Source organism: Rhododendron vialii, chromosome 5a (assembly GCF_030253575.1).
Source record: "Rhododendron vialii isolate Sample 1 chromosome 5a, ASM3025357v1".
In the NCBI taxonomy this organism is placed as follows: Eukaryota; Viridiplantae; Streptophyta; class Magnoliopsida; order Ericales; family Ericaceae; genus Rhododendron; species Rhododendron vialii.
The window spans coordinates 2,369,155-2,588,393 of NC_080561.1; the positions used below are offsets into that span (position 1 = coordinate 2,369,155).

Consider the following 219,239-nt stretch of genomic DNA (forward strand, 5'->3'; position numbering starts at 1 on the left):
AAATTAATTTCCAAAAGTCAGAAATTTTATTCTCTCCTAATACCCCAAAGGACCTCCAGCAGGAGTTGACAGAGAAGTTTCCAGAACGGGAGTGTACCCAGATTAGCTTATCTCCACCTCCTGACCAAGAGATAGGCATCGACTTAATGGCATTCCCCACCTCCCAAGGAAATAGAGAGTCAATTTTTTCCTCATCCCATAACCTACCACTGTCTAGAAGTAAATCACCAACAGTTGATAGAGGTTCGTCATTGTTGGGGTCCGAAAGAATAGGGGACACAAATTCATTATGGATATTTAGCCATTTATCCTCCCAGATATTGATGGACAGTCCATTGCCTACCCTCCAACGGGATCCCTTCCTTAGTAAATCACCTCCTTCCAACAAGCTAGACCAAATCCATGACAGGGAGGCTCACCTCCTGGCTGTCCAAGGGGAGGAATTTGGGAAGTAGGACACTTTAAGAACTCTAGCCCAGAGCGCATTGGGTTCTTTTACCATTCTCCAAAACTGCTTAGCTAAGAGAGCAGTATTGAAGGCCTATAGATCCCTGAAGCCCAAAACTCCTTCCTCTTTTGGACGATTCAGCTCCTTCCAACCAACCCAATGGATCTTGTTGCCTTTTTCCTTGTTCCCCCACCAGAAACGACAAATATCAGAGCTTATTTTTTGGCAAAGTGTTTTTGGAAACTTGAAACATGACATAAGGAACGTAGGAATAGCTTGAGCCACATCTTTTATAAGTACTTCCTTGCCAGCAAGGTTCATGATCATTTGTTTCCAACCTTGGAGTTTGGTCATAATTCTGTCCCTCACATAGCCAAGGGTTTCTTGCTTTGAATTCCCCCAACTTGTGGGCACCCCTAAGTACTTAGCCGTCTTTCATAATCCCCATGGCATGCCCATGAAATTAACTGGGTACCACCTAGCATTCCAGTCGACCCAGGAAAAGGATAGGGGGCAAGATAGCTCATCCTCTGAGCTCAATTCAACCTTGTGGAAGAAAATCTGGAATCTTAAATCCCCTCTTGGGTTGAAACACTTCCTCTGGCGTGTCATTAGAAATGTTGTTTCCACCAAGGAAAACATGTTTGCAAGGAAATGTGCAAAAAGTCCTATATGTGATCTCTATGGATCTGAGATAGAAACTATTGAACATGTTCTCCTCAGGTGTGAGTGGACAAAAGAGGTTTGGGCAAATAGTAGAATTGAGTTTCCAACACCGGTGAACAGAGTGGTATCTGTTAAGAAGTGGTTAGTGAGTCTCCTTGTCAAATGGGGAGGCCAATTCTCGGAGAAGATGGGTCTCATTGGCCAAATTTGCTGGGCAATCTGGAAGCAAAGGAATGAATGGGTCTTCTTGCAGCAAAAGCCTAATGCAAAGGTCATGACTCTTAAGAGGGCTTTGGGTCTTCATGGGGAATTCTTAGCCGCAACTTGTCCTCAGATAAATGTACCAGCCCGTAATCATGGTGATAGTAATGTCCCGAAGTGGCAACGTCCCCTCAACGGTAGCTGGAAATTTAACTGCGATGGGGCCTTCAACCCTTCGGACAAGTCTGCTGCTTTTGCTGTCTTAGTTAGAGATGACAACGGATCAATGGTAGAAATTAACCACGGGAGAATCAGGGTTTCTTCGGCGCTGGCTGCTGAAGCTTGGGCTATTAGGATTGCAGTGTCAATGGCCCTGGCTTGGGGAAAGAGGGATGTCGTGATTGAATCGGACTGCCAACCCTTGGTCAATATGCTCCAACCAAAGTCTGTCTTGAAGAATTGGACCATTCAAGCTTTTCTGGATGATATTTTTTCCTTTTCGGCTAATACAAACTTTGTCTTTAGTTGGTGTAATCGTCAGGCTAATAGGTGTGCTAACTGGATTGCTTGTAACAGTAGACTAGGAGTTGGTATTCCCCTTGCCCCTTGTAATCTTGCTGATGAGCTCTGCTCTTTAATCCGTTTGGATCTTTAATCGAAGATTAGCCTTTCAAAATTTTTTTTGAAACCAGTGGGTTCTTCCACTTCACAAAAATACTTTCGTCCCATATTTGAATTTATCTATTTTTTAAAGTAAGAAGTATCTAGTACCTTAAGAAAATGTTACTGCCATTATTTGGTTAGAGGGCGGATATCTAACTATCACATTGTGATCTCAGATAAATACCGACCATAGTAAAGCTTACAGAACGTTACACCACTTAATTAACCCTGAATATTTGCTAACCAAGAAGAACAAATTACAATTGAATGAGAATGTGCACAATTTGTTTGGGGCTGTAACGTCCCAAGTAGACCACTGGCCTAATACCTTGATTTTGATCAACAAGCCACACCACATGATCCAAAGGCTAAGCACAAGATACTAGTAGTGGCCCACAAGGTTTGTTATATGTCCAAGATCATCCATGTAGACTTCCTATGTGGGACGGGGTGTTACAATCTCCCCAACTTTATAGCCTCTCGCCCTCGCGAGGATTTGAGCACTATAATCACCAATACAAATCAAACCAACAACCAAATCAAACCAAACTCCAAGGCCCACATGGTCATGCACATGGATGACTTTGATACCACCTGTAACGTCCCAAGTAGATCACTGGCCCAGTACCCTGATTTTGATCCACAAGCCACATTACATGGCCCAAGGGCTTAAGCACATGGTATAAGTAGTAGCCCACAAGGTTTGTTATATGCACAAGATATATCATCCATGTAGACTTCCTATGTGAGACGGGGTGTTACATGGGCACTTTGGCCTTTTCATCTCCAATAAAAAAGAGAAGCAGAAAAGGAGAATGAGAATGGGAAAAGCTAATTCCCCCCTCTTTTTACTTCTGTTCTCTAATGCCCAGGGGTGGAGCTAGTATGGAGAGGTGACATGTGCCACCCCCGTTTTGAAAATGCAAAAATAAAAAAATAAAAAAATTGAGAAAGCTTTAAATTAAAATAATACCAATAATGTGCTCAATATGTGCTATGGCTGAGTGGTTCAGTGATTTGCCTTTCAATGCTGATGGAACTCTGGAACTAGAGTTGAAAACTTGCTGCCACCATTTCTTTTTTGAACTGGGAAGAAAAATGGTGGCCCTCTCTCCTTTTAAAAACCCTTTCAACTCTCTCACTTTAATTCATTTTAACTATTTGCATAAATTCTCACATGATTTGTATTTTTTTTCATGTAGAGGAATTTAACAAATTTGGATATTAATTTTTTTTTCAGAAATTTAGTATTTTTATTGCATTTTTTTTTTTTTTTTGCAAAACTTTTACCTGATATGTATTTTTTTCACTAATTGGAGACGAACGTAACACATTTGGACATAAATTTTTTTTTCCCCACAAGTTTAGTATTTGCTTCCCACATGGATTGTATTTTTTTTCCCAATAATTGGAAAGGAACCTAACATGTTTGGACATTAAATTTTTTTTCCCACAAGTTTAGTATTTTTATTGCATGTTTCTTTACAAATTATAGTGTGTATTGACATAATAATTGAACGCACAACCACATTTTTTTTTTTCTGAACTAAAGTCACAACCATATCGATTTATGTCCTTCTATGAATAAAATTATGGTGCCACCCCGGGATCCAAATGCTGGCTCCGCTACTGCTAATGTCAGAAACAGAAAATGAGTTTTCTCAAACTCGTTATGGGTATCGAAACACCTAAAAATATAAAATCAAAATGGGAAAAGTAGGTATCCAGACACTCACGTAACCTCTCCCGTCATCAAAGATAAATTCATAACAGCATGTCACTTACATTTTAAGAACCAAAAGCATGTTGGGGTACACCCAAGTGGTGTGGGTGTGTGCTGTAGGGGATAAAACCCCTTGGTCCCCTTTCCCTTTTGTTGACTGCCTTTCGGCAGTGTGGGTGTGTGCTAGTGACAGGAAAGAGGGCCGGAGAGAGTTGAGCGGAGAGGCTCCCCTTCGGGGGAGCGGGGCTCCTCGGAGATGCCCGGAGAGACTGTCGGAGAGCCACCGGAGTGAGGGAGAGAGAGAGGAGTGGGGAAGCCGAATTGTGGCTATCCCGGTGAGGTTTTTCATACTTGTATATGTGATTTATACATAGTGGAGTTTTCTTCGGATATCTCTTGTTTGTGCTTGGTTTATTTTCGTGCTTGTGCTTAGAGGTGTGAATCGGGGTCGGGGTCTCGACCCAACAGTGGTATCAGAGCCGGAGTTGCTGGTTCGGAGCTGCGGCTGTGCAGCGGATTACACCGGAGAAGCACGGACAGCACGTTGGAAGGAAAGCACGGAGCATGGCCTAATCTGGGTTCTCGGTTGAGCCGTCTGAAAACTCAATCGGACCAGTAAGGGTTGTGCACCTCACTGAGACGAGTCTATAGGAGGTGACGGGGTCGAGTTTCGTCACCGGATGAAGGCTCGGGAGCCATTCGATCGCAGTGGGCGGAGTCGGCGACGGGCGGAGAGGCTGTTTTGAAAAGCCCGAATTCGTGGATGATCGAAGACGAGTTTTGAGCACTGGGTTGTGTTCACCTCGAGGAGACGATCACGGATTGGGGTAGCACGTCGCCGGAGGAGCTCGGAGGTGGCGGCAATGGCCGGTCGAAGGCGGCGGAGAGGCGGTTCAAGGGTGGTTCGTACAAGGAGTCGTCGGATGCGAGATTAGAGCACGGGGTTGTGTTCGTCTCGTCGAGACGAGCTCGGGAGTGGTCGGAAAATCACCGGGCGACGCCGGAGTGAGCTGCACGCGCGGCCAGAAGGAGCAGCGCGTCAAATCTGCGCGCGCGCGTGGATAGCGCAAGCTGGCACACGCCAGGCGTATGTGGTCAACGCCACATGGGCGGTTAACGCTGACTAGGCGATGAGTCAGCGGCCCAGTCAGCATGCCAGGTCATGGACACGTGGCAGTGCCACGTCAGCAAGAAAGGGTCCCATTTTGGTGACACGTCAGCGGTCAACTGTCCACGTCATTCGGTCAACGCTGACGTGGCAGTCCAGTCAGCGGTACAGTGGCTGGTCAACGGTCAAACTGCCAGATTTGTTTTTGCGATTTCGGGGCCGTTCGGACTCCGTTTTTCGCGTATGGTTAGTCGATTTTGACTATGTTGACGTTCCGGACGCAATCGCACTCTCGGTTTTCGGATTGGGGGCTCCTAGGCTGGTGCGAGTGCTTAGTGGAGCAAGAAAACGCGTGTGTGGGGGCAGTTTGGGTTGCGCGGAGGCTTGGCTTGTAAGCAAGGATACATTACATTCGAGCGGGTTTGTTCGTCTGGTAATGACACAGGCGTTTACAGCTTGTTGCAGCAAGGACAGTCGGTGATGATCTGTTACGGAGCTGGTAGGCAAGGATACATTGCATTCGGGCTAGGTAGCTCGTCTGGTAATGACACAGGCGCTTATTGGAGTAATAGATCGATTCCGATGGAGATCCAGGATGCTGGGAAAGCCAGGAATGGAACGGAAATGGACGAGTGGCAGCGAGAGGACCCGGGGAGAGCTGACGGGAGTGCAGGGAGCTGACGGAAAGTGGCGGAAATGACGATTGACGGAGCAGACTTGCGAAGATCGGAGGTTGATCGAGGGCAAACACGGAGCTAGTGAGCAAGGATACACTCGGGTTGGTAGTGACACAGGCGCTCATTAGTGCATTGGTTTGCGGAGATGATTGACAGTGATCGAAGGCAGTCTGGTTCAATCGGATTTTGTGCTCTGTGATTGGGCACGATGCGTTCGGGGTTCAGCCGCGGAAGATCTGGTCTTGCAAGGAGACACTCGGTCAGTTGGTAGATACACTTCCGGTGTGGGGGTGGTGAAACTTCTGATGGCTAGCAGTGACACAGGCGCTTGACTAGAGGGGCAGAACGGGATTGACGGACGCGGATTACAGCATCCAGGGGGTGATGCGGGCGCTCAGGCAGCAGAGGAGCGCGGATAGAAATGGACTTTGCTGCGGACATCTCGGGATTGAGATGTGGAGCATTCGGGTTTGGATGCGGAGCACTCGGTTGAGGGGGTGCGGTGTATCGGCGGTGTTGCCGATATGAGCCACGGATATCTAGCTGTGTTGTTTTAGCCTCCTCGCAGGTGATGTGTGAGATTATCTGGCGAGTGGAGCCTCTGGTGTGAGCAGGGGTAGCTATGGTGCTAGAGTGGTGGATTGCAGCCGATCAGCGTTGCGGATTCAGCGATTACCCCACTCGGGTGTAGGGGGTGATTGTTGGGGTACACCCAAGTGGTGTGGGTGTGTGCTGTAGGGGATAAAACCCCTTGGTCCCCTTTCCCTTTTGTTGACTGCCTTTCGGCAGTGTGGGTGTGTGCTAGTGACAGGAAAGAGGGCCGGAGAGAGTTGAGCGGAGAGGCTCCCCTTCGGGGGAGCGGGGCTCCTCGGAGATGCCCGGAGAGACTGTCGGAGAGCCACCGGAGTGAGGGAGAGAGAGAGAGGAGTGGGGAAGCCGAATTGTGGCTATCCCGGTGAGGTTTTTCATACTTGTATATGTGATTTATACATAGTGGAGTTTTCCTCGGATATCTCTCGTTTGTGCTTGGTTTATTTTCGTGCTTGTGCTTAGAGGTGTGAATCGGGGTCGGGGTCTCGACCCAACAAAGCAGAACCATGTTGGGCAGACCAATAAAAAAATTACATTTATGGTTGACCATAGTATTTAACTTTATAGCATCTAAACTCAGTAGTCAGGACCGAATTCGGAACACCTATTTTTCACCCATTTAGGCCTGTAAGGACTTACTTTCTTGGCCCACCACCAATTTGGCACGCAAAGCTCATCAAGACGTTTAAGCTCCGAGCAGCACTCCTTATCTATAAGCCTGTGATTGTCTACTGCGTGCGCGTATAACATGTCACCAAAGGAAGACTTGTATAAATGATTCATTCTATGGCATTCAAGCAAATCTATCCCTGCTACCAAACTGCAGGGTGGAGGGAAGAGAGAACAACAGACCAGAATTATAAAATGCAAAGACTCCAATTTCCCTCCCCGCATCTTGTCAGGGTTTTCCTTTATGCATTTAGTTTCAGTAATAATGTAAGCAATAAAGTTCGAAACCATCCATATTGCAGCAGCATTCTTCAGTTTTACTTTATTAATTGAAATTTGTTCAGGATCTAGCATCAGTTACTGAATAATAGTAGATTATCACAAAAAGAAACGTTACTACCCAATAATAAAACAGTGCCCGCTGAAGTCCAAATCACGTCCTTTGGGCCTACGACATGGAATGCCCGATGTCGAAAAAAAAAAAAAACATTGGCTTGAAGAACGCGAGAAAAAACAATGATCCTATACTTGCAACCATGGGCTTGAAGGCAAAACCGAATTCGGTACTGGTTGTATGCCGAACTGGGCGAGCCTTTTGTTCCTAAGGCACAGGGTGGCTATCCTGTGCTAAAAAATGGGCATCATCCTAAACCAAGAAATGTGATCTACGTACTGAACATTAAGCCCCATTGAACAAACACCTTCAAGAAGATCACATCATTTGGCTCGGGACAATGCCTGTGTTTTTGGCACCCTACTGTGCCTAAGGCACAACAGGTCTCGACAGGACCAGCCCAAGAGTTTTTAGCGCCCAAGCCCTAATAAAAAAAATGTGCCATTACTTTAGTTAGTTAGTTACAATGAACTAATTACCATCGATTTACCTTGGTGTATACCATTGTCCTTCAAGTTTTGTGGTGCGTGTTGCGATCTTCTTCTCTTGATTTCACCGAGATCATCAAGGTTTTGGGGTTGGTTTAGGCGGAAACGATTTTGGAGAGGTGTTATTCAGTGGTTTGGGAGAAATAGTTTTGGAGATTTAGTGGGCTGAGCACTTGGGCTTATAGAATGGTAGGTTGGACTAATTCATTATCTCTAATTGCGCCTTTTTTTCATTTTATTGGGCTTAAAAAGAGTCCTACTTAAACCCAAATATATAGTGAAAATATTGGAGTGCCCCTAAAAATTAAATTTTTTGGAATGTCCAAGGCCTCTTGGGCTTGGGCCGCCCCTGCAGGTGGGTATGAAGGCATAGGCAAAAACCCAACAAAAATTGGGGGACTAAAAATTACTTCCTCCCACATTTGTCACATGTATATGCTAAATTTACCAATTCACATTCGTCATTCGGTCTTCACCTCTCTGTTCTTAGGCGCTTATTATTTGCTTTTAACGTTATGTGATTACAACAGAAGAAATAGCAAGGGCTGTTGCATTGATTGAAATTGATGTTTTTCACAATGAACTTTAAAAGTCGTTTTCTAAGCTCAAAGTAAAATTCAGAGCTGTGGCAAGCACACTATCACAAACAATATTCAAGTTTGTGTTGTGTGGTGGAGAAGGTCCGTTCAATACCACACGGCGATGCTCTAAGAGCACTGAATAATCAATTTGTAATTAGCTGCAATACCAGTATGAGCTCAAGAAAAGCACAGCCGTGTTGTTATTAATTAGAGAGAAATAAACAATGTGAAGAAGGAAATTCAGTCCCCTCCCCTCCCCTAAAGCCAGCACCGAACACTGCTTTCATATTCCTGTTCCAAAAACTAGCCTCTCACCTCGCACTTCACTATAGTTTCACTCTACTTCCTCTTACTGTCAGATCTTTTGCTTGTGCTTTGTTTTCTACCAAAACAAACAAATGGTGGCCAAAAAGCCAAGAGTTGTGATCAGTTGGTGCAGGAATGGCTGGTGCTTGTTGGGGATGCAAACAATTTTCAGCAATAGAGATCCGTGATATGATCACGAGGCAAAGTTAGGTCCTGTCAACGAGGGTAGCGACAGGGTCCAGTCCGTGACCCAAGACCAGAGTGGTCCCGTGCAGATTTTGGCCTTTGCCTATAAAGAACAGTTATTGTATTCATTTGTTGTGTGATCAGAGAGACACTAAAGAGAGAAAGTGCAAGATAAAATTTTTCTCAGAGAGGAAAGAGAGGACTTGTAATAATTCATTTTCTTTGTCCATGGTGGATTGGTGTGGCTCTTGTGATTTTTTCTCGCATTGAGATTTTTCACGTATATCTGTGTGTTTTGTTTTTCTATTCCTTTTTCTTTTCCTTTTCTCTGATTTGTTCTTCTGTGACAATAGTATTCCAAAATCCTAAGTGTTTTTTGTTTGTTGTAAGTTGAGCGTGTAGTTCGGATTTCCCAACACTGCTAACAAGCTCTGCAATAAGTCTACAACCACACCAAAACATACATTGATCCAAATGCACTTACACTCACGTAAATGTGTAGGGCTCATGGTGTGTGCAGCACTATAAAAAAGAAAAGAGCAATAGTGACAAAAAATTTGTCACTGAGCTGTCACTAAAAGTGTGTTGCTAAAAATTTTAGTGACAGTTTTACACCTATAGTGACAAATAGACAACTTTTTTTGTCACTATTGCTCTTTTTTTTGTAGTGGTGTGAGCCCCACATTTATGAGTGTAAATTCGGGTGTGTGATTTTAGATTTTTGTTCTTTAAATCCAAGCACAACCTTTTCAATTTAGGGATAATTTCTAAGAGCATCCACAACATAATAATCAAAACCAAAAGGTTGCTAAAGTTAATAATGTGTTCTAAAAAAAATGCTCACATTGTAATAATCAAACTTAGTAACATCTTAGCAACTCATCAAATTTTTGCCTTTGGGGATAATTAAAACTAGCAACATTTTGCTAATAAACAAATTTAATGGTCCCCACATCTTCTCAATCAAGTATAACCATCATGAGAAAGTAAAACTCACTGTCTATAAAGCAAATGCTTTATTCGTAAGAGAAACTTACTCTCTAATTTGGCAAGTGGTTGTGCATTTAACAATATTGATCACTTTATAAATTTTAACAATTGCTCTCCACTTTCATTTATTTTACTAGAATGTCATTCAATGTAAATCATTAGATTGAATTTTAACAGTTTTTTTTCTCTCAGTGTATGTGAAAAATGGCCATGGCCACAGGGTTTGTTGGATTTTCAGAAATGTTTAAACGTGGAATACAATTGGATTCTAATTTAATTTTAATTTTGTCTTGGGTTCTTTACAGCTGTTCAGAGTGCAACTCCCTCCACTTTCTTCAATTTGGCTTAAGCTATTTGATTAGTTTATATACAACAGAATAAAAGGTAGTAATCAATTTATATCGGAGCGTTTCTCCTGTGGACGTCCACATTTTAGCTCGGACCACTCAGCTATCGTTGGATTGTGTTTTGAATGGTCGGGATTCGCGGATAATCTGTTTGCGCGAATAAATATTTGTTCATGCTAACAGATTGTCCGTGAATCCTGACCATTCAAAACACGTACAATCCAACGGCCAAAACGGTGGTCCGCATTTTAAGCTAAAATGAGAAACAGACTGCACTTTATACACAACATAATAACCTAAGTGATAAGCACACAATATTATTTATTCTTGTGCTTAGTCTCTCACATTTATCATATTATTATGTTTATAATTAAATATTTTATATGACATTGCAGGTATGTTTCTCCTTATTTCAGGTAATTCAAAATACCCGTTAACATTCAAATTTGACTAGCTCCGAGAACTGATCGGAGTACCATTAAAAGAATAGACAAGAGCATCGCAAGCACATCGCGTTATATGAAATCTCGGTGGTGCACTTTGGTTGACTATTGAATGGGCAATTTAAAAGCAACTAATAAATAGGAGTACAATTCAATGTGTCCATGGGTTCTATCACAGAGAATAAAATTGGAGCATTTTTTATTTGTAGGCGAAAATTTATTAATCTTTGAAAACAACTTACAAAAATTAAAAGGATCTAAGACAGCTTCAAGCTAGAGAAGAGAAAACCCACGAGGGGAAACAACAGCTCCAACAATCACAAGCCAACTCAGACCTAAGGGGAGAGAATAACAAACCAAGATTGGCAGGAAACCAACAAAAATAGCATTGCCAAAGAGAAACCTAACACTTAAGATCCAAAGCAAGCAAACCTCAACCAAAATAAAACAACAAATACGGAGTCTAAAGCAACAAGACAACTCTCAAATAGACACCTAAGATTCAATCCTTATGTTGAAAATCATGCGCTTTAGCCCTTTCCTCATATTCGGCTTTCATAATCACGATTTGACGAATAAGATCATTTTCATCACCCGAATAACTAAGGCCCATGATCTTGTTAACGGTCCAAATAGCCTGAGCCTCATTTAGATGAGTCCTGTTGATGCCTTCAGAAGAAATTGGTAACGCAGTAGCCACAACAGTTGATCTAAACATAGCACCACTTTGCTTCTTATTTCCACCTTTCTTCTTGGATTTAGGAATGCCCAACATATTTTCTACTGACTTCTGCTTCCATTTTCCTTTCCTTGTATCCTTTGCCTCCTCAATTGGGTTAAGATCCACAACTAGTTGGATGTCCTCAACTTCTTTGTCATTTAAAAGGCCTACTTCTGAAAGGTTATAAAAGCCTAAATCAGATTCCACTGTCTCAGTAACTGGGACTTTTTCCACTGCGCCATCTTCTAAGCAAGAAAGATTTTTCCTTGCAATAATTGCTCCAACAATCAACATCACCCAAGGGTTGGGTTGTATCCTTTGTAGCAATTTCGGCGCCATTAAGTTCAGAGTCGGCCACTAACTGATTATCCCCATCAAGATTAGCCTCCTTGAGCCTAGAAACATCCCCACCACTTACTGAAACACAATGAATTCCATTCCCTTGTCGAACTAACAGCTCCGCACCCGAAGACGACCCATTAGTTTCACTCCCAGACACCGAAATATCTGCCTCAACATCCTTGTCCTCCTCTTCTTCCTTTGATTCTTTCTCAGAATGTGAGGAAGAATCAAGATTTACTCTAGGGATTTGTTTCTCCGCTTCATGTGGTTAGTCGCACGAATCTTCCATCACCTTAACTTTGTAACTCTTACCTTCAACCTCAACGGTACTCCACTCATCAATTTCCTTAAAAACATTAGTGGCGATTAAAATTTTAGCCTCTGCAAAAGATGACATCTTTAACGTTGATTCATCTGTAGATTTGAAGGAACCCCATAACTCTCCAATAGATTTGAAAGAAGTAGATTTGAAAGAAGTATTGCTCCATCCATTGAGTGGCATTCCATAACAGCATAACCATACAAATCTTTCAGCGCACACCGCTTGTCCATCCCATGGTTTGTAATCAGAGAACCACCTTTGAAGACATTTTTCTTTGATCATTTTCTCCATTCCCTCTCTGCTTGTACAAGTTAAAATCACAGACCTTCCACCCATTGTCTTTATATTAATATTGTCTAGTCCCATCCCTGTCATTTAGACCTTTAAGTCTTTGATTGAGATTAACATGTGTAATTTTGCCACTGCGCTATGGTATAGCCACCCATTGCCAATGGATTTTAAAGATACCCTTCGGCCCACTTGATCGCTACTTTTCCAAAACCTTCTTTGTCTCCTTCCCAGCATAATTCAATTGCCGACACCTACACGTTTTGATGCACCTCAATTGTTGCTTAGCAAAATCCTAGTCCTAAAATAACGGGTTGCCCCCGGCGTAGGGCTGGAATTGACGTAGCATAATATCCGGTAAGACCGGAGTCAAATCCACTTAGATGGTGATGTGTGCTGACTCAAAAACACAGGTTGTTACTAATTTAAACTAACTCTTAGATAGCCACCTCTTGTCGATTTGGTTGAGATTAGTAAAAACTAAGAAATTGATTGTACTCTTTCAAATAATTAAAAGGGAGGTACGGTCGTAGGGTTCATAAACTCGCAACCGATCCGGACTTATCTGCTCCAATCAGTGTTCTTTAAAATGTTTGATTTTAGACTGAAAAAGATACCCCGCAAGATGTGAATCCTTATGGTCGCTGTTTATCCATACGCAGGTTCGTCTACGAGAAATATTTTACCAATCTAAAATTGTTTTTCTTACATTCTTTATTTCGAAATAGCCAATCTGGCCATGGTATGCTAATCACCCTGCGACCCCACCCTGACAACTACTCACTCAATATTAAACTAGAAACAAAAGAAAATCTAGCGTGCAACATGCTTATAATACTTGGAATGGAAAATAAACAAAAAATATATCAACTAATCAAATACCAGCGAATAACTTTTATTAAGAACAGAAATTAAAACGAATTACCGAAGTGTGAGTAATTGAACAAAACTTGAAAGGAAAAACAACTTTGAAAGTTTAAAGCTGGTAGAAAATATTTGGAACCATCCTCCAGTCGGCAGCCGCGTTCTTTTATAAGCCACGTCTGCCGTGGCCATTAAAATCCTATTGGCCCCCGTTATTATTAGGCCTAACTAGAAGATCCCAACCGTGTATTCTCAATCCCAGCCGTGTACAACCTCCAAGAGCAAAAATCTTGTTCCTCTTGAATTTGTTTCCTTTTTTAATCACCGAGTGCACGATATGGCAATCTAATTATTTCCCTTCCAAAGCTGCAGTTGATTGGCCTCCATTGGAGTTAAAATTCCACCGCTTGATTTGGCTTGATCATGGGCAACTTATAACCTTGATAACAGTTAAATCTCACTGCTTTCGACTGACTTGCTTTGAACGTCAAGACTAGCATCTACCAATTGAATTTAACGGCATCAAACGGATCAACTTCCAACACCGTGTAATATTTTAATTTTGCGCTTTTTGTACCAAATCCCCCAAATAACTATAATAAATCTCGAAGTAATAATATAAAAATAAACTTAACAAGGATAAATTAAGGGGCACGTATGTAAACATTTATGCGCCTATCAATTGCCAAGAGGAGTGATTGATTTACAGTCTTTCCCTATTTGGCCTATATAAATAAAAAAGAAAGCTGATAAGTAGAATATACCTAAAGAGCTCAGCACTACCAGGACTACGGACCTGGGGAGTACGAGCTACCTTCTTTCCAAGCTCCTTGTAAAGGACCTACAAGGAACGGAGCAATGACCTTCCAGCTCCGTCCTACGGCCGAAGCTTGAAGAAAGTCCAAGGACCAGCTCCGGCTCCTAGCTCCCTTGTAGGGCTTAATTTCTACGATATCATATGAAAGATATGCTTGTTTAGATAAAGATGCCACGACAGGAAGAAGGAGTCCTAAGGGATAAGGGAAGGATGAGATAAGCCCAAAGGGCCAGAGATATGCACAATCGTGATTAAAGATGAGATTCCTAACCCTGGCAAGGATCCCATGGATTCCTAACTAAGACAGGACTCCACACTCCTCAAAGAGGAGATCCGGAGCCTACAAGATATAGTCCTACAAGGACTTAAACTCCGATGGTAATGCCTATAAATACGATGGTAGAACACCAATATTCGGTACACAACTCTAACACAGAGAACTTTCATTCATTTACAATAAAGTTCCTACTGACTTAGGCATCGGAGGGTGGTTAGCACGCCACCATACCGGTGACATAAGTTATCACCTTTGTTTTGCAGGTTCGAGTCGGAGCTATCATCGAAGTTGCTTCATCAGCTGGTGCCGTATGTGGGAAACGAATTTTTCCTTACGGTGAACAGCTTTAATTTGCATGGTAAAGACCCGATCAAGCAGAACAACAATGGCTTCAAACCCCGAACAAACGGGTATCGACGACGCTGCACAGGCCGCTGCTACGGCAAGAACTACTGCTGCAGCCAAGGCTGCCAAGGCAGCCGAGGTTGCCAAAGCAGCCAAAGCTGCCAGGGCAGCCGCCGCCACCGAAAAGGCTACAAAAGCAGCAGAGGCGGCTAAGGCCGCTGCGACGAACCTATCGAAGGGACATCAGATCACCCCAGAAGCATTTGCCCATATGCAAGAACAGATAAAGACCTTAACCCAAGGGTTATAGACCGCAAGGCAAGAAAACGCAAACTTACGAAAACAAATCTCCGAGTCAAGTATCCCGAGATTGCAAAACAGCCACCGTAATGACGACGAGAGTATGGAGGAAGGCGAATCCAGCGAAAAGGAAAGCCAAAACCAAAGAAAGTATGGTAATCCACTCCTAGAGAAGTCGCCTCACGAGCAAGGGATGATAGTCAAGATGCAAAACCAGATCGAAGGATTAATGAAACATGTTAAGGCACAAACCCCTGCCACGGTAGAGGAATTGGTGCAAAACACAGATTCACCTTTCACACCTGAAGTTATGAGACGCCTTCTTCCAAGGAAGTTTAAGATGCTCCAATTGGAAACATTCAATGGTGCTACGGACCCGTTGGATCATCTTGAGACATATAAGTCCTTGATGCACTTACAAGCAGTGCCAGATGAGGTAATGTGCCGGGCATTCCCAGTTACCCTCAAGGGAAGTGCCCGAGCATGGTTCAACAAACTCCCACCAGGAAGTATACGTAGCTTCAAAGAGCTTAGCACAAGCTTTGTAAGTTACTTCATTGCTGGTCAACGCTACGGCAAACCAACAACGCATCTCCTGACAGTAAAACAGGGGAGATGAGAGTCATTAAGAGAATACACCACAAGGTTTAATAAAGAGGTGGTACAAATAGATGAAGCTGACGACAACGTGAGCATAACTGCTTATATTGCTAGGTTGTATTCAGGGCAATTCCTATATCTTGTGTCTCAAGAGCCGCCAAAAACCATGGCAGAGCTCATGCTCAGAGCTCAGAAGCACATGAACGCGGAAGAGGCTGTCTATGCAAGGCGTGCACGTGATGGTTTCGATCCCCAAGCAGGGCCATCACAGATTGGCGAATTCTCCCTAACAGACAAAAGAAGGCGAGAAGCTGTCCGCAAAATAGGGGGAGAACCTAGGAATAAAAAGGTGGATTCAAGATTATCCCCAAAAAGAGGATCAACTGGAGGACCTCCCCAAGGAAAATACAAACAGTTTACCTCGCTCATAGCCACGGCAGAGCAAATCCTCAGCAGTCTACAAGACGATCCAGACCTCAAGTGACAGGGAAAGCTGAGGTCCGATCCTAGCAGGAGAGCTAAGGATAAATACTGTAGGTTTCACAGAGACCACGGACATAATATAGATGATTGCATTAACTTAAAACAACAGATCGAGGATTTAATTCAAAAAGGGAGACTTCAGCGGTTCGTAACAAAGAAACACCAGAAGCAACCCAAAAAGGAAGACGCAAGCAAAGAGCGAAGGGACGGAGATACACCCCGGTCCGGCCCCATTGGAGAGATCAAGGTCATCCATGGAGGATTTTCCGGAGGTGGAGAGTCCAGCCATGCAAGAAAGGCCCACCTAAGAAAACTGCGAACGGAGGAATATTTGGAGGTCAACACGATTGATCGCCCAAGCAAGATCCAGATAAAAGAGGAGATACCCATAATTTTCTCAGAAGAAGACCTCAAAGGGATCCAGATTCCCCATGATGACCCCCTGGTCATAACCATTGTCATAGCAAATTACCTCACACGAAGAGTATTGATCGATAGCGGAAGTTCAGCCGATATACTCTACCTTCATACATATGACCAGTTAAAGGTCGGACGAGAAAGGCTAAGGCCTATGGCATCACCACTAGTTGGGTTTGCAGGTACACCTGTTTACCCAGCTGGTCAGATAGCACTACCAATTACTATGGGAGAGGAGAAAAGTCAGATTACACGTATGATTGATTTCATAGTAGTCGACTGTCCCTCAACATATAATGCAGTCTTAGGAAGGACGACTTTAAACAAGATTGGGGCAATAATCTCCACTTACCATTTGATGATAAAATTCTCAACATCCGAAGGAGTGGCCTGTATCAGAGGAGATCAGAAAGCAGCACGGGAATGCTATGTTACTTCACTCAGGGGAGCTAACATTACCTTGAATATAGAGAGTCTCGACACTCGAGATGAAAAGAAACTTCAACATGGAGAGCCCGTGGAAGAGCTTATAGAAGAACTCCTGGAGCCACGGCAATCAGGGAAGACAGTGAGGATTGGAACAGGGTTGAGTACGATCGCAAAATCAGAGCTGCTGCAATTCTTCAGAAAGAATAAAGACATTTTTGCGTGGTCCCATGAAGATATCCCCGAAATTGACCCAAGGGTCATATCTCACAAACTGAATGTTGACCCCACTGTACGTCCCGTCAAGCAGAAGAAAAGAGCCATTGCTCCGGAACGAAATGAGGCGGCAGCTAAGGAGGTAGATAAACTCATTTAGGCGGAGTCCATCCGCAAAGTTCTTTACCCCGATTGGTTGGCCAACGTGGTCATGGTGAAGAAAGCTAATGGCAAATGGAGAATGTGTGTAGATTTCACCGACTTCAACAAAGCATGTCCAAAGGATAGCTTTCCCCTCCCCAGAATTGACTCCTTGGTAGATTCCACCGCCGGACATGAGCTTCTTAGCTTTATGGATGCATTTTTAGGGTATAATCAAATCCAAATGCACGAAGGAGATCAAGAAAAAACTTCATTTATCACCGATAGGGGATTATATTGCTACAAAGTAATGCCCTTCGGTCTTAAGAATGCAGGGGCGACATACCAGAGGTTGGTCAACAGGATGTTTAAGCAGCAAATCGGACGCAATGTAGAAGTATATGTAGATGACATGCTGGTTAAAAGTGCTAAGGCAAGTAACCATGTTGATGATCTATAAGAAACCTTCCAGGTTCTCAGAAAATACCGAATGAAGCTCAACTCAACAAAATGTGCTTTTGGAATCTCGTCAGGGAAGTTCTTAGGTTTCATGGTGTCTCAAAGAGGGATAGAAGCAAATCCAGAAAAGATTCAGGCTATACTCGCCATGCGTTCACCACAAAACATAAAGGAGGTCCAAAAGCTCACAGGACGAGTTGCAGCTTTGAGCAGGTTTATTTCGCGAGCAACTGACAAATGTCAAACATTCTTCAAGGTTTTGAAGAAAGCCTTTGAATGGACAACCACGGAGGAAATGGCTTTCATCCACTTGAAGGATTATTTGGCATCACCACCACTGCTGGGTAGGACTCAGGATGGGGAGAATCTATTCTTGTACCTAGCTGTCTCTCCTCATGCCGTCAGCACGGTTTTGGTTCGGGAAGAGCAGGGAACTCAACTCCCAGTATACTATACTAGCAGAGCACTACGAGGAGCTGAGTTAAGATACCCCAGAGCTGAAAAAATAGCCTTTGCAATGGTAATAGCAGACAGAAGGCTACGGCCATACTTCCAAGCTCATCCAATCAAAGTGTTAACAGACAAACCGCTTCGAAGGATTCTCCACTCACCGGAGACGTCAGGCCGACTAATTCAATGGTCAATAGAGCTCGGTGAATTTGATATAGAATATAAACCTCGAATTGCCATCAAGGCACAGGTATTGGCAGATTTCCTTGCAGAATACACATATCCAGAGCCGGAGGAGCTCCACAAAGAAGAACCAAAACCTTGGGTCCTTCAAGTCGACGAATCAACAACTAAAGATGCAAGCGGGGCAGGCTTAATTCTAACATCCCCGAAAGGACAATGCCTTAGCTACGCACTTAGGTTTGAGTTCAAAACAACCAACAATGAAGCCGAATACGAAGCCCTGGTGGTTGGATTGGAGCTGGCAAGTGCCGTTGGAGCTAGGCATGTTCTGGCCAAAAGCGATTCACAGCTGGTTGTGGGACAAGTCCTTGGGGAATACACCGTCAAGGAAGGGATCATGCAAAAGTATGTGGATAGAGTAAAGGCTCAAGTTGCGAAATTGCAAAGCTTCAATATTGTCAGAATCCCAAGGGAGGAAAACAATGAAGCAGATTATTTGGCAAAACTGGCCACGGCTACGGAGAACGCTATTCCATGGAATACACCTGTAAGATACTTAGAGTTGCCAAGTATCGTCTCCCCAGATACACAAGTTCAAGCCATCAATTACAGTGACTCATGGACTGGACCCATAGTTGACTATATAACTAATGGGACGCTACCAGAAGATAAGGTCAAAGCCAGACAGCTCAAGATTAGAGCTGCAAAGTACCTGATGATAGGAGACGTGTTATATAGAAGGAGTTTTTTCATTACCTTACCTGAGATGCCTCACCACAATGGAATCTTTGAAAGCTATGGAAGAGGTCCACCAAGGAATATGCGGGGATCACCAAGGTGGCCGCATGTTAGCTTACAAACTCCTCAGGTTAGGGTACTACTGGCCCAGCATGCAAAAGGATTGCAACTCTATGGTGCAAAAATGTGAAAGATGTCAACGCTTTGCAAATATCATTCATGGATCACCTGCAGTTTTAACCCCAATGAAAGGACCTTGGCCATTCGCCCAATGGGGGTTAGACCTTATTGGCCCACTTCCAATGGCTGCGGGCCAAGTCCAGTATGCTATAATAGCTGTGGATTACTTCACAAAGTGGGTTGAAGCTAAGGCACTGGCCACAATCACAGCAGAGGTTACCACTGACTTCTTATGGAAATTAATTACTAGCCGTTTTGGATTGCCACGAGTAATCGTTACGGATAGAGGAAAACAATTTGACAATGCTCAGTTTAAAGCATATTGTACATCCAAAGGAATACGCATGCATTATGCCTCTAAAAGCTCATCCAAAAGCTAATGGGCAGGTCGAAGTCACAAATTGAACCATCAAAAAGGGGATTAAGAAGAGGCTGCGAGAAGCCAAAGGAACCTGGCCGGATGAACTTTATAATGTGCTATGGGCATACCGAACAACACCCTGAACTGCAACTGGAGAAACACCATATTCTCTCGCATTCGGGGTAGAAGCAGTAGTCCCCATTGAAGTGGAACTCCTCAACTACAGGACTGCAAGCATCGACCACCAAGAAAACCAAGAGGATCTTAGGGCTGAGCTAGACCTCTTGGAAGAAACAAGGGAAACAACAATGGCCAAAATAGCTGTTTACCAGCAGAGGATGGTCAAATACCATGAAGCACAAGTTAGGCCAAGAAATTTTCATATTGGTGATCTAGTTTTACGGAAAGTAGATCCCACTGGGAAGAAGGTGGGCAAGCTCGGCCCAAATTGGGTAGGCCCTTATCAGGTCCTACACCATGTCAAAGCTGGTGCATACAGACTTGCAACCCTAAGGGGAAAAGAACTACCAAACTCATGGAACGGAGAGTATCTCAAGAAGTACTACACGTAGGTGTTTACAGTGGAATTATATTTTTGCTTTTTTAGTTTCGCTTCTGTTTTTAGGAGACTTTCAATTTTCAATATAGCCTTAGTAGAAAAAATGTTTTTAGGACCACATGTTTTACTTACGATTCTGTGAGGCCAATAAAAATCCCCACGAGGGACAATTGTTTACTTTTTTCTCCTAAACGCATGATTAAAAAAGAGAAGCAGAAAGCAGAAAAATAGAACTAAAATTTTATTGATAAAATCCACACCTTAAGGGGTGTGGACAGCTTTTTTACATAAAAACTTCATGGGTAAACCCACAAAGTTACAGTCTAAACATTATCTCCCTCCCTTGGAGGGGAAGAAACAGGAGGGGCCGAGCTGCCCTCGGAAAGCTTCCAACTGGTCCCAGTTGGCTATCAGCACCATGCGGACCGTCTTCTCCATGACAGAAATAGATTCTGCCATGGCCTCCATCCTTGAAGACAGCCCATCAATGGCTGCCTTCAGATTTTGCAGCTCTTGATGCAAATCAGAGGATTGCTCTTCGTTCGCCATCATCAAATAAGAACTGATTATGAAGTGAGACGTAACCTCTGAAATTCGTCAGTATTTATAGCAAAATATAGGCGGTTCATTAACCGCTTGTTGAGCCAATTAGCACAATCATAATCAAAGCTGTGGGTAAAACCGCCGCTCTAAAAACTGCCTAGAATAATGGGAAGTTACACATCCGATTACCTCGGGTAATTTAAACGACGCAACAAATATTAAAACCCCAAGAGCCAATCTGGTGTGTTATTACTTAGACATAGCACAGCTATGCAAAATCAAGAGCTCAGGAAAAATATCCAAGCTCCTAGACATAGCATAGCTATGCAAAATCAAGAGCTCAGGAAAAATATCCAAGCTCTTAGACGTTGCACAGCTATGCAAAATCAAGAGCTCAGGAAAAATATCCAAGCTCCTAGACGTAGCACAACTATGCAAAATGAAGAGCTCAGGAAAAATATCCAAGCTCTTAGACGTAGCACAGCTATGCAAAATGAAGAGCTCAGGAAGAATATCCAAGCTCTTAGATATAGCATAGCTATGCACTCCACAAAACTACAATTTCCCTAATGAATACCCACGGGAGAATCTAACAAGTGTATCCATTGTTTGGACGCAAGCAATGAATACACTTAAGGGAGTACGACGTAGTATATCTATACAAACAAACAGATGGAATTCAAAGAGTAAATAAAAAGGGGCAGAAACATTGCAAAAATCTGCAACAGCAGTGCACAAAGGCCATATGGAGTTACCATAAAACACAAAATGAAAGTATTCTTTCATTTTGTCTACACCTGTCGTCCAAAACAGCCTCTAACAGGCTCCAAAAATGATCTCACTAGGATCATCACCAGCAACTATCAAGTTAAAGAGCTAAGGCCAAACCTAATGGCCACTTCTAAAGAAACACAGTCAAAATACGAAAGTATTTAGTTACAGACCCAAATGAATTTAAAGTTTCAAAGTCCAAAGATAAGACTGTCAAACAGCCTTCCCATCACTAGATGATGGACTAGGAGGTGTTGCCACTGGAACTGAAGATTCGAGAGGAAGAGAAACTTTCTCGGGAGATTGGAGAAGGGATATAATTGCTGAACTGGGAGTGGATGTATCTTTAGACGCTGCACCATCGCCTTCCTCTTCCTCCCTACGTCCCCCGTCAAAGCTAGAGGGCGTCTCTTCATCATCAACTTCAAATTTGGAAAAATCCAAATTTGGAAAAGCTAAAGCCGCCCGGCTCCTCATAGCTTCGAACCCGTCAAAATTTTGCTGAGTTATGTCCTGACGGTATTCAGGGGACTGCAGGAAGAGTTCAATGGCTTCCCTTCGAGCATTCTTCACCTTCTCAAGCATCCCTTGGCTCATAACCCGGTACTTCTCCATCTCCACATCCCATTCAGAAATCTTCTGCTCCAAACTTCGAGCAGCTGCCACTGCAGTATCTCTCTCCACCTCCAGCTCTTTCTTTAACTTCAAAGCGATGTCTCTCTCAGTGGTAGCCTTTTGAAGCTCGACAGTCATTGAGGCGCCTTATTTTACAAGCTTAAAATTGGCTTCCGTAAGAGTAACAACCTGCTTGCCCAAGCTATGGCTCTGGGAAGTGAGATATCGACCACGGGCTGCAGCCTACAAGAACAAGACAAAGAGTCAGAAAGAAAAAGTAACAAATCGAAAAATGATAAAGTCAGAGAAGAGGAGCATACCATGGCTAATTCAACTAACATTTGCTCCCCAACCTCTTGAAAAGACATCTCTCCCATCAATTCTTCATCTGTTGTATAAAGCAACTCAGAAGCATGCTTAAGAACTTCCTAACGGTCACCCAAAATGGAAGGACCAACAGAGACCTTCGACTTCTTTGCAGAATGAGTACTTCCCATTACAATACCCTTCGCTTTTCTCTTTAAATTCTCAACATTTTCGTTGACAGTTTGCTCAACTGCCAACTCAGGAGTAGGATTGATGTAAAGGTTAGCATCCAAGAAACTTTCAACATTCAGCTCTTTCTGAAGACGAGAGCTTTTTCTTTTCGGAGCCACGGCTCCGGGCAACTGCCTGGCTCTCTCAGCTTTCAATTGGGCCAGTAAGGCTTTATCCATCTTGGGTGCCATCTCTTTACCTTCACCTTCTTCTTCTGAAAAGAAAAGAAGTAAAAGCAATATAAAAATCAGTTAGAGGCATAGTAATAAACCAAAATGGAAACTACCTCTAGAAAGTGCTAAGGCCTCACGAATAGTCTCTGGACCCAACAGATATGCAGCCAACGACTCTAAAGTCACAAGCAATTCCCAACTATGAACTGAGTAGCCCCTGGCTTGCTGTAGCTCTGCTTCCAGGGAAGGGCTCAAAGGAAATGGGACTCTAGCTGCCAAAATAGAAGTAAATCGTGAGTATATGGATTAATTTATAAAGACAACAAATTATAGAAAAGCAATGGCTTACAATTTGTAGTGGGAATTCCCCATCTACTGGGAATCCGGGGAGCACATGTTCCAATCTCCCAATTAGGAAGCTCCAGACCATCACCACCAACAAAAAAGAATTTATCTTTCCAATTTTTACTCACAGTAGGAAGATCTGTGACTAGCTCCCCTCCATCAGGCCTCTTCGCAAAATAAAACCACCCAGAACCTCCGGGGGCTTCTTTAACAGAAAACTGGTTCAAGAAAGGTCCTTTCATCAAAGAAATCTGCCCATCAGACATTGCTCCCCATAGTGCGGCACAGCCTATTAAGAGGCGCCAAGAATTGGGGACAATCTGGCCAGGAGCCAATCCAAGAAAACTCAAGATATCTCTCACTACGGTGGGCAAGGGCAGGCGTAAACCCCTTTCTAAAGAACCAACATAGAGACAAATCCCATTCTCAACAAAAGAACAAGCTCGTTCTAACCCAGAGGGCTTCCTAAGGGAAACAGATTCTGGAATAGAATATCTAACTTTAAGAGCAGCTAACTCCTCATTTGTAATGGTGGAGGGAATGTTAGAGGCAGAAAAAGCGGGAATCCTGCGAGAACCCCTTGACAAAGAAGCAAAGGGAGATGGATGACTGGCACCACTAGACTGACCCATATCAGGCGAAGCCCTAATACTACTACGACGATGCATCGAGACCTCTTCTTCTACGGTCGACTCTTCAGCATTAAGAATCGACGAAAAATTAATGAAACCTTCCTCCATTAAGGTTCCAACAGCGAACCGTGGGTACAAAGAAGCAGATAAATAAAAGAGGTCGCGAAAAATCCTGTTCTGAAGAACAAGAGAGTAGGGTGCAAAATCCTCTATAAAGGGAGAATGCAAATTGATACAGGAAAAGCCAATCAACCTAGCACAGATAAATCCCCCAGGAATGACCCGCGTCGGGTCCGTAATCTCTACACTAGAAGGATGATCCAGCGTAAAAACGAAGAAAGAAGAGCAAAGAGAGGAAGCGTACCTACAGGGGATGAGCTCTAACGTGATGACGGAGAAGAACAACGAGGGAAAATCTCACACTGAAACCGCTTGAGAAGATTTGAACACCTCTCCAAAAGAAGGGTGATCAAACAAGGGAGAAACCTAAAAGATCAGCGCTAGTCCCGAGAACGGCTCCTAAATCTTCATCGTACACCTCATGAAATTGAAGTAGCAAGAGATCTCGATACCTGTCCCACGATGGGACTCGCATGTTTAAAACTTCCTGAAGAGTAGCAAAAAGCGGTAACCACCATTTGAGCTTCTCCAATGTTCCCAACCTTTGGAGTGAACCTAGAGCTTAGGAACAGGGGAGTACCTGATAAGTAGAATATACCTAAAGAGCTCAGCACTACCAGGACTACGGACCTGGGGAGTACGAGCTACCTTCTTTCCAAGCTCCTTGTAAAGGACCTACAAGGAACGGAGCAATGACCTTCAAGCTCCGTCCTACGGCCGAAGCTTGAAGAAAGTCCAAGGACCAGCTCCGGCTCCTAGCTCCCTTGTAGAGCTTAATTTCTACGATATCATATGAAAGGTATGCTTGTTTAGATAAAGATGCCACGACAGGAAGAAGGAGTCCTAAGGGATAAGGGAAGGATGAGATAAGCCCAAAGGGCCAGAGATATGCACAATCATGATTAAAGATGAGATTCCTAGCCCTGGCAGGGATCCCGTGGATTCCTAACTAAGACAGGACTCCACACTCCTCAAAGAGGAGATCCGGAGCCTACAAGATATAGTCCTACAAGGACTCAAACTCCGATGGTAATGCCTATAAATACGACGGTAGAACACCAATATTCGGTACACAACTCTAACACAGAGAACTTCCATTCATTTACAATAAAGTTCCTACTGACTTAGGCATCGGAGGGTGGTTGGCACGCCACCATGCCGGTGACATAAGTTATCACCTTTGTTTTGCAGGTTCGAGTCGGAGCTATCATCGAAGTTGCTTCATCAAAAGCCTTGGCTGAAAGGAGGTTGGGGGAGTAGTCAGTAGTTAGGAAATTGGAAAAAACCCTTCTCTCTCTCTTTCTGTCTTTCCTTTTTCATTTTTCTGCCAATTTTCGCAATCCACTTCTCCCTAGAATAATTTTCTTTATTAGCATATTTCTCTTTCCGGGCTTGGCCCTTGTAATCCCGTTTGTGTTCCGCTTGTAATGAATTTGTAGTTTTCAAAATTCCTTGTTTCAATTCTGTTTATCTATTTCTAGTTTGGTAAAAAATTTTCATTAATAAGTAAACATTGAGGTTTGGTTGTGGAAATTTGCAAACTATTCAACTGTTTCTCACACCAAACTTAAATCTAAGGTTGATATTGGTGCAGTTCCCTTAAAGGTTGAGAACGGAACGCCTAGCTTGGCTTACCTCCGTTGTAAACACCTTTTTGGCACGCACTAGTACCGATTTTTCATAATCGCAGTAATAATAATTAATTATGATTTTAGTTGTTTCTAACCTTTCCTTGGTAAGTCCTTTGTCAATGGAGGAGTAGTCGTATAGGTACGGTTGCAGGGTGATTAGCACTCCGTGGCCAGGCCGGACACATTCTGCTCCTGTTTCGAAATAATAATGAAAAGGCAATTTTAGCTTAGTATATAAGAACTTTCGTTAGATGAACCCAGGTATTGTCGGAGCCCATGAGTGGTGGGGAACGGGGTACCAAAACTTGTCCTCTATTGCACATGGGTGAACGGCGACCATAAAGGTTTGCATCTTTCGAGGTAGCTTTTTTTCTCTAAAGTTAAACGTTTTTAAGAACACCAAATAGAGCAAATAAGTCCAGGACTGGTTGCGAGTGCTATAAACTCTACGTCCGTACCTCCTTTTCAATTATTTAAAGAAAAACCAAACAATTTTCTAGGTTTAGTTAATCTTTTCATCAAACGACAATGGGTGACCACCTAAAAGCCAATTTAAATAGTAGTAACCTGAGTTTTTGGTTCAACACACATCACCGTTTCTGTAAATTCAACTCTGGTCTTACCGGATATTGTGTTACGTTGATCCCAGCCCTATGCTTAGAGCAACCCATTATTTTAGGTCTAGGAATTCGCCAAAGCACTAAGCTCTGTGACCAATCTAATTGGGCTAAGATAAAACTAAGTTGAGGAGCAGCAACCATAGACTATGTTTTTGAAAAAGGCCAGTGTTTGTGTTGACGAAGTGCTCATTACCAATCTGCTGGAAATATGACTTCTGGTGTTTTCCGCTATTTGACTCCATAATCTATGATTCAGTGTGATTCCTAATTGGTGGCGCTACATAGTTATTGCTAATTTGTGGTACCTTAAGTGAGCTTAATACTTAACCTAATACACGTCATCTCGGTGTTTGGTATGCTACATTTAGGAGACTGAAAAAAAAAAATTCATTCCTCTTCATTTTGGTTTAAATAAATGATTATGAGTTTGCATTTGAAACCATGCTTGCTCCGGGGTTCCCGCACTAATATGAGTTTGTGGCCTTTCATTTGTGGGATCTTCTTTCTGTAATTTTATCCTCTTTTTTATGCCTTTTACGTGTGCGATAAAATGCTAGCTCCACTAAGTATGATATTTATTTGGATACCGAGACACATGTTGGAATCTACTCCTGAATTATACAATGGCGGATCTTTATTGGTCAGTTGAGTGTCTTCAATTCCATGTATAGTATTATGTGGTAAATGGTAGTCTGTGACTCTTCTTTTTTATTTTTTTTATACTGAATACAAGATGCAGAAAATGGTGGTGCATTTTAGTTTTTGTCTCTACATGCTTCACTCAATGATAAAGTGCTCCTGAATGTTCACCAAAAAGTTGTTCCTAAATGGTCTAATGGCAAAGGGATTCATAGAGACAAATTCAACAAATTGACTGAAAGAATTAGAATTTATTTTATTTTATTTTTTTGTATGAGGTGCTCTCCTCACTTGAATTTAAGCCTTCTCATATTTAACTTGACTGTTAACAACCCACTTTGCAAATTGTGTGAAGGATGTCAACCTAGCCTTTAATAACTTCCAAACATCTCAAATAACACCGCAATAGCTTGCCGACATGGGTAACGTGACTATTTTTGGCCAGGTAAGATGTTCAATTAATTGTGTACGGAAACAAATTGATTTTATATCATTTTTCAATAACACAGTTTCATTACTCAACAAGTGGATAATGTTTGAGGAAAATGGTAGTATCTAAGTTTTCTTTTACTATTTTAATAGGTACAACACAGTTTTACAACAACTTGATATTATGAACTGTACTTATTTCTTATGCATAGGTCCAACTTCTTCGAGAAAGAAAACTTTTGTTGTCCGCGATGAACGAAAACTCATTGCCATTCATGTTCGTGAGGTAAATCTAACAATTACTGTTACATTACATTTGGAATTTGAAGTCACTGCATTATTTTTGTAACCAAAATTTTCGACTATACAATTATTAATAGGAAATCAAAGACAATCAAAGTCAAGGATAAATGACTCAACAATGACAAAGAGCAACCACAAATGGCAAGAGAAAAGATAAGGCAACTAGTGGCCAACTGAAAATAGAAAAACTGGGTATGATGCTTATAACTTTTCTTTTTTTTTTTCCTTCCACATTTTTTAGCTATTTTGTGATCCATGGATGTAAGTGGCGGACTAACAAGCTAGCTATAGTCTTGAATGTGTTTCATAAACACTAATTCTCATACCTAAATTCTGATTTAGTGTCCTCAAACGTAACCAGGTTGTTGCGCATGCTCAAAATTTGCATGTAAAAGTTGAATTTTTTTTTTGATCAGCAACAAAATTTTATTGAACTCGGCAAAGGGTACATCGAGGTGGTCCACTCTAGATACAAGGATAACTTAAATCATAGGGAAGGCCAAAGAAAAAGAAAAAAAGAAGAAGAAAATTACATTCAACATAAATTGAATGAGACCATAGTGGAATGTGGAACCATTCATACAGCAAATCAAAACTTCTGCGAACCATAAGGCAGCACTACCCCATTCAGGATTCAAATCCGCACCTTCCTTACACCATCCAAATTTCTTTTAAAGTCATCAAAAGAGTAGTCATTCACACTGTATTTGGCTTTGATCCAAATTGCTATCCTTGTTTTAGCCAGGTCAACCACTTCTTCCATTTCCCAAACTTTATTGTTAAACACCACATCATTTCTACTTGTCCATATTGTCCAATTAACCGCATAGAAAGATGCTTGCCAGCATAGCTTCTTTAGATTTTTGAATCTTACACTTTCCCAAAAGGAGAACAGGGCCATGAGATTGGGAGGGGTAACCCAAATCAGTTTCCACCAAGAGAGAATAGAGGACCACACACCCCAAGCAAACTGACACTGGAGTAGCACATGGTTGGGTGTTTCTCCTTCAGTGTTGCAGACAGTTATTGTGATTTGTGAGAATGTTTGGAGACGTTCGACATTAGTTGTGTCCTTTTTTTTTATCATTTGGCTCTTTTCAATGAATGACATATTTTCCTGTGTTCTTTTTAGATATACGCATTTTTGTTGATGTGTATTTTTATTTTTTTATTGATGTTTTCGATGGTTTTTATTTTATTTTATCAAGTTTTATGCGTTTAAATTTTTGTATGCAAAAGTAAGGGATTGAAAAATTATTTATTCTTTATTTGCTTATTCAACTATGCGAAAAATAATAATTCATCATATCCATTAGTTAACTTGAATCAGCAAATAAAGAACAAATAATTTTTCAATCTCTTACTTTTGCATACAAAATTTCAAATGCATAAAACTTGATAAAATAAAAAAATACCATCCAAAATATCAATAAAAATAAAAAAACAATACGCATCAACAAAAATGCGTATATCTAAAAAGAACACAGGAAAACATGTCATATTCACTGAAAGGCACAAAAATGCAAGACACGAAAGTCTTCGGCAATCGCAAAGTCCGTAATACCCCCATGCTAGAATCCAAAAAAGAAGCACAACTAAAGGGAAAAAGAATACATAGGGAAAAAGTACAAAAGTCAGGGAAGGCATTTTCGGCATCCCAAGAAAGGTGGTGAATTGACTTGTTTTGCCCTGGAAAGTGATGACGTGTACCAAATTGAGGGGGTTGATTGAAAATTTTGGGTAAAGTTGTCCCTTGGAAGTTGGATCTAGTGTTCCTTTACTTCCAATGAATTCCACTAGCAAGAGTCACGGGACCCAATTCATTAACCGTATTAAGGTTTTTTCAGTGGTAATATTTTCTGTTTACTCGTTCTAAATTCAACTAACAATTCGTCAAATTTACTTTTCTTTGACATCTGCAAAGGAGAATGTAAAACGTTCTAGTACACTTGTGCTCGGGCATGGAGGCTTAATTATTCAAAGACATGGACCTAAAATAATGTAATATTGTTCGATGCCATCATTACTAAAATCCTTTCAAGCCACCCCGAGAAAAATGAGTTGAGTTTTGTTCACCCTCCACTTAAGAGGGTGAACATTATCCTCCTTCCTATTGGTTGAAATGATGTGGACCCTATCACAAAGTAATGTCATGCTTACCAAAAAATGTATTGCATGGTAAGCATGACATCACTTTGTAGTGGGGTTCACATCATTTCAACCAATAAGAGAGAGGGTAATGTTCACCATCTTTTAAAGAGGGTGAACAAAATTGCACTTGAGAAAAATAAATGAATTCTAAAGATCTTGGGTAAATCTAAAAAATGCTTTCTTGTATACGTTCATCACAAACTATTTTTTGATTCTAATACACCCAATGCCAGATATTTGCCAAGGAGCACAAGCTAGAAAAAATCCCTTACTCTCGATAGAACATGGTGAATCATAGAGAGTTAGAACGATACAAGGAGGTCGAATTTTACAAACTCAAATGTCAATCACACAAACTATCCAAATGACATATAATTATTATTTAGGAGACCTTGTTTTGTCCTTCTGAATGCTTACATACAACTCATTTTGCTATTTCGAACACCTTTTCACGTCTATTGTGTCGTGAGTCTCCACCTTCACGAAAGGGTCAACGGTTTGCCAAAAAATTGTCAATTATAAAAAAATAGAAAATAGTGCATGTGTTTTTATTGGGGCAACCTGATTTTGTGCTTCTAAATCCTAACTTTTACAACTTTTTCTTTTCATCTTTACAAAAGGGTCAATGATTTGCCAAAAAAGTGTCAATTATTAGAAAAGAGTGTGTTTTTATTGGAGCAAGCTTGTTTTGCGCTTCTAAAACCTGGTTTTTACGCTTTTTTAACAACACAAAAAGCTGTAAAAGTCAAGATCACAAAACTAACAAGGTTAATCCTGATTTTTACAGCTGATAGTACTATTTTGAGCCCTCTTCCGCATATATAACCATCGCTATTGCTCCTTGTCCCTATGTCCTTCATTCCTTTCCAATCTCCACCACAATTGCAAACACATCTTTTTTCTCCCTTTGCAATACCGCTATCCCATTCTACAGATTTTTTTGTTCGCCAATCCATTCTGCCCGTATCTCCAAAAAAAAAAAAATGCATCAACTTACCTTTCTCCTCGTCCTCTTTTTCTTCCTTGTTCTCAAACTTCCTTCAACAATTGGAGATGTCAAAACAGTTACGATCTCCTCAGACTCCCGTAGCACAATATTTTTTAAAGATTTTTGTTTCGATCTCACCGGTCATATATCTCTTAAAATCTCCAATGTCTCAATTACCACCACCTCTACAACCCCAATAAACTCCTCACGTATAGGTTTCTTCCTTAGTGATTTATATGCCCTCCCATATTATTTATTTGAGATACTTTTTCAAGAAGGAAAAACATGCATTCTTGAGTCACCCAACCTAACCCCAGGAGGTTTCCAACCCATAGCCACATTTGCAGAACTCGCACCTCCTCCCCAATCTTCCATCAGCAAAACCCTCCCCATCTCTGCTTTTATTGTGAACAACAAAACCCGCCCTGTCCATTCACCTGACAATCTCGGAATCTACTTTTCCAATTGCGAGCCGAATACCGCTGTCTCAATGCACGTTCACGTTGAAACCTATAACATAGACCGAAATGGCAAGGACTATCTTGAAGTCGGTAGAACTCAATTGCCAATTATCTACTTCATTTTCTCCATCCTTTACTTGCCGTTTCTGGCCTTGTGGGTGTACATATGCTACAAGAACAGGTCGTTTGTTCGCAAGATACACACTCTAATGGTCATATTGGTCGTAATGAAATCGTTGAATCTATTGTTCGAGGCAGAGGACAAACACTACATCAAGGTCAGTGGAACCCCTCATGGATGGGACTTATGGTTTTATTTGTTCCATTGTCTTCGAGCTCTGTTATTGCTAACCGTAATCATGTTGATTGGGACTGGTTGGACAATCTTTAAACCAACTTTACATGCCAAGGACAAGAAAATCTTGGCTATGGGCGTAACAAATCAGGTTTTTGCTAGCATAGCCTATGTTTATACCAATGAAACTGGCCCATCAAATAGCAACTATTTGTATTTCACTCTGGTGTTATTGGTGGTTGATTTTGTGGGCTTTGCGATAGTTTTCTTTCCAATTAATACGTCCATTCGCACACTCAAGGAAGCCGCAAGGAGAGATAGAACTGCTGCGCAGGTTCTGAGAAAGATGAGACTTTTGCGATATTTTAACGCATGGGTGCTTATGTTATGGCAATTGAAGTGGTGGGCATGGATTTATGTCTCTATGATCCCTGATGCAGATTGTTGTTCGGAGTGGTTGATTGTTACTATTGAAGAGACTGTTGCCTTTGGATTTTACATTGGAATGTTTTGTCTCTTTCGACCTAGGGAGCGAGATGAGTTTTTTGTTGTTCTAGACGAAGGGACAGCTCTTGGTACAATTCGGAGAGAGTTTTAGGTGGTGTTCCACTTTCTTAGAAAATGAAGGTAATTTCAAGCTCAAAAATCATGTGTTTACGCAAATAATTTTTCTACCAATATAGATTTTATTTGATAGATCTCATTGAGATCTTTTAAATGGTGAAAAAAAAATTTAAAAAAAAATTTCATTTTCATTATTTTTTAACTTGAAATTATCTTCTTTTTGAAAAAGAAGATTTAAAAAGAAAGCGCAACGCCATCTTAATATTTCAAATTCGGATTATGTATACATTTGTGTGGTGAGATTTAATACGGCTCATTGAATTTAATGTGAGGATTTTCTTGATGAAGAGCTGGGAATTGGTGCCGTCCTCGGGGAAAAGAACGCAAAAAGACTGGAAATTGTGGAGATATGTCATTTTGTGGTCAAGATTTAAGCATGCATTTTTATTCAATTATACAATACAACTGTGTAATTTATTGAGAAATTACGTGCAATTCAATAAATATCTTCAGAGTTGCATCTTGATCAATATTGAATTATTTAGTATATTGGAACAGTGATTCCATTCCGACCAGTAATTACGCCACGTAGCACATTTATCAAAAAATGTTGTGTATTGTAACATGGGTTGAGCATCTGATCATACTCTCCATGTGTACAATTTATGTTTCTGCATCACAGGCAATCCATTGTAAGCATATAATGAGAAAAATTGGGAAAATAGAAATTCAGAAATTTCTTTGTATTCTTACAAGTTTCTCCCATGCAGGAAAAACGATTTTAGAAATTGGAAAAACGTAACCATGAGGAAAAAAAAAAAAAAGAAAAAAAAAAAGAACAACATATCACGGTTATTGCCAAAAGAAAAAATAGGAATTCAAAATGTATGACGAGCACAAATCCGAAAGACGTAATTTTTGTTAGGAGGAGTTTATTTGGTGAAATTAGGTCAAAGGGGCACGAGCTTGTACGTGTCGGTAACCAATTTCGGCTTCGAATCTCACCAAGCCAGGTAAAGTCTCTCAAATCCTAAACCAAAATTCCAATAATTGCTCTCACGCCATGACGCCAACAAAGAGGCCATACTAAGGATTTTTTTAATAATAATATTTTGCATTTATTCCCTCATAATTCAACTAACTAATAAAATGTTACCTTTTTTTTTGAAATCTACAAAGGACAATGTAATACTTTCTAGCATTTGTGCTCGTGCCCGAAGAGAGGTGTCAAACGGGTCGGCCGGGCTGGCACAACACTAGTTACATGGGCACATCATGTTTAATGTGGCACGGCTCAGCACGGGCACGACATGTTTAAATGTAGCACAGCACGGGCATGGTTTTAGACGGACACGATACATTTAAATGTGGCATGGTTCTAATAGGCACGAATACGAAATGGCATAGCACGCCAAATACTAGTTTTAATACCAAAAAAAATAAAAAAAATATTAATTTTTTTTATTTCATATTGTAACATAACATTTTATACTTTTTGTGTTGATAAAAATTTTACACTTTTCGGGACTTAGTCAAAACTAGAGTCGCGATGTGGATGAAGGCGAAATTCGACATCAAAGTCTACACCGTGGAGGATTTTAAGGTTTTCTTAGATGGTATTAGAAAAGTGAGATTGTAACTTAGTCTTGAGGTGTTATCCAATTTTCAGTTGGATACGTTTTTATTTTTTGTGCTTCCTAGCTTCTTGAGCTAAGATGCTTTCTTCTCGATGTACCCCTTTTGAGTTATATAAATTGTTTCGTTTGCCGAGCAAAAAAAAAAAATTTACACTTTTCGGAGTTTTTTTTGTTTCAGACAAAACTTGGTTGGAGATGTGTTGATATGAGCACGGCATGGCATGGGACAATAAAGTAAATGGGCTACCACAGTACAACATGAAGCACGGTTTGCATAGAGCTAAACGGGTCGGGCGAGCACGACCTGATCTGTTTGACACCTCTACCTGGAGGCGCACTTACTTATTCAAAAGCATTGACCTAAAATAGTGTAAAATATTTTGACGCCATCATTACTAAAATCCCTTACTATGGAGAGCACATTAATTGTGAATGATAGAGAATTAGAACGTTACAAGGAGAGCAAATTTTATGATGTCAGTCACCTAAATTATCGTAATGTTGTTATTTAGGAGACCTTGTTTAATTTTTATTTCAGAATGCTTACTTACAGCTCATGTCTAATATATTTTAAGTCTCCATCTTTACAAAAGGGTCAATAGTTTGCCAAAAATGTCAATTATGAGAAAATAGTTTTTTTTTATTTTTATTGGGACAACTTTATTTTGCACTTCTAAAATCCTAACAAAAAAGAGCTGTAAAAAGCTGTAAAAGTCAATAAGAAACACAAAACAAGATAAATCCTGACTTTTACAGCTGATACTATTTATTTTGAGCCCACTTCCGCGTATATAACCATCGCTTTTGCTCCCTATCTTGCATCCCTATGCCTTCATTCCTTCCAATCTCCACCCCTATAGCCCACCACCTCTTTTTTCTCCCTTTGCAACCCCGCTATCTCATTCTATAGAATTTTCTTGTTCGGCAATCCATTCTGCACATATCACCGAAAAAATGCATCAAATTACCTTTCTCCTCGTCCTCTTTTCTTGCTTGTTGGCCAACTTCCCCTAACAATTGGAGATATCAAAACAGTAACGATATCCTCAGACTCTCGTCGCCCCATCCTTTTTGAAGATTTCTGTTTCGATCTCACCGGTCACGTCACTCTCAGCCTCTCCAATGTATCAATCGCCACTACCTCTACCACCCCAATAAACTCCTCACGTATAGGTTTCTTCTTTGGCAATATATATGCCCTCCTATGTTATCTTTTTGTGATACTTTTTCAGGAAGGAAAAACATGCATTCTTGAGTCCCCCAATCTAATCCCAGGACGTTTCGAACCCATAGCCACATTTGCAGAACGCTCACCTCCTCCCCATTCTTCCATCAGCAAAACCCTGCCCATCCCTGCGTTTACCGTGAACAACAAAACCCGCCCCGTCCATTCACGAGACCATCTCGGTATCTATTTTTCGAACTGTGAGCCAAATACCTCTGTCTCAATGCACGTTCACATTGAAACCTATAACATATACCGAAATGGCAAGGACTATCTTGAAGTCGGTAGAACTCAATTGCCAATGATCTACTTCATTTTTTCCGTCCTTTACTTGCCGTTTCTGGCCTTGTGGGTATATGTATGCAACAACAGGTCGTTCGTTCGCAAAATACACATTCTGATGGCCATATTGGTCTTAATGAAATCGTTGAATCTATTTTTCGAGGCAGAGGACAAACACTACATCAAGGTCAGTGGAACCCCTCATGGATGGGACTTATGGTTTTATTTGTTCCATTGTCTTCGTGCTCTGCTATTGCTAACCATAATCATGTTGATTGGGACTGGTTGGACAATCTTAAAACCATGTTTACATGCCAACGACAAGAAAATCTTGGCTGTGGGCGTAATAATTCAGGTTTTCGCTAGCATAGCCCATGTTTATACAGATGAAACCGGCCCATCCAATAGCAACTACTTGTATTTGACTCTAGCGTTATTGCTGGTCGATTTCGTTGGCTTTACTATAGTTTTCGTTCCAATTGATTCGTCCATGAAGACACTTAAGGAAGCTGCGAAGACAGATGGAACTGCTGCACGGGATCTGGGAAAGACGAGACTTTTAGGATATTTTAATGGATTTGTGTTTACGTTCTGGCTAATGAAGTGGTTTGCGTTGTTTTTGGTCTCTTTTGACCCCGATGAAGATTGTTTAGAGTGGTTGATTGTTACTATTGAAGAGACTCTTGCCCTTGGATTTTACGTTGGAATGTTTTATTTGTTTCGGCCTAGGCAGCAAAATGAGTATTTTGCTATTGAAGATGAAGAGACGGCTCTTGCTATGATTCGCAGAGAGTTTGCCTCTATCTGAAATTCGGATTAGCCATTCAAGTGGTGAGACTTCGTACGACTCGGTAAATTTGATGTGAGGATTTTCTTGATGAAGAGCTGGGATTTGGGGTAGTCCTCGGGGAAAAAAAAAGGAAAAGATCTGGAAATTGTGGAGATATATGTTATTTTATTCGCTTATTCAATCCAATTGAAAAAAAAAAGTATGTAAGGTAATTACACGTTGTGCTATTTTCTTTTGTGGAATATAGAAATTGAGAAATTTCTTTGTGTTTTTGACAAGTTTCTCCCATGCAGCCAAGAAGAGGCATAAAGGTAATAATGAAAACAAAATTGGAAAAATTTTAACCAGGAGAACAAAAAAGAACAACATATCACGGTTATCACCAAAAGAAAGAACAGGAAATAGATCTCAAAACGTATGATCGATGAACACAGATCCGAAAGATGCAATTTTCATTGGGAGGAGTTTAACTGGTAAAATAATTAGGTCAAAGAGAAACGAACCTGTTCGTGTCGGTAACCAATCCCGACTTCAAATGTGGGTGGCATACGTTGAGGATCGATAGCCGACCGTGGCCCAAGATGACGAAGATTCGATCGAGGCAAATACGGAGTTCCTCAGGATTCGGTAAACTTGGCTCCTTTTCAACTTGGAACATTTTATTAATTTTAAGTTAAATTAAGACCGCATAAATGTGTACTTCTACTTACTATTAAAAAGATTAATAGCAAGCATAAATTGTGTCTTATATATGGGACCCCCAACAACGAACAATGCGATCTGACCTATATCACATGACATGACTGAGTTCGTAAGATACAATTAAAGTTAAAGAACAGAGGCTTGCAAGATCCAGACTCCGATATTGTAGTACGCAAGTGACTAATAAATTTTTATTATTTTTTATTTTGTCAAACTTTCGAGGTACTTTCATTGATACGAAAACCCTACATTGGGAATGAGTAGCCACCTCGAAGGAGGGTGGAATGCAACCACAAAAGAGGCCTAAACTCATAAACCCATATTCAGGGTCTCACACAGATAAGACTCGTCTCCGACCTTGAAAAGCCATTAAGATGACATAGAAAACCCACCACAACACCCACAAGGAGTGAGAGAAAGCCCCGCGCTGAGAAAGAAACCCAATAAAAAAAACAACAAAGAAAAACTATAGCAAAACCTACAAGCAAACAAAAGATCCACACCCTTAAGTCTAGCCGCCAAAAAACGCCGAATAAGACCATCATTGCCGCCACCACCATTGCTACAAGGGCTGCCGAGACACAGCAAAGAGTACGGAAAATTTGTCAAGTTCATTGGAAATTAATTAGTACAAGAAATTGTGCTGCTGAAAAGCTAAGTGTTGGGTCTTTTCTTCAACAAGGACTTGATGCTTATTGGGGTTTTCGGAAAGGGGAAGAAGAGCTCAAAGGGTATCGAAATTGGAGTCGAAAATCACTTGAGGAGGGTTTGCTATTCATGAAAATACCCAGAGGACTTATACATCAGCTGGTGATCTGTTTCAACTTGATTAAAATGCAAAAAGCGAGTACCGGATGTTTCCAGGTGAAGAAATCACCATTCCCAAAGGTTATATGAGCATATAATTGAGTTGATTTGCCATTGGGTTGAGTCCAGTTAGGCAAAAAAGTAACTAGAGTTGAGTTCAGCCAAACTGTCCCTTGGAAATGGAAAATGGGAATGATAATAGGCCAGTGAAGCTGCATTTTTCAAACGAAACGGTCATTTCGGCCGATCATGCCATTGTGACAGTCTCGTTAGGGGTACTAAAAGCCAGAATTCGCCAAAGTTCAGTTATGTTTTGATCCCCCAATTCCAAATTCCAAGATCGAGGTGATTTCAAGACTTGGGTATGGTGTTGTTAACAAATTGCTTTTGGAACTGAGTCCAACCCATGATAAAAAAAAATGGAAAGTTCGTGAAATTTCCATCCTTGCAAATGGCTTTTCGTCGATTAGACTCGGAATTTCGGAAGCTTGGTGGATGAGGAAAGCAGCTTCTTTGTGTCCAATCTATGAAAAATCAACGCTTTTAATCACTCGGGCTTGCTGGAAAAGAAGCAGCTCTTGGGGTCATATTCATATGTTGCCGTGGGATCTAGTGGGGATAATTTGGACACAATGGCTATGCCATTGCCCAAAAGTACAAATCAAGGGATCAGTTCTTCTCCTCCGCTCGCGCTTTAAATCCTTTTTGCAGGGGAAGCAACATTATCAAAATGTACTGAGATTTCCCGTCGCAGTATTGGGAATAAGCACTTTGTCATTTTCATGAAAGAGAGGGACAGCGAAATTTATAGATAACCCATGCTAGTCTACAGACACATACATTAGATCTGTTCGATGCATGTAGAACCCACACTCATCATCAAACGGTTACGAAAATATTCATGTTCAAATATCTGAATCCAAAGCATTTTTCTTTCTAGATTGTAAAACTTTCTAGCACTTTATGTTATGTCATTGAGAGAAACGGAACTATAAAACATATATGTTATGTCATTCGATCCACCAATGAAAATGGCACAACAATTACCATACATGGTTTTTTTTTTTCGTTGGATTGATTAAGCGAATAAAAAGCATCACTTAAATGTTGAGTATAAAATAACATATATCTTTGACAATGTAAAATTTTATAGTATGCACTTGTGCTCGTGCCTAAAGGCACTTATAATTATTGAAAAGCATTGACCTAAAATAACGAAAAAAATTCTGACGCCACCATTACAAAAATTCCTTGCTCTCGATAGCACCTGGTGATTGAATCATAGAGAGTTAGACCGTCACAAGGATGACGAATTTTACAATGTCAGTCACACAAACTGTCCTAATGTCATATTGTTATTATTTAGGAGACCTTGTTTAATTTCTCCTTCTAAATGCTTACAGCTCATTTTGCTATTTCGAACAACTTTCCACGTCTAATGTTTCTTGAGCCTCCATCTTTACAAAAGGGTTGATCAACGGTTTGCCAAAAAAAGTGTAAATTATAAAAACAAAATGGTGTGTTTTTATTGGGGCAACCTTGTTTTGCGCTCCTAAATTCTAACTTTTACGCTAATTTAACCAACAAAAAAGCTGTAAAAATGAGGAATTAGAAACTCAAAACAAGGTTTATCTTGACTTTGACAGCTGATAAGGTTTATTTTGAGCCCAATTTCGCATATATAACCATCGCTATTGCTCTCTATCATGGATCCCTATGTCCTTCATTCTTTACAAATCTTCAACCGCATTGCCACCACCTCTTTTTTCTCCCTTTGGAATACCACCATCCCATTCTACAAATTTTCTTGTTCGGCAATCCATTCTTCACATATCTCCAAAAAAATGCGTCAGTTTACCATTCTCCTTGTCCTCTTCTTCTTCGTGGTTGTCCAAATCCCTTCAACAATTGGAGATATCAAAACAGCAACGATATCCTCAGACGCTCGTCGCACGATCCTTTTGGAAGATTTTTGTTTCGATCTCACCGGACATGTCGCTCTAAACGTATCAAATGTCTCATTCACAACCACCTCTACCACCCCAATAAACACCTCACGTATAGGTTTCTTCTTTGGTCATTTATACGCCCTCCCATATTATGGATTGGTGATACTTTCTCAGGAAGGAAAAACATGCATTCTTGAGTCCCCCAACCTAACCCCAGGAGGTTTCGAACCCATAGCCACATTTGCAGAACTCTCATCTCCTCCCCAATCTTCTATCAGCAAAACCCTCCCCATCCCTGCTTTTACTGTGAACAATTTGTTGCGGAAACTAAGGACCAAAAAAAAAATCAGAACACAAACACACACAAACACAGAGACAAAGATTTACGTGGTTCCCCAAAATCGGGTACGTCCACGGGAGAGGGCCGACGAATTTCTATTATAGAGGAAGAGGAGGATTACAAAATCACTCAAACTCACACTCACTCATAGACTGATACAAATGCATACATATGCTGCTCTCAAACTCTCTCTGATTTTCAGATGCTCTATCATTCTCTTTTTGACAGAGCCTCCTAGGATGAGCTCGGCTCCCTCCCGAAGGAGGAGCCCTCACGTTGCTCTACTCTCTCTACACTACCTCACTCTCCTCTCTGGTCTCTCACTCAAGAGAGATAATCTTGCAGAAAACCAAAGGCCTTCAATTTATAGGCCATTCAAAGACTTCCTATTCACAAGCCATGCCAGACATGGCAATTACTTTCAAACCCACGCCTGAGATTTTTTTTCTTCAGATTTTAGGCATGCCTTTTGAAGTCTACAAAGGCTGCCATCTTTATCCAATCTTTGACCAATGAGAGAATTGGAGCCACACTTCAGCAGCCCATGTGCTGATTTCAACAATCTCCACCTTGACGACAATTCTCCAAAGGTCCGATGCTGCCCCCAAATACAATCCAAAATCAGAACAAACAGACTCTCTACAAACTCGAACAAACAAAGAGAGACAAGAGAGCAAACTATAGAAGCAAACAACAGTGCTCTCAAAACAGAACAAACAAACAGACTGACTGCAGATAACAGATGCTCTTAACAAATTCAGAATACCGGAACAAACCAACAGAAGAGCCAGATTTTCGAAGTCTTCGAGTAAACTTCAGAACAGATTTGGACAAGTCGCGCGACAACTCAAAAGTCCCGGCAACAGATTCATATACAAATTCAGATGCTTGACCCACATCAAGCCAAATGCTCAACCTCGATTGAGCCAGGCGCCCCAGAGGCGCATGCACCCCGAAGGTGCTTAACATTGAATCAGGTGGACTGAGCTTGAACCACCATCAAACTCACTCCCAATAACTTCAGCGGACAGATCTGCAGTAGATTCAAAATCAAATTCCCCAATAACGGTGGCAGCTCCACCTTCAGCTTTACTCACACACACACAGTGCACACACTGCACTTTTCATACAACAAGGGGAAGTGATCCCCTGTGGTCACACCCACCCACTAAGGGTGTACCCCAACAATCACCCCCTACACCCGAGTGGGGTAATCGTTGAATCCGCAGCGTTGTCCGACTGCAATCCGCCACTCTAGCACCACAGCTATCCCCTGCTCACACCAGAGGCTCCACTCGCCAGATAATCTCACACATCACCTACGAGGAGGCTAAAACAACCCAGCTAGATATCCGTGACTCATATCGGCAACACCGCCGATACATTGCACCCCCTCAACCGAGTGCTCCGCATCCAAACCCGAATGCTCCACATCCCAATCCTGAGATGTCCGCAGCAAAGTCCATTTCTATCCGCGCTCCTCTGCTGCTTGAGCGCCCGCATCACCCCCTGGATGCTGTAATCCGCGTTCGTCAATCCCGTTCTGCCCCTCTAGTCAAGCGCCTGTGTCACTGCTAGCCATCAGAAGTTTCACCACCCCCACACCGGAAGTGTATCTACCAACTGACCGAGTGTCTCCTTGCAAGACCAGATCTTCCGCGACTGAACCCCGAACGCACCGTGCCCAATCACAGAGCACAAAATCCGATTGAACCAGACTGCTTCCGATCACTGTCAATCATCTCCGCAAACCAATGCACTAGTGAGCGCCTGTGTCACTACCAACCCGAGTGTATCCTTGCTCACTAGCTCCGCGCATGTTTGCCTCGATCAACCTCCGATCTCTGCAAGTCTGCTCCGCTAAGCGCTCGCACCGGCCTAGGAGCCCCCAATCCGAAAATGGAGCCCGCGGTTGCGTCCGGAACGTCGAGATAGTCAAAATCGACTAATCATACGCGAAAAACGGAGTCCGAATGGCCCCGAAATCGCAAAAAACCAAAACTGGCAGTTTGACCATTGACCAGCCACTGTACCGCTGACTGGACTGCCATGTCAGCGTTGACCTGCTGACGTGTCACCAAAATGGGACATTCCTGCTGACGTGGCACCGCCACGTGGTCGCTGACGTGGCTGCTTACTGGGCCGCTGACTCATCGCCTAGTCAGCGTTGACCGCCCATGTGGCGTTGACCGGCACACGCTCTCCACACGCCAGGGTGTGCTCTCCGCGTGCCAGCGTGCGCTATCCACGCGCGCGCGCAGATCTGACGCGCTTCGCACGCCCCACCTTTGACCGGCGCGTGCTCGCTCCTCCGGCCACCTCCGGCGACGTTCCGACCACCGTTGTGATCGTCTCTTCAAGCCCCATCCGACCCTGTGCTCCAACCTTCAATTCGAGCAACCACAATATCGGGCTTTTCAAAACAGCCTCTCTGCCCGTCGCCGACTCCGCCCACAGCGATCGAATGGCTCCCGAGCCTTCATCCGGTGACGAAACTCGACCCCGTCACCTCCTATAGACTCGTCTCAGTGAGGTGCACAACCCTTACTGGTCCGATTGAGTTTTCAGACGGCTCAACCGAGAACCCAGCTTAGGCCATGCTCCGTGCTTTCTTCCGATCGTGCTGTCCGTGCTCCTCCGGTGATGTCCGCAGCCCGAACCCGGCGCTCTGATACCAATTGTTGCGGAAATTAAGGACCAAAAAAAAAATCAGAACACAAACACACACAAACACAGAGACAAAGATTTACGTGGTTCCCCAAAATCGGGTACGTCCACGGGAGAGGGCCGACGAATTTCTATTATAGAGGAAGAGGAGGATTACAAAATCACTCAAACTCACACTCACTCATAGACTGATACAAATGCATACATATGCTGCTCTCAAACTCTCTCTGATTTTCAGATGCTCTATCATTCTCTTTTTGACAGAGCCTCCTAGGATGAGCTCGGCTCCCTCCCGAAGGAGGAGCCCTCACGTTGCTCTACTCTCTCTACACTACCTCACTCTCCTCTCTGGTCTCTCACTCAAGAGAGATAATCTTGCAGAAAACCAAAGGCCTTCAATTTATAGGCCATTCAAAGACTTCCTATTCACAAGCCATGCCAGACATGGCAATTACTTTCAAACCCACGCCTGAGATTTTTTTTCTTCAGATTTTAGGCATGCCTTTTGAAGTCTACAAAGGCTGCCATCTTTATCCAATCTTTGACCAATGAGAGAATTGGAGCCACACTTCAGCAGCCCATGTGCTGATTTCAACACAATTAAACCCGCCCCGTCCATTCACCTGACCATATCGGAATCTACTTTACCAATTGCGAGCCGAATACCTCTGTCTCAATGCACATTCACATAGAAACCTATAACATAGACCGAAATGGCAAGGACTACCTTGAGGTGGGTAGAACTCAATTGCCAATGATCTACTTCATTTTTTCCGTCCTTTACTTGCCGTTTCTGGCCTTGTGGGTATATGTATGCTACAAGAACAGGCTGGTCATTCGCAAGATACACATTCTAATGGCCATATTGATCGTAATGAAATCGTTCAATCTATTTTTCGAGGCAGAGGACAAACACTACGTTAAGGTCAGTGGAACCCCTCATGGATGGGACTTATGGTTTTATTTGTCCCAATGTCTTCGAGCTCTGTTATTGCTAACGGTAATCATGTTGATTGGGGTGGGTTGGACGATCTTAAAACCAACTTTACATGCCAACGACAAGAAAATCTTGGCTGTGGGCGTAACAATTCAGGTTTTTGCTAGCATAGCCCATGTTTATACCTATGAAATCGGCCCGTCCAATAGCAACTACTTGTATTTGAGTCTGGCGTTATTGCTGGTCGATTTAGTGGGCTTTATGATAGTTTTCGTTCCAACTGCTTCGTCCATTCAGACACTCAAGCAAGCCGCAAAGACAGATGGAACTGCTGCGCGGGATTTGGGAAAGATGAGACTTTTGGGAAATTTTAACATATGCGTGCTTTTGTTCTGGCAATTGAAGTGGATTGCGTTGCCTTATGTCGCCATGATCTCTAATGAGGATTGTGGTTTTGACTGGTTGACTGTTACGATTGAAGAGACTGTTGCCCTTGGATTTTACATTGGAATGTTTTATCTGTTTCGGCCTAGGGAGCAAAATGAGTATTTTGTTGTTGAAGACGAAGAGACGGCTCTTGCTTCAATTCGGAGAGAGTTTTAGAATATTTCAGATTCGATTTAACCATAGCGGATTATATATATATTTGTGTGGTGAGATTTAATACGATTCATTGAATTTAATGTGAGGATTTTCTTGATGAAGAGCTGGGAATTGGTGCAGTACTCTGGGGAAAAAAACGCAAAAAGACTGGAAAGTGTGGAGATATCAAGATCTAAGCGATGCATTTTTATTCAATTATTCAATACAACTGGGAAAAAAAAGTATGTTTATTGTTGTGCTATTATCTTTGGTGGAATGAGATAACACATATGTTCTCTAGTTCTGTTTCTCTCAATCTTTTCAACCCTATTTCGCTTGATTTTCGCTCCCCATGACAACTAGGTGAAAATTGAAATTTGAAATCCTGTTTCAAAATGGCAGTTTCAAACATCAGTCAATTAAATTTTCCAAATATCTTAATAGTATTATGAAGATAGGAGTTTAAATCAAAGTTCTAGTTTTGGAGATAGAAATTGGGGTAGAAATAAGTACCATGTACTCGAAGTTGTGAAATGAAATGTTGGAGAGAAAGAGTGACTAAATTAGGACTAATGGCGCACGACTGTGTAATTTATTAAGAAATTACGTGCAATTAATTCAATAAATGTCTTCAGAGTTGCTTCATGATCAATATTGAATTATTTAGTATATTGAAACAGTGATTCAATTCCAACCATTAATTACGCCACGTAGCACGTCACAGGCAATCCATTGTAAACATATAATGAGAACAACTGGGAACATAGAAGTTCAGAAATTTCTTTGTATTCTGACAAGTTTCTCCCTTGCAGCAAAGAAGAGGCATATATAAAGGTAATAATGAAAATAAAATTGGAAAAACCTAACCAGGAGAACAAAAAAGACCAACATATCACGGTTATCAACAAAAGAAAGAATAGGAAATAGATCGCAAAACGTATGACGAGCACAAATCCGAAAGATGTAATTTTCGTTGGGAGGAGTTTTTTTGGTGAAATTTGGTTGAAGGGATACGAGCTTGTACATGTCGGTAACCAATCTCGGCTTCAAAGGTGGGTGGCATATATTAGGGATCGATAGCCCACCGTAGCCCAAGATAACGAATATTCGATTGAGGCAAATATGGAGTTCCTCAGGATTCGGTAAACTTGGCTCCTTTTTTACTTTTTTTTTTTTTCTCAGCAAAAGGAAATTTTATTAAAAATCGAAAGGTTATATCGAAAGGAAACACAGTGGAAAAATGACACCTAACTCATCCAGCAGGAGATTGGATGAGAAATACCTCAAAATTACAGTTTTAACAGTCGAATACCATCTAAATACCCTTTGAACTCCTCGATTAAATACCCTCGATTGGCTCCTTTTCAACTTGGAACATTTTATTAATTTTAAGTTAAATTAAGACCACATAAATGTATACTACTATTAAAAAGATTAATAGCAAGCATAAATTGTGTCCTATATATGGGACCCACAACAATGAACAATGCAATCTGACCTATATCACATGACATGACTGAGTTCGTAAGATACAATTAAACAGTTAAAGTTAAAGAACAGAGGCTTCCGCAAGATCCGGACTCCGATATTGTAGTACGCAAGTGACTAAATAATTTTTTATTTTTTTTGTCAAACTTTCCAGGTACTTTCATTGATACGAAAACCTACATTGGGAATGAGTAGCCACCCCCAAAGAGGGAGAAATGCAACCAGAAAAGAGGACTAAACTCATAAATCAACATTCAGGATCTCACACAAATAAAACTCGTCTCCTACCTCGAAAAGCCATTAAGATGACATAGAAAACCCACCACAACACCCACAAGGAGTGAGAGAAAGCCCCGCGCTGAGAAAGAAACCCAATAAAAAAAACAACAAAGAAAAACTATAGCAATATCTACGAGCAAACAACAGATCCACACCCCTAAGTCTAGCCACCCAAAAATGCCGAATAAGACCCTCATTGCCGCCACCAATTGCCACAAAGACGGCCGAGACACAGCAAAGAGTACGGAAAATTTGTCAAGTTCATTGGATTTATTTACGACGATCCTAAAGTTAATTATGTTTAGGGTTCTAGTATGATATTACAAAATTCACTATTTCTATCATATTTTGATGTCATCGAGCCCACAGCCAGGGCTGCAAGCTGCAAATGAGCTGAGCTGAGTCAAGCTTCGCCATGTTCAAGCTCATCTCGTAGGTATCTACATTAGCTCGAGCTCGTCACAAGCTGCCAACCTTTAGCTCGAGCTCGGCTCACTTAAGCTCAAAAAGTTAACTGCTCAAAGCGCTAAGTAGGTGAAACGGGTGGTCTCCGCTTTTGTAATGGAACTTGCTTGGTCATTTGTTTGAGTAGGCGATATGGAACTAAGGAGAAGAGAGTGAGGGTTTTGCTTGTTTCCTTCTTGAAATTTTCTTCCGTCCCATATCGGAAATTTTATAGTTCAAGAGACGTCCCCCCTAGATCACATTGACTCTAAGCTCCATATTTGGCCGATTTTCCTTGGCTAAGATAAGATCAAAAGTTTTGGAAAATGATATAGTTTTGCTATATATGCTTAGAAAATAATAATAAACATAATAAAAAATTTTGGCTCGCGAGCCGATTCAAGCCGAGCATCAACTGGCTCGTGCTCGGCTCGTTAAGGAAATGAGCCACTAAATTGGGCTCGAGCTCATTTGTTTATATTACAAGTCGAGCTTGAACGAGCCACTATTAACCCGAGCCCCAAGCTGCTCGTGAACGGCTCTGTTCGTTTGCAGCCATACACACGGGTATCTAGTCTTTAAATGCTAAATTTATCTTATGGTCTCAGTCATGTCACATTACATATATATTATTGCTTTATTCATTATTGTGCGTTCCACGAGCCAAGAGTCACGGGAACCAATTCATTAACCATTAATATTTTGCATTTACCTTTTTTGAAGTCTGAAAAAAGGACGATGTAAAACTTTATAGCAGTACTTGTGCTTGTGCGTGGAGCCGCACTTAATTATTCAAAAGCATTGAACTAAAATAATGCATGTAAAACGTTTTGACGCTATCATTACTAAAATCCCATAATCTCGATAGCACATGGTGAATCATAGAGAGTTAAATCGTGTACAAGGAGGACCAATTTTACAATGTCAGTCACCCAAACTACCCTAATGACATAGTGTTCTTATTTAGGAGACCTTGTCTAATTTCTCTTTCTCAATGCTTACTTACAATTCATTTTGCTATTCCGAACAACTTTTCACGTCTAATCTTTCTTGAGTCTCCAGCTTTACAAAAAGGGTCAACAGTTTGTCAAAAAATGTCAATTACGAGAAAAGAGTAGTTTTTTTATTGGGACAACCTTGTTTTGCGCTTCAAATCCTAACAAAAAAAAAGGGTGTAAAAAGCTGTAAAAGTCCAGAATAAGAAGCACAAAACAAGGTAAATCCTGACTCTTACAGCTCATACATGCTGTTTATTTTGAGCCCTCTTCCGCGTATATAAACATTGCTATTGCTCCCTATCTTGCATCCCTATGCTTTCATTCCTTAGCAATTTCCTCCCCTATTGCCACCGCCTCTTTTTTCTCCCATTGAAACTCTGCTATCCCATTCTATAGATTTTTTTGTTCGGCAATCCATTCTGAAGATAATACTGAAAAATGTATCAAATTACCTTTCTCCTCATCCTCTTCTTCTTTGTTGGGCAACTTCCTTCAACAATTGGAGATATCCAAACGGTAACAATCTCCTCAGACTCTCGTCGCACCATCTTTTTTAAAGATTTCTGTTTCGATCTCACAGGTCATGTCTCCCTCAATGTCTCCAGTGTCTCGATCACCACCACCTCTACCACCCCAATAAACACCTCACGTATAGGTTTCTTCTTTGGTGATTTATATGCCCTTCAATATTATGGACTTGTGATATATTTTGAGGAAGGAAAAACATGCATTCTTGAGTCCCCCAACCTAATCCCAGGAGGTTTCGAACCCATAGCCACATTTGCAGAACTCTCACCTCCTCCCCATTCTTCCATAAGCAAAACCCTCCCCATCCCTGCTTTCACTGTGAACAACAAAACCCGCCCCGTCCATTCACCAGACTATCTCGGTATCTATTTTTCGAACTGTGAGCCGAATACCTCGGTGTCAATGCACGTTCACGTGGAAACCTATAACATCGATAGAAATGGCAAGGACTATCTTGAAGTCGGTAGAACTCAACTGCCAATAATCTACTTCATTTTTTCCATCCTTTACTTGTTGTTTCTGGCCTTGTGGGTATATGTATGCTACAAGAACAGGTCATTTGTTAGCAAGATACACATTCTTATGGCCATATTGGTCGTAATGAAATCGTTGAATCTATTTTTCGATGCAGAGGACAAACGCTACATCAAGGTCAGTGGAACCCCTCATGGATGGGACTTATGGTTTTATTTGTTCCGTTGTCTTCGAGCTCTGCTATTGCTAACCGTAATCATGTTGATTGGGAGTGGTTGGACAATCTTGAAACCAACTTTACATGCCAACGAGAAGAGAATCTTGGCATTTGGCGTAACAATTCAGGTTTTTGCTAGCGTAGCCCACGTTTATACGGATGAAACCGGCCCATCCAATAGCAACTACTTGTTCTTGACTCTGTTGTTATTGCTGGTCGATGTAATGGGCTTTATGATAGTTTTCGTTCCAATTGATTCGTCGATGCTGACACTCAAGGAAGGCGCGAGGACAGATAGAACTGCTGCACAGGATCTGGGAATGATGAGACTTTTGGGATATTTTAACATATGTCTGTTTACGTTCTTGCAATTGAAGTGGGTTGCGTGGATTTCCGTCTCTTGGCTCATTATCCCTGATGGAGATTGTGGTATAGAGTGGTTGATTGTTACGATTGAAGAGACTATTGTCCTTGGATTTTACATTGCGATGTTTTATCTATTTCGGCCTAGGGAGCAAAATGAGTATTTTGTTGTTCAAGACGAAGAGATGGTTCTTGCAACGATTCGGAGAGAGATTGCTTAGACTTGAAATTTGGTTTATATATAGATTCGTGTGGTTAGACTTCATACGACCCGGTAAATTTGATGTGGGGATTTTCTTGACGAAGAGCTGAGAATTGTTGCTACTCGGGGGGAAAAAAACGCAAAAGAACGGGAAATTGTTGAGATATATGTTATTTTATTCGTTTATTCAATCCAATTGGAAAAAAAAATTTGTGTAAGGTAATTGTTGTACAAATTTTATATGTTATGTTCCATAGTTCTGTTTATCTCGAACTTTTAAACCCTGTTGTGCTTGATTTTTGCTTTCCATGTACTTGGTGAAAATTGAACATAAATGTCTTCCGAGTTGCATTCTTGATCATTATTGAATTAGTACTTAGCATCTTGAAATAACGATCGAAACAACGCCAACCATTCAGTAGTTTCTCCCAACCAAGCAGAGGCGTAAAGGTAATAATGGAAACAAAATTGGAAAATCGTATCCAGTATAACAAGAAATATTTTAGTCATTTTAAAATTTTTAATAATAAGGATCCTTTTGTTTCGAGGTAAAATGTTTTCTACGAAAAATGTTTTTTCAAAAAACAAACTTCAAACTTTTATTTTCCGGTGTTTGGTTGGCACTAGAAAAATATTTTTAGAAATCGACAATATAGTGTAAAGAGAGAGGGGGGTTTAAACAGTGGAGAGATCTGAGAATATTGGAATTGAACGTTGATCAGGACTGACGATCAACAAAACTTAGCAGTGAGAATTGTAGTAAAAGACAGCGGGTTCATTTCAAAAAATAACTTACGAAAGATTTAAGGGTAATTCATTTTTATGCAATTAATGTAAAATATTTTCCTTATTTTTTACACAACCAAACACCGAAAAATATGTAAAACATTTTACGCCCAAACAAACAAAGCCTAAATGTCAATCACCTCCATTAACGGCATTTAAGTTCTTTAAGTTTTATCACCACATTTGTTAAGTTCATTGGATTTAATTAGAATGATCCAAAAGTTAATTAGGTCTTGCGTTCTAGTACGATTTTATTCATTATTGTGCGTTCCACTAGCCAAGAGTCAGAAAATTTAATTTTCTTTCAAGTCTGCAAAGGACAATGTAAAACTTTCAAGAACTTGTGCTCGTGCCTAGAGGCACTTAATTATTCAAAAGCATTGACCTAAAATAATGTAAAACTGTTGGACACCATCATTTCTAAAATCCCTTCAAGCCACCCCGAGAGAAATAAACAAATTCCAAAGATCTTGGGCAAATCCAAAGAAGGCTTTCTTGTAAGTTCGTCACAAACTATTCCTAGATTCCAATACAACTAATGCCAGATAGCTGCTAAGAAGCACTAGACAGAAAAAAATCCCTCACTCTTGATAGAACATGGAGAATCATAGAGAGTAAGAACGCTACAAGGAGGACGAATTTTTACAATATCAAATGTCAGTCACACAAACTATCCTAATGTCATATTGTTATTATCTAGGAGATCGACCTTGTTTTGTGCTTCTGAATGCTTACTTACAGCTCATTTTGCTATTTTGAAAGCTTATCGTTAGAACACTTTCTCGCGGGCAAGGATAGCTGTCCAAGGCTTTCGTCTCTCGACCGAAAAGAAGATTTCTTACTTACGAGCTACATACTTTCAGTGAGAAGGACATAGGTACGTAGCCTTGCTTACTTTCAGTTTTCATTGACCTGGGCCACGACGATCGAGCTACAGAGAAAAAGCTTTTGTGCAAGCTGGTTAGAATCAACCGGGGTGGTTTTTAAGTGTTTATTGACTTTTCTGGCTCTTCCTTATATATTACATAAGCCCTAAAGTAGGTAAGCCCGAAAGCCGAACTCAGCAACTAAGTAGTTCACTACCCCTCTTCTTCTGGTGTATCATCCGCGGAAATATTAATGGTAAAAGGGGGGGACTCAATGAGCTATGATATAACATGTCTATTGTGTCTTGAGTCTCCATCTTTATGAAAGGTTAACGGTTTGCCAAAAAAATTGTCCATTACATTAAAATAGAAAATAGTGCATGTGTTTTTATTTGGACAACCTGATTTTGTGCTTCCAAATCTCGACTTTTACAGCTTTTTTTTCATCTTTACAAAAGGTTCAACGGTTTGCCCAAAAAGTGTCAATTATTAGAAAAGACTAAGTTTTTATTGGGACAACTTTGTATTGCGCGTCTAAATCTTGACTTTTACTCTTTTTTTGACAATAGAAAAAAGCTGTAAAAGTCAGGATTTAGAAGCACAAAACGAGGTTAATCCTGATTTTTACAGCTGATACTGTTTATTTTGAGCCCTCTTCCACCTATATAACCATCGATATTGCTCCTTGTCTTGCATCCCTATGTCCTTCATTCCTTACCAATCTCCAACCCCATTGCCACCAGGCCTCTCTTTTTTCCCCTTTGCAACACCGCTGTCGCGTTCTACAAATTTTCTTGTTCGGTAATCCATTCTACGCATATCAACTAAAAAATGCATCAAGTTACCTTTCTCTTCATCCTCTTCTTCATTCTTGTTGTCCAACTGATCCCCTCAACAATTGGAGATATCAAAACGATGACGATCTCTTCAGACTCTCGTCACACCATCCTTTTCGGAGATTTTTGTTTCGATCTCACTGGTCATGTGTCTCTCACCGTCTCCAATGTCTCAATCACCACCACCTCTACAACCCCAATAAACTCCTCACGTATAGGTTTCTTCTATGGCGAGTTATACGCCCTCCAATATTATGGATTTGTGGTACTTTTTCAAGAACGAAAAACATGCATTCTTGAGTCCCCCACCTTAATACCAGGAGGTTTCGCACCCATAGCCACATTTGCAGAACTCTCACCTCCTCCCCAATCTTCCATTAGCAAAACCCTCCCCATCCCTGCTTTTACTGTGAACAACGAAACCCGCCCCATCCATTCACCAGACCATCTCGGTATCTATTTTTCCAATTGTGAGCCAAATACCTCTGTCTCAATGAACGTTCACGTAGAAACCTATAACATAGACCGAAATGGCAAGGACTATCTTGAAGTCGGTAGAACTCAATTGCCAATGATCTACTTCATTTTTTCCGTCCTCTACTTGCCGTTTCTGGCCTTGTGGGCATTATCATGCTACAAGAACAGGTCGTTTGTTCGCAAGATACACATTCTAATGGCCATATTGGTCGTAATGAAATCGTTGAATCTACTTTTCGAGGCAGAGGACAAACAGTACATCAAGGTCAGTGGAACCCCTCATGGATGGGACTTATGGTTTTATTTGTTCCATTTTCTTCGAGCTCTGCTATTGGTAATCGTAATCATGTTGATTGGGACTGGTTGGATGATCTTAAAACCAACTTTACATGCAACCGACAAGAAAATCTTGGCTTTGGGCGTAACAATTCAGGTTTTTGCTAGCATAGCCCATGTTTACACCAATGAAACCGGCCCGTCCAATAGCAACTACGTGTATTTGACTCTTGGGTTATTGCTGTTCGATTTGGTGGGCTTTATGATAGTTTTCGTTCCAATTGAGTCGTCCATGAAAACACTCAAGGAAGCCGCGAAGACAAATGGAACTGCTGCGCAGGATCTGGGAACAATGAGACTTTTGGGATATTTTAACAAAACTGTGTTTACGTTCTGGCAAGTGAAGTGGTTTGCGTGGATTTGGGTCTCTAGGCTCAGTATATTCTTTGATGAAGATTGTTGTTTAGAGTGGTTGATTGCTACGATTGAAGAGACTGTTTCCCTTGGATTTTACATTGCAATGTTTTATCTGTTTCGGCCGAGGGAGCAGAATGAGTATTTTGTTGCTCTAGACGAAGAGACGGCTCTTGCTACGATTCAAAGAGAGTTTGATGAGATTTCAGATTCGGATTAATCATATCGGATTATATAAACATTCATGTGGTGAGACTTCGCTCGGTAAATTTGATGTGAGGATTTTCTTGATGAAGAGCTGGGAATTGGTGCAGTCCTCGGGTAAAAAAAACACAGAACTGGAAATTGTTGTGATATACTATGTTATTTCATGGTCAAGATTTAAGTGATGCTTTTTATGCGTTTATTCAGTCCAATTGAAAAAATGAAGTATGTAAGGTAATTGAACATGTATGTTCCATAGTTCTGTTTCTCTCAGAAATTTCTGAGTTTTTTTTAGTAGTTTCTCCCAACCAAGCAGAGGAATAAAGGTAATAATGAAAAAAAATTTGAAAATCGTTACCAATATAACGAGAAAGAACAACATATCACTTACCAAAAGAAGGAATTGGAAATAGATCTCAACACGTATGATGCTTTGGCACAAATCCGAAAGATGTAATCTTCGCTGCGATGAGTTTAATCGGTGAAATTAGATCTAAGAGATACGAGGTTGTGCGTGTTGGTAAACAATCCGGTCTTCAAATTTTGCTGGCGCAAATCCGGGATATTCGACCATGGCCCAAGATGACAAAAGTTCGATCGAGGCAAAGAAGCGGAAATAATCGGCAACTGTTAAGCAGCTATGGAGGGGAGAGAGAGAGAGAGAGGTTGACGGTGGGGGAAAATCAGCAATGTCTGGAGTCCCACGCCCAGTGGGGAATTCAGCAATAAATACGCCCATTCCCTTCTCTCCGCCGTTCCTCCAGACCCAAATTTAAATTGGAAATGGATTTGGCGCCTTCCGTGCACTTACGGTATTCAACACTTTTTGTGGTTCACCACCCAGGGGCGGAAGGACATTGAGATAAAGGTGGGCAGCCGACCTCAAAAGTTGTCAAATTTTCATAAAGATAGATATAGTTTTTACCCTATTTTTACTAATTTGAATCTACTCTAAAATTTATTTTAAATAGAATCTCTACCCACAAAATTCTCAAACATAGCGCTAGTGTGTTGGTTCCTCATAACAAATCAAGGGTTTCGTTCGCGACGATGTGATCTCTTCAGACTCTTCTCCTAAAGAGTAGGCTTCGAAATTGTATGTGTGACCTAGGGCTGTCCGCGGTCCGGATTGGACTAGATTGCTATGAATCCAATCCTAACTCGTGAATCACGGCTTTTAGAAAATATAATCTATGTCTGAACCAAAAGTCATACAGTTCGGTTCTAATCCAATACGTTAGTCACGGTTCGGTTGCGGTTTTATCCACAGATTATATTCCATAAACACTAAATTGCAAATCCAACCAAAAAAATCAAATTCTTGTCACCAAAAAAACAATCATTACAATCTGTCATTATATCCAGCAAGGTTGCAACAAAATGAAGTAAAGTACACAAGTATTATCCAGAGTTCTAGATTAGTTACAGCAAGGCAGCAACCAAATGACTCCACCAATATAACATGCAAATTCTAGTCAAGTATTGTCCAAGTATTATCTACTTATTACATATTCCATAAAACCTAACAAAAACTAGCCAATTAGAGCCCGTTCCAGAAGTGAAAAAAAGTCCTTATTTTTTAAAAAGGCAATTTTAAGCTTAAAAATTATGGGTTTATTGAATTCTAAAAATATTCAATATGGATTTTAGTTGAAAAATCTCGATGAGATCTTTAATACGATGAAAAAAAAATTAAAAATTTATTTTTCATTTACATTATTTTTTAGATTGAAAATGTGAAATAAGCTACTTATTTTTTAAGAAGGTTTCTTGAACGGGGCCTTAGTTTCACAAAACAAACAAAAAGTATCACATTAAGATAAAATTACTGAAAAAAATAAAATCAATTGGTAAAACTTATTATTGCTTACTATTACACACACACACACACACACATATATGTGTGTATATATATATATATATATATATATTATTTTTAAATATTTCACTATCCGGTTCGGTTAATCCTCAGTTTCATGATGAAAATTCGTGGACCAAACCGTATTTCATGATTTTTCAATTTTCAAAGCCGTGTCCGGACCATTAATTCATAGATCCAATCCAAATGTCATGGATTGGTTCAGTCCGGTCCGGTTTCATGGTTCTCGATTTTTCCTAGAGAGCCCTAGTGTGACCAATGAATGCATGATAGTTTGGTTGTGTATATAGAGAAATATATTTTTGAAACCATTACAAACAAGACTATCATCCATCGTTTTCAAAGTATGAAGAGTCGTCGGGGTTAATTGTAAATTGAAGCTACATTTTGTTATTAATATATATCTACTTTTTGTTAACTTGTTAATCCTAATTTTCTTTCAATTAGCAACTAGAAAAGTGAATTATACATAGTATAAATTCCTGACCCCACTTATCGAAAATCCTGACTCCACCACTGTTGCCGCCCAAGAGCGGATCTCTACCCTTAACAATTTGTTCATCAGTCACACCACCACCTCTCCTTTCTGTGAATGCCGCCGTCTACTTCCTGAAACTACTTGTCGTGCTCTTCGTGATTGTGACCGTGCTAAAGCCATTTGGACTGCCCTCCTGTTTCCGCTGGACATCCAGTCCAACAATGCCAGTGACTGGATCCGGCTGCATGCTAAGATCAAGTCTTCTGATTCCTCGGGCTTACCTTAGAATATCATCTTTCTCTTCGCCATTTGGCATGTTTGGAATGATCATAACCAACACCTTTTTTAGCATAATTCCAACGTACTCGAGTTTACCAAGCCCAAACATTATTGCCAATAACATCATGAACAAAGCCTATAGCCTCATGGCCTCAACAGGAGGCTTACTGCGTGACCAACATAGCAGATGGCTAGGAGTGTACCATAGAACTTCATGGCCGAGTTATGGGCCTTGCGGGATGGATTGATCTTTGCGAAGGAGAAAAATGTGAGAAAATTGGAGATAGAAACTGATGCATTGGGAGTCATCCAATTGATAAACGATAAATATTTGTCACACAATCCACGTACTGGGTAATATTTTACTCAATTGCAGGTCCCTTATGGAGAAGTTTGAGGCGGTGTCTATTAAGCATATCTATTGGGAAGCAAATCAACGTGCAAAAGTGTTGGCAAATAATACGCCAGTTTCGGTTGGATATTTTTATGTTTATCAGAGCATTCCTAGTTGTATTGCTAATGTTTTCTATCCGGATTTGATTGGGGTTGTGTACCCTAGTATTGTAAACTCTTAATTATTAGTATTAGTGCATCTTGGTTTACCAAAAAAAAATGCAGCAATGTTTGAAGATTCACTTGTTAACCACATTTTTAAAACAAGCCAATGTTTGAAGTGTAAAAGTTTACACCTTTTGGATTGCATACACATGTACAAACAAATAGTCAATTGGTCAGAGGATGAGGGTTTTTTTGGAGTTATGGAGGCCACCGGGAACATGGGATATAGTACTTGTATGAGGTCAAGGAAAGCATAGTCCTGTCTTTACTAGAGAGAGATAATTTATGTAAAGAATCCTTTTGGAGGGGGGGGGGGAGAACCGACGTAAAGTAAGAAATTCAGTCCCCTCCCCCGAAAAAGCTAAAGAAACCGACGGGAGATCAACCACCAACCCTGAGAACCGACCGGCATGTGGGGTTCAATTTGGGTCCCGCAAGTATGATCCAAGTCGTTTAATAATTTTTTTTTTAAAAACGAGTGTGTCCATATAAAATCAGCTCAATCTGATATATGTAGGTGCTCGATCCAGTTATTCATTTTTTCATGCATCTGAAATACGAATGAAAAATGGAAGATTGAATCGAGAACTTACACATATTGGATTGAGATGATTTTTCAAATGCTCAATCAGTTTTTTTTGTTATTATTGAACGGCTAGGATCATTCACGTGGAGCCCTAAGTGGGCCGTCGGTGGCTCCTGTCGGTTTCCGTAGCAGAATACGCCCTCCCTCAAGCCAAAAACCAAAACAGTCCTTTATATATTCCTGTTCCAGTAACTCTCCCCTCACCTCACACTTCATGAATCATGAATATACTACACTCTATTCCCACTTTATGATCAACCTTGGGAATGTATGGATGTTTTCCCGGATAATCGACGGAGCATTGCGGAAAATAGGTACGAACAAAATCCATCTATTGTTAAGCTTTTTCTAGTTTCTTGAACAAGGACTTGATGCTTATTGGGGTTTTAGTAAAGGGGAAAAGGAGCTCAAAGGGTGTGGAAATTGGAGTCAAAAATCGCTTGAGGACAACGTAAAACTTTCTAGCACTTGTGCGCGTGCCTGAAGCCACTTAATTCTTCAAAAGCAATGACCTAACATAATGTAAAACGGTTAAGACACCATCATTACTAAAATCCCTTCAAGCCACCCCGAGAGAAATAAATGAATTCCAAAGATCTTGGGCAAATTCAAAGAAGGTTTTCTTGTACATTCATCACAAACTATTTCTAGGTCCCAATACCAGATAGTTGCCGAGAAGCACTAGCCTGAAAAAATCCCTTAATCTCGATAGAACATGGTGAATCATAGAGAGTTAAAATGCTATCAAATGTGAGTCACACAAACTATCCTAATGACATATTGTTATTATTTACAAGACCTTTTGTGGTTCTAAAAGCTTACTTACAGCTCATTTTTCTATTTCGAACAGCTTTTCACGTCAATTGTATCTTGAGTCTCTATCTTTACGAAAGGCTCAACGGTTTGCCAAAAAATTGTCAATTATAAGAAAATAGTAAATAATGCATGTGTTTTCATTGGGCAACCTGGTTTTGTGCTTTTAAATCCTCACTCGTACAGCTTTCTTTTTCCATCTTTACAAAAGGGTCAACGATTTGCCAAAAAATGTGTCAATTATTAGAAAAGACTGTATTGTTATTGGGGCAACCTTGTTTTGCGCTTCTAAATCCTGACTTTTACTCTTTTTTTAACAACAAAAAAAAAACCTGTAAAAGTTAGGATTTAGAAGCACAAAACGAGGTTTATCCTGATTTGTACAGCTGGTCATGTTTATTTTCAGCCCTCTTCTGCCTATATAACAATCTCAACTGCTCCCTGTCCTGCATCCCTATCTCCTTCAATCCTACCAATCTCCACCCCTATTGCCAACCCCTCTTTTTTATCCATTTGCAACACTACTATCCCATTCTATAGATTTTTTCGTTCGATAATACATTCTGCACATATATCTCCAAAAAATGCATCAACTTACCTTTCTCCTCATCCTCTTCTTCTTCCTTGTTGTTCAAATGCCATCAACAATTGGAGATGTCAAAACAGTTACAATCTCCTCAGACTCTCGTCCCAACATCCTTTTTGAAGATTTCTGTTTCGATCTCACCGGTCATGTCACTCTCAGCATTTCCAATGTCTCCATCAACACCATCTCTACCACCCCAATAAACTCATCGCGTATAGGTTTCTTCTTTGGCGATTTATCTGTCCTCGTATATTATGGATTTCTGATAACTGGTCAGGAAGGAAAAACATGCATTGTTGAGTCCCCCCACCTAATCCCAGGACTTTTCCAACCCATAGCCACATTTGCAGAACTCTCACCTCCTCCCCAATCTTCCGTCAGTAAAACCCTCCCCATCCCTGCTTTTACTGTGAACAACGAAACCCGCCCCGTCCATTCACCAGACCATCTCGGAATCTACTTTTCCAATTGCGAGCCGAATACCTCCGTCTCAATGCACGTTCACGTAGAAACCTATAACGTAGACCGAGATGGCAAGGACTATCTTGAAGTCGGTAGAACTCAATTGCCAATGATCTACTTCATTTTTTCCGTTCTTTACTTGCCGTTTCTAGCCTTGTGGGTGTACATATGCTACAAGAATTGGTCGTTCATTCGCAAGATACACATTCTAATGGCCATATTGGTCGTAATGAAATCGTTGAATCTATTTTTCGAGGCAGAGGACAAGCACTTCATCAAGGTCAGTGGAACCCCTCATGGATGGGACTTATGGTTTTATTTGTTCCATTGTCTTCGAGCTCTGTTATTGCTAACCGTAATCATGTTGATTGGGACTGGTTGGACAATCTTAAAACCAACTTTACATGCCAACGACAAGGAAATTTTGGCTACGGGCGTAACAATTCAGGTTTTTGCTAGCATAGCCCATGTTTATACCGATGAAATCGGCCCGTCAAATAGGTACTACTTGTTTTTGACTCTGGTGTTATTGCTTGTCGATTTGGTGGGCTTCGCGATAGTTTTCGTTCCGATTGATTCGTCCATCAAAACACTCAAGGAAGCCGCCGAGATGGATGGAACTGCTGCGCAGGATCTCGGAAAGATGAGACTTTTGAGAAATTTTAACGGATGCGTGCTTGTTTTCTGGCAATTGAAGTGGTTGGCGTGGATTTATGTCTCTACGATTCCCGAAGATGATTGTGGTTTAGAGTGGTTGATCGTTACGGTTGAAGAGACTGTTGCCATTGGATTTTACGTTGGCATGTTTTATCTGTTTCGGCCTCGGGAGCAAAATGAGTATTTTATTGTTCAAGACGAAGAGACGGCTCTCGCTACGATTCGGAGAGAGTTTGAATCAGATTCGGATTAACCATATATAGCGGATTATTTATACATTCGTGTGGTGAGATTTAATACGACTCAGTGAATTTAATGTGAGAATTTTCTTGATGAAGAGCTAGTAATTGGTGCAGTCCTCGGGGGAAAAACGCAAAAAGACTTGAAATTGTGGAGATATATGTTATTCTGTGGTCAAGATTTAATGTATGTAAAACTGAAAAAAAATAATGTATGTAAAACTGTTGTGCTATTTTCTTTGGTGGAATGAGATAAAACATATGTTCTCTAGTTCTGTTTCTCTCAATTATTCTCTTCAACCCTGTTGCACTTGATTTTTGTTCCCCATGAACTTGGTGAAAATTGAACTTTGTGACGTAGCAGAATTTACAAAGCGATTGATACTCGTAGCCACGAGCAATTCTTGAATTTACAAAAAGAAGACAAAAGTCTAAAGTATTATTAAGAAATTTGACAAGGGTACATCAAGTATTATTGTTGAAAAAGTTAAATCAAAACATTAGGTTACAACCCTTTTATATGGTGTAACCCGAAACCCTAATAATTAAAGCTGAAAATAAAAAGTCTCATAAATTTGGAAAACTCCTAAAATTGAAAACGGGAAAGAAAAACAGGATTTTCCCAAAAAGAACCAACGAGTAAGGAATTATGGTCTAAGAGTTATTAACAAATTAAAAGTTTCCTAAAACGGAAAAAATATCAAATTGAAGGGCTAAATGAATGAATCGGACCGAAATCCACCATGCGTGCGCGAAAATATGTCAGCCCACACTAAGTTTTGAGCCTATTACGAGCTCGCCCGAATTTTTCCAAATCGGATAATCTGTAATTAAACCTCATTTGGGCTTTTGAGACTTCTTCCGGTCCAATTGATTATGAAATTAGGTCTCCACGTGTTCTACATCACTTTGGAAGCTAGAATTCTGTTCAAAAATTTACATTTTCAATATACTAAGTAATTCTAATTATCAAGATGAAACTCTGAAGACATTTATTGATAGATTGAGCATGTCATACTCTCCATGTATATAATTTATGTGTGCAATAGACTATAAGCAAAAGCGTATAATGAAAACAATTGGGAACATAGAAATTCAGAAATTTGTGTGTTTTTTTCAGTAGTTTCTCCCAACTAGACAGAAGCATAAAGGTAATAATGAAAACAAAATTGGAAAATCGTAACCAATAAAACAAGAAATTAAGAACAACACATCAATTACCAGAAGGAGAAATAGGAAATAGATCTCAACACGTATGATGACCAGTGCTAGTCTACAGACATATCGATGGCTCCGTTCTTTTGGCCTTAATTTAAATTTAGAAATTGTTTTCATTTGAATTTTTTTCGCATTTGTTGGTTTTGTGACAAACTTTTGTAGGTTATTGATTCGTCTTGACGAGAAGAATTGGAAAAGTAAATTTTTTTTACTTTTACCCTAATATTTTGAGAAATAACCAATTTTTAGTGCAAAAAATGACTTTTCTTGCTAAAAAATGGTTATTTCTCAAAATACTTGGGTAAAAGTAAAAAAAAATTCTTTTCCGATTTCTCTCATCGAAAGGAATCAATAACCTATAAAAGTTTGGCACAAAACCAACAAATGAGAAAAAATTTAATAAAGACAAAATTTTTAAGGGCAAATTTCACTCAGACCCCTTGAGGTATCTGACAATGACAGAAAGTACCCCTCAGTTTTCAAAAATGACAGAAACCTCCCCTATTTCACAGTTTGGGTTTCATTCCGTTAGTTCCGTTAGTAAAGTGGACGGAAAATGTACGAAAATGTACAGAAAATGAAATCTTCAATTTTATTTAATTCTACAGCTATCTTAGGGCTCTCATTGAAAGGCCTAGAGCAAAAAATTAATTATGACCATTTAGGATAAAATAATTAAAAAAATAAAATCTTCATTTCCGATTCAAACGAATTAAAATTTGGAGCATTTAAAATTTTGCTCTTTATTTGATTTTAGTGCTTTCAATGAAGAGCAAATACTTAAAGTGCTCCAATTTTCAATCCATTTGAATCGGTGCGAAAATCTTATTTTTCTGATTATTTTATCCTAAAGTGCAATAATAAATTTTTAGTTCTAAGATTTTCAATGAGAGCTTTAAGATAGCCGTAGAACTAAACGAAGAGGAGATACTTAAGTGCTTCAATTTTTAATTCGTTTGAATCGGTGCAAAGATTTTTATTTTTTTATCATTTTATCCTAAATGGTCATAGTTAATTTTTGGCCCCAAGGCTTTCAATGAGAGCCCTGAGAGAGCCATAGAACCAAATGAAGAGAAGATACTTAAGTGCTCCAATTTTTAATCCGTTTGAATCGGCGCGAAGATCTTATTTTTCTGATCATTTTATCCAAAAGGGTCATAATTAATTTTTTGCTCTAGGACGTTCAATAAGAGCCCTAAGATAGCTGTAGAACTAAATAAAATTGAAAATTTCATTTTCCGTACGTTTTCCGTCCATTTCACTAACGGAACTAACGGAATGAAACCCAAACTGTGAATTAGGGGAGGTTTCTGTCATTTTTGAAAATTGAGGGATACTTTCTGTCATTGTCAGATACCTTAGGGGGTCTGAGTGAAATTTGCCCAATTTTTAAATTTAAGTTAAGTTTAAATTAAAGGCTAAAAGAATGGAGCCATTATGTCACAGTATTAGGAATCAGAATATGCACTTAATTTGCTTGGTCCTGTAGGTAAGAGGTTGTTTGTTGTTGCTGTTGTGTGTGTGCTTGGTGCTATTCTCCAAGCGTTTCGTTTCCTATTTCTCGTTGTAGGGACTGAGCAATTGGTTCTTTTTTACCCGTTGGTGTAACTGTCTTTTGTGGTGTTTCTTTTCGTTGTTGGTATCTTGCCAACATCTCTCTTTAGGTCTCGGGTTACTTTTGTTTTCTCTTGCCCTTTTAATCTTTGTATCTCTTTAGATTAATAAAATTTCTTTTGCCGAGCAAAAAATAAAAAAGAAAGAAAAAAGGAATATGCACTTAATTTGTCATATTCATGAAAAAGAGAGGTGGGGAAATTTATAGATGACCAGTGCTAGTCTACAAACACATACATTAGATCTGTTCGATGCACGAAGGATCCATGCTCATTAAACGGTTACGAAAATATTTATGTTCCAATATCTATATCCAAAGCATTTTTCTTTTTAGATTGTCAGAATTGAGTCAGAGAAGCTTAAATATTCTTTTGTAATTTTCTAAGGGAAATGATATTGCCACATCATTTTTTGATAATGCCACACCCTGTAAGTGTATTTTTGCACCAAAAATTACACTTGCAGAGTGTGGCATTATCAAAAAAGGGTGTGGCAAAATCACTACCCTTTTCTAATTATTATTTTTCTCTTTGTTTGTAAGTTTTTAAATTTTTTCCTTTTAGGTATTCTATTATTCTTTAAATTGAACCGTTCAATAAAAACTGCTTAGATCAAGCACTTTTCGATCATATTTTTTGTTGATTTCACACGAAAACCCTTCAAATCACGTTTTACACACATTAATCGGTTCGGATCATTAAAATTTGATTGGAAAAGAGGAGGTCCGCATTTTATTAAAATAAGGAATCCCTTATATGATCCTGACTATATATATATACACACACACAATCCGGATCAGGTCAGAGATTCCTAACCTGATTCCGGTCTGCACCTCCCCTTTTCTGATCGAAGTTCGATAATTCGAACCCGCTCAATATGATCAGAAAGTGATTTGATCGGGACTATATATATATATATATTGCTTTATTCATTATTGTGCGTTCCACGAGCATGTTAAGGGTTTTTTTAATAGAAATATTTTGCATTTACTCACTCGTAATTCAACGAACAATTAATCAAATTTACCTTTTTTGAAGCCAGCAAAAAGGACGATGTAAAACTTTATAGCACTTGTGCTCGTGCCTGGAGGCGCAATTAATTATTCAAAAGCATTAACCTAAAATAATGTAAAATGTTGACACCATCATTACTAAAATCTCGTACTCTCGATAGCACATGATGAATCATAGAGAGAACGTTACAAGGATGACGAATTTTACAATGTCAGCCACCCAAACTATCGTAATGACATGTTGTTATTTAGGAGACATTGTTTAATTTCTCCTTATGAATGGTTACTTACAGCTCATTTTGCTATGTCGAACACCTTTTCATGTCTGATATTTCATGAGTCTCCATCCTTACAAAAGGGTCAATGGTTTGCAAAAAAAGGTGTCAATTATGAGAAAATAGTTTTTTTTTTTTATTGGACAACCTTGTTTTGCGCTTCTAAAAGCCTAACAAAAAAAAGCTGTAAAAAGCTGTACAAGTCAAGAATAAGAAGCACAAAACAAGGCAAATCCTGACTTTTACAGATGATACTATTTATTTTGAGCTCTCTTCCGCGTATATAACCATCGCTATTGCTCCCTATCTTGCATCCCTATACCTTCATTCCTTACCAATCTCCACCCCTATTGCCACCACCTCTTTTTTCTCCCTTTGCAACACCGCTATCTCATTCTACAGATTTTTTTCTTTGGCAATCCATTAGGCACATATCACCGACAAAATGCATCAAATTAACTCTCTCCTCGTCCTCTTCTTCTTCCTTCTTTTTCGAATTCCCTCAACAACGGGAGATATCAAAACGGCAACGATCTCCTCAGACTCTCGTCGAACCATCCTTTTTGAAGATTTTTGTTTCGATCTCACCGGCCACCTTTCTCTCAACGTATCCAATGTCTCATTCACAACCACCTCTACCATCCCTATAAACACCTCACGAATAGGTTTCTTCTTTGGCGATTTATACGCCCTCGAATATTATGGAATGGTGATACTTGATCAGGAAGGAAAAACATGCATTCTTGAGTCCCCCAACCTAATCCCAGGACTTTTCCAACCTATAGCCACATTTGCAGAACTCTCACCTCCTCCCCAATCTTCCGTCAGCAAAACCCTCCCCATCCCTCCTTTTACCGTGAACAACGAAACCCGCCCCGTACATTCACCAGACCATCTCGGAATCTACTTTTCCAATTGCGAGCCGAATACCTCCGTCTCAATGCACGTTCACGTAGAAACCTATAACATAGACCGAAATGGCAAGGACTATCTTGAAGTCGGTAGAACTCAATTGCCAATGATCTACTTCATTTTCTCCTTCCTTTACATGCCGTTTCTGGCCTTGTGGGTGTACATATGCTACAAGAACAGGTCATTTGTTCGCAAGATACACATTCTAATGGTCATATTGGTCGTAATGAAATCGTTGAATTTATTGTTCGAGGCAGAGGACAAACACTACATCAAGGTCAGTGGAACCCCTCATGGATGGGACATATGGTTTTATTTGTTCCATTTTCTTCGAGCTCTGCTATTGGTAACCGTAATCATGTTGATTGGGACTGGTTGGACAATCTTAAAACCAACTTTACATGCCAAGGACAAGGAAACCTTGGCTGTGGGCGTAACAATTCAGGTTTTTGCTAGCATAGTCCATGTTTATACCGATGAAATCGGCCCGTCAAATAGCAATTACTTGTATTTGACTCTGGCGTTATGTGTGGTCGATTTGATGGGCTTTACGATTGTTTTCGCTCCAATTTATTCGACGATGAAGACGCTCAAGGACGCCGCGAAGACGGATGGAACTGCTGCGCGGGATCTGGGAAAGATGAGACTTTTGTCATATTTTAACGGATGTGTACTTGCGTTCTGGCAAGTGAAGTGGTTTGCGTGGATTTATGTCAATAGATTCAGCAGCGATACTGATGAAGATTGTGGTTTGGAGTGGTTGATAGTTACAATTGAAGAGATTGTTGCCCTTGGATTTTACATCGGAATGTTCTATCTATTTTGGCCTCGGGAGCAAAATGAGTATATTGTTGTTCAAGATGAAGAGACGGCTCTTGCTACCATTCACAGTGAATTCGCAGATATTTGAAATTCGGATTAACCCTAGTGGATTACATATACGTTCGTGCGGTGAGATTTCGTAGGACTTGGTGAATTTAAGGTGAGGATTTTCTTGATGAAGAGCTGGGAATTGGTGCATTCCTCGGGGAAAAAAATGCAAAAGAACTGGAAATTGTTGAGATATATGTTATTTTATGGTCAAGATTTAAGTGATGCTTTTTTCTCGTTTATTCAAATCCAATTGAAAAAAAAAAAAAGTTGGTATGGTAATTGACTAATTGTTTGTGCTATTTTTCTTTGGTGGAATGAGATAACGAGAAATTTTTCAGTGTCGGGCAGTGCCCGCTTGACACATTCGATGCGATTTTGGACGGCTTTGATTTGGAGAGAGAACGAGGAGTGGTGAAAGGAGAGAGAAAATTTCAATCTGAGCCGTCCAAAAGTTCATCGGACAGCTCGAAAGTGCCAGGATAACATATATGTTCCATCTGTTATCGGTTGAAAAAAAAAAACATCAGACAATTAAATGTTTCCAAATATCGTACTTTTTTTTTTTGCCAAAAGTTTAGGATTTCCATTAAATAACAAAGAGCTTATAACATAGGGTCTATTCTTTCCGAGGAAGAAAATAGCCAAACAGGTGGGCAGGCAATCCAAAGACCTACACGTCCAAACTCCATACACGCACATAAAAAGAGCATTAACGCAACACCACACACCAAGTACTGCATCTCAAATAACCCAACTCACATACACCAACACCAAAAAAAACGGCACCCCCGAACGGAGGGTAAGGAAGACTCTCACAGGGGAGAGACACAACGACAAAACAAACCAAAATAAAAAAAAACCGAAACAAATCCCAACAAAATCATACCCCAACAATCGACATGATCGAACGTGTAGTAGGCCAAACATAATGGCTCGGATCGTACTTCCTCAGGCACAGTCCGAGCCGAAGATGGCATTTAGATCCAGCATCGCTGAAGGACACGCTCGGCAGTGGTCCAAGTTCAGAGAAGGATCCCATCCCACTGACCCGATGCCTTGGCCACAAGAGGAACTATCCGGCTCGACCAAGATCGGGGCTTGTGCAGATGGCCTCATCACTTCTCCAAGCCTTCCGCCTGTGAGCTCGGTTAAGGACGGGGCTCAGCACACCTCAGTACCACGCTCTCCACCCCACGCGCTGAAAGCGGTTACGCCAATAGATAGTGAATGACGCACATGAGGATGACAGCTCACCACAAAAATAGTTATAAAACCCTAGCTGCTGACGTCCTAGTGACGCCAGCTAATGCGTGCAAGACACATGTACGTACTTGGTGAGCAAATAATGAAGACCCTATAAATACCCCTTGATGGATGCCCTTAAGAGGTACAAGCGAAATCTCACACTCAAACCTTAGTCTCTACGCGTTCTCATTCTCTTGCCGGAGGGTCTTGCCGGGCAAACCCCGACCAGATCTTAGTCGTGCATTCACTGTGCAGGTTAGGGCAAGAAGGCTAGGCAACTCACGAACCCATTGAAAATGAGCTCAGACCAAAGATCACCAGGCCACACAGGACGCGAGAGAGATAGAAGTTTAAATCAAAGTTTTAGTTTGGAGAGAGAAATTGGAGTAGAAATAAGTACGATATACTTAAAGTTTTGAAATGAAGTGTTGGAAAGAAAGAGTGAATAATTTTATCAAATGCAACATTTAAACCTGGCTCTTATATAATTGCAACATTTTATTAACTTTAACAAGTCACTACAATAAGAGATTGACATTTGAGCTTAGTTTGATGAAACAGAGCCATGGTGAATCTATGATTTGGAATCACGATATACACAAAATGGATAGGGCAATCACAAGCGATTTACCGGTTCAAAAACTTGTAGTGAAATTACAAAGTTCTCGCAAGCGCATGAATCGTACATATAGTATAGTATAGTAATGCAAGAGCGAGGTCGAACTCACAGAAACTTGTGATTTTTTAATAGAAAAACTAAATGAACTTAAACTGAATAAACTCTAACGTAACCTAGCTAGTTAACAAAAGTTGTGATTTTTGTCTTAACTAACACGTAAACTAGTAATGGTGAAAACTAAATAAATAAGTTGCCTATTGAACAAACTTGATCAAAGAAAAGTGACTAAGGTTTCAGAATCCACACCACACACATGTATTCATAGTAATTACTAACAAACTCTTTTTTATTTGAGAATAAATTCTTTACATCACGCCACGTTACAAAATAGTGGTCTCAATCAATAGAACATGGCAACATGGTGCAATGTAATTGATTTGGAGAAAACAAATGTTTACACCAGCGGTGTAAAGAATTTAATCTCTTTTTTATTTACGACCTTTTAGAAAAACAACTTATGTACGCTCGCCTTAATGTTAAAATCATATGTATCCATTCAAAAGCAAATCACAAAAGTAGATATCAAGTGCTTGAAATCAAAAGTTGCATAACAAAACTAAATAATCAGCTAGCAATCTCAAATTATGGGGAAAAAAAAAACATTATTGAATCCATATCCAGATAAGAACATTTATTCATTTAACCCAAACATCCGGAAATAAACAAAAAGCACGCAAATACTTACTACGAAACATGAATCCCCCAATTCTAGCCTAGAATATTAATTAGCCTCTCGTGGACTGATAACAGTTGAAGCTCTCTCTTCTTCTGCTTTTTTTCTCTCCTCGGCCGCAGCCGTAGCTAGTCTCTAGCCGTGGCGTCGTCCGAGTTGTTCTTCGCATGACTGGTCTCACTTGGATTAATTTGATCGGTTGGTCATCCTTTGGACATTTCGTAACGCAGAATTACTAATTACCACAACCTTGTCTTGCGCATCAACTCCGCATTGGTTGGATCGAGCGGCTATAATAAGTAGCTCTTGTCGCCGATTTCTGCAAGTTCAATAATTCAATATTATAAATGATCGAAAAGGATAATAACTATACTTAATTAAGCCAAAAACAGTATGGGTTACAGGGATCTCTACAGCTCCGTTCAGTTGTCAGGAAAGTACAGCAAATGATGGAAAAATCAACTTTCTCATAACTTTTGTAGTGTTTAGTTACCAGGAAAGTAGTGGGAAAAATGTTCTTAAATTTTCCTGCAAGATTTACTTTCTTGCAAAAGTGATCCGGCCAAAAGCATAAAATTTTGTAGGAAAGTTTTCTCCATTATGGGGCCAAAATAATTGGAGGGTAAGAAAAAAAACGAATGACGCCAATACCAAAAAAATACGAATTAGGTTCTTAGAAAAGCACTTTAAAATTTACGTGAGCAACAATAATTTCGACTACTGTGATACTTTCTAAGATAATTGTTGTAAAAAAAATTAGTAATTGATTTTTTTAAAGTATTTATTTATCTTGTCATTAGTCTTCAGTTTTGTTTTGTATTTACTAATCATCAGTTTATCAATGAGTTTTTGTATTGGCAACTAATCAAGCATAGTTATTTAACATTTGTTTATTTAGTTATCATCTATTTATTTTTTAAGCTTCATGTTAAGGCTTTGCATTAGATAAAATACATTTTTCGGTATGTGTTAGCTCTCAAAGTTACTTTTTGCCATGGAAAATAAAGAAGTTTCTCATAAGTGTCTTTTTCTGACAAATGAACCACTAAACTTTTGTTTTCCTGCAAAAAAAATTTGTCAAATGAACACTCACAGGAAAATAAATTTCTTTTTTCTTTACTTCACTTTACTTGACTTTTCCTGAGAATAACTTTCTTGTAAAACATTTCTGGCAATTGAACGGAGCCTACGTGTCAGATGTTTTTGTTGCTTATCAGTAAGGCTCATGGGTTGTGACATGTACGTTCTAATGCCAAATTGTATTTTTGTGAGGTGACAGGCGGTGTCGGACCGCTTTTCCACCATCTCTCCAACAATCAATTGGTATTAGGAGAGATGGTGGAAAAATTATCCGACAAGTGGTACCATAGCCAGGAAGTCATGGGTACAAATCACGAGAGCGTCATCGTGAGAGAGGGATCGATTGTTGGGTCCGGAGTGCCCCATGATTTGGTTACACAATGTCACTCTCTGCAACCGTTACGAAAACAAACTTGTGGGCGTGCATTGTCGAATGCCATAAAAGACTTAATTAAAGTTCTCCCTAATACCAATTGATTTTAGGAGAGATGGTGGAAAAACGGTCCGATGTCCCCACCATAAATTTAAAATGCTAGGAGTGCCACAATAGCAAAATGTGCAAGTAAAAGAAAAGAATACTCACCACATAATAGAGCTCTCTATTTGGAAGTACGAAGGGCAATCTCTTTGCATCAAGAAACAGGGTTTTTGTAACTCCAATTTTCACCACTTCACCTTCTGCTCCGGATCTCATCTGCACAAGTAGTAATTATTCTGATTCACCAGTTTCGACCATAACCAAGGAACTTGAAGTACAATAATGTCAACAAATAGCTTTTGAGGATTTGACCAAGATGTTATTTTCGGCCATTTTTAACCAACGAGATTGTCTTATTCACAGAAGAGCCATAAATAAGACAATCACGTTGGTGAGCGATGGCGGCCGTCCGTTTTGATTTTGGACGGCTGGAATTTAAATGAAACTTTTTCGGGGAAGAGTTAAACTCTTCCCCGGAAAAGTTTCATTTTAACTCTTTCCCGTAAAAATTTCATTTAAATCCGGATCGTCCAATAAATTTTGGACACATGCGATGGTGCTCCGCAAAACTCTTTTTCACGGAAACATCTATAGAAAATATTTTTCTCTTAATCAACACCATGATTGTATTCAAAGAGAAGTACTCCCAATATGAATATAGAAATAAACCAAAACAAAAAACAAAGTCACGAATAGCTGCCAAATCTTTACAAAACAAGGGAAATACAAAGAGGTTCAAGGAGAATTCTCAACATAAATATGTAAACAAACCCAAAAAAAAAAAAAAAAGGAAAAGGAAAAGGTCACTCGTAGTTGCAAAATCTTTAGAAATCAAAGAAAACAAGGGAATCCATCAAGAAGCCGATACAATACTTTCTAGTGGTTTGGAAACCTGGCGCCCTATAGGCAGGGACGGAATCAGGATTTCGTGAACGCAGGGGTTGAACTATGAACAAGATTTTAAAATTTCAAGGTTCGCGAATTTTATAGTTTGTTTGGTTTAGGTTTGAGGGAGTTTTTTTGAGTAATGAAGAGAGAGATAGAAAGAGAAATGAGATTAATAGTCAAAAGAAAAACTTATGGGAGACCATGTGTAGAGAGAAAAATTGGGGTTCAAGACCCAAAACAAACACATTCTTAAAGCATTTAAATATTTAAATAACACCCAATACAAAATACAATATCTATGTGTTTTCTTAACAAACCAAAAAATAACTAATATTAATATTAAAATTCAAAAAAAAAAAAAAAAACGGAAACAACGCAGGGGCTATATGGTTCCATCTTCGCCTATAGGTACATTACATAATAAGTTCGGTGAGAGAATTGTGCACAATTTAGGGAGAAGCCTCAAAACCAAGGTTGATTCAATCATTATTGAAAATAATGAGCGCACATGGCCAAGAAGAAGGAACTCTGTGACAAAGGAAATCAAGGCTAACACCCCAGTGCCCCTTTTTCCTAACATGACTCGAGAGGATGCGTACAGTGGTAAGGAAGTTGAAAGCCAGTGGGAAATTCTTCTGTCAAATCTGCTTTGGAATGTAGTTTGGTTTGCTATGCCTCTGGTAAGTTGGTGCAAAGCTGTTTGGTTGCAAGCACTCTGTGCCTAGGTGGGCCATGATACTGTGGTTGGCTAGCCTTGACAGGCTTCCCACTCAGGATAGATTCGCAAAAGTTGGGAATAGTGAGTGATGATCAAGGTGTTTTATGCTCTGCAGCAGTAGAAACTCATGATCACCCCTTCTTCCAATTCCCTTTTTCGACTCAGCTTACAGGACACAAGTAAGGATAATGTTATGGTTTCTACTCCTACGGTGTCTTCGTTGTGCCTCTTGTGGTTTTCGGTAAAGCCTCTTGTGATTTTCGGTTTTGCCATGAGTGGTTCCATGTTATACAACACACAGACTCACACATGGCATAACATGTAACCACACATGGCATAACCGAAAACTAGAAGAGGCATAACCAAAATCACAAAAAGCACAATCGAAAACCACAAGAAGCATAACAGCAATACCATAAAGGTAGACACCATAGCATTTGCCCACAAAGTAAAGGTAAATGGGGTTAATCAAACAACCACAACTCTGTCTCAGCCAGTGGATTGGGTGGTGTGGCATAGAGGAGGCGCCAACTTTCAACATTTGGTGTTCAAACTCTTTATGGCAGCTTCCTTATACCCTGTATTAGACGTGGGCATCGTGTCGTGTCGTATCAGAATTCTCTCAAACCCTAAACTAACATGTTTAGCTTTTCGTGTTATCGTGTTATGTCATATTTGTGTTCCATGTCAGAAATAGCCAACCCTAACCCGCTAACTACTTGTCCGGTTCATGTCGTGTTATCATGTCCTTTCATGAATTTCCACCCCGCATAGCGTCGTATCGTGTTCATGTCGTTTCATCTCGTGTTTATGTCAGAATACTCTCGGCCCTAACCCGACCTGTTTAGTTTATCGTGTCGTATTTATGTTTTGTGTTAGAAATAGCTGACTCTAACCCGCTAACTTCGTCTCAGGTCTATAATTCACATCCCTACCCTGTATGGGGAGAAAGGAATAGAGGGGTTTTCAACACAAAAGTTCAGAGGTTCATCTCGTGATTGCTGATCTAATGACTGATCTATCCATAGCTTGGAACATGTCCTAAAGTGTTTGCTGCAAGCCTGAAAGATAACTAACTGTTTTTTCAGCTCTATTTTGCTGGGAATCTGGTTATAATGGTTTGGCTTAACATAGCAGGTCCTTGCGCAGGGCTGTGATGTTTAGAGTAGAGCTAGCCTCATTGTTTGATTGGTTTCTGGGGGATGCCCCTTTGCTCATGTAGCTTTGGTTATGTTCAAGAAAACCAAGTTACTGAGAAAAAGAGATTGACAAACCATAATCCATATGCCTCCTACATCTTCACGTTACCTTAAAAACTCCTTACATTTCTTTCCAGTCGAACACTCCGAGTATTTCACTTCCAATCGAATTGAAGTAACTCTCGCCTTCTTGTTGGCATTGAAACCTTTGTAACCAAAAGCGAACATGTACATGCACATCACACTGATGTGTTTCGTTTGAGTACACTCTTTTTTCCTATTGGCCAAATATAACTTGAAATCGAGTCGGATTAACAATGAGTTACCTCAGTTTTCTTCTAAACATGGTACTACTGTCACAAGAATCAGTAACGGGACAATAGCATGTTTTCTTACTTAAGGCATGACGAAACCGCATTAGATATGATTTTCATGCCAATTCGAAAATGGAAAGGGGGAAAAATAAAAAAACTAACTCCAGATTTTCACTAAAGACGCGAAACAAATTCAGAATACCTTCACGATATCTCCAACTTCAACTAACTTTGAAGTCCGCATATAGTACCCATTGTGAACATTCTGAATTGAGTCCTTATCAGCCAGAAGCACAACCCACTCTGCATAAAAGATCCAAAAGAACTCAGAATTCAAATAATGTTTCTGAAGAGAGATAATTAATCTACTTTCTTCCTTCAAAAAGCTGGAAAACAAAATTTGGATCAAGTAACTTCCGACCGGTGACAGAAAGGTTTCCCAAAGGCTAAAACCTTTTCTTCACATTTCGTGTCATCTATAGCATTGCCAATGTCTCTTTGCCAGCTCTCTTCGACAGATGAACACTGCGCATCGCTTTTACGAGTAACGAACATCATAATTATCAAACACAGATAAGATGCTCTAAAACTGACCTCCTGCAATGGTAATCCACGTGATATATTGCATCGACACTCCAGCTGCCGCGGCTAATGCCAGCAGTCCAAGTCCAAATATACCTTTTGAAAACAACGTATCAAGTTTTGCCAAATTAATTCGGTCAGCCTCGTTTATCACCATAACAGCAAAAGCATGGGGAAAGGCGCTTCGTTTCCACCTTTGGAGAAACAATACAAACGAAGCCATCATCGCCCCTTTCCAAGTTGGGAGAACGTAGTTTGACACAATAAGTGGAGCAATCAAGTAGCCGCTGCGTGCAGAAAGATAGAGTCATTAGAATTCATACTTACAATCACGATGCGCATAGAAGATGCTGTTATGTACTTACACAAGGGACAATGCGAAGAAACTGATCAGGCACCGGAGGGGATCTTCAAGGGCACCCCAGTATGAGGCCTCATATGGGAATGGCGCCGATGGTGTAACCCGAGTACCTTCAATGGATTCATTATAACAACTCTTCAGAATGAGGGGAATTACAAGCCAAGCTACCACAGTAGCAGTCAGGGTGCACCCAACTGGAACCATAACATCTCTTAGGTGTGGATTTTCCTCCAGCACCTGTTTAACACAAAGGAGTCAATCAATATGGGGTTGTTTTAGCCATATACCATATGTAAATTTGCTACCTCCTAAGGACTTTCGAAACCTCTCATGTACTACCAATCCATTTGGGGCTAGTCCACACGGAGCATTTCTTGTACAAACCTATTTCGTTTATGTACTTATTGATTTCGATCAAGCTAATTTTTTGTGTGGATGACATACTCGACAAGCTCTATAAAATGAACGATTCCAATTGTTATTGTGGGCCCGGGAGAGGCCACCAACGGCCCAAAACTGAACCGGACTGGACCCTAATAAAACTGGACTGGACCTCTCCCCTTCCCGCGCACCTCATTTCACTCTGTTCCTTTTCCAAAATAGGTGTGGGTCACGGCATCTCTGCCCTTACTCATATTTTCACTCAAATTTAGGTAAAAACTCCACTGGGTAGGAAGCATTTTAATGGATACCTTGAGCATAAATTTGAAAAAGAAACTTTCATTAATGAAATGATTGGAAATCTGAGAGTAAAAAAAATATCTTGTAAAAATTATAAAATTTGAGTTGATTTGAATAATAAAACTAAATTTCGTATCGATTTGTGTCGATGAGCCGGGAATCAAGATCCTATCATGATCCCTCGTGTGATCCATTATGTGGCGCAAAATGGGACCGATCCAAGGTCGAACGGCCCATATAATTAATTTTTGAAGTCTTGATTTGTTTCAGCATCCATGCAAAACATTCAAGTTCATTGGAAATCTGTATTCATTTGAACGAAGCATATCCGTATGTGTCCAGTTATTTTGGGTTTTCCGGTGCATGTTACACTTCAATATGCATATTAATTTGTATATGTTTCTCGTACGTACATTTACATAAGTATTTTACCCATGCTTCATAAACCCATTTAACATTTCAATTTCCCTCATAATAATTCTTGAATCTGACAGAAACAAGTAAGTATTTTTGAGAGACATATATAATACAGAGAGAATGAAAAGGTGATATGTATATGCATACCCGGGCAGCAAAAGAAGAGGGAGCGGCGAATATGAAAGTGCAGATATCTTGCAACATCGTCGACATTGCCATGGAGGAAACTCCTTTGGGTGCCAACAGCTAGCTGGTTCAATCCTTGCGTTTCGCGAAGGCCGGCCCTGTTCTTTTTTTTTTTAAATCAAAGAGACACATATCTATCAGCCATATGTTCGTTTAACAATGACTCATTCTGATCAAAGTTAGCAGGAATTTTGCGTAAAAAGAAATTAAATTGAGATTTTTCTCTCTCTCTTACCGAATTAATCGTTGGGTTAGAAGTAGTAAGGAAGAAGGGGGGGAAAAGACAGCCATAAATCAAAATGGTTTTTCCGTTTGTTAAGGAAATCTGAACTTGTCATCCAATTATTTCGCAGTCTGTTATCCAATATTGACTGCTTGATATTAGATGTCCTAATTAGAAAAGGTAAATTTTGAAGCGGTCAACAGCCGAGGCCGAGCAAGTTGAGTGGAGTGAAATTGGTGCCTCCCTTATGCTCTCATGCACATAAGCAGGATTCGATTTCCGTAAGCACACATCCCCTCCCAAGCTCCCCTAGGATAGACAAGTGGACCGCTCTTTCTTTTACTTTTGTATCATAAAACAACAAAAACATAACTGTAATTACATTTGGCATTTTGGTGGACATATTCCAAATTAATCAGATTTGAGATAGGATTGGGAGGGATGGACAAGACAATTTAAGAACATAAATTATGGAAAAACGACTTCTTTCATTGTATGGTATTGTTGCAAATGGTAAAGCTAGCTTCTCCACAGACTGAGGGACTGTGCTGTGCAGCTTCATGCTGCGCAGCCGTCGGGGAAGCTTTTTCGGCATCAGTTCGACGATCGGAGACGTTCACCCCGTAGAGCTCGTCGAGTACTATAAGTGTACCAAAAATCAACTCGATCAAATATTGATACGTGTCTCATCGAAATACATATAATTTGAAAAAAAAATGAATCCTAATGGATACGAAACACTGGATCAAAACCACTAAATCCATTTTTTTCAAGTTATATATGTTCCAATAAGGCACTTAACGATATTTGATCGAGCTGATTTTTGGTGCACATGTAGAAATCGATTAGCTCTATGTGGTGAACGTCTCCGATCGTCAGACCGATGCCGGCAAAGCCTCGCCAACGGCTGCGCAGCACGCTATGCAGCACAAAGCTGCACAGCACAGTCCCCCAGTCGCTTCTCTACAGTCTATTGCTGAACAAATTAGATGGCGTTGTGTAGACTCGTGAAGCCACCCCAGCCGATTCCTAGCTATTTTGATGATTTGACCAAGAGCATCTCCAACCCATCTCTAGACCTCCAAAATAGAGAATGGATCATGTGACATATTAAAGAGAGATTTTGTAATTTATTCTCACTTTTTACACTTTATGAGAGAATATAGAGGGGACCCATCCTACTTTTTAGATATTAGGATTTCCAAATTGCCTTTGGTTCTCCAAATATGGAGACCCTACTTCCATTTGGAGACCCAACTATCTAAAAAATACGATTTCTTTATATATTCTCTCATAAAGTGGAAAAAGTGGATTCTGCCTTGTTTGGATTGGTTTTTGAAATTCTTTTTGAAAAATAGTACGGATAATAAATGTAGAGAGATAGAGAAAGAAATAGTGGAAATAATGGGAATCTAGGGGGAATTTTTTGAAAAATTCTTTTTGAGTTGTAAAGCAAACAAAATAAATTGCAAAATTTTCTTCCAATATGTCACATTCATTCTCTGTTTTGAAGATTTAGAGATGGGTTGGAGATGCTCTAAAGAGAGTTCTAGTACTATTGAGTTAGTATTGAAAATAGGATCACTACATTCAATGGAAATCTTAGCCTTTTGGGAATGAAGATGGATGAGCAGTGAGTCAGGAACTGACAAGGGCGAAGATGGAAGCAATCACTCTACTAGGGGCGGGGCGGGACGGGGCAAGACCGCTACTTAAGATTTATGTACCGTTGAAGAGTCTCACGGAATGGGGGGAATGGAATAGCTCCCTCCGCTTGTCTCGTGACCCGTTCGTTGGTCCTAAACAACGTCTTGCGCGAAGCGATTCACCAAGAAATTAAGAGCTACCCTTTATGATCAGAACGTTAGCTATCACAAACAGGCCAATCAAACCTTTATATCTTGGCAGTTTTTATTAATAACTTCATCAATTTTGATTGAGAACGGAGTTGGATTCAAGAATCTTCAGCCCATTTTGTTTGGGCCATGTTTAAAGCTTCTATGGCTAAATTGAACTAAAAATCCCAATCGAGTAAGCCCAATCAAATCTACACATTAGGCAATAAAAGCCCAATTGAGTAAGCCCAATCAAATCAACACATTAGGCCTCAACAATGGGCTTCGAGAGAACCAAGCTCCAAGGCGAAGCAGGCCCATTGAGAACGCTTTGAATTCCAACATTATGGCGGGGACAATGGCATCCTCAATCCTCTCCCGCCGATTAGATTCTTCGTACAATTCCATAATTTAGATTCAACGGCCGAAAATCAAGGTCCAGAATCCCTGGGTTTCTGCGTCCAGGGTTAGGGTTTTGGTCACTGCACTCTCTTGGCATATCCGAACTAACAAACACACGACACGCGAAGAATAATCAAGAACAGAAAACCAGAATGCAAGACACAGAAAATTTACGTGGTTTTCCAATAGTTTGTTGAGTACATCCACGCCTCACACCGTATCGAATGAAGAAAAAGAGTATGTTACATCGGTTCCTGCTTATAACAAGTATTGGAGTGTAACCTAGGTTTAAATCACCAATTACCGCAATATCTCTGTTTAGGTTTTGGGAACGCTGACCCGAGCCTAGCCATGAGGCATTGTACCTCGAACAATCAACGAAGCGCAAGCCAAATCAAATCAGGCTTCACAAATCCATCAAGGGTATATGAAGTTAGTAGCTTTAAAGTGTTGAGTACAATTGTTTAGGTATTTGATTGTTAGGGTTCCGAAAGTCTATGGTTTTAGTGTGTTGAGTTGGTGATTGTTTCTTTGGTGTTGGATTCGATTACTGAATATTTGGTCAAGACAATTGTAGCTGTTTTGTCTTCATTCAATTCTTGTGAGGAAGATAGCACTTTTGTTGTGGAATTTCTAGCCTTGATTCTACAGAATTAATCTGGGCCTGCGCTGATATTTATGGAAACTGAAGTGTTAAAGAGTTCCAAGTTTTCAATTGTAGTAACTTTTGTTGATAGGTACTTTGTTTCTGGTCTACATGTCGCCATCCTTCCTTAAACCAATTGACGTTAGGAAAAGTTTTATTGAAGTCTTTTATAGAATTTGACATCACATCTACCTTTTCAAATGGTCACAATAGCAGCATGGTGTTTCAAATGGAGACATCAAGAAAAATTTGTACTTCAGTGTTCCAAGATGTATTATTGATTCTATTCTTCTCTTGTCTGAGAGAGAGAGAGAGAGAGGCTGCACTGAATATTGCAATATCATTTATTTGTTTTCACGAAGGAAAACGAAGGAACAACATCCCTGAGAATTGTTCATCAAGAAGCTGAACACTTTATAACCTAAACTTCTGCTAACTAATAAGCCATAGAACTTAGTTCTATTTTTCCCCTTCCCCCTTTGTATACTGTATGAGGCGCGATTGAACAATAGCATCTTGTTTCGATTCACATGAAGCTTATCGGCAATCACACCTTCAGACTCTATTGGCCAAACTTTGTATAATATGACTGTACAGTTGAACTTAGACTCCAACGCAACCACATCAGTGGCCTTGGAAACCTGAAATGAGTAATTTTCGCAACCGAAAGAAACACAAAAAATTTCGCAATGCAGACGAATCATCCTGGACTTTATGAACTATAATATATTGGCGCTTAAAGATTTCAGTTGCAGATAGCCTCAACTGATAGCTTCTTTGAGGTATCCGGACATGGATCTCCTCCAAAAACTTCGGGAGCTACGCTAACTGAACAAGATTGCTGCCCAATGCAATTCTGCGGAACGTGATTGTGATAATTAGAGTAGGAAATTCACAAGTAAAATATGAAAAATAAAAAATGACAGCTGAGGATCACTTTCTTTGATAGCCTTAGAAAAGTTCGATAGCGTTTATATTTTCTTTGCGACAAAAATGCATATAGTTTCCAGATAACGCCAGGTTATCTGAAGAGTGGTTATTTACAGAAAAATTCTCCTGAAAATACTTGGCCAACCAAGTTTTTCATGTCGTCCCTAAAAATGCAAACGAAAACAGAAAACAAAACCGATACGAAACTTGCTAGCTATGAGTTTCCAGGATATACCTTTTCAAGTGCATCATACGACTTGTGAGCGTGACAGCTTCCCTCGCGAAAGCTTCCACAAGTTCCTTGTGGCAGTCCATAGCTAGCAAACTTAATTTGAGAGATTTTCTGCCCCTGTGCACAGGACAATTGGGCTTTTGGTTGCACTTTATCAACTTTTCCAGAGGCTAGCAAATGCCAGTTCTTGGTTGTTGGCTGACCTTCATAAATATCAGCACAAACACTTCCACTTGTTCTTCTAACCAATGAAATCCCAGTCGGTTCACCACCCCATTCTTCCAGTACAACTAAGAAATTCCCACTCGGTTTCAGCCACGAGCGTGGAACATGGTACCTGCAATGAACAAAAACCACCACCATTGGCGTTTACAACCACAATATATCATCGCCACATCATCCGTAATGGATTTTCGTATAAGAGTTTTAATTGTTGATCATGTTTCTTATGATCAAGAACTTTCCTTACCATCTCTGGGAGGATTCTCCACAATTACTTTGGCATTTCTTCTCGTTAAAAGTTCCAGCATAGCTACAGCTGCCACAGTTACCACGTGCTATGTATCCAGGCCAATGGCGTCCAATGCTTTCACCATTTATCCACACTTGACCTTTCCCCATGCTGCTCATATCCAAAGCTAATGGACCGTTTCCTCCCGGTGCATTGAATGTAGTCTGTAACGATTATGAGATGGATTAAACACAGTTATATGAATTCGCTTGCATACCGACAGAAATTGTAGAAGGCCACCAAGGCATTATTGGGCTATTTGGAGGGTTATTACCTTGTACCATGTGAGGGGTTGCTTTTGAGCCAATAATGATCCCTCTACCCATTCAACAGAGGAACTTCCACTCAGTGTATTTAGATTTAAACCTTCACCTTTAAGACCAACCTGCATATATTTCGTAAATATAAGCTGATTATTACCGGTTTTACCAGTATAACTTTAGACTACCTCAAAATAATCGAAAAAGCTCCATTTTATTGACTGCTTATTTATGAAATACGTGTGCTTATTTCTCCATATTAGGCTTTAACCTTTATGATATCTCACTATTGTTGGCTTTGCCAATCTACTTTGAGGTTGGGTTTGAATGTCAGATTTGTAGAGGAATTCGTGGAGGGAAAGCAAAACCTGGGGGTTCTATTCATCTTATGGGAAAAGAAAATGAAGTATAATCCTTTGTCTTCTTTTCCCATCACAAATCCAAGATCCAGAAACACATAAGAGGTTTTTCAAATTCCGTAATTGCTTGCTACTTTACCTTGAATGCATGCAGTCTAGCAAAAGAAAACGGGAGCAGAAAAATATCATGAAAACAAACCTTGTAGGACCACTTTTGATTTGTCAAGTCTCTCGTCCCCTCATTCAGACCCTTCAATGTAACCGGACCAAGAACCCCAGTATTCCACGTCTCATAATGCACACCAACATTCTGAAAGTAAACGGTATGATAATTAGTCCTATAGTATATGATTAACATCCAAAGAACACGAACTTTTGTTAGAAGGCAAGAACTAACCGGAAGACCAACAGCAACGCTTAATAGAGAAATCTTGTTAATTCCAGCTCTCAACTTCACATTGTTGCTAAATGTCAGTTTTGGGTTCTCTAGCGCCCCGTAAGAGGATCCTAAATTGGGATGAAAAAGTAAAGCTTATTCTATGGAAGTTCTTTTTTCTATTATCTGAGGAATGTGCTAAACAAGTCCAGCTACCTGATAATTGCCCATTGATGAAAACGTGCAAAGCATGACCAGCTGACATTACCGTCAGAACAGGGCCCTGTCCATTCTTCAAAAATCCCTCATTGGGTTGTATATTCACGCTGGAACGAGAGAAGTTACACGGGCAAAGAAAATAAGTTCCAAGTTTCCAAATAGGCTACGATGAATACTTTTAAAAGGGTGCAACCAAAGTATGGCTCAATAAGGAAAGAGGATAATGAAGTGTATGAGAAAACAATACTCACTTGATTAGGTACCACAAATAGTCCGAAGCATCTCTTGTGACTTTTATTTGCTCAAGCAGCCCATTTGCTGCATATGTGTCTGAATCATCCGCAGAGACAGCTTCATCACTGTATGACTGCCAAGAGAAAGCTCCACTACTCGCAGGTGTCATCTTCATCTGTGAAATTTGAGAGCTAACCTGCAAAAGAAACACAAAACTAATCTCAAACCCTATTTTAGGAAACTTTTAAAAGGAGATAACAAAACTCTAGAATTTGTAAGCCCAGTTATGTCAGGGAGAGGTAGATTGGATACAGCATAACCTTCTGCGGTTCTGCCGTCAAAAATAAGTTTCTTCCCGATTTAAAAATCCAAAATTATGATTTTGTTTCATTATAGTGGATGGAAGAGTCTTTTTCCATACCCTCGCAGTGTTGAAAACTGCATTCTTGCAGTCGGGGAGAATGCTGACCGACCAAGGCGGCAGATCATATTGCTTATTCTGAAAGGTGATTTTCGCGGCAGAATTGGTGTCATAGTTTGCAAGGAATGCAGCACAAGCAGACTTTGACTGAAACACATGAACCTAGAAATAACAAACAATTAGAGATATTGCTAGGTATGTCAAAAGAGTGATGAGTAGGTTCTGTTAACAGGCATAGATACATTGAATAATCAAATCTACCTCCAGATTTTTTCCAGGCCAAGTCACTGTGGGATACGCGGAAACTAAAGCTGGTTCACTTAGCTTGATTGCTTTATGCAAATCTCTCAAATGTCCCCACTTTGGTTCCCTTAGTAATCCTTCAATATCATCAATTTTTTGCCATAGAAAACGTCAAGATCATCAGAGTTTGCACCAGAAATAACGCAACAAATATAAAAGAAAGATTTAGATAATCATGCTGGTGATATCACATTCAACATTGAACAGAAAAATCATAAAATTTTTGCTTAATAAAACTCTTAGTTACTTGAAAAAAGCTGGTGATTCAAAGGAAAAAACTCAGCACTAGCCAAGGAGTGTTGCATTCTATATGCATACCATATTCGTCAATAGGAGCATCATAATCATAGCTAGTCGCAATGAAGAGACCAGCTGCTGTCCGGCCAAAATTCGTTCCTCCATGGTACTGGTGCGAAAATAGCAAAATTGAGAACCCGAAGATTATCCTTAACTCTTGAAAAGATCTTGATACATTGGATGAATTATTTGTCTAAAGAAATACGATCAGGAATTTCCTTACCATATAGTAATTAATGAATGAACCGTTATTTTGTATAAACCTTGCCACTGAAAATGCCAAGTCTTCAGCAGGTCTATATGGAATTGGACCACCAAATTCTGTATACCTGGGGGTCAAACAAAGATGAGAAAAATAAAATTACAAGAAATAAAAAAAATATGTAATCTGGAAAGGAAAAGAAATAAAATAAAAAAAAAGATGAAAAATGGAAAACTGGTCATATTGGCAACATCAGTGTGACTTACCAGCCAGTCCAGGCTTCAGTCCACATTTTTGGTTTATAGTCCTTGTTTGGTTTGAAGCCTTCACAGTAAAAACCATTGCAAGTATCTATCTGCATAATGACCAATAATAGGGATTATCTGAGAGATCTATTATCCCCTTCAGTACTAAATTGACAATATAACAACCAGGTGGATGCAGGAATTTCGTAAAGACGGGGCTCATCCAGCTCAATGCAAAAACATTTATAGCTCGTTTGGATTGAGCGATTTCGGGAGAAAAGAAAGGGGAAGGAGGGAGAACTCAATCTCTCCTCCATTTGGATGATCCACAAGGTGAGAGAGGGTGAGGAAGGGCAGGAGACGAGAGCCCCATCAAAGCCCGTTTTTGTTTCTCACCACTTTTGGCGCGATTCTGTGAGAAAGGAGAAGAGAGAGGCGAGTGGGGAGCATGGGTGAGAGTAGATCTCACAAGCTCAACTTCCGGCAGCGCGTGCGGGCTACGATGGCATCTTTTCGTCGTCGGACCAGTGGCTGTGCGGTCACCGGAGAAGAGACAGGAGAGTTCTTGGTCGCCGGAGAGTCACCGGAGAAGAGACCAGTCGCCGAAGATGGGAGTGAGAGTTTGATTTCTCACGTGTATTTGGATGGGTTGGTGAGAAATCACACCCCTTTCTTTTCTTCTCTCACTAATAAGGGAGACCACTCCCCTTTCTTTCCCTTTCTCACCTGGGCAGCCAAAAGGGCTGGTAGAGTATTTTGAGGGGCTATAGTAAAACAAGTCTAAATTTTGAAGGGGCTAAACTGAAGTCAGCAAGATTTTAAAGGGGCTAATATCGTCGATTGGGCTTCTAGGATTAGTCAAGGTGCACGTAAATTGGACGGATACGTGAGTAAAAAATAACGTTGTAGTTTATACAAAAGTTTGGAGGTGTCGTGGCGCCCGCCCGCACCCCCTTCTGTCAGCCACTATTACTAGGTTTTCTCTACTCTAGACCTAGAGAAAATGGTATAGAAATTAAAATCTTGAACAGGTAATAAATGGGACCCACAATAACTGAATTTAGCATAACCCTACGAGAAATAAACCATTTTATTCAAATACCCCTACACAATGTTCCAATAAGTCAACCAAAGGAGGCTGGGCACAAATATATGCAAGAAAACAAAATTACTAAAAAGGGAAAATGACCCCACCAACAAAAGTAAACTGAAAAAACGGTCAAGAATCGGAAGAGTTATCCCTACACTACAGGGTCCCGGGTCCACTTACTATCGGATCAGGAGCATCCTCTTGTTTGCACATAATCCACGGAACACCGGTGCCTAGTCTCACAGCCATATCTGCCGCCCATTTCGTATAAGCCTTGCCCGGAGCACCGATTTCCCATTCCACCGGTCCGTATTCGTTCTCTATCTGTCATTTGGATTTGAAAAAAAGAACAAAGTAGAGATGTGACGATGTATGGGTTGAGGGGCGAATTTTCGAAAAGGAATAATGATCAGTAAAAGTAAGCATTTCTAGAAGGGAGTAAAGACCGGGATGAGGTAATTTTCTAACCTGTGACATGATAATTGGACCTCCCTGATTTTCAAACAACTTTTCGGACTTCATCATGTTGACGATTTTTGTCGTGAATTTTTGCATCGCCGCCTTTTAACGAAGTCGAATGGGAATCACGATTCAGTAAATTAGTGAATGATGAAGCAGAAGAAAAATATGACAGTCAATATCAGATGACAAACCTTAAAAGGTTCATTGTCTGTTCTAAATTTAATTCCAGGAACATACTTCAGCCAAACAGGAAATCCCCTGTTTTAAAACAGAGCAGAAACAGAGGGTCAGGGGCCTATTCAATTAAACATAAAATCTGTTGCATAGACAGAGACAATTTTGCGAAAGGATCCGGCTTCTCTACATTCAGAGAAAGCTTTGCAATCTCATCTCAATAATTAACCAGTCGGAGAATGGTTTCGTCCCTAGAAGAAACTTCCAACGGAATCAAACCATTAAAAATATTTTTGGACGGATGAGATAACACAGTGCTCTAGAAGATTCTTTGCAAAAGTCCCACTCAAAATTAACAGTTATGAATGACACAATATATCACTACATTTACAATACACGTTTTTTTGATAACTCTCGTGTCCAGCAAGCTTACATGCATCCCAACAAATTTCTTAGGAAATCAATTTCTTCGTCCACTAACGGGGCCCATTTAAAGCACGAATAAATTTATTCCACCTAGGCTATATATAAAATCTACTCATATTGACGGATTGATTACCCAAAGTTCCATTCAGCACAAACGAAGGGGCCAATCCGGAGATGAACATAAAGGCCTGCTTGTTGCACTACTTTGATGAACCGCACCAGATCAAACCTCCCCTCAAAATAATACTGGAAATCAATACAGAACAAAATATTTGTTAAACTTCTCAAATCCCAATTCAGCAATTCCAATTTCCAATAAAAAACAATAAGTCTACGTCCACTCCTTCCAACCACGCCTCTCTCACATATGTGTGGGGCCGACTCTACAATTAAATATATTGGACTGGGCCGACACATAAGTAAGAGAGGTGTGGTCGGTAGAAGTGTACGTATCATTGTTGGGAAAAATGGTTTGTTTTGTCCAGTACTTGTCCAGGAGAAGGCTCATGCCCATTCCAGAAGACATAGGTCTGAATAACATCCAGTCCTCCATCTTTTGCCTTCTGTATAAGATCAGGCCACATCTGCAACAAACCCAATCAAAAAAAAAAAAACCCCTCAAAAATCAAAAAAATAAATCAAAAAAACAAAACCCCAATGAATTTCCAAAAAGAAAATAATGCTTTGATCAGAACCACCCATCTCTCTCCCTCTCAACACGGTATCCAATAAGTTTTCTCTCCTGTTATTACTCTCATCTCTTTATCTATCTCTCCCGTTATTATCCCAAAAAAACCTCTCTCAAATGCTTTACCAAAAGATACCCATATGAAACAAGGGCATGAAGACTCTGCAGAATCAAATAAACAGGGCGGTACATAATGTACACACATAACAGAGAGAGAGAGAGAGAGAGAGAGAGAGAGAGAGAGAGGAGTTTGGGGAATGGGGTTACCTCAGGGGTGCTTCTGGGGTAGTGAATGGAGCCAGAAATGAGAATCCTTCTTTGGCCATTGATGAGGATGGATTTGCCGTCGTAAGTCACAGAGGCTGTGACCGAAGAAGAACAAACCCACAAGAACAAGGCTGCAGACAGTAGCAGTAACCTTTCGATTCTCAGCATTTTCCACATCGAACCCATCAAACCTTTCCGCTCAGGTTTCTCAAATGGGGCCCTCTTTCTGTGTTTCCGAAGCTTCACTTTATTCTTTTAAGCGAAAAGAAACAGAGGAAACAGAAGGGAGAGAGAATGAATGACAGTTCTTTTCTGACCCTTCTTTTGATAAATACTGTATTCAAAAGTGTAAAGAGATAGAGCGAGAAAGAGAGAGAATTGGATTGGTTGAGTCTTGGCTTTGGTTTGATGGGGAGGAGAATGGGGAGTTGAGCAACTGCTTTTAAAGATTAAGGAAGGTGGGGCTCATAGCTCTTGGTGGGCTCACCCTTTGGGTACACGAAACACAACGGAAGTGAAGTTTCCTCCAAAAATGGGGTTTGTTTTTACCTTTTTTTTGTTGTAGCTAGAGAAAGAGGTCAAGTTCCTTTTATTTCTCATCTGAAACCGTACAAGTTATGGTTGGGAGGGAGTCCGATGTAGGAAATGGGAGATGCTGTCAAGCATCTCTTTGCAGAGCGGTGTAAATTTGTATGAGATTGTATGCGCTTAAATTCGATTTGAGTCGTTTGCATCAAGATGAATGGCTGAATCGATCACTCTGTACCCATTCGCAAGGAGTTGCCCGACAGCATCCCTGGGTGGCCGACGTAGGACACAATTACTAAGGAAAAACCGTGATAAATGTCCTTAATTTTATTGGTGTAAAGGCTATCAAAAAAATTTATTGGTGTGAATGTCGTGGGATTTAGGATACCATATTTATTTCCACAATATCCTTTTATCATTATACACTTTTTTTAAGCAAATGGGAAAATTACCAAAGCAATCTCAAGATTTTTGCAAATTATAGATCGACCCCTCACGTTTGAGAAATTACAAACTTCCCTAGTTGCATAACAAATTACCCCTGTCATGATGTAGCCGCTAGGAAATTCGACGAAATTCCTTTGACATCATCAAATTCTAATGAAAATGGATGACACTTTCCATTTTGTAGCCGGAGATAGGCTGCAGAGATGTGAGAATAGCCTTTCACAAGCTACAAAAAGACAATTTGAGTTTTACCAACGAATTAATCTAGCTTCTCTACAGTTTAAAAGTAAACGGGAGAGGGCAGTTTGTGTAATTGTAGTTGGCCAAAAATGTTTTCGATAGACTAGATGTGCTAAAAGAATCTTAAAGAAAATATAAGTATGCCCATTGATTATTGAGATGAACAACCGAAGTGAAGTGCGCCAACTTCTCCAAAGTGTCCAACTACTTAAAAGCCAAATCCTTTGCCAAATATAGGATTCTCCACCTCCGAATAGAAGTCAAAGCCCTATGTCAAATTATATTTCATTCAATAATTTAACAAAATTCAAAGTTCTCTCAATTTTTCGTGTGCACAAGGCGTTCATCATATTCATTGTTTTTCTATTCAGTAAGTCTAACGGTATAGAAAAAGTGTACAAATTTTGCGTACAGATTTTGTGTGGGGGCCCACTACGGGTCCCATACAAATGATCCGAGCTGTTCATTAAATGTAAAACAAATTTTCAAGTGCCTCCGCAAAAAATTAGCTCAATCCGATACTTATAGATGCTCAATCAAATTATAGAATGTTTCATTATCCGGGAATCAAAATCAAAAGTTAGATGATTGGATTGAGCATCTTTATGTATTGGATTGAACTGATTTTTTGAGAGGGCCCTTAAAAAACTGTTTTACATTTAATGGACGGCTCGGATCATTTGTGTGGGACGCGTAGCGGGCCCCACACAAAATATATACGCAAAATCTATTCACTTTTTCTGTACCGTTAGACTTACTATTTTCTATTTAAGAGCCCGTCCCTTAAAACCATACCCAAATATAGGATTCTTCATCTACGAATAGATGTCAAAGCCCTATGTCAAATTATATTTCATTCAATAATCTAACAAAATTCAAAGTTCTCTCAATTTTTCGTGTGCACAAGGCGTTCATCATATTTATTGTTTTTCTATTCAAGAGCCGGTCCATTAAAACCATACCTAACCCATGCATTCGTCTATCAAAATGGTAAGTACTATCTTGGTTTTCTACCTCTACAACGCTGATTTTCTTTGGAGTTAGATAGCCTACTCTTTTACTCGGGTCAGTTGATCGGTGGAAGTTGAAATTAAAATGCAGGCCATATTTTGGTTTAAAGAGATAAGGGCATGAAACAAGGCTGGGTGTTGAAGTTTGACCATCTTTCCAAAACTTTGATCTTGTTCGTTTTGGGTTCTGAGGGAGGTTTTTAAAAGTACTGAGGGGAGAAAGATAGATAGAGAAAATTTATTGAAGACCTTACTCGTGGATTTTGAGTCCCCCAAACGAATGTTCTATTTCATCTGTGATGATGAAAGATGAAAGATATATTTATCTCTCTTATCTACAAAAGTATTCTCCAAATCTTGTCCTTCCCGAAATAGCTAATTATGTAGTATTACAGGGGTGTAGTGCACAATTCGAATCATCCTTTCTACAATGAATGGTCTAGATTTCAAAAAATATAATATGACTCGCATTGTGTATTCTTATAGTGCATGGGTGTACTACAGGATCCTGTATCCATCCTTCCTCCTTTGTAAAGCTCAAATAGCTGGGGGTTTTTAGTTACTAGCATGTGGGAAGTGTTTGTTAAGAAAATGTTGTTTATGGCTTATCATGGTTTCGGGTCTTGTCGATGTAAATTGCAGCTTCTTAAATATGCAAAATATTTATTTCCTAACGCTCCGTTTGGAACTCGTGGAAGGTGGGAGAAGAAAATTTCATCGTACATTAATTGGACTATGTTTTTCCATTTTCTCTCTCATCCGAACAAGGGGAAGGGAAAATTATTAGACTTTCTTTTCTTTTTTATAAGTTCCAAACAAATCCTAAAATATATCTCTCTTTGTTATCAAGGTTCGCGAAAAAACAACTGAATTGTAATCATAGAAAGAGCCAACCTTGTCGCAAGTTACAAACTTTTTTTAATCGTTATTCATGAGGAACTCGATTAATACCGGAGTACTCATAAAAAGATTAAAATTCAAGTAGTCCAAAAGAGTTGAAAGCACTTAAAATATTTCGAATCGAGAGGAAACAAAACCGTAACTCTTAGATCTTGACTACTTTACATCTGACCCACCTTATCAATTTTGTTGTGGGGGGAGTACATACCGTGCACATTATTATAATTATGACAAGACTCTTGTTTGGTAAGGAAAGACAAGCAGATACCCCTACGGATTTTTCCAATGATTATTTGCTCTCGCAGGCTTTCTCCGCCGCACATTCGGTTGCTGAACCTATACAACTATGTTGTCGAAAAAGCCCCCAAAACATAACGTGATAATGTTATAAGAACAAGTAATAAATTATACTCGTTTTTCGTACTGAAATTTTTGCTTACAAATTCAAGACGTACAATAAGATAAGCTTTCGATGATACTAACTTCGACGCAAAAGCCAAATGTCACATTCTTTAACCTTCCATTTAATTGTGGTTGTTATAACTGCCTTTATTATTGTATATAACTACATTATTAATAGCAATTTTTCATGTTTTTATTTTGTCACTCAATTTCCATTTGCGAGTGTTTGCTACTCTTCCAAGAAAATGAGCATTTTGGTTATAAAAAAAAAACCCTATAGCTACCAACCCTTTATGCTACCAACCCTTTATGCGCGTCACAATCAACTTCAAATATCCAATTTTAATAATCTATATTAAAAACAATGCGGTCTCTATTAAAAATGTCCAAAGCAACATTTACAGCTGTCTGATCACTTTTTCTCAGTAAACGTTGTAGTCATGTGATAAAACAATAATCAAAATAGAAAAACATATATCATTGCCTTTTTTTTTTACCATATCTATTTTTCTTTTTCTTTTTCTTTTTTTTTTTTGTGGTAACACCAATTCTCTCTCTCTCTCTCTCTCTCTCTCTCTCTCTCTCTCTCTCTCTCTCTCTCTCTCTCCTCACATTTTTGGTAACTTTTACTGATCTAAAATATCTCTCTCCTTGTATTTCTTTAACAAAAAGTTTGCGTATACAACCATTCAAACACAACACCATCTATAAGCCCTCACATACATGTAGAGCTCACAAGTACTAGATGAACATTCAGAATTCAAAATTCAAAGCATTCTTTTTCTTTTTTTGCATTACTCGATCAACATAACATTACACATTTAGATGAACTTATATTGTTGAACAAGAGGAAATTTTGTTTTGGATATTTAAGAATATTTTTGGATAAATGGTTCATGCACACAAATTAAAAAGAAAAATATGAAATTACTGTTGGGAGTGCCTATAGGCACGGGCAATCAGTGTACTAATAAATAAACTCAAAAAACTGGACTTCAAGTTTTATGACATGAGACATGGAACGAGATATTCCAACTGAGCTCACAAACTAAAACTCATTTCCATTATTCTTGGTACCAAGTAAAAGTAACATTAGGGGTTGGCTTAGTGGTTAAGGTTTAGGACTTAGGAGTTTGTTCTCTTTTAAGGTCTCAGATTCGAAACCTTTCAGATATTATCAACTCTTTTGCGGCCAGCCATGCATATAAAGACATGCTCGGGCTTTAATTAGGCTTCCTGCAAATGAGCGGTGGGATCGAGTCCCCAAGATTAGTCGCCTTGCGTGTAATTAAGCTGGAACGGACACCTGATAAGTTATAGAAGTAACCAAAAAAAAAAAAAAACCACGAATAATTGTTGTTTTATTGTGTGTTAATTAATTACCGTTAGCAACTTGTTTTAATGGTTATTAATTAGTCCTTTGAATCATCCATGGATGAACCTTCGAAGAATAAATTACTACTAATTCATTGAAATCAAAGTACATGCTTCTTAAATTGATGCACTGGCGTCAGTTCCCATAGTGAAGTTTATATAAACCCCGAGGGGTTCGGTCAAGTGTTTGTGAAAAAATAATAAGTGCTCCTTTACTTTATGAGGTCATAGGTTTTATTTCCACAGAGGCCGAACATTCAAAACTTTGGGTCCACTGGGGGTCATATATGCCCGGTCGTTTTCTTTAGGGCCCCGGAATTAATCGAGTTGTGCTTAAGCTGGTCCGGACATCCGATTATAAAAAATAAAAATATATATATATTTAGGACTTCTGTTCTGTCTTCCAACGCTGAAGTCTTTCACAGGAATCAAATCAATGCTCTATAAAAATACCTGGGAAAATCTATTAAAAAGATAATTGATTGTTTGAAAACCAAACTGTTGCATAAGTCAATGTAACAGAAGAGTTGTTAAGCTGAGACGTGCATATTGATAGCGCCTATGAAATTTAATACTGTTTCACAGTCAAAATTGTGATAATTAATACTTTTTTAAACCAAACTGTTTCACAGTCAAAATTGTGACAATTAAAAATTTTTTGTTAGCTGAGCTGTAATTCATTGGTTTGCATAGTTTAATTCGTTCTGCCCACAATACAACAACTCGCATAATATTGGGACTTGGGGGATGTTGTGACACCAGCATTCAGCATCGCTCAATCTCATCGTTCAAAAGTGTTTTGCCGAGACGTTCAGACTATTAATTGCCGAGATGGATGTTGAAATTGAGCGCTAATGGATGTTGCTGCAACTCCCCGATAATATTGCGGATACTATGCCAAAATGTTGTTTTATTGGCGATTCGGTAGACTGATATTTTTAAAACTCCCGACGAACAATGTCACATTCGTATGTTGTGCACAATTTTATACAGATTGTTGTATCTTAACGAGGAGTGCCAATATCCAAGTACATACAAATTGCAACCCTCTGCGAATTCTATGCATATATATTTCAAGTAAATTACCGCATCTAAATATAACCCCGAAGAGAATAAGTTAATGAAATATTACTCAATTCAATTTTAATTCATGACCTCATTTTTCATATCAGATGACCCGCTTGGCTTAGGCCAAAAAAAACCGATCTCTACGGTCGATGGCGACGGATTCCCATACGAGACGCAAAATATAAACCAATCAATCGCGCGATTTCAGCCCATGATTCTATTGAACCTCAGTTTTAATTGTTAGCCGTTTCTCTTCTTCTTCTTTTTATGTTTAATCTTGTTAGGTCTTTCTCTTTTTAACTAAAATAAATACTTATTTTTCAACAAAAATAAGAACTTGAATTAAAATAAGAACCTTAGCGGAACGAGTCCAAGGTGAAGTCTCTATGCACAAAGACCCCTTCAACAAAATAGTTGACACTTTGTACACTTAAAGCTAACTAAATCGGATTAGTATGCATAAAGTGTGTTTTTCGTTTTGGACATACACTTAAAGCTAACTAAATCGGATTAAGTATGCATAAAGTGTGTTTTTCGTTTTTTTTTTGGACAAAAAGTCCCACCTAATCTCCCACCCCAGATGATCACCAGACCATCACCAGACCATGATAAAATTGTTTATCATATTGGGTCAGAGAATCCTTTTTGTCATGGAATTTAAGTCCAATGCCATGATCAAAATATATCATCTTTCGTCCAAATCCCAAAATTTTCAATTGCTCAAGAAGACTTTTCACCCAACCAACTAAAACGTACTGTAGTAATTTTTTTTTTTTTTTTGTGAAGTTCCCTACTTGATCTATTCTTCCATATGTAGATCCAGAAAAAGAAGTTGATCTTCTTTGACTTCTTCATTTGTTATTTCGATATAATATATTAGATTATATGGTTGGTAATTAATTCAATTTTCTTCTCTTGTATAGGCATCCATTTCTTTTGGTGCATATTTCGATACATATAGAATTGGCAGAACGCTAGGGGCAATAAAATGTATACCAGCACGTGAGGCCATTTTTGAGTCCCATATGAATAATTCAAATTGTTCATTAATTTTAAAATAACTCAAACTGTTCATTAATACTAGTAGTTTTTAGTGTAGAAAATATAACTTTAGACCTTGGGTAGAAATAAATTTGTAAATCCAGGCCAATACCACAATGGACAAGCCGTGCCTTGTTTGTTTGGGGGTATTGAGAGAGATTTTTAAAAGTAATAGATTAAGAAAAATAAATAGATAAAATTTATTAAAAATCGCGTTTCGAGTATTTGAGTCCCCAAACAAACAAGGTTCGTACGGCCCCGTTGATGTTGTTGGGGGGTCGGACCCACTATATCCATATTAAAGTTATAGAACATCACGTACGCAAGCATCTTTCCACTGTATATCACTATATCCTAATCAATCGTCTTTACAAGAATTTATAAAGCAAAAAGCAGAATTCACGCTTTTCATTATCAGTCTAAAACTTGGTGCTGTGGAACCACTCGAACGCATCTTTGTAGGTCCTACAATTAAATGTATCAAAACCCATGTAGACGTTTAGTTTGAGAATGATCCGAAACACTATCTGATGGTACTTTTGGACTACTGAATAATTACAGTTCTCATAGGAGTTTTTTGTAATCCAAAGTATTTGAACAAGCTTATACACACTTAGATTAATCTTAAGAGTTCAATCCCCCGCTCACTTAAGATAAGCACAATTAAAGTCAGAGCAAAGGCCAAAAATCCAACCTTAACCGCCAGACCAACCCCTTGGATTACTTTTCATTGTGGTGTCAAACAACTGTAGCTCAATCAGTTGTTAATTTTGAAAAAGAAAATGGCTGCAAACAACCATTGGTTAATTTTGAAATAATCCAAACCACAAATATGTGTAAGTGGTTGATCCAATCTTTCAAGTTTCATTCACAATTTAGGATCTTGAATTCTGAATGAAAAGTTTAAAGATTGGATTAATAACTTACACATATTTCAAAATTAATGAAAAGTTCAATTTATTCGCATGAGACCAAAAATAAACCCCACAAGCCATTGTACATTTTCGATACCCATAGCCGCACTCAGATAGAAGTCCCTTTGGAGCTCACAACCGTTGATTTTCTATGAATTACCCCCAAAGTCATAGGATAGGATCATCTACTATGTTGAATTGCATGTCCATGTTTTTTCTTTAATACAGGGTGTTTCGAGCCAGCTTGCGAGCATCTCAGATTAATTCCTACAACTCTTTTCAAAAAAATTTTGCATGCTTACACACGGAGATGAGGTAGACCCAAGATTATTGTCAAAGGAAATCTAATTAACGTGAGATCTAGAAACACATTTCTATATCCAGGCCAAGACCCCAAAGGACAACCCTTTTTATATGGACTGGGGGAAGCTGAGCATGCTGCGCACCCGCTGGCATCGTTCCAGCGATCAAAAACGTTCACCGCGTAAAACTCGTCGAGTTCTACGTGTGCGCCAAAAATCAACTCGATCAAATATTTTTAATTGCCTCATCGGAATACATATAATTTGAAAAAAAAATCGTAATGGATACAAAACACTGGATCAAAACCACTGAATCCATTTTTTTCAAGTTATATGTGTTTGGATGAGATACTTATCGATATTTGATCGAGCTGATTTTTGGCGCACATGTAGAACTCGACAAGCTCTACGTGATGAACGTCTCCGATCGCCGGACCGATGCCTTGCAGGCATCGCCAGAGGGTTCGCAGCATGCTGTACAGCACGAAGCTGCACAGCAGCTTCCCCCAGTTCTTTTTATATGTGTCCATGTTGATGGGTCGGACCCACCATATACATATTAAAGTTATAGACCGTCACGTACGTAAGCATCTTTACACTGTATATCCTAATCTAGAAGGCAGTAGCTTTACAAAGAAGCAAAAGCAAAATGCACGCTTTTCATCGGTATAAAATTTGGTGCTATGGAACACTCGAACACAAAACATCTGGGGTTGCCCCAGTTGCAAGGACGAATGATTGATTTTGGAAGTATTTTTTTTGGTTAGGGGTTCGAGTCTCCATTGGATGAGTACCCTGATAGTAAGTGGGGGGCCGTGACTAGCGTGGCCGCACTAGTTCCCCCGAGGTATGGATTGCACAGTCGGGTCCAATTGTGACTCGGCTGTGGGACTGTTCCTCGGTTATTAAAAAAAATAAAAAAATCTTTGTATGTCCCAAAATTAAGTGTATGGACCTCATGTAAACATGTAGTTCTGAAGTCATCCGGCTGTGCTCTTAGACTACTAAATAATTACGGTTTTCATAAGAGTTTTTGATAACCCAGGTATTTAGATCAGCTTATATACACCTTGATTAATTTTAAGAGTTCAATCCCACTGTCTAAAGTCAAAGCAAAACTCTATATAGATCGACTCCAAATGAGATAATAACCCTTGAAAGATTTTAAAGGGATGAAACAAAATCCTAAAATCCAGGTCTTCACCACCAGACCAACCGCTTGCGATTACTTTTGATCATCAGAGTTACGGCTGCAAGCAACTTTAGCTCAATCAATTGTTGGGTAACCTGTACCGTAGGACAAATTTTTGGGTCTCGTGTGGGTACCACATGGCCGTGCCGACGTGGTGTCCGTTCGGCCTATTCGGACTATTCAAAAGTGTGTTGGACGGTTCAGATTGAAACCCACTCTCTTCTCTCACTCCTCTTTCTCTCTCATTTATCTCTCTCCAAATCCGAGCCATCCAAAACCAAAATAAACGGCCCGGATGCCGAGCGGGCATCACCTGGTACCTATCCAGCACTGAAAAATTTCTCGTATGGTAGCTAGGGATACTCCTTAAACTTAACGAGTTTTAAAGGTAAAAACCACTACTATTAAACTATACTTATCGAAATCCCCATCCATACTAGGAGTAATTGTTTGGATGTTGATAGTATTTCTACGGGATTTAAAAGAAGAACAATTTCGATCGTGAATCGTGACCAACTTGCCCAAATTAAGATTGTCCCAATTATTTGATTATCATCACACCAAAGCTAAGTCACATAAAGAGTGGTGTAAGAGTGCAAGCGCAAAAACGTCTCTCAAAAATTTCCAAGACAGTTAAAATTCGTAAATGTGAGGATTAAAAGCGCGAGCGCAAAACGAGAATTGAAAGCATGAGCATAAGCTATTTTGAAGAATTATGTGACTAATTAAGCTCCCAGCTATACAAAAACTAAAGAGTCGAATGCCACATCAACTTCTTGATTGGGACCTAACAATTACTACGTGATTATGAATATCACTCCCAAGCCATTTCAATACTATAAGATCCGAATGCCACATCAACTTCTTGATTTGGGACCTAGCAGTATATCGATCTCTATTTTCCTTAAGACCAAAATTTATCAATTTGCTTCCGTGGTGAAGTTATTGTCGATATAAAAAAACGAGAGCGATTTTCACACTCTCTTTTTTGTTTTTCAGTTTTGAAAGTGTATGTATTTTTTTCACTAAAAGATGAAAAAAAAGGTGTGAATGTCGAAAAAATGACCCCAAAAAATGTGAATTTATCATTTATTATTGTATGTAATTAAATGTCGGTTTTTTGGATGAGAAAGCCACGTTTAAAGCAAAGCCTCTTGGGGGCTCGAGTAGCATATAATATTTTGTTGTGCTCTTGCTCATTTTAATTTTGTACCTATTATAATTGATTAATAAAAAAATGTGGCTGTTCAAAACAAAAAATAAATCAAAAGCATGCATGAATCTACATGAATTCGTTTTCAGTTATGACCAAATTCGTTCAATTTGCCTTTATGCAACCTAACCTTCCAATTTTCCTCATGATCTTTGTTTTTTTTTGAACAGCTCATGATCTTTGTTGAATTGACTTATTTTTCTGTTTTTATTTGTTTCCCATGTTACATAAAGATGAGAATGCCACGTCCAATATAAAATAACGGGACATTGGATATATATATACACACACCCTAATAATAACAGGATATTGCATTAATATAACATAACAGTCCGCAACAATTTAAAAAATTACTTCATATAAAGGGAATGGGAGATGCTGCCAAGCAGCCGTTCCTTTCGGCACAAACGGCTCGAATCTAATCCAAGCGCATAAAAATTCAAACCGTCCGTTGCTCGGATTAAGATTCAAACCATCGATTGCTGAGACGTCTACAAACCTATAACAACAATAATGTTTTTCCTCTATGAGATCGATTTGACTCATTGGGACCTTTCGATTTATTTATTTATTTTAGTCATACGGTATACAGCAACGGGATCAGTGGGATGTTAATATGTTAGTCAACGAGGTGTTCAGAGGATATTCATAACCCTGAACCCCAAACCTGCTCCCCTTGGGACCTTTCTTTTGAGAAGGTGGAAGATTGTTATTTCTTTTTTGATGAAAAAGATTAATCATTGATCAATTAAGCTAGCTAATTTTATTTTTATTTACATATATAGTAAAGTAGTGGTACTGTAGAAAGTTAATCTTGACACGTTTCCATTTGTGTCTATCCTTCGGAGGGTCCACATAGTGGAATTTTGTCCTCTCTAACGATTTTAGTTGGTGAATTACCCAAATGGATTGGGTCATCTACTTATGTTCGGTCTCTAACATGACAAATATTGATGGGTCGGATCGGACCCACTATGACCAGAAAGTTTTAAAACCTCACGTTTCCATATCATCTGAAAAGCCCATTTTGGTTTATAAACAAGAAAAGCCAAAATGCATGCATGCATGATGCATGCTTTTCAATCAGAGTTTTGTGTGTTTTGAAGTATTTACCCTTTTTTTTTATAAAGAAAACCAGCAATTTTTTATTTTTTTTTGGAAATCTTGTTTGTTTTAAACCGGGAATCAAATTGAAAAAGATCCCCAATTTTTTTTATTTTAAAAATATCGAATTTCCCACTCAAAAAATTAGGAAATAGTTTTGAGCGACGCGACCAAATAATTAAATTAGTTGGATTTGAGTGGACCAAATTAAAGCTCAATTTGTTTATATCTTTTGGTATTAACATGTCTTTGATAACCCTTGTGTCTTGTCCAACTTTACGTGCATTTCGATTAATTTTGGAGACTCAATCCCACAGCCCATTTACGGGGAACCCAATTAAAGCCAGAGCGATTGCTTTGTATGGAATGGCTTCAAATCAATTGACGGCACCTATGAGGTTTCAAACCTGAGACTTTAGGAGGGAACAAATCTCTATAATTTAGGCCTTAACTATCCGGCCAACTCATTGGAGTTTTGGTACCCATTAATATTATGTGATTATCATCATCTTCTCTCCTTATACCCACATAAAGATTAAAGACCAAGATGAGATCGAATAGCGGATAAAAAAAAAAAAAAAAAGATGAGATCGAATACCACATCACCTTTGGGACCCCCCCATTAAAATATTATCTATCTTTTCCTTTAAGACCAAAATCTTTGAATTTGCTTCCATGCACCGCAAGTACGTAATCTTGCCAAATCATTTTCTGCTTATCTTCTTTATACCAATTTATCTGTGATGCACACTTGAGACAATGTCGATTTTTTTAATGTCCTGATTTTTTGGATTGAGAGTGCCACAACAATAAGCATGGATTTTTCATTTTCGGATGTACATCATTCCATTATCCGTCGAGACCAAATTCTCTCAATTTTCCGAGGCAGGATCTTCGATGTCGAAAATCCCTGTGCCGGGAGGTTTTTCGGCTATTGGATTTAAGACATAAAAAGAAAGACACACAGTCCAACAGCCGAAAAACCCATCTGCACAAAAACACAAGAATTTTCGAGACAGAGGAAATCGGTCCCCCAATTTTCCTGGCCCTTCTAGTTTTCGTTATGATTATCTATGATATACTGACGTGTTTAATTGTTTTTTGTGATGCACACATTGTGATTTAAATTTTTTTTTTCCCCCCGTAATGCTCTGGATGAGAATGCCAGATACGATATTCATGAAATGTCATTTGCAATGCATATCCCAAATTCGGGCCAGAGGGACCTTATCTGGGCCTTCACAACAATTGGTTGGCCATGGCCCTGGCCATGAAAATGAAAGAGAATATTTGTATCACTTCATTTGCAAGAAAAGGAAAGGAAATTCAAAAGCATTAGGATCCAGAAAATCCAGTACATGAAACTGTCTATGAAAACAAATTAACGGTCCGGATTTATGGACAATTTTATGTACTGGATTTCCTAAACCGTACTACTCCTCAAAGAAATTAGGGGAATGCCTTACTTTTCTACATTTTTAAGTGTTCGATTAACAAGAAGTTGTGGGATATATCCACGTCTCTGAGTTTCTCATTAGGATTAGTTTTTCTTCAAAACTCATCCTACAAAAAACACAAGATTTGGCAGGAATTTTATTTTTGTATTAGTTTCGAGTGCAATTAAACCATTGCTTTCTTTCTTTTTCTTTCACAAATTTCTTCTATCAAATGAACAGATGTGGAAGATTACTTTTTCCTTTTGCTTTTACTTCATTTCACTAAAATTTTCTCGAAAATAATTTTCCTGCATCAATTTTTTGACAAGCGAAAACAGAGCCTAAACGTAATTGATCACCTTCCAACCCGACTTGATAGCCCGTTTCAAAAAATCTGCCCGTTTCGTTTTATAGTAGGTCGTATTTATCCTTATTTAAGATTTTTTTTAGACTGAAAATAAAGTGGTGTCATAGTTTAATATTGTTTAGCCTTTTTTATCTTTACGTTTTAAGAAGTACTATGAAACCTTTTGGTGTCATCTCCAAATAATCATGGTCCCTTTCTCATTAGGTCCAGAAATAAGCTTTCATTTGAATAGCTTTACAAGGGGGGTGGGGGACCTCATGATCCGTATTGGAAAAAACTCCTCCCGTCCCTATTTGTTTGCCCAACTATCTTAAGAGGATCGATAATTGGATCAAAATTAACGACATCCCCTAGACGAGAAGAGGGTGACATTTTATATCGGGACGAACTGACAAAGCCTATATAGACTGATCTTCTAAATTATCTATAGGTAAAGAACTCGAGGAAAAAGGTAACGGTTCTTAAACTATGGAAAGCTAAACTTCAAACAAAGATTATCCTAGAAAACCGAAGAGGAAAAAGGCCAACACAGAACTATCCTTACTAATTAATCATGATTAGGTTCACCTAATCAAAGGTTTTAAGGAATCTATCAGCTTTTCTTACTCAAACAAATTCATGTCTTGTTGAGGTAACTGATGACCTGTTGGGCAACTGAAGTTTATTTGACATTGTAACCATTAATCACTCACACCCCCATTTGTTCAACCACCACCAAACTATCACACTCTAGCAGTCTAGCTCAAATTTTTTTTCCCATCTGCCGATATTGTATACATCAGTGGATGGTTAGCGGAAAAATTAGTTAGTTAGTCCACAGGAGATTCAAAAGCTATTCATAATCTTGAATCCTAAACGCATCTGACGAGACTCAAACCCTGACCTCCCTTGTGGGACGATCAGGAGATAACCGCTAGGCTACAAGCCCTTTAATTGGTTACTCTAGCTCAATCGCAAACTGGGTTTTCGGTACTTGTTGTTTGACGAATTTGCAATCTTTCAATTATTGCAATTGCACTTCCACAACTAACTTTAACTAGATTTCAACACCATACTTATATAATTTGTACTTCACTTAAGTGGAGAAGTTGGCCAAACTGCTTAACAAATACTGTAACAAACCCAAATGCAGATGTGGATTGGTAAGTTGAGTTCTTTTTCTTCTGTTTTTTTTTTTTTAATAGCTCAGGTGTTCAAGCTACCTTGCGTGCAGCTCAACTAATCCTGAAAGTCCAATCCCACCCTGCCCACTTTCAGAGAGCCTAATTAAAGACGGAGCAAAATTTCATATGGACCGATTCCAAAGGAGTTGATAACACTTTGAAGGTTTTGAACCTGAGATCTCGGGAGAGAGTAATCCTGAGTCTCAGATTTTAACCACCGGACCAATAACTAGCTTGGGGTTGGAGTTGTTAGTTGAGAGTTCATTTATGTACGAGTTGACCGGGCAGCTGTTTCCAACCTCTGGGAAAGTTTGATTTGGCTCATGCCAACCGAAGCTGGTTCAGTACTGGTTCTGGAGCAACATTTATTACTACCTTGGAAGGTACTTTTGTAGGTAATTAGGCATTGTTTGACTGGCTAGATTGTATAGGAGATTGATCGGATTCTGATACTAGGCTCCGTTCGGTTAAAATACTTATTTTTTATTTTACGAGACAAATTATTTTTTCATGACAATACATTATTTTTAATTCAAAAACATAAGCACTTAATTATTTATTTTAATCAGTGGAACACCCCCTAAATGGATAGCATTAGTAGTCCAATTAGTTCCTCCTCCATTATTAGTCTGATCAATTAGTCATGACCTAAGCGATCAATAACAATCAATTGGAAAATGAGTTTCGGGTCGCTTTTAATTACATGGTATTATTCACTCTCACTGCAATAGTGAGGTAAATTAGTCAAGTCACAAGAATCGGTTTCTTTGTCGAAAAATGACATGAGTAATTACTACGTACATATTAATTAGGTGGAAGAATGGACACTTTTGTTCAACAAATCTGGACAACATCAGATTCTTAAACCTTTTGCATCGTGATTTGCCAAGAAATTCAACAGAATTGACGCATACCAATGCCATTGTCTAAAAATAGCATTATTGTTTAGACTAAAAGATAAGATAACGGACAACACGCATGCATCGTATCAAAGCCAAAACAGTCCGTTCATTGCTTACTGGGAACAAGTGGCCGGCAGCAGTCATATTATGATGTTTTTACGGGATTGGTTGGTTTGCAACCCACACAATTAATCAGGGTTCGATTCTTGGAATTAAGCTGCAAAAAAGTAATTTCTTGTGAATCCTCTAGTCTCGGCGTGAATGACTACGTGTTTTTGACCGAACCGGGGAGGGGATTAATTGAAGTGCGCATAATCTGGCCCTGACACCCTTGACCGTGGACAAAAAATAAATAAAAATTACTGTTATGATGCTTTTAACGGATAAGTGGTAGTTGCTTTAACGGAATTGCGTAAACTACCAAACCAACCACTAAAGATTAAGGGCCCCTTCTCATCAAAATCCAGGTCATGCAAAAGCAGCTCCTTATCTGTTTGTGTTCATATGTTGTAGTATGAGTTTGGCACCTCATCTTCATTGCCATGTTGGCAACCATATCCTATGTGTTCATATTTGTGAGTTTGACACCTCCTTTGCGTGTAATTTTGATATTAGTTTCTTCTTTTTTTTTGGGTTCAACGGTCAAGTTTGTTCGAGTCAGCTTACGCGCACCTCGAATAATCTTTTTTCCGGTCCGGTCAAAGGCAGACTATCCACGTCGGAACTAAGAAATTTATTTTCTTGTAATCTGACCCCAAGAAAGTAAATCAGCTAAAAAAAATTGGAATAGAATTGGGTGGATCTCTTAACTCATGCCCCCTTAGTTGAGTTCTTAGCCCATATGCGAATTGGTCCTGGAGGCCCAGTTTGGTGCTTTATTCTGGCCTCGGTGGAAACAGGAATAGAACCGTATTGGATTATTACCTGGTTAATTTGCCCAGATGCAGCCCATCAAAATTGGACCCAAAAAAAATGAGAGGAAAGAGAGAGGCCCATCACCATTGGACCCAAAAAAGAGAGAGAGAGAGAGAAGCCCTGCTCGTCGAGATTTCTTTCGGGCTGCACAAGCCCAAGAGCTCATACCTTTTAAAAGCAGTGTTCTAGGCACTTTGAGCCCTCTAGAATTGGTATTTGGGCCTTATTAAGCAGGGGTGATAAACAAGTTGAACGAGTTGAGCGGTTGCTTGCACAAGTTTGGCTTAAAAACGTAAGGAGTTTCAAAATTTTAGTGAGCTTTAATCAATGCCAAACTCAAGTAGCATGAGTTTTCTATACATCATAAATCTAGGGCCGGCTCTAACTTGTTGGAGACCAAAGCGAAATGTAAATGTAGATGTATGTAAATATGGGGCCCTTCCTTTCCCTTACAATTGTTTTAAAGCTTAACCAACGCTAAAAACGAAGGTTCAAATACAAAATTCAAAACTTGTTTATTTAGTACAAAAAACAAGTGAAATGCATTTTGGTTAACCGTCTCTCTTGGTTGATAACTTGATAGACTCAATTAAAATTATTGTCTAATGCATCGCTACCAAAATTTGGGCCCCTTTTTTTTAGCCTGGGATTGGGGCCTGAAACGGGTGCTTCTTTGGCCTCTCCCGAGCCGTTTCCGTATAAGTCGAACGAGCTGATTAATAATTTGTTCGAGCTTGATTTGAAAATTTAACGAGCTTTAAAAATATGATCAAATCTAATTTTGATTTTGTAACAAATCAAACTCGAATAAACTTTTAACCAGTAAATACGAGCTCAAACTCAAAAAGCTTGGAAGACAAATTTACAATGCATGGGTACCAGTGCCCAGTTAAAAACTGAAAATTAACAATGTACACAAAGTCAATAATTTCGAAGGCGAAAGTGTAATTTCCTTTCCTGATCGGCAAAAGGATTATAAACCTAATCGAGAACTATCGAACATCCATATCGCATATTGTTGGAGATTCATGGTTTTTTTTTTTTTTTTGATCAGTAAAAAAATTTATTAACCCGAATTCGAAAATTACAGAGATTAAAAGGACAAGGGAACAAAAAAATTAAAATTACTTAATTTCCATAGGCATCTGAAACCCAAGCGCTAGTTAAAGATTAAAAAATTTCTAAAAACACCCCCAAATCTGAGAAGCTGCATGTCTCCACCGCCACCACACCTGAACAAACTCCTGCCCAAACAACTCGATCAAGATATGGAACACCGCTACTATCGTGCAGATCGCCGTGAACCCGCTATATATCGTTGATTCCACAAACACTCCGAGCCAGCCGCAAACGCCCCGCATCATGACGAGTGAATGGTGTCCCAGTTGACGTTGTGCTGCCGCATCCATGATCTGTCACCAAACTCTCCACTACTCGTGCGCCGCTGACCAACTGTCGTCGCTGCCATGAAACTTCAGCCTAAGATACCACCACCGTCGCCTCCGATGCACCGCTGCCGCTTCAATTTGCAGCTCCTAGCTTCCCCTCCGTCACTGTCGCTGCCCCCTCTGAAACTCCCAAAACACCTTTAAACCCCTTGCCGTGAAAACCGACAAAACTCCTTGCTGCCACAATCCCACCATTAAACCGCCATAACCGCCATCAACACCAACACAGCCGCCAAAACTATCCTTAGACAGACATGTGATGGGTGGCCAAGACAATGGTGCCAGGTAGCATTGGGATGAATACTATGGCAAGCAGTTGGTAAGGTTCGATCCGGTGACACGTAATAGAGGCCGCCACTTTGCTTACCCCATCCAATCATCTTTCCCGTAGCCAAGTCCTGCAAAACACAAAAATCCGGAAACAAAATCACCCAACAGTTTAAGGATTGAGTAATCTTACTGGCAGACAAAAAAGTTAATCGAAAGGAAGGCACATGGAGAACATGTTTCAAAACAACATCTTTGTTGAAGAGTGTGCCAGTAGAGTTAATGGGTACGGTGGAACCAGTTGGTAAATTAACACAAGGTGTGTGGGGCGGATGAGAGTGAACGAATAAAGAAGAATCAGAAGCAATATGATCCGTGGCACCACTATCTAAAATCCAGCAATTTGAGGAGATAGAATTAACAGAGGGATGATTTCACAAACCTGCGATATTTGCAAAAACATCATTACTACCCTTCAAGAATTGTGGCGCATTTGCCATAGCAGTGGTAAATTGTTGATACTGCTCAGTAGAAAGCCCTGAGAGAGGCGGAGTGGCACCATTGGGAGATGCGGCATGTGCAACAGCAAGATTGGATCGAGCACCAGTTTGCTGATTTTGCTATCCCAAACGGTTGCTTGGTGGTTTAAAATTGGGATCATATTTTGGTTTAAAGTTGGGATCATGCCGTGGGTGCCCGATTGGAAATCCATGCAACTTATAGCAACTTTCAATAGTATGTGTATCCTTTTTGCAATATCTGCAAAATAATCCTTCAGTATTGGAAGTAGAAGATGAAAAGGATGAGTTACCAGAGAACTTGTTGTTTGGGTGGAAGCCTTTATGAAATCGCACAGCCACTGCAACTGAGAAATTTTCGGCGAGCGAATTGTTCCCAATCTCTCATTGTTTCTCGTCCTGGGTCACCATGTTATAAGCTTCCCGAATATCGGGTACCGGCTTCAGAAGCAGTATTTGGCCTCGAATGGGATTATAAGTTATGTTGAGCCCCATGAGAAATTGCATGAGACGGTCTTCATTATGATGTGCATTCCTCTTTCCCCCTTCACCGCATTGACAACAATCGCACGTGGAAAAAGGGCGGTAAGAGTCCAACTCATCCCAAAATCCACGCAACTTTGTGTAGTAGTTTGCAACTAACATAGTTCCTTGAACATGTGAACCAATAGAACTTTTGATTTGAAATATTCGAGGCAAATTACCTTGAGCAAAATGGGCTTGAAAATCCTCCCAAACGTGTTGGGCTGTGAGAGCAAAAAGAACACTTGGAACTAGATCTAGTGAAACTGAATGAGAAAACCATGAGATCAACATATGGTTGGCTCTTTCCCATAGGTCGAACTCATCTGGATCGGTAGACTTGGAAGGCTTTTTGAATTTTCCAGTAACAAAGCCCAATTTGTTCTTAACAGAAAGAGCAATTTCAACAGATCTGCTCCATGTTGCCCAATTTCCGCCATCCAGTAGTTATGAGCAAAGCTTGATGGCCGAAGTGTCTGAGTGATGAAAATAATAACAGCTTGACGGGTCAAGCCCTTCCTTGGAGTTGAGATTAGAACTAGAAATACTGTCATTTTCCATGGTTGGCTGGTATAGAAGATGAAAGACTTCAAAAAAATCAAAAACTGTATCCAGTTTTGAAACGAACCGATTGTTCAATCGATTGTTGATGAAATAATTGGATGATACGAAAGTGGTGATTTAATGGTTGTTGCAGAAAGCTAAAAAGGGATTGATGAAGAAAAAAGAACCACGGTGGGCAAAGAAAAAATAGCTAGGTATAGAACCCTAACTCTGATACCATGTTGATTTTAGGAGGACGAAATATTGAGAGAATATTATTGTATTACTTAAATGAATCCTTTACAAAGATACAAAGCTCTTTATATACATACAGAGAAGCTAAACTAGAAAAGACGTTAAACTAGAAAATAAATATACAATATTCCTACGCTACAATCAAGGATCTCCGGTAAATTAATTAGGTAACCAATCAACCGGATTTTCCTCTAACATTTTCGGCCATTTTTATTCAACGAGATTGTCTTATTCACAGAGGAGCCGTGAATTAGACAATCACGGCAGTGAGCGATGGCGGTCATCCGTTTCGATTTTGGAGTTTCATTTAAATCCAGATCATCCAATATACTTTGGACGTGCGCGATGGTGCTCCGCAAAACTGTTTTTCACGGAAACATCTGTAGAAAAGATTTTTCTCTTAATCAACACCAGAATTGTATTCAAAGAGAAGTACTCCCAATATGAATATAGAAAAAAAAAATCTTTACAAAACAAGGGAAATACAAAGAGGTTCAAGGAGAACTCCCAACATAAATATGTAAACAAACCCAAAAAAAATGAAAAAGAAAAGGACACACATGGCTGCCAAATCTTTAGAAATCAAAGAAAATAAGGGAATCCATCAAGAAGCCGATACAATACTTTCTAGCGGTTTGGAAACCTGCCGCCCTATAGGCAAGGACGGAACCAGGATTTTGTGAATGCGGAGGCCGAACTATGAACAACAAGATTTTGAAATTTTAAAGTTCGCAAATCTAATAGTTAGTTTGGATTAGGTTTGAGGGAGTTTTTTTGAGTAATAAGTGGACAGAGATAGAAAGAGAAATGAAAAAAATAGTTGAAGGAAAAACTTATGGGAGACCGTTTGCAGAGAGAAAAATTGGGTTTCGGGATCCAAAACAAACACATTCTTAAAGCATTTAAATGTCTAAACAACACCCATTACAAAATACAATATCTAGATATTTTCTTAACAAACCAAAAAATAACTAATATTAATATTAAAATTTTAAAAAAAAACCCGAAACATGCAACGCGGGGGCAGTGTGGTTCCATCTTTGCCTATATACATTACATAATAAGTTCGGTGAGAGAATTGTGTACAATTATAGGGCTCTCAAAGCCAAGATTGATTCAATCATTATTGAAAAAAAAAAAAGAGCTCACATGGCCAAGAACAAGGAACTCTGTGACAAAGGAAATCAAGGCTAACACCCCAGTGCCCTTTTTTCTAACATGACTCGAGAGGACACGTACAGTGGTAACTGGTAATTAAGGAAGTTAAAAGCCAGTGGAAAATTCTCTGTTAAATCTGCTTTGGAATGTAGTTTGCTGGTTTGCTATGCCTCTGGTAAGTTGGAGCAAAGCTGTTTGGTACAAGCATTATGTGCCTAGGTGGGCCATGATCGATACTGTGATTGGCTAGCCTTGGCAGCCTTCCCACTAAGGAAGGATAGATTGCAAAAGTGGGGAAGAGTGAGTGATGATCATGTTGAAGTCGGCTCGTTTTTGTCCACCAGTAGTCAGGTCGGTAGTCGGGGACTACCACGCAACTACTAGCCAAAAGCCTTGACTATCGGCTCTGCTGTGTTTTTGGGGACCGGTAGTCCAGTTCGTCTACCGGTCGGACTACTGGTTTGTCGCAAATTTGTTTTGTGTGTTTTGGCCGATTTTGGTAATATTTTGGGACCCGGGGACCCTGCCGAGCGGCACCCCTGCCGAGCGGGTGCCGAGCGGCCAATCCGGCCGTTCATCTCGGAATCAACGGCCCGAATCGAAACATCTTTTTCCTTTTCTTTTTCTTTTTTTTTAAATCCGTTCGGTACCTTTACATCCGGGCCATCCAAAACACTTTTGGACGGCCGAGATGCGCTCGGCACCGCTGCCAAGCACCTCTGCTTGGCAGCATCTCCCAATCCAATATTTTGGACTTCCTACAGATTGGTTTTGAAGTTTCATTTTTGGTTTTGGACTCTATATGCAAAGGAAACATTATATGGCAAGGATTCTGATTTTAGAAAGCAATCTATGGCTATAAATATAGCATTACTCTCTCATTAGGGTTTGGACTTTTTGAGTGAATCCCTCTGAGGGGCCCATAGGGGGCCTCACCTGTAGAACCTTTAGGGTTCGTCTGGAATATCTTCATCTATTTCTGGTTGCTCCTTCTATGGTGGGTTCTGTAGGTCTCCAGCCATCTGGAAGATCATCTGTTTCGGCGATTCTTTCTAGTTGAAACCGTAGGGTTTCGTAAGAATCATCTGCATCTGTGTGACATCCGGTGACATCTGTGGAACTACATTCCATCTGTGTCTCTTGGTTAAAAACTCTAGGAGTTTTGTGAGACTTGATGAGAGAGAATCAGTATTTAGTATTTGGTGAGATAACTTGTATTTTGGATTTGTGAGTCTCTTTGTGAGGGCTTTGCTTGTTCATCACCATTGTAGCTCTTTGGAGCATTATTTTCTTCACATAGTGGAATCGTCTCTCGTTCGCTTGCCCATGGATTAGATTTACAGCTGTAAGCCGAACCACGTATATCTTTGTCTCTCTTATTCGTTTTGTTTGCTTAGTTTGGTTTCTCCATTAGTTTTTCGCATATGTTTGGTATGGTTATTTTCCCAATATCATGAACATCTATGATCGTTGGATTGCGGTTGGATCCTTCAGGGGCCTGTGGCACAATAGATGAAGGTGTTTTATATATGCTCCAGTACAGTAGTAGAAACTCATTGATCACCTCTTCTTCAGATTCCCATTTTCGACTCAGCTCAGGGGCGATGTTCGTCAAACAACCACAACTCTGCCTCAGCCGCTGGATCGGGCGGTGTGGCATAGAGGAGCGCCAACTTTTACCGTTTCATGTTCAAGTTCTTTGTGGCAGCTTCCTTATACCCTGTATGGGGAGAAAGAATAGAGGGGTTTTCAACACAAAAGTTCATAAGTTCATGTGGAGGGCCGAATCCGACTTCAGTCGTGGGCTGATCCACTATGCAAGTGGGTTAAACAAGACAAAGGGGACTTGCGCTGAGCGTGGTGGGCGGAGCCCATACGCTTGGTTTGGGCCTAAGTCAAGATGCAAGCCCACGGGTCGAGTAAGATGGGTCGAGCAGAGACGAGCCGTGCTGAACAGTCTGTCGGTTTAAGCAGCCCACGTTTGAGCCCATGGATCGGTCCTATGGGTCGGTCGAACGGGTTGGTTGGACAACATGGGTCGACCCCGACCCGGGCAAAGGGCCTGCATAGTAGTCTTTCCAGTTGGTTCTAGAAGCTTCTAGAATAGTCCTGAGCAAGGGCTAACATGGGATGGGTGACACCATGACGTCACCGAGCTAAGGCCCCATGACGTCATGGGCATGTGCCCAACGCACTTAGCTTGGAGAGCAAGTACATTTGCCTATAAATAGGAGAGAGAAAATCTTAAGAAAGGTACGTCCTCACACCTCACCAAAGTACTCTCTCTCTCCTCTCCTGCGTATTGACTTGCTCGTCGGAGGGACGTACGGCAGCCTAAAGCCCTACATCTTGGTGCAGGTATCGCGAAGGACGACGGAGGGAAGATCCGAGAAGGACGAGCAGAAACCACCACACCACAGTTCATCTTATGATTGCTGATCTAAAGACTGATCTATGCATAGCTTGGAACATGTCCTAAAGTGTTTGCTGCAATATAACTAACTGTTTTTTCAGCTCTGTTTTGGTTTATGGGGGATGCCCCTTTGCTCATGTAGCTTTGGTTTTGTTCAATAAAACCCAAGTTACTGAGAAAAAAGAGATTAACGAATCATATTCCATATCCCTCCTTCAACTTCACGTTACCTTAAAAACTCCTTACATTTCTTTCCAGTCAAATACTCCTAGTATTTCACTTCCAATCGAATCAAAGTAACTCTCGCCTTCATGTTGGCATTGAAACCTCTGCAACCAAAAGTGGACATTTACGCGCACATCACATTGATGTGTTTCGTTTGAGTACACTCCTTTTCCAATTGGCCAAATATAACTTGAAACGGAGTCAGATTAACAATGAGTTGCCTTGGTTTTTTGCTAAATATGGTACTCCTGTCACAAGAATCAGTAACGAGACAATAGCATGTTTTCTTGCTGAAAGCATGACAAAACCATATTAGATATGATTTTCGTGCCAATTCGAAAATGGACGGGGGGATTGGAAATAAAAAACTAACTCCAGATTTTCACTATTGACGCGAAACAAATTCAGAATATATACCTTCACGATATCTCCTAGACTCCAACTCCAACTAACTTTGAAGTACGCAAATGGTACCCCTAGTAAACATTTTGAATTGTGTCCTTACCAGCCAGAAGCACAACCCACTCTGCATAAAAGATCCAAAAGAACTCAGAATTCAAATAATGTTTATGAAGAGAGATAATTAATCTACTTTTTCCTTCAAAAAGCTGGAAAACAAAATTCGGATCAAATAACTTTCGACCGGTCCCAAAGGCTAAAACCTTGTCTTTACATTTCATGTCATCTATAGCATTGCCAATGTCTCTTTGCCAGTTCTCTTGGACAGATGAACACGCGCATTGCTTGTACTAGTAACGAACATCGTATTATCAAACGCAGATAAGATGCTCTAAAACTGACCTCCTGCAAGACTAATCCACACGATATATATCACCATAACAGCAAAAGCATGGGGAAAGGCGCTTTGATTCCACCTTTGGAGAAACAATACAAACGAGGCCATAGTCTCCCCTTTCCAAGCTGGGAGAACGTAGTTTGACACAATAAGTGGAGCAATCAAGTAGCCGCTGCGTGCAGAAAGATACAGTCATTAGAATTCATACTTACAATTAATCACGATGCAAATAAAAGATGCTGTTATGTACTTACACAAGGGACAATGCGAAGAAACCGATCAGGCACCGGAGGGGATCTTCAAGGGCACCCCAGCAGGAGGCCTCATATGGGAATGGCGCCGATGGTGGAACCTGAGTACCTTCAATGGATTCGTTACAACAACTCTTCAGAATGAGGGGAATTACAAGCCAAGCTACCACAGTAGCAGTGAGGGTGCACCCAACTGGAACCATAACATCTCTTACTTAGGTGTGGATTTTCCTCCAGCACCTGTTTAACGTACAAAGGAGTCGATCAATATATATAGGGTTGTTTTAGCCATTTACCATTTGTAAGAATTATCATCTAAACCCTAAAACGGGTGGGCCCAATGATTAAGGCCGGGGACTTAGGGGTTTGCTCCCTTCCTAAGGTCTCAAGTTCGAAACTTCTCAGGGGCTCTCAACCTATTTGGGGCCTAGTCCACACATGGAGCATTTACTCCGGCTTCAAGTGGGGCCTCTGCTAGTAAACGGTGGGTTTATGGTCCCCAGATTAGTCAAGGTGTGCATAAGCTCATACTTGGTTATCCCGAAAAAAAAAAAAAACAAGTTTTATCATCTAGTTTTGAAAACTCTAAATTTCATTTTATCATTAGCCGAAGTTCAAAACAGTTGCATCAATCTGGATATTTCAAATACCGAGAAAATCCAACAATATCTTCCATAAGCACTATAATAAATCGAAGTATCACAAATATACAACTCTTATTTAGAGACAAAACCGTCAAGCATGAAGATTATACTAATATCTATCTTGACAAACGTACGTAAATGGACGGTATCCGTATTTGTCCAGTTTGTTTGGGTTAATTTTCTGGTGTTACAATATGCATATTAATTCGATACGTTTCTCATACATACGTTTAAATTTTTTTTAACGTACCATGCTTAATAAACCCATTAAAATTTCAATTTCCCTCATAATAATTCTTTGAATCTAACAAGAAACAAGTAAGGGGTTGTTCGGATAAATAATCCAGAATGGATTATTTTTTGTCCTTATTTTAAAAAAAATCACATTTGTTAGTTTTTCGTCAATTTTTTTTAGGATTATTGCTTCATCATAACAAGAGGAATCTAAAAAGTAAAAAAATTAAAATCAAAACTCAATTTTTTTTTTGAATAAAGACGAAAGAATTCGATTATTGGCTCATTTTTGTCTTAATTCAAAAAAAAAAAAGAGTTTCGGTCATAACTTTTTTCTTTTTAGATTTCTCTTGTCATGACGAAGCAATAATCCAAGCCAAGAGTAATTTGTAGTGGCCAATTGCAATTTAATGCGGCCAAGTGCAATTCGATGCGGCCAAGAGCAATTTGTAGCAGCCAAGAGCAATTCGATGCGGCCAAGAGCAATTCGATGCGGCCAAGAGTAATTCGTAGCGGCCAAGTGCAACTCAATGCGACCAATAGTAATTCGTACCGGCTAAGAATAATTCAACGAAAATTTGACATAAAAATTCGAATAAGAACAAAAAATAATCCACAATGGCTTTTTAAGCCGAACAAGACCTAAATATATTTTTGAGAGACATATATAATAGAGAGAGAATGAAAAGGCAATACGTATATATATGTTGCAGATATCTTGCAACATCGTTGACATTGCCACGGAGGGAGGAAACTCCTTTGGGTGCCAATAGCTGGTTTAATCCTTATGTTTCGCAAAAGTGGTTCTCACCCTCGTTTTGACAAAGCCCGTGGTGGCCAAATAAGGTTGTGGCCTTGTTACTTTGATTCCCTCGTAAATATTCAGGATTAACAGTTCTTGATAGAGCTCCTGTATACATAGGTGGTTCTGCTTCTTGTTTTGTATGTTGAGGGGATGATGTCCCGTAGATTTTGTAGCTTCCTTACTTTTCGGTGAAATAAACGTACTTAACAAAAAAATAAAAAATTGTGGCCCTGATTTGAACTTGTCATCCAATCATTGACTGCTTAATATTAGATGACCTAAGAAAAGGCAAATTTTGAATCCGTCAACAGCCGAGGCCGGTGCACAACTACAAATGGATGTACACCTAGCATTATATGTATGATAAGGGTGAATTTGGCAACTTTTGAATCCATCAACAGCCGAGGCCGGTGCACAACTACGAATAGTTGTGCACCTAGCATTATACACATGACAATGGTGAATTTATCTGATCTCGCCTTGAGTTTTATGACAAATACAGGAACTTCTCGTGGTTCACACACTCAAATACACAAACTCCTGTCACATGGAGAGTGGGGTCCCTGTGTGTGAATTGTGTCGGCCTCACTCCTCATGTGAGAGGAGTTTTGGTGTTTGCGTGTATATTAGATAGATTCTCTTGTTTCGTTAAGTTCTCTATGGAAATATTAAAGAAAATAAACTTGTAAATGGCATTACTTTCTTATAAAAACAGTCATCACTTATTCTTCTTCTTCTTTTTTTCGCCTGTGCATGGGACCCATCCCTGTTGTGAGCGTGTATATAAGTGTTTGTGAGTGATTATTTACTTTTATATAGGATAAAAACAGAGCGTTACATGGCTAAATTATTAGAAATTGATGAATAACTCTTACTGTTTACATAGAGGAGTGCTGTGTAGCTGATGCATGTCTTCTAATGAAGCAATCTATATATCTCAGGTGCTATCAACTCTTATGGGATCTATTTATACCAATGTTTGTCCCAGCTTTAATCTTACTCCCTGCTTATGTATGGATGGCAAGATTGGGTCCATAGGGATGAGTTTGAAGTGAATGTAAACTGGCCAAGACACCCAAAGTTATAAAAGAAAGTAATCTATATATACAGCGGGTAGCTTTTTAGTGGTATACGATTTTCTTAACTTGCCATTTGTACAACCTGTATGGTACAAGTACCCTTATTTTGCTGTCAATATGAAATTCACCTGCGTCACGCTATTCTATTGTTTGTAATTTTCCAAACAGCGATCTTAGCACTTTTATTTTTCTCATTTTGTATCTTTAGATGATTAGTTTGGTTTTGTCTAAAATATTTGTAATGAATTCCGTATTGTAAGTGTCGTTAGGTGTAAATCAATACAACTTCTCACTTTTGTAAAAAAAGAAAAAAAAAATCTTAGCAATTTTTATTTATAACCTAACTTGATCAATTTTGAATTGTGGACGGAATTGGATTCAAGAACCTTCAGCCCATTTTGCTTGGACGGTGTTTATAGACTATGCCTAAATTGAACCCATTGGACTAAAGCCCAATCAAGTCTGCACATTAGGCCTCATTAATGGGCTTCGAGAGAACCAAGCTCTAGGGCTACAAACGAGCCGAGCCAAGCCGAGCTTTACTGTGTTTAAGCTTGTTTATTAAGTTTTTAACGAACACGAGCTCGAGCTCGAGCTCAGTGAAAACTTAACGAGTCGAGCTCAAGCCGAGCGGGCCTTGGCTTGACTCGAGCTCGAACTTGTTCACGAGCCTCAACGGACCAACGAAAAATGTATATATATCCTCGCATAGGCCTAATACAACCAAAAATATTTTGATTGTGAAGGTATATATCTTTCATTTTCTTATGGAGCGGGGGTGTACTGGTATGCGTGTGCTCTCACCTCCCTTGGTTGACTGGAAACTGAAAACGAAAAGAACAAATTATGAAATAACAATAAAAATCCTAAACTTAAGTGTATATATCCCGACTCGTGAGCCGACTCGAGCCGAGCTGATCCTAGCTCGAGCTCGGCTCGTTTACAAAACGAGCTGAAAAAATCGGCTTGAGCTTGTTCGTTTAACTTCCGAGCCGAGCTTGAACGAGCCACTAACCAGCCGAGCTGCGAGCCGCTCGCGCGGCTTGGTTCGTTTGCAGCCTTACCAAGCTCGAAGGCAATGCAGGCCCATCCATTGAGTGGTGTTTCTACAAAACTAGAAGTTGTGGAATACACCTTTTTTGTTTTCGTCATTATTTATTTATTTTTCACGTTTGTTGGTTTGGCACACAAAATTGAATAAGAACAAAACAAAAAAGTTGTAATCTACAACTTTCTTTTTAGCGAAAACGTGATCTGTTAGCGAAAACGTGATCTGTTAACGCTTTTAGTCAGCATCTCCTGAACTCTCATGTGAGAGGTCATGGTTCAAGTTCATCGTGGGCGTTTGGAATTCAGAGGCTATCAATAGCCTTTGAAACCTGTTGTGGACTAATCTACTAACGCCAAGCTAAGCTAACCTCGGCTGATGTATAATATTGGGAAAAAAAAAACTTTGAATTCCAAACATTTTGGCGGGGACCATGGCGGCGTCAATCCTCTCCCGCCCATTAGATTTTACAATTTCATACCTTAGATTCAACGGCCGAAAATCAAGGTCAAGAAGCCCTAGGTCTCTACGTCCAAGGTTAGGGTTCTGGTAACTGCACTCTATTAGGATGTGCGTCATAGCTCCACAAGTAAAATTCTCTCTCTCAGTATTCAACTGTGAAGGGGTTGGGGATCAGGCCGAAGTAACAAACACACAACGCATGAAGAATAATCAAGAACAAAAAAAAAGAATGCAAGACTTGTGAGGCAAAGTATGTTAAGGTTTTACATGGTTTTCCAACAATTTGTTGAGTGCATCCACGGCTCACACCATATCGAGTGAAAAAAGAGTATGTTACATCGGTTGCTGCGTATAACAAGTGGAGTATTTATAACCTATCCAATTACTGCAATATCCTTGTTAAGGTTTCGGGAGCGCGGGCCCCAGCCCCCACCTTGTGGCACTGTTCCCGAGCCCCAGCCATGGGCCATTGTCCCTTGAACAATAAGCCAAGCGCAACCGAAATTGAATCAGGCCTCACAAGTCCATAAGGGTATATGAAGTTAGTAGCTTTAAAGTGTTGAGTATGTGATTGTTTAGGGTTCTGAAAGTCTATAGTTTTAGTTCCGAATGTCTGGTCAAGACGATTGTAGGTGTTTGCCTTCATTCAATTCTTGTGAAGAAGATCGATTTCAAAAACTGGAGTTTTTGTGCTTTTGTTGTAGAATTTCTAGCGATGATTCTACGGAATTAATCTGGGCCTGCGCTGATATTTATGGAAACTGAGGTGTTAAAGATTTCCAAGTTTTCAATTGTGGCAACTTTTGTTGATAGGTACTTGGTTGCCGGTCTAGGTGTCACCATCCTTCCTGAAACCAATTGACGTTAGGAAAAGTTTTATTGAAATCTTTTATAGCATTTGACATCGCATCTGCCTTTTAAGATGGTTGCAATGAGCAGCATGGTGTTTCAAATGGAGACATCAAGAAAAATTTGTACTTCAGTGTTCCAAGATGTATTATTGATTCTTTTCTTCTCATGTGTGAACCATCATCACTCATCAGTAAACTGCTTGTTTCCATCATTGCAACTAAGTGAACATTTCCTTGTACCACATCATACGGAGAGAGAGAGAGAGAGAGAGAGAGAGAGAGAGAGAGAGAGAGGCTGCACTGAATATTGCAATATCATTTATTTGTTTTCACAAAGGAAAACGAAGGAACAACTTCCCTGAGAATTGTTCATCAAGAAGCTGAACACTTTATAACCTAAAACTTCTGCTAACTATTAAGGCATAGAACTTAGTTCTATTTTGCCCCTTCCCTCTTTGTATACTGTATGAGGCGCGATTGAACAATAGCATCTTGTTTCGATTCACATGAAGCTTATTGGCAATCACACCTTCAGACTCTATTGGCCAAACTTCATATAATATGACTGTACAGTTGAACTTAGACTCCAACGCAACCACATTAGTGGCCTTGGAAACCAGAAATGAGTAATTTTCGCAACCGAAAGAAACACACAAAATTTTGCAACACAGACGAATCATCCTGGACTTTATGAACTATAACATATTTGACACTGAAAGATTTCAGTCGCAGATTGCTTCAACTGATAGCTTCTTTGAGGTATCCGGACATGGATCTCCTCCAAAAACTTCGGGGGCTACGCTAACCGAACAAGATTGCTGCCCAATGCAATTCTGCAGAATATGCTTGTGATAATTAGAGTAGGAAATTGACAAGTAAAATATGAAAATCAAAAGCGACAGCTGAGGGAACTTATGTTTGTTTGGTATCGGTTTCACTCTCTTTGGCAGCCTTAGAAAAGTTTGATAACGTTTATTTTCATTGTGACAAAAATTCATAAGGTTTCCTGAAAACGACAGGTTATCTGAAGAGTGGGTATTTCCATAAAAATTCACTTGAAAATACTAGGCCGACCAAGTTTTCCATGTCGTCCCTAAAATTGCAATCGAAAACAGAAAACAAAAACCGTAGGAAACTTGCTAGCTATATGAGTTTCTAGGATATACCTTTTTAAGTGCATCATACGATTTGTGAGCGTGACAGCTTCCCCCGCAAAAGCTTCCACAAGTTCCTTGTGGTAATCCATAGCTAGCAAACTTAATTTGAGAGATTTTCTGCCCCTGTGCACATGACAATTGGGCTTTTGGATGCAGTTTATCAACTTTTCCAGAGGCTAGCAAATGCCAGTTCTTGGTTGTTGGCTGACCTTCATAAATATCAGCACAAACGCTTCCACTTGTTCTTCTAACCAATGAAATCCCAGTCGGATCACCGCCCCATTCTTCAAGCACAACTAAGAAATTCCCACTCGGTTTCAGCCACGAGCGTGGAACATGGTACCTGCAATGAACAAAAACCACCATCATTGGCGTTTACAACCACAATATATCATTGCCACGTCATCCTTAATGGATTTTCGTATAAAAGTTCTATTTTTTGATCATGTTCCTTATAATCTAGAACTTTCCTTACCATCTCTGGGATGATTCTCCACAATTACTTAGGCATTTCTTCTCGTTATAAGTTCCAGCATAGCTACAGCTGCCACAGTTACCACGCGCTATGTATCCAGGCCAATGGCGTCCAATGCTTTCACCGTTTATCCACACTTGACCTTTCCCCATGCTGCTCATATCCAAAGCTAATGGATCGTTTCCTCCCGGTGCATTGAATGTAGTCTGTAACGATTGTGAGATGGATTAAACACAGTTATATGAATTCCCTTGCATACCAACCGAAATTGTAGAAGGCCGCCAAGGTTTATTACCTTGTACCATGTGAGGGGTTGCTTTTGAGCCAATAATGATCCCTCTGCCCATTCAACAGAGGAACTTCCACTCAATGTATATAGACTTAAACCTTCACCTTTAAGACCAACCTGCATATATTTCGAAAATATAAGCTGATTATTACCGGTTTTACCAGTATAACTTTAGACTACCTCAAAATAATCGAAAAAGCTCCATTTTATTGACTGCTTATTTATGAAATACATGTGCTTATTTCTCCATATTAGGCTTTGACCTTTATGATATCTCACTATTGTTGGCTTTGCCAATCTACCTTGAGGTTGGGTTAATGTTAGATTTGTAGAGGATTCGTGGAGGGAAAGCAAAACCTGGGGGTTCTATTCATCATACGAGAAAAGAAAATGAAGTAGAATCCTTTTTCTTCTTTTCCCGTCACAAATCCTTCCACAAATCCAAGATCCAGAAACACATAAGAGGTTTTTTAAGTTCCGTAATTGCTTGCTACTTTACCTTGAATGCATGCAGTCTAGCAAAAGAAAACGGGAGCAGAAAAATATCATGAAAACAAACCTTGTAGGACCACTTTTGATTTGTCAAGTCTCTCGTCCCCTCATTCAGACCCTTCAATGTAACCGAACCAAGAACCCCAGTATTCCATGTCCAATAATGCACACCACCAGTCTGAAAGGAAACGGTATGATAATTAGTCCTATAGTATATGATTAACATCCAAAGAACGCAAACTTTTGTTAGAACGCGAGAACTAACCGGAAGACCAACAGCAACGCTTACTAGAGAAATCTTGTTAATTCCAGCTCCCAACTTCACATTGTTGCTAGATGTCAGTTTTTGGTTCTCTAGTGCCCCGTAAGAGGATCCTAAATTGGGATGAAAAAGTAAAGCTTATTCTATGGAAGTCCTTTTTTCCATTATCTGAGGAATGTGCTAAACAAGTCCAGCTACCTGATAATTGCCCATTGATGAAAACGTGCAAAGCATGACCAGCTGACATTACCGTGAGAACAGGGCCCTGTCCATTCTTCAAAAATCCCTCATTGGGTTGTATATTCACGCTGGAACGAGAGAAGTTACACAGGAAAAGAAAATAAGTTCCGAGTTTCCAAATAGGCTACGATGAATACTTTTAAAAGGGTGCAACCAAAGTATGGCTCAATAAGGAAAGAGGATAATGAAGTGTATGAGAAAACAATACTCACTCGGTTAGGTACCACAAATAGTCCGAAGCATCTCTTGTGACCTTTATTTGCTCAAGCAGCCCATTTGCTGCATATTTGTCTGAATCATCCGCCGAGACAGCTTCTTCACTGTATGACTGCCAAGAGAAAGCTCCACTACTCGCAGGTGTCATCTTCATCTGTGAAATTTGAGAGCTAACCTGCAAAAGAAACACAAAACTAATCTCAAACCCTATTTTAGGAAACTTTAAAAGGAGATAACAAAACTCTAGAATTTGTAAGCCCAGTTATGTCGGGGAGAGGTAGATTGGATACAGCATAACCTTCTGCGGTTCTGCCTTCAAAAAATAAGTTTCTTCCTGATTTAAAAATCCAAAATTATGATTTTGTTTCATTATAGTGGATGGAAGAGTCTTTTTCCCTACCCTCGCAGTGTTGAAAACTGCATTCTTGCAGTCGGGGAGAATGCTGACCGACCAAGGAGGCAGATCATATTGCATATTCTGAAAGGTGATTTTCGCAGCAAAATTGGTGTCATAGTTTGCAAGGAATGCAGCACAAGCAGACTTTGACTGAAACACATGAACCTAGAAATAACAAACAATTAGAGATATTGCTAGGTATGTCAAAAGAGTGATGAGTAGGTTTCTTTTAACGGGCATAGATACATTAAATGATCGAATCTACCTCCAGATTTTTTCCAGGCCACGTCACTGTGGGATACGCAGAAACTAAAGCTGGTTCACTTAGCTTGATTGCTTTATGCAAATCTCTCAAATGTCCCCACTTTGGTTCCCTTAGTAATCCTTCAATATCATCAATTTTTCGCCATAGAAAACGTCAAGACCATCAGAGTTCGCACCAGAAATAACACAACAAATATAAAAGAAAGATTTAGATAATCATGCTGGTGATATCACATTCAACATTGAACAGAAAAATCTTAAAATATTTGCTTAATAAAAGTCTTCGTTACTTGAATAAAGCTGGTGATTCAAAGCAAAAAACTCAGCACTAGCCAAGGAGTGTTGCATTCAATATGGATACCATATTCGTCAATAGGAGCATCAAAATCATAGCTAGTCGCAATGAAGAGACCAGCTGCTGTCCGGCCAAAATTCGTTCCTCCATGGTACTGGTGCAAAAATAGAAAAATTGAGAACCCGAAGATTATCCTCAACTCTTGAAAAGATCTTGATACATTGGATGAATTATTTGTCTAAAGAAATACGATCAGGAATTTCCTTACCATATAGTAATTAATGAATGAACCGTTATTTTGTATAAACCTTGCCACTGAAAATGCCAAGTCTTCAGCAGGTCTATATGAAATTGGACCACCAAATTTTGTATACCTGAGGGTCAAACAAAGATGAGAAAAATATAATTAAGAAAAATAATATATATATATATATATACACACACATCATAACATTGTTGTTATATCTGGAAATGGAAGAAGGAAAAAAGATGAAAAATGGAAAACTGGTCATATTGGCAACATTATTGTGACTTACCAGCCAGTCCAAGCTTCGGTCCACATTTTTGGTTTATAGTCCTTGTTTGGTTTGAAGCCTTCACAGTAAAAACTATTGCAAGTATCTATCTGCATAATGACCAATAATAGGGATTATTTGAGAGATCTATTATCCCCTTCAGTACTAAATTGACAATATAACAACCAGGTGGACGAAGGAATTTCGTAAAGAGGGGGCTCATCCCGCTCAATGCAAAAACATTTTAGAGTTTTTTGAGGGACTATAGTAAAACAAGTCTAAATTTTGAAGGGGCTAAACTGAAGTCGGCAAGATTTTAAAGGGGATAATATTGTCGATTGGGCCACTAAAATTAGTCAAAGTGAACGTAAGCTGACCGGAGACCTGAGTAATACTGTAATAATGCACGGGAAAAAATAACGTAGTAATTTATACAAAAGTTTGGAGCTGTCGTGGCCCCCGCTCGCACCCCCTTTTGTCAGCCACTATTAGGCCTGTCAATAGACCGGATCCGACAGATCCGGATCCGATAAGACTCAATCCGATCCGGATCCGATAAGACTCAAATCCGATAGTGGTAATCCGGATCCGAATCCGAAAAATCCCGATCCGATCCGAAAATCTGAATCCGATCCGAAAACTTTTTTTACTTCAAAAATTTTAGCAAAAAAATATATATTTTTCAAAAAAAAACAAATTTTTTTTTCAAAAAAAAATATTTTCCGAAAAAAATTAAAAAAAATAAAAAATAAAAATAAAAATACAACTTCCTAAACTTTTTTTTTTTCAAAAAAAAAAATTACTATTTTTTAAAAAATTTTAAAAAATAAAGTTCGGATTCGGATTGATAACGGATTTAATCCGATCCGATCCGCATCCGTATTGAATTACCGGATTCGGATTATCGGATCGACGTTATCGGATCCGGATCGGATCGGATTTTTCGGATCGGATCCGGATTGGATCTGGTCCATTGACAGGCCTAGCCACTATTATTAAGGTTTAATAGTAGTAGGTCACTAGTCACACCATTCCAATCAATTCTTCATTTGTTCTCCACAATTTTTTCCTCCACAATTTCTCTCCCCGAATATTCACACCCACCACGATATGGTGTTTGTTCCTGCATCCTGCATTTTGATACTGGGCATGTTTTCTTTGGTAATGCATGTTGTTCCAAGCCAGATTGCACGCACTTCAGACTAATTCCTACAGCTCCTCTCATGCCATTTCACACTGCCTCCGCTATTCGTGCGAACCAAAAAGGCAACTCTCTGTCCCTATTTTTTATTCATTAGTATTTTAGAACAAACTTTTTCTTACATATAGATATATCTTATAGACTCGATCATGGTCACAATAACTGAATTTAGCATAACCCTACGAGAAGGAAACCATTTTATTCAATACCACTACACAATGTTCCAATAAGTTAACCAAAGGAGGCTGGGCACAAATATATGCAAGAAAACAAAATTACTGAAGAGGAAAATGACCCCACCAACAAAAGTAAACTGAAAAACGGTAAAGAATAGGAAGAGTACCCTGCACTACAGGGTCCCTGGTCAACTTACTATCGGATCGGGAGCATCCTCTTGTTTGCACATAGTCCACGGGACACCGGTGCCTAGTCCCACAGCCATATCCGTCGTCCATTTCATATAAGCCTTGCCCGGAGCACCGATTCCCCATTCCACCGGTCCATATTCGTTCTCTATCTGTCGTTTGGAATTGATTGAAAAAACAAAAAAAACAAAGATGTTACGATATATTGGTTGAGGGGCGAATTTTCGAAAAGAGAATCAGGATCAGTAAAAGTATGCATCTCTAGAAGGGAGTAAAGACCGGGATGAAGTAATTTTCTAACCTGTGACATGATAATTGGACCTCCCTGATTTTCAAACAACTTTTCGAACTTCATCATGTTGACGATTTTTGTCGTGAATTTTTGCATCGCCGCCTTTTAACAAAGTCGAATGGGAATCAAGATTCAGTAAATTGGTGAATGATGAAACAAAGGACAAATATGAAACACATTGGTTTATAAATATGTGACGGTCAATATCAGATGACAAACCTTAAAAGGTTCATTGTCTGTTCTAAATTGAATTCCAGGAACATACTTCAGCCAAACAGGAAATCCCCTGTTTTAAAACAGAGCAGAAACAGAGAGTCAGAGACCTACTCAATTTAACATAAAATCTGTTGCATAGACAAAGACAATTTTGCGTAAGGATCCGGCTTCTCTTCAGTACATTTGCAGAGAAGCCTCTGCAGTCTTATCTCGACCGTTCATTTCAACCATTAATGGTCCGGTCAGAGAGTGGTTTCGTGAAGTAACTTTCAACGAATTATCTAACCATTAAAAATATTTTTGGATGGATAAGATAACACAGTGCTCTCAGCGGTCCAAACGGAGACTAGAAAATTCTTTGCGAAAATCCCACTCAAAATTAACATTTATATTTGAATGATGTTTACAGTTTACAATACACGTTTTTTGAATAACTCTCGTGTCCAGTGCTTACATGTATCTCAATTAATTTCTTAAAAAACCATATTTCTTTGTCTGCTAGCGGGGCCATTTAAAGCCCGAATAAATTGATTCCACCTAGGCTATATATAAAATCTCTCATATTGATGGATTGATTACCCAAAGTTCCATTCAGCACAAACGTAGGGGCCAATCCGGAGATGAACATAAAGGCCTGCTTGTTGCACTATTTTGATGAACCGCACCAGATCAAACCTCCCCTCAAAATAATACTGGAAATCAATACAGAACAAAATATTGTTAAACTTCTCAAATCCCAATTCAGCAATTCTAATTTCCAATAAAAAACAATAAGTATACGTACACTCCTCCCGAGCACATCTTTCTCACATGTGTGGGGTCGACTCCACAATTAAATGTGTCGGGCTGGACCAACAAGTACGTAAGAGAGGTGTGGCCAGTAGAAGTGTACGTAGCATTGTTAGAAAAATGGTTTGTTTTTTCCGGTACTTGTCCAGGAGAAGGCTCATGCCCATTCCAGAAGACATAGGTTTGAATAACATCCAGTCCTCCATCTTTTGCCTTCTGTATAAGATCAGGCCACATCTGCAACAAACCCAATCAACAACCCAAAAAAAAAAAACTCAAAAATCGGAAAAATAAATCAAAAAAACAAAACCCCAATGCATTTCCAAAAAGAAAATATTGCTTTGATCCAAACCACCCATCTCTCTCCCTCTCAACACGGTATCCAATAAGCTTTCTCTCCTGTGATTACTCTCATTTCTTTATCTATCTCTCCCGTTATTATCCAAAAAAAACCTCTCTCAAAAGCTCTACCAAAAGATACCCATTTGAAACAAGTGCATGAAGACTCTGCAGAATCAAATAAACAGGGCAATTGTACACATATAACAGAGAGAGAGAGAGAGAGAGAGAGAGATACACATATCTTTTGGAGAATGGGGTTACCTCAGGGGTGCTTCTGGGGTAGTGAATGGAGCCAGAAATGAGGATCCTTCTTTGGCCATTGATGAGGATGGATTTGCCGTCGTACGTCACATAGGCTGTGACAGAAGAAGAACAAACCCACAAGAACAAGGCTGCTGACAGTAGCAGTAACCTTTCGATTCTCAGCATTTCCCACATCGAACCCATCAAACCTTTCCGCTCAGGTTTCTCAAATAAGCCCTCTTTCTGTGTTTCTCCGAAGCTTCACTTTATTATTTTAAGCGAAAAGGAACAGAGGAAACATACGGGATAGGGAATGAATGATTGTTCTTTTCTGACCCTTCTTTCGAGTGATTTTTCAGAGCCGAGCGCATATTACCTACGTGGTGTCCGGTCAGCACGTTCGAGCCGTCTGATACATTTTTGGACGGTTCAGATTAAAATTTTCTCTTTCCTCTCACCCCAACACTTTCTCTATCCCTTTTCTCTCTCCAAATCTGAGCCGTTCAAACATGCAATGGACGGTTCGGGGCGCGAGCGGACACCATGTTGTACCCGCTCGGCACTGAAAAATTTTCCCTTGATTTGACAAATATTTAAAAGTGTAGAGAGAGAATTGGATTGGTTGAGACTTGGCTTTGGTTTGATGGGGAGGGGAATGCAGAGAGAATTTGATTGGTTGAGGCTTGGCTTTGGTTTGACGAGGAGGGGAATGCAATTTTTCTATGATACCCCATGAGGTATTGGGGCATAACGTCTTCATTTAATATGAGCCTTTAGATCAAGTTTTGGGTGAATCTCAGTCTTTGGATCAAAATTACTCTCAAAAAACAAGGTGGTTTTGCCTTTCTTTTCAGAAAAAAAAAACGTCATTATACTTACCATGAACACTAGCTTTACTTCAACGTTTTTGCCCTTTCTCTCTCTAACCGGTTCTCCAGGTAGCCAGTTTGGCGGAAAAATATTTTTTTTGGGCGGGAAAATTAACCTTTTTACAAAAATTTTTTTAATTATTAAAAATTTATAAATTGACACCACTTTTTGTCCATTCCCCTTACTTTTTGACATTTTTTTAATCATTTGTGTAATATACTATCAAATATTTGGTGAAAATATAAATATAATTTAATAATATTTAATTTGTAAACCAATCTTTTTATAACAATTTTTTGAAACTAATTATTTAAGCCAAAAAATTGCCTTTATTTTATAATCATTTTTTTAAATATATTTCATTAAATTATTTATAATTACTTATTTAACAAATATTATTGTGAAAATAATTATTCATTTATTGTTTTGAATAACTTATCATTAATGTTGTTAATATATTTCATTTAATTTTTACTTTGTGTATATATGTTTCTTATAACAAATTTTTAAAAATTAAAATATAAACCATATAATTGTAATAATCTCGGAATTATATTTAAATAATTTATTTAAAATAATTTCTGTAATCGATTGATGTGATATTATAACGATTAGTAGTTATAATATGACATTAGACTATTCAATTAGTGGTAGGGTAACAATTATTCGCTATAATCGGGCTATAGTAGTCAGAATCATTTAACTAAGAGCTTAATTAATTGATCATATTCAATGAGTGATGATTGGCTATAGTAGTTGAGTCATTCGCCAATTGTACTGATGCTATAATGATGATTGAGCATTAATAATTGGCTAAAATGAATTGGTTAATGTAGGTTGATAGTGATCAAAGTCATTAGTAGATGTAGTAGTGAACTATAGTGTTGATTGCGATCAATGAATGACTGATACAATTAGCTAATGCAAGAGTAACCACTAACTATTGATCTCTAATGTCGCATTCAATAAATCATTTAGTTTCATTAATCATTAGGTATGATGCTTTAATTACAAGGTAATACAAATTAAGTAGAACTAAGTGACATCAAATTTTGTTGTGGTAGTTAGCTTATTAACTACCCTTATTATGGTGCATTAGTTATGTTAGAAAAATGTGTACCTACCCGTCATTAATGTCATACTTACTTCAAAATAAGGCTATGCATACCACACTACCTGATCATTGTTACCACCATAATATTCGACTATTACTTCATGATGTGTACATACCACGGTTTATACTAGTACTTACCTTTTGAAAATAATACACTTGCCACAAAAGATCAATGCTTACGTTTTTGGTTTGTATAAATAACAATTACCATAATGTATATCAATCGATTACCACGATATATGAAATTACTTACCAGAAACTATGGTCGTATTTGACCATAATCTGAATTTATCTCAATGATTACCTTTTTTGTTTGTTTAGATCACGTTAACCATAATGTATTGCATTTTACACTGCTATATTAGAAAACACTTGTCACTGATTGTGGTCGTAGTTGACCAGATTTGGAGAGATGGATGACAACGTTCATTCGAAAGGAAAGAATGTAATAATAGACATTAGTGATGATGATGGAAATGACGATAATCGGTTTGTTCTAAGAAACGACGTTTTGACCACATCTTAGATTCAATAAACTCATTATAGTTAATAAAATTGGTTTGTTCAATTCAACAAAAAAAAAAACTAATTAGTCTGATAACTCAACATCTTGAATTGAATAACGAGTTCACTAAACTTGAAAATGATAGCCAGCATTAGTTATGTTCCCACATCCCATAACCAATTCCACATCCTGTATGAAAGTCATTAATCACCTTGCCTCACGTTCCATACATCAAAGAGCTTGATTATTGTTAATACCATACTTACCATAGAATAAGGCTACGCATACCACAAAACTTTATCATTATTACCACCATAACATTCAACCATTACTTCTTCATGCAAACATACCATGACTTTTGCTGGTACTTACTTTTATAAAAGGAAATATTGACTACATGTTTAGACCTTTTTGCCAATTCTTCTTAGGTGCAACAAGTCTAGAGTCTTGCTTACTTGTCACACATGGTGTCATTAATGGTAAGTATGTTCATTGACATGGAAGTTTATAACGTGCACATCAAAATAATGGGTATCACTCTAAGTTAGTAACTCTAAACGCATAAACAAGGTCAACCAAGACAGAAAATTCATCAACATTGATCAGACAAAGAGGAGCCACCAAGGCATGACATCCATTAACAATGATAAAAAAAATTTAAAAAAATAAAAAAAAAACATGACATCCATTAACAATGATAAAAAAAATAAAAAAAAAAGGCCACCAAGGCATATCAAATTTAATGATCTACATGATCCAAATAAACAAAAAAGGGACTGCAATTTACACTTAACAAAAATACAAGCATCTTTTGTGTACTTGTCATTGTTTATCTCCATGAACTATACAACAAAAATAACAACAATGGCATTGATTTTTCCTTCCAGTGTCGAGAACTTTCTGTTGAACTCTCCCATATTTAGATGAATGCATACCTACGCGTCACTAATGCGATACTTACCTCAAAATCTTGTTACACTTACCATCATAACAATCAACTACTTTTTCTTGATGCAAATTTACCACAAATTTGCTAGTACTTGCCTTTTTAAAAGGAAATACTTACTATATATTAAGGCATTTTTGCCAACTTATTAGGTGTAGAGTCTTGCTTACCAACCATTAACTGATATCCTAATTAGTTGTCGAGAACTTTCTGTCGAACGAGCCTTGATTTGACGAAGAACTTAATTGATCGGTCAAATCATTTTAAATCTATTGTATTTGTTTCTTGTATATTTTTTTCTTTCTTTTCATTAAATTGTCAAGTCATTTTAAATAGATGAAACCAAATCTAAATACGTCCATAACCGGTCCTCAAAAAATCTCATTTGTTTCTTTATTTTTTTTTCTTGATTTTCAGTAAGCGGCTTGAAATATATATTTTCCTTGAGTGAACATTCAAGTACCAAAATCTTGGCCCCAATACAGTTTATGGCATAGGACAAATTGGACAAAATTTGAAAATTACAAGAAATTCCATTGTGGTCGATCTGAAGATGGTTGAGGACAACTCGAACTCGTTTTTGCCCCTGATTCATTTTCACTTCAGTGAGAGCCGAGATCTTTCTATTTTGGGTAACTCGGAGCAAGCATTTTGTGAACATTTAAATCTACTATCATCAGAGGGCTTTCATTTGGGGTTAACAGTTAACAAAGAGACGTATAAAATAGAGACAATATAGATGAAGGAGAATCGGAGATGATGCCAAGAATAGTGAACACGAGAGTCGAGAGAAAAAGATACAGCGGAGGAGTTGAGGCCTTTGGGTTAGATCCATCGAATCATCCTGTTTTGCCCTACGAATTTTGAAAAAGCCCTTATCGATATTCGTTGGAGCACGATTGTTCTAAAAAAATATTTTAAAAAAGATGAATGGTTCAGATCATTTTGTAGGACTCCGATATGGATCCCACAAAAATATATGTGCAAGTAGCACGGTTGTTCTCCTTTACTGGTGCTAAGGAGCTAACATAAATGAACACACACAGACAGAGAGAGAGAGGAGAGAGAAAACTGGTTGTAACCGGTTGGGCCTTTTCAAAATCAAAGGTTAAAAACCAAGTGAAATGATCAGACGGTCAAAAACATTTGGGGGCATGATGCGCCAAAACCGCTTTGGGGCACGGAAGCCGTCCAACCAAAAATGGGTATGTTTTACCTTTTTTTTTTTGTTGTAGCTAGAGAAAGAGGTCAAGTTCCTTTTATTTCTCATCTGAAACTGTACAAGTTATGGTTGGGAGGGAGTCTGATGAAGGAAATGGGAGATGCTCCCAATTAGCATCTCTGTGTAGAGTGGTGCAGATTTGTATGAGATTGTATGCGCTCATATTCGATCAGAACCCTCTATGTTGAAATGAACGAATGAATCAGTTGCTCTGCATCCGTTGGGTAAGGAGCTGCATAACAGCATCCCTGGTCCCCGATGTAGGACACAATTACTAAGGAAAAAACGTGATAAATGTTCTTGATTTTATTGGTGTAAAGGCTATCAAAAAAAATTATTGGTGTATAAATGTTGTGGGATTTAGCTTACCATTTTGATTTCCACAATATCCTTTTACCATTATACTCTTTTTTGTTTTTAGCAAATGGGCAAATTACCGAAACAATCCCAAGGTTTTTGCAAATTATAGATTGATCCCTCGCGTTTGAAAAATTACTTACCATCCCACATTGCATAACAAATTACCCCACGTCATGATGTAGCTGCTAGGAAATTCGATGAAATCTTTATGACATCATCAAATTTTAATTAAAATGGACAACACTTTTGTAGCTTGTGATAGGCTGCAGAGGTGTGACAATAGTCTTTCGATCACAAGCTTCAAAAAGACAGTTTGATTTTATCAAGGAATTAATCCGGCCTCTCCACAATCTGAAAGTAACCTGCTGAGGGCAATTTGTGTAATTGTAGCCAGCCAAAAATGTTTTCAATAGACTAGATGTGCTAAAAGAATCTTAACGAAAATATAAGTATGCCCATTGATTATTGAGATGAACAACCGAAGTGAAGTGCACCAAAAGATATTTTCATCCTTTACAGATCCTAAATGTCCACTAGAAACTAGAGTACGTATTCGACCAAAAGATGCATGACCCAATCGAGAATGCCAAACACTAAGAGAATTAGAAGAATTAGATGTAACAGAACATTGTGATTAACTCACTAAAGGAGTGGGAAATGCAGAATTGATAGACGAGGATTGGGATGGAATATGAAGACTAATGAGCCCATACAATCGTCCAACTTTACGGCTTATCCCAAGGGTTTTTCCAGTCTGAGGATCCTGCATATGACAACCAGTAGCAGAAAAGATAACATTAAGCCGAAGCTCACATAATTGACCAACAGATATTAAATTCAATCTAAGTTTAGGGATCAAATATGTATTAGAAAGAGATATGGTGGAAGTAGAGATATGACCCATATGAGTGGCATGTATGTGAGAACCATCAACCGTTTGGATGGCGGGAGTGTGAGAGGCATGAGATTTAGAAACAAAAATGGCAGAATCAGATGTCATATGATTACAACATGCTGAATCAAAGAACCATGAGGATGTACCTGTGGCAGCAGACAAGGCAGTAGAATTCTTACCAGACTCGGATAAAATACCATATTTGCAAAGAATGTTACAAATGACAGTTCACTTTTGGTAAACCTAGTTGAGGTAGGGTGCTGTTTGAGACCTTCCAAGATGACCTGAAAGTAGGGCGCCATGACAAATTGCTCCATCTGATGCAAAATACCGGAGAATAACCGGGGAAAAAAATCTGAAAAATGGTGGTTGCGGATAAATGTGGAAAGCCGGAATTAGGGAACGGATCTGTAGGGATGGAGGTCGAAATTCGTGGAGGCTGATATTGGGTATGGCGTAATTGGTTGGTAACGAAATTGGATAGTTTTAGGAAAGAAATAGGAAAAGACAGAATGAAGGTGGTATATATGGTGTTGATGTATATGGAACTTCTGGGAGAGTAATGCAAAATATTGGTTAGGTGGTTATTAGGAAAACAATAATCTGGAACAACTTTTCGGTGGTGGTGGCGGCGGTGGTAATTGAAATGGGATCGAGGCTAGTGGCTGTGCCGAATGGTGATTAGGAATTAGGGAAAACGAGAGTGATTATAACAACAATAATGTTTTCCCTCTGTGAGATCGATTTGACTCATTGGGATTTTTCTATTTTTTTTATTTGTCATACAGTATACAACAGCAGGGTCATCGGGGTGTTAGCTAATATTTAAGTTAACGAGGGGTTCAGAGACTATCCATAACTCTGAACCCCAAACCTGCTCCCTGGGACCTTTCTATTAAGAAGGTGGAAGATTGATATTTCTTTTTTGATGAAAAAGATTGATCATTGATCAAATTAAGCTAGCTAATTTTATTTACATACATAGTAAAGTAGTAGCACCGTGGAAAGTGAATCTTGACACGTTTTCCATATGAATCTATCCTTTGGAGGAGAGGGTCCACATAGTGGAATTTTGTCCTCTCCAATAATTTAGTCGGTGAATTACCCAAATGGATTGGGTCATCTACTTATGTTCGGTCTCTAACATGACAAATATTGATGGGTCGGATCGGACCCACTATGACCAGAAAGTTTTAAAACCTCACGTTTCCATATCATCTGAAAAGCCTATTTTGCTTTATATGAACAAGAAAAACCAAAATGCATGCATGCATGCTTTCATTCAGTGTTTTTGTGTGTTTTGATATGTACCTCTGTTTTTAATTTATCCCTTTGGAGACATTCGATAAAATTAATTGCAACGATACAGAGAAGATATTTACCTCTCTTTTTTAAAAAAGAAAACCCGCATCTTTATTTTTTTTTTAGAAATCTTGTTTGTTATATATAACCCGAGAATCAAATTAAAAAGAACCCCAATCTATAAAAAAAAACATATCGAATTTCCCACTCAAAAAATTAGGAAATAGTTTCGAGGATTTGAGTCGACCCAAAACTCAACTTGTTTATATCTTTTGGTATTAACATGTATTTGATAACCTAGGTGTCCTTACACGCAATTCGACTAATTTCAGAGACTCAATCCCACTGTTCACTTACGGGAAGCCCAATTAAAGTCAAAGCGATTGCTCTGTATGGACTGGCTTCAAACCAATTGACGGTATCTGTGAGGTTTCGAACCTGAGATTTTAGGAGAGAGCAAACCCCTATAATTTAGGCCTTGACTACCAGGCCAACTCATTGGAGTTTTGGTATGGGCGTGTTTGATTGCAGATTTCGTTTTGGAGGAATTCGTAATGAGGTGGGATTAGAATTGGGATGGAGAATGAGGTGGGATTATTAATGAGGAGATGAATTATTTCTTCATGTTTGTTTTGCACAGGATTAGGATTGGGATTCGAATTGAGAATGAGGTGGGATTGAGGTGAGATTGTAAATAACATGTTTGTTTTGGCTAGGATTAGAATTGGAATCGGAATTGAGGTGAGATTTTAAGTCTTGTCATCACCAATCCCATGGGGATAAGATTGGTAACCCCCCCCCCAACCCCCCCCCCCCCCCCCCCCCCCGGCTAATCCCACCCCCGGCTAATCCCATCAATTGGGGGATTGCTCATCCCATGGGATACCTAATCCACCCCAACAAAATCAAACCAAACACATTATTCTTGGTCCAGACCACTTTTGTTATCCCATCCCATGGCCCAAGCGGGCTATCAAACAGGGCCTTAATGTGTTGCCCTATTAAAAATGATGGATGGTACAGGACTGTTAGTCTGTTATGTTATTATCATCATCTTCTCTCCTTGCGTACCCACATAAATATTAAAGACCAAGATGAGATCGAATGCCACATCACCTTTGGGACCCCCCATTAATATTATCTATCTTTTCCTTTACGACGAAAATCTTTGAATTTGCTTCCATGCTGTTAGAACATGTATGAATGTTGAGTTCCACATCGGATAAATAGAAAAAGAGTTGAATTTTAATATACAATTGGATGACTCGCCACTTACAAAGCTTAGCCTTTTAAGTGGATATGGGTCATTCAATGTATATTGGACCCAAGTAATGTGGTGGACTCTTTGTCGTTACTCCCATACAAATTAGGCCTTGAGCACGTAGTGGCGGGTTGATGCATGGCGGGTCGATGCATCAGACAAACTCCCAACAAATGGTATCAGAGCAGATGATTGACGATCTATAGGAAAACTCTCAGCGCACCATTGAAGGGGCTTGCACAGAGAACACTCGTGGAACGGTATAAAATCCAAGGTGACTCCCAATGAAGCAAATTGGCTCGATGTTGGAGTGCTGTAATGGATGACTCATTATCAATGGAGTTAACTCGTCGGAGAGCATGGTGCTGGTAAATGAGCACGTTGGCTCTCAATGGAGTTCTCGTCGGGGAGCATGGTGCTGGTAACTAGGCACGTTGGCTCTCAATTGAGATGACTCTGAATCGATTGAGTGTGTGCAGAATAAGCCCAGTTCGAGAGATAGGGTTGAGAGTATTAGATCAGAATCAAGAGAGAGTTTGGATGCAGAGAGGGATTAAGGCCCAATGTACGGTTCACACATGAGGGGGAGATTTGTTAGAACATGTGTGAACGTTGAGTCCCACATCGGATAAATAGAAAAAGAGTTGGATCTTAATATACAATTAGATGACTCGCCACTTACAAGGCTTAGCTTTTTAAGTGGATATGAGTTATTTAATGTATATTGACCCAAGTGATATGGTGGACTCTTTGTCGTTACTCTCATACAAATTAGGCATTGAGCACGCAGTGACGGGTTGATGCATGGCGGGTAGATACATCAGACAAACTCCCAACACATGCAACGTAAGTACGTAATCTTGCCAAGTCATTTTCTGCTTATCCTCTTTATACCAATTTATTTATGACGCACACTTGAGAAAATATCGATTTTTTTAATGTCCTCATTTTTTGGATTGAGAGCGCCACAACAATAAGCATGGATCTTTCATTTTCGGATGTACATCATTCCATTATCCGTCGAGACCAAATTCTCTCAATTTTCCGAGGCAAGATCTTCTCTGCCGAAAATCTATGTGCCTCTATATCGAGGGGTTTTCGGCCATCGAATTTAAAACATAAAAAAAAGTCACACAATTCAACGGCTGAAAAACCCTCTGCACAAAGACACAAAGATTTTTAGTACGAAGAAAATCGGTCCCCCAATTTTCCTGGCCAAGGCTAGTTTTCGTTATGATTATCTTTGATATACTGACGTGTTTAATTGTTTTTTGTGATGCACACATTGTGATTTTTTTTTTTCCCGTAATGCTTTGGATGAGAATGCCACAAACGATATACATGAAAATGTCTATGAAAATAAATGAACGGTCTAGATTTATGGACAGTTTTAGGTACTAGATTTCCTAAACCGTACTATTCCTCAAAGAATTTTTTTTTTTTTTTGCTCGGCAAAACGAAACTTTTATGAGAACCTCGAAAAAGGTTACATCGAGGGGCTCGAACACGGAAAACACACATGCTTGAACAAAACAAGAATAAAAAGGACCAAAAACAAAAAGCCCTCTAACAGAAAATTGGATGGCAAAGCACCTTACCACCCAAACCAACTTACAGTTTCAACACCCTAACTCCATCCAGAAAAATCCTAAAATCCTCCACTGAATACACGTTTATGTCGAATTTTGCCTTTACCCACATTGTAACTCTAGTTTTAATCAAATCAACCACTTCCCCAGAACTTGTTGTAGCATTATTGAAAACATACGAATTTCTAACCAGCCACAATGACCACAAAGTTGCGTAAAAAGTGGCTTCCCACAGGTGTTTCTCCAAATTTCTGAAACTACTATCATCCCACCAAATAAATAGATCTTCCACAGATACAAGGCATACCCACTTTACATGCCACCAATCCAGAATCCTCGACCAAACGTCTCAAGAAAAATGGCAATGCAAGAATAAATGATGAGGTGATTCCAAGTACAGCGAGCAAAATGGGCATAGCACAGATTGCCTCTCCGGTAGCAGATTTCGACCAATAATACGGTTCTAGTAGCCACCTTGGATTGGATAGCCATCCAAGCGAAAATTTCCACCTTTTGGGGGCATACATTCTTCCAAATGGCTTTCATCACCGGACTCCTAGTATGACCACCGTTCTCCCATTGATTATACACAGATTTTACCGAGAATCGATTATCCGATGACCATTTCCAAAGCACTGAATCTGGCCTAGCCAAATCTAGTATTACAAGTTGCAATCTCCGTTTTAGATCCTCCACTTGAATGTTTTCCCAATCACGTAAACTTCTAGTAAATGTCAGATTCCAGCAACCTTCATTGGCTCCACCCCGCATCACATTAATCACAGCATCTTTTTGGGAAGAAATTAAGTATAGCCGTGGGTACTCCTCTCTAAGAGTTGTATCCCCTAACCATACATGATTCCAAAAAGAAATCTCCATGCCCGAATGGACCTGTAATTTGAAACCCTCTTGGATGATATTACCGATATAAGAAGAAACATCCCCAAGAGTGCAAATGTCTTTCCAAATTTGAGAAGTCCTTCCAGAGGCCGGCAAACGAGGAAGCCAACAACCATGATCCAAGTTATATTTTCCTCTTACGACCCGCACCCAAAGGGAATCACTGTCATTATAAAATCGCCACCACCACTTGGCCAAGAGGGCCAGATTTTGGACTCTCAAGTTCTTCACTCCTAACCCACCAAATTCCTTCTTCTTGCAAAGCACCTCCCATTTGACTAAGTGGAGTTTTCTCTTATCAATAGTGTCTCCCCAAAAAAATTTCCTCTGAATTTGCTCTATCTTCCTTGCTACAGTTGCTGGCATTTTGAATATGGATAAAAAATAAATGGGCTGGTTGGCCAGAGAAGAGTTTATTAACGTAAGTTTACCCCCAGAGGAATTGTATCGACCACGCCACACACTTAGTCTCTTCTCCATCTTCTCCACTACAGAATCCCAAGTTTTAATCCTATTGGGGTTAGCACCCAAAGGCAAGCCCAAATACTTAATCGGCACCTTTTCCACTTTACATCCCATAACTTGCGCCAAGGATTGCACATCTTGATGGGGAACTTTAATACCACATAAAGAGCTTTTGGAATAATTGATTTTCAGCCCTGACATGAGTTGAAAACATCTAAGGATTCTTTTGATGCTAATCAGCTCCTCCATATCATTGTTACAGAATAGAATTGTGTCATCCGCAAACTGAAGATGGGATACCACAACCCCATTAATCCCTATTCTTGCTCCTTTAATGATGTTCCGATCCCTAGCTCTTTCCAATAAAATGTTGAGTCCTTCAGCCACAATATTAAAGAGGAAGGGGGATAACGGGTCGCCTTGTCTAATACCTCTCTGGATCTGAAATTCCTTCGAGGCCGATCCATTAATCAGCACGGACATAGTCACCGAGGATACACACTCCTTTATCCACCCACACCATTTATCTCCAAAACCCATTTTTGCAAGAAGGTCAAGCAGAAAACCCCAATTCACACAATCATAAGCCCTTTCAAAATCAATTTTAAGAAGCAAACCCCCATGAGAACTATATTTCCAGATGTGTATAACCTCATTTGCAATAAGAACTCCATCAAGAATTTATTTTCCCCCTATAAACGCTACTTGAGATTCTCCAATGACCGATGGCAAAAAAGCTTTAATTCTATTGGCTAGCACTTTGGAAAGCACCTTATACACCCATCCAATCATACTAATGGGTCTATATTCTTTAAACGACACAGGACAATCTACCTTAGAGATCAAAGCAACGAAAGTAGAGTTAATACCTTTTGCAAGCTTGCTATTGGAGTGAAAATCAGAGAAAAATTGCATGATCAAATCCTTCATAAAAACCTAGCCGAGCTTCATAAAGGAAAAATTAAAGCCATTCGGGCCCGGAGCCTTAAGATTGCTACAGTCCTTCTGAGCATCTAAACCTCCCTCACATCAAAAACTCTACCAAGTTGCAATGCAGAATATGGAGATAGCCTTCTAAGAAACCAACCCCACCCCCCCAACCTTGGTCTAACGATGCTGTCCTCTTTGAAATTGTTTTTGAAATGTACAACAACAGCATCTTTGATATCCTTTGGCTCTTCTAGTAATCTCCCACTAGCCTTAATTGAACCCACCAAATTTCTTCGAAACCTGTTGTTGGCTATAGCCTGAAAATATCTTGTATTTTTGTCCCCCAATTTCATCCAATTAATCCTTGATTTATGTCGCCATAATGATTCCGTTAATCGAGAGAGTCTCCAAAACTCGGATTTAGCTTTACACCGGGATGCTTTTTCCTCGATAGAGAGCTGCCTTACCTCAGCTAACAAATCTAAATGTTGAAGTTCAGTTTCCGTTACTAGCAGTGCCGAGTTTACATCCCCAAACTCCTCTTTGTTCCACACCTTGAGCTTATCTTTAATGGCCCTCAATTTTCTCAAAATTTGAAAGCCAGCCCATCCATTTACCACAGTATTTTCCCAAGTCTCCTCAGCATTAGCCATACACCTCGGGTTCGAAAGCCAGATATCCATGAACCTGAATGGTCTAGGACCCCAATCTCTTTCATCATTAGTAAGCACAATAAGGCAATGATCAGAAATTGGCCTATGAATCCCCCATTGGACCACCTTAAATTTCTCAAACACCTGCTGGGAAATTAAAAATCTGTCCAACCGACTATGAATCGCATGATCTTGGTAGTTTGTCCAAGTGAATCTCCTACCCATCATCGGAAGGTCGAGGAGTTCCATATCATTACAGAATTCTAAAAAATCCTTCATTCCCCTCTCCATTCTCTGGCATCCAATCCTTTCATTGATCGCTTTAATCTCATTAAAATCTCCCCCAACACACCAAGGATTTGAGAGACAGCTTTCAGGGCTAACAACTCCGCCCAAACTCCTCTCCTATCTACCACATCATTTGGAGCATAAATATTCACCACAGTGCAGGGAAATTCCGCATTGATTATACCTTGCAATAGAATAAAAGATCTATGGCATAAAATATTATTAGCTTTGAAAAACCCTTTCCACCAGATCGCTAATGATCCCCTTGATGCCCCCGAAGCACTAGAACATGCAAAATCAAAATCACCACAACCCCACAGACTTCGAACCAAAAAAATATCCATGACATCCAATTTTGTTTCCTGGATCAACACCATATCAGGCTTCCTCTTTTTTATCAGCTTAAACAAAAATCTTTTCTTGACCAAACTCCCCAAACCTCTAATATCTCAAGATATAATCTGCATAAATGCAATAACCCAACACAAACTCCACAACAAAATAGATAGATAAATCTACCCTCCAGGAGCTCTCTCATGCTCATGAGAGTGTTCCTGAGACTCAATTTCAATCATATTGAGTAGAATCAAATCATCATTAGGGTGAAAAGAGATACCCAACTCACCTCCAATGGCCATGGTTGCAAGTACCTCTCTAGCAATATCAGAATTGGACTGAAACACCTCCTCCAGGACGGGTAAAGAATTGTTTACCAATAGATTGGGTTGACAAGCAGCTGCTTCACTGATGGTTGCCAAATTGGAAAGCTGTCTTCTTCTCCTTCTTCTACACCCAGCATCTTTAAGGTCCACCACCAAATTGATACTTGGAATCTGAGAACACCTCACAATATCCGCTGGAATTTCTGGGTTTGCATCTCTCTCAACACTCCCAGCTAGGCTTTCCGTCCCCCTCTGAGGAAAAGTCTGCTCTCCCACACTATCCCCCAAGGCATTACCCTGATTAATAGGAGCCGACTCACATTTTTAAATGTCTTACTTTTCTGCATTTTTAAATGTTTGGTTAACAGGAAGTTGTGGGATATATCCACGTCTCTGAGTTTCTCATTAGGATTAGTTTTTCTTCACAACTCATCCTACGAAAAACACAAGATTTGGTAGGAATTTTATTTTTGTATTAGTTTCGAGTGCAATTAAACCATTGCTTTCTAATTTTTTTTCCCACAAATTTCTTCTATCAAATAAACAGACGTGGAAGATTACTTTTTCCTTTTGCTTTTACTTCATTTCACTAAAATTTTCTCGAAAATAATTTTCCTGCATCAATTTCTTGACAAGCAAAAACAGAGCCTATACGTAATTGATCAACTTCCAACCCGACTTGATAGCCTGTTTCAAAAAACCTGCCCATTTCGTTTTATAGCGGATCGTATTTATCCTTATTTAAGTTTTTTTTAGACTGAAAATAAAGTGGTGTCATAGTTTAATATTGTTTAGCTTTTTTAATCTTTACGTTTTAAGAAGTACTATGAAACCTTTTGGTATCATCTCCAAATAATCATGGTCCCCTTTCTCATTAGGTCCAGAAATAAGCTTCATTTGAATAGCTTTAAAGGGGGGTGGGGGACCACATGATCCGTATCGGAAAAAACTCACTTCATCTCTATTTGTTTGCTCAACTATTTTTAAGAGGATCGATAATTGGCCCAATTAAAATTTAAGTGTGGATCAAAATTAACGACATCCACTAGACGAGGAGGGCAGGGGCGGAGGCACATGAGTACAAGGGAGAGCGGCCCAAATTTGACCCCAAATTTTCATAGGAATAGGTATAATTTAGCTATTTTAACCCTACAAAAAATCTCTAAATTGCCCCAACTTATTTTAAGTGCATAGAAATCCCAAGCGTTCTCTTCTTTTCGAGAGTTGATAGTACTCGAAATGAAACTATCACATATTATTTTCAAATATAACAAGTCTTTTGGGGCCAATTATGAGGCAAAAATGAATTATTAGTGCATATCGATCTTATAATTAACCTTTTAATTTTGTTATTTTTGGACTTGTGCATAGAAAAAATATATTTGCATATGAATCTAATTTGACCCCACTAACCAAAATTCCTAGCTCCTCCCTTGGAGGAGGGGGTGACATTTTATATCGGGCGAACCAGCAAAGCCAATGGACTGATCTTCTAAATTATCTATAGGTAACGAACTCGAGGAAAAAGGTAACGGTTCTTAAACTATGGAAAGCTAAACTTCAAACAAGATTATCCTAGAAAACCAAAGAGGAAAAAGGCCAACACAGAACTATCCTTACTAATTTGATCATGATTAGATTCCCCAGATGCAGCCCATCAAAATTGGACCCAGAAAAAATGAGAAGAAAGAGAGACGCCCATCACCATTGGACCCAAAAAAAAACAGAAGGAAAAATGACGGCCAAGCCCTTCAAGATTTCTTTCGGGCTGCACAAGCCCAAGAGCTCCTAGGCACTTCTAGCCCTCTAGAATTGGTATTTGGGCCTTATTAAGCAGGGGTGATAAACAAGTTGGAATGAGTTGAGCAGTTGCTTGTACAAATTTGACTTAAAAACGTAACAAGTTTCAAAATTTTAGTGAGCTTTAATCAAAGCCAAACTCGAGTAGCATGAGTTTTCTATACATCACAACTCTAGGGCCGGCTCTAACTTGTTAGAGGCCAAAGCAAAATGTAAATATAGATGTATGTAAATATGGGGCCCTTCCTTTTCCTTACAATTTTTTTAAAGCTTAACCTACACTAAAAACGAAGGTTCAAATACAAAATTCAAAACTTGCTTTTTTAGTATACAAAACAAGTGAAATGCATTTTTGGTTAACCGTCTCTCTTGGTTGATAACCGGTTGGACTCAATTAAAATTATTGTGTCTAATTCATTGCTACCAAAATTTGGGCTCCCTTTTCTGAGCCTGGGATTGGGGCCTGAAACGGGTGCTTCCTCAGCCTCCCCCGAGCCGGTTCTGTATAAGTCAAACGAGTTGATTAATAACTTGTTCGAGTTTGATTTTAAAACTTAATGAGCTTCGAAAATATGGTCAAACCTAATTTTGATTTTGTAACAAATCAAACTTAAACAAACTTTTAACCAGTAAACACGAGCTCAAACTCGAAAAGCTTGGAAGACAAATTTACAATGCATGGGTACTAGCACCCAGTTAAAAACTAAAAATTAATAATGTATGCAAAGTCAATAATTTCAAAGGCAAAAGTGTAATTTCCTTTCCTGATCAGCAAAATTAAGTACTCTGTAATTTCCTCACTATGTATTATAAACCTAATCGAGAACTATCAAACATTCATATTGCAGATTCATGTAGTGGCGGGTTGATGCATCAGACAAACTCCCAATAAATGGTATCAGAGCAGATGATTGACGATCTATGGGAAAACTCTCAACGCAACCCATTGAAGGGGCTGGCACAAAGAACACTCGTGGAACGGTATAAAATCCAAGGTGACTCCCGATGAAGCAAATTGGCTCGATGTTGGAGTGCTGTAATGGATGACTCATTATCAATGGAGTTAACTCGTCGGAGAGCATGGTGCTGGTAAATGAGCACGTTGGCTCTCAATGGAGTTCTCGTCGGGGAGCATGGTGCTGGTAACTAGGCACGTTGGCTCTCAATTGAGATGATTCTGAATCGATTGAGTGTGTGCAGAATAAGCCCAGTTCGGAAGATAGGGTTGAGAGTTAGATCAGAATCAAGGGAGAGTTTGGATGCAGAGAAGGATTAAGGCCCAATGTACGGTTCACACATGAGGGGGAGATTTGTTAGAACATGTGTGAACGTTGAGTCCCACATCGGATAAATAGAAAAAAAGTTGGATCTTAATATACAATTAGATGACTCGCCACTTACAAGGCTTAGTTTTTTAAGTGGATATGAGTCATTCAATGTATATTGACCCAAATGATATGGTGGACTCTTTGTCGTTACTCTCATACAAATTAGGCATTAAGCACGCAGTGACGGGTTGATGCATGACAGGTCGATACATCAGACAAACTCCCAACACATGCAACGTAAGTACGTAATCTTGCCAAGTCATTTTCTGCTTATCCTCTTTATACCAATTTATTTATGACGCACACTTGAGAAAATATCGATTTTTTTAATGTCCTCATTTTTTGGATTGAGAGTGCCACAACAATAAGCATGGATCTTTCATTTTCGGATGTACATCATTCCATTATCCGTCGAGACCAAATTCTCTCAATTTTTCGAGGCAAGATCTTCCCTGCCGAAAATCTCCGTGCCTCTATATCGGGGGGTTTTCAGCCATCGAATTTAAAACATAAAAAAAAGTCACACAATTCAACGGCTGAAAAACCCTCTACACAGAGACACAAAGATTTTCAGTACGGAGAAAATCGGTCCCCCAATTTTCCTGGCCAAGGCTAGTTTTCGTTATGATTATCTTTGATATACTGACGTGTTTAATTGTTTTTTGTGATGCACACATTGTGATTTTTTTTTTTCCGTAATGCTTTGGATGAGAATACCACAAACGATATACATGAAAATGTCTATGAAAAAAAATGAACGGTCTAGATTTATGGACAGTTTTAGGTACTAGATTTCCTGAACCATACTACTCCTCAAAGAAATTATGGAAATGTCTTACTTTTCTGCATTTTTAAATGTTTGGTTAACAGGAAGTTGTGGGATATATCCACGTAGTTTCTCATTAGGATTAGTTTTTCTTCACAACTCATCCTACGAAAAACATAAGATTTGGTAAGAATTTTATTTTTGTACGAGTATTAGTTTCGAGTGCAATTAAACCATTGCTTTCTTCTTCTTTTTTCCCACAAATTTCTTCTATCAAATAAACAGACGTGGAAGATTACTTTTTCCTTTTGCTATTACTTCATTTCACTAAAATTTTCTCGAAAATAATTTTCCTGCATCAATTTCTTGACAAGCGAAAACAGAGCCTAAACGTAATTGATCAACTTCCAACCCGACTTGATAGCCTGTTTCAAAAAACCTGCCCATTTCGTTTTATAGCGGATCGTATTTATCCTTATTTAAGTTTTTTTTAGACTGAAAAAAAAGTGGTGTCATAGTTTAATATTGTTTAGCTTTTTTTATCTTTACGTTTTAAGAAGTACTATGAAACCTTTTGGTATCATCTCCGAATAATCATGGTCCCCTTTCTCATTAGGTCCAGAAATAAGCTTCATTTGAATAGCTTTAAAGGGGGGTGGGGGACCACATGATCCGTATGGGAAAAAACTCACTTCATCCCTATTTGTTTGCTCAATTATCTTTAAGAGGATCGATAATTGGCCCAATTAAAATTTAAGTGTGGATCAAAATTAACGACATCCACTAGACCAGGAGGGCAGGGGCAGAGGCACATGGGTACAAGGGAGGGTGGCCGACCCCATTGGCTGCCAAATTTCCCTTGCGATAGGTATAATTTTTACTAATTTGACCCCAAATTTTCATAGGAATAGGTATAATTTAGCTATTTTGACCCCACAAAAAATCTCTAAATTGCCCCAACTTGTTTTAAGTGCATAGAAATCCCAAGCGTTCTCTTCTTTTCGAGAGTTGATAGTACTCGAAATGAAACTATCACGTATTATTTTCAAATATAACAAGTCTTTTGGGGCCAATTATGAGGCAAAAATGAATTATTAGTGCACATCGATCTTATAATTAACCTTTTAATTTTGTTATTTTTGGACTTGTGCATAGAAAAAATATATTGCATATGAATCTAATTTGACCCCACTAACCAAAATTCCTGACTCCTCCCTTGGAGGAGGGGGTGACATTTTATATCGGGCGAACCAGCAAAGCCTATGGACTGATCTTCTAAATTATCTATAGGTAACGAACTCGAGGAAAAAGGTAACGGTTCTTAAACTATGGAAAGCTAAACTTCAAACAAGATTATCCTAGAAAACCAAAGAGGAAAAAGGCCAACACAGAACTATCCTTTCTAATTGATCATGATTAGATTCCCCAAATGCAGCCCATCAAAATTGGACCCAGAAAAAATGAGAAGAAAGAGAGAGGCCCATCACCATTGGACCCAAAAAAAAAGAAGGGAAAAATGACGGCCAAGCCCTGCTCGTCGAGATTTCTTTCGGACTGACAAGCCCAAGAGCTCAGGCCTTTTAAAAGCATTGTTCTAGGCACTTCTAGCCCTCTAGAATTGGTATTTGGGCCTTATTAAGTAGGGGTGATAAACAAGTTGAATGAGTTGAGCGGTTGCTTGCACAAATTTGGCTTAAAAACGTAACGAGTTTCAAAATTTTAGTGAGCTTTAATCAAAGTGAAACTCGAGTAGCATGAGTTTTCTACACATCATAACTCTAGGGCCGGCTCTAACTTGTTAGAGGCCAAAGCAAAATGTAAATGTAGATGTATGTAAATATGAGGCCCTTCCTTTTCCTTACAATTTTTTTAAAGCTTAACCAACACTAAAAACGAAGGTTCAAATACAAAATTCAAAACTTGTTTTTTTAGTATACAAAACAAGTGAAATGCATTTTTGGTTAACCGTCTCTCTTGGTTGATAATCGGTTGGACTCAATTAAAATTATTGTGTCTAATTCATTGCTGCCAAAATTTGGGCTCCCTTTTCTGAGCCTGGGATTGGGGCCTGAAACGGGTGCTTCCTCGGCCTCCCCCGAGCCGGTTCTGTATAAATCAAACGAGTTGATTAATAACTTGTTCGAGTTTGATTTTAAAACTTAATGAGCTTCGAAAATATGGTCAAACCTAATTTTGATTTTGTAACAAATCAAACTTAAACAAACTTTTAACCGGTAAACACGAGCTCAAACTCGAAAAGCTTGGAAGACAAATTTACAATGCATGGGTACTAGCGCCCAGTTAAAAACTGAAAATTAATAATGTACGCAAAGTCAATAATTTCAAAGGCCAAAGTGTAATTTCCTTTCTTGATCAGCAAAAGTACTCTGTAATTTCCTCACTGTGGATTATAAACATAATCGATAACTATCAAACATTTATATTGCAGATTCATGTTGAAAGATATAGGCGATTAAAAACTAACACGAACAGCACAAAAGAACAAACAAAATGGAATGGTGGGAGTATAGCATTATTGTGTAGACTAGATAGCATTATTAACACTCATGCATCGTATAAAAGCCAAAATCAGTCCGTTTAATTGCTTAATGGGAACAAGTGGCAGCAGTCATTTTATGGTGCTTTTTACGGGGTTGGTTGGTTTGCACCCCATACAATTGACCAAGGTTTGGTTCTTGGAATTAGGCTGCCAAAAAGTAATTTCTTGTGAATTTTGTAGCCGCGGCGTGAATGACAAATTTTTGAACGCACCAGGGAGGGAATTAATTTAAGTGCTCGTTATCTGGCTCATACACCCTTGACCGTGGACAAAAAGGAAAAATACTGTTATGATGCTTTAAACTACCATACCAACTACTAAGTCATGCAAAGGCAGCTCCTTATCTGTTTGTGTTCATATTTAGTAGTATAAGTTTGGCACCTCCTCTTCATTGCCATATTGGCAACCATATCCTATGTGTTCATATTGATGAGTTTGACACCTCATTTTGCGTCTAATGGTGATATACTAATATTAGTTTCTTTCTTCTTCTTTTTTGGGTTCGACGGTCAAGTTTATTCGAGTCAGCTTACGGGCATCTCGATTAATCTCTTTTCTGGTCCGGTCAAAGACAGGCTATCCATGCCGGAACTAAAGAATTTGCAAGAAATTAATTATTTTCTGACGAACTGGATAAAGCAGCTAAAAAAAAAATTGGAATAGAATTGTGTGGATCTCTTAACTCATGCCACCTTAGTTGAGTTCTTGGCCCATATGTGAATTGGTCGTGGAGGCCCAGTTTGGCGCTATATTCTGGCCTCGGCTGAAACAGGATTACAACGATATGGGATTATTACCTGGTTAATTTGCCCAGATGCAGCCCATCAAATTGGACCCATTCTTTCTTCTTCTTCTTTTTTTTTGGAAATTTTTAGGCCGGCTCCGCTTTCTAGGTTCGGACTTCAAATAGTTCTGACAATAATAATTCTTCTTTATTTTAGTCATTTCTTTGACTTTTCATGCATTTTTACTATTTTGCCCATTCTTTTTAACTTTTTGTCTACGTGTCCATTTTTAGTAAAATTTATATTTTTAGAATTAATTTCTGACCCATATTATTTCAGACAAAAATATCCTTGGCCTTGAGAACTGGACTGCCAGTTCTCATAGTTAGTTCTATGAGAATTGTGTGAAATGACTATGTGAGCTAGAAAATACACATTTCAAATAACCTCACCACACACTAAAATACATAGTTCTTACTCAAAATACATAGTTCTCATAGAAAAATACGCAGTTCTCATACATAATCATCATGGACAATAATAGTTCTCATAGAAAAAATAACGTTCTCATAGATAGTTTTCATGTGAAATGGCTATGTGAACTGAAAAATACACAGTTCTAATAGCCCACCACACGCTAAAATACACAGTTTTCATAGACAATCATCATAAATAATAACAGTTCTCATAAAAAAAATACAATTTTCATAAAAAAAATATTTCTCATAGAAAATATACAGTTCTCAGATAAAATACACAGTTCTCATAGAGAGTTCTCATAGAAAATACACAGTTCTCATAAACAGTTCTCATAGACAATCATCATGGACAATAATAGTTCTCATAGAAAAAAACACAGTTCTCATAAAAAAAAACACACTTCTCATAGACGGTTCTCATAGAAAATATACAGTTCTTATATAAAATAACAGTTTTCATAGAAAGTTCTCATAGACAATACACAATTTTCATAGAAAATACACAGTTCTCATAGACAGTTCCTATATAAAAATATACAATTCTCATAGACAATCATCATGGACAATAACAGTTCTCATAGAAAAAAACACAATTTTCATTAAAAAAAAATACAGTTTTCATAGACAGTTGTCATGTAAAATGTCTATATGAACTGAAAAATACACTGTTTAAATAGTCTTACTACACATTAAAATACACAATTCTTATCGACAGTTTCCATATAAAAATACACAATTTTCATAGATAATCATCATGGACAATAACAGTTGCCATAGAAAAAACACAATTTTTATTAAAAAAAACACAGTTTTCATAGACAGTTGTCATGTAAAATGGCTATGTGAATTGAAAAATACATTGTTTAAATAGTCTCACCACACATTAAAATACACAGTTCTCATAGAAAAATACACAATTCTCATAAACAATCATCACGGGCAATAACAGTTCTTATAGAAAAAACACAGTTCTCATAGATAGTTCTCATAGATAATACACAGTCTCATAGAAAAATACACAGTTCTCATAGACAATTCTCATGAACAATACACAATTCTCATAGAAAATATCACCTTACGTCGATTTAAATGGGGGTTTTTAGAGATAGGCCCCGTTTTTAGGTTTGGTATTCAAGTAATCCTGAACAATTATTTATATTTTTTATTCCAACCATGTCCCAGTCTTCCTCACGCGCATCAACGCACTGAGCTAGAGAGCATCTAGTATAGAAAAATTATCCAATGCTACATGAGCATTGGTGCACCATTAAAACATTATTTAAATTTCTAAAAGTCATATCTTTTGTTGTAAATATTCATTTTTTTTTAAAATTAAATTTTTGGAACCTACTCAACGATATCTACTGAACAAGACCCATATTGAATATAAAATTATGTAAGATTAAACAAACGCTCTTTATTATGCCAACTCTCTATGAGAACTGCTGTGTCTATGAGAACTGTCTCTATAAGACTGGCTATAAGAACTGTGTCTATGAGAATTATCTATGAGAATTGGGCCTAATTCTTCCAGTTCTCATAAAAAATACACAGTTCACATAATTTCACCACACACTAAAATACACAATTCTCATAAAAAATACACAATTCTCATAGACGGTTCTCATTGAAAAATACACAATTCTTATAGACAGTTCTCATGGGCAATATACAATTCTCATGAAAAATACACAGTTCTCATAAACAGTTTTCACGGACAATACATAATTTTCATAAAAAATACACAATTCTCATAGAAAATACACAATTCTCATAGAAAATATACATTTCTCATGAAAAATACATACACGAACAAAAATAAAAAAAATATTATAAAACAAAGTAATTAAATTGGAGAGGAGAGTAGAAAAACATAATTGAACTTAATATGTCCTACCATGTCACCTGTGTGTCCGCCTAGAAAAAACATAATGGAAAACTTGAACAAATATTCAATTTCAGACTGGAATATTTGGTGACAATTCCTCCGCCACCACCTTTTTCGAGTGCCAACGCCGATTCGACCACGGCGCCGCAACTAGCTCCTACGGCAGTACCGTCTTCCGATCTCAGGCATCCTCCACCGTCGCCGCGTCACTGCCTCTGTCTTCATTCGCAGCAGAAGAATTAATGCTCCTAATGTCGGTGCCAGTGTCTTCGGGCACCGGAGGAGAGGCAGGGCCGTGGATGCTGATCATAAGGTGCTCCGCCGTGGCAGATTCCAGTAGAGTTACAAAGAGGGCGTCCATGGCCGTCGGGTATGCAACGGAGAATGAGAATATGGTGGAAAATTAAGTTTCGCTTACGGATTGCGTAGCCTCCCATCTCGCCGACCGATGCGGTGACACCGATTCGATGTGGCAACAGATGATCATCGTCGCCCGGCTTGCACTTGTTGGATCCGACTCTACTTGCTGCCGGTGAAGACGGACTCATCGGAGAAGTTGACGGCGATGCTAATCTGGCGTTGGGTGTTGGCAGTGGGGTCTCGGTCGTGGATGGCGAGAGATGAGATGTCGGAGCATTTAGAGAGAGTGAGGGCTTCGACTTGGCTTAGGGATATAAATGTCATTATGCAGCATAACCAAGCCTATATAGGTTTGGAAAAATATTTTAGGGTGGGGATGAAAACGAACCTAAAAAGCAGGGATAGCCTCTAATTTTCTTTTTCTTTTTTTTTTGCGGGGGGTGGGGAACAGAAAGAGGCCCATCACCATTGGACCCAAAAAACAATTAATGGAAAGCCCTGTTCGTCGAGATTTCTTTCGGGCTGCACAAGCCCAAGAGCTCACACCTCGAAAAAGCATTGTTCTTCTAACCCTCTACACTTGGTAGTTGGGCCTTTTTTAAGAAGCTGTAGAGTGTAGACCGAGGGGTGATATATAAGCCGAAGGAGTTGAGCGGTTGCTTGCACAAGTTTGGCTTAAAAGCATAACAAGTTTCAAAATTTAAGTGAGCTTTAATCAAAGTCAAACTCAAGTAGCATGAGTTTTCTATACATTATAATCAGCCAAGGGCCTGTTCTAACTTGTTGGGGGCCGAAGCGAAATGTAAGTAGGGGCCCTTCCTTTTCCTTACAAATATTTGTGTTCCGCCAAGCCTGATTACAAAATAAGTATTATTTGTTTACAATTTTTAAACTTACAAATGATGGATTTACTAAAATAATTTTTTGTGCAATATGGATCTTGTTTGATAAATCTCGATAAAAAATTTTGAACGGTGCAAAAAAAAAAATCAAAAAATTGTTTTCATACATACATTATTTTTTAGTTTAAAAATTGCAAATATATACTTTTTGTAAGAAGACTAGCGGAATGCAAAGGAAGGTTCAAATACAAAATTCAAAACTTGTTTATCTCAACAAGTGAAATGCATTTTGGTTAACCGTCTCTCTTGGTTGATAACCGTTAAACAACAAAAGAAGCTTCTGTTGCTCTAAAAAAATCTTTAACCAATAATCAAATGTGCTCTTACTCCCCACCGAGCCGACTCCGCATATGTCAAATGAGCCCGAGTAATAACTTGTTCGAGCTTGATTTGAACGGTTAATGAGTTTCAAAAATATGTTCAAACCTAAATTTGATTATGATACAAATCAAACTCGAACAAATTTTTAACGAGTAAACACGAGCTCGAACTCAAAAAGCTTGGTTTCTTTTATCATCCCTTCCAGCTAATTCGAAGACAACTTTACAATTAATGCACGGGTAGCGGCCAGTTTTAAAAATTAATTAAAATGAATAATAGGCTTAAAGTCAATAATTTCAAAAGTCTAAAGTGTAATTCCCTTTCCCTGATCGGCAAAGTACTCTGTGGATTAGAATAGAACATGTTGGTCCCCTTCAGAACCAGCACTGCCCAAGGAACTGGCTGCCATGCACACCGTAACGTCCACAGAGAGAGAGAGAGAGAGAGAGAGAGAGAGAGGATGGGGGACCTTTTGACATTGAGCAAACTGTCAAGTAGCAAGCCAAAAGGCCATGGCCCCTAATTAAAGAATATTATCAAGCTCCAGGCCAGTTTGAAAACAACCTCAATTTGGACACAACCCTAGCTATATTCCAAACACCAAATAAATTGTTGATAGTGTTTATTCATAATGTCTCCGTCAGTATTGTCTCCAACCCCAACATGTACAGGGAGTGATTCACAAACAGCATACGTATCCCACCTCGAGATCAAGAAAATTCTTTTTGTTTTTAAGAAAATAATAATAATAATTTTCCTATCTGTTTTTCCCTACACTGCAGATATTATCAAGTTGAAATATGCCAGACAAGATAGTTCTTGATTAGCTTCTTTTTTTTTTTTCTTTCCCATGCAAATCTCTTCACTGATCATTCAATATCAGCAGTCGTGCGAGTTTCTATTTTCAATCACCTATGAGATCGTAATACAATGTCGTGCTGTATAAAACATCTCCAACCTTGATTTCAAATTTAGAGGTGGATTTTTTTTTTTTTTGAAGGCTTGCGGGTTAAATCGACTCTCCAAATTTAACATGTATATATAACTTCTCCCTCTCTAATCATAACTTCAAATTTCGTATTGTCATTTTTTTATGAAAAGTTTAATTCTCAAAAAGTCACTCTTTTTTCAATAAATAAAGATTTGACATTGCCTTCAAAAATAGCATGGGCAAAAAGGCATGTAGGGTTTGACTTTGAAAATAGCTTTGGATTAGAGAGCTTCAAAAACAACAACTAATTTGCCACGTGAGATTTGAAGGCTCCCATTGGAGATGCTCTAAAAATGTTACAAACATGCACTATTGCGTTATTAAGGGACTTTGGGTTGGCACCGTGCAGTGGTGTGCACAGAACAGTGCTGCGCACCTCCAAGCCGTCAGATTGTGCATCTGACGGCTCAGATCTCATCTCGGTAACCAACGATCGAGAGTCATTCATTGCCGAGATGAGATCCGAGACGTCAAATACACGATTCGACAGCTCGGAGATGTGTAGCACGGTGCTGCGCTCATCACTGCACAACACCATCTCCAATTCGTTATTAAGGCCTAGAGCCTCTAATCGGAATAGGCCTCACCTGATACTCTATGTACGTAGCCAATGGCCATGCACATACTTATGTCCATCTAGAAGAGTTTAATTTCTCAAATTTTCTTAATTATGTAAAAATTCTACATTGTGAAAATAGTCTCACAGAACTTGCAAAGTTCAATGTCCTGAAACGGTTCGTGCAAAACTGGAGAAAAAAGAGAACACATTAATTAGTTTACTGAATTATGTCAAAATACTTTGATCAATACGCAGTGCTTATAGATTATAATTATTAATACCCTTAACAGTACGTCCTTGGGCCGCCCCTAGGGTTGCAAATGAACCAAGCAGTTCGCGAGCTCCGCTCGGCTCGTTAACTCTCGTCTCGTCTCAGCTCGGATCATTTAGTACATGAGCCGAACTCGAGTTTTTGGCTCATTTACTGGAATTCGGCTCGTTCGACAAAAAGCTCGATTTGTTTAGAGATACTCAGCTCGATTAAATAGACTCATTTAGTAAATAACTAAATTCAGCTCGTTAAGATTCGAGCCAAATTCCAGCTCGATAAAACTCAGCTCGACTCGTTTGCATTCCTTGTTATAGTATGTATGTATGTGTGTATATATATACACACAGCATATGCCTGGTTTAAAAAATACTAGCAATAACTGCAGATTCTAGGGCTAACATCAGAGACAGAGAAAACATGCAGTACTATTTGCACCAGGATCAATCACTTTCCGTTTTACTCCTACACTACTTTTTGTGTACGAAAAGCTCCTTTCATGCATGTTTAGATTCCCAAGGGTCAAATTTTCAGTCTTGTACAACCTTTTCGTGGGGTACTGGCTTTTTCACCCACTTGAAGACGTGGTTACTAAATTTAGGTCGCATGCTACTTCAACTTCAAGCAAATTACTAACTTTTTTCCCCCTTGTTTTCTTGCTTTTGAATCCCCAAATTAAAGCATTCTTTTTGTTTATCTTTATCTGTTTTTACCATACTTTTTTCTGAGAAAAGATGAGCTGGATTGAACCAGTGTAGTGACCTCCTGATTACTGTAATTAGAGAACTCACCTGACTTAGAAATGCTTAAATCATAGCTGACCCAACCAGGAGGAAGTGTTGATCCGTCACCAAGCCCCCACTGAAATGCAAGTTAAATTGGAGCCTTATCTCCCGACTACCTGGTCTCTAAGTATCGAACACAACACCGACGGAGGAGGAGCAACGTACCTTTTTTCTTTTCTCTTTTCTTGCTTTTGAATCCCAAAAGCATTCTTCCTCTTGTCTGTTTTTACCATACTTCAAAATAAAATAAGGCTGCTAATTAATGGGCATCCCCTGAAATTATGTAATGTAATGGAAAGTATAAAACAATAATAATTTTATTACTCCTCTATTTGTTAATGTCATTTCTTTTTTTGTTATGATGTTAGTTTTTTTTCACTTTCTAAATGCAATGGTGTTTTAGTAAATTCATCCTAATAAAAACAAAAAAGGAAGTGACATTAACAAATAGAGGAGTGGCAAAATCAGTTGCCTAACAAATAAAATGAAATAAATAAGCAAGTGGATAAAAAATCTTAAGGAAAAGGAGAAGATAGTTCTGATGCCAGAGAGGGTATGGGGAAGGGTGTTGGGTGGCTGTATCTTTGCCTTGCCTGCACAAGCATTCATTGCCTTTTGGCAAAGACTATAAGGTGGTGAGAAAATGATCCCATGCTTCTCATCAACGATTCTGAGTACTGTGTAGACATCCATACAGATATACAGAATTTTGGTAACAATTGTACAGTCCAAATGCCATTGATTGTGGAGAAACGTTTACACATGCAGTGCCTCTCAAGAGGATCATGGAGCGATGTTGATGTATTCATCTTGGTAATTTATTTTCACCGGAGCCGGCTCTGGGCTGAGCTCAAGAGACCCCGCCGCCTTACTGCCCTAGAAAAATGTGTATAGAGTAGGACCTAACTACATGTAGTAGCCAACATATGCCCGAAAGAAATTCTAGCTCCTCTTGGAAGGTGGCCTTATCATAAATCTACGTGATTTGAGGGAAAAACTAAACAAGTGAAAGGGCAATATCGGAAAGGGAAAAACTAAACAAGTGAAAGGGCAATATCATAAATAGGGACGGAATCAGGATTTTGTGAAAGCGGAGGTTGAACTATGAACAACAAGATTTTAAAATTTCAAGGTTCGAGAATCTATTAGTTTGTTTAGTTTGGGTTTCGAGGGAGGTTTTTGGGATAATGGGGGGAGAGAGAAAAAAAATGAGGGTAATAATTGAATCAAAACTTTTTAGAGACTGTGCGCAGAGAGAATGATTGGGTTTTGAAATCCAAACGAACAAAGTTTAAATTATTTGCATATTTCTGAATAACCCTCAATACAAAACACAATATCCAAGTGCTCTTAACAAATAAAAAACAACCAATATTAATATTAAAATTTAAAAAAAAAACAGAAACCACGCAGGGCCGTGGCCCCGATAAGACCACTCTTAGATCCGTCTCTCATCATAAATCTACGTGATTTGAGGGAAAAATAAAGAGTGTGAATATAAAGATAGAGCGTGTGAAAATCTCCACCCTTCATCAAAAGTATTGCTATTTATAACGAATTTCAGCTTTAAAAACCGACGAAAAATATCATTTTTTATTAGCGAAAGAAAATTTGTTATGGAAGCTCAATAAGGGCATATCGATAAGGGTACATTGATTAGGGTATACGATCGTGGCCGCTAGTTTTTTTATAGCGAATATTTTTTAATTTAATGAAGCTCAATAAGGCCACGAGATCTCCTGTCTGACCCCCTTTCAGACAAGGGCCTGTCCGACCCCCTCTCTGCCATTGATCTCGCAAATTAATGGTTGATATATGCCGAGCACTTTTTCCTCCAAAACGACATCGTTTTGAGAAAGAAGTGCTCAGCCTATCTAGTTGTTGATTTGCGAGATCAACAGTCGAGAAGGGTAGAACAGACACCTGTCCGGAAGGGGGTCGGACAAGGGATCCGAACCCCTCAATAAGGATACGTACATCGATAAGGGTGAACGATGGTGGCCGCTTGATGATCGATGTGTGGGGTACATCACAATGCTATATGTGGCTACCATTGTAGCATTTCTCCATCACTCTTATTCCCTTTCAAGTGGAGATTTATAGGTGTGAAGTATTTTTTTGCAGATAGGGTTTTTAATTTGGCTCAAAGGGCGTCTTGTGGTAGCATTCCACTCTTATCATTCCTAGTTTGTCTCTTTGTTTGAAGTCACGTGAATGTCTTTTAGGGTTTTTTCTAGCTAGCTCACTCACCCCTTTAAAAGAGTTTTAGCATTCTTGCCATTAGGCCCTTTGAGTCCCTCCTCCTTTCTCTTTTCACTTCTTATCCCTTGATCACAAAGATCTCTCTCTCTCTCTCTCTCTCTCTCTCTCTCTCTCTCTCTCTCTCCATGGTTCCAGCTTACCTGAATTCATCTACTTCTTCTCATGAAGTACAACCCTACACTGCAAAACCTGAATCTTCTTCTTGTTTCTCAAGTCATGCTTTTAGCTGCACAATTCAAGATCAAGGAGGATTCTATCTTCGTAAGGATTTACACCACCTAGAATATCAACAAGAGGTGCTAATCATGACTTGCATGAAGTGATCCAACTCATCTCTTCTTTTTAGTTGATCATATTTTTCCTTACTTTGTCTTTTTAATTTATTTATATCTATTTCCATTAATGTGATGCTCATTATTTGATCACTTTCTTGATCCCAGGCTAATAATTCGGCTACCGATGAAGGATCGCAGGATAATTCAGCACCCAATAGCGAAAATAACTGCGGCTTAAAGTTCTCCTTGTGGAAGAAAGAAGATGGAAATGAAAATCGATCTGGTTCGGCTAAGTGGACGTGTTCGAAGATGAAGGTGATGGGAAGGATGATGATCGCGAACTCCGATCACATGATCAGCTCGGAAGCACAAACTAATATTGCTCTAATGAAGTTTGAAGATCAAAAGCAAAAGTCATCTGATCATCCTATGCAAAATATTGATAATGGCAGCAACAGTTCTTCTAGCAACAGCAACAGCCCAATTAGGGTTTGCTCTGATTGTAACACCACTAAGACCCCTCTTTGGAGAAGTGGACCAAGAGGTCCTAAGGTAAATACATAGATAATATATGGTTTTTGTTGCCTTGCTCCTTGTTCCTGTTAGTCTTTTTATCTTCAAAGATTAATAAAAATAATAATTCGCCGTTCAAAAAAAAAAGGATAATATATGGTCATTGTTTTCAATATCCCCCTCATCTCTTACTTTTAGTAATATTTCATAAAAAAACACTATTGATCAGAATTATTTGAGGGTGGTATTTCAACATGAAGAATTTGATTTTGTATAATTCTCTATTTAACAATTTGGCATGAAATATGGTGGTGCAGTCACTTTGCAACGCGTGCGGAATTCGGCAAAGGAAGGCAAGAAAGGCTATGGCGGCGGCAGCAGCAGCAGCAACGACAACAACAGAAAAATCAAAGGACGCAGTTCTTGGAGCCGAGCGTTCTTCGGATCCACTGAAGATCAAGTTGCAACACAAAGCTAAGAGATCAAACAATGGTCATGTTTCACAATACAAGAAAAGATCCAAGCTTGCCGCCACGCCGAAATCTCATGGGAGAAAGAAGCTTTGCTTCGAGGACTTCTTGATCAGTTTGAGTAAGAATTTGGCAATTCAACAAGTTTTCCCACAAGATGAGAAGGAGGCTGCAATTCTGCTAATGGCTCTATCTTGTGGCCTCGTTCATGGTTGAGCACTTTTCTTCTGTTTATCTTTCTTGGGTTTTTTCTTTAGCAGTACTAGAGCATGTGTGTGTGAAAGTTGAGGCTTGAGAGTAGGAGAGAGAGAGAGAGAGTGATTGGAATCACGTGAGCAACCAATCACCGCTCAACATTTCACCGTCCGTCTAGGCAATAAATGGTCCGGATTCTAAAAAAACTCTTTCAGTTAAACTCTACCTTGAAAGAGTTTTTAAAAATCCGGCCCGTCCAAAACATTTTTAGACGGCAAGATTGAGAGCGGTGGGAAGAATAGTAAAAGGTGAGCGGTGGACGTAGACTTTCTGAATTTCATGATAGAGAGGAATAAATTTGTGTGGCCTAGGAGTGAGTTTAATTAGTTATGTGGAATGATAGTTGAGCAGGGTTTTTTTTTTTTTATTGATCAGCGAATAATTTGGGTGATTTAAGCATGTGTGATTTCGACCAACATGGTTGTAGCTAATTTAAATGTAGAGAGAGAATCAAATAAGCCGACAGTCCCGATGGGTTATTTGTGCGCACCTTTTAAATTCATTACAATGATTCATTCATCTTTTAAGCTCGTCAAGAAGATCAACCGTGTAGAAAATCATATCGACTGCAGTTCAGTTCGATAAAAACTATGACTTGCCACACTTGGTTAAAATTAATCATTCCTCAATATAAATCTTTTGAGGTCACATATTGTTGATATTCAATCACTATAAATTTTAACAAGATAATGTTCTTGATGAACTCAAATAAATGCGTAACTCGAGAAATCAAAATCGGTTCACAAAAGACTCAAGAACGATCCCAACGGCATGGTTAGTTCCTCAGTCACATAATCTTTTAAAATGTTCGGCGCTTCCGCTCTTAATTCTCGCTCTCATGAATTTAAGTAGATTAATACTATGTTTTTAAAAAATACTTTCACGCAAGCACTGCACTAGTTACGTAAAGGAAAGGAGCCGAATCCGTTCGAACATTGGGGAGCAAGCCGGCCAATGGCAATGGTGGAAGTGGAAAGCTGCCGAGAGGATCCACATTGGGAAACAAAAAAAAAAAAAAAAACCATTTTTTCCACATAGGGTTCTGGGAAGTGGCTAAGAGGAAAAATTTTGGGTGCCGAGCGAGTACCATGTGGCGGTACCCAGTTGCGATCACAACTGTCAAACACATTTTGGGCAGCCCAAATTTCTCCACCCTCTCCCCCCTCATCCGATCACTCCTCTTTCTAAAATCCGGACCGTTTAGAATCACCGATAGAATACCACGTGTGTGGTATCCGGCACCCAAAAGTTCTTCGGCAAAGAGGATCAGAAAAGTAGTTTTGCCGCAAAACATTATCCTGTTACTGGAAGTAGGCTGGCCATGTAGCTCAACTGGACCTGAAACCTTGTCCAGTGAAGGGAAGAGGCAGGCTCACATGTATTCAGTTTCTTGTGTTGTCCTCTTTCCAGTACTGTTCCAGGCCCACAGTACCGGTGATTGATTGTTACCCACCACAAAATGCAGACAGATGAAAGTGAAACTGAAATCATTTAGATTTAAGTGTGTCTAAAACCATTCGATACACATGGATCTCGCTTCTGTGTTTGGAATCGCGTGAATCGGACGATTCTCTTCTACATCTGAGACCACGTGAATCGGACGATTCTGAACATGTTTGTGCACTTTTGTTTGTCTATAGCAATGTTGTTGCTGCCATTCGTGTCGTTTAAGAAAAAGAGCCGAAAGAGGGTGATCGTCGATCATGTAAAAATTTGATAATCAAACAACCATAGTTGATAAACAAATTACTTTTATGTAAAGAAAAAGATTGACAGACTTGGCCATCCTTAACGGAGGGAGTAGTAGTTATTTTAGTTTAGTTGTCTACATAACTCCACCCTAAATTCTCTTTGCATTAACCGTTGGCTTGTTTTCCTTTCATAATCAAACATTCGGGCCAGCTGGCTCGCATCATGACTAATTCCAGAATCATGAAATGAATATTCGGACAAATTCTCTAGTGGACCAAAGTATGGAATGTTTGGCCTTTGTGGGATTCAAACATTTGCATGTTTTACTCTGTGAATTGGTTACAAGTTTGACGCCTCAAAAATTTCCTAATGCAATCCCAGAGTAAATTCAAGTTTGGGTGCGTATTAAGACTCATCCGAGAAGTGGCCTGGATAGTCTAGAAATTATTGGACATCTTTTTATCACTTTATTTTAAGGTATTTTAATGAGATGCTTCGTTTAGAAGTGAAGCTATTATACCCTCTCCTTCAAACCCACTTGAAGTTGATCTGTTTCTTACCCAGCCGCAGCCTAATTTAGGTGGTTCTCACCATCGGGAAACACTGCATTAGGGTTACAAACGAATCAAGCTGCTCGAGCTCAAATCGTTAAAGGCTGGGTTGGGCTTGTTTAGTAATTGAGCTCGAGCTCAAGTTTTATGCTCTTGTAGGAAACGAGCCGAGCTCAACACCCTAAAGCTCATCTCATTTGGATATACTCGGCTTATTTATAGAGGTTCGTTCAGTAAATGAATCGGGCTCGGCTTGTTAAGAGCTCGGATATCAAGCTCAAGGTTTAGTCTCGTTTAGTAAACGAGCTGAGCTCGAATAATACAAAGCTCGGCTTGGCATATGTCGTTCATTTCCCCTTGAGGTAGTTTCGGGTTGCTCTGGTAGTTTACCTGACATACGTGGAACGTGACTACATGAGACTCGGAACACTTCATCAACAGGAGAAAAGAAAAGAAACCCCAAACTATTGGGTATTGTCCACCCACATAGAACTGGCCCGAAAGAAGCCCAAAAGAAAAGCACACTACATATATACCCCACTCTCCTCGAAGCCCGCTCGATTGAGCTGGTTTGTGGGATTGAGTCGGGTATTCACTTGGCCCACCCCAACCTCAGCCCTCGTTCTCCGCGCGAGACACTTCTGAACCCTATCAAACACTATTCGATGGGGTCAGATGGCTTTGAAAGAACTCCATTGGTATTCACAGATTCCAGGAATGCTTTGCAGTTTCTACTTCTGCATATGGTTTTAACATTATGCATTGCCTTCCAATGTTGACGCGCTCTTCCTGCAAATGATGCCAGATCGTTGAGAAACTGTAGGAACCACCTTGCTACTCAGTGTCAGGTCATACTCTACGAATTGCACGTTTTCAAACGGGTCTCAAGCAGCAGTGGAAGTAATGGCGGGGGACAGAATGGCATAGAAGTGGTGTGCGTAGTTGGACATTGCTAAATGGTTCCAACTTTGGAATGGCAATTGCTACTGCTATGGGAAAATCTAACCAAGTTGAATAAAAAGATTCTACCCAGACGATTTCGATTTGCGTATTCGGTTTGGTTGAGATTCAAGTCCATGCTATGAAGAATCGTACCGCGTATCTAACTGTTTTAGGCAATGCACCAACACTGAAAGAAAAGGAAACAATTCATGCCTATTCATTTTTCTGTTTAAATCCACCAAAAAAGGTACATAGCACAGCTTCCATGTCAACCTTCCTCTGGTAGGTAGAAAGTATTTCAAGTTCCATTTTTGCAAACCACTGTAATAATGAAGTATCAGGAAGCCATTCATTGACCTGAATACTAAACTTTTTCCCCACTAGTCCTCAAAACTTTTCATGACTTAGCTGGCAGTCTCAAGCCATTCAATCAACCATTTGTCCTCTGAATATATGTAAAGAAAACTGATTAATTTGACTGCACCATACAATACTTACCCTAGAGGAAAGTAATCTCGTTCCATTTGACACTCTTCTACCATAATCAGATCAAAAGCCAAGGCAACCATAGGAAGATGGCCTCGCTCTCATGGTGTCATGAATAAAGCGTGCACAAATATATTACCTTCGAACCATCTCTATGAATTCACCGGTTTGCCATTTAATTTGGGAAACGGGTCTTGCTTGCTCAAAACCACCACTTTGCTCTTGTGCGCAAAGTACCCTTTCATAAGGTTCTTGTATATTAATATGGACATGATACACTCAACCTGAAAAAAAAAGTGCAACAAAAGACTTAAAACTTGGCCACCTCAACCAGCCAGCTGAAAGACAAAAAGAAGTTTGTATTCCACCAACTTCCAAACCAAGTAAAATATACAACGGCAGATGAAGGGATAACATACCTCATCGACATCCATGTCCATCTCAAGCCACTTCAATGCCTTGACAATTACTTCTAACTTGATCTGGTGTGCTTTACTAGGGTCCTTTTGCTTCTGGATGATGTAGCTGCATAACCACCAATCAACAATCATGAACAACTATTCGGTACAACTCCCAAACCACAGTGTATTATCTCTGTTTGCTTGCTGTTTTCAAAATCAATTTTGCCTAACATATTCCAGAAACTTATATTACGGCGGTTTTCAAAATTGCTTCACCTTTCGGGAAAGAACCTGTTTTTTAGAAACCAGTATGTTTTCAAATTCTCAAACTCTATTTCCGCTAAAGGTATGATATGCAAACAATGGGTTTCTTGTTTGCAAGAACAGTTTAGAAAGAAAGTATTCTTCCAAATTGATCCTGAAAACAACCAACAAGCAGGAGTGCTCAGTAGAGGGGCTCACATCTTCTTTATCAATCTCTGATAAACTTGGAGCTCTAACTTTTCTAGGACAAGATAGACACCCGATCTTAAGAACCTGACAACAAAAGAAGTCCGTCACACTTCAGTAAATTTAATGGACTGATGCACTCTGATTTTAAAAAGCAGAGAGATAGACATACTGGTCTTCATGCTCTTGAAGAGCTTGTCTTAGTAGCCGGAGGTCACCCCTTCTCATTGCTTGCACGACATTACTGTACTGTAAAATAACCAAGAAAAAGTTTACAAATTTAAAGCATCAGATGTCCAAAGTATTGCAATTGAATAGCACTGTGCAACGTTCAGTATCAAACACAAGTAACAATCCAATCTTTTTCAGGGGAGAGTCATCGGCAAGTACCGGCATCAAATAACAGGAAGGAAGCTGTGTTTTCTAATTCCGGTCATGAAGAAAGCTTGGCCAACTCATTATTTCATCAAACCTTATTACTCGTCTTCTTGCAGGGTGAAGGCGTTCCAGTTTTGGCTAGTTCTTTGCCTTTGGCCTGTAACTTCTTTCATCAAAATATTTGGAGGTCCAATTTTATAATACTTCTAAAGTGCTAACTTGATTTTCTTTCTTTCTTTGTACAAACAGCAATTCAATCGTAACGTTAAGGCGTTCTACGTATTTCTCTTGCCTTTGGCCTGTAACATCTTTCAACAAAAAAATTGGAGGTCTATTTTTATATTACTTCTAGAGTGCTAACTTGATTTTCTTTCTTTCATTGTACAAAAGCCAACTCAATCTTTCTATAGTATACATGAAAACAAGGGTAACACTACATAGTCTTTAGAGCTAGTAAAATGCAAAAAAAAAAACCAAGTTGGAAATGGAAGGAAAAATCTGCAAGGAAGGATGCAGATTGTACCTCAACCAGGTTATACTTCTCCAGGAGAGAAATCATAGGTAGGATGCCTATTGAAAGTTTCACAGGTATCAGATACTTCAGAATCATCCTGTTGCAACAGAATCAAAGAGAAAATGAATAATGTAATGACAACAAAGGGAGAGAGAAATAGCCAGAACCTCAAATAGACTTTTAGATCTTTCAAGAAAGAGTTTCTAGATAAGGAATATGAACCAATATTTATATAAATGATAAAATCAAAATCCTGTACCATTTCCTTTTCTAGTATGTCCACAAGGAATCTGAAAAAGAGCATTAATATCCTTCCTAAATTCTAGACTGGACAATAAGACATTACGCTCGGAAACTCTCTTTCTTAATCCCTTTGCCACCATTTCACTTCTGGTTATGGAAGTAAAACATCCAAAATATTTTGAGACCTTTGTTCTCATAAATCACTAAACTATATGAAATCAGTGGCTTCATAATTCAAAGCACATGGAAAATAGAAACATTCTACCCAATCATGTGGTTTGTTAAAGGTGATTACACGTCAATCTAACAATGTGAAACAGCTTGCTGAAGATTTATAAAATGAATCACAAGCCAATCCATACTATTAGAACAATCATGTCATTGGCATACACCAAGTGTGTTCACTGTTCAGCGACAGAAAGTGCAAGGCCTTCTTTTGGTGAACAAATACTTTTTACGCATATCATGCGGACAGATAATGCAGCCCTTACTTGCAACTAAAATTTCAACATATTTCCCTCCAATTTCAACACAGATGAAAATACAATGTCTCAACTCTCAACTAGCAGGCACACCTGAACCAAACCTTATATTTGCTTCGCGATGAGGATTGCAATACGTCAAGGCATATGATAACTTATGATCAGCCTGCAAGAACAGATGCGGGGGACTATGTCATATAGAAGTACAGGAAATCAGAAAACTTGAATAGAGGTCATCAACACAAATATACTTTTACCACTACTCATTATTGTAATCTAGAACACCAACATACATAAATGTAAGCGAAGCTAGAGAATAAGGTTCAAATATTGAGCTGGAAAGGAATTGTTCTTTGCTGTATTTAACTTTTGAAAGACTTGATACCAAACAAGTCATAATTCTTAAACCAATTAATGCTGCAAAGAACCAGCATATTGTTTCCGTATTCAGAACTTTAAGATGTTAAATTAAGTTTCGACGTGAGCAATAACACCATCCGCAAATCAAACACATGCAGAAATACCACCTTGGCAAAGAGCCTCGGTTAACCCACAAACATATGCTGAGAATAGATAGTGCTGACCCAAAAAGAAAGTGATGAGTTATATTAACTTTACACAGATTTCAGAATACTTACCGCAGGAAAATTTTCATTGAACACCTCCAAACGGCCTGTGTAGTACATATACGTGACCTACGAGGAGATAGCATCAGTGTTAGAATCTCCTACAATAGTATCACACAAAATCATCATATACTAGGCATCAGATCTTAGATGAAAGCAATCAAATCTTCTCTTACTTTATCTCTGACCGGAAATTCTTCAAAATCGAATATACGAGCAGTCTCAATGCTTCTAATTACACTTCGACAAAGGTGAACTGTACCAAGCTGCAAAAACAAAGGCACTGCAAAATTCTTACGCATTTAAAGAGATATAACACAACTAGCCATACAAATGAATTTTATATCAACATTTGGCTGATATTATTGCCCATGTAATGTTTCATGCAACAAAAAAGTAAAAAATCTCCTTTTCATTTTCAGAATGCAACGCTCTCACTAAACATTTATACAAGAGAATAAAAATCAAGTATCCATGAAATAGCAAAGTAGCAAACAATGGATGAAGAGAGTTGGAGAGAATCTACTACCTTGAAATAAATCTTAAACAGCTGGCATGTGACATATAACGCCCCAACACGTTTGGGGCCTTTTCCCTGCAGTGAAATATCAAATGTTGAGAAATTGGAAAACCAAGGCATGAATCTTCTAGCCCCTGAACTAAGCTATAAATTCATTGCAACTAAATAATTATTATCAGTGTAATACACATAAGTTCTGCTCGGAATTGAATAAATCAAAGCCAAAACAATAAACTCGAATGAAGTAAGCCCTGGACCAACTTAATCACAAACTTTTTTGATAAGCTAATACATGAAAAACTGCTAACAGAAAAAGAGACAGGCATAGAGACATACAGCAAGAACCCCAAACACTTTCATGAGGAAAGAGCCTGCCCCCTTCAATTTCTCCGGGATTTTCCCCATTGAAGCCAACTCTCTATCAGCCTTGAATGAAAAGAAAATACAGTTAGCTCTCCTGAACATACAGCATTTTAAAAAATCCTGAAAGGAGAAGAATGATACAAGGATAAAGTTTTTCGTTCTTTACCCTCTCTGCAAGAACCCGAATTTCGTAAGCAATCACGTATAGTGCATCCAAAGCCCAAGCTGATTCCCAGTTCCGAAACTCCTGAAGAAATGCACTGCCCAATCCACCATTATTAACTCATATTCTAATCAACCAAATCATTCTCCTCAGTATACAGATTCTTCTTAATCAAAACAAAAGAGAATTCAAATAGGAAACAAGAGGCAATACTTGGCAGATTTTTCGAAAGACTGGTAGGATTCGACCAGGTGACCGAGTCTGTAGTTCTGTAACGAGCGAAATAGGGGAACCAGAATTTCCCCAAATTGTGAGTACTTGTCAAACTGTTTAATCAATCTGCTAGCGTCCTGTGACAGTTACAAAGCCGCAATCAGAAACTGTACACCATGTTCAGAACCCTAATTGGAAAAAGCAAGCTCATTTACATACAGGAGAGAATGCAGCAGCCCCACCTTATTATAATTACAGTTATATGACTATATCAAAGTATATCCCTCATTTATCACCATAAATTATGTGGGGTTTCCTCCTATATTATACACTCAACCTGTGCGTTTACTTTACTGGCTAAGTGAGTAGTGACTGTATGCAAAAACTAGAGTTCCTGTGAACATTAATCAAATCTTAGTTGCAGGAACCTTCAAGTATGCCCACGTTTCTTCGACGGAAACGCGTTTCCGCGTTCCCGTCGAAGGAAACTCCAAGAAACCCGTCCCAATGACGACGGGAACTCGTTCCTTACCTATACGGAAACTTACACCCAAAAAACGGTTGAGAGACTTACGATTCAAGTTGCAATTGGTACCTTTAAAGTTGTTTTGATCTTGTTAGTGAACACATCTGATATTAACCTTCTAGAGTCATATTAATGCCCTTAACTTTTACGCCTACTTAATATGCACAAGAGCTCTATTGTGTAATCATGTGCTACAATAAAAATGTTGAAATATAACTAAAAACTTATAATTTTAATAGTAATATTTTATGTGGTAGAATAATATTTTTATATTGACATTTAACAATATAAAATTCCAAAATATATTTATAATTTTAATAATTTTTCCTAACCGCTCCCAATGGCGCTCCCACACTTCTGTGATCATCCGCTCCCCCGTCTCCGCCCCCGCTCCCGCTTCGTGTAAAGAATCAAATTACGCTTTTGATTAAGCTTTTGGGTTTTCAATTGCTGTGCTTATTTGGTGTAACAATTAGAACTTTGGACGGACTATAGTAAACTAAGTTGGTAGACACTTGTGGAATAGAACGGAATACTTTAGTTTCTTATGGCATGCGCTCATTCTGTGTGTTTAATTAATACTGAGTAGTGACTATATCACAATTTGGGTTTCTTTGAAAGTTGATCAAATTAGGCTTTTGATTAACCTTCTTGTTTTTTCAGTTGAGTCAGAAATTTGGACTAACTTGAGTATTAAGTCAGTAGACAGTGGAATACAATGGAATACTTTAGGTATTTTTATGGATCTTTTTTCTAATTTATTTCCATATTCGTTTATCCCCGTAAAATATGAGTGTCTGTGTCCCTCAGACTACTCGAAAACCCCCAGAATAGGCTCCACAGCCTCAACCTGTGAGTTTTATTTACTAATTAGTGACTATATATGCCAAAATTAGGGTTTCTGTGAAGGTTAATCAAAACTAGGCTTTTGATTAAGCTTTCGGGTTTTCAATTACTGAGCTTATTTTGTATGTAAAAATCAGAACTTTGGATTAACTTGAGTGGATTAATCAAGTAAACGGTGGACTATAAAGGAGTGCTTTAGGATTTTTCTTTTTTTTTTGGGGGATCTTTTTCTAACTTATTTACATAATGTTTCTTTCGATTCGACTTTGTCCGACACTGAAGCTCACCCTACGCTAATTTTCTCGATCCGCAACTGAAATATATCCATCCATCTCTGTGTGTGTGTGTGTGTGTGTTCGTGCGTGCGTGTGTGTGTGTGTGTGTATAGACAGACAGACAGAGAGAGAAAAAGAGAGAGAGAGAGAGAGAGAGAGAGGGTACCTGGAAGACGTTGAGGGCGTCGGAGAGGGAGAGGAGAGAGGGAGAGTCGGAGGAGATTGAGAGGAGGCGCTTGAGGGAGGAGCCGTCCTGGTAGGAAACGGCGTCGGAGAACCGGTTGAGGTAATCGGTGATTCTTCTGTGGGCTTCGCCCATGCTTACGTACGACGCCATTGCGCTCTGCTTCTGTATCTGCTTCTCTCTAGTTTACTACCGGGCGATGTCGAAGAAGGAGACCGGAGGGAGAAGAAGAAGGAGCCGCAAGACGCCGTCGTTTATCAGTCTAAGAATTGCCCCCGTGAATCATGAAGTTTAGTCACAGCTATAAAAAGAGATGAGAGAAAACACAAAATTTCCCCAAAGTTTACCAAATTAACTATGGATTCTCAATTTAGGCAACTTTATAAGGATAGTGCCAACCGTTGGATAATAGAGATTGACCAAAGTTCAACGGTGTTATTCAATTGGCGTGTTTAGTGTGGGGGATAATAATCTCGCATATATGGTCCAAGGAAGCCCGATATGTCATTGTGGATGCTGCTGAAGAGTGCAAAAAAAAAAAAGAAAGCCCGATATGTTCTTCATGATTAGCTAATCTCACGTTTGTTGCATTATCACTAATTAGACAAGAGAGGAGACCATTTGCCCACATAACGCTCCATGTGACGGATTGACCAATACCTCCTCGAGGGGTGCTATTCATTAGTCTAGACCTTTAAGATTATGTTTCTCTCCACCCAACGGTAGAAAATAATTCTCCACTCCTTATCACATCCTTTGTCTCACCCATGAATACCCATTAGCTTTCAGGCCATCACATTGAACCATGAATAGTTTTGTTTCTCCAATCTCCATCACAGATAGCCGGCCCTACTTGAGATTCTTCAATGCCGAGTCGCCCAATGGTCAAAGTTGAAAAAATTGAACTCAACTTTTGTTTCTCCAGTTCTCCTATTTCTTGCCTCGTTATTGAAGGTAAGTAAGTGAACTTTCTGTCTTTTCTTTAATCTTTATTCGGTGCTAGTTTTACTGTTAGTGGAGCTTTTCTTTAATCTTTATTTCGGTTAGTGCGTGCCTTTAGTGGAGCAACAACAGAATAAAATTAATATGGATTGGTTAGTTCCGTTGACTATTTTTTTTATTGCAACAAAATAATTTATTCGGTTACACGGCTGAACTAATGAAATTTGAACTGACATTTGACGGTCACTGTACACACTACATTATTAATTTTGTGAGTTTTTAGTAGGATTGCTTGTCTGGAATTTTTGATTAGTGAGGTATACTAATATGGGTACTATGACGAAGATTGAGAATGACAAGAATAGAGTGAGAATTGGCAAACAAAAATCCGGATCTTAAAATAGAAAAGTGAGGCAACGAAAAGATGCAATGGAAAAATCATTAGTGGGTTTAATATCTTGCCTATTTGATGCAAAAAAACAAAAATCTCTTCTTTCAAGTCAAGTTGAAGAAGCAAGCAATGAAGAATTTGGAGAGGATGATGTGAATGATAATCCTCTCCAAATTTTGGTAATCATAAAACGGTCCCGCTAACCACCGCAATATAGTGTCCATTACCAAAGGGAAAACTTCTCTTGATTCCGTGCACAATCACTTTTTAATACTTTTGTACTGACTGTGCCGGTACTTTCTCTGACCTTAGCAATGGTCATAATTATCCCAACTCTGCATATGACAATACTATCCCTCATAAGTCATAAGTAGAAATCCTTTCCCAGCAAACATACGGACGGCTGTGGGAAAAATTAATCCTGTTCCAGAACCAAATATAAATACTTATTTTTAAATGAATGTTTATTTGTAATTTTTAAGCTAAAAAATAATGGGCTTGTTAAAAATTTTTAAAAAATGTAATATGGATCTTGATTGAAATAGATCTCAATGAGATCTTTTAAACGATCCAAAAAATATTTTCATAATTCCATTATTTTTAAGTTTGAAAATTAAAAATAAGTACATACTTTTTAAAAAGGCTTCTAGAACGGGCTGCATTTAACAACTACACCCCTTCCATTCATTTCCTCTCTTTTTTCTGCATTTAACAACTACATCGCTTCTATTTCATATTTTTTTAAAAGGTTTTTGGATCGCATCTTGGCAATGGATAGATCTCGATCATTGATTGCCGAGATGAGATCTGAGCCATCGGATGTATGATCCGACGGCTTGAAGGTGCGCAGCACAGTGCTATACACCTCACTTTACAGCACCAACTCGAAGTCCGTATTTTGGAATGTCCGAAAGTGTCATTGGGCTATCAAAATGGGATGGAGGGTGAAAACAAAATGACACGTCCCATCAGTGTGTTCCTTTTGTACATAGATCACGTTGTGGGGCCACTCGGGGTTTCACACCAATATCCGAGTCATTCATTAAATTTAAATTACTTTTTTGAATTTGCTATGTTACGCAAAAATCAGCTTAATCCGATACCTATAGGGAGCTCGATTCAATTGTCTAATTTTTCATTCAAATTTCAGGATCTTGAAAAGTTATCGAGCTCCTATAGGTATCGGATTGAACTAATTTTTTTGTAGAGGCCTTCGAAAAAGTTTCTAAATTTAATGAATAGCTTAAATTATTTATGATTACATGATATGTGCGTAATCACCGTGCAAAAATTCTGTGCAATTAGCCGCTCTTAAAAAGTTTCACTAGTTGGTGAAACAGAAAAGAGAACACAGAGTTCTCTACATAGGGTTATTTTTGTAAATTGCATAAAAGCATTAACTGTGTCAGATGTGAAGGACGTTGCATTGGAAAAAGGTGATACACCACAGTGAATAACGCGCGCGTGCACCACACAATCAGGCGCTTGATGGCGGTTGTTAGCTTTTGCCATCATAAAATATTATAATCGGATTTCATTTTGATTATAAATTTTTGATGTAATTCAAGTTAAATGCACAATATAACCTTATTTTTGTTATTGTTATTTTTTTTCTTGTATGTCTCTTTTTTTTTTTTTTAAACTTAATACTGAATGGGCAACCAAGCTCGAAGTCGGACTTGAACAACCTAAACGTCGGAGCCGACACTGCTGCTCACAAACCTCTCCATCACTTCGTAGGCCCACATTTCCCCATCATTAATCTCATATTTTTTCAAACCTTCTGATAAATTAACCCAGCAATCAAACTTATCCTACGAAAACTGGAAAGTTTATAAGCGGTAATGTGGTATCGATTATCAAAGGCGGGAGAGTTAATTTGTTGTTGGGCAAAAACATTGGGGTTTTTTGTGTAATTAGGTAGTAAGCCGATGATATCCGCTGCAGCACCTGATCTGTATGTTCTTCATTGACGACCAATCCTGGTCGTCCAATGAATACCATCATCAAGCTTTTCTATTCGGACTTGCATCTTAGGTCTTGAAGTGAAGCCCGCACTGCAGGGATGTAGGGTGTCGATTCAGCTGTCCATTTCGGTGATAGACGGCTCGAATTTTAATCCGAACAATGAATGATTCAGATCAATCAGAGCTCAGATTAAATCCAAACCATCGGTCTCAATATGAACGATCGAATCAGCATCCCTACACTTAGGGCTGCGCAACGGATGGTTCAATCCGCTTAAACCACACAAACCTACTAATCTGCAACCAAACTCTCACGGACGATTTGCGGATGAAAAAAATGACAATCTGCGATGAGTGAATCAGTTCCAAACTGAACCGAACCGCCCAAACCATAGTTTACTAGTATATAATCCGTCCAAACCGACCAATTCGCAACCTAACCGATCCATCCAAACATACTCATGGACAGTTGGCGGATAAAAAAATAGCAATCCACCGCGAACGGATCGTATTGAAAACCGGACCAATCCGCAGGCAACCCTACCTACACTGCAGTGCAGGCTACAAGGATTTCCCATTCCCTGAATTTATGTTTTGTTTGGATTGGAATTTGAAATTTTTTTTGAAAAATAATAGAGATTATAAGTGGAGAGAGATAGAAAGAGAAATATTGAAAGTAAGAAGAATCTAGGAAGAATCTAAAAAGAATTTTTTGAAAAATTCTTTTTAAGTCGCAAAGACAACAAAGCATTAGACTGTGGAAAAGTCAAATTCCTTATTTCCTAGTCGAATCGTCGTCGTATCCAGCAACAGCAAGTTCAGCAACTTATCTTTGTCTGGACTCCACAGCCTCCTCTTGCTGCCACCAAAGTCCATTGAGTAATTCTATCTCTCACCTCTGTAGTCCCCTCCGATTGTTACCTTTCAACTGTTCCCAGCAACCCTTCCCCTTCCATCTCACTCCAATCCCTCTCTCTCTCTCCAAACCATCGAAGCCCAACCCAGATCACACAGCTCTAAAAATCTTTCAATCCATTGAATAGCAGCACCAATTTTTCTCCAGGATACCCAGATCACAAAATCTTGAATTTTCTGTATCTATATCTCTATACACAGACATGGGTTCAGACACTAACTTGACCTCAACCATCAAGCCCATCCCAGTTCCAACTCAAGAAGAAGACCCACCAAACCCAACCACAGCTCTCCTCTCCTTCAACACAGACAACCCCTCACCTCCTCCACCATCAAAACCCTTCACCACCACCCTCCTCTTCATCTCTCTCCTCCTTTCCACCTGCATCGCCTTCTCCGCCGCGGCCGCCTTCGCCTTCCTCTTCTTCTCCTCCTCCTCCTCCTCAAAACCCCATTCCCAATCCCCACCAAATTCCAATCATACCCCTCAAACCCTGACCGATTACGCTCGTCCGCTTAAAAGACTCAATCATCCAGTTGTCCTCTTGATCTCCTCAGATGGTTTTCGGTTCGGGTACCAATACAAGACCCAAACCCCCAACATCGATCGCCTGATCGAAAACGGGACCGAGGCCGAAATGGGTCTGATTTCTGTTTTTCCAACCCTAACTTTCCCAAACCATTACTCAATTGTCACCGGTTTATACCCAGCTTATCATGGGATTATTAATAACTATTTTACTGATCCACATACTGGGGAGTATTTCAATATGGGCAGTCATGAGCCCAAGTGGTGGTTGGGTGAACCCTTGTGGGAGACTGTGGCTAACCATGGCTTGAAGGCTGCAACCTATTTCTGGCCTGGCTCTGAGGTAAAAAAGGGTTCTTGGACTTGTCCTGAGGGTTTATGTATGTTTTATAATGGTTCAGTTCCTTTTGAGAATCGTGTCGATACTGTTTTAGAGTACTTTGATTTGCCCGTTGGTGATATTCCAGTGTTTATGACATTGTATTTCGAGGACCCCGATCATCAGGGTCATCAGGTAGGACCTGATGATCCTGAGATCACTGCTGCAGTTGCTAGGATTGATAGGATGATTGGGAGGTTGATTGAAGGGTTGGAAAAAAGAGGGGTTTTTGAGGATGTGAACATAATTATGGTGGGTGATCATGGGATGGTTGGTACATGCGATAAGAAGTTGATTTTTCTTGAAGATTTGGCACCATGGATTGATGTTCCGAAGGATTGGGTTCAATCTTATAGTCCATTGCTTGCAATTCGTCCACCGGCAGGTTGGTCTCCGGCAGATGTGGTGACAAAGATGAACAAAGGATTGAGTTCGGGGAAAGTGGAGAACGGGCAATATTTGAAGGTTTATCTAAAGGAGGATTTGCCTAGTCGGCTGCATTACTTTGCAAGCGATAGGATTTCGCCCATTATAGGGCTGATTGAAGAGAGTTATAAGGTGGAACAGAAGGGATCGAAGAGAAAAGAGTGTGGAGGAGCACACGGTTATGACAATGCGTTCTTCTCAATGAGGACTATTTTCATAGGCCATGGTCCTCAATTTTCTAGAGGAAAAAAAGTCCCATCTTTTGAGAATGTGCAGATATACAATTTGGTCACTTCCATTCTCAATATACAAGGAGCCTCCAATAATGGGACCACGTCGTTTCCGGATTCTGTTATTTTACCTAGCCACTGATATCCATGGAGCTAGCATTTCCGAAATGGAATCTGTTATGAGGCCGTAAGTATTCTGCAGTGCTTGATCTTATATTATGCAGATTACATCGTGATGGAGTATTTCCTGTGGGCTTTACACGAGGTAATAAACCTATATCCTTGGCAATCAGTTGGGTCACCTTTTGACTAGGGTATATGAGAAATAATGGAGATCCTTCCATTTTCTTGGCTCCTATGTTTTGATCTGCACATGTAAAAGTTGCAGCATAGCATCTCAATTGTAATCTTGTAGATTCTACAGCTAGCGCTTGGATGTTTGTAGATGATGTGTATTGGGATTTTAGGAATTTATTCATATTATTGATTCAGATTTGGATGATGGCCCAGTCCATGACGGCATTGCAAACATGATCATACGTTAAGGATGTGAACTGTTTACCGATTTTAATGACATATGAGCATGTTTGTTGAACTTGTAGTGGGCACTTCTGTTATCAGGACTTGGAACAAGATTTAACTCAAAAGACATAGTTGATTCATGCTATCTATTGCCCTTGGCCATCTTTTTTGCTGGCATGGAAATCTGAATTAGCCATGGTTCAGTGCTCTATCTATGTCGTCTTCGTCTCTCCATAGGCTACCAAGCTTCTGAGTTCAACCATTGTAAAATGATTGCAAGGAGCTTTTTTTTATTGCTGAAGTAAAATAAGCAGCATGAGGTTTAGTTATCGTATCATTTATTTGCTTCCTTCCTTACGCGCCTACCATGAGTTTCTGTGAGTACTGAGTTGCCATGTCTCTAAACTTGCATTTGATTCCCCGTACTTTCTCTTGGGGCTCAAGACATGCAATTTTGTTAGGTGCCTCTTTGTTTCTTGGCTCGCTTAACTGCTTTGAAATTGTTGAAAACATCGAGATGTGTTATAACACGTGTGCGATTCAATAGATTACCTCCAATAATTCAAGGAAATGAAGTGATGAGTCACAGTGGCCTCTCTCTCTCTCTCTCTCTCTCTCTCTCTCTCTCTCTCTCTCTCTCTCTCACACACACACACACACACACATCTTGGTTTCTCTGTGCGGGTATTGTTCAAATGAGGTTGCTGATGGTGCATGAAAGTTACAAAGTTAGTGCTATCTTTTTTCATCCTCTGAGATCTAGTATTCTTCATGGTGAGATTCTGCTACACTAATAAGTATAATCTCCTCCATTTATGTGGCTGACTCCAAATGTCGATCCAGTGCTTATTGTAGTATGCTGGTGCCTTTTTTGGGGGCTTTTAGAATGTTAGGTTGAGTACCTTTAAGTTTGTCATAGTCCTCGCTTCTAATTGTACCCCAGAATAAACTCTTTATGAATTGTTTCCCTAGTTTAAAGTCCATTGGGAAACCACTTTGGCAAGATAAAAGTTGTACAGGTCATTCTGTCATGGATTGGTTTCTTCTTCATCGAACTATGTAAGTCATACTAAAGGTGCCAAATCGAAAGAAAGAGGGCTGCAGTTCGGGTGTTTGTCAAGGTTTTGCAGGTTTATTCATCGTATGTCACAAGTGAGTTCTTCGATAAGGCATTCGTGTCATTGAAAGGGCGACTGAAATCTTATAACCAAGGCATTTTTGAATACGGAATTAACCCCCTAACTGCTGTGATCACAAGGTTGTTTGGTTTGACACTAGTTATCTGGTTTACTTCTTGACATGCTGCAGAAAGTCGACAGAGAATTCTCCTTTGGGAAATGGTTTACAAACAGATGGAGTGGTTTCACAATGATTACAAGGTTCTTCAGTTTAGAAGTGTTGGAGTGGCATTTTATGAGCCACAATAAGGTGAGTGTTTGTTGCAGTTCAAGCGCTGCTAGCTGACCGCTTTTTTTTTTTTTTTTTGTCTTGAAAGCCAAGAACAAATTTAAAATTTTTTTTTCCTCAAAACAATTTTCATTGAATTATGCTTCTGCGTGCAGATCAAAAAAAAATTAAAAAAAATTCTTAAGCGTGGTAAATTTCTGCATTCCAACTATAAATGATCCATAATTTTCAAACCTGGCGTGCAAGCACGAAGTTAACTTCTTGCTCGACGTCAATCATACAATATAGAATACAAGAAGAATGAGAAAAAAAGAAAAAAGAACATGACAGGCATTGCAAATACAATCATACGTTAAGGATGTGAACTGTTTACCGACTTTAATGATATATGAGCATGTTTGTTGAACTTCTAGTGGGCACTTTTTGTTCTCAGGACTCGGAACAGGATTTAACTCAAAGACGTAGTTGATTCCTGCTATCTATTGCCCTTGGCCATCTTTTTTGCTGGCATGGAAATCTGAATTAGCCGTGGTTCAGTGCTCTATCTATGTCGTCTTCCTCTCTCCATGGTGACAAATGTCGTCTTGCTTTATGGTGACAAAAGGAGAACCAGGAAAGAAAAAACTTTCCAAAACCGCATTGATAGTAAATTAAATCGAACTGTATGCCGTTGCACCAAATAAATAACTGGCTGGAACCGTAAAGTTCTAGCTGCGCATTACCCTGACAATGATTTGGTACACAACACATGAACCATTGCAAAGATTTTGATTCCAAAGAGCCACAAACCTTAGCTAGATTCGTTCTCATTTCTCTTATCTGAGAAGGACTAATACTTCTAAGGAATGTTAAAAGCCAGCCCGGCTGCACAGCATCACTGGAGGAAACAAACAGAGCTATCTGCATTACCAAACAAACCACAACCAATTAAAACCAAGAGCTCACATCATACATTGGAAAATGGCATCGTTGCTAAGTAGTTCAGATTCCCAAAAAAAAAAAATTTATGAAAAACTTTGGTGAGTTGGAGAGGAGAGGGCACCGATAAAGTAATTAGAACTCATACTTAAATCGAGTTTAGTTACCGGCATTTTGAAAATGGCGTCGTCGCTAAGCAGTGGAAAGCTTTTACCTTGGGTAGTGGACTAGCGGGCATCCATGTACGAATAAACTCGTGTTTCAAAAATACGAGTTCTCATTAATCCAAACGCCATTGTTGCAAACAATTGCGGCCAGGTACTAAAATTCCGCATCCATGAGCAAAACTTCGCGGCCACAGTTTACTCTTTTCACATCCTATTTCAGAAATGTGAGTTCCCATTAACTCAAACGGTGTCGTTGCAAAAGTTAACGGTGAGGAGGAAAAAATTGCAGTCAGGTACCAAAAGTTCGCGTCCATGAGCACAAAAGTTTGCGGCCTTCGTTTATATAATAGAAGTGTGGTTCTATTTCAGGTTTTTCAAATAATGCGGTCACAAGCCTCACATGTTTCTGTTTCTACACTTATATAGGAAGAACTCCACTATTGAAAGCACGATTACCATTCGCGAATCTCGTGTGTTTACTCTAGGCCGCGACGATTTACATTTGGATGCAAATAATTACACTTAGCCACTTGGAATTACAACTGGCCGCACATTATTGAAAACATGATTACCATTTGCGAATCTCGTGTTGTTACATGCCTCTTGGCCGCGACGAATTAAACTTGGCCGCTTATCATTACACACAGCCATGAGGAATTACAACTGACCGTGCATTATTGAAAGCGTGATTATCTTTTGCAAATATCGTGTTTTTACCTGACACTTGGCCGCGACGAATTACACTTGACCGCTTATAATTACACTTGGCAACGTTTAATTACAACTGGCCGCACATTATTGAAAACATGATTACCATTTGCGAATCTGGTGTTTTTAAATGCCTCTTGGCCGCGACAAATTACACTTGGCCGCTTATAACTACACTTAGCCGCTTGGAATTACAACTGGCTGCGCATTATTAAAAGCGTGATTACCTTTTTGCGACTCTCGTGTTTTTACCTGACTCTTGGCCGCGACGAATTACACTTGGCCGCGTTTAATTACAATTGGCCGTGCATTATTGAAAACGTGATTACCTCTTGCGAATCTCGTATTTTTACATGCCTCACGGCCGCTTAAAACTACCACTGGCCGCTTATAACTGCAACTGGCCGCGTGTAATTACAAATGGCCGCAAATTCCAAAAGAAGCGTGGTTCTGTTTCACGCTTTCCAAATAACGCGGTAACAAGCCACACGTGTTTCTGTTTCTGCACTTGTAGGAATAACTCCATCACTCTTCTCTCTCCAAAAATGCCCGAAAAACATTCCTCCTCCAAAAATGGCGATACGTTTCTTCCTACTCTTAGGGTTTACGTTTACGAGATGCCAAAGAAGTCCACGTACGATCTACTGACGTTGTTGCGGAATACATACAGAGAGACGTCGAATCTCACTTCGAATGGTAGCCCTATGCACCGTTTGATCGAACAGGCATGATTCTTGACATCTTCTGAGTCTATTTCTTAACATTATTTCCTTATTGTTAACTGTTTGATTGGGGCTGTGGTAAAATTCCTGTGCATTCGCCGATAAAAAAAATTCCTGTGGATTCATGGATTGGTTGAAATTTAAGTCGGTGCATTTCGTGAATTTACGGACTTTAATGCCTTTGAGTAGTTAGTTAGGATGAGCTTTAGGGTGTTTGAGCTCGGTTAGTTAAAATTTAATCAGTTAGTCGAGGCCAAATATTCGAGCTCAATTGGTATTTAAGAGCTTGAGCTCGGTTCGAGTACTAAACGAGCCTCTATAAATAAGGCGAGTGCATACGAGTCGAGCTACAGTTAACCAGAGTTCGGCTCGTTTACTAAATGAGCCCTTAACGAGCCTCGAGCTACTCGCGAATGGTTTGTGTGTTTTCAATTTATTTTCTCCGGCTGGTAAGAAATTTCCTTGAGCTATGGGATTTGAGAAAAATCCGGCACATTTAGAGATCACTATAGTGTCGTTCCAGAATTTTTATTTTGAAAATGTAAAGTTCATTGTTATGGAGCGTGGAGCCTGATAGTATGGTATAGCAAGGCATGTCTCTCAAATCCAATAACAAAGGGAACAGTAGTATATTCTACACTTAGCTATATACACTGTAGAGAGAGGAATGCATTCCATAGTTCTTCTTTATCATAGGGAAAACTGCTGCAGCTATGGTGGCCGAAGCCTTCATGGATGAACCCACATAAATCCAGTGTCCTTTAAGATTGTGCTTCTATTTTCTTTTTCTTTTGTATTCGTATCTCCAACATTTTGTGTTAGGTTCCGTGAACTCACTAATCAACATGAAGTTGTGGTAGGTACCAGTTTGTTGTTTTACCTCCCAAGTGTGAGAGGACGTGGGGAGATGGCACATTGGTCTCCAGCTATCAGTCAAGCTGCCCAACCTGTGCTGTTTGGTGCCATCTACTGCTACCCACTTGTTGACGGAGGCTTGAGTGCCTCTGGCCTTTTCTCCTCGTGCTTTGCCTAGTTATATGCATGTTTTCCATATGGAGAGAGAGAGAGAGAGAGAGAGAGAGAGAGAGAGAGAGAGAGAGAGAGAGAGAGAGAGAGAGAGAGAGACGTCGTAAAACTCCAATGCTTGGAGCGGGCCAAACCTAGTTACATCTCCGTGTCTGCATTGTGTGTGTGTAACCTTTAACCCCCAACAGCCAATTCTCTGTTTGCCTTTTGAAATCGCTATTGTTAAACTGACATTATATGCACTTTGTTATGAACTTATGAGCCATTCCTTTTTGTTCCATTTTCTTAGTTGATATCATTTTGCATATCAAAAATTAGCCAAATGTGTCCATTTGGATAACTGCTAAATGTAGCCTTTCTTGCCTGTATGTGAATTGCTATTGTTATTAATCCATATTTGCTTCCATCTGTAGTTAAAAATCATTTTTATCTTTTTGTTTATGCCGCATTCTATTGACTATTGGCTTTGGACAGACTTGATTGCTCCGGAATCTGAAAGGCTTCTGAAAATGTTGTAAGAGTTCATCATCAGGAGGGGGCAGACCTTTTATACTTTCCAATTTTCACAACCATCAGGTTTTTCTTGATGGAGAAGCAGCAATGCAAGGCACTTTATAGTGTGTGAGTGAATTCCTGTTGTTTACTTTAAGTATTTACATTGTTATGTTCTCTTCGAAACAACAGAATAAGTAAAATATTTCAGTTTTTCGGTTCTAGTAGGCTTTTGTTAAAATCTTTCAAATGATATAGCTGTAACACTTGACGTACAATTTTATTTTTTTGCGTGTTGTAAAGATCTGATTTACTTTTCAATAATCTCATTGGAAGCTTTGAAGTGGGTAACAGATCTGCCTGCATGGAAGCTGTCTGAACGAAGAGACCATATATTTCCAGTTCATCATCCTTGGTCTTTCAAGTCTGTTCGCAGATATATGAAGAATACATTTTGGCTATTACCAGCTATGGACTCCACATGGAACTAGTTAGTATCTGAATCAAGTTGCAATGGATATGTCTAATGTAACGTATTTTTGGGCTGCTGATGACTAATTAAAGTAACAACTTTCAGGTACAAGCCTGGGCAAGTTTCACTTGAGAAAGACTTGATACTTCCATATGTCCCCAATGTTCATTTGTGTGATCCAAAATGCTTATCTGAAAGTGAAGCAAACAGAAAGTCAGGCTTAAAAGAAATGCTGTAAGAGTTTTGGTCCAGACTAAGAAGTGAAATACCATTTGTCTATTTTGATTCATTTAAGAGAATGTTTTGGAAAAATAAAGATAATCCTGGCCAGTTATTTAGATGTGGAATCAAAGATCACGTGATATGATGTTCTGGCAATATGCAGAGACAGTTGTAGACTTGCAGTGAATCCGTAATAAGTACTTGATGAGAGTTTGCTTTGTTTCGTTCTGGGAAAATTGAATAGCACACTTATTGGCCAAAAAAATGGCAATTTTTCTTTTGAAGGCCAACAAATGGGACTTTCTCAGAGGAATGATATGAAGAAGTTAGATGTGTCTTTATTTTTAAGCATAATAGTGCAACATAAGCTGCATGAGGTTTAGTTATCATATCATTTATTTGCTTCCTTCCCATCGCACCTACCATGAGTGTCTGTGAGTAGCCATGTCTCTAAACTTGCGTTTGATTCCACGTACTTTCTCTTGGGGCTCAAGATATGCAATTTTCGTTAGTTGCCTCTTTCTTTCTTGGCTTGCTTAACTGCTTTGAAAATGTTGAAAACATCGAGATGTGTTATAACACATGTGCGGTTCAATAGATTACCTCTAATAATTCATGGAAATGAAGTGAGTGCTCTCTCTCTCTCTCTCTCTCTCTCTCTCTCTCTCTCTCACACACACACACACACACACACACACACAAACTCAAAGACGTAGTTGATTCCTGCTATCTATTGGCCTTGGCCATTTTTTTTGCTGACATGGAAATCTGAATTAGCTGCGGTTCAGTGCTCTATCAATGTCGTCTTCCTCTCTCCATGGTGACAAATGTTGTATTGCTCTATGGTGACAAAAGGAGAACCAGGAAAGAAAAAAGTTTCCAAAACCACATTGATAGTAAATTAAATCGAACTGTATGCTGTTGCACCAAATAAATAATTGGCTGGAACCGTAAAGTTCTAGCTGCACATTACCCACACAATGATTTGGTACACAACACATGAACCATTGCAAAGATTTTGATTCCAAAGAGCCACAAACCTTAGCTAGATTCGTTCTCATTTCTCTAATCTGAGAAGGACTAATACTTCTAAGGAATGTTAAAAGCCAGCCCGGCTGCACAGCATCACTGGAGGAAACAAACAGAGCTATCTGCATTACCTATCAAACAACAACCAATTAAAACCAAGGGCTCACATCATACATTGGAAAATCATGTTTATTGCTCTGGCCCATTCTACCAATCGTGAAGCACAACCTAAAAACGTGTAAGAGTTAGACCTTCATAAAGCATCAACTAAAGCAGATTCTGCCAACATGAGGGTCTATACAATTCACGCAAAACTTTCCAATATAACCGGATTTTTCTCTACATATGCAAAGGAACCTCACCTTTATCATCACTATATTTTCCTTTATACCTTATTTTCCATAGGATCCTGATCTCAAGAGATGCATCGAACAAAGAAACTAACATAAAATCTTAATGACGAGATACAAACGTTCCGATAATCAAGTATTCCTTCAAAAGGAAGCTCTAGTTCATCACTAACTATAACAGGGATGCACCCACTCACAATAGCATCAATCAATCTGGCAGATGACGGAGTATCGCTAGCTGGACTTGGGCAAAAGATGGACCTGATACCAAAAGGAAAATTACTTGAGAGTGCACCAGCAAACCTTCAGTCTGAAACAGAATTCATAACGTCTTTTGTAATTTATTCGCGCATGCCATCCTGAGCCGCTTCTTTGCCTGCTTCTCCAGCCGTCCCTTCTTCTATTTGGACACCCTCAGCGCCACTAAGCTCAGCCCCAAGTTTAGAACGTATTTTTCCTCTCTGGAAGTGAAACAAGATAGATTAAGAACCAAGAAAATGAAAGGACACACAAAATAAGCACAAGCCAATCAGATGTCAGAACTGTCACAACAATCAACGAAAAGAAGCAATATATGAAGTTTCCTTTGCTCTTAATCGAAAAGAAAAATCACTGGCTATGATCTCTGACATTGCTGGCTCTACTAAGCACTCAAATTTTGTATGCCCACATGATGAACTGAAAGGACAAACCACTGGATACGGATCTCCTCATACTATGGCTTTTATGGTTAATTTAAACAACTCAAATTGCAAAAATCTGATTTGGTCCTGTCATTTTTGTTTCAATTTCGTATTTCTCCATTCAAAAGATGAAACAAATCACCTAGATATGAGAAAATGATCAGCTCCAATCTTATTATGACTGCATTGAAAATACTCCTAATGACAAGTGTACAAACTCCACAAAGACAACCTCCAATGAGGTTGCATTGCTGAGGCTCACCAAATGATACATCCAACACTCTTTGGATTCTCTAACAAGGATCTCATACGACCTTCACCCTCTTGGCCCTCTCAAGGCTTGGTTTGGAGATAGATTAGATCACAATTGACTCAGATCTCACTCCTCTAAGGTGGCTTCTATCATCCGAGATAATGCTTGGCACTAGGATAGAACAAGAAACCTTGTTGTCAGATCATGAGGACTCAGTTCTTTGGACTTTAACTGCAACTGGCCAATTCTCCATTAAATCTGCTTGGCAAGGTCTGAGAAGACCTTCCCTCCCCCAAGGTTTTTTCGTGCAATCTGGTTTGGCTTCAACATGCAGCTCCTAGATGGTCTATTATTGGATGGTTGGCTATCTTAGAAAGGTTATCTACAAAAGACAGAATGCAGGTGTGGGGGATCATTGACAATGCTGATTGTGTCCTATGCTCTGGGGGTATGGAGAACCACCCTTAACTTATTCTTTTCATGCCCTTTCTCTTTCCAAGTCTGGAGTCGTATGCTCACCAAGAACAATATTACCAAATCACCTGGAAATCTAATGCAAGAGCTGGACTGGTTATGTCATAATATGAAGGGTAATGGATTTTATTTTCAGTCCTTGTGTGAACTGCCCCTAGCTGCTACAATTTATCACCGATGGAAGGGGAGAAATCAAAAATCTTTCAGCATAAGATGGTAAATGTGGATGAAGTGATGAAATGAATAGTTACTGATATGAGATTATGTATCCATTCTTGGGGAAGAGTGAAGTGTACAACTGCAAATTATCAGTTGCGTTTTGCATGGCAAATCTCTCCTGAACTAATTCATTTCGAAGGTATGTAATTCGTTATTGTAATAATCAAATCCTAATTCACTCAAGATTAAGAACATTCCAAACATAGCCTACTTCAAATTAGCCCCCAACAGTTAAGATTCCCAAAAAAAAAAATTGTATGAAATACTTTGGTGAGTTGGAGAGGAGAGGGCACTGATAAAGTAATTAGAGCTCATACTTAAATCGAGTTTGGTTCCTGGCATTTCAGATATGGCGTCGTTGCTAAGCATTTGAAAGCTCTTACCTTGGGTAGTAGGCTAGCGGGTACCCATGTACGAATAAACTCGTATTTCAGAAATACGAGTTCTCATTAATACAAACGTCATTGTCGCCAACAATTGTGGCCAGAAGCAAAAGTTTGCGGCTAGGTACTAAAATTCCGCATTCATGAGCAAAACTTCGCGGCCACAGTTTACACTTTTCTTTCGTGTTTCAGAAAATGTGAGTTCCCAATAACCCAGACGGTGTCGTTGCAAAAGTTAACGGCGAGGAGCAAAAGTTTGCGGTCAGGTACCAAAAGTTCGCGTCCATGAGCACAAAAGTTTGCGGCCTTCGTTTATAATAGAAGCGTGGTTCTATTTAAGGCTTTCCAAATAACGCGGTCACAAGCCTCACATGTTTCTGTTTCTACACTTATAGGAAGAACTCCATTATTGAAAGCATGATTACCATTCACAAATCTCGTGTGTTTACTTTAGGCCGCGACGAATTACACTTGGCCGCGTGGAATTATAACTGGCCGCACATTATTGAAAACGTGATTACCATTTGCGAATCTCGTGTTTTTACTTGCCTATTGGCCGTGACGAATTACACTTGGCCGCTTACAACTACACTTGACCGCGTGGAATTACAACTGGCCGCGCATTTTTTAAAACATGGTTACCTTTTGCAAATCTCGTGTTTTTACCTGACTTTTGGCCGCGACTAACTACACTTGGCCGCTTATAATTACACTTGGACGCATAGAATTACAACTGGCCGCACGTTATTGAAAGCGTGATTACCATTTGCGAATCTCGTGTTTTTACATGCCTCTTGGACGCGACGAAGTACACTTGGCCGCTTGTAATTACAGTTAGCCGCGTTTAATTACAACTGGCCGCACATTATTGAAAGCGCAATTACCATTTGCGAATCTCGTGTTTTTAGATGCTTCTTGGCCGCGACGAACTACACTTGGCCGCTTAAAACTACATTTTGCCGCTTGTAACTACAACTGGCCGCTCATTCAAGAAGCGTGGTTCAGTTTCACGCTTTCCAAATAACACGGTAACGGGCCACACGTGTTTCTGTTTCTACGCTTATAGGAAGAACTCCATCACTCTTTTCTCTCTCTATCTCTCTCCAAAAATGGCCTGGATTGGCGATCCGTTTCTTCCTCCTCTTAGGGTTTACGTTTACGAGATGCCAAAGAAGTCCACGTACGATCTATTGACGTTGTTGCGGAATACGTATAGAGAGACGTCGAATCTCACTTCCTTATGATCGAACAGGCATGATTCTTGACATCTTCTGAGTCTATTTCTTAACATTATTTCCTCATTGTTAACTGTTTGATTGGGGCTCTGGTAAAATTCCTGTGCATTCGCTAATAAAAAAAATCCCTGTGGATTCATTGATTGGTTGAATTTTAAGTCGCTGCGTTTCGTGAATTTACGGACTTTAATGCCTTTGAGTAGTTAGTTAGGATGAGCTTTAGGGTGTTTGAGCTCGGTTAGTTAAAATTTAATCAGTTAGTCGAGGCCAAATATTCGAGCTCAATTGGTATTTAAGAGCTTGAGTTCGGTTCGAGTACTAAACGAGCCTCTATAAATAAGGAGAGTGCATACATACGAGTTGAGCTACAGTTAACCAGAGTTCGGCTCGTTTAATAAATGAGCCCTTAATGAGCCTCAAGCTACTGGCGAATGGTTTGTGTGTTTTCAATTTATTTTCTCAGGCTGGTAAGAAATTTCCTTGAGCTATGGGATTTCAGAAATATCCGGCACATTTAGAGATCACTATAGTGTCGTTCCAGAATTTTGATTTTGAAAATGTTAAGTTCATTGTTATGGAGCGTGGAGCCTGATAGTATGGAATAGCAAGGTATGTCTCTCGAATCCAATAACAAGGGGAACAGTAGTATATTCTACACCTAGCTATATACACTGTAGAGAGAGGAATGCATTCCGTAGTTCTTCTTTATCATAGGGAAACTGCTGCAGCTATGTTGGCCGAAGCCTTCATGGATGAACCCACATAAATCCATTGTTCCTTTAAGATTGTGCTTCTATTTTCTTTTTTTTCTGTATTCATATCTCCAACATTTTTTGTTAGGTTCTGTGAACTCACTAATCAACATGAAGTTGTGGTAAGTACCAGTTTGTTGATTTACGTCCCAAGTGTGAGAGGTGTGAGAGGACATGGAGAGATGGCACATGGGTCTCCAGCTATCAGTCAAGCTGCCCAACCTGGGCCGTTCGGTGCCATCTACTGCTACCCACTCGTTGACGGAGGCTTGAGTGCCTCTGGCCTTTTCTCCTTGTGCTTTGCCTATTTATATGCATGTTTTCCGAATGGAGAGAGAGAGAGAGAGAGAGAGAGAGAGAGAGAGAGAGAGAGAGAGAGAGAGGGAGAGAGAGAGAGAGAGACGTCGTAAAATTCCATTGCTTCGAGCGGGCCAAATCTAGTTACATCTCCGTGTCTGCATCGTGTGTGTGTGACCTTTGACCCCCAACAGCCAATTCTCTGTTCGCCTTCTGAAATCGCTATTGTTAAACTGACAATATATGCACTTTGTTATGAGAGCTGCTACACACACAGCAGTCTGTGCACAGATTGTGCACAGATTTTTTTGTGGGGCCCACCATGGGTCCCACACAAATCATCCGAGCCGTTCATTAAATGTAAAACAGTTTTTCAAAGGTCGCTGTAAAAAATAGGCTCAATCCAATACCTATAGGTGCTTCATCCAACCATCTAACTTTTCATTCAGATTTCCGGTTAATGAAAAGTTATGTGGTTGGATCGAGCACTTATAGGTATTAGATTGAGCTTATTTTTTATGGGGTCCCTTGAAAAAGTGTTTTACATTTAATGAACGGCTCGGATGATTCGTGTGGGACCCGTAGTGGGCCCCACAATAAAATCTGTGCATAATCTGTGCACAAAGTGTATGTGTGTGTAGACTTTCTGCTTTGTTATGAACTTATGAGCCATTCCTTTTTGTTCCATTTTTTTAGTTGATATCATTTTGCATATCAAAAATTAGTCAAACGTGTCCTTTTGGATAACTGCTAAATGTAGCCTTTCTTGCCTGTATGTGAATTGCTATTGTTATTAATCCACATTTGCTTCCATCTGTAGTTAAAAATCATTTTTATCTTTTTGTTTGTGCCGCATTCTATTGACTATTGGCTTTGGACAGACTTGATTGCACCGGAATCTGAAAGGCTTCTGAAAATGTTGCAAGAGTTCATCGTCATGAGGGGGCAGACCTTTTATACATTCCAATTTTCACAACCATCAGCTTTTTCTTGATGGAGAAGCAGCAATGCAAGGCACTTTATAGTGTGTGAGTGATTTCCTATTGTTTACTTTAAGTATTTACATTGTTATGTTCTCTTCGAAACAACAGAATAAGTAAAATATTTCAGTTTTTCGGTTCTAGTAGGCTTTTGTTAAAATCTTTCAAATGATATATCTGTAACACTTGATGTACAATTTTATTTTGTTGCGTGTTGTAAAGATCTGATTTACTTTTCAATAATCTCATAGGAAGCTTTGAAGTGGGTCACACTCACAGATCACCTTGCATGGAAGCAGTCTGAAGGAAGAGACCATAGACTCCATTTCATCATCCCTGGTCTTTCGAGTCTGTTCGCAGATATATGAATAATACAATTTGGCTGTTACCAGCTATGGACTCCACAGGGAACTAGTTAGTATCTGAATCAAGTTGCAATGGATATGTCTAATGTCACGTATTTTTGGGCTGCTGATGACTAATTAAAGTAACAACTTTCAGGTACAAGCCTGGGCAAGTTTCACTTGAGAAAGACTTGATACTTCTATATGTCCCCAATGTTCATTTGTGTGATCCAAAATGCTTATCTGAAAGTGAAGCAAACAGAAAGACACTGTTATTTTTTCGAGGGAGGCTTAAAAGAAATGCTGTAAGAGTTTTGGTCCAGACTAAGAAGTGAAATACCATTTGTATATTTTGATTCATTTAAGAGAATGTTTTGGAAAGTTAAAAATAATCCTGGTCAGTTATTTAGATGTGGAATCAAAGATCATGTGATATGATGTTCTGGCAATATTCAGAGACAGTTGTAGACTTGCAGTGAATCCGTAATAAGTACTTGATGAGAGTTTGCTTTGTTTCGTTTTGGAAAAATTGAATAGCACACATATAGGCCAAAAAGATGGCAACTTTTGTTTTGAAGGCCAACAAATGGAACTTTCTCAGAGGAATGATATGAAGAAGCTAGATGTGTCTTTATTTTTAAGCATAATAATGTAACATAAGCAGCATGAGGTTTAGTTATCATATCATTTATTTGCTTCCTTCCTATCGCGCCTACCATGAATTTCTGTGAGTAGCCATGTCTCTGAACTTGCATTTGATTGCACGTACTTTCTCTTGGGGCTCAAGACAAGCTATTTTGTTAGTTGTCTCTTTGTTTCTTGGCTCGCTTAATTGCTTTGAAATTGTTGAAAACATCGAGATGTGTTATAACATGTGTGCGATTCAATAGATTACCTCTAATAATTCAAGGAAATGAAGTGATGAGTCACAGTGGTCTCTCTCTCTCTCTCTCTCTCTCTCTCTCTCTCTCTCACACACACACACACACACACACATCTTGGTTTCTCTGTGCGGGTATTGTTCAAATGAGTTTGCTGATGGTGCACAAAAGTTATAATTATAGTTAGTGCTATCTTTTTTCAACCTCTGAGATCCGGTATTCTTCATTTTGAGATTCTGCAACAGTAATAATTATAATCTCTTCCCATTTATGTAGCTGATTCCAAATGTTGCTCCAGTGCTCATTGTAGTATGCTTGTGCCTTGTTTGGGGGCTTTTAAAATGTTAGGTCGAGTACCTCTTAAGTTTGTCATAGTCCTTGCTTGTACTCCTGAATAAACTCTTTATGAATTGTTTCCCTAATCTAAAAGTCCATTAGGAAACCACTTTGGCAGGCAAAAAGTTGGACAGGTAATTATGTCATGGATTGGATTCTACGTCATCGACCTATGTAAGTCGTACTAAAGGTGCCAAATCGAAAGCAAGAGGGCTGCAGTTACGAGTGTTTGTCAAGGTTTTGCAGGTTTATTCATTGTATGTCATAAGTGAGTTCTTCGATAAGGCATTCGTGTCATTGAAAGGGATACTGAAATCTTATAACCAAGACGTTTTTGAATACGGAATTAGCCCCCTAACTGCTGTGATCACAAAGTTGTTTGGTTTGACACTGGTTATCTGGTTTACTTCTTGACATGCTGCAGGAAGTCGTCAGAGAATTCTCCTTTGGGAAATGGTTTACAAACAGATGGAGTGGTTTCACAATGATCACAAGGTTGTTCAGTTTAGAAATGTTGGAGTGGCATTTTATGAGCCACAATAAGATGGGTGTTTGTTGCGGTTCACGCGCTGCTAGCAATCCGCTTTTTTTTTTTTTTTGTCTCGAAAGTCAAGAACAAATTTAAAAAGTTATTTTTTCGCAAACAATTTTCATTGGATTATGCTTTTGCATGCGGATCAAAACAAAATAAAAAAAATTCTTTTGCGTAGTTAATTTCTGCATTCCAACTACAAATGATCCATATTTTTCAAACTTGATGTGCAAGCGCGAAGTTAACTTCTTGCTCGACGTCAATCATACAATAAAAAATACAAGAAGAAGAGAAAAAATGAAAAAATGAAAAACCTCTTATAATCTTCACCAGAGGGAAGATTAAATAAGATCCAATAAAAATACGTCTGCAGAGGAAATAAGATCCAAATAGATTGACAATTTCAAAACATAAGAGAGGTCCAAGTCCAACCAAAGGCATGTTGCCACCGAGAGAGCTATGCTACGTGTACAATTTTAAAACGCACTTTCAAATTGTGCATCGAACGGATTCGGGTATAGTCGTGCCTAGGGTTATGTTTTACAGTTGTGTGCATATGCATAAACTTTGAATACGGATTTGGGCAGAGTCGTATCTAGAGTTATGTTTTACAGTTGTGTACATATGCATAAACTTTGAATGTAATATGGGCCTCTTCATGTGCTCATACCCAATACTCATTTCGAGCTGGAAATGAAAAATACTGCTTAAGTTGACATCCAAACACGGACTTATGAGGTTGGTTAACCACAAGAAGCAACAAGAAGCAAATGACAAACGAAAAAACCCCCAGAAAATTACAGTACCAATATTGGTGTGAGCTTCGTCCTATCTTTTTTTTTTTTTTTGACACGAGCTTCGTCCTATCTGGTTCACACAAATACACACACCGATATTTCGTTCATATACCTGTAACAGGGGGAGGGAGAGGGAGAGGGAGAGAGAGAGAGAGAGAGAGAGAGAGAGAGAGAGAGCTTTCAATGGTTATGGTGGTTACTTCGGTTTTCAACTGATGTAGCAAGAAAATCTAAATACACCATATACCCAATTGGATACACGAAAATTTCCCTCTTTTTTCACTCTGTGTGTGGTTTGTCTCTTCAATGGCAGATGTTATTCGACTATCATTCAATCCGCTTCGCTTCGCTTCTTCGTCTTCTGTCCTAACCTCCTTCTCGTCCTCCTTGAATTCTCTCCAACCGGGTCTCCCTTCCAATCAGAAATCCTGTACGAGGGTTTTATCTTCTGCTGGTGCTGCTCATCATACTTCTGCTACTGGAATTAGTACTCTCTTTGCCTTCAGACCCACTAAGAGTTTCGATTCTTTCAAGGTAAAAATCCAATCTTTTCGTCAATATTTACTTGTGTTTTTGGGTAATGTAAAGAGAAGCTTCAAAGGATTGACAATAGGGTTTAATTAAAGTTCACAATTGAAGGGAAGACACTGAAATCAACAATGCAAAGTTATTGAATTTTCATGGTTAGAGTATACATGTTTTTAGGTTTTTAATAGGTGGGAAAAACTGCTGCTGGGAAAGAAAGTTACTCTTTTTGTACTTTGCTAGCAACCAAACAGGTTTTAGGATTTAGGGTTTTCCTTTTTGGTGAAATTAAGAGGACCCATTTGCCGAAATTGAGCGATTTTGGATACTAGATTGCAGTTAGGTATTCTTGTTTGGAGGTTGAGATGAAAATTGAAAGTTTGTTTAAGATGCTTGCTTATGTGCCAGAAGTTGATTTCATTGATTTTAATGAATTTACACAAGATCACCCACGCTTGTGTTGCTTAATATAATGTAAAGTTCAAATGGGATTGAGAATTCACCTCTCTCAAATAGGTGGTTTTCTACTCTTGTTGAAGGGACTGGGAAGATATTGGCTTATCTCAGTAGCATTTAGGAGCTTTAGTTGAGTGGTTCATGTAAAATTTTCAGTTCCTAAATCTCTCTCATTTAGTTGGGTGGTAATAGCAGAGTGCTTATGTAAAACCAATATGTCTCTGTGGTTGCATTACACCAATAGGTTTTGCAAAATTTTAAACAATTTCAAGTCTCTGGCCTCTACCGTTGTGCTACAACTGTCACATCATTTACACCCTGAATCGCCCCCCGTCATCACAACTGTTACAGCTATGGCAACCTCTGTCGCTATTTAGATTCGTGCTTTTGATAAGAGAAATTTTTTGGTATCTTGTAATGCTCTGTATTCTGTTAGATTTTATGCATATGAATCGTATGTTGGGTTTGTGAAGACTGAAGCGTGATTCAGTCTTGGTTTGGCACTTATCTGTACTTGCCTGGTCAGGTCGTGGTGTCCATGGGCGTTGGCCGCAACGGGGGCACGGGCTCAAAAGCAGCACCCGCGAAACCTAGACAATGGAATTATGATAATTGCTTATGTAAACCCTAGGATACAAGTACATTGGTACATGTAGCCAATGTAATCTATATTGTTTCTAGTTTCTTCATTGGATACATAGTGAAAACTGGTATGAGGCGTGGATATACCAGTGTTTTAAAAGTCGCAAGGTGCTAGTCTGGCGGAAGAGGGGCACTTAGTGTTAGGAACATTTGTGAAAGACTGAGTCCGACATCGGATAAAGAGGAAAAGGGGTGGACCTTAATATACAATTGAGAGGCTCACCACTTACAAAGCTTAGCCTTTTTAAGTGGATATGGATCATTCAATGTATATTGGGTTTGAAGACTCCATGGATACACCCCAACGGATTGGGCCTACGCACATATGGGAAACCTCAGGCTGATAGACACCCAACACTTAGCGCCTAGAGGCCGACTAGGCAACTGACTAGTCAGCGCTTAGACCGATTTTTATCTAGGCATTGGACCTAGCCTATCGCCAAGGAGTCAACTAGTTGGCCGCCTAGACAAATTTTTAGAACAGAGGGATATATTGCATAACTGGGGAATCACATTGTGCTGTTTATTTCCATTCTTGCTTGATTTATTCTTCGTGCGCTTCTGTGTGTGTGTTGGGTTGAATCTGCAACAACACCAACATTGGGGAGTAGGAGGTGGCTGCTATCATCTGCAATTCACTTTCACTCATTTACAGAAATTACAGGACTTCTTGGTCTGTCTGAATTTCAAATGTTGTTTGTTGGAGCCCATCTTTATCCATCCTTGATATGAAGTTTGAGAGTTAGAGTTCCCGCGAAGGTAGTTCTGCAAGTATTTGACACATGACATTTTGTTCTTCTTAGCGGTACCAAAATTAATAAGATTTCAAACTCCATCCAACCTATGAAGCAAGGATATGGATACAGGGTGCAGATGCAATACAGATTATATGATACCAAACAGCCTAGAAAAATAGGATATGGGGATAGGATATGTTTGAAAAAATATTTCGGTAACTTTCAGTATTGTACCACACAGAATCCCATGAACGGTGAGAAATCATTTTGTTTCTCTAACACAAAATTCTCATCTTAAATATATGTGATATGTTTCAAAGTATGAACCTGTGGTTGCACCTTAAAGTTTCTTTGTGTCTTTGATGGATAATCACTATAGGTACATGCAACAGTTGCTGAAACTGACCAGCCTAAATGGTGGGAAAGAAATCCAGGTCCAAACATGGTAGACATTCATTCTACACAGGAATTCTTGAGTGCTTTAAGTCAGGCTGGAGAGAGACTAGTTATTGTTGAATTTTATGGAACTTGGTGCGCTTCTTGCCGAGCATTATTTCCAAAGGTAACTACTGTTGCATACAGAGCATCTAAAATCTTCTCAAAGATGTATGGAACATTTGACGTAATGTGCACAAAGGTTTTGTGTGTTGAGCAACTTTCATAGATATTCATTATTAAAAAAGGAAACACTTGCAGAGATTATCCTGAGGTAATATGGTGTAAATGCTGAAGAATATATAAGCATTGACTCATTGCATGCCACATGGTAAGGAATATTATAAAGCTGACATATCACTTTATCTTATGATTAACCGTGCAAGGATAAAAGTTTCGTTTGGTTGGGTCATACTATGACAGCACTGAGAAGCCACAATAAGAAGTTGCATCCAAATTGACGGTATGACTGAACTATATTGAGTGGAAGGCTGAAAACTTATAAGAGTGCATCTCGAAAAATATTTGTGTCATGCTAACCAATGTCGACGCATTGAAGTCCCAATCTTTGTGGCAGAATGCCAAGCTATAAGCAGTGCACTGGGACAGGTTTAATGGGATCTTTAACAGAGCTGACGGCAATAGATTGTACTTTATATGTCATGCTATTTCGGAAATTGTTTTTGGCATTTTGAGACTATTTTGGTCTGATGTATCTTTTGCTGGTTTTGTCAGCTCTGCAGAACTGCCGAGGAGCACCCTGAAATTTTGTTCTTGAAAGTGAATTTTGACGAGAACAAGCCAATGTGCAAAAACTTGAATGTAAAGGTGCTTCCTTATTTCCATTTCTATCGTGGAGCCGATGGACAGCTGGAATCCTTTTCTTGCTCACTGGCTAAGGTTGGTACTTTATTTTGTAAACTTTTCCTCTACTTCTATGCATGTGTGAGTTGGATATAGAGATATTGGACGAATCAGTAATGAAATTTGGAGGACCATTTGGAGTTGTTTCATAGTATTAACTGAAGCATTCTTTTGATATCAATGATCTCTTTCCATTGTGGGGTAGGACTTTTCATTTTTATCTTTGAAGGCCCTTTCGTGATTGGATAATTAAATAAACTAGTGGGCCGAAACAAGTTACTTTGTGCCACCGGTTTGATTGTTACCTTTTTTTGTATGTATTTCACTGCATTGTCATCGATGTCAACCTTTATATAGCTGATGAAAGCTTAGGTCTTTGGGGGCCTCACATCAAAATGAATCACATGTAATTGTACTGATGGTTGAAATTCGGATGCTATTAGACAGCATGTAGAAACATCGTGGCATTAGAAACGTGAAACTCTCTTCTGTTAGTAGGAATATACACTGGTGGACTGTACATCTGTGTTAGTTATAAAGATTGTTAATTTTGCATCTCATAGTTGGAATTTGTACCACATCGGTTAATTATCACGTCGAAAACTAGTATATGAGCATGAACGGCCTCTCCCCTCATTACCAATTGGTTTTGAGTTTGATGCTTTAACATGGTATCAGAGCTAGGTTTTCGAAGGCTTTTCCCCTTTGTTTGTGCTATAGTTGCACTTTGTTTTGTTGTGATCCGTAGGTTCCATATCCTTTGTTGTCCTCTCCACATGCGAGTTGGGGGTCGTACATGCGGTGTTGGAATTTTTCAACATCGGTTAATTATCACTTCGAAAACTAGTATATCAGCATGAGCGGCTTCTCCCCTCATTGCTAATTGATTTTGAGTTGGATGCTTTAATGCACATATAGAACCTTCTGTGCAAGTGATGCCGTTCATTTTTGTTATGAATAACTTCTTATGCTTCTGAATACTGTTGACAGTTTCAGAAAATAAAAGACGCCATTATTACGCACAACACTGATCGCTGCAGCATTGGTCCACCCAAGGGTGTCGGAGATCTTAGCCTTGAAACTTCATCTGCTCCAAAGGACACACAAGTGGGTTCTTCTAAAACATAGTATTTATTGTGTTCAGGCATTTGTCCATAAATTTGATTCCCGCGTTCATTGTGATCAGAGCTGAACCATCATAGTGAGTTTTATTCTAATGTAAATTGGCATTTTCCCCCCCTACTAAAAGGATAATGCTACTGATGCATATTTTGTCATCATTTTTCTAGGTTGTGATGTAGTACGTATTCTTCTACTGTCAAAATGATGGGAAGATGAAATTCCAGGATGTCCATGTAACTATACCTTCTCCTTTTTCCTGCTTTTTTATATAAAGAATTCTCTCTTTGAAATTACTCTGGCGTCGCGAATGATCTTTAAGTCAAATATTGCTTAGTAAATTTGCATTGCTGTTAAAGCCATGGAGTCAAATATTGCCAAGTAAATCGTAAACAGGATACAATTTTGTGCGTGTTGCATTTGACATCCAATGTTTCAAACCATTTTCATGCCCAGAAAGTGTTACTTTCCGTTGATGCTATGTACCCGAGAGAGAAAGATGCGGAGGTCACGAGAATCGGTCCCTTCAGAATAGATAGGGGAAGCCAGTCTGGTCTGCCTTCCATGAGAATATTCAAATTGTAAGCATGTGGCAAGTTAGTGGTAAGATTGGAATTCTTTTTCTTCAATTGGGATATTCAACAACAGAGTGGTAGATTTTGCCATATTTATTAAGTGGTCTAAAAGTTTCCTTGAGAAAGTTGGACCATTGAAGTTACATCTCAGGATTCTCTACCACCACACAATCATCCTGCAGCCATATATAAGCACTGCCAATTTGTTTACCAGACTTGTTTTCCTTGCCTTCTGGCATACCTCTGCCAACAAAAGCCAATAACAAAGATAGGTGGCCTCAAGCACCTTTCATCCGCTCAAATAAGCCTATCTAGCAGCAATAGCACAGGAAGATGATTTAAAATGTGAACGAACTTGGAGAAATAGCAGTTCACATGACCTAACTATGGGGTGTTTGCGATAGCTTTTTTCTTAGATATCTGATTGTGGATTCTGCGTCAGGTTCAAGAGAAGCTACGAAGATTAATGTATGTTGCAGTTGTGAATTGTGGACTAAATGTTATAGAAGATGAAGAGTAGTGTTCGCTGAAAAAGTTGCAAAATAAGATTTTTGCTATGAATTAGTCTATTTTGTCCTTGACCAAGGGGTAATTGTTGGAACGAAAAGTAATGTTTTTGTCTTTGTGCTAATCATAGTTTCTCATAATTTATAAAAGTATCAAAATAGCAGAGTCTCAAAAATCAGCTTTTTGGCTTTAAAACAACTTGAAAAAAGCTGGTGATGATTAGAAGTTGTTTCTAGAATCTGCAGCAAACACTCCGGTGCAAATTTTTTGAAGTCAGAATTTCATAATTTGTTCTAAGAAATTTGCACAAATAGGCATTATTAATTCCGACTGCACGATTATTATTTCTCCTTTGGTTCCACAAGTAGTAGTTTTTTTCTCTTTTGAACGCCCACAACTAGTAGTTTAGTCTTAACTATTGTGAATTCAGACCCCATTCCACGAACAAAAATAAGTACTCCTATAAATACTTTTTTTCCTGAATTAAAAAGGTGATGTATTGTGCGAGAAGGGCATGTCTCGTAAAGCAGAAAATAAGTATTTAAAAAATAAAAACCTTAGCAGAATGGGTTTTTCGTCCATGGAAAGTGTGTTCGTTTGTTGGATATATACCGGAAATTGGTGGAGACAAACAAAAGCATCATCTGTCAAAACAAAATTCTGATAAAACGATTTTTTTACATTTTTTGTTTAGAATGGAACTAGGGCAGTGCCTTTCATTCATTGCATTCAGCTACACAATCAATCTCCATACCGCCTCATGTACAATTGATCCAACAATCGAACAGCAACAGGTATTAGCTTCTACTTACATCCATTTCAAGAGGGCCTTATACACCCATTTGTAGCTGAAACACATTGAAGCTAGGCACCCGAATTTCGCATTTTGGCCTTGCCGTGTCCTCTTGCCTCATCGCTGCCCCTTCTTTCGCCACCAGCACTCCAGTCACAACCCTCTCATGCCCACAACCACCGGTCCACTGGCCGCCGCATAAACCATCCCCAAGCTCGGTGCGCTGCCGATTCCATACAAGACCCTTTATAAATCTTTCCTGTCACAGTCTACTAAAGCAGTCCCAGATAGGCAACTACTGTAGGGAGCATGCATGTGAGCTATTAGCAGCTTCCAAAGCTGCCACAAGAACCGATGACAGGGTATTCGATTAAACTTGATGCATTTCTTGACTATTTCCAAAATCACTTCCGCGAGCAAAATGGTGGTTTCCAACACCTTAGCTTATTGTTCGGCTTTTTATTTTTGTAGTTTGTGCAACTGTAGCGATCTTTGGATCTTCTTTTAATGATCTTGTTGCTTTAGTTTTTTGTTTCCGATATGTTATCTGCGACCCCTGTATTTTATATTTTTATTAATGTATCTGCATCTGTTTGTCTTTTAAAACAAAGAAAAAAGGCTGCCATTTCCAATAACGATTCGCGTTTTTCATGCAAATCACAATACCCACCGGAAAAGTTGGGATTTTTCCGAATTATTTACGTTCGGAATTGACCGAGTGCAATGGGTGGAGGTGTGGTGGTAGAGTGCAAGTATGGTTCTAATTTTGGTGAAGTGATGTTGGCAAATGTGATGAAGAGGTGGTGTAGATGGTGAAGCAATGGTGGCGGGGGGTGACGTTACCTACGATTGGAGTGTAAGTGGTTAAGTGATGGAGGTGGTGGTAGCGGTAGCAAGATAGTGGTTAAGTGATGGTGTGTCAATGGTGGTAGTGGCGGTGAAGTAATGACGGTCAAGGTGAAATATTGGAAGTGAGGTGGTGGTAGTGGTGGATATGTGGTGGGGTTGGGGGATTTGATCGTAGTCTAGGTGGTAAGGTAGTGGTGGTGAATGAATATGAGGGAAGAAGAAGAGACGAGGCGTGGTTGGGAAGAAGGGAGGAAGAGATGGCACATCTAAATGTTGTATGAAATGCGCCTCAGGAGCAACTAAATGCGCTCCTGGCGCATACAAGTGCGCCCCGGGCGCCCTCTGAAAGCTGCACAAAGGGCAAACTTCGCCGACTTGCCACAGACACTCCCGAATTCTGATTTGCACGTGGTTTAAACCATTGAAAGGCTTGTTGAGTCTACTTTTTGTCCAAAATAGTTTGGATTTACAATTATTTTCAATTCAAAGTATTTGATGATTTTATCCTCAAAGGGTCAAAAAATAAGTCATTTTGGAAAAATCCTTATAGATCATGCACCCTCATTTTAAGTCAGACGAAAACCTATTATATATCAATAAGTAGAGTTTGCAAAGTACAAAGAGATGGCGGAACCATCGAAGTAATTTTTTTTTTTTCGATGAAAAGTTGGTCAAAATAAGACTATTTTAAAGATCGTCGGAGCCACAAAGGGTACAAAATATTTGTGCGCCCTTCTACTCATTCTAAGTTTCATTCGGCACTCACATCCCTAATTCTAACATATTCTTTCATTACTAATGAGTTTCATAGAATTCATTCCACGATTCATCAAAACATACAAAAAGTGTTTCATCATCGGAGTTCGCCCAATACTAGAGTACTTATACACTCACTATAGAATCCTACATCACCAAAGTATCACTTGACCACTAAGAATTCCACACCACTACCACCACCATTTTAGCACCATGTAGCCCACCAGTACTATCGCCATATGCTCACTACCTCAACCACAATCAATTTACCATTGTAGCTTCACCACCGCCCCCATACCTACACTATCAAAAGGTACGTTTAGAATATTGGAGTGCAAGTGAGGTGATGTTGGCGAATGTGATGAACAGGTGGTGTAGATGGCGAAGCGATTGTGGCGGAGGGGTGACTTTACTATTGGAGTGTAAGTGAGGTGATGAAGGTTGTGTCGCAGCGGAGGTGGTGGTACCGGTAGCAAGATAGTGGTTCTGAGGTTTGCAGCGGTAGCGAGGTAGAGCGGTGGTGGTCACGTGGTGTCGGTGGCGATGGAGGTGTCGTAATCGTGGTGTTGAAGTAAGGACGTTGGCGGCGAATTAGGGCATGATGTTATGGTAGAGGTGTGGTGGTTATGTGATGGTGTGCCAATGGTGGTTGTGGCGGTGAAGTAATGACGGTCAATCGGTCATGGACTCATGGTGAAATGTTGGCAGTGAGGTTATGGCCGTAGTGGTGGATATGTGGTGTGAATGGTGGTGGTTATGTATTAATGGTAATGTTATGTGTACGTAATGTGCCTCAAGGAGCAACTAAATGCGCCCCTGGCGTATCCAAGTGCGTCTCCGGTGCACTCTGAAAGCTGCATAAAAGGCCGAACTTTGCGGGTTTATTACAGGCACTTTCGAATTTTGATTTGCGTATGGTTTGAACCATTGAAAAGTTTGTTGAGTCTACTATCTGTCCAAAATGGTACTTTGGATTTAAAATTATTTTCAAGTCAAAGTATTAGATGACTTTACCCTTGAAGGGTAAAAAAATAAGTCATTTTGGAGAAATCCTTAGATCACCCTCATTTTAAGTCGGACGCAAACCTATTTTATATGAAAAAAGAAAATTAAAATCGTGGAATTTAATCTTAGTCTAGGTGGTAAGGTAGCGGTAGTGGTAGTGGTGATGGTGAATAAGGATGAGGGAAGAAGAGGAGACAAGACGTGGTTGGGAAGAAGGGAGGAAGAGATGGCACATCTAAGTGATGTGTGTAATGCGCCTCAGGCGCAACGTATTGCGTCCCGGGCGCATCTAAGTGCGTTCCGGGCGCACTCTGAAAGCTCGATAACTGGTTAAACTTCGAGGACTTGTCACTGACACTCCACAATTTTGATTTGCGCGTGGTTTGAATCGTTGAAAAGCTTTTTGAATATAGTTTCTATCCCTGGTGGTTTGGATTTAAAATTAATTTGAAGTTAAAGTACTTGATGAATTTACCTTCATCGGGTCAAAAAATAAGTTATTTTGGAAAAAACCTTGCATCAACCTTCTTTTAATTGGTTTGAATCGTTGAAAAGCTTTTTGAATATAGTTTCTATCCCTGGTGGTTTGGATTTAAAATTAATTTGAAGTTAAAGTACTTGATGATTTTACCTTCATCGGGTCAAAAAATAAGTTATTTTGGAAAAAACCTTGCATCAACCTTCTTTTAATTCGGATCAAAGTCTAGTTTATATCAATCACGAGGGTATGCAAATTACTAGAGATGGTGTAATCCAACCATTAAAGTAATATAATTTTATTTGCAAAAGGTAGGTCGAAAGCATACCAATTTAAAGATCGTTGGAGCCACTTAACCTACATGACGTTTCTGCGCCCTTACTCATTCTATGTTCCATTCTGCACTCACATCCTAATTCTAATGTACGCTTTCATTACTTAGGAGATTTATGAAATTCCTAGGATTTTTCACACTTTATTAAAGCAGACGTGAAGTGTTTCATTATTAAAGTTCGTCTAATGTGGGGCTTATACACTGACTAAGCCAAATTCGCAATCGAGACACCATCAAAACTATCACTTGACTACTCCGAATTCCACACCACCACCACCACCACCATTTGACCACCCTTAACCCCACCAGTACTGTCTATCACCACCACAACCGCCTCTCTATCAATCCACCACCATCACTTCGCCACAAACTCCACCTTTATTTCCCAAAAATTATTTCAATATTTTTTTTTTAATATTTGAAATCCCCGCGCCACTTTGCGTACAACCTACACTATCACAACGTACATTTAGAATATTTTGCAATAGAAAATATTTAAGAATTTTCTTTAAAACAATTTTGGATTGACAATATTTAAGACATAGATTGGAAATTCTAGAATCTACACATTGTGGGTTTCTTCTTTGTATCGTTTTCATAGTTGATCCAAACAAACTTACATGTCGTTCAAAAAAAAAAAATTGATTTGCATTTGGTTCCGAATTAGTCAATGTATCACTCAATTTATGCTATATGCAAATCTAATATGCTCAAAAGCCTAAAATCCTCCGATCCTAAATCTTTGGAATTTTTTTTTTTGAGAGAGAGAGAGACGTCGGGAATGGAGAGGGGTGGAAAAGTTTCCATTTGGTTTGACGTAGGATCATGATCAAACAATATCTTGCAAAAGAAATGGTGGACTCTTGAAGGAAAAGATGGCCACGTAAATTGCTTCTATTTCATTCACTCATGTACGATCCAAATCGGATGACTCTTTTTTTATCAAGAAAAAACGGATGACTCCAAAAACTCAATGCTTCGATTAATCTTAATTAGGACTTAGGAGTATATCTTCTTCTTTTTTTGGTCGATTGCACTCATCAAGAAGCACAAAATAGTTACATTTTGGCCCTCCTTGTCTAACTTTTTGCAGCCTTTTTATTTAGTTTTTTCTTGTTATTTTCTCTTGATTCTTGAAGTACTAGATTTGAGTCAAATATTTAAATTGTATTATTTTTCTCGACCAGAGTAATCAGAAAAATATAACAATAAAGATCGAATTTGGAAAAAAATTTCTACAAGACAACAAAAAAGTCGGGATATGTGAATGGACAGACTTTTTGGTTCTCTTTATCGTTTTTAATATTTGTTCAATTTTATTTAAATTTTTATACTTATTTGATTCCTATCGTTAACATAAACAATGGGATATAGAGAGTGGACCCAAAAATTGCAGGGGGGGGGGAAAAAAAAAAACCGCCTCCAAAAGCCCGCAAAAGTTCGTTAAGATTGCAACGCGAGACTGGAAGAAATTCCATATCCTCCACACTGGACAGGTGGTTAGTCCAAAGTCCAAACATCTAAAAAAATAAGAAAATATTGACTAGCGAGAAGATGACCAATCGATTGGGTCATACACTGCAGCAGAGGATACCCGTTTTGGCTGGTGTATTTGCGTGCCCTTTTCCCTCAAAATTTTTAGTCACTTGCGCAATTGATTTTGCCCCTCAACTTTCCAGAACACTGAAGAATCGAACCAGTGGACGTGGGACACCTCGGCGACTGGTTTTGGGCATTGGGGCTGCTCTTTGGGGTCAGTTCATGAGCATGGCTGGTAATAGTGGCAGCAAATCTTTCCTTGCTTCGGCTAGGCAAAAGGGTGCCGTTGAACAGGTCAATCTCCATTCTCGGAAACCTTTTCTTTTGTCCACAGTTGAGTTTCTTGATTTTCTTGCTGTATTTGGTTTCGGGGTTTTATGAGATTATCCTATGGGGGGTTGGTGCTAAATTGGGGAAATGTGTCGGTCAGGAATCAGGACCCTTTTCTTTTTTCTTTCAAAACCGGATGTTCAGGCAGCTTGTGCGCACCTTAACTAATTCCGGGCTCCTCAAGTACACGACGGGTCAAACCCTCCAACAGGAATCGAACATGCAACCTGTTAGAGGACAAGCACTAATTCTCATGGCCACTTGGCCAAACCCCTTGGGATTAATCAGGACCCTTTTCTTTTGCCCTCACTAATGTTTCTTGATTTTCTGGTAAATTTCGTTTCTGGGTTTTGTTAAAATTTTAAATTTGATGGTGGGTTGGTTCTAAATTGGGAAGATGATGTGATCAGGATATTGGATATGACACAAATGTTGTTCGAATGCTGTTGATTGATGCTTTAAACTTCTCTTCCTGTGGGAACCAAATGTGAAATTTTAATCAAGTTTTGATTGCTTAAATACAAATAGTTATCAAATTGGTGAATGGAATCACTAGACCTTTGAGGGTACAACTCCTTCTTGATGTACTTAAGTATTCAATCAGTATCGTGCCTCTTGTAGTTCTGATTGAGTTATGCCTTATCCTCCTTTTAAAGGTATTGAAGAATGTGGAATGGCCGGAGCAATTTCCATTCAAGGAAGAGGATTTCCAACGCTTTGATGAGTACAATCTCTTAAACTATTTCCTTTACTGCATTTGCTCATTTTTGTGGATAAGCTTTCCGCTAAACATGAATAACACTCACACTCCTCTCCTTTATCAACTATCGGTTTTTGGACTAGTCAAGTGTGGAGCTTGGTTTACTTCAATAAGGTCCAACAATGGTTGAACCTTATCTGCAGAATACAATGAGCTTACATTCATCTTAGCTACTGTATATCTATATGGGGTAGACGATTATTAGTTATACATTGCCCCACACAAAAGGAGTCCTGAGTAGTTGAGCTGCAATACAGGGTTGGCTCCAAACTCCATATAAGTTCCTTTGCCCATGTAACAAAAATATCACAATCCAAATTCCTATTGTTGATGTATTTGGGTGAAAAATGTAATGACCAATGTTTCAAGGTTCCAACCTATTTAACGTTAATTTCATGGCAATACTAGTAGAACTTGTCATCTTTGGACCTTTTGCTAAAAAATTGAAATGTTTCATTTGCATTAGCATGAATATTCTTTCTAAAGTCTTCCTTCTAGATGTGGGAATGTTTTCTTTCTGTTTATCATTTGTAACTCTCACCGACCTTATTTTATATGCTAGAATGTCACTTTGAGGAATGGATCATTGCGCAAGCTCTTGTTTATCTAGCAGTTCATTTCATTGTACTCATGTCCTTTTATTCAGCTAAAAGATAGCAGTTAGGGTGAGTTTAAGCTAAATTTTTCGTCTGCATAAGAACGTCAAAATACCAGTTGTTTACGGTAAAAATACAGAGACATCTAAATGGTATTGTTGCTATTTTTTACCCTTCCATTTAGACAATTTAGACAAGAATAGATGTCTTCACAGCGTAGACAAGAAGTAAAAAATACCATTTAGACAATATGGTGAACTCACCCTAGTCTCTACATTCCATAAGACTTAAACATCACAAATCATTTTTCCAGGTCGCCAGATACGTTATTTTATGAATCCCCACGCTTTGTCACACACATTGATGATCCAGCCATTGCTGCTCTTACAAAGTACTATTCAGGGGTTTTCCCTCCTAGTAACACTCCTGGGGTAGCTATCCTTGACATGTGTAGCAGTTGGGTAAGACAATCGTCCTATTAAAGTCATTCCATTCCATCATTGGTAAATGGTAACTTCTATATTATCATAACCCTATTCTTGTACTTCATCTAGGTCAGTCATTTCCCTGCAGGATATAAGCAGGATCGAATTGTAGGGATGGGTTTGAATGAAGAGGAGCTCAAGCGGAATCCGGTGAGATCATACTTCTACAATTAACTAGTTTTTAATTTGACTAGTCTATGTCCACACATTTAGATGTAAATTCAGTAATTGGAACAGATGGTTACCATTATTGCCAACGTTTGTGATCCTTTGACAAGGCTTCTCTTTCAGGAATGTACTTTTGTATATACTGTAACCCCTATTTGTTACTAGGTCTTGCCAACCTCTGCCCAACGGGCAGTGGTTATGTTGAAAGATAGAGCCAAATATTTATCTTTTCTGACGCACCAAAAAAAAAGAAGCCACATATTTAGCATCCTAGTTTTTATTTCACGTCTTTCAAATTGTTTATGTATGTCTATACTTTTTACACTTTTGTACACGTTTTTCACACTTTCGTACACGTTTCATTTTCACATTGATTAATTGTTGTTATGAAGAACCTCATGCATCTTCTCTCAATGTGTTTCTAGGTTTTGACCAATTATGTTGTTCAAGACTTGAATATTAACCCTAAGCTTCCATTTGAAGATAATTCCTTCGATGTTATTACAAATGTGGTATGCCAACCTTTCCCATCTTTGAAGTATACTATGTTCTGCGAAATAAATGTATGCTTTGCGTGCATGTTTTTTTAGTCTACTCGAAATATTAATTTGGATACTTGTATATCTAGTTCCAGAGCTCAATGAGTTTTCTCATGGCACTGATGGCAGTTATCCTAGAGAGTAGTCTTTGGTATCAATTGGGAGTTCATTAAGTTTTTCTTGCATCTGCAGTCCTAGAGAGTGATGACTGAAGAGTAGTCTTTAGCGATTAATCCTACTATTGTCTGTGGTCCTTTGTGCCTCCTCATTGGAAGGGTAGCAGACGGAAGTGTATCCATTGCTGTGCTCAAGGATAGGACGACGCCTTTTGCCTACTTATTGTTAGTACTTTCTGAAATTGACTAACCATGAAGCCCTCGTCTACAGAGTGCTGCAGCAAAAGAGAAAGTGGCAAGACCTTTTTCCGTTTTCTGAATTCTCATGGTAAAGAGAGGGGTAGATGGTTTTGGAGAAAGTAGATATGGGTAATGGCAGCATTAGAGGGGTGGGCAACCTTTATGGTCCGGTACTTGACCACTAATATAACATGCCGTTGAACTCCCTAAAATAATGAAAACAAGATGGTTTTGGAAGCTTCTTTTTCTTTGTTCATTCTCAACTTTTAAATTCCAATACCAGTATGTTGGAGGATCCAGTTTGCATTTCACTGTCATTGTCCACCCTCAGCCCTTGCTTCTGTTTGGAATTTGGAAGACGAATGTATCCAAATAGCATTTTAGTATATTAGTAAGGTGAATTTTTTAACATGCTGTCACATTTGACTCCTTCGTTCTGCAGGTTAGTGTTGACTACCTGACAAAGCCTCTTGATGTTTTCAAGGAGATGCGGCGGATTCTCAAGCCCGGTGGCCTTGTTATAATGAGGTAATAATTTTTCCAGTTGCAATTAAATTTGAAAAGTATAAGAGGCTGAAAATTTTAACATAAGTTCCGTGAACTGGTAGGCCATATTTGGATATCGGATTGTGAAGGGATTTGGGCAAGGGAAACAGAGCTTGAAACTAGAGGAACATCCCCTACCTTTTCTTTTCTTGTCTTTAATCCCACCACAAATCAAAGGTTCAAACACGAGATTGTATGCTTTGGGACCCCCAAATGAAACATTGAAGAATCTCACATGATTTACTGCCCAACCACTTCCACTTCTTTGTCAGTGGTATTCTTTTCTTTTGTCATGGATGAATATCAAATCCAAAATCTTGCCAAAGTTATGGTGATAAATTATGTTACATGGACTCTGGTTGTTAGCATCACCTACGTGCACCATCTCAGTGTCGGATTCATCAAATTCCATCTCAAGGACATGGGTCAAGCAGAGTATTCATGTTTCTTAGTACATTATTTTATCGTGTTGGATAAATGGTGCTTAGAAGGTGGTTTGGGTCATTTATGGATAATTTCTGGGTTCTATTCATAGTTCATGGTAAATTGAAATTCACAAGATATGCTTGCCATGTGAACATCCAACTAAACATATCTGCCATGGATCCCCTTTCCTTATCTGGGCACTTGATATATTTTTAAGAGCCCACATAACATAGGTGAGGAAGGCAAGGAGGAAGGGAATAGGGTGCTCTAAAATGCTTCATGTTGCTTCGTTTATTTCCGTTTCCTTTCCTTGGTTATCCTCTCTAATCCTAGACATTCTGTTGATAAACCAGTTTCTCCAACCGTTGCTTCTGGACTAAGGCAATCTCAGTGTGGACATCAACTGGTGATGCTGATCATGCTATGATTGTTGGGTCATACTTCCATTATGCAGGAGGTTTTGAACCTCCTCAGGTACCAAATCTCAAATTTTGGTTTTGGCAGCAAATTTTCTTTAGCGAAGCTTTATTGTTTTTCCTTTGGCAACTATTGGTTCATTAAGTTGTGGTGATTTTTTTGATGATGTAAGCAAGAGAAGTTTAAGGACATTGGCACAGGGCATACATGGGCCTTGGTTCAGGTTGACTAAGGGGTGGGTGGATTTAGGGTATTTCGCTGGCTCTGTTCTTGTTCTCATCTTCACCTTTTCTTTTTCCGTAGTAAGATTTCCATCAGTAGCGAAAGCATCACAATGCCCATACCTCTATGGTCGGAAGTCAGAATATTAGAAATCAAATTGCTTGAGGATATGCAACTGAATTAGAATTTGGAAAGCATCATGAATTCATGATACAATGGGCAAAGTTAAAAGAAATTTTGGCAATGGCATGAAGCATTGCTGCTGATATATACACTACCAATCATTGCACATTGTGAAGAAGTAGCTTAGTATATACTGAATGCTAGGGACTAAGCATTCCCTTCCAAAATGGATGTTGAAGAATCCATTTTCTTGTGGTCTAGCATTCCCTTCCCAAATGGATGTTGAAGAATCCATTTTCTTGTGGTCTAGTCTTGGCTTTCGCTTGGTTTCATTGTTTCATTGAATTAGTGACTGCAACAAGTGTAAGTTTTAGTTGTAACCATAATTAATGTTATTTGGAGCAGAGTCTCGCATGGGTCCTTTGTTACCAACTTACCATAGAGCATGTAAGCGTGAGGGAGAGCGTGAAGCGAAGCCCAACATCCAGGGACAGAGCTGCAATTTGCGTTTCTATGAATCATGAAATCTGAGATTTTTGGATGTCTATAGAAAAACATCAGACCGTAGATTGTGTTTCCAATTTGATAATCAAGGGAATATTTAACCATACATGCTACAAAAAAGAAAGCACTCTCGCAGAACCAAAGAACGAGGCTGCACTATTGCAGCAGAGGATATTGACAGGCTTAGGGCCTGATGCAGTGAGGCAAAAGACATTTAGTGCTTGGTGTTGGGACGATTTTCTTGTTCTAATGTTGTTAAAATAATACATTTTACCTCCCAATTTTATGCTGCTAAGGTGAGTTTCGGTTGTCACTGGGTCAGTTGATGACTCCTGGCCTTGCTCGCAGTGGTTCAGAAGTAGTAATGGATAATTGATAAGCGATTTGGCACTCTTATGGTCTCACCTCAGTAGTTAGCTTCTGGGGTTGAGTTCTACTCATGACCTTATATCAATAGGATCTGCCAGTGATTCCAATACAGCAAAAAAAGACGTCTTCTTGGCCCAAATAACCTTGTTAACTTTTAGAGTACTGCCAACCTTGTTCCCAAGTGCATAATTCCTGGAGAAGTTGGAGGTAAGCCCCTCATTTTTGTCTGGGGATAATGATTTCTGTTTCTCGAATCATTCTGAAAATGTCTATGGCTCAGCATATGCTCGACATCTATTTTTCTTTTTGTCCCCCTCCTATCACCTAACGGCTAACACCATTTCCGTCGCACTCTTCATGACCAAATCATACGGTAGGCTGATTAAACCATGTTTTTTATTTTTTTATTCTGCAGGCTGTGGATATATCCCCCAACCCTGGACGTTCAGATCCAATGTACATTGTGTACTCTAGAAAGTTGGCTACAGCCTGAAGCACAAAACGTAGCCCTCCATATTTTTCAGAGCAGTGGATACTTCTTGTCATAAATGGTTAAACTTGGCTTTCAACTACTCCGGTTTTGTAATTTCTAAGCACTGGAAAATTTACTGCACCTTCGAACTGTATCAACAATAGTTATCCCAGCTCGGGGCAGTTGATCAAGATTATGTTATTCGATATGTATCTTCGGGAGTAGGGAACTCGACACCCGTTGTTGCTTACCAATGCAGTAAGTTGTGAATGATTCATGCTTTCTTCGATTGGTTTCATTGTTGCTGGGAAGTCAATGTAGATTACCTTAGCATTTGTTTGGTTGGATGCATCATGGGTTGTGTCAAGTACAAGAATCTTCACAGATTATCTTCTTGTGGAAATTAGAAGAACGCCGGGCCAAAAACAATCATTCTACAACCATAACACTTAGTGGTTTTAGAATTTTCCGCCCAACAAAGAGCAGATATAGGTACTAATCAGTGAGACAATACATGTACGCTTAGAGCGGATCCAAGGAAGGCGTAGGGGGTTGACATGTTCCTTTTCAATTTTTCTACTATTGCATTTTTTTATCCCCATACACTTGTATAATCTTTCATTTATCTCCCCAAAAATTATACTTGTGCTTAGTTAAACATTTCCGAACTATCAACTCTCATAAGCTCACAAGCAATAAAAGTAACCCCTAAATTGATTTGCTTCATCATTTTGGGTAAGAAATCAGTTTCAAAACATATGAAATAGGATTGAAAACAACATTAGAATTGATTGTAAAAACTTTCAAAACATACTTATATGTGTGTGTGTGAGAGAGAGAGAAAGAGAGTGATGATGTCCCTACTTCTTAGTAACTTTTTATTCTTTTTCTGCGATGGGGACTCTTTCTGTGATTATTCTTTTTCATGAAAGTGATGGTGTCCCTACTTCTTAGTAAATTTATTTGTCACGGTGTTTCGGTTATTTTTTTCCAATTTTTACTATGTTTGGGTATACTCTTTTTTTTAATTTTTTTGATAGGCAACAAAAAATTACTATTAAAAACTCGACAAGGAGCATATCAAAGACGGGGAAAGGGGGGAGGAGATTCCAACCAAAAGATGGAAGAAAAAAGAGGCTAAGCCCGAAACACCTATATGGGACTACACCCACAAAGACAGAGCTGACAAAAAAACACCAAAACAGAGGGGCCTATCCTCAAAACAGCCACAACAATCCAAGCAAACCCCGAGGACTCCAAAAAAACAGCACATCAAAACCACCCAAACAAGACAAACACCCACACCTGGATGTTTGGGTATACTCTTCACATCATATCGTTGAACTCGAGAGAAATCGAAAAATTATAAAAATAAAGTTCAAATTAACTTGACAAAAAATCATTAAAGATGACTAAAAAGATACTGAAAGATAATAATATGTGTGTCTTGTACTAAAAATCTAATAAGAGTTATGAGAAAATAAGCAAAAAGATCGTGCCAAAAAATCACTATAAGTAAGGCCAGAGAGGAGACACGGGGCCGGGCCTGCTGTGCAAGCCATACTAGCCTTGTTCCGAGCTCAAAAACGTGATCCGAATATTTACTTTGTAGAGTTCAACGCGTTTAACAGCTTAGTAAATTAACAAACCAAACTATTCTGCTGTGTACTTTTTGTATCCCATTTGCTATTCATTTACTGCATAAAAACGTGGTTTGCCTACTAAGTTGCATGTGTCTGATCCACTTGATCTTTTTTGGAGCTGTTAACCACGTTGAGCATGAACAGTTCGGATCATGTTTTTGAACTCCAGACGACGCCGATAAGATCTACACAGCTGTCTGATGTGCCCCAGAAGGGTTCCTCCTCCACCAAAGAGTTAGTTTCACTGACAAACTACAAGTGGATGGATTTCAATGGAATATCCTGGAAGGTTATACTTTTCAACTCTCTATGCCCTGGGAAAATAACAAGGCCAAGCTTTGTCTTTCCTTTTTTTTGGTGATCTAACAGTAACATTATCTTTAAGCCCCGTTCCGTTAAGATTCTTATTTTTTAAGTGCACTTACTTCTTATTTTACGAGACAGATCATTCTCTCACAATACATCAATTCTCACACCCTTAGTCTTCCCCTTTTCGTGCGTCAACTTCTACGCTTCTATATAGTATATCTAAACTCATTCCTTACGCAATCCTCTTACCTACTCTATTCCCACAAATTGCAGTAATTGCATCTGGTTGATAGAAAAAAAATATGCGCACACTTATCATACGCATTGTTAGTATATCGTGAGACTCGATCGTTTTTGGAAGAGAGGAGTGTGTTCGTATTTGTAGTTTGTAAGTGTGAGCGTAGAATGACGAATACTTGACGAATGTTATCTACTATTCATTTTTGGAAGAGGAGTGTGTACATATCTGCAACTGGGTAGCGTACGTGCACCTAGAATACCTGATGAATACCATCTTTCCTCCATGTTGTGGGATTGGCTGTTTAAAAAACTATGCGCCCACTTATTTGTAATTTTGTGCCACACTGATTTGGAATCGCATTGGGCATAACCACCACTTGCATTGGTCGGCCGTTGTTTTGGGCTGTGGCGTGTGGTGCCTCCGTGGCTGTGTTTTGGTTAGGGTTACGGTTAGGGAAAATGACGGCACAAGACGTGTTTTGATAATTAATATTCGTAAAAGACAAATTAAGAACATTTGTTAATGTTGAAAATGTCTTTGGCGAATATTAATTATAAAAACACGTCATGAGCCATCATTTTCTCTAATTGTATTGTTCAGGAGCCATCATTTTCTCTAATTGTATTGTTCAGGGTTTTTAGACTCATTTAAGGTGATTGGGCTTGGGCCTTTAGGTGGGCTTCATCCCATTTGGGTGTTCAAAATTGGCTTCTTGCCAATTTAAGTATTGAGTCTCGGATTGGGGTGATTGTTCATTTTCTTACTCCTAATGTCTGTAACAATTTCAAAAATAATGAAAATTTTTTGATGTTCAAAAAAAAATGAAGGAAAATGTGCTCTTAGTGACGGTACCATTATGTCTAATTTAACATTTAAAAAAAAAACATATATATGTTAAAAATTAGTACTCCATTATTATAGTACGTTTCAAAAAACCATATATTTTAAAACGAAAATTCTAACTCCACACTCATTTACACGCTCCCACTCACAATAGAGGTGAAGCCCGCACACACTCAGTGTGTAGTGTGTGCGAACTCCACCCCTATTGTGAGTGCCTGAGTGGAGGTGTGTAAATGTGTAGTGCGTGCGGACTTCACCCCTATTGCGAGCGGAGGTGCGTAAATGGGCGTGGAGTTAAAAAATGTGGTCTGCTGAAATTGTAAATTGGTGTCGTGTATGCTGGAAATTCTGGAACACGAAAAAGTAATGAGGCACGTTACTGTGTCGCTCTTTACAAACCGTATTAAAGGCAGATTATTGTCATAAGTACGTGAGTAGTACTGTATTATAGATGGATAGTACTAATGTGTAAAAGAGAAAGCAATTATGCATGGGAGCTAGAATACAGATGAAAGGGAAACATGTGTAGTAATAGAGATTGTCTTATTTATGGAGGTACCGTAAACAACGTACGTAAACAGTCTATTTATAGTACCAATCAATTTCAGTCGTCTATTTGCGTAATTAATGGCTGAAATTCGATTTCAATTATGACCGGTAATAATTAATTTTTCCCTGAAATTTTTTCAATAACATCTTGACCGTCCAAAATACTTTTGGGGGTCACGATTGAGTGGTGTAAACACTTGTTTACAGCACTTCCGTTAAGAAGATTTTCTCATAGTAACAATGATGCTTTTTTTTTTCAATGAAAATTCTTCATCAACTCTTTCTGCATAAATATCTTGGTTGCGCCCTTAGGAGGTGTTTCTAGTAACAAAAAACACTAAAAATTTAATGAATTTTACTATCTCCTTTTCACTAATAAGTTTTTTTGAACATTTTATCTTCTCGTTTTCACTAACAAAAAAGTTAACAAAAAAATTTTTTTTTTGCTGTAATAACTATACTCACAAACTCATTAACAACTTATTCACTACCGGAAACACCTAATAACTTCTCAATCACAAATAAAAATTTATAAATTTTTCACTATCGGAAACACCCCCTTAGTCGATACATGTGATATGGTTTGTTGACAAGTTTGCTCCTCACATAATTTATAAGGTTAGGCTGCAGGAAAGTAATTTCTTTCGACTTTTCTAATCTCGACGTGGATGGCTTGCCTTTTAACCGGACGAGAGAAGAGATTACTAAAACTGCATGTAAGCTGATCCGAACACCTTAACCGTGGAACAAAGAAAGCATCCTAGGGCTAGTTGGTTGGGTACCCAAAGAATAAAACATGTGCGCAAAAAACCAATTATTTGTGGGGTTTGATTGAGGGAAAAAAACAAATAATTTGACTCCACATTGATGATTACAGGTACTTAAATAAGGCAGGCAGGCCTGGTGGTTCAAATGTCACTGCTTGCCAAACTTGATCCTTAAATGTGGCAGACACGTCATTTTTTGTTCAATCCATGCCATCTGCAGGGGGAGATTTTGTCCTACTCCACACTTTTATGTTTTTCATATCGGAAAATCTTTATTTACGGAAGTTCCGTAAATAAAGTTTTCAAAGAGGCCAATTTCGACTGTCTAAAAATATTTTGAACGATCCAGATTAAAGACAAATTATTAAAGGTGATAGATATTTATTACTGATCGAAGATTAAAAACATATCTGAACCATTGATTGCCGAAATGGACATGTGAAATTGCGCATTTTCTGTGGATAGCTTATTCACGGCCCATACATGGTTAAGTTTCTCTTTTTTCATTTTATCTGCAAATTTCTTTTGTTATGTTGTGTTTTTTTGGTCCTATTTCATTAGGGAAATCCCATAAATAATTAGCGAACAGGATTATGGGCAAAATAGTGATGTACAATGCTGTGAATTTTATATGTTTTGCATTTGTGACTTGCATGTTCGTGGGTTTATAGACTAGGATCCAATTCTGCTAATATTCTTATTTTTTAAGTATTTAATTTTCGCTTTACGATTACGAGACATGTCATTCTGTCATAATATATTACATTTATGCTATATCTGTCTTTTTCATGGGTTTATAGACTCTTTAGTTGGTGAGAAAATACAAGAAATGGTAAGAATAGAAAAGAAAAGAAAAAATATACATTCTTTTACTTGTTCGAATCACTTAAATAAATGAGAAATGGTAAAAAAAAAATGATGAAACAAAACAATTGGATTTTATTGGTGTATTTTTTCCTCATCAAATCCCATCACTCTTAGGGACACTGGTAATTAGAATCACAAGAGTTTTTTCTTTTCGCTACGTTTCTCTCAATTCAAATAGCCCGTTACTCTAAAGTTGCGAAATGAAATCTCTATCGCCTTTTTAAGTCCGGTCTGTCTTGTTATAAGATCATTTCTATATTGTTCGTCACCTTCGAATATTCACATATCAACCAATGGCAGCATGGGTGTCAATTAATTGACAAAACTTCCCCCCTTTTTATTCATTTTTTTTCATAAATTTATATCTTTTTTAACCAACCAGAAGTTCATAACTCCTCTGAACAAGTTAGTAGTACTATTTTCCTTAAGATTTCCAAAATTTAATGGAGTATAAAGACGGTGCCATAGAGGTGGGCCGTAAACAGTGCAATGATTATTATCCTGAATCTTTGCTTCAAGATAGCTTGGGGAGAAGGGGTTTTTTTTTCCCAAAGTAAGAGGTGTCCATGCCATCTCATGCGTATATTGATTATTCCCTTCTCCATTCCGATCAAAGTCAAGTCATTCATATCGGAACTAGGGGATTCACAAGAGATTTTCTCTCTTGCAACCTTGTCCCAAGAAAATTTTAAATTTTGAATTCAAAATGTCTGAATTTACGACTTATCCCCGCTACACCTTTGGGTTTTTTTTCCCAAGGTAAAGAGGTAGCCATGCTATCTTATGCGCATATCGATTATTTTCCTCTCCATTTTCGAACAAAATTAGGTCATCCATGCGGGAACTAGGAGATTCACAAGAGATTCTTCTCTCGTGCCTAGTCCCAAGAAATTTTTAAATTTTGAATTCAAAATGTCTGAATTTACAACTCATTTTTCAGTGCCGAGCGGGTACCACGTGGTGCTTGCTCAACACATCCGGGTCATCCATTTCGATTTTGAACAGCTCGGATTTGGAGAGAGAAAAAGAGGAGAGAGAGTGGTGATGAGAGCAGAGAGAGTGTTTCAATCTGGGCCGTCCAACACACTTTTGAACGGCCCAGATGTGGTTGCTCGGCACCACGTCGGCCAGGTGACATGGTACCCACCCGACACCCAAAAATTTCTCCATCCCTGCTATCCCCTCGGGTTCTTTTCTCATCCTTAGAATTGGCAATATGTGTTACTTTCTTGGTCACATATTTCTTTTCTCATCCTTAGAATTGGCAATATGTGTTACTTTCTTGGTCACATATTTCATCGGAACTCTAGTGGTTTCCAATAGTGGTCCTGATTCAATATTGGTCCAATTTTCAAACAAGAGGATTTCCAATAGTGGTCCTGATCCAATATTGGTCCAATTTTCAACTAAGACAACTCCGAAAAAGTTTGAAGAAAATACTACATTCTCGAAGATCATGTGCTCTCATCAGAGTCCTTGTCTGGTCTTTTTGGACATCTTTTACTAGTAGCATGTTTTTCCTTTTATATCCTCCAATTTGCCCAAAAAAGTTGATTGTGGTAGTGCTATTTGTGCAAGTTATCCTTGCGAATCGCCCACCAGCAGGGGAGATAGAGAATTGGTGATGCAGGGCAGTTGTGAATTCAAGAACGGACGTGCAACAAGAATAATCAACAGACTGAATAGCTTTAGAGAAACTCTTTTTTTGACTCTTTTCATAATTAACAACTATTTTAGCCGAAGGTTTTACAACTTATTAAATAGACTGAAAACCGTAACTCTAAAGGATTTGACCAAAAAGGCTGCTGAATCAATTAACCACGATAATTAACGAAAAATTACAACAAAAAAAAAGGGAAATTCGAAATAATAAGGAATTTAGGAATTTAAGAAGATTCTAAGACTCCTTCAAAAAGCGCAGGTTAATTCGGATTTTCCTTACCCAAGTAATAATTAGGAAGTCAAATATTTCCTTAAATGACAAAGTCGGCAATTCGGAGGCCCAAACAGCGACGAATGCCCGAAAAGCAGCTTGGGCTCCCATAGCAAGGCAATGGATCTTGACCGTTGGGCCGTTTCGGATCGAACCTGGATGGGCCCAACATAAAATTCCGTAATCACATAATTACTGTTTTGCCACCCTAGGCTTGAAATGCATAAGGTACCCTTTCTCCATGACTTCTACATCAGTTGGTATCGGTAGTTGAACGCCAGACCTCTCAATTGACGACCATGATTGCTTTCACTCCAATCCTGAGAGGAATCATTTACCCATATGTTTGTCATGCCCGACCAAGGCGCGATCAGAACAAAGTTTTTCTCACACGGCATTTGGTTCACGTGACCACTCTTGAAATCCATCCCGGGAAAAAGAACAGTCACGACTCCGTAAAAAAAAAAAAAAAAAAAACCCCACAACAGTTTAAGTCGAGCTGCTTTGCCAACTCGTTCGCCAGCCACTCAGGTTTCATGAAGGTATTACTCAAATAATCAAATTCATAATCTTGGACGGTAATAGTCTATTGGGAAGACCAAGATAAATGGAGTTTTCATCAGCAGACAAGGTAAAAATATGTCCCAGTCCAGTGGTTCAATCAAGATGTCCGTACGGTCTTCTAACCTCCACACAAAACATAAGCAAACAAAATAGATACTAGAAGGGACCAATCTGATATTGATATGCAGCCAGCCATATGAATATCGAAGGCCGGTGTCTTTGTTTGGTTTTAAAGGCCTGCTGTTTTTTCTCACAAACAAAACAGCAGACAATTTGGTTTTAAGTGGGTCATACAATTCGAGCCATTGGACAAACAAAATGTACTAAAATTTTGCTAGTAAAAGTAGACAGATTCATATAGAAAGAGTTTTTTTTAAGGATTTGGCTGATACCTTATGAAATTTGCAACTTTTAGTATTGTCCAATCAAATGTGGTCCTTCCTCAACCTTCCAAAGTTTCGAAGGTTGTGTTTGTTTTTCACAGTGATATTGCTCTATCACCTCGAACTTTAAACCGGGTCTCTAACTGAGGCTCCCTTCCAAGATGTTGCTCCATCAAAGCGAATCTGAAGCCCTTTTGAATCGAATGATTTGGTAATAAAAGAAAGAAATGACTAGTGTTTCTCACCCAGTCACTCGTTTGAATTGAGTGCTTTGCCGAGAAATGGAGAGAGCAGTTAAAAATAATTCTGAATATCGTTTAGATGGTTAACTAAAGTTTCAAGCTATGGATATGCATGTTGGTCTTGATTGTTATGGATTTTGCTCACTACATCCACTGCTGAAACATGGAAAAAGCTTCCTTCATGTTGAATGGTTTTTCCTTAACGCAAAAAAACTGATTCAAGAGTCCAAATGGGAAGTAGATAATAGATTTGTTTATTAAATCTTTGCACTTGATTTTTCACACAAGTACCAAAAAATAAGACGAGAATTAATGGTGGTCCTGTAAACTAGAGTTGTTTTGGACGGCCCAGATCTGTTTGGGTAATTTTTAAGTGTAAATTTACCAAAACACTTTCTCAAGTCCAAACAGATTTGGGCCATTCAAAACACGTTTCGACGGCCAAGATGCGTGCTCGGCACCACATGGCCCGTGCCGGGTGGGCACTGAAAAACTTCTCCTCTGGCTATATCATAGGTACAGAGAATACAACATCGTACACGACATTTTTGCACATGCCTTCGTCACGGTGCCTCGTTGGTAGTTGAAAACTTGCGATCCATGTATCTAGCTTCCAATAAAAGGCTTCAACATAGACACGTTGTTAGCATATGCTATTCGTGGAAAACGTACATGTTTTGTCGTTTTTACAATGACAATCGCTGCTGTTTTTGGAGTGAACCGGGAAAAATTATCGGGAGGTCTTGGATCACCGCCACGTGCTGCCCCTACACCCTTTTTTACCACACATTACTGTGCAGCTGAGTGTACGGACTCCACAAAAATGTGTGATGGAAAAGATATTGGGACACCACGTGGCGGTACTACAAGATCATTGAGTAAATACTCGTCAAGCGAAGGATATATGGACCACTTGATTTAGGAAAAAGCAAATGTGAGGTACAAAAAACATTACTATTATCCAACCAAAAGATGTCATAGAAGGGTGGCATTTGTGTCCTTTACTTTTTTAGTTCAAACTTTCCTCTTATCTTTTTGGGTAAAAGTTGAATGAACCAAATGTCCAGAATCAACCTCCCAATTTGCAAGTTTGCTTCTAAAGGTTGTCAATAATGAAGTCAAGAGTGAGGTGTATACCTGCAAACTTTTCGTACTCGCACAAGTTCACCTTTTCAAACACTTGATTTTAGTGTGACGCCAAAAGATTTTGTCGTGGCAACTCAGAACTCTTTTTCATTTTTGAAGTCGATTTGATCGGAGGGTTTTAAATAAAGCCCGTTACATATCGTATCAGCCATTACGTAACGGGATTTTAGACCTCCAATACCGTTACTTTCCTAAGTATTGGCCAATATTGGTCGATATATAACTGCATTGATCATTGATGCCGTTACGTTTTCCGATATCACGATTTAAAACCCTGATTTGATCCATTCAATGCTAGAGGTATTTATGCAATGGCATGCATCTTTTAGATGGCCACAAGTAGTCAAGTTTGACAAAAACGAAACTTCGACCAATTTCAGATATGATTCTCTCTGATTTAGAGGGGAAGAACTTGCATCAACTCTCTCACTTAAATTCAAACACAGATTGGTATCATTTTCCACCTTTGGGAAAACTTTTCTGTGCAAACCAACAACCTTTTTTGTTCTTATAACCAGGTGTCCGGGCTAGCCAACGCTCAGCTCGTCTATAATTCTGGGAGATCAATTTTACCATCCACTAGCGGGTGCCTATGTAAAGCCAGAGCAAAACTCTGTATGAATTGGTCCCAAATGATCTAATAGCACCTGAAAGGTTTCGAACCTGACCTTAGGAGGGAGCAAACTCTTAAGTCTCTAGTCTTGACCACTAGGCCAACACCTTGGGATTGATTTTTTGTTTTGAACACTCTAACACTTTCCTTTTTCAGATGTTGCCTCTCAGTTCCAATAGGAGAAGAATATGGTTCTATTGCAAGGATAAACTCTAGAAAAATTAGGGATTCCATGTTTTCTTAACAAAGAAAAAAGAACCCATTTTTCCTCATCATCAAGTGGAGCTTCTCTAATTTGTTTTCTTCTTTCTGCAGTTATAATATTGCTTGTTACCAAAGCCATCACTTCTGATCAAAGAAATGAAAGCTTACCTAAAATCTACTAATTAAAGCCAAAGTTTAAAGTGAACTAGTTGAAGTAGACAAAAAGCAGTTAGGTATTTGATATGATGGTTCTTTTCCATTATTGGTGGAGGTACTAAGGATGCAACACTGCCACTATGATTACAATAATACTGAATTATTTAACCTTCCCTCCATATGATAATCTACTTCTCTAGAAATCAAAAGCCAAAATCGTAGAGCTTTGAAAATGAACCCATTATGTAAGATCTATACCAACCGCCTTGCTATCTCTTAACTTAATCACGCGGTTCAAAAGTTTTAACGTGTGTAAATAATACGTTGGTGGGTATTACCGATGTGGGATGTCACACGCAAGCCGATGAAATGATTGGTTCTTTTCTCCAATGCTTTCAGTTAAGCTATCATCGAATGATTTGCTCCACTGGAATTGGAAAAGAATACATACATAGATACATTGGATGATACAAAGATACTGGCAGTGCTGTTAATAATACCATTACAAAAACATGTTCTCTGAGATGGACTTCATGTGACCACAAAGGGTAATTCTAGCAGGATCCCCTTCAAATGTCAGATAACGCCGATCGGTCTTATTAGACGTGGACTCGATGACGATGTGGCTTGATCGCTCGGCCTTGGAGCCGCGAGCGAGAGCTCCAAATCTGGAACGGGATTCGAAGAAACGCACTGTGTTCGCTGCGAATTAGGTGATGATCCAAATAGCCAAAAGGGAACTCCCTGGTGATGAGAAGATGATAGCTGCAGGGAGCTGTAGTCATTTTCTTGATCGTTTTGTATGGTATGTGGAAGAGGAGGTTCACTTGGAGTGGCATCTGAGTTGTTAACTTGCTGTTCAGCTTCTATTTTGCTACTTCCAACCTGTCATTTAAGGCAGAGAAATTCGTTCATTTTGTTTATAAGAAGAATGTGAAAAAAGGTTCATACAGAACAATGTGCTATCAAGATGCTTTCCGTAACGAAAATATTATTGCCACATCATTCTGGCAGAACTATCGAAGCAGACAAAAACATCGTACAGACCGATGTGATTAAGTACTAGTAAGTAAGCATGTCGTTTAAAAGAAAATATGCTTGAAAGATGCTTTGATTCGTGAAATTCTCTTTTCTTCTTCTTTTTCGGTTCTTGAATCGCGAAATTGTCATTGCTACATCAGTGTCCTGATTTTGTACGGGAATCGAAAGGATATATACCATGTCAAAGAGGCTTGAACGCCGTTTCTTCTTGTGGAGGCTTGCCTGCCGGAGGAAGTACTTTTGAGCATGGCTGGCAACTTGGGTTGGAGTCCTGGTGGTAACAAAGTTTCTGGAAATTCCCCTCCAATCGCCTTTTCCGAGCTTCTCTAGTCCGGACAGAAACGTCCGGTGCTCCTCCTCTGTCCATGGGACTCCTAATCATCCAGTCATGACAATTTTGAATTGAAAAACATGAGATCTTAAACAAGAAATTGTGTGGGATTATGTGAAATGAAAAGGGTAGTAAAATGTACAGCAATATATACTTCCGTACAAGATTCTCATACAGAACGATGCCCTGTTCGGTTTGAGTTTTGAGAGTAATGAGTGGAGAGAGATAAATAGAGAAAATTTATTGAAAACCGTTATCATGACTAATTCTCTAAATGTTTCAAAAATAGTACTAGCACATAATTCTATATATGTTTGCTGCAATTGAAAAGAAGTTTGGAAGACATTTGCCAATAGGGGAAATAAAACACACACATAGGAAAGCAATTCATTCCCATACCCTTCTTCCTCTCCTGGGGGCCATCAGAAAGATAGCCAAGAGAAGCCTTGTCACAATTTTCATTGAGGGAAATCCGCGACGAAGATAACGAAGACGAAGGCGATGGCGACGAGGCTAGAGAAGAAGACAAGAAGCAATCCATGCTGAAACTCTTCTTCATGGCTATGGAAGATGGAGGAGTAGAAGAGGAAGAAGACATGTCAAGTTGAACTCCAAAAAGCCTTAGCCCACCAACACCACCGCCTCTGTAATTGGTGCAAGTCCTTGAGTTGTGACCTATGTTTCCACAATGTGAGCACTTTCTGCCCATTTTCACCTAGACCAAAAAGCTCAAATTCACATCCACACACACACACACAAAGAGAGAGAGAGAGAGAGAGAGAGAGAGAGAGAGAGAGAGGATGAGAACAATTGTGTTTGGTGGTGTATATGGTGATGTTTGAGGTGGGGTTTTTGTGGAAATGAAGAAGGGATGCATACACCAAAAGTAGTTGATTGGACGGGCAAAGGGTTTTGGTCGGATATTTTTTTTCCCAAGTTGAGCAACTAGGGAAAGAAATGCAAAGTATATACTCTCTCTAGACTGGATTTTTCAAGAAATCAACAAAAATGTTATCTAAGTGGAGGCAATGTCCTATTGAGTTTGCATTATATATATAGCAAAGGAAGTGGGGGCCCTTCAAGTTTGCCTTATTCCATACATTTTTTGCATTCCTTTGGATGTACAAATTATGCTTAGTTCTCAAACACAGATCCTGTGTTATGTATTACTTTTGCCGTTTAAAAAAAAAAAATGTTATGTGCCCGTGAGGTGATTTAATTTGATGTCACATTAAATGAACAAAAATGCTACTTGCACAACCATTGTGTTGGTTGTGTGCGTAATTCTGACCGTCCAGATGTATTTGGACGGTCTAGATTTTATAAAAACTCTTCCAAGAAAAAGTTTAACTTTTATAGAGAAGAGTTTGAGCGAATCCTGACCATTTATTACAACAATGGACGGCTAGAGATTGGTTGTGTGTTGTGTTTTACACAACCGTTGTGTGTGTAGCACTTTTGTTAAATGAAACTCGAAGATCGATAATCATAATCACCATAATTACTCTAACACGTCGTACATGCGCACGCAAGTGGAGTGGTAGTCCAGTACCGATAGGCATCATGTACTCTCTTGCATTTCACATGGTTCAAAAAGTACCTCACTAACTACAACTAACAATACTGACTTTTGCCAAGAAAAAAAAAATCACACGTACCAACGTGTACTGTATAGAACAATATATTGAGGTTTAATTAAAAAACAAGTGGAGAGGGGGGATTGGAGGTGGATGGTTAGGTGACTGAAGAGAAGTTAGAAGAGGTATCATAGAAAATGGAGGTGTTTGACAAGTTGATTTTGGTAAATTAACCAAACAACACTTTCATGGAAAATTCAGTGAATTAACCCTAAATTTCTCTGTTTTTTCCACCCAACGTCTAGGAAGATGATAGACTTTCCGTGGTAAGTCAATGAATGTGTCCAAAAAATGTTAAGATCAGAAGACAGAATAAGTAGTCCTCAAATGACTTTTATAAACCAAAAACTTCATCCATGTCCTGTCAATTCAAATTTGCCAAACTGCTCGGCCAAATAACCAGAAACGTGCTATATTTAACTTCCGCCATCTAGCGGCGACCCGTGAGTGGTGGGCGTAGACTTATTGATTTGTTTTACTAGGGAAAAAAATCGGGTTCCTAGCCCCTTTGGCTGTATAAAATGCACACATGTAAAACCCCAATTTGGTGCACAGATAGTGACCTCGCCATCAGAGGTCTCAAAGAAACCCAACTTTAATCTCGAGTTCGATGCTCACCTGTGTGCAATCAATTTCTATGTTGGGCTAATTTATACGGGTCGTGCCCGACTTTTAAGTGGGCACCTTCTAATGGAGGTGGGATTGATTCCCTTCTGTCCATTGAGCCACATACTACAAAAGCCATAATTTTCATAATATGACGTGAGAGAAAGCCAAGTTGATTAGTATTTCTTTAAGTGCTCATGTCTCTATGGAAGTAGAAAACAAAAACCTCTGTTTTTTTTCTAAGGGAAATCCTTTTTGTTCAATTTAACATGACCCCTTTGACATTTTTTTAGAAAGGAATCTAAGTAACATTAATTGATTTGATTCTCAAATATGTCCATCTCTACTTTCCGCGGAAAATCGACATTTTAATAAATTAGAGCGTGAAATATGACCAAAATCCAAATTTAACAAATCGTGTAATTTCAAGTACTTGAATCATTTTCGAGCTTGGAATAAATATCTATTGGTATGGGTTTTTCCACAGGGATTGACAAAGAGAGCAGTCACAACAAGGCACTAAGTGACGCAATACCATACAAGAT

General features: G+C 39.1%; 21 protein-coding genes and 2 long non-coding RNA genes across 27 annotated transcripts; 16 read left to right on the plus strand and 7 right to left on the minus strand.

Annotated features, from left to right (window-relative positions):
• The first annotated feature begins 905 nt into the window (after positions 1–905).
• Positions 906–1,970, plus strand: LOC131326876 (uncharacterized). The gene has a single exon (XM_058359784.1). It carries the CDS (start codon positions 906–908, stop codon positions 1,968–1,970), a length of 1,065 nt encoding a protein of 354 aa, XP_058215767.1.
• A 12,890-nt stretch (positions 1,971–14,860) lies between these two features.
• Positions 14,861–17,059, plus strand: LOC131326877 (uncharacterized). The gene is made up of 3 exons (XM_058359785.1): positions 14,861–15,332; positions 15,483–15,837; positions 15,904–17,059. Exons 1-3 carry the CDS (start codon positions 14,861–14,863, stop codon positions 17,057–17,059), a joined length of 1,983 nt encoding a protein of 660 aa, XP_058215768.1.
• A 471-nt stretch (positions 17,060–17,530) lies between these two features.
• Positions 17,531–19,060, plus strand: LOC131326879 (uncharacterized). The gene has a single exon (XM_058359787.1). The coding sequence runs from the start codon at positions 17,531–17,533 to the stop codon at positions 19,058–19,060; it is 1,530 nt and encodes a 509-aa protein (XP_058215770.1).
• A 2,437-nt stretch (positions 19,061–21,497) lies between these two features.
• LOC131326880 (uncharacterized) lies at positions 21,498–22,672 on the minus strand. Its single transcript, XM_058359788.1, has 2 exons — positions 22,220–22,672; positions 21,498–22,142 (listed from the first exon to the last, which is right to left on the minus strand). The coding sequence occupies exon 2, from the start codon at positions 22,035–22,037 to the stop codon at positions 21,498–21,500; it is 540 nt and encodes a 179-aa protein (XP_058215771.1). The 5' UTR covers positions 22,038–22,142; positions 22,220–22,672.
• A 7,790-nt stretch (positions 22,673–30,462) lies between these two features.
• On the plus strand, positions 30,463–31,821 carry LOC131326881 (protein CANDIDATE G-PROTEIN COUPLED RECEPTOR 7-like). The gene has a single exon (XM_058359789.1). The coding sequence runs from the start codon at positions 30,463–30,465 to the stop codon at positions 31,819–31,821; it is 1,359 nt and encodes a 452-aa protein (XP_058215772.1).
• A 1,515-nt stretch (positions 31,822–33,336) lies between these two features.
• On the plus strand, positions 33,337–35,739 carry LOC131326882 (protein CANDIDATE G-PROTEIN COUPLED RECEPTOR 7-like). Its single transcript, XM_058359790.1, has 2 exons — positions 33,337–33,414; positions 34,657–35,739. Exons 1-2 carry the CDS (start codon positions 33,337–33,339, stop codon positions 35,737–35,739), a joined length of 1,161 nt encoding a protein of 386 aa, XP_058215773.1.
• Positions 35,740–42,862: 7,123 nt separating this feature from the next.
• LOC131326883 (protein CANDIDATE G-PROTEIN COUPLED RECEPTOR 7-like) lies at positions 42,863–43,726 on the plus strand. The gene has a single exon (XM_058359791.1). The coding sequence runs from the start codon at positions 42,863–42,865 to the stop codon at positions 43,724–43,726; it is 864 nt and encodes a 287-aa protein (XP_058215774.1).
• Positions 43,727–47,352: 3,626 nt separating this feature from the next.
• LOC131326884 (protein CANDIDATE G-PROTEIN COUPLED RECEPTOR 7-like) lies at positions 47,353–48,717 on the plus strand. The gene has a single exon (XM_058359792.1). It carries the CDS (start codon positions 47,353–47,355, stop codon positions 48,715–48,717), a length of 1,365 nt encoding a protein of 454 aa, XP_058215775.1.
• Positions 48,718–51,265: 2,548 nt separating this feature from the next.
• On the plus strand, positions 51,266–52,573 carry LOC131326886 (protein CANDIDATE G-PROTEIN COUPLED RECEPTOR 7-like). The gene has a single exon (XM_058359793.1). It carries the CDS (start codon positions 51,266–51,268, stop codon positions 52,571–52,573), a length of 1,308 nt encoding a protein of 435 aa, XP_058215776.1.
• A 5,161-nt stretch (positions 52,574–57,734) lies between these two features.
• LOC131326889 (protein CANDIDATE G-PROTEIN COUPLED RECEPTOR 7-like) lies at positions 57,735–59,108 on the plus strand. Its single transcript, XM_058359796.1, has one exon. It carries the CDS (start codon positions 57,735–57,737, stop codon positions 59,106–59,108), a length of 1,374 nt encoding a protein of 457 aa, XP_058215779.1.
• A 2,630-nt stretch (positions 59,109–61,738) lies between these two features.
• LOC131326890 (protein CANDIDATE G-PROTEIN COUPLED RECEPTOR 7-like) lies at positions 61,739–65,035 on the plus strand. Its single transcript, XM_058359797.1, has 3 exons — positions 61,739–61,757; positions 61,802–61,896; positions 63,641–65,035. Exons 1-3 carry the CDS (start codon positions 61,739–61,741, stop codon positions 65,033–65,035), a joined length of 1,509 nt encoding a protein of 502 aa, XP_058215780.1.
• Positions 65,036–67,538: 2,503 nt separating this feature from the next.
• LOC131326644 (mechanosensitive ion channel protein 1, mitochondrial-like) lies at positions 67,539–112,054 on the minus strand. Of its 2 annotated transcripts, none has more exons than XM_058359499.1 (6): positions 111,790–112,054; positions 73,220–73,452; positions 72,867–73,141; positions 72,475–72,575; positions 69,259–69,369; positions 67,539–67,914 (listed from the first exon to the last, which is right to left on the minus strand). In XM_058359499.1, exons 2-6 carry the CDS (start codon positions 73,417–73,419, stop codon positions 67,858–67,860), a joined length of 744 nt encoding a protein of 247 aa, XP_058215482.1. In that variant the 5' UTR covers positions 73,420–73,452; positions 111,790–112,054; the 3' UTR covers positions 67,539–67,857. The 2 variants fall into 2 exon arrangements, with proteins under 2 accessions (XP_058215482.1, XP_058215481.1); XM_058359498.1 differs by lacking the exon at positions 111,790–112,054 and adding an exon at positions 74,461–74,736.
• LOC131326635 (beta-galactosidase-like) lies at positions 77,927–85,712 on the minus strand. Its single transcript, XM_058359485.1, has 19 exons — positions 85,302–85,712; positions 84,835–84,930; positions 84,480–84,592; positions 83,938–84,004; positions 83,753–83,845; positions 83,465–83,608; positions 82,216–82,304; positions 81,971–82,076; positions 81,769–81,856; positions 81,409–81,527; positions 81,148–81,309; positions 80,744–80,922; positions 80,490–80,599; positions 80,295–80,404; positions 80,097–80,207; positions 79,553–79,663; positions 79,237–79,442; positions 78,771–79,104; positions 77,927–78,461 (listed from the first exon to the last, which is right to left on the minus strand). The coding sequence occupies exons 1-19, from the start codon at positions 85,485–85,487 to the stop codon at positions 78,351–78,353; spliced, it is 2,535 nt and encodes an 844-aa protein (XP_058215468.1). The 5' UTR covers positions 85,488–85,712; the 3' UTR covers positions 77,927–78,350.
• Positions 112,055–115,634: 3,580 nt separating the features above from the next.
• LOC131326634 (beta-galactosidase-like) lies at positions 115,635–123,706 on the minus strand. The gene is made up of 19 exons (XM_058359484.1): positions 123,407–123,706; positions 122,945–123,040; positions 122,594–122,706; positions 122,018–122,084; positions 121,808–121,900; positions 121,515–121,658; positions 119,962–120,050; positions 119,694–119,799; positions 119,492–119,579; positions 119,132–119,250; positions 118,870–119,031; positions 118,466–118,644; positions 118,212–118,321; positions 118,017–118,126; positions 117,819–117,929; positions 117,266–117,376; positions 116,971–117,176; positions 116,505–116,838; positions 115,635–116,171 (listed from the first exon to the last, which is right to left on the minus strand). The coding sequence occupies exons 1-19, from the start codon at positions 123,590–123,592 to the stop codon at positions 116,061–116,063; spliced, it is 2,535 nt and encodes an 844-aa protein (XP_058215467.1). The 5' UTR covers positions 123,593–123,706; the 3' UTR covers positions 115,635–116,060.
• A 12,124-nt stretch (positions 123,707–135,830) lies between these two features.
• LOC131326892 (uncharacterized) lies at positions 135,831–136,649 on the minus strand. The gene has a single exon (XM_058359799.1). It carries the CDS (start codon positions 136,647–136,649, stop codon positions 135,831–135,833), a length of 819 nt encoding a protein of 272 aa, XP_058215782.1.
• A 10,425-nt stretch (positions 136,650–147,074) lies between these two features.
• LOC131326649 (uncharacterized) lies at positions 147,075–147,674 on the plus strand. Its single transcript, XR_009200069.1, has 2 exons — positions 147,075–147,474; positions 147,538–147,674. It is a non-coding gene; the product is annotated as an uncharacterized LOC131326649 (long non-coding RNA).
• A 5,612-nt stretch (positions 147,675–153,286) lies between these two features.
• On the plus strand, positions 153,287–155,225 carry LOC131326643 (GATA transcription factor 21-like). The gene is made up of 3 exons (XM_058359497.1): positions 153,287–153,640; positions 153,785–154,171; positions 154,450–155,225. The coding sequence occupies exons 1-3, from the start codon at positions 153,470–153,472 to the stop codon at positions 154,816–154,818; spliced, it is 927 nt and encodes a 308-aa protein (XP_058215480.1). The 5' UTR covers positions 153,287–153,469; the 3' UTR covers positions 154,819–155,225.
• A 3,139-nt stretch (positions 155,226–158,364) lies between these two features.
• On the minus strand, positions 158,365–165,066 carry LOC131326640 (enhanced ethylene response protein 5). The gene is made up of 13 exons (XM_058359490.1): positions 164,695–165,066; positions 162,882–163,018; positions 162,672–162,765; positions 162,479–162,568; positions 162,152–162,217; positions 161,799–161,888; positions 161,635–161,691; positions 161,101–161,162; positions 160,281–160,368; positions 159,552–159,628; positions 159,392–159,466; positions 158,948–159,053; positions 158,365–158,812 (listed from the first exon to the last, which is right to left on the minus strand). Exons 1-13 carry the CDS (start codon positions 164,863–164,865, stop codon positions 158,681–158,683), a joined length of 1,245 nt encoding a protein of 414 aa, XP_058215473.1. The 5' UTR covers positions 164,866–165,066; the 3' UTR covers positions 158,365–158,680.
• Positions 165,067–168,814: 3,748 nt separating this feature from the next.
• On the plus strand, positions 168,815–170,993 carry LOC131326637 (uncharacterized). Its single transcript, XM_058359487.1, has one exon. It carries the CDS (start codon positions 169,131–169,133, stop codon positions 170,631–170,633), a length of 1,503 nt encoding a protein of 500 aa, XP_058215470.1. The 5' UTR covers positions 168,815–169,130; the 3' UTR covers positions 170,634–170,993.
• A 4,220-nt stretch (positions 170,994–175,213) lies between these two features.
• LOC131326648 (uncharacterized) lies at positions 175,214–184,782 on the plus strand. 2 transcript variants are annotated; one of them, XR_009200067.1, is made up of 2 exons: positions 175,214–176,582; positions 184,054–184,782. It is a non-coding gene; the product is annotated as an uncharacterized LOC131326648 (long non-coding RNA). The 2 variants fall into 2 exon arrangements; XR_009200068.1 differs by lacking the exon at positions 175,214–176,582 and adding an exon at positions 183,478–183,850.
• A 1,893-nt stretch (positions 184,783–186,675) lies between these two features.
• LOC131326647 (thioredoxin-like 2, chloroplastic) lies at positions 186,676–191,766 on the plus strand. Of its 2 annotated transcripts, XR_009200066.1 has the most exons (5): positions 186,719–187,226; positions 189,432–189,614; positions 190,223–190,387; positions 191,342–191,552; positions 191,641–191,766. XR_009200066.1 is itself a non-coding variant. In XM_058359501.1 (4 exons), the coding sequence occupies exons 1-4, from the start codon at positions 186,999–187,001 to the stop codon at positions 191,477–191,479; spliced, it is 714 nt and encodes a 237-aa protein (XP_058215484.1). In that variant the 5' UTR covers positions 186,676–186,998; the 3' UTR covers positions 191,480–191,766. The 2 variants fall into 2 exon arrangements, 1 of the variants encoding a protein (XP_058215484.1); XM_058359501.1 differs by having other exon boundaries at positions 186,676–187,226; positions 191,342–191,766.
• A 6,411-nt stretch (positions 191,767–198,177) lies between these two features.
• LOC131326642 (uncharacterized) lies at positions 198,178–204,908 on the plus strand. Of its 2 annotated transcripts, XM_058359495.1 has the most exons (8): positions 198,178–198,600; positions 199,293–199,360; positions 200,306–200,453; positions 200,547–200,627; positions 201,071–201,157; positions 201,983–202,068; positions 202,866–202,986; positions 204,563–204,908. In XM_058359495.1, exons 1-8 carry the CDS (start codon positions 198,322–198,324, stop codon positions 204,638–204,640), a joined length of 948 nt encoding a protein of 315 aa, XP_058215478.1. In that variant the 5' UTR covers positions 198,178–198,321; the 3' UTR covers positions 204,641–204,908. The 2 variants fall into 2 exon arrangements, with proteins under 2 accessions (XP_058215478.1, XP_058215479.1); XM_058359496.1 differs by lacking the exon at positions 202,866–202,986.
• Positions 204,909–215,444: 10,536 nt separating this feature from the next.
• LOC131326645 (transcription factor MYBS3-like) lies at positions 215,445–217,487 on the minus strand. The gene is made up of 3 exons (XM_058359500.1): positions 216,851–217,487; positions 216,298–216,494; positions 215,445–215,964 (listed from the first exon to the last, which is right to left on the minus strand). The coding sequence occupies exons 1-3, from the start codon at positions 217,158–217,160 to the stop codon at positions 215,656–215,658; spliced, it is 816 nt and encodes a 271-aa protein (XP_058215483.1). The 5' UTR covers positions 217,161–217,487; the 3' UTR covers positions 215,445–215,655.
• Positions 217,488–219,239: the final 1,752 nt, after the last annotated feature.

Bases quoted from the DNA above. Each gene is read 5' to 3' on its own strand.
- LOC131326876 (XM_058359784.1), top strand. From the start codon at position 906: ATGAAATTAACTGGGTACCACCTAGCATTCCAGTCGACCCAGGAAAAG.
- LOC131326877 (XM_058359785.1), top strand. From the start codon at position 14,861: ATGGAGGAAGGCGAATCCAGCGAAAAGGAAAGCCAAAACCAAAGAAAG. The intron at 15,333-15,482 runs GCAAACCAACAA...GGTTGTATTCAG, and splicing joins CATTGCTGGTCAACGCTACG to GGCAATTCCTATATCTTGTG. The intron at 15,838-15,903 runs GTGACAGGGAAA...TAGGTTTCACAG, and splicing joins CAAGACGATCCAGACCTCAA to AGACCACGGACATAATATAG.
- LOC131326879 (XM_058359787.1), top strand. From the start codon at position 17,531: ATGAAGCTCAACTCAACAAAATGTGCTTTTGGAATCTCGTCAGGGAAG.
- LOC131326880 (XM_058359788.1), bottom strand. From the start codon at position 22,037: ATGACTGTCGAGCTTCAAAAGGCTACCACTGAGAGAGACATCGCTTTG.
- LOC131326881 (XM_058359789.1), top strand. From the start codon at position 30,463: ATGCATCAACTTACCTTTCTCCTCGTCCTCTTTTTCTTCCTTGTTCTC.
- LOC131326882 (XM_058359790.1), top strand. From the start codon at position 33,337: ATGTGGATGAAGGCGAAATTCGACATCAAAGTCTACACCGTGGAGGAT. The intron at 33,415-34,656 runs GTGAGATTGTAA...ATACTTTTTCAG, and splicing joins TCTTAGATGGTATTAGAAAA to GAAGGAAAAACATGCATTCT.
- LOC131326883 (XM_058359791.1), top strand. From the start codon at position 42,863: ATGCACATTCACATAGAAACCTATAACATAGACCGAAATGGCAAGGAC.
- LOC131326884 (XM_058359792.1), top strand. From the start codon at position 47,353: ATGTATCAAATTACCTTTCTCCTCATCCTCTTCTTCTTTGTTGGGCAA.
- LOC131326886 (XM_058359793.1), top strand. From the start codon at position 51,266: ATGACGATCTCTTCAGACTCTCGTCACACCATCCTTTTCGGAGATTTT.
- LOC131326889 (XM_058359796.1), top strand. From the start codon at position 57,735: ATGCATCAACTTACCTTTCTCCTCATCCTCTTCTTCTTCCTTGTTGTT.
- LOC131326890 (XM_058359797.1), top strand. The intron at 61,897-63,640 runs GTTCTTTTTTAC...GCAATCCATTAG, and splicing joins TTGTAGGGACTGAGCAATTG to GCACATATCACCGACAAAAT.
- LOC131326644 (XM_058359498.1), bottom strand. From the start codon at position 74,532: ATGGCAATGTCGACGATGTTGCAAGATATCTGCACTTTCATATTCGCC. The intron at 73,453-74,460 runs GTATGCATATAC...TGTGTTAAACAG, and splicing joins CCTCTTCTTTTGCTGCCCGG to GTGCTGGAGGAAAATCCACA. The intron at 67,915-69,258 runs GTGAGTATTCTT...TTGAACTTGCAG, and splicing joins ATAGAGAGCTCTATTATGTG to AAATCGGCGACAAGAGCTAC.
- LOC131326635 (XM_058359485.1), bottom strand. From the start codon at position 85,487: ATGGGTTCGATGTGGAAAATGCTGAGAATCGAAAGGTTACTGCTACTG. The intron at 80,923-81,147 runs GTATGGAAAAAG...TTTCTTTTGCAG, and splicing joins CAGTTTTCAACACTGCGAGG to GTTAGCTCTCAAATTTCACA. The intron at 79,664-80,096 runs GTTTGTTTTCAT...AAATATATGCAG, and splicing joins ATCAAAAGTGGTCCTACAAG to GTTGGTCTTAAAGGTGAAGG.
- LOC131326634 (XM_058359484.1), bottom strand. From the start codon at position 123,592: ATGGGTTCGATGTGGGAAATGCTGAGAATCGAAAGGTTACTGCTACTG. The intron at 122,707-122,944 runs GTACCGGAAAAA...ATTGATTTCCAG, and splicing joins ATGAGCCTTCTCCTGGACAA to TATTATTTTGAGGGGAGGTT. The intron at 120,051-121,514 runs GTAAGTTGACCA...GTCATTATGCAG, and splicing joins AGGATGCTCCCGATCCGATA to ATAGATACTTGCAATAGTTT.
- LOC131326892 (XM_058359799.1), bottom strand. From the start codon at position 136,649: ATGGAACTCCTCGACCTTCCGATGATGGGTAGGAGATTCACTTGGACA.
- LOC131326643 (XM_058359497.1), top strand. From the start codon at position 153,470: ATGGTTCCAGCTTACCTGAATTCATCTACTTCTTCTCATGAAGTACAA. The intron at 153,641-153,784 runs GTGCTAATCATG...TCTTGATCCCAG, and splicing joins ACCTAGAATATCAACAAGAG to GCTAATAATTCGGCTACCGA. The intron at 154,172-154,449 runs GTAAATACATAG...ATGGTGGTGCAG, and splicing joins GTGGACCAAGAGGTCCTAAG to TCACTTTGCAACGCGTGCGG.
- LOC131326640 (XM_058359490.1), bottom strand. From the start codon at position 164,865: ATGGCGTCGTACGTAAGCATGGGCGAAGCCCACAGAAGAATCACCGAT. The intron at 161,889-162,151 runs GTAGTAGATTCT...TTGTTTTTGCAG, and splicing joins TGTTTAAGATTTATTTCAAG to CTTGGTACAGTTCACCTTTG. The intron at 161,692-161,798 runs GTAAGAGAAGAT...ATCTCCTCGTAG, and splicing joins AATTTCCGGTCAGAGATAAA to GTCACGTATATGTACTACAC.
- LOC131326637 (XM_058359487.1), top strand. From the start codon at position 169,131: ATGGGTTCAGACACTAACTTGACCTCAACCATCAAGCCCATCCCAGTT.
- LOC131326647 (XM_058359501.1), top strand. From the start codon at position 186,999: ATGGCAGATGTTATTCGACTATCATTCAATCCGCTTCGCTTCGCTTCT. The intron at 189,615-190,222 runs GTAACTACTGTT...TGGTTTTGTCAG, and splicing joins GCCGAGCATTATTTCCAAAG to CTCTGCAGAACTGCCGAGGA. The intron at 190,388-191,341 runs GTTGGTACTTTA...TACTGTTGACAG, and splicing joins TTTCTTGCTCACTGGCTAAG to TTTCAGAAAATAAAAGACGC.
- LOC131326642 (XM_058359495.1), top strand. From the start codon at position 198,322: ATGACCAATCGATTGGGTCATACACTGCAGCAGAGGATACCCGTTTTG. The intron at 198,601-199,292 runs GTCAATCTCCAT...CTCCTTTTAAAG, and splicing joins AAAAGGGTGCCGTTGAACAG to GTATTGAAGAATGTGGAATG. The intron at 199,361-200,305 runs GTACAATCTCTT...TCATTTTTCCAG, and splicing joins GATTTCCAACGCTTTGATGA to GTCGCCAGATACGTTATTTT.
- LOC131326645 (XM_058359500.1), bottom strand. From the start codon at position 217,160: ATGGGCAGAAAGTGCTCACATTGTGGAAACATAGGTCACAACTCAAGG. The intron at 216,495-216,850 runs GTATGGGAATGA...CTGGATGATTAG, and splicing joins CCCCCAGGAGAGGAAGAAGG to GAGTCCCATGGACAGAGGAG. The intron at 215,965-216,297 runs GTATATATCCTT...CTTAAATGACAG, and splicing joins GTTCAAGCCTCTTTGACATG to GTTGGAAGTAGCAAAATAGA.